The sequence below is a fragment of the Melanotaenia boesemani genome, chromosome 5 (genome assembly GCF_017639745.1).
Source record: "Melanotaenia boesemani isolate fMelBoe1 chromosome 5, fMelBoe1.pri, whole genome shotgun sequence".
Taxonomy (NCBI): Eukaryota; Metazoa; Chordata; class Actinopteri; order Atheriniformes; family Melanotaeniidae; genus Melanotaenia; species Melanotaenia boesemani.
Genome location: NC_055686.1, coordinates 20,169,920 through 20,438,897, shown reverse-complemented (window position 1 = coordinate 20,438,897; position 268,978 = coordinate 20,169,920). Strand labels below are relative to the sequence as shown.

At 38.2% G+C, this 268,978-nt stretch overlaps 12 protein-coding genes, 2 long non-coding RNA genes and 2 other non-coding genes across 25 annotated transcripts; 3 read left to right on the top strand and 13 right to left on the bottom strand.

Annotated features, from left to right (window-relative positions):
* Positions 1 to 37,473: 37,473 nt before the first annotated feature.
* On the bottom strand, positions 37,474 to 38,863 carry LOC121639266 (homeobox protein HMX3-like). Its single transcript, XM_041984425.1, has 3 exons — positions 38,852 to 38,863; positions 38,471 to 38,738; positions 37,474 to 38,191 (listed from the first exon to the last, which is right to left on the bottom strand). Exons 1-3 carry the CDS (start codon positions 38,861 to 38,863, stop codon positions 37,647 to 37,649), a joined length of 825 nt encoding a protein of 274 aa, XP_041840359.1. The 3' UTR covers positions 37,474 to 37,646.
* A 433-nt stretch (positions 38,864 to 39,296) lies between these two features.
* On the bottom strand, positions 39,297 to 43,478 carry LOC121640399 (homeobox protein HMX1-like). The gene is made up of 3 exons (XM_041986114.1): positions 42,607 to 43,478; positions 42,024 to 42,167; positions 39,297 to 40,639 (listed from the first exon to the last, which is right to left on the bottom strand). Exons 1-3 carry the CDS (start codon positions 42,854 to 42,856, stop codon positions 40,212 to 40,214), a joined length of 822 nt encoding a protein of 273 aa, XP_041842048.1. The 5' UTR covers positions 42,857 to 43,478; the 3' UTR covers positions 39,297 to 40,211.
* A 19,449-nt stretch (positions 43,479 to 62,927) lies between these two features.
* Positions 62,928 to 80,767, bottom strand: LOC121640362. Its single transcript, XR_006010440.1, has 3 exons — positions 80,756 to 80,767; positions 73,210 to 73,212; positions 62,928 to 63,000 (listed from the first exon to the last, which is right to left on the bottom strand). It is a non-coding gene; the product is annotated as an uncharacterized LOC121640362 (long non-coding RNA).
* Positions 69,639 to 71,359, bottom strand: LOC121640361 (alpha-2 adrenergic receptor). Its single transcript, XM_041986076.1, has one exon. It carries the CDS (start codon positions 71,048 to 71,050, stop codon positions 69,749 to 69,751), a length of 1,302 nt encoding a protein of 433 aa, XP_041842010.1. The 5' UTR covers positions 71,051 to 71,359; the 3' UTR covers positions 69,639 to 69,748.
* A 20,839-nt stretch (positions 80,768 to 101,606) lies between the features above and the next one.
* On the bottom strand, positions 101,607 to 143,394 carry LOC121640798 (protein Dok-7-like). 2 transcript variants are annotated; one of them, XM_041986674.1, is made up of 13 exons: positions 143,152 to 143,394; positions 143,002 to 143,047; positions 141,503 to 141,733; positions 137,694 to 137,894; positions 128,801 to 128,920; positions 124,985 to 125,083; positions 123,863 to 124,656; positions 118,750 to 118,798; positions 118,087 to 118,617; positions 117,077 to 117,159; positions 116,524 to 116,593; positions 108,551 to 108,730; positions 101,607 to 104,359 (listed from the first exon to the last, which is right to left on the bottom strand). In XM_041986674.1, exons 1-13 carry the CDS (start codon positions 143,203 to 143,205, stop codon positions 104,223 to 104,225), a joined length of 2,595 nt encoding a protein of 864 aa, XP_041842608.1. In that variant the 5' UTR covers positions 143,206 to 143,394; the 3' UTR covers positions 101,607 to 104,222. The 2 variants fall into 2 exon arrangements, with proteins under 2 accessions (XP_041842608.1, XP_041842609.1); XM_041986675.1 differs by lacking the exon at positions 118,087 to 118,617.
* A 2,167-nt stretch (positions 143,395 to 145,561) lies between these two features.
* On the bottom strand, positions 145,562 to 160,649 carry LOC121640394 (hepatocyte growth factor activator). Of its 2 annotated transcripts, XM_041986109.1 has the most exons (14): positions 160,376 to 160,649; positions 160,246 to 160,306; positions 159,835 to 159,928; positions 158,276 to 158,349; positions 158,033 to 158,146; positions 157,250 to 157,381; positions 155,907 to 156,017; positions 155,307 to 155,481; positions 154,416 to 154,513; positions 150,081 to 150,345; positions 148,539 to 148,678; positions 148,149 to 148,289; positions 147,361 to 147,503; positions 145,562 to 145,870 (listed from the first exon to the last, which is right to left on the bottom strand). In XM_041986109.1, exons 1-14 carry the CDS (start codon positions 160,427 to 160,429, stop codon positions 145,697 to 145,699), a joined length of 1,776 nt encoding a protein of 591 aa, XP_041842043.1. In that variant the 5' UTR covers positions 160,430 to 160,649; the 3' UTR covers positions 145,562 to 145,696. The 2 variants fall into 2 exon arrangements, with proteins under 2 accessions (XP_041842043.1, XP_041842044.1); XM_041986110.1 differs by lacking the exons at positions 154,416 to 154,513; positions 155,307 to 155,481.
* A 5,421-nt stretch (positions 160,650 to 166,070) lies between these two features.
* Positions 166,071 to 198,540, bottom strand: rgs12a (regulator of G protein signaling 12a). 5 transcript variants are annotated; one of them, XM_041986471.1, is made up of 19 exons: positions 197,865 to 198,053; positions 196,905 to 197,044; positions 195,166 to 195,282; positions 193,385 to 193,477; positions 180,860 to 180,878; positions 178,882 to 179,051; positions 177,299 to 177,391; positions 177,072 to 177,215; positions 176,308 to 176,490; positions 176,045 to 176,195; positions 175,420 to 175,517; positions 175,035 to 175,226; positions 174,737 to 174,810; positions 174,525 to 174,651; positions 174,004 to 174,100; positions 173,692 to 173,750; positions 173,087 to 173,198; positions 172,297 to 172,860; positions 166,071 to 167,182 (listed from the first exon to the last, which is right to left on the bottom strand). In XM_041986471.1, exons 2-19 carry the CDS (start codon positions 196,905 to 196,907, stop codon positions 166,896 to 166,898), a joined length of 2,583 nt encoding a protein of 860 aa, XP_041842405.1. In that variant the 5' UTR covers positions 196,908 to 197,044; positions 197,865 to 198,053; the 3' UTR covers positions 166,071 to 166,895. The 5 variants fall into 5 exon arrangements, with proteins under 5 accessions (XP_041842405.1, XP_041842404.1, XP_041842403.1 ...); XM_041986470.1 differs by lacking the exon at positions 197,865 to 198,053 and adding an exon at positions 198,454 to 198,540 and having other exon boundaries at positions 195,166 to 197,044; XM_041986469.1 differs by having other exon boundaries at positions 195,166 to 197,044.
* Positions 198,541 to 199,291: 751 nt separating this feature from the next.
* On the bottom strand, positions 199,292 to 201,256 carry msantd1 (Myb/SANT-like DNA-binding domain containing 1). The gene is made up of 3 exons (XM_041986108.1): positions 200,592 to 201,256; positions 200,221 to 200,514; positions 199,292 to 199,929 (listed from the first exon to the last, which is right to left on the bottom strand). Exons 1-3 carry the CDS (start codon positions 200,843 to 200,845, stop codon positions 199,638 to 199,640), a joined length of 840 nt encoding a protein of 279 aa, XP_041842042.1. The 5' UTR covers positions 200,846 to 201,256; the 3' UTR covers positions 199,292 to 199,637.
* A 2,856-nt stretch (positions 201,257 to 204,112) lies between these two features.
* Positions 204,113 to 219,107, bottom strand: dtx4a (deltex 4, E3 ubiquitin ligase a). 2 transcript variants are annotated; one of them, XM_041986455.1, is made up of 9 exons: positions 218,981 to 219,107; positions 218,549 to 218,763; positions 216,063 to 217,242; positions 207,210 to 207,271; positions 206,786 to 206,947; positions 206,611 to 206,672; positions 206,045 to 206,365; positions 205,823 to 205,912; positions 204,113 to 205,737 (listed from the first exon to the last, which is right to left on the bottom strand). In XM_041986455.1, the coding sequence occupies exons 2-9, from the start codon at positions 218,754 to 218,756 to the stop codon at positions 205,507 to 205,509; spliced, it is 2,316 nt and encodes a 771-aa protein (XP_041842389.1). In that variant the 5' UTR covers positions 218,757 to 218,763; positions 218,981 to 219,107; the 3' UTR covers positions 204,113 to 205,506. The 2 variants fall into 2 exon arrangements, with proteins under 2 accessions (XP_041842389.1, XP_041842388.1); XM_041986454.1 differs by lacking the exon at positions 218,981 to 219,107 and having other exon boundaries at positions 218,549 to 218,970.
* Positions 219,108 to 219,691: 584 nt separating this feature from the next.
* trnaa-cgc lies at positions 219,692 to 219,763 on the bottom strand. The gene has a single exon. It is a non-coding gene; the product is annotated as a tRNA-Ala (tRNA).
* Positions 219,764 to 219,867: 104 nt separating this feature from the next.
* On the bottom strand, positions 219,868 to 223,438 carry LOC121640652. Its single transcript, XR_006010550.1, has 3 exons — positions 223,268 to 223,438; positions 222,467 to 222,595; positions 219,868 to 221,380 (listed from the first exon to the last, which is right to left on the bottom strand). It is a non-coding gene; the product is annotated as an uncharacterized LOC121640652 (long non-coding RNA).
* A 1,866-nt stretch (positions 223,439 to 225,304) lies between these two features.
* coro1b (coronin, actin binding protein, 1B) lies at positions 225,305 to 235,391 on the bottom strand. The gene is made up of 11 exons (XM_041986515.1): positions 234,907 to 235,391; positions 233,298 to 233,503; positions 233,009 to 233,131; positions 231,391 to 231,520; positions 228,524 to 228,705; positions 228,326 to 228,445; positions 228,135 to 228,239; positions 227,908 to 228,053; positions 227,263 to 227,320; positions 226,798 to 227,139; positions 225,305 to 226,725 (listed from the first exon to the last, which is right to left on the bottom strand). Exons 2-11 carry the CDS (start codon positions 233,499 to 233,501, stop codon positions 226,603 to 226,605), a joined length of 1,533 nt encoding a protein of 510 aa, XP_041842449.1. The 5' UTR covers positions 233,502 to 233,503; positions 234,907 to 235,391; the 3' UTR covers positions 225,305 to 226,602.
* A 1,510-nt stretch (positions 235,392 to 236,901) lies between these two features.
* On the top strand, positions 236,902 to 236,990 carry trnar-ucu. The gene is given in 2 exon segments: positions 236,902 to 236,938; positions 236,955 to 236,990. It is a non-coding gene; the product is annotated as a tRNA-Arg (tRNA).
* Positions 236,991 to 237,485: 495 nt separating this feature from the next.
* On the top strand, positions 237,486 to 249,060 carry LOC121640139 (oxysterol-binding protein 1-like). Of its 3 annotated transcripts, none has more exons than XM_041985803.1 (17): positions 237,486 to 237,823; positions 238,985 to 239,158; positions 239,501 to 239,709; positions 239,861 to 240,029; positions 240,317 to 240,428; positions 240,590 to 240,773; positions 241,319 to 241,436; positions 241,618 to 241,672; positions 241,887 to 242,051; positions 244,656 to 244,901; positions 245,342 to 245,462; positions 245,713 to 245,816; positions 246,300 to 246,395; positions 246,538 to 246,725; positions 246,944 to 247,179; positions 247,298 to 247,336; positions 247,434 to 249,060. In XM_041985803.1, exons 2-17 carry the CDS (start codon positions 239,022 to 239,024, stop codon positions 247,574 to 247,576), a joined length of 2,322 nt encoding a protein of 773 aa, XP_041841737.1. In that variant the 5' UTR covers positions 237,486 to 237,823; positions 238,985 to 239,021; the 3' UTR covers positions 247,577 to 249,060. The 3 variants fall into 3 exon arrangements, with proteins under 3 accessions (XP_041841737.1, XP_041841736.1, XP_041841738.1); XM_041985802.1 differs by having other exon boundaries at positions 237,487 to 237,823; positions 241,615 to 241,672; XM_041985804.1 differs by lacking the exon at positions 247,298 to 247,336 and having other exon boundaries at positions 237,487 to 237,823; positions 241,615 to 241,672.
* A 5,922-nt stretch (positions 249,061 to 254,982) lies between these two features.
* LOC121640728 (N-acyl-aromatic-L-amino acid amidohydrolase (carboxylate-forming) B-like) lies at positions 254,983 to 259,889 on the top strand. The gene is made up of 7 exons (XM_041986580.1): positions 254,983 to 255,126; positions 255,348 to 255,608; positions 255,680 to 255,875; positions 257,362 to 257,455; positions 257,550 to 257,657; positions 257,810 to 257,922; positions 259,644 to 259,889. Exons 2-7 carry the CDS (start codon positions 255,352 to 255,354, stop codon positions 259,887 to 259,889), a joined length of 1,014 nt encoding a protein of 337 aa, XP_041842514.1. The 5' UTR covers positions 254,983 to 255,126; positions 255,348 to 255,351.
* A 33-nt stretch (positions 259,890 to 259,922) lies between these two features.
* On the bottom strand, positions 259,923 to 268,368 carry LOC121640729 (claudin domain-containing protein 1-like). The gene is made up of 4 exons (XM_041986581.1): positions 267,533 to 268,368; positions 264,503 to 264,610; positions 264,194 to 264,331; positions 259,923 to 263,246 (listed from the first exon to the last, which is right to left on the bottom strand). The coding sequence occupies exons 1-4, from the start codon at positions 267,822 to 267,824 to the stop codon at positions 263,026 to 263,028; spliced, it is 759 nt and encodes a 252-aa protein (XP_041842515.1). The 5' UTR covers positions 267,825 to 268,368; the 3' UTR covers positions 259,923 to 263,025.
* Positions 268,369 to 268,978: the final 610 nt, after the last annotated feature.

Genomic DNA, 268,978 nt, shown 5'->3' with positions numbered 1-268,978 from the left:
CAACATAAACTATTTAGTTTTTAAAGTTAGAACTTATACAAAACAGTCTCCATTATAACAAAATTACAAAAAATTAAAAATTATTAACAAAAAAGAAAAGAAAATATATCATATTCTTGTGAGACAGCATCGCATTTATGCTGGTTGTAGCAGATATTGTATGCCAAGTTTGGGCTGATATACACTAATCAGCTCAATGGAAAATATAGGCTACAAATTTTCAGTTAGTCATGAAACAAAGGGAACGATAACCCTAAATTGTTAGTGGAAGATAAAGAAATCAACATAGTGTTTAAAATCATAAAGCACAACATTGTCATTGTACTTTGAACCAAAAACAACCTCAAGATTAAATTCAAGGAAAAGTCAAAAGCTCAAATGAGTCACAATGGTTAAGCATAAAAACTTTGCCAATCCATCTAGTATGTTCCACTGTAAGACCAAAGTAGTTGACTGACATCCATTGAGTATGCTGCTTGCATGGCTAAAATGTTAGCTAACTTTACACAGATGATTTACACAACTGATTGCAGAGTATAAAATTTAAAATAATTACATCTAATGTTCTATGGGTGTGATGAAAAATGTTTTTTAAAGGCACTTCTAATTTCTCACTCCAGGTGGGATTAAAGAGAAGCACAAAGTTAGAATCCATTAATAAGCAGCCTGTAGGTCTTTTTATGAAATTAGATCTCACACACTTTTGTATCTATTCAATAGAAGCTGTTAGTGTATTAAAGTAACTCTAATTAAGCATATAGTTGAACGCTCTTTCTTATGATGTGTAAGTCTTTGGTATGTTTGTTTTAAATTATTTGCTAAAGAGTCTTTGAGCACTTTTGAGTGACAGAAACTTTTAACAGATTTTTTTAAATGTCTCTTCTGTATTTACCAGCCACCTTTTTTTATTTCTTTCTAAAAATATGACACATGAGCTTATATTTGAATATCCCAATGATTAGTTCCATGTTGGAGCATGTCACTGTAATATTACATGTATGCTGTATTTTTGGAGAAAGATGTAAAAAGTACAAGACAGTGTTTAGAAACTTGCCAATAGTAAAATCTAAATGTCCAAATTCCCAGGTACTGTTGAATGCAGCAGTTTTTTTGGCCATTGTTGCAAGTTTTTTTTTTTTTAATCCAGGGAGAAGCCCATTTTCTCTGGATATCACAGGTAAAGGTAATTTGTCTTATTTATTTGCAGGAATCTCATTTCATATTTTGGCATCATTTTCTGTTTTGGTTTGATTTTTAGTTTGTCGACAAGCACATGGCCAACACTAATGGCAATCTGTTTCAGGTTGGTTGAGATGTTCAGTTATTGGTTTGCCTTAATCTTTAGGACTTGGTCTTTGGTTTGGAGCCAGATGGAAGGATTATGAACTTTAAGGAAAAATCAGTTTTACTCAGTACTTTTAAATGGAGTATATGCATCATACAACATGTTGCTCTAATAAGATTTGAAATCACATGGTCTGTACTTGTACATGATTCTCAGGCTGTGAGTTTGATCAAGTTTGAGAGGGTGTTTTTAAAGGGCTGTTTCAGTGTATGAATATGAATTCAAAGAAAAGAGACTTTCTTACATGGACTTCAATTCATTCTGTCAGACTTGGAATATTTTGGCACATTGTCAGGTGTTGAATTACTCCTCTGGCACTTTTTTTTAAACCTTGTGGCCTTTGATTGTCATCACTTCTGACATAATTTTTTCTTTCTAAATGCTGCTAAGAACTCATGTTATATGGAAGAAATCTATTTTTTAGACATTAAAATGTAGATCTAATATTTCACATAAGTGTTCTTTAATGAACTAGAGAGTTAAATGATGCAGTGGCACATCCACTACATAATTTACTTCATAAATAAAACAGTAAAGAATGTTGATTTCAGCCATATAGATTATTCTGAGTGGAACTGGGGCACAGCTGTGTGGTTTGCCACAACTATTTTACATCCAATTGCATTTTTGAAGACTTTATGGAATTTTACATAAATAAATAAATTGGGGGCAAAGGAGCAAACATATGTAGGGCCCATGTAGTTTCTACCATATTTTATTCATCTTTTTTTTCATGGCAGCTCTTTAACCATATGGTGAAATTGTCTGATTAAGGATAGATTTTTTTTTTTACTAAGTTTAAAGTCAAGCATAAAAGTGACAAAATGGCTGAAGTCTGGTAGTGTAGGTATATGCATGTGTCTTTTATGGCTTATTTACAAAAATAGAATAGTGTTTGGATGAAAACAAGCTCAAGGACCATCTGATGCAATTTTTCAGTTTTTTATTTTGTGATTTTCAAATACAATATATAGATAAGAACAACAATCAGACTCACATGTATAAGGGGAAAACGATACACAGGCAAATAAATAAATAAATAAATAATTAAACTACCAGTTAGGCATACCAAATGTATGTACTCTGTCTCAACCAAGTCCTGGAGAAAGTGGCCAGGTGAGGCGCCAATCTTACCCTGATCAGGTCTAGGTAGGCAAGAAATCGCCAAATTACTGAGAACTTTCCAGTTGAATCATCATAAATTTCCATTTGTTTGACAGAGGTCATATTAGCTAGCCATCTCTGAAAGGAGGGGGGAAAGGTCGGCTTTCAATTCATCAGGACAAGCCTTTTAGCAGAAATTATTCCCACCCTCAGAGACTGTTGCATTGCAATAGGCAGGTGTAGCATGCGAGCCGTCAAGTTCAGCATCTGGTTGCAAAGTTCTTTTGTAAGCTTTAGAGTTCCAGTTAATCAACTTGTCCCAGAACAAACAACAGACAACATGCGCTCTGCCACACATTAGTGAGACCAAAGGATCAATCTTGTACAGCCTGAGTTTAGACTAACAAAGATGAGTTAAACTGAGTTATTTGATTCCTGCTGTTAATCGAGCAGGATGATATCATAACCAAACTTTTGTTCTACACAGCTTCAGACAACTCAATACCCAACTCCTTCCCAAGCCTCCCTTATTTTATTTTTGACAACAATATTACAGCCATCAAACAGATGCTCCTTAGGGAGAGTTTGATAGTTTGATAAAGATTTTGGAACAAACATAGTCTCTAATTTGAAGGTAGAAAAAATGGTGCAAATGGGGCAACAGTTCACTCAGTTAATATTTGTTCATATTTGCTGGGACAAACAATGAAGAAGAAAACGTGCTCATCTATTGGTTAATGTAGGACTGCTTCTAAGAGCAAAACATAGAGCTGCATCATGTCCTAGTGGTCTTGGGTTGATCATATTTCAATCAGAACTTTTACCATGTTCTTCCACATCTGAGCACAAATGTTTTCTCCTGCCCTGAGCTGCCTATCATCTGGACACATGCTTTTGTTTTGGTTGTGTCTACCTACAATGCCTTGTGTTGAACCTACAATGATCTTTGTGTCATAGTCTGCTTCCTGTATTTGATTCACTTAAAGCTGATTATAGTGCAGTTGCTGTTCCCATTGCACCAACTTGGAAAATAAGGACTCCTCCACAATAGTCAATTTGTGAGCATCTATAATTATACCGTATAAAACTTGAAGATCACAAAACTATAAAAATGTCCACCATGGCAAAACCAACCAGTTTTGGTGATAATGATTAATAAACCACACATATGAAAGCAATATTTTACCAACAAACCCACTTTAACAATGTAATTATCAATAAAAATAAATTTAATGCTATTTACAATAAAAACCTAGTAGAAACAAAACATATTAAAAAGAAACTTAATAAAAAACAATAATGACTGGGGGCAGCCATCTTTAAATTTAAAATCTCACAGCTCTCAATTCCAAGAAAAGTACACTCTTTGAAAAAAAAAAAAGTACTGCCTATAACCATAAAAGGTTCTTCGGCTTGTCCTCGTAGGAGAACCCTTATTGGTGCCTGTTAAAACCTTTTGTAAGTGTTTTAACTCAAACCTTTTCAGAGGGTTCTTACTGGCACCTATCATGAAGGGTTACACCCAGAACCATCAGTAGAAGGTTTTATCCAGAACCCTATATGAGAGGTTCTACCCTGAACCCTACAATGATGTTGTGGTTCCACTAAAAATGTTTACTGGGGGTTAATGCCAGAACCCTTTATATCCCAAGGGTTTCATCCAGATCCCACACAGGGAGTTCCATGGAGAACCCTTTTATATTTGAATGTTTTTTATTTACAACGCACATAGACATATTATATGAGGATTTCACCAATAACCCTCATGTCTTTTAATGGTTACAGAAGGACTTGATGTGACATATCAGGCACAGCGATTAAATAACATACACATTGTCCATCCAAATAGTTGGGAGTGAAAAAGCATTCAACTTCATTCAAATCTTTTCATGAAGAAATCTTTACACAATGATAGATAAGGAGGGCATGCTCTCTGAGTAGAGGTTATATTGATCCTATGAGGAAAAAAAGTGAGCATAAGCTGGTGGAATCAGCAATGTTACAAACAGACAAGCCAGGCACCCCAGGATGTCCTTGTCAAGTGGATGAATATAATCTTCAGCAATGGCGACATAGAAACGTAAGATGAAAAAGTCAGTTAGTAGCATCTGTACAAGACATAATTACTACACCAGATGAATTACCAACAGTAATGGATGGTCCAGTGAGAATAATCTGAAAATAGGCACACAATAATAGTGACAGTGGGATAGATTGAAGGAGCATGCCCTCTAACTCCTGCAATACAAGTCTCCATTGGCATGCAATCTGATGAAACTGAAGGGACAGCATTTAATAACGAAACTGGGTTCACTGTAATCATGAAGTTCAAGATGTTTTAGATATCTTCTTTGTATTGTGGTTTTAATAGGACAACAGAGACAATGAAAATTCATGACATCTCACCCAAAAAGGTACTTGCAAAGTCACCAAAACCCTGTTTTTGAAGCCAATGACCCACATCATGTTTTGTCCAAAGTCTATAGCTCATCTGCAAGAAAATACATAAAATAAACTAATGTTAATATTAGGATTATCTACATTTGCTCATTAAAATCCTTAGTTAGTCATGCCTGGTAAAATAAGATAGATTTGACTTAACTTGATTCTCTGAGGTTTCAGATATTCTCACACTTAACTCAGCTTCTAATCCAAATTCCTACACAGGTGATCGCATGGGTGAATAGTAATCACCACTGACATGTCACACCTGTTTTGTAAAGAAGCTGTAATCCATACGGAAACCAACACTCAGCTCCCACAGGGCAACAAACCGGGCAGCAAACTCCCAGGCCCCACATGCCAAATATAAAATAAATTCAGAGTAAAAAAATGCCCCTCAACCTAATCCCATACAAAATTATTTGACATTAGACAGACTAACCTAGCTTTGTAGCAAAGGAACCCCACATTTGACTATTTGACCTGTTTGACCTCTTGGGATGAGAGAGGGTTCAGTGATACACCCATCTTACCCTGATTTGATTGAACTGAGTGCCTGTATGTTAAAGGTGTAGTGGATTGGAGCTCAGATAATCAGAATAACTAGTGAGGCATATAGTTTTTCAATTGTTAATGGCATGATTTTGTTTGTCTGTTGGCACATTAATTAGTTTATTCAGTTTACTTTCATAGAATGCCTGGTTGGATGGAATAAATTGGCTTTGTTACATGGAAAACTGGAATAATTTTTATTTAATTGACAATTGAATAAAGGTAAAAGTGTACCGTGAGGCATTGGGAACACATGATGTCCACCGACATCTGCACCACCTGCGGTGGCCCATTTGTTTTTGGGCCATCTTATGGGGCCAGGTACTGAATTCCAACATCAAACATAGCTCTAAATGATGAGAAGCCACTACACATGATCCCTGAGGGTGGGGGTGGCGTTGCAACCACATGATGTGGTGCAGTCATCAATGGGTTTAATTCAGCGGGGCAGGATTCTAGTAGCTTGCTTCAGACAATTAGCATGCAGTTTGTTTGGAAGTCAGACAATGAAGACATTCCCGGCACAATTTTCCCAAATATTGATTGGTGGATGTCATGACATGTGCTGTGACACATGGTGCGCATAGAGGTATAAGAAAACCTAGAGACATGGTGGAAATTATGTCCCCATTAATTTCCGTTGCCAATATTAGGCTACTAAATTCAGAAAAACAAAAGGAGCATTCCGTGTTTCAAGATGGCTGCTCATGGGGCTGATTTTAAAACCATTTTTATGACAGCCAATTGGCAGCCATGTTGTAGAACACATGGTAATGTCCAATGAAACTCATGCCAGACCACATACTTTAGAGTGAACATGTCATAACACCACCTATCAACATTCAGGAAAACAGTGCTTGACATGACTGACCTTGTGGAAAGCGTCAGCGACTAAATTGCATGCTAACTGGCTGAAGCTAACCCCTAAAATTCTGTCCCTCTGGGCGAGAGTGTCATTGTTCGCTCCTGTGTCTTGTTGGCTGTCTTGTAAAAATAGTGCTAGAAGTCAGCCCCATGGTTTAACTCTTCAGCTTACTGGTCAGCACAGTTATCTGTCATGGAAACTGGGGTTCAAAAGCCAGTCTTTGAACACTATTTTTGCAAAATGGCTCAGTACATTTAACTACTCTGTGACATCACATGACATGACATTTCAGACTTTGGCAGAACCAGTATAATGAATTGATGAGAGCATTCCCGACACGGGCATTGAAATACTTTTTAAAACATGAATATTTGAGGATGTTGATCTCTTAACACCCATTCTTTCACCAGGTCTTGAAGAATTTTTTTCTCCCCAAAATGATTTTCTGCATAGGAACCCTTTTAAAGTGTATTTTGGTACAGGACTGTTTTAGCTTGCTGATCCTTTTTTATATTAAAAAAAATATATAAAAAAACAACAGGTTACTATGTTATTATCCATTTTCTGATTTTCTGTGATATGCTATAACTGTCATAATGTCTATGTTTCAGAATAATTTTCATTTTCCAAGTTCTCCAGAATCTGTAGCATATTTTTCACATGTATATATTTTAATGAAAAAAAAAACTGTCTTTAAAGGATCATTTATTAAGTATTAGTCACGTTTCTGGTATAACAAATCTGAAGCTCATTACAGTGTTAATTTTAAAACATGAATCTTTAACAAATAAACGTCTTACCGCTATTTGATTAAAACTATGATGGTTCACATACTAATGGGACGATATACATATACAGTTATTTTCAAAGTATTATACAGTAGGGTAAGAAGATTTGTTGAACATAAGAAAACACATAATATAGTTGACTCCACTGTTTTAAACATGAAGATCACAACAAATCACTGTTTACAATCTTGTTAATGTTACTAGGCATTGACCACTAGATAGCTAAACAAAATTAAAGAGGAATAATTGCTACTTAGACCCATGTGCAAAACAATGAAGTAATTTAGCTTAATTTTTGCCTTTTTAGATAAAGAAAAAAAAAAAAAAAAAGAAAAGAAATTGAGTTGGCTAATTTCTTCACACTTAAATTCAAGGCTCTTCTTGTAAGAGATTCTCCCATGTGAGCGATTCTCAGCATAGCACAGTCTAGACACAGCCAAATATGAGGCCAGAATAAAACATAAACCACGTCTGAAATAAGTGTTCTTGATCTTAATGCCCATTATTGCTGTGTCCCAGGGATAAAACACTTAAAAGTCAGTCATGAAGAAGAGAAAGCCTAGGGGCTCTTTAGGCAGGGTACATGTCCATGATGCGCCCAACTACTTTAGCTGTCATGCAGCAATATCTCAGACCCTTCTCTGGGTGCACTGATGCTTGGCTTAAGCCATTTAGCAGCGCCCTGGTTAACTGAAACCGACAAAACTTCTGATTCCAGCCTGATCTTGGAATAACACCCCTGGCAATTGCAAAGCTGTCTTTCCCCATTTTATCTGGCAAGGTCCCCTAACTGCATTTAAAGCTGACACAAATGCAGAAGAAGATGTTTTATGATGTTACAACTGTTGCCCAGAGAATTAAATTAAATGGAAAAAATTAAAAACAGAAATCAGATCTGGTGGAGAGTTGCAGTTGGAAGAGCTTAAGCCTCACTTTTGCTTGGATAGAGTGCCAGGCTAAAGGGCATAGAAGTACCATAACATGAATAAAATGCAATGGCATTTGCCCACTAACAGCCATTGGGGGCTCCAAAGGATAAAGTGTTGGATGATTTCAGTCTGATATTTGCCAAGAGTTGCTCTTTGCCCAGAATCATTCACAGCAACAACACTGGGTGATGAGATGATTACAGCTGAGTAAGAATGTTATCACTGGGGCAAGTTGGAAGTCAAATTCACTCATGACACTGCACAAAATTTGGTGCGCAAACCTTAAAGAGCTTCTGTGCAATGTAATTGCTTAAGCTTGCAGAGACTACACAACTCTAGAAGACTGGATTAGTTGTACTGATGCAACTTTAGACACATGGATGCAACATAAGAGGGCAATAATGCATTTCTTCTACTTAACAGAATGAAAAATTCACATCTGCAGGTAACACGCTGGTTATCTTCACAGACTAGGCTGTAAATGGAAAAGGAAGCAAGATAATAAAAGCATCTTTTACAATAATAAACATTGTGCTTTTCCCGAGCTGATAACTACTTCACTGTTACTATAGTGGATTTAAACCCTTACACTGTAATTGTAAACATGTAGGGGGGGAAAAAAGGTATATTTTTAGCTGTTTTTATAAACTTTATTGCTGGTAAATTTCTTCATTGTGCACTTGGCACAATGATATAAATAGTTATGGCATGATATGACAAGCTGTTGCCAGAAAACAGTGACTTTAAGGCCAAGAATATACTTGCTTTTTAGTTTTGCGTTTGTGTTTTTAGAGCGCAAACAAAATGGAGAACATGACAACAATAGTGGAAGTTAGCCTTTTGTTGCCAACCTCTCTCATCTTACATCCTGTCAAAGTGGTCCCTACGCTGTCCCTACTGGTTAGTTGCGTATTACAGTTTGCTATCGAGTAGGGTTAATTTCTGACATCCACAAATGATGTTTCAAACTATAACCAAATATGCAAGGCAGCCATGATAATCACATTTTCATGTATATTAGCCTAAGAGGTATCATTTTATACAGCAGTTCATATACCATCTAATCTTGTTCAAATTGCAAATATTGTATTATTGTTCTTGATGTCTCTTTCACAGGTATGTCTGAATGAAGTGTGAGGATCATTTATAGAAAAGTTATTGACTAAATGCTATTACTTAAACAGATTAATGAAGCCATAGTTTGTCATCTCATGTGTTAAGGGATTATAGACACCAGCAAACCTTGGATCATGATCTTTCCCTCTAGTGTCCTGTCCTTGCATTCATATTTGAGGGTAGTGGATGTAGAACAAAAGTGTTTTCTTGGCTCTTGCACAGTGAGTGTGTATAGTCCTTAAAGATGGAAATTTTATGATGCACACCCACAGAAGGAATCATGTCACTGATTTATGATCAGTGGCCAAAGATGTTTAGGTGGCTGATGAAGCGGAATCCAGATTTTATGCATGGAACAATACACATTTCATTGTAATGATGTTTCGGCTGTTAGTGAACAAGTCATTAATTCAAGTATGAGCTCTTTTTTTTTTTTTTTTTAAAGAAAATGGACACATTGTAAGAATACCATCAGAAAGAACAACTAAAAATAAAGAAAATACTTTCACTCACTATCATCATATGACAATTATTTTTCTGTGTTTTTATGGCATCCAAAGCAATATCAGATAACAGTAAAACACGGCTCCCAGACTATTTGTAACACAAATGCAGTTTAGAAAGGTTGTGCTTCCTGTACGGCATGCTCATACTAACAAGTTAATTAAGCATAGTCCTGTGCACATGAACTTTAAGCTTGTATTTCTAGTCAAAGAAGATCTGCTGTTAGGTGCACTGAGCTAATTATGTGATGAAAAATCTCCTATGGCATGAGGTAATTTTTCAGTGCTCTTTAAAGATAGTAGAGGATATGGCAGATTACTGCTTGAAGCCTTTGCGAGTCAGCAGCAGCCAAGCTAAATGTGGCAGCAAGTGTCAGGCCAAATCAATACACGCTTCCCAGGATTCCTTTGGTGCTATAATCCAGGCTGCAGTGGCCACTGACCCTGGGGAAGGCTAGGCTCTTGTTGTGTGTGTGTTTTTTTTTATTTTCTCTCTTTTTTTGCCATTTTGTTTCAAAGCAGTTGCACTTACAGATATGGCAGAATTGAGCACAAGCTAATTACTTTAAAAAATAAATCTGCTGAATTTGTGTTATGAGCTGCTTAGCTCATGGATAGATGGATAGATGGGCCTTAGCAGCTCAAATATGCAGAATTTATTCAAAGGTGTTTACAGAAATTGGTTATGACCTCTGTCTCAAAGGGTATGTAATTTTCACCAGCTGTGAAACTGAACTCTTAATGTGATGCACAGATGATCTGCGTGTCAAATATTCCCTTTGGATATATAATCTTTGGTAACTATTTCACCTCAGCAATTTATTATTTGACTGGCTTGAACTGCATTTCGATGTTTCTTTGAGAAAGGCCCCCAGTGTCTTCCAGCTGATTTCACATATCCCATTAAGTCATAATCTTGTATTATTTGCCTTAAAATAACAAGAGCTAATCCTTACATCAGGCTAATCAGCCATGAAATTGAGGAATCTCCAGCCGGATTGCAGAAAGGCTTACTGCAGGACTAACATAAAGATAAAATGTGCAGTTTTGAACAATAACATTCAATATGGGAACAAGCGTACAGCATTTCATGTGAGATTTTAATTATTTTTATTTTTACAGGAGGCCACAAAAAGAATGATGCCTACTTCCCTGACTCATTAGGGAGATCATTTAACTCAGGATGGGAAGGTGCTCAGTTATTTCAACCATCAGTCAGTCATTAAAAATGTAAAATTAACGTTTTTAAAGTGGAACATGATTCTGTTCAGCGCTCAGGAGGCAGTGAAGCGTGATGCTTGCATATGAAATGCATTTGGTCATCCCCCTGGCAACAGGGAAGGAAAAGGTGCACTGAGTGAAACAAGAGCAGATTGCTTTTATTCTTTATTTAGAGAGTTATTCTAGACACAGAGTCAGAGGCAAATCCTTCCTGCTCAAATGAGGCTGTTGGAAGACGATGAAAGGTTTGATCTCTGTGGGGAGGTATAAAATCAATCGTGGGGTATTAGTTGTTTAAAGCAATGAACAACAACAACAACAAAACACATTTTAAAATTGTATTTATGTCACTTTTTTGATTACTGGTCAAAAATCAATTCCTAAAATTTTGTTGCAATTACATTTGTAAATTGTTTTTCTTTCTTTCTTTCTCTTTTTTTTTTTGCTTTACCTTTTAATGTAAAAATGTTGACAGCTAAATGAGGTGTGCTTGTGTTTGAAGTTAAATGTATTTCTTAACAGACAGGGTCTTAATGTGCTCTTGTTGACACTAATATTTGGCCTTGGGCTTTTGCAAGACTTAAATGTACTAATGTGTTCTGGATGTGTTTAGTGTAATGTGTTCCACATTGTCAACATGAATGGTATATCCAGTTCCTTCAGAATCTCATTTATATGCTTTTTGGTATGCAAGCCTGAGACACATGCTGATGTTAATAGATGATATTTACTCATCACAGATGTTACAGCACTGGTACATGCAGTTAAGTAACAAAATGCTGCAGCACCGAGGTGCCAGAAATGTTTTTGACATCATGTAGAAACATCATTCCACTGTATAACTTTGTCGTCTGTAGTGATATCGGTGTCTGTATTGTTGATTTTGCACCAAAAGTGCAACAGTGCGAGCAAGTTTTTAAAGATGCAAATAAATCTGTTAAAAGAGCTTCAACTGGTCACTTCCTCCCAAGGGACAGCCCGACTATACCTACACCAACATGAAGAGATGCATTACATTATCCTGCAGGCTGTGTTTGACCACAGTTTCTACTCTGAGATAATTACGTGAGTTTATTAATGTTCCCTGAGTGAAATAAAGGCTCAAATAAGGAAACTATAACATTTGAGACCACCCCCCAAGAAGCAACTTAAAAAAACAAAACAAAACAAAACAATACACACAAAAAAACAAAACTTTAATATAACCAAAGGGATAAGGGAGCCCCAGCCAAAAGAAACAAAAGATTGCAACAGCCTGCAAACAAGATTGGAATTGGGAAAATGTTGCAGAGGGAACTAATGTTATGACAGAGCTGTCTCTTAGAAACATACTAGTTCAGTCTCCAGACCAGGTGGTGGCAGTAATGCACCTTTTTGTTTATGACAACCACCAAAAACATCAAGAAGAAGAACTAAGGTACTACTTAAACTCTCTGGGATGCAAACAACAAACAGTGCTTCCATGGTGATGAGACAGAGAGAAACAAGATGGAAACCGAGAGGGAGACAGGTAACTGTTATGAAAGAAGGAGGATATCTTGTTCTTAGGTTTACAGAAAATGTGTTAAGACCTTTTTATATTTACAAACCAAACCCAATAAATTAAAAAGACATCCCCCTCACATCAAGCCATTCTAGTTTTTTTTTTTTTTTTTACAGATGATACTTTTAAGATGAAAAATGAAATCCTGTGTGGTTACCTGTGTGGTTACACCCATTATGATAATTACCAAAACTTAAGTAGTTATCTTCCAGTCAAATGTGGACCAGGGTGTAGATATATATATAACCTGCAACCCGGACCATCACCTGTACATAAGGTAGCCTACTGATAACTGGAGGTGGTCTATTTCTAGCTCTGAGTATAATTAATATAACCTGCATCATTTGCACTGAAGATATGTTCTCCATTCTTGAATAAAAAATTCAGCTCTTGCTTTCAACGCTCAGCAGGGAGATGGTCCTAAACGGAATGATGTTCATGGAATCCTCTTCCTCGGCGATCCACACTCCTTCTGTGAACCTCCACTGGTCTAGAACTTTTCCTCTGCACCAGATCACCATCAAAATCTTCCAAAGGTTCCAAAGTTGTGGGCAGCACTTGTACACAGTGTACAGATCCCCGCTGGGATCTTGGGCCGAAGCTGTTCTAGCTCTCTTCACCCCCTCTTGGACTTCTGTCCAATTGGGCTCCCTCATTATAAAGTCCACTGATGGAGGTTGTGGGCTTAAAAGGGCCCTCTGAGGCCTGAGATCCTGATGTCTTACTTGGTTGCTTAAGGTGTTATGCAAGAAGAAATTTGCCTCCTCAACTGAGCACACGAGGTTTCTACTAAACTTGTTCCAGCTTCTTGGTAAAGGTGAAAGGGTTGGAAATGAAAGCACTGCATTTCCTTGTTCTTTGCTTCCCTCACCTTTGGTGCCACTCTGCCCACCATAGCTTCTTCTTCAGGATGTTACAAAACTTGGCAAGTGTCTGTTTTTCCTCTTTGTTAGCCACTTTATGCTCTTTTATGAGGCTTCTGAGTTCTTGGCTCAATTTATGAATCTGGGTGGCTCTGCAGTTTTTAGTGAAACTGGTCTTAATGCTCCTGGTCTCAACTTGGCCAAACCTCTCAGCAGCATATGACCCCCATCATAAAGTCAAGCCGCTGATCTACCTCCACCTTGGCTGTGGTTTCCAAGATCTGACTCGCTTCTGTGTCAAACTGTAACCACGCTGGCTGGTTGATAGCTGATGGCCACTTGATCTGCTTCTGCTGGATCGTCCTACAGAGATTGGAAGACTCTACTTGTCACGGTCTGCCTGATGGGGCTAGGATTTCCCAGCTGTCCCCGAACGCATCCTCCCTCTACTTACCTAGATTGCTAATACGCTCCACCTGTGCAGGGCTGTTTAAAACCAGTGTGTGGCAACTTCTCTGTGCCAGATCGTCTTGGTTCATCCCTGTACGTATCCAGCCTTTTTTTTTTTCTGCCTGCCAACCTGTTTATGACCCCTGATCTGTTGGACCTGGATTTTCTACATTGCCTGTCCCCTGTCTGGTAATTCTGTTTTCTGATTGCTTGGATTTTCTGGATCTCAAACCTCTGTATTGTTTTAAGGATTTGGATTTTGGATCACGGACTTTACCCCTCCAACCAGAAGGAAATCACGGAAGCGCCCATTGCAAGACTCGACCGGAAAATGGTACTCCAAAACAGCTGACAGTTGTTCCTCTGTACTAACATCATCTCTGTCCAACAGTGCTCTCCTGTTTCCCAGCGGTATTCCCTCTGGTTTCTCTCGTCCATTCCCCAATGAACTTGGATTCCTCATATTCCTCACATTCTGTACATGATCACATTTATCGAACCAGTATTGTCACCCCTGATTCCTGCTATTAACTCCTGTTCTCATACATCCACAGATGAGCAGACCGAAAGTGACCAGACACTACGCTCTTGAATATTTATCTTGTTACAATAAAGTCTCATTTACCAATCCTTGGGTCTCTGATCTTTACCGAGTCCAGCCTGCTGATCTGTGACACTACTACTTGGAGGGACTTGGCTCTGTGGGGGGATTCATGGCCAGGCTTCTCCTGTGTCTTACCAAAGTCAAATCCTGTGTGATGCTCCTGCTTCCTACACTTCATCCTGGCATTTTTAGGGTTCTTGTACACTTTTACACAGATGCTAGCAATCGTGGTCGAATTTTCGTTTACATCGGTCGATGCCTTTGGGTTCATCCGGTTGGGGCGCTCATTCCCCCCCTCTCGGACTCCCTGGGGGTTTTTCTGAGTAGGCTTTTCCGTAGCAAATAAATGGCTTCCTCCCTCACAAAAGACTCAGAGTGGGGTGCTACTGTTAGCTGCTTTTGCTAAATTCATGACTTGCAGAGATGTCATCCTTGATTCTGATATCAGTGATTTAATCTTTTTCATTGAACTATGAGTGAAAAGGTAAATATATTAAACAAACATCACCTCAGGAACACCACTTGAGACTTGTGCATGCTTTCAAAAATAATACAATACCAATAATTTCACTCTTCAAAAAAAAAATCACTGAGATGTTTATTGTACAGTTATGTAATAAAAACAAATTATTACTGGAGTTTAATCTGACTGTTACTTTATTCTACATTTGTATAAAATTTCATTAATGGGTTGTCCAAGAAACCTAGCAACTGAAATGTGCACAAAATGAATTTAACCTCTTTCATCACACTTATTTGTGGCATTAATAGTCACAACTTCCCAAAGCTCCTAATGCAAAGTTTAAATAAGGTGCAATGTTGCCACTGATGTTTATAGGCCACAAAACATTTCCTCTTCTTGTCATCATCAATCATAATTAAGCAACAATTTCTTCACCTTGGACCAATTTGTGCCATTGAGATCAAACAGTGGTGTTAATAGGTACCCAGACTTCTCTAAGGTTAATCAGTATCATATGTTATAAGCTTTGTTTTTTCTTGTCTTTGATGCTTTGTGTCAGCTTGTGTTGTATTGTTTGTCACTGAAATAATATCTCCCTAAAATGTAAATGTAATTTTGTATATTGATTCTATCTTTAAATGATTAAATACATTCTTAAATAAATACTTTTATCAATCTATTTTTAAATGATTTTCAGTTAAGTGATATTAAGATTTGTATTGCAAAAAAATCTGCTTCTTGGATGTTTTTGCTATCCTAATCACTGCTGACAAGTGAACGAGCTTTAATCATCATTGTTTCAGTCAGAACACAAACTGGGTCTTCAAAGGTTTCACCCTGATGTAATTACACCAGATTACTCCCATCAGTAGACTCAGTGGACCAGCCAGCCTCTGTTTCATGCAGTCTGGATTTAAACAATATAGTCTATTGAAATTTCCAAAGGTGTAAAATAATGCAGGTATTACAAGTTTGAAGTTCTTAAATGTTTGCTTTACCCAAGATCCATATTTATTAGCTTATCCAATGCCTTTCAAAACTGTTTACAGTGGAGCAGTTCCTCTATGCTCTTAATGAGTTTTCAAGCAAACATTTACTTCACTGTTTTCATCAATAGCTGTTACATCTAAAACACATAGTAATTCTTTATATGACAAAAATTAGCCTGAATCCTTGCATCTCAACACAAGCACATATATTATCAAGATGGATCCTTTCATTATATTGCTTATGTTGTGAGTATCCAGTTGCCTCACTAAGTTAAAAAAAGTGTTCATAAGTATGTTGCATTAAGTGGTAAATGGAAACTTGGAACTTCCAATTTTGAACTATGAAAACAATCTTAGAAAATACCGCAGAAATGATGATAAAAGTTCTTTAAATGGCACATAAATGTTTAAAAAGTTAAATAAAGTTACACCTCATTAACTTATAGTTGTAGACTTTTAAATCAAGTTGTCTGCTGTATGTCCATTAGACACATTTTAATGCGTGCTTGTCACAAAGTCAGAGTACCTAAAATTAACAGTCAAGTCCAATAAGCACATCACATCTCTTTGCCTTTGTGTTAATCTTTTTTGAATTAAACAAAACACTTGGTCAGTGCAGAAGACTCCTCAGCCAGTTTTTAAACACTATCCCAAACATAGTGAACCACATCATAAAGTCAGAGTGCTTTTAAAGCATTAATGTCTGTACCTAGGAGGTGTAACACTATAGTGTTGGGAAATACTGTAAGAAACGGATTTCTTTAGATGAAAGGCTGTGAGTCCAGCATTGTTCCTTACATAATCTGCTTATAGTTAGCAGGAGGCAGTTGTTTCTTACCCCCATGTACTGTAGTTTAAGCACCCTGTCACTTTAAACTAGAGTGATCTAAAATTTTACTGGGTGACTGCTGAGAATGCTAATGCCTTCAGAGTTGTATCCTGTGGCTGTTTTGGCTCAAATGAAACCCAGAGAGACACGAGGAAGAGCTGGGCAGCAGCCCTGCCCACTGGAGAAAGGCCAGTAATCCAATCCTTCAACAAGTTTGTTTGGGATCACAGGGTTGGTAATGTGGACCTGACACTTAAAACTCAAGTCATTTTTCACCATGAACAATAACTATTAAAGAACTTACATCAAAAAGATGAAGATGGTGAAAATAAGTGCAACTAACCACAATTTCAAAGTTTGTGTAGAACTTTAAAAACTCAGTGGAGAGCTCAAAACCAGAAATTTCTTCTGAGGTTTTCACTATCTTTATCAAGATCTGAAATATGCCTCAAGTCTCTTACTCCTAGGCATGTGGCTAGTGTCTGAGTCCAACCTTGACACTACTGCTTTATCAGGTATTGTAAGTACTTGGTTTTGTAAAAAAAAAAAAAAAAAAAAAAAAGAAGAAAGAAAAAGTTTAGTCATGTTTAGGTGTTAAAGTTCCACTTTGCCAGCGATGCATCCTGAGACCATTACATTACCAGCTGAGGGAATCATGCATGTCCAAAAGGGATGCTTTGAGAATGCTCCATACAAATAAAACCAACACTATTTACAGCAAAGCCCTCTTAATGATCTTTTCCAGCACTTTTCCAATTCAATTCAAAACAATTCAATGTAAGCCAATTATAGCCCAATTAAAAGTAATCCATTACATGATTTACATTAGTTCAATTTATAACTGTGTTAATGTAAATTACATAATGAAAAATAATTACCTGGCTAAGGAAACCAATAGATTGTATCAGATCTTCCCTCCAACTAGATCCCTCATCCCAAACAGTGAAAAAAAAGAAAGAAAAAATCAACAGGAAGAAAACTCTCGACATAATCAATCTGAGAACGATGGCCATCTGCCTCAACTTGTTTTGCTGGAGAGAATTAGACACAAAATGATGATAATCCCTTTAAATCAGGGACTGATTTTCAGGTATCTTGATTCTCTTTCAGACTGGTAAAGGTGCTATATTCAAGAAAAACTCAATCATAATAATAATAAAAAAAATGATTTACACACACACACACACACACTCTCTCTCTCTCTCTCTCTCACACACACACACACAAACATACACAAAATGGAAAAAGGTAAGCTGAAGTCTACATTTAATACTTAAAATCCATGAAAAATGCCTTCAGAGATTTTAGATGATTGTTGAATAATTGGGAAAAAAAATAAAACAATGACAAAATGTTTCTGTGCATTTCTTCCCGATGATGATAAGAATTACTCGTCTTTCAACAAATGCTGTAGATGTCACTTCATAGTGAAAGTACTGTTCCACTTTTAAAAGCAAACTTAAATAGTGATCAAGATAACCTCCAGCTTTCTCAAATTGTTATGAGATTTATGAGGTTGTAAAGTCACTGAAATATTCTGCGGTATCAAACTTGAAGGAAAGACATTAAAGGGTTAAAAACAGATCTGTCTTCTTCAGACATGATATATACGCTGTCTTTGCTAAATGTTGTCATGTCCACCTGCCAAGATCTAAACATCTTTCAAAGGCCTTCAGAAAAATACATTGTGGATGCTCTGGAGATTTAAAGAGAACTTCAAATGATCCGACATGAATTATATGTTGAGGTGACGTACATTTCTCATAAAAGAAAGGTCAAAATGTTCACAAGCAGAAGCACAGTTATAGAAAACATCTGCAAGATGTTCTGCTAAAGGGCTCAGTGAATTCCAGCATGGTAGTGTGATAGGATGCCACCTGCGCAACAAGTCCAGTCCTGAAATTTCCTCACTCCTAAATATTCCACATTCAAATATCTCTGGTATCATAACATTGTGGAAGTGATTGGGTGCGGCAGCGACTCAGCCACAAAGTGGTAGGCCACATAAAATGACTGAACAGGGTCAGAGGATGCTGAGGTGCATAGTGCACAAAGGTCAGCAACTTTCTGTAGAATCAATTGCTACAGACCTCTGAACTTCGTGTTCCCTTCAGATCATTCAAGAAAAGTGTGAAGAGAGCTTCATGGATTGGGTTTCCACGGCCTAGCAGCCGTATCCAGGCCATACATCAGCAAAAGCAATGCAAAGTGTCAGGTGCAGTGGTATAGAGAGTGCGGACACTGGACTCTGGATCAGTGGAGAAGCGTTCTCTGTAGTGACAAATCGGGCTTCACCATCTGGCGATCTGATGGAAGAGTCTGCATTTCGCAGTTGCCCGGAGAACGGTACTAGTCTGACTGCATTGTACCAAGTGTAAAGGTTGAAAGAGGGGGGATGGTGATTTGGGGTTGGCCCCTTACTTCCAGTGAAAAGAACATTGCTTCAGTATACCAAGAGATTTTGGACAATTCCATGCTCCCAACTTTGAGGGAACAGTTTGGGAATGGCCCTTTCCTGTTCCAACATGACTGTACACTAGTGCACAAAGCAAGGTCCATGAATCCATGGATGAGCGAGCTTGGTGTGGATGAACTTGATTGGCCTGCACAGAGTCCTGACCTCAACTTGAAAGAACACCTTTGGGATGAATTAGAGCAGAGGCCAAGAGCCAGGCCTTCTTGTCCAACATCAGTGTCTGACCTCACAAATGCGCTTCTGGAGGAATGGTCAGAAATTCCCATAAACACATTCCTAAGCCTTGTGGAAAGCCTTCCCAGAAGAGTTGAAGCTGTTATAGCTGCAAAGGGTGAGCCAAAGTCATATTGAACTCATTTGATTAAGAATGGGATGTCTGTAAAGTTCATATAAGAGTCAAAGCAGGTGAGCCAATACTTTTGGCAATATAGTATACTTTGGAGACCAATTTTTTTATGATTAACTGTTTTAAAGAGCAGTCTGATTTCATAAAGCAACAAGCAATTATTTCACAATTGTGAAAACTTCATGGCTGAATATCCTGACATTCAGTAGTAATATTAAGCTCTATAGGCTGCTAAGTTTCTGTCCATGTTAAATCTTATGTTATTTAATTTTTTGTGATCCAATCATTACTTTCTACAGCAGCATGCAGATAAGGTATTGAGTATATGCTAATGATTTTATTAAACTTTACAGGTTTAAGTTTTATGAGCAGCCAAGTTTGAGGCACGTTTTCACAACAACATTTGAAAATATGGACAGCATTAAGTTGACAGCAGAATCTTTTACAGTGGGTTAACATATACAGCAGAAAACATTTGCATCGGCTCTTGGCAAAAAAAGTGTCAGAACAACTTTAGTGTTTCACAGCTCAAAAGAAATATGATACATTTTATGCAGTTGATTGTCACTCTTTATCAGTATCATCATAAATCCTAGTTTTGCCCAAAAACTGTTTCTTTGGCACCAAGAGGGGGAAAAAAATCTAACAGCATAAAAAAAACACACCATCAAAACCAAAAAGCCCTTCTTTGATTAGTTTTTTTTTATTTTTAATTATCTGCCCATGTAGTTAAGTATTTATTCATGGGTAACTTCTTGCAAAACAATGATTTTAATTAGTCACTTCACTCTCTTTTTAACATGGTTACTATAATGCATATACAATAATAATAATACAAATCTTTATGTTGAGATTCATGTTCCCTTCCCAATAATGATTAACTGGTTTCTAATTTCCAAATGTGTGGGTGTTAAATGAGGCCTAAGACATTTTATTCTCCTGCTATAACACTGTCGACAAAATTGTATGCTGCTGAGTGTAATCATGCAATGCTATCTGGCACAAACACACTCTGGCGGCAACGAAGCAAAAACCTGCAGCCCAGAAATGCTCCACTTAAAAGAAGCTGATGTGAAAGGAGCAGACAGGCGAGAGTGGAGGGCCCTGCAGTCATGTAAAATGCAAGAGAAATATGACTTTATTACAGCTCCCTAATGGTGACATAACAATCTGTTCAGCCACTTCCCTCTAAATCTCCAAGCATTTTGAGAGAGTGCTTCAGAGTACACGACAGGATGTGCTGGAAAATCTCTAGTATGAGTGAGTTTAATACAGCTGAATGTGAAATATGGCTTTGACAAGATCATCTCTGTTTGTTTACTTATTTCTGGAGTACCATATGTGCTGTATATGTGATATTATCAAGTATAAGCATTCAGATCAAAACCCAAATTTTTAATGAATAGCTGATCATTTGAAAGACTGGTATGAGTGTTGTCTTTACATTGGCTTTTAAAAAATAGGCAAGTAATAACTAAGTAAAACAGTGTTGATGTAAGATTTTTTATGTATGTCTTTCACACAAATAAAAAAATTTGGTAGGTTGCTTGAATTTGAACAGTTTTTATACCTAAAACAATCCAAACATCATTTATGAGTTTTTCAAAGATGCGGAATAATAAACAAAAACATTATAATTAATTCCCATATCACATAAACTAAACTGTCCTGATCAGTCATTTTACAAATGTTCCACCAGCATCCCCTCCTGCCTCCAAATGTAGTTAGTCTTTGATCCACCTCAAGCATATATGGGAATTTGAGTCCACTATGAAAAAGCGGATAACTGACTTTCCATTGACATTGTTTTAGTTAGGCGGCCCAGCATGGTATCACCACATGGTATCATGTTTAAAAGTTTCATGCATGTTTGTGATACCAGGATGTTTTAAACTCCAGTGGAATTGTATTCATTCCTGTCATCTCTAATTGGCACAGGGACCCTAAAAATAAAAGCCACCCTACTCTGATGCAGACACCCAGGTACGCAGCTTACACAGCCAACCGTTGTTCTGTCAGTTTAGCATACTCATCAGAGTAGCATACATTACATTAATGCGCATGCGGGTTAGGTTTAGGGTCCCTCCGTCCCTATGCACAAATCCAACAGCTATTTTATGTGTCATGCCATCTCTATGGCACCGCCATTTTTGCGGTGGCAACCTCGTATCTACTGCGGCCTGCCGACACTGACAGCAGAATGAATATCTGGACTGGTGATGTTGAGCAGTGGCCCACAGTTACTGATGAAGGTATCTTATCTACCAATCTTGAAGGTTTTTTGTTTTCTGTGTTAGTTGGGCATTAGTTACCAGAACAGAGAAAGGAAAAACATTGGGAAAAAGTCCACTCGACATTCCACCGTATCTCAGTCTAAGTGTAATACTGCTGACTAGCTAGATTGTTTATTTGTAGTCAGTGACTACAGACCAATGATCCCAATGAACTTGAATATCTATTAAAAAAATCGAATAAATATTTCATCTAGTAGTAGTAACCTTTATTTATAACCAGGTGAGTCAATTGAAAACCTATTCTTACCAGAGTATCAATAAACCCATCCCTAAATGGCAAACTTTACGTTGAAATGATTTAGCTTTTTGCCCCTTTAAACAACAAAAAAATCCACTGTAAAGTGAATCATGGCACTGTTGCTGCTTTGCTCTTAAGCCTGTTACATCTTGTTCTCAATTCCACATGGACAAAATGACATAATTTTGTTTTTGCAGACATGGTTGGGGACATCTTGCGGCTTGTTCGTGACAGATCAGCCGAGCAGAACTTTCTTCTCATTGGGCTCTGAGAAGTATTGTCTGTTTGGTCGCTGTGGTTAACACGGAAAAGCATGAAAGTTGTCAATTCCGCATTTCTGCTGATGTGAGGTTGAATGGATAGTATTGTACTTTCTTGAGGTGGAAAGAAAGTATGAAAATGAATACAACACGTGGTATATAAAGACACGCACACGGACCCAGCTCCTTTAAAAGCTTCCTTTGATAAATGATGGTGGAATCAGGAGTGAAATATGTTGTTAAAGCCTACTACAGTAAGGGCTACTATTAAAGTCTAGTTTGCATGATTCAGTCAAGTACTTTCTTTATTAAATTGTATTCATGCAACAGCGCCATGTGCTAAGATCATAGTGCCTCACAACTCTGGGGCTCTTACTTATTTCTGCACCTCCTCAATCAATACTGACTGTTAGGGCCAAAACATGACTCACATTAAGGACTCACAATCAAAATCTAGGTTTAAATATTCTACAATAGGACCTAAACTTTTTTTTTTCTTTTTTAATCAGGGGTGTCTAAATAAAAAGAGCAAAGAGTTCTTATTTTTACATTTTATAACCTGTTCAAACCTTTCTTTGAAAACCAGATGCTGTTCATAACCCTTTCTTAGCAGTAGTACTCTGTGGCTACTGCTTGATGCCCACGATTAATTTTTAACTAGAACCATTTTGCAACAATCTATTTGTGGATTTAAGAGATAAATAAAATAAACACCATCTCTCTGTTTTCTCTTTTGTAGGGTTGAGGAATTATTGTAGTGAATAATCCATGACTGAAAGCATCTGTCTCCACAAGCTGCATCTCTTCTGCGAAACCAAAGGATCTAATGGCCAGTAGGCACAGATTTATTAGATTTTTCAAGTGTTGCTTGATTTCAGAGCAAACATAGACTGTCAATTCAACTTAGCACTCACCTGATTTTAAGAGCACTTTGCTCAGCCCACAAAACAACAGTGGATATCCTTGTTGGAAATTTTAAACGTGTATTTTTCATAGAAGTTGATGGGAAGGTTTTCAGTTACTATAATTTGCAGTGTATGGAGTTCTTATATTGATTAAACAGAATTAACTTGTCTCATCAGTGTTGCACCTTGCATTAAAAAAAAAAGAAAAAAAATTAGGGTTATTTTTTACCCCTAGGCTTGGAGCTCCATAATGGTAAGGATAAGGAAATTCCACTCTTCAACCTGGGCCCTATTTTCTATTGAATTTAGGAGTGAATTATTTATTGGCACAAAATCCAGACCACTAACAAGTGAAAACATCATAACTAGCAACTCTAAAAAATTGTCAAAGCATAAAAAAAAAAAAACAGTTTTCTAATTTAACTTTTGCCAGGCATTTTAATCTGAGCTAGGTTATATAGATTAACAGTTCAAAATGGATGGAAGAATAGAGGAAGGTAAAGTAGCTTCCCCTGAAAGGTCAAATAGCTCAGAAACTTATTCTGTTTAAGAGTGCTCTGACATGATATGCTATACAGAGTATTAATAATTCTGTTGATGGTTAAGTAAACTCAACCTTCATACATTCTATGAGTTTGACCATATTGAACATATGAACACATTACTCTCTCAATAAGTGCTCATCTTTGTCATTAGCAGGTAAGCTTTTGTGTGTTCTAGTGACAGGTCAACAAATGAGTTAATGGAATTACCTCTTCTGTTCACAGCAGGGGTCCGTACTCCGAAGCAGTATAAGTGGCTTAACTGGTAGCTACAAAATCAACTCTGGGTTTTAAGAGTCACGAAGAAAGTTCACTTTGACAAAGCTTCTTCTTGTTAACTTCATAAGCTTAGGAAGTAATCTCAATTTTCTTCCTTCTTAGAAGAGCTGCATTCGGCTAGTAAAAAGTAAAAAGAAATCTGTTAACGTTTTAGGCTATCTTCTACAAACTGCTTGAAATTGCATCTGTGTGATTTCATTCTTTAAGAAATGAATGTGTAGCTTTTATATTGAGCTATTTCTAAAAATAAATTCCTCACAGTTTTCAGGATTGTGGTTTCCTGATCAGTAGTTCCCTAACTTATAGACCATAACCCCCAAGATAACATACCTTAGTGTTTGCTGGCCTTGAAAACTATCCGTTATTTCATAAATAAGGAGGATAATGTGTTTTTTGGTGGATTTGGTTCACTACTGTAACAAAAGACCTACATACAAAAATCAGCTTCTCTCACTGCGATAATGCCAAATTTGTATTTTTTTTATTTAGCATGAGCAATAACTTTGTTGTTTATATGTTAAACTGACATGTTAATTCTGCAGATTAATCTATTTGCCTTAATGCATTAATTTTGACAGCCCTAATAAAAATCCCAAATTTATTTAATAAATGGGGGCTATATTTTTTTTTTTACAATGATCTTTCTGCAATATTGCAGAGGTGTCCAAAGTTGTTCCTTTAGAACTGCTGTCTGGTAGGTTGTCATTGTTTCCCTGTTTCAAAACATCTGACTCAAATTAAATGGATCCAGCCTATGAAGCTCTGCACAAAGAATCATTAATTTGAGTCAGGTGTGTTGTGGCCCTCGAGGACTGGAGCTGAATGCTCCAGCTATTGCAATCATTTTGCTGCAGGTCGTCAAAGTAATTTTTTTTTTCTCTGAATCTTTTTTTTTTTCTTTTTCTGAGGATTTAGAATGAAAAATTAGGAAAAATTTCTTAAAGCTACATTCTTGGAAATGTAAGTCCCATTGAAAGCTTTGTCCATACAGGGGGTAAAAGTTAAATCAGTACTTGAAATCTGTTGCTGGCATCCAACTCAAAGGTTTAGTTATTAGGTTTTGATTAGCAAGTTAATGCATTCTCTTATTATTTAAATTTTTGTGTGTGTGTGTGTGTTTCAGGTTTTTAAGAGGAATTGTGTTCTCTTTTTTTACATGTCCCATACTTTTTACCATGTGAAGTGTGATGCTAAATCACTGAAGCTCCACTTTAAATATTAAATCCAGAGACTGAAGCATCAAAAACAGCACATTCTTTCTATCACATAAACTAATACACGGTGTGTATTCTGTTGGTTGTACATGGAGACAAGTATGTTAAAAAAATACCCTTTAAATTTTCTGATTTTACACAGCTATTATAATAATTATTCAACAGTCTGTCTTGGAAACTTACTTTTATGATACAGTATGTCAAGAAGTTGCTGCTTCTGAGCTTTGAACTTCTGAAAATTAACATCATAAAAATGCCAAAACATGTGGTTGTTATTTATAATAAACTGACAAATATTTCAGACTTATTGGTCAGATTGAAAATGTGTTAATAGCCTGCATACAGGTTCCTGCATGAAGTTTGACAGGTTTTTTTTTTTTTTTTTTTTTTGACAGACAGTTGAATTGACGTTGGTTGACAGTCTGAGGTGGTTGTGAACTGTGACCCTTGCAGCACATCATTCATCTCAGCTAATGAATAATGTCAACAGCCATGTTAATAGTGGTTTGGATAGCAGATGACAGGCTCTGTGAGTCTTTTGTGCATTAGATCAAGAGATTGACCTTAGGCTGTTGTCATGATGGATCCACTTGGTGGTTGAAATGTTCACCAAGATCTTAAGTCTTGCAGAAAATGCACTAGTACACGATTGTGTGTTTTATGAAATAATGTGGGTTTTTTTTATGTTTTTTTTTTAAACACAGGCTGCTGCTGCTGAATTCTGATATCCAAATAGCACCACATTTGCTATGCAACAGTTAACTGAACACTTAGTTGTGTTGCACCATCTGTATCTGTGTATCACAGAGTCTCTGCATTTGTTTCAGATGAGTGGCTGAACAGAAATAGCTGGACTGTTACAAATTGTGTTTCACTTGGGACTCCATTGAGAGCCAAAGAGCTGGTGAACGGGTCAGAGCTCTGGCGCTGAGGCACAATCGCTCTTTAGCTCTGATGTGACCAGTACCCTCCAAGTGCTGCATCCACTTGGAGGGTAAGTGGAGTGGGGAAACTGTTAATTAGTTTGTCATTTTGAAACAGTTGCTCTGTACGGCACATTACCCCAACATAATCATAGTTATTACTACCTGTGACTTTGTGTTATTTGCTTTCATTGAGAAGCTCTCAGTAGGTTAACAGGCAGATTTACCCTGAAGTAGACTTAACACATGTGAAATCTATAAAACGTCAAAGGTTAATATTATGTTTTTATTGTGAATATAACTACATCACGGGGTCCTTTATCAAGAATCAAGTCACTCTATATGTGCTGTAATCTGAAATAACCAGTTTCACATTTTAGTGCATGAGTCTCTATGGTTATATTCTGCACCTTTAAATGGCACTAAAACCAGGTCACAAAGTAAATTAAATGAAGCTTTTTTTTTTTTTTTTTTTAATATAACAATATATAGACAGGGCCTCTTTCTCTGAATGAGGCCAATCCAGAAGTACCCACCTTTTTGTATTTCTTTTTATAGCCTGGATGCAGGGTGTGACTTCTCTGACTTTAAAAAGAATTTCAGATTATCTATAAAGAAATAATCCAGTTTTACACATAATCTCTCTCAGTAAACAGGTTCCTTTTCAGTGTGTGGTTTCACCTGCTTGCTTTATTCAAATGGATTTGAAGAGTTTGATGCTAATTCTAAAGATGCTAAAGTGTAAAAGATGTTGAACATGCTGTGTTGCTTTATTAACTGATAAGTCTTGCTTGAGATTTGAATTGTAAGTGTAAAATTATGAATTTAGGGTTGTGTGAGATTACCTGAGTGTCAGGCAGAGATGGCACCTTTTCTTGACTAGTTTGTGGATCAGTGTATGATAGAGGCTATGATTTTGTATGGTTTAGTTTTATAGTAGATAAATATGTCTGGAACTCTTGATAATGTATGTAACAGGTTAACTGTAGTGATGACAAGGGCTGGTTAAGAGTCACAAGTGTATTTACCTGGCATGCTGCCATTCAGACTATTAGCCCACAATCCAATGATCTCTGTTTGGGGAGTAGTTGGCCTTTTCACTGCAGCAACCGCAGCTCAACTTGTGTTCTTCTCAGTCACTTATTGCTCAGTGATATGCGTGTTTACAGATGATAAACTCCCAGCACTGGGCTGTTGCACTTGTAATTTCAGGCTGTCACACTGGATGAACTGAGCGATGCACAGCTGCTCAGCCCTCAGGGAGGAACTGAACTGGGAACACATGCTGCCAATTCAAAGGGAAGATAAATGATTGCTGTGTAGATTGTTAAATTTTTGTGGTGAGAAATGTGGGTCAGGTTTTCATCCTGTTGCCAATTGCCTGGAAGAGGTGGGTAAATCAACAGGAAATACACCAGTTCTAACTGAACGGCCACTTTGACACCGTTAAATCAGTCTTTTTTTTTATTTTTAAATTTCTTTTTTTGTCATAAACACCAGAGATACATCTTTTGTTTATGACTGCATAAGTAAATATCGTCAGTGCCTCCTTAAGCTCCAACTGCCATTTCAATGCTGACTTTTAGTTAAAAAAAAGTCATGTACAGTATGATGGTATGAGCTCTCTTTTTTTCTTTTGAATTAGTTGAAAAATGTCATCACCATGTCACAAAACACAAAGCTTTAATCACTTAAATAAATTTTATATTGCTGGAATAATAGGTTTTTCACAGACCAGCAGTGGCCTTCATGAAGATGTTGTTTCTGTATGTTTGGTTTTGGGAATGATGGGAATGAATAAGCTATCTGTGACAATGTTATGAAAATAACTTTTTCTATCACTTTTGTGTTGTGCATGTGAGGAGAAAAGTTTACTTTACATCCTCAGAACAGAAAACAGAATGGTGTTAGAGAAAAAAGAAAGTGCCACATTCAATACTGGTGTAATACCTACTTATGTGGCATCATTTCTTGTATTAGATTAAGTATTGGCTTTGTTTTGATTCTATGATGACTGAATATCTGATTTTTTTAGGTTATATTTAGGCAGAAACATATACAGTTCTTAAAGGTTTGCAAATGTCAAGCACCAGACAATCAGCAGGTCATCAATGTTTCTCATTGTGCACAATTTTGCCGTAAAGACTTTACATTATTTTATTTTGTATTTTGTGCATGCACTATCTTGGTTTTTTAGCACAAAAGACATTATTGATCATCTAATAACACCCTATTGATTAGGAAAAGAATCCCTCAGGAATGCTGAGAAATTGATATGTCTGCAATCACACATATTAAAAGCGCAGAAGAACCCAAACAGATGCATTTATTTCAGTGCAAGTATTCACAGACTCTGTGCCTCCTTCTTTCATGTTAGTCTCTGTAGCTTCTTCCCAATTCAGTCGATAGGCTTCCATTAAGAGGGGTAGGCTGTCAAAGCAACCTGTGACCTCTTCTTGCCCCCTAGGAGCCCACTGGCCTGTGATGTCCGTATCAATATGAATTTCATCCCTTTGCACCCATCAGCTGCAAATCCCACTGTCCATTAGTCTCAAGTATCTGTTTCCTTCAACTTGTACTATTGATTTTGGTGCGTCTTTTGTTCAGAATATGTACAAGGTTCTTAAAGACGGGGACATTTATAAATGTTTAGTGTCTGTCACTGGGGCGTCACATTTTCTTCATATTCTATTTATTAAATAATTTCTTTCGTTTTGTATGCCACCTCTACTCTTCTCCTGACAGCAGACATCTAATTCTGGATTAAATGTCATGTCATGGCTAGACCAGTGCCCTCAAAGGTCAGGGCTTTTTTATCTGGGAGGCCATAACAACATGACCTGTTGTTGTCAGACACACAAGGGGATATCACAGCAAAGGCAGAGGCACAATATGGTCTTATGTCCCAGAAGACATGATTTTTCAAACATTTGTCTATGTCATCTGTTACTAAGTTAGATGTTACATTAGACACTTCCACCGAAGGAAAAGGCTGAACGATGAGTACAACTAGTACAAGATGAAAGTAAATGTGATAAGATTTCACTGATTCAGCAGTTCAAGAATTGTTTTTAAGAAAAAATTGAAAGAAGGGGAATTTAATGCTACTTGAGCTTGTTCCAGTTGTGGTATAAATATGCTGTTTATGTACAAGTGTGGGTGAAGTAATACAACGCTGTATAGCTGTTAATTTAATTGTAAGTAGTTAGTTAATCCAAGGTAAAACTAAATGTTGCAATATATATATATATGTGTGTGTGTGTGTGTGTCCTATGGGGTTTTATTTTACTTTTTACTGGATATCCATTCTTGATGAATGGATATTTTGTTAGACTGTAAGACTGTATAAAAGTTGGATTGTATTCATGACCTTACTCATAATATTTGCAGACCATAAAAGTTGCAAAAACATGAAACAGGATAGCATTTAAGGGGAACAAACCTTAATTTGTTTATAGTAGATTTATTTTCTAATTTCAACCTTAAACTAGAGCAATAAATATAATAATTAATGTAAAAACGTTTCCTCATTGATGCCCTGATCTTGTTACTTCCTCCTTTCTGCACATCCAGTATTTCCAAAGTGCGAAAAAGCATATGTTAAAATTTGGCTGTTCTCCACTGATGTGACATATTTGCCACTAGGGGGTTTTCGGATCTGGGATTAGATAATCCTTGACACAGCAGACCAATTCCTGAGAGGAGAATAGATGACCTTTGGCTTTATTTATGTCACTGCCACTCATGGAGGACCTTTTCATAAGATACGGTCATTGTAATCCCTCAGCCCCCATTCAATTTGCAGAGGCACTCTGTCACTGCAGACCACTAAAGTCGACAAAATTAATGGATCAATAAGCCCTCTGAAAGCCTGGCAGGAGGGAGCAAGTCCCTCTGGTTGCTATCAAGTTACAAGTCATAATGAATGGGGTGTTGTTTATGTTGTAAAGTGCAACTTCAATGAATCCTGTGAACAAATCACTACAGAGTTTTCAGGGAGATAAATATGAGCTAGTTAGACTCATTTTTAATAATATACCCTGTAGTTTATCTGTACCAGCATATAGATAATTATACAAGTAACTTCAGTGTTGCAAAAAAAGTGGAAAAACACTTAACAAAGGCAAAATATTTTTACTCTTTTGGCTGTTTAAAAAGTTTTTACTGTAATGACATGGCATCACCATTGAAGGTGATGTCAACTGTAGCTGCAAAATAGGCAACAAATCTATAAATAAATCTAAACTGATTACAGGTTTGTCTGTTTGGCAAATGAATAATGTGTGAAGAGGTGTAGAGATTATTTTAACTCTACAACAGTACATAGATGGGACATAAAATCATAATGTATATGGGCTGTCAAAAGGCAAACAAGTGAAATTTCACTGTAGCTCAGGTGGTCCTTCATTATTAACAACAGTCTGGCACCTGGTGTTATCCCCTCCTCTTTTAAACATGCAGTTGTACAACCCCTACTCAAAACCCTTGACTGCAACATACTGGCTAACTTAAGGTCCATCTCCATGATGCCTCTCATATCAAAAATCTCGGAGAAAGGGGTCTTCTTACAGTGAAGGTCATTCTTGGACCACCACAACATTGTTGAGGTCTTCCTGTCTTTAGATCCTTGCTTGGATCTAAAGCATGGAATCAGCTTTATTGAGGGTTGCTAATGATATTCTCATGTCTACTGAGTCTGGAAATTATGTAGTCCTGGTCCTGCTCAACTTAACAGCCGCATTCGACACAGTGGACCACAGGATCCTGCTGTCAAGGCTGGTAGGACAGGTAAAACCATATGCGTCGCTATAGCTGGCTTTGAGTCTGTTACAGCGCTGGTGTCGTTTGGGGTTCCACAGGGCTCAGTTTTGGGGCCCTTCCTGTTTTTGCTATATCCGTTTCCTTTAGAGTCCATTCTGAGAAAGCATGGTGTATCTTTCCATTTGTATGCTGATGATAGCCAGATACATTTACCCCTAAAAAAGAAAAATACCTCTTTTCTTACATCTCTTGTGTTATGCCTCCATGACATGAAGGTGTGAATAGCCCTGACTTTCCTAAATTTTAATGAGAAAACAACAGAGGCTATAGTATTTAGGCTGAATGGCTCCAGTAGCCCCTCCCCAGTTGATCTGGACCCCTTGTCCAGCTCTTTAAAAACCAACTGGCACTAATTTGGGTTGTAAATTGGACAGTGATTTACATCAATAGCTTTTTTTAACCTTCATCAACTCGCTAAAGGAAATTTAATTTTTATCTGCTCCGCACTTTGAGACAGTAATTCATGACTTCATCACTTCCTGGCTGGATTACTGGAAAGCGCTTTACCTTGGAGTCAGCCACTTATCTCTCTCATGTCTCCAACTCATCCAAAATGCCGCTGCTCATCTTCTATTTGGGGTGCCTAAGCGAGACCACATTACACCTATTTTAGCATTGCTTCACTGGCTGCCTGTGCATTTTAGAGTTCATTTTAAGAATTTTTTGTTTTTTTATTCCTTAAATGGTCTGGCCCCACTGTACGGCTCTGACCTGCAAGAAATAAACGAATGAACGAGACCATTTTTAAAAACTTTAATGCAATTTGTACTGTTCTCTTTTTTGATACCTGTTGTCTTTCAAACTTTTCCAGATCATCAGGGTTGTCACACGTTTACCTTAGGGAAGACAAAATTAACCTCAAGTACATGTCTGTTAACAACAGACTAATGTAAAGTGTCTGGTCCCGAGGCGCAATAACATTAAACCACTGCAGTTTGCTGCATTTTAGTAACGCATTGCCTTAATTTTTCATAAATAAATATATTCACAATTAGAAAAAGCCCACCATAAATAGACTTGGAAAGCAAACAAAATATTTCTTTTAAAAACCACTGACAAAGTAGATTTAACCATCACAATTTGACCATATATTGACAAAACGTCAAATGACATCATAATAGTTAAGGTTAAATCTAATGAATTGGGATTTCATATGAGAATCTGATGCTGTTAATCCTTAGGTCCAGATGTTTTAGAGACATCACCTAGAGTCCAGCAGTGGTGCTGCACCTTATTATTTGCTTTTACATTGACAATAAGCATCCTTGTTCATCTTTTAAATACAGTTCATGTTCTGAGAGTGAATATACAACTTAAACCTGTTCGGTGGCCAGAAGTATGAAACCAGATGTTGCTAATGTCACTGTTGTCATTGCTGGTTGTGTAGGAAAAGTTTCCTAATATGTCTCTTGGGTTTGTCCTTCGTAAGTTTATAGTACTGATGTCAATGTGCACCTAGTGACAACAAGAGGACAGAAAGACAACAGAAAAGTCACAATGCTGATTTTTGCTGTTTTTGTAATAACTAGATATGGTAGCATGATGGATACTTTCGGTCACCATAAACATCTCATTGCAGAATTTAACTGATTTCAAGTGCTCAATGTTGTTGACTCACTAGCCTACATTTAGATTGGTTTGCAGAGTTTGTGTCAAGGAGGACATGACAGGGTTTTTTGCACTAAAACTGATCAACAGTAGTCTTAAATTTTTTGTCAACTATCCAGTGTTTAATGTTTACTAAAAGAGCATTTATAGCATTTTACAACTGTTAGAGATCAGTTCTAACACATCATTTCATAAATTAAACCCAGCCACCACAATTAGTGGCTGCATCCAATGCAGCCTATCCGGAGGCAGCATTAACTGTAATTGGAAGTCATTATAAATCCCATCTGAGAGTGCACGAAGAATGCTTAGAGCAAAACAGGCCTCTTTTTCAGTGTAGGCTTCATGTAGCTATAGATGAATTATCAGAGTTGTTAAACAACTCTTCAAATGTTTAGGTCCAGTTACGCACAAGGCCACTGGCAAATGTTTGATATGGAAATCTCAATCAAAGTTGTCAGTCTGTGTTCAAAAGATGAAACTGGATATGACAACATACCATCCCCTGGGTACATTACACAGATACCTCTGCAGTGTGTAACAACTTTGGTTTCCATCCTTGATTTAAAACGACTTATCTGAACTTAACAGGGATGTTAAAACACGGCACTGATGGTGAAATGCAGCCACAGTAGTTGGGTCACATCCTCATATTTGCATGCAAGTAGCATGAGAGAAACTCCCACCACAGTCATTCAGTGGGACCACATGATCACTTGCAATTCGGGATCAGTGATTTCAAACAATAGTGCTCTGCGTTCATACATTTCATGCAGAATGGAAACCATGTGTCGTGTGGCTTACTGATGGTCAAACTGAGGAAACGTGCTGACAGCTATAGATGGCCTTGAGGTGCACATCAGCCCAGAATAACTCCCAGCTCTCTTTCTGCATAGAAAAACAGTCTTTGTTGCCACTGCTGGCAGTTAGTCAATTGCGTGTATTAAGCTACCTCAAATGCTCACTAGTCATTGATAGCTCTGAATGAAAGCACACTGAGTCTTGGCTTTGGCTGTCTTTTTCATCAGGTGGAGATCTTAATGGATTTTTCTTCGCCTCTTAACAGACATGGCTGTGAGGTTTGAGCCAGGCTTGGGGCAGACTGAAGGCAGCCAGTGGGGTCATTTGAACCTTGTGGTTGCAGATGAGAGTGCTGAGACACAAAGAGCCAATGCTGCGTTCACAAGTGTCCAAGAGCGGGAGAGTCAGGAAGTCTGGCGACTGTAAACCCCACCCGAGCACCCAACACCACGCCAACCCATTCAATCTGTGCACACAAACCTGCATTACCAGACTCATGCGAACAGTTGCACTGATTACTTTATTATCTGCAGATATTTGCAGATTTTTAACCCCAGCTTTTACTGATTTTTTCATCATTTGCAGCTTTGCTGACATAGCTGGTCATCCAAAACATAACAAAAACTAATCCACCATCTGGAAAAAAGAAGAATCTTAGCATTTTACTTAACTTTTCTTTGCTTTGATTTATGATCACATGAAAACACAAAATGATCATAACACAAAACCTCATTGTGTATAAATAAATACCAGCTACATTAGTGTACATACCAATCATAATTTTATATAATATATTTTTATGTAAGCCTTAGAACTGCAAACTGCAAAGTTAGCATTTATGGTATTTATTATTTATTTACTTATTTTTATTTTTCCATGAAGTAAAAAACTTACAAATACACTTACTGATTTGAGCATTTGAATCGCACACACACACACACACACCCACACACACACACACAAACAAAACAAACAAACAAACAAAAAAACTAATATGGATCACAGTTAATTTTTTAAGTCTAATTTAGAGTTAGTGAATATAACGAATGGTTGCATTACACTTGAACATGCCACAGTTTATAGCAACAAACATAAATCTGCAAGTTTATTAATTTATTCTGTGATCATCCATCCAAACAAGTTGCATAAAATATAAAGCTGTATGAAAAAAACGTGCTACACATGCAGGTCAGTAATCATCATGGTTCCCTTATTTACACGATTAATCTTTTTTTCTATACTTTAAATGTGTAATTATAGTTGATGACAGTTCAGCTACTTAATAAGTGTTTTAGAGCTCACATCAGACAGCAATGCAAATATACCTGTAGATGTAAATGTTGTTAAAGAGGATAGGTTAAAGTTTGAGATGTTTTACAAAATAAATAAATAAATAATAAATAAAATAAAACAAAAACAGGAAAAATAAAACTACTCTAAATAGTTTGTCAGAAACTAAATTCAAACCAAATGTATGACCATAAAGGCTCAGGAAAATCTGTGACAGTTTTTAGGTAGATTCATGATGTTGTAACACTTGCATTAGATCATGCCATTTATATAATAATAGTTCAGTGTCAGTCACCCTAATAATCAGATAATTTAGTCCAATTGATTAAAAAAAATAGAGCAAGAGAGAGAGAGAGAGAGAGCGAGAGAGATTAAATTAGGTCATTTGCAATTACTCTTCACTTTGTACCACCATTTTTTTGTTTGTTTGTTTTTTTTTTTTTACAATTTAGATCCAACTTGTTTTGAACAATGAGCTTCAGTTTTACATCAGAACTGCTCATATGCAAAATAGACACATTCAATCTGGAAATAAGATACATTTAGCTGAATATGCATAGCAAAGGTAGATAGGAATTTAGTAGAAAAAAACAACAGATCTGCAGGCAGACTAAGGGGGTGAGTGAACAGGTTAACGGTGACGGGGCCTTGAATAGCTGTGACAGGGAGAAAGCAGCGAGAGGCTCCAGCACTGAAGGGGGAAGTGACCCGGAAACGGTGAGTAAATGCAGCTTGCTGGGCCCTTTAGAAAAAAGAAAAATCTCTCCAGAAGCATTGATGCAAGTCTACCTAAATACATGTTTTCTCTTATGTTTCTCAGTCTCTGTGCAGTGATGTATCAGCTACTCATGTGTCTAACAGCAGAGGAAAATAATAATAAATGTGTATTTGTAACCCTGTTTCTTTTAAATTATAATTTGAAGCTTAATTTTTTTTTTTTTTTTCCTCTTGCAACATATTAGTGTATTACTTGAATTCTGTAACTTACGAACATGCCACCTAAAAGGTTAAGCATGTTTTCTTGTCTTGGATTTACTCCTGTGATGTAAAATTCTGCATCTGTTGTGATGAAAACGTATAACAACATTTTTAGGGGTGTAACTATACATCAGTGTATGAGGAAGGGTCATAGGGTCATCAAAGAAACATTTCTCTGCTTTAATTGTTACTTTGTACAATACAGTTACAATTACGGTAATAATTTATTTAACTTAGTTTTTTTTTATTTGTTTTGTTTTTGTTTTTTTTTTAGATAGAGGCTCACTTGAATTAATTTGAACATTTACACACAGTCATTGTATACACTGACTTTTCTCTCAAATACAAGCAACGTGTTTGAACTTTAAACAGGATTGAAATTTAATCAACTTAAAACTTGTCAGCAGTATGTGTTTGGAATAAACTTTAGAAAATGAAAAAAGAGAAAACAATATAGACTTAACCTGTTAATGCATCTATTTTTAATAGTCATACACCAATATGTACATAAGCATCTTTCCAAAGACAAAATAATGCAAAAGAAAAGAGTCAGTCTGAACAAAAGTGCCTCTTTCCTAATGTCATTGCTGCACTTTGTTGCAGTTTTTGTGCCCAATTTTTCACCTAGCATCTGCTGTCCCAATATACTAAGGTGGTTTTGTGTGACAAAGACAAACATTGAAACATTTTTTTTTTCTTCTTTTCGTTTTAATCAAGATTTCTGATTAGCATTTTAAGGATAGAACACAGTGTGCATGGAGTTAATTAGTTTCAGTCAATAAGGCCTTTCATGAAACAGAAATAGTTTTCTTCTGCTTGAACGTATAAATTCAGTTCCAGTTTGCAAGAATTGGGTTTTCATAACAAGAGATGTAGAATTTCACCTCGCAGGAGCAAATCCAAGACAAGAATCTGCAAAGCAAAACATGCTCAACCTTTTAGGTGGCATATTGGTAAGTTGCAGAATTTAAGTGATACCCAAATATGTTACCAGAGAGGGATTTTGTTTAAATGTAGCTTTTAAATAATTTAAAAGAACTAAGGTGACAAACACACAAAAAAAGAGGTTTTGAAAATGAATGATCAGCACGCTATTCAAACTCTGGATTCAAGCCTTTAGTTTACTATATGTTATCTGTTTATTCACTATACCTGGATTCTGTACATGTCATTAACTATGTTTGAATTTCTTCTTAAAATCCACAGTATATACCAATATTTATCGCTTCAGAGCACAAGACCAAATTTTTCTAAACTCTGAAAAAATAAAAGCTGATCATACGTGAAACTAATAAAAACAATGTAACTAATACAGTCAAAGACTATCAACATCTAATCTTGAAAATGTTGCTTAAACCTCAGTAAACACATCAATAGTAACTCCAAATGTTTAAATCTTTTATTGCAAAATTAATTATTGATAACTGTACTCACAGTTTAACAGTCTTATGAAAGGTCAAGTGAAAACCAAAACATTGTTTGACACAAATAATAATAATAATAATAATAATAATAATAATAATAATAATAATAATAATAATAGTAAGGCCTTATATATAAATACAAACATAAATTCACGGACACACAAACACACACACACACACACACACACACACACACACACACACACACACACACACACACACACACACACACAAAGTAATATTGCAGGGTAAGCTGAAGCAGCATTACCCCAAAGGACGTACATTCATTCAGAAGACTTTACTGCACAAAGTAAAACTGCTCAGAGGGTGTTTCATACATGCACAGTTTTCTAGCTTTCTAATCAAGACTCCCTAAGAGCTCATAATAATAATAATAATAATAATAATGCCAAACTCTTTGTGGTAACAAAAAAAACCAAACAAACAAACAAACAAAAAAAAAAAAAAAAAAAAAAAGTGGCACATGCATGTCTGGGACCTGCTGATGACTGAGTTGGTCCGAAAGACGTTAACACTAGCTTGAAATAATAATAATAAAAAATGTAAATAATAAAAGACAAAGTGTAAAAAACCAAAAACTGAGGTGACTGTAAACAGCAAAGTCCTCATAGGAGACCTCATCAGTCCGTATCAAACAGGCCAAAATATTTGCCAGTGTTGGAAAAGTAAATGTAAGGCGCAGCATTTGCAGTTGGGTACACGACAGGGAAAGACATGGGTACTAAACATCCACCCAGCAGGCTGCTGTCTTTGTAAAAGGTTGGTAATTGCACGTTTTTCCCTGCCTCTGAGAAGTGTTCAGCGGCCAGTGGGCTCTCTATGTCCGTGGACAGCTGTCTCTTCAGCTTGTTGCGGCGGTTCTGGAACCAGATTTTCACCTGGGTCTCGGTGAGCTGCAGAGAGTTGGCAAGGCACGCTCTCTCCGAGCTACTCAGATACCGCTTCATGTCAAAAGTGGCTTCTAGTTGAAATATCTGTCTCTTGGAGAAGATGGTGCGCGTCTTCTTCTTGACTATGGCTTTATTATCCGAAGAGGACTGTTGCTGTGGCCGGTGCTGCTCAGAGGTGTCCTTGGCGCTCTGCGCACTTTGCACCCCGGGACAGGAGCCAGTGGTAAGCGGCGGTGTGTTTTCCCCGCGGTGCGCACTATGGACTCTGGGCTTCACTGTGGGTGGGAGCGACAAAATGTGCTTTGAAGTGAATGGTTTACTTTTTTTCTGCGTGCAAACACATGCGAGGAAACTGCACAATTATAAGAGCAGCATAATTAATAAACACAAACAGCGACCTCTAGTCCTGTCGTAAATACTCAGAAGTTGCTTTTTTATAGGCTATATCTGTCTGCATCTTTACGCTCTACCTTGAAGCTAAAACTATGCGTCATTTTCTTTTTTTTTTAAAAACACTCACCAAAAAGTAAATAAGAGGACATAGATGTAGTTACCTGACTCATCGGACCCACTGTCATGCTTCCTCCGGACGTCCCATTCCTCCTTATATCTCGCTTGAAAATCATTTTTACATCCTACGTCTCTCTCTTCAAAATCCGGACCGTCCTGCTGTTTGAGGTTGAGGATGTTGTCAATAGTGAAAGTCAAACATGCGCTCCGACTCGGGGCATCCTCTTTGCTCATATTCCCCGGCATTTCATTCGTTCTTGCAAGATCCCAGAAACAACCGATGCTCCGAGCACCATTGCTCCGCGACTGCGACTAGCGCGCGCGGAGGAGCCTATTCGCCGTAATTCAACGACCCGGAAGACTGCGGTTTAGCAGCTTTTGATTGGTGAGGTTGTGGGGCAGATGAGGGCGGGATGAACTTTTACGTCTGCTGCCATATTGGAGCTTTAAACTCTTCTGTCATTCGGGTTTATGTGCACTTGCTCAGCACCGCGTAATACAAAGCAACTTCCTTTGAACTCAGAGTTTAGACTTGGCCTAATTATGAGGCCTCTTGACATCCAAATTGGGCTCATGTCCAGATGACTTTTTAAAAGCCACATACATATTCCAACAAGGGGTCATGAGAACTTTGTAGCTTGCAAATTGATTCAGTGGGTGTAAAAGCCACAAAAGTCTTCAACACAACCATTACTTAAAAACAAATTTTTATCTAACATTTGTTTATAACCCTGTCCTAACTGGTCATCTTACAAAGCAGGTGGCCAAAGTTGTATGCAAATAAGGACAGAAAACAATACCCAGCATCATTTCTGCATATAGTTTATTCACTGTGGAAACAAAAGTGTACAAAAGTCTGTATTAAAATCCTCTTAAATAAAATGTGTCAGTCTGTATTGCTAATAATTTATCCCTGCTAACAGCAATCAAAATGACATGTCACAAAACCAAAATGTCTTTTTTGTAAGTGAACAGGTTCTACATTTTGTAGATGAGTTCAGTTACACCACGCATAATAATTCAAGTTATGTGAACAGGCAAAAATGACTTCTGACTTCTGGTGAAAAGTTAAGAAAATACCTCCAAACTTGTGCATTGGTAAGGAAAAAGACTTACAGTGCAGTTTGAAAGCAGGTAAAGCACAGTAAATTTACAGTAAGTATAAAATTAAACGTTTGGTCCTGAATTTGTAAATGCTGTCTTCTGTTGCATTGAAACGTACATTATTTTGTCTTACAGCTTCTTTTCTTGCAAACATTTACAATCTTTTGCAGGGCTACAAGAACTCATCTGCATAATTTTTTTTTCAAATATCAATTCACGACCACTGACCCCAATTTAATCCCACATATGTGAGTGGTCCAAACATTTTCTGTGAAAAGAATTCATCACAAAACAGACCTTTATTGGAAACTCTTTGAGTCTGTATAATATGCTCTCTATGAAGCCCTGAGGACAGGATTGCAGGATGTTTGTTGTTTTAAAAAAAATAACACACACCACAATTATCGCTGAGAGTTTAAAAGACTTGCATTTATGTGTTGGGAAAGAAAACTCATGATGAGAAATTGTATTGTTCAAAGGATTAAGTTGCCATGGCCAGCTAGATGAGTCATTCATCATAATCTTAATCTGCAGAACTATCAAAGAAAAAACATCCAAAAGAAGCAGTTAAACACAAGATCACTTATGCCTAACGCTCTGGAAAAAGTCTCAACACTAAAATGAACATTTTGTAGCATCTTTAATTGATTTGAGTCATGTGGGTCTCTTCACCTCCACGCGTCACACTATTCCAGTCATCTGAGGTGTTATGAATGCCAGTGGATGGGTGAAGTGACCAGTCACTGGGTAGTTAACAGCATCTGAGACACCAAGTACTGGTGGTGACACGTGAGGCAGGCTGGTCAACGTTGCAGGAGTAGCACTATTCTCATGATACAGCACAGGAACCCTGACAACCCTGTGGGTGGGGAAGGGAACGAGGGCTGCGCCAGCTTCCATGTCAGATGTGATCTGCCGCTTCCATTTGTTCCTGCGGTTTTGAAACCAGATCTTCACCTGGGTCTCTGTGAGCTGCAGCGAGGCAGCCAGCCTGGCTCGCTCGGAGCTGCTCAGGTAGCGCTTCAGATCAAAGGTGGACTCCAGCTGGAACACCTGACTTCGGCTGAACACGGTACGCGTCTTCTTCTTCCGTACAACTTTAACATCACCTGAGATGAAGAGGAAGATGTAGTCTTACTGAAGGAACTGAAATTTGATCTAATATGTGTGTGGGGGAGGGTTGATGAGTGGAATTTGTATCACTTATATTATCGCCTGTGTATTTTTCATTTATTTCCTATCCTGGTATATAGAAAACAAAATCTGAATTTAGTCTCCCACCCAGAAAGCTTTTAAGAGCCATGTGTTCTATAAGACTTAGAAGGTTGGGACAGGCTTGAATTCAGCCATTTATCATTATAGTTTTCATTGTAACTTCATTAGCTACTGAATCCCTTCTGACCAACAAATGCAAACTTTTATTGAGTACCAACCAAGTTTGATGAAAATGTCATTTATTAATTTGTCAGCAGACACTTTTTTTTGCCATTTTACTGGGAGGTTGTTAGACATGAAAATAACTAGAAAACCACAGTTTAATAACCACAAATCAATTAAAATCAATGTTTTACAATGAATGAGCAAAAATGTTCATTTTTAGAGGCTAAGGAAAGTAGTACACACACAACTTTCATGATGAAGAGCTGAGATTGCGTTTCGTCCTGAGCACTAGTGGCTTCAAGTAACTTTTCTTTGAAATGTCATTTCTACATTTAGCTGATGTCTCCCCATACTTTCACAATCTATTTAATCAATTTAACACCTTTTTAAAACTTGGTTATGAGGTAGCCTACAAAAGAGGTCTTGGTTAAGGTTTGGCATTAAAAAAATTACATGGTTATGGTTTGGTATTTAAAACCTGATGGTTACGGTTAGGAAAACATCATGGTTTGCATTAAAACATAAACTGTAAAAAAAAAAAAAAACACACTAGTTTTTTGGGTTTCTAAAAGTTGAATTCCACCCCCTCTGCTAAACACACAAAATGTGCTTGACCAACCAATCAGATGGCTGTGAAATATGGAAGTCATGCTGAGTAGCATGAATAAATCCAGTTTGTGCTCATAATACAAAAATTTGTTTTGTTAGTTTTTTATGTTTTATGTTTATATTGCTAGATATATACAGACACCCCCTATACCATACGTATATATGTATGTATATATATATATAAACACAAAACGCACAAAACACACGTATGGGAGGCATATATATATATATATATATATATGTATATATATATATATATATATATATATATATATGTATAAAAAATTATATATATATATATATATATATATATATATATGTATATATATATATATATATATATATATAATTTTTTTAATTATTATTTGTTTTTTCAGAACGCATGCGTGGTAACGAATCACTTGCGTGGTAACCACCACTTTCAAGGAATTTGTTGCTTGTGTGTCTTACCCGCGTCACAACTGTATTCTCGAGAGGTGCAGGATACGCGCGCATCTTCTTCACCTTTGTCATCAGTCAAACTGTCATCCCCCTTTTCTTCCGGATCCTCGTTCTCCTCCGACAGTCCCGTCAAAGCTGGGGAATCCCTTTCGCTGCTTGACGCAGGGTCTTCGCGTTCTTGGGAGTTGCGGGTTTTGTGTGGAGTATCTGCAAGAAAAATCCAGTGGAATAAATAAAACCGAGCTTAAAACAGTTTGAAGAACTTTGAGAGTTGTTTGAGATTTTGGGTGGCTGCCAACTGGCCCGTGAAAGACTAAACACTGGAGAGTGGACGTGTTTGCGCACAGAGGGAAGGGACAGTAAAACGTGCCACAAGCCATGTGTCATGCAGTAGAACACCAAAGCGACATGTTTGTTATAAAGTATGAGTCAATGAAGACATTATGTGTAATTTTATCGTTTTATGAACACGCTGTTGTCTAAATTTGATAATTTTCTGTATTACCAAGAACCTATAGCTGAAAAAAGGAAGCTTGCGCCGTGCCAGAAAATAAAAACAAACATTTGTTCCTTCAGGCCATTTCTTGGCCGTAACCTTCATTAACTGGTTGAATTAGGCAAATAAAACTGTCAGATAAGAACTTACTCGTGGAACTGCCGTGCACTGTGTTTGGAAATGTTCCGCTCCACTCCAGCTCCCCATTTACACTCAGTCGTCTTGCTTCCAGCCCCGGACTTATCACCGGGTTGAGAGTGGCAACTTTGAAGCCGGGAGTCTCCACCCGATCCTCAGCTGAACAACCTCCACCTGCAGTCCCCAGCAAATTCTCAATGTAAAAAGACGAAGCTTTCGAGGAAGCACCGAGTTTCGATATCGGTGCTTTATCGTCCAGCATCTTTACAGCTTTTTTCTTTTTTTTTTTTAAATATCTTTCCCGCTTGCTGTTCTTGCACTCTTTCAAAAATATTCCCCAGATGTGGATATTATAAAATCATTCCTGGGAAGCATCTTGCGTCTCCTGCTCCGCGTGAAGCATCCTGACGCACTCCAAGAGGACGGCCTGCTGGAGTAGACCCGAACAGAAAATTCGTCTTTTGGGTTGAGCTGACGGCAGAAAGCCAACAGGAATTACTCCAGGAGCGGAAAAAGCTCGACACTGTGTTGTTTCTGAGCCTCTCTTGTAGACTGTGTGATAGTCTGCCTGAAGGGACCGCAGGGATGCAGGATTTAGGTCAATTAGGGAGCAAACCAAAGCAGAGATACTGTGCTGTCCTCAGGGCTGGAGATGGGAGAAAGCGTCAGGAAGAATGGCACAGTACCGCCTATTGGTTACATTTGTCCATGCACGCTTCATATTTATTTTGCCCCTTGTAAAAATTACATTCTCCGAGCTTTAACACGCTCATCAACCACAGACTGCACGCCAGATATATTATGCACACTAAAGTAGTCTGTTTACGTTCCAGTGTTTCTTGTTTAGTCACAATTTGTTTTTCCTGTAGCAAAAAATAAAGAAAATGTCGCATCTTCCCTCGGTTCAGTTGACAAGACAAGAAAAATAAAGCTGACGAGCAGGAGGACAAGAAAATATATTTTAAAGACAAATATTCAACCACGAGAGTTTTTTTTTTTTTTTTTTTTTTTGGGACGACAGATGCGAGTCGAAGAGAAAACTTTTAAGCTGCAGAAAATCAGGAAAGTTTTTTTCTGTACTACTGTGTTGAATTCTTATTTACACACAATCAGAAGCTAAATTTGTATTTTAAAACTGGTATTTTCTAGACTAGTTGCTTAGTTTAGGGCGCGGTCTGACTTGGCCTTATGGTCTGGTTTTTTTTAGCCACGTTGTTTGCTCCTTGTATACAAAGAAGTTAGTATTTTATCATGATCTGGAGCCAGTGTGGGTTGTTGTTTATATACTTTAACAAAAAAGAAACTTTGTGTGTTTAAATGTGTTTGGTGTGGTGTGTTATTGTCATATTTGGTGAGACGCTGAGGGGATTTTGTTGTTCATGTTCTGCTTTATGTTCTCGTGTTTTCTAAAATATTTGGTGGATTTTTGTGTACTGAGATTTATAGTAAACTATGTTATATGTATCAGGTTAATTTTTGTTACGTTTTTATTTTTATTTATTATTTTTTTCTGAAATGCAGCTATTTAGTGAATATTGTTTGGGGTTACAGTTTTTTTTTTGGTTGTTTTTGCTTTTATTTTCTGGTTTATATTTTGCTTTTGCCAAATGCACTTTTTTTTATTATGTTTCTGTTTAACGTTGTTGGATTTTTTTGTTTTATTGTTCTCATGATATATTTGAAGACATAGAAACTCTGAATTTCTAATTTGTGCCTGACATGGATTATTCACAAATCTGGCAACTTTTTACTCACTTAAAATCCCAGATTCTTAGTTATTCTCGTGTTTCTCTAAATGAAAGATATCTTCATATACTCTTCAATGAAAAATAAAAAGTCAATTCTTGCTGCATGAATATAAGAACCTGTGTCTGGTCTCAAACTCAACTGTGCTAGTTTGTTTCAGAAAATGTTAAACATAAAAATGATCATTTTGTTTGTTTGCCAGCATCTTTTCAAATGACCCACAAAGACCCCAGAAGCAAAAACAATTGTTATATAGCTTGTATGGATGTTATTCCTCTCCTGCAGGTTCAACAAGCCAATGAGTTTTATACTCAGCTTAAAAGCCTCCATCAGCAGCTTCACCACAGACTAGAAACAATGTCTCACTTTCAAACTAATTGATGAGTTTAGACAGAAATTTTGCCAGATGTAAGAAATTTCCCAAACCTGTACACTGTAAATAATCCATTGAGCAAACATCAAGAGAGCCCCTGTTAGCTTCATTGTGGATTGACTGTGTTCCAGGTTAAAACTATTGCTCTAAGTAGAGAATGTTAAGTCATTTCCAAAACTGAACAATGAAGTAAAATTCTACCATGTTTGGAGGTATAATAGGATTGAAACACTATGAAAAGCTTACTTTCATCTGTAAGCAGCCTTGAACAAATGCTCAACAGCTCAGAACATTCCAGGCTGCAGGGTTTTAGCTTCCATGTTGATCAGCCGCTTTGAATCTACCTCTTTCTACAAATTTTTTCAGAGAAAGCACCACGCAACACTTCAGTGGATATTAGCAAAATAGGCACAACGAGAGAAAGTAAACACAGAGGTGGAATTAAATCCTTGCTGACCAAACTCTAGAGAAGGAAGGCGGAGAACAACACACTGTGTCCACTCAAGAAATGCTCACAATTGTTCTCTGTTGTGCTACTATACTGACTTTCTATAAGCCTCTTTGTCGATAATAGCCTATGAACCTAATAGTCTGCAGGCTGCTTAATGTAGCTGTACAGCAGGCGGCCTTTTGCTACAGCTAACATTTATGATTGAGAGTAAAATATAATCTGTAAATTTTAAAAATGAAAAACCAACTCAGTTGAACATGGTTTGTCCACTTTTAGGCCTTCTAAAAATGTAATTGAAATTTTGGATTTGTTTTAAAATGCTATAAAAAAAAAAACATTCTTTTAAAGTATACACACACAAAAATAAAAAATAAACATGGTCTCCAACTTACATTCATAACCTGAATGTGTAACAAATAAAAGTGAGACCACCTTCTGATTTAAATGTGGTTCAGTGTGACTCTGATTGGTGTACAGAGTGTGACATGGTGTTTTTTTTATTAATGAAGTCCTGACTGTTTTAAACCAAAGGAACACGGGAAACATGAGTTTCTGTGAAACAGCTCCAGCTGGGACTTTACACATGCAACAAGGCTAAAAACCTGCTTTTAATGTCTGATGCAGATTATTTTTTTTAATTAAACACATATTCTAATATTTCTTGCATTGTTGGTCTCTTTCTTATGAGGAGTTTGAAATATAGTGTCATATTTATTATTATAGAAAACTTCTACTTTTCCAAAGTTGAGATAAGAGAAACTCTCAACGTTGGAGATTTTCTCTCATGCAAGATTTGTTCTGTTCCGTTTTCTTGTGAGAAGAAAGAAGCTTGACATGGGAAAAAAAAGCTATGGAAAGCCTCCTTTACATGTCTATGAGTAAAATTTCTAATTCAATCCAGAAGAGCTTCCATTTTTCCTCTTTTTTATCAGCTGTGTTGAGATGACTGTATGGCAGAAGACAGTATGCTATATTATTCCAGCTCCTCCACTCATTTAACAGGAGTTTTATCCTCAAAACTCCAGTTTAATGATTAAAAGCAGTCATTTTTCAGCTGAGCCACGTAATATGGCAACTGACTTAATGAATACTTCTTTTCATGCTTTACAAGATGATGATTTTTCTGTGATTTATTTATTTATTTAATGCAAAAGGGCTGCCAGATTAAAGAAAAAGCTAAAACTATTTCTTTCTAACCAGTTGTTCCTTAAAAGTTCTTTATAAATTCATTATTAAAATATATGAAAACTCTTGTAAGACGTTAGCCCTCATTGAAAAAAAAGTGCAGGGCAAAGAAACTTGTGACATCCACGCTGCTGATTACTTTGATTTACTGGGGACAGCTCAGCCATAACAAAACCTTCATGAGTCTAATCCAGATTGGATTCTAATCCTGTATCATTACTGCTGTGTCTTTCTATATGCAAGGCATAAATCACAATATTAATAGTCTGCTCCTCCACATCATTATTTCTATAATGGGCTACTGTGACAAAGCAAGCTGTTCAGGTCAAAGCCATGGCCCAGAATGCAAGAGTGTATAAGGTCAGTAAGGTCCAGACATCTTAGGTTGGGCTTAATAGAGTCAGCCAACCAGAAGGCCTCTTTATGCCACATGGAGCTTTGAGTTATTGAAATAAAAGTCTGGTTTTAGGCTCTCATGTAGTTGCAGCTCTCTTTGCTCTCTGTTATTTTTCATTTTTCTTCTTTGATACACTAAATTTCTTCCCATCAGATGTGATTTTAAACATACTGTTCCCCTGTCAGTCTGTGTCAAATAGGTCAGTGGTGGGCCCCGCATGAAAACAGACCTCCAGGCTCCTGCTGTCACTTAACAGAAATGCTCCTTAATCTGTGTTTTATACCTGCTCAGAAACCTCCAAAAAAAAAAAAAAACCCACTCCAGATTACAACCATTGAAACTGACACATACTTTTCCTGCTTAATCCCTGTTATCCCTCACCTCACTGCACTGACCGATTCACTGGAACAAACCAAAAGGCACTCTGGGAGCTGTTTGTTTTATCTCAGAAGCTTTTGCTTTCTCACACAGAAGCCTGTTAAGAAAAATAACTTTGTTGTTTTTAGTTTTGCCAGTTTGAATTTTATCTGGCAGAGCATGACAACAATGCATGTTCAAGACTCGGCTCAACTAAACTATTAATGCCTGTTTGTTTAACCCTTTGATGGCAAATTAACCCCTGTTAGAGCCAGCTTGTCAGTTCAGTACAAAAGGGGAAAACGTTTGATATTTTAAACACATTGTGGGTTGTTGTCTCAGATCCTCACCCATCAGTCCATGCGTGAGAAAGAAATGCTGAAAAATACATATTATACATCATTTTAATGCTTAAAGAGTTTTTAAAAATAACTTTTATGTGCTTTATCTTTGTGTGTGTGTGTGTGTTTGTGTTTTCCCCCACAATAAAATACATTCACAAACTAAGAATGTGATCTTTAGTCACGTTTGAAGAGTGCAGTCACCAGCAGGTAGTATAATTCATACAGGATAGTTGTTTATCCCTCTGTGTTAATGAAGGAGCACTTATGAAGTACAATAACAACATAACATTTATGGGCTGTCAGATCAATAAGAAGATTTTAGCTTGTCTGATGTCTGTCTGTGCCAGGAATTAAAATGCTGATACAGCAGCTAAATAACAATTTAAGGAAAGACTTTTTTTTTTTTTTACAAAAGTTAAAATTTTAAGAGTTTCAAACCTCTCAAAATAGACGGGCCCTATATAGAGCTTTTCTTTATCCTTTTTTTTCTTTTCTTTTTCAAAATAGTTCCCTGAATGCATTCATTCTGACCGCAGACCTCCACGTTCAGACTTTACAGTCAAACTTAAATAAATCTGTTAGTTGTGAAAAGCACAAACAAGGACATGGAGCTGAAGACCCTCAAACAGAGGAATCGCGTGAGAAAAGAGCCAAAGCACTCTGGAGGTGGACTGCCCGGCAGAGTGCACCGCTCCCCCCTGAGGTCAAAGCACTTCTGTCATATTAGCTTGCACACAGGGTCCATATTTTTCAATAAATCATGCCTCTGAAGGATAGCTGGGAGTACACAGGCTATAAGAGCTTTCTTTCTTTCTTTCTTTCTTTCTTTCTTTCTTTCTTTCTTTCTTATTTAGATTGGATTATAACTATCTTAATAGACAAACTGGGAAACTCTTATACGCGTAAACAAACATTGGTTTGGTGGATGAAATAATAGGTTTTATCATTTGAAATTTTAAATGAGAGAGTTGAACACCCACTTCTTCTTTTTTCATTTAAACCAGGGTTCACTTGCGGATCTGTTTTGTCTCCGTGCCCTCTGACAACCATCTGATTAAACATGCACGCAGAGCGGCAGGCCAAGAGAAACCAGAGGCGACATGAAAGATGAAGGCGTCCAAAATGCGCGTCTGTCTGTGGGACAGATATCCTCAGAAAGTTTTATTTTCCCTCGTCTTGTCACGCAATTGCCGTCACTTAACTAACTGCGGCGGCCCTGCTGGGAATCTAACCTGCAACCTCAACGCAGAGCACCGCACCCGGTGACATTCAGGAGTTTCTTTTCTCTTCTTTTATTTTTAAACCACTTCACGTTTTGGTCAATAAGTGTCCTCTTGTTGAATCATGACACGCCGAAAGAAACACCAGCATCAAAGACACGTTTTCTAATTGGGTAACAAAAAAACTTGCTGTGCACGCGCACTAATATGTTGAGCTTTAACAAACCTATTCACGTTTTTAGGGAACAGTAGATAATTTAAACATGTGACCGTGATTTTATTTTATTTTATTAAGTTTTCCCAAATCAGTGCTCCGAGGAATACACACCCATCTGTCGGTCTTCCAAAAGATTATCTTATTGAGGCATTTTCATTTAATTCATAAAGTTATTGTTGTGTAAAATAACTTGGAGAATAGTTTTAAAGGCGAATGGTCCCCCCTCTTTTTTTTTTTTTTAGCTTTTCTTTTGCGTCCATTCATGTTCTAAATCAAGCTTTATGGTGAAATGAGCAGAAGTCAGTCTGATCTGCCTCTGATTAGTTTGCATAGATAACCAGACATTATTCTTAAAATCCTGTATTAAAAATAGATAAACTTCTTACTACTGAAGAAAGAATGACTTTTATTAACAACATAACAAAATTGCGCATTTTTCTAATTGAACAGTGGAGGCAAGTTGTTGATGTTGAAGAATAACACAGCAAACAAAAAAAAAAAATCTAATTAAAACTATTAATTATGTTTATTTCACTTTATGCCACATGACATATTTTTTCACTTTCTTTCTACTTCCTTAATATTAATGGGTAATAAAGTTAATTTATATTACACATGCAAAAAGACTAAAAATCTGTTTTTAAGGTCTAAGACTGTTTTTTATTAAAAACCTATAAATAATGTTTGTTGCATTGTGGGTATCTTGGTTCATAGTTTTTAAGTCATAGTAACAGTAGTAGTAATTACTTTTAAAGTTGTAACACATTTTTTTAAATGAGCTAAGACAAAAACTTCAAGACTTAAAACAACACACACAAAAAAACTAATTTGAAATAGTAGTTTTTGGTTACACGAATCAGTTTTTACAGATTATAAAAACCGTTATCACTCGTCTGCTGTAAGTAAATTATGATGTCTAGTCACACACGCAGTGAGTAGTTTATCATTCTTAACATTTGAGTTGAGTTTTTGTGTGAAAGCTCAGCCTTTTTGACAGGTGGGATAATTATTTTACATTATGGTATTGTGTACATTTTTCTGAGCCTATATGCAGACCATTATTTCCCCTTCAGGTTGTAACGTTCAGCTGAACAAAGCTGCTGTCAGCATGTGCTCCAAGTAAGAGAACAGAAATCAATGAAGTCAACACATACCTTTATTTGAAAGTGCTAGCGTGTGTGAGAATAATTTTGACTCTATGACATAAAAAAGAGACTAATTTGAGGCTGTTTCTTACGGAGTATAAGTGAGGGAGGCCGCTGAAATGCCTGGAGCTTTTTTCCAGGGCTGGAAACAACTTTAAACATATTTTAAGTTTTGTATGCTGGGAAAAAAGAAAAAAAAATATGCAGTCATCTGTTAGCTGTCAATCACTAATGTTATCTGGTTTGTATCACTCGATGTATTGAAGAGAAACAGAACATCCTGGCTGAAGAAATGATAGCAGGCAGGATCAGCTTTGATTGGTTTAAAAGTTCAGTTTGACTTCATTTGCGCCTTTTACATGATATAATGAAAAACAACGAGGAAAAAAAATATTGTGGACATCAATGCGAAGAAAAACAAGCAATACGATACACATTATGTCATTATCAAACTCCCAAAAAAGATTTCCTGCTTTCTCTTAATACAGTAATTTCATTACCCCTATCTGCCAGCTGAGGGCAGCAAAGTACACTTTTCAGTCAGTAAATATCCCCAGACTTACATTTAGCTTGGGAAAAGCTCTCGCTCCTTTTAATACAGAACAATACAAGATAATTAGATGTGGTTTATTGTTTTATTTTCTTGTTTTTATTTTAGGGTGTCCATAAAAACAATTAAATGTAAGTCCAGTCTTCCTCCTCAAAGAAACAACATGTATAATTGTCAGTTTTCCTGTATAGTTTCATATTTTTGTTTAGCATTTATTTAATTTACATTATATGGCAATGATGCTAAACAGCAAGATAACTGCGGGTATATTAATGAGAATCAATAGTACAAAACACAATAGATTTGATATGTGTAACAGCCTGTAGTCACTAGATGGCAGTGTTACATCATCACTGGGTCACGACTCCATTCAGCAACTGTTGCTTCTGTTAGATGTAGAGATTTTGTTTTTCTTCTTTAAAAAAGTAGGAGTATTATACAGGACATATTGGAGCGTGTCACTGACTTCACCAAGATTGATTGCGATGCCAAAAAAAAAGAGAGTAAAAGACTATTGTAATTACAGTACTAATACTGATTCTTCTGCTCCTTTCATTGGCTCAAAATAAGTTTTAACACTGATTTTAAGCTCTTACTGGCACTTTGAGGCCTTTCATCTTCTTAACTATGATAATTTAGAACCATATGAAGCTGTACATAGACTGAGATAATTACCCAGAGGACTTTAATTTGTTTCAGAGCCATAGTTTATGACCAGAGGTAACAAAGCATTGAGCCTAAAACCTTGAAAAATGATGGCACTCATCCTTATTCTGATTGTATTGGCTCTTTTAGATTATTAAAAGTAGCACTCAAAATAAGGACATTTGTTTGTTATTTTTTTGTTGTAACTATGTCTCCTGGTAATAAATCTTATTTACATTTGAAGAGTCTGTTTTTTTTCTTTTTATATGGTGTCACATATGTAAGAAAAATGAATTTGTGGGATGAGCAGTAAAGTTGAGTATGTGGGTTGAGCCCATGAAAAACATACAATTCTCTGCCATTCTCTGCCTGCCATTACTTCTCTTTAGCGTTAGGCCTGTTTGTGCTGTTAGCAACAACATATGCAACCTGACCATGTGGAGGACCTTAATGTTCAGCAATTTATTTCCAGATTCTGCCCATAGCAGATGGGATCGTAGGGTCAAACTGTGAAGAAGACAAATAGGGTGCAGACAGGGTAATGGTGCGATGGTGTGGAGCAGGATCTCTTCAACAGAAAAACAAGTCTGGTCATCAATAGAGGCAATTTAAATGCAGAAAGATATTAAGATGAGATTCTGCAACCAGTGGAAATCCCATATCTCCACAGTCTGGGACCAAACTTTATCCTCCAAGCTGACGATGCTCACTCCACAGAGTGGGGTTTATGAATTTGAGCTGTTTTGTGCCAGAGTAATCAGCACAAACACTTGGCTGACTTCATGGGTGCAACAGATGCATTTTCCTAAAAAATGTGGCACCATTTTAAAAGAGAGTAAAAAAACAGCTTTCCAACAGTATAAGATTTTTAGCCAAGATGCATTGTTACAACAAAGAAATGTTCCACCAAAAGCTAATTTCCTCACACATCCTCCACATCCTCAGCAATGTCATTACACCAACGGAAAAATGACAATAAATAATAAATTTAAAAAAATAAATAAAAAGGGACTGGAGTCTGCATCTGCATTTAGGACAAGCAGTGTTTTTCACGAATGCTGCTGAATACCAACGGCTACTGTTGTTGTTAAGATCCTGGCAGCTGAGTCTCCTAACAACAGATTGTTTAATTTTTGCAGCATGTCATATAGAAGATAAATCAGGTGGAAAACTCCCACCTGATTCACCAAACTAAAGATGTTGAGTTTAAAAATATACTTGGACCTAAAACACACATGGAGTGACATTTTTCAATGCTTCTGTTGGAACAACAAATTTAAATAAAGTTGCAGTGAAATCAGCCAGTCAATGAGGAGGTAATTAATAGAGCATTTAGCAGAATAAAAATGGACGACTTCATCCATTACAAAGATTATGTGAGCTGCCGCAGAGCAAAATTACACTTCAGCATTTCACCTGTCTGTCTGCAGATAATGTTGTTCTACCCTCATTAGGTCAGAGGAGAGACATTTAAATGTACATCTACATCTTCAAATGGTAAATATTATGATATGAACTTTCTCTTGATATGATAGCGCTGGGTGAACATTCAACCTCCTTCATTTCAGAGTCGTCAAAGGGTCCCAAAGATTTGAAGGATTTTGTACCGAAGACATCTAAATCAGCGCATACTGATGAACCTACCCCTCATATAACATGAAAACCTATCCTATGGCTTTCTTTGTTTATTTATTTGTTTATTAAAATTTAAGTGAATATGTCAGACAATATATCACTCTAAGTTTTGTGAGCCTAAGATCAGAAACAATTTTTTCCACTAGAGTAATCCGTCCTTTGAGTTCAGAGTTGTCAATGATCCTTTGAGTGTTATAGTTTACCAGCAGCACAGTGGCAGGATCAAGTGTACAACATCTAAAGCCATGGGCAGTCACAGAGAAGACAAACAGCCGTTTGAAAAGTGAGTATCTGCATTTTACTCAGTGGAATTAACATGGTGCCTGGGTTGGAATGAAGATGAACATGAGTCAGTAACAACTGTGCAAGGCTTGATTGAGATGGGACGAGTTCATGTCTGGGGCTAAGGCTTTGATTTTTCTAACCACCATTACAGTTTGTACACTGGCAGCACTTGAGTACATTTTAGTTCTGAATCGACTTGTGTATTGTCCAGTTTCTTTCTTTCATTCTTTCGTTCTTTCTTTCTTCCCATTTATGATCAGTGGTGGAGCTGGAGTTTTATACATGGGGTGGCCAGAGGGTGGGCAAGACTTGATCAGAGAGGCCATATACTAAGAAAGGGAATTACTGTGTTCCTCACTCTAACACACAAACACACACTCACTTACACTGCTGTGATAACTGTGGTCACATTAGAGACATGACAAATTAAATCATTACATTAATAATCTGGATTAAAAAGTGGATATATTTGCAACAAGTTAAAAAAGGTAAGTTGGTTGTTTTGGGGCACAGAATGTGGCACTTGATGTTGTAGTCGGGAGGATCAGTGGCTTCTCTTTCTGGCAGTTCTGGCTTACTGTCTGGTGGTGGCAGTGATAGACCGAATCCTTGTGTCTGACCACAATGTTGGGAGCTGTCTGGCTGCTGACACTGGGGATGGGGTCTATTTTGTCTTTACTCTTTACAAAAATATCCTAAATATCTTCTGTTGTGTTCATTCCAATATCTTCCTATACAAGATAAAGCTTGTTATAGGCTATATTTTTCCACATTTTAATGATGTAGCTTACTTTAAAGTCAACTACCAAGCTACTGTTTCTTGGATCTTCTAATCAACACTAAATAACTAGGATACTGTGAGCATTCTTTATAATTAATTTTCAGTTCTAATGTGAAAATCTAGATGAACTAAATTGATGTGCACTCCCTTCAAAGAAAACTAAATGACATGGTTAACTCACATTATTCCAAAACTAATCTAGTGCAACCATTTAACTAGATGAACACTAACTTCAGGCTAACATTAGTAATCATAACATTATTAGTTGTGCTTCCACAGGGACGAAATCTGTTCTAGCAATATATAGGCAAATGTCAACGTTTTTAAGGGATGACTAATTAGAAAACTACTTTAAAATTCACTTCAAACTGGGGTAGTGCACTAGTGATCAATGCAGTTCTGGAAAGTTTTTTTGTCCTCCTCCTACAGTAACCTGTCAATCACCTGAGGTGGCACCTGGGGTGTCCAATTAAATTTCAGAGGTGGCCAGTGCCCCCATAAGCACCCCTCTAGCTCCACCCCTGCTCATGATTCCTTAATTTTTAAACTGCACTCTTACCAGATTAGGAGTCCAAAGTTGTAGCTTGGGTTAAAATTAATGCACACAGATAGACTTGCATGTTTTTGCTGTAGACAATTACTCAAACCTACATGTTTACGAACCCTCATTTCCACTAGGTGCTTTACGGCTGCCACGGTTTTGTTCCGACCTCCGTGGCGCGGCAGTCTACCGGGAGCGTGTCAGGTGTGGATCGCCTGCGAGTGCGGTCCACCTAGTAGGATTGCGAGATCATGAAATCACAGGAAGATTGGCGAATCTAAACGTCTCGTCGTCTATGGTGACAAAAAAAAAAAAAAAAAAAAAAAAAACACTAAGACCCCCTGAACGGTTAAACGCGTTTACATGGTTCAGCAGCGCAAATATGCGCGGGGCTTTTATTTTGAAAAATACCAGAAGCTTTTAAACTGCTCCAGTGTCTGATTTCCTGTTTGCCCCTATCTGAAATGCGGAAATTGTACATTCTGGGTACGTGGAGCGTCAAAAATTGACTCGGCGCGTCGCGTCATTGCGCTTTTCGGACGCTTCTGATAGACGCTGCGATGCACTCGATGGAAACCAAACCAGTGACTAAAACGGCCGTGAATAGCAGCAGAGGCCGTGGCACAGCCATAACTTGGCGCACACGCACCCGGTGGAAAGGAGGGACATTACAGCATTCATATATCACCAAGTCATACGTCACATTCCCCAATAGACAACAGCAGGGATAAATTATAATCTCACAATTTACAAACCAGGATTGTGACACCAGGCTTTGACAAGTGGACTAATGTAGCTATTACATGCTATCTGTGAAACTGGGTTGTGTAGTAGGTTGCTTGAAAGATAAAAAAAACAAAAAACTGCTAGTTTTTTTTTTTACTTAAAACTTGAAAAAGGACATATTTTCATATCAGTTTATTTCCCCACTTATTGCATAAAAGCTTACATGTTTGTTACTCATTTCCTTGATCAACCAGCACAACCATACCATACCTCTTGTTTGTGAATTATTTGCAGCATAAAAATGAATTTGTTTCAACTGATCAGTGCTGTTTCTGTTTCATACACTTCCAACATTCAGAAAACAGCAGCACATTGACTTACCACCTTATCAGCTTCCAATGCAGGACTGCAAATCACAGCTTGACTTTGCTCTGTCTCCTGGCTTTTCCCAGCAAAACACAGTGTTGTTATAACAAATGTGTATATGCCACACCACCATCTCAGACTCCACCTGGCACTCACAGGGCAGAGATGCAGCAGGTGGCTAGCATACCTGCTGCAGGTCTAAAACTTATTACAGCTTCTCTCTAATCTGTTTTCACTCTGTTGTAGCACCTGAGACACTAGTGTGTGGTGATCTGGAGGGCTGTGGAGGTGAAATCCTCCCTGTCTGCTCTAATGTGATGTGCATAATCATCATTGTTAGAAGAAGCTTTTGTTCACAAACTCCTTGCATTTCCTGTTTTTACTTAAGTTGGAAAATTTCCTACTAAAGATAAACCATTGAAGAAGGCAAAGCAGGTTATTTGTAAAGCATATTTTATGTACAAGACTACGGAAGTGTGGAGCTGTCACCCAAATAAAAAAAAAAATCCGACCTTATCACGTTATAAAGTGATATGTTTATTGTAAAAACGTAAAACGTAAAAACGTAAAACAAATATATATATATATACAAAAAGCCTGAAATGCATATTAATAACCTTTAATAAGGGCCTAAAATGGCGTTTATACAATGCTATTTATACGACCTGCCACGAAATAGTTTTCTAACCAGAGATCAGTGCTGGCATGCTGCTTTTAACATCACATCACACATCCAAGAGGTTGTCTTGCTGATAAACAGCACTTTGTAGGTCGTGCTTAAAGGATTCATTTGTCTTGCCCTCTCTGTCTGCTCAGTTTCAGTCTTCAGAGTAATTATGCTGCTGCAGAACACTGAATGCTGGATTACCTCAGGGGTTTTCACTCTCACTCTCATGCATACATCAACAAAATAGCCATATTTTCCATATGACCTCTCACCTTTAAGAATTTGTCGTGTTGTTGATAAAAGACATTGAGCAAATTGTTATTGGTGCTGTAGTTTAAATTTTATTTAACTGGACTTTTAAAAGAGGACAATTGCATATATAATCACAACAAAATAATTTATCATTTCCTTTCTCACTTAAAAAGCCTAAAGGAAAATAAATTAAAGGCTTATATTCAATATGATTTGTCAAGTCTTGAAGCACATTCATCACAAGAATATTAGAACAGGCTAATTTTAATTACTCTTCATTCCCTATCCCTCACGGATGCCCACATCTCAACCCTGTGGGCCAGAACAGGACACAAATGAGGTTTCAGACATCAAAAGTACACAGATGTCACAAACAGGGAAATTTGGATATTCATTTAGTGATTCTTCACTGTGAGGAGGTGGGGCCCACAGGACAAGTACATATGAACGCACAAAGCTGCAGGATCTCCTTGAAATTCAAGACTAAGAGATACAGATGTTTTACCAATGTGCAGTAAACTGCACACCTGATGCAGCAAGGATTCTGGAAGAGTCACAGTCAACCACAAGCTTAAAAAAATTGCATTCAGAAGAATTAAATGTTTTCCTTTAATTACTTCATTTATTTATTTATTATTCTTCAGACATTTTTTCTACCTTTTTCTATATATTTCCATAGAAATTAGAAAATTTTGAAGATGTGATTTGGATTTCTTTTTATTCTGCAACTTAAATATATAAAAGACACCATCCATCCATCCGTTATCTGTACTGCTTCACCCATTAAGGGTCATGGGGAAGCTGGAGAGGCAGGGTGCACCCTGGGCAGGTCACCAGTCCATCGCAGTCAATACATTTATACACAATATTCAAAATATAGTCCAACAGTAAAGGGACTAAGGTGGAATTTAATCCTCCTTGATGGACATTTTATCTAATAAACAATGCAATACAAGCAGAACCATTATTAATAACAATTAATTTAAAATTCCTTTTTAATAAAATTAATTTAACATAGGTGAGAGATGTGCATAAAGAACTTCCTCATCATCCTTATTTGCACTCTTCGTTCAGAGAGCTCCTTCAGTGGAGAGGCTTCATATACCTTTGAACTTTTGAGACCTCTAAAGCCCAATATTTGACCTTCCAGGTCTCAGGTGAGCTGTTAAAGTACATGTAATTAATCTGCATACTTCAACCATGGTTACAATAATGTGTTAGAAAAAGCAAGGTTATACAGTTAAGAAAATTTTACATAGTAGAACTTGACTGAATTTTTTTATTCATGCCTCTCAGTTCTTGTCCCACATCTTCCTGTAAATGCTGCCCAACTGAGGAAAAACAGGTTCAGGAAACGTTACTGTCACAACTGACTCCTGTTGATTGTGACACTTCTACATTTTGCACAAATGGATTCCTTTCCGGTGAGACTGGGCTGTCTAAATAAGGAACATTAATGACGAAATGCCATCAATAGAACAGACTAATAAAGCTGTTGTTACAGATTTCATGCCCATGAAGGGCTTATGCTGACTCCAGATACGTATGACTAAAGTGTTTGTGCTTTGAGTGAGAAGTAAAGTACTTCTCTAAACAACAACGTCTTCTAATTGTAAATAATTAATCTATAGATGTGGTTTAGAAAAAGAGTAATTTTGAAGTACATCAGCTCAGCTTTCAGCTTCAGCCCACAATAATGTGAAGTGATAATTAGTTCATTTCCCCAATGGTCTTGCATATAATAAACATCCTCATATTTGATGTGGGTGGACCGGTTGTTTTAGTTGCAATAAGTGTAATATTAGATGAGAACTGGAAGATAAAGTGCTGGATAATACATGAGGTACAATATTAACTTAATATCCCAGACTCGCTTTAGGCTGAGTGCCCATTAAGGCAAAAATTGGTGAGTTGGCAAACTGCTTCAGCAATCATTGCTCTGTATCCCCATCAGATTTCCAACCTCTTCCATCTTCTGAGCTCATTTACAGTTTATATTAGAGATGTTCCAATACCATTTTGTAAATGGTAAATGGACTTGTACTTATATAGTGCTTTTCCAGTCAGTTTGACCACTCAAAGCGCTTTACACTACTTATCACATTTAACTATTCACACACACAATTACATCCCGATAGGCACATTGGGAGGCAACGTGGGGTTAAGTGTCTTGCCCAAGGACACTTCGGCATGTAGTCAGTGGAAGCCTGGAATCGATCCGCCTACCTTCCGGTCGAAAGACGACGGCTCTTCCTCCTGAGCTACAGCCGCCACAATTGTCTGTCTGATACCGATTCCAATACTTGGGGTTTAGGTATCTGCTGCTACTGAGTACAATCCAATACCTGTTATTTTATTAAATTTATATTACATTATAAAACATGTTTTATAAAACTATATAAACTAGATGTGTGTGCCTGTGTGTAATTCAAAACATATGAATTACACATTTATATAATTCATGTTTTATTAACACATGAAAACAATGATTGCCACAGAACTCTTTAAATTCTGGAGTAAATGATCAAAGAATTTCTATTAAAAACAATCTTGAAATTAGACTTGTAGTAAATGTTTCCCATAAAAGGGGCTGCTCATCTAAGATAATAAATTCTAAAATGTTGTCTGTTATTGCTGAGGCTTCATGGCTTTCCTTTGCAAATTCCTTGCTTTTTTTTTTTTTTGTTGTTGTTTTGTTTTCATTTGGTATGTGATGCATTCAAATAAACGTGGCCAAAACAGCCCCGGTCAGAGGACCCAAGCAGAAATGCAGCTGAAAGACCTTAGCCAATGAGTCCCAAGACAATCCAACCACCGCTGTCCCATCCAATGCCCAACAGGTCATGACAAACCCAGGCCAACATTGGGACATGAAGCCATCAACAACAAACTTAAGACGATACGATATAATTGCCATTCTAATGATAAGAAGAATATTAATATTATAATCATTAATAATCTTGCTAATTTATTTTTATTCATTGTCTGTGTTATTTACATAATATTTTTGCATTATTACACAATACTTATCCCTCCCTCCCCCGTGGTGTGAAGGCGTGCAGGTGTATTGTACGTATGTTACTTGGAGTTGCTCTCAAAGAAGACCAGTGGTTTCATGACTGTAAGTAATTAATGAAGGATGACCAAGATGGATGTGTGTCATATGAGTTGTTTTGTACTGAAATGGACAAATTTTCCATAGCACTAAAATCTAAAAGTAAGTTTTTCAAAGTTATTATTTTAACATTTGTCTTGTTTTCTAGTTAATTAAAATGTTTTTTTGTGACAGTAACAACAGTTAAATGTTACTGTTGGTTTTGTCTAAATTTATTGCAGATATGTCACCTAAAATACAAAGAGATCCAGATATTGGGATGTAACAGCCCATAAAAATCATGGTCTGTGTGCTTTTGGTTTAGTTTTACTCCTTATAGGTTCATTGTCTTGTCTGGTTTCCTTTTGTAGGGCATTCCCCTTTTGTTTTGTGTTTCACTTCCTGTTCATTATCTCACCCAGTTTAATTGCAAACTTACTTTACCTGTTCCCAATTAGTTCATCTGTGTATTTATACCCCTTGGTTTCAGTTTTCCTTTGTCACATCACCCATTCTGCTTTCCTATGGTTTTTCCCTGTCATGTGGTTCCTGTTATTCTGGATTTTGGATTAAGTAATTTCTTCCTGCATTAAGTCTGCCTCTCAATCCTGCATTTCCATCCTCATTTCCACCAAACTGTGACAATAAAAGTGCATAGTGATTTAGTGACAGCATCCCAGCAATGTTTAATTGGGGTGCAATGCCAGATGACGTGAAGATAGGTGTATGAACTACTTTGTCTATGAGTGTGATGGCCCCTAGGTTTAGCCTGAGCATTTTTTTTGTCTTTGCTTATAGGTGTGCCAAATGGGTGGCTCCTTTTCACCAGATGCACATGTTCTTGGTGCATCCCTCTTTCTACAGCAGACTGGTTTGTTCACCACTGACTTGCAACCACATTACACCACTAACCGTCCACTCTAACACGCTGCACAAGCTTATCGTAATTACATTTTAAAAGAAAATATATTTTTGCATCCTCTGGTAAGTCCTTTCTTCATTTTGTCAGGGACTTTCACCCAGATCGTGAGTGAACAAGTCTCCGCAATTAACTCCAGCTTCTGTCAAGTAAAGTGAAATTTGTCAAGTCTTTTATACTGAATTAGCTTTGTGTTGGCATTTTTTGTCATGAAGAAAGTGTCACAGATTTGTGTTCAGAAAATGGCACGGGAAGTTATGGATAAATCAAGAGACAAGACAAAAGTCAGCATCAAACTAATTTTTACTGGCTGGAGGGAGTTCAGAGAAGAGACAGGATGCAAGATTGTAAGGTACATAATGATACCAAAGCTCAGCAGTGCTGCTTTCAGAATTAGTCCAAATTTCCATGATGTAATTGTCTGTTTGCAGCTTTCACAAAGTAGAATGATGATAAGACTTATTGGCAGCTGCACTGATGCACATCTTCATTTAAAGCCTGGAGCTTACATACATCGGCTATCACGGCATGCGTAAGTGTGCCTCAAAGTGCTGTATTTTTATCTAATGATGCATCACTGTATCATGCTTGGAGGCTTTGTTTAAAACAGATAATCTATGAGATAATGAATCCCACAGTGGGCTGTTAATTTGTAGTGATTTGTTGTTGCTGCTAGGCTAAGGGTCCAATTCTCTTAATGACAACTCTAGTTTAATAGTTCACAGCACAACACACTTGCCTGTTTTATTTTTCCTCTTAAAGCATCCACTGTCCATTTGTTCTCCTTTGTACAGTAAAAGTGCTTTATTAGGCTCATAAAACTGTCATGTTATGAAAGAATAATGTGAGTGTGATCTTGTTTCCCATACCTTCCAGCACCCTGAACGAGTAATTTGTCACTTCATTTACAGTGAGCCCTGGGGATGAGTTCCAGACTATAATTAAAATTGTTTCATAAAATGAAAAACTATGTCAAATTGGTTTCTTTGATATGTAAAAGTAAAATGTAAGAACTGAATTCATGTTCCATCTGATTTTCAGCATGTCCTTAATGCACAAGAAGTGCTTTGTTTGTCTTCAGTCTTCTCCTGAGGCTGGATGAGCTTTACTGACACAAACAAAACAATAAAAGTGACATAATGGGTGTTTAAGGATCTGCTTGTTCTTCTGTATCTCAATGAAACCTGTAGAGCTCAATAAAAACAATATAATCAAAAAGCACAGCAGCCTAAATGTTGAGGAAATAATTTTAAGGCAGCTGGAGTCTTTGCAAATAAATGATATGGCTCAACAAAAAGCCTAAATGGAGCACTTATGCAAAGGTGAACTATTGATGATATTATTACATTTTTCCAATATATTTTTGCTTTGCATCACTTGTCTCCTTATGTCTTATAGTTTATGTGGTGACTTTACTGGATGGTAGAGATCTATGTAATTAAATGTTAATCATTTGGTCAACATTTAATTAATTGATACAATTTTTATTTTGTTTTTTCATACTTCTGTTATTGGTAAATCTGAAACTGAATGAAAGAAAATTAAAAAGAATGTCTGAATATTGTGGTCACAGGAGTTAAACACTTTAAATTGAGAACTGAACAAGTTTATTAATTTAAAAAGGCTCAGACATGTTATTTAGGCAGAATTCTTCCCAAATGGAGAGATGCTTTGTCTACAAAGCTCTGGTCAATCTGGCTTATGTTTATTGAGGTATCTGTCAGATATATTATAAACAGAGAAGAAATTATTATTAATTTTTATCAAAAGTGTATTTGAGGTTGTAGGATTGACCTTAATCTCCAGAGCAGGACAGAGAAAACATTAATGTGTATTGTGACAGTTTACATTAATAAGTCAAAGAAAAAAATTCCTGAGCAAATTTGTTTCCAGGGGTAAATACATATATTTGGATGAGTCTTTTTTTATTTTCTGACGTCATATTACATCAAATTAGGATAGCTGTTCCACTGCAGCCTCATGATAGCCTCCGAATATTTTCTTCCTGCTGTGGTCTGATGCTTTGCAGAAAATTGAAGCCAGTCATGTGTGGCAGCTTCATATCCACAAGACTCTGAGGCCTTTCATCTTCCACAAAATTGGCCAAGTTTAATGATGACGCATGCAACCTGGACATTTCAGGTGCATTATGAAGCCGACTAGTCAGGCCAATCAAAATCGAATAACCATGATATCACCATGTCAATAATAACAGTAAAAATACTTCATTTCCAAAGGGAAATTGTAAAGGGTGTGAGAAGTTATTTAAACAATGTGTGTTCCACAAATGAATGGTTTTTATTTTGTTTGTTTTATTTTTTTAAATTTTGTGAGCTATATGTACGGAAGCTGAGAGCATATCCCAGTACAGAGTTGTTCTGAACTGGGATGCCTCAGTAGAGTCAAGCCAGCAACAGATGCAAGCTGACGTTACATCGAGGAACATTCATCACTGATCAATGCATCAGATTTTACTTCTGTTAAGTCTGATAAAAGCTGAAATTGTGAAGCTGTCTTGGTGCTCATTTTGATCAATAAAATCAGGTTTAACACAGTAACACCTTAATCATCATGTTATCTTAAGAAACAGAAGTTTGTTTTCTGGAGATAATGAGATAAATTATTTAGTTTTCAAGAGATAACGTGAAAATTAACTGTTGAGATGGTGATTAAAAAAAAAAAAAAAAGTCAAGGCCAGCTGCTCTCGGCTTACGTACTAGTGTCTTTTTATTGTACAGTAGTTAGAAGAGAAAGCGGGTTAGCGAGATGACAGGCTTGAACCTGGGCTGGCCGTGTTTATGGGGGTGGCTGCTTTTCTAAGTGAACTAAAGACAAGTTCGAATGTCCACCCTACTCCCTAACCCCTCGTTCACTACATAGGGTTGCACTATATATCACACTAGTGCACTCATTCTCTTGGCGATTCGGACACGAAGCTGCCTATTTTTTCCTCGTCGCAGACCACGTGACTACCAGCTGTCACCATGGCAACCACAAAGCGTGTCAAGATGTCATTTTAAATCCAATCCAAAGTTTTCTATTTCAGCACATTAACACCACTCAAATATTGAATATCATTAATAAAATACTTACATTTATAGTTCATTTCGCGCCGCTTGATTTTTTCGCCTCCTTGCTCCATGTTGAGCTTCTGCCCCCAATGCATTGTGGTCTATATTGACCCGTCTAGTGACCATCAATACTCACTATTTTTCAAGATGCATTTTGGGTAATTTTGAGTGCACTACTTTTTTCTCTCTGGACATTCGGACACCCCTACAAAATACCGTGACCCATACATAGGGCACTATGCAGGGAGTAGGGTGGACATTCTGACACAGCCAAGGTGATTACTCCTGGGCTAAAGCGGAGGCTAGCATTGGGGTGATGCTTCTTTCACTTCAGCAGTGATAGTCAGCAGTGATAAAGCGGACACAAGACTCTGCTGTAACTAGAAGAGCTGTGTGGTGTTTATTGCTAAAGCTTGTAGCAAAAACATTCAGCGCTAAACAGATTGTTTCTCACAGCTGACTTTCTTTGCTCCTACCACCACCCTGACTCAGACTTTCGCTGTGTGGGAGACAGGGCTGGAGTGGAACCAATTTTCATCCTGAGACTTTTATATTTAAGACGAACCCACCTCTTTTTGATGTGGAGTAAATGGGATAAATGAAACATGTGTTTACTACTTACAATCCTGTAGTTTTAACTGTAAAAAGCCTAATTTCCTGTAAAATTTTCCAGATTACAAAAACATTAACTAAAGAAATTAGTTTTCATGCTTTCATACTTCCGTTTATGAAAGGGTCGGGACTCGCAGCAAGTGTAAAAGCTAAACACACAGCAATAGAGAGAGATTATATCTTCACACATAAGTATCAAGAGACCAAAATAAAGACCAAAATTCATTGTAAAACGGGAACAACTTATCTCCGCCTCTCTGATGTCCTCTTCTCTCTGTCCTCGTCTTTTATGTATCTTCTCTCATCTATACCTCCTGTCTCTTCTGCCACAAGGCATCAAAAATATTTATTGTAAAGTTTTCAACACTTTCCTTAGTTCATTTTATCCACTGAAATGCTTTTATTGAGTAAACAAATTAAAAGAAAATATACTTCATTTGGAAATACACACATCTTCTATAGTGAGAGTGTAATTCTGCTGTTTTCTTTAATGAAGCTTGTAGATGCCTCTGCAATAATTAAACACATCTCTCTGTGGTCAGTAGCTACACTGACTGGAATGAAACCAGTCAGTTTAGTTTGTTTAGAAAAACACAAGGACATACACCTCAGCATCTTTTTATCCTTACATTAAAAATTATTCAGTTAAATTCAGCTAAATAAATTAAACTTATTGATGTTTGATTGATTCTCCACCTATTAAATATTTTAAGTATTATTTCTTTTTTCAAAGCTCATAGTTGTTGTTTAATTCCCAGTACTGATTAATTTAGTGACACCTAGTTTAGGTAATAATCAGCTCTGCAGGTAATCTTACCTGACTGAATATAAGCCTGTGGAACTGAGGTCAGGTGAGGTGGTCTCAGGGACTTATTACTCCAAGCTGGATGCATGCAGTTATTTATTGTAACATTTACTTCTTTCATAACCATATTTATTACTGCACATTTTAACAGAACAGGAAGCCTTGGAACTCCTGTTGTTTAAATATCAGCATGAAAACTTAAACCTAGCAGCAGACAGATGTAAATCACTTCCCCCAAAACCAGTGACAGCGCTACTCATATCCAACACAGCTCCATATTTTCTGATGGTACTCAGAGTAACATCTGTCTCCATCAAGCACCTGTCCTCCTGCTCTCCTCTTTAGTTCACTTCATCATAACCTCAACTCTGATTCTGTGTTATGACTGATTCTTAGACGTTTAGGAAGGTTTGTGGTCTTCACACACATCAACTTGTGCACCAGCGCTGTTTGTGAAGCTGAAGTATCTCCACTCATCACTGCGTGTCGGACTAAACTGTGAGTGAACAGTCTACTGCTGCACTGTTTCACATATGCTTATGACAGTTGGAAGAAAAAGTAGTTTCTACCTATCCTGAAAGTTTACTTGTCAGGATGCATGTACTTGGTAAACTGGTTGCTCTAAGAATGTTAGAGAACTTGTCGTCTTTGGTGATGCCGGTCCACTCATTTCCACCCCCATGGGGTTTTGTTGGGATTGATTCTTCACATTTTGCTTCTTGTTCCTCCTCTTGTCTTCTTCAATAGCTCATTATGGCTTTGACTACATGTGCGAGCTTATTGAAGAATGTTACATAGCTAGAACTCTTACATACTGTAGTATTGTATACACATGACAGTGAATCAAATGAGTCAGGCCCACAGATTTTAGTGAGAATTATATGAGACATGAGCTCAAGATGTTACTTGAACAACAACAACACTTGGCTAGAACACTTTTCTAATTTCTTGGATAATAGGTTAGTCAAAAAATGATCATGATCATTATTTTTACAAGATGACAGTCACCCCATCTAAGCAGTTGAAGTCCAAGGGGTTTAATGTTCACTAGCCCCCCTTTCCTCCTTACATGGAATTTTTATGCTACTTGAAGGACAGCTGTAAACATCACTGCATTGCAAAACATCATATGACTTCAAGAAGGATGCAGCCTCCATGGTCTACCCAGCAGTCTGAATTTTGCCTGTTTTTCTTCACCGTAGCTTGTGGACATATAAAACAAACTTAACCCATAAAGGCCCGACTCATGAAAAAATGTTAAGAAAAGTCTTTATTTGGCCCTTTAACAAAATGTAACGAAAAAGTAAAATTTTTTGGGGGGGATATCTACCATTTATTACCATGTGATAGTAGTAGTAGTAGTAGTAGTAGAAAGTATTATAATGGGGTTTTCTGCTTCTGGGTGTCTATTAGGGGACAGAAGACAGATTTCAGATTTTGTTCAACAGGATTTTAAGCAAAGTTTATACCATAAACTGAAGCAAAATGTCTCTGAAACGGTATGTGACAAATATGTCACTTTGGGCTCCTATGGGTTGAACAAAAAAGACAGATACTTTATAAAGAAAGGTGCCTATCAGATTTGCATTCGTTTTGTAACCAGAAACATCATGACTGATTTGTGCCTGCTAAGTATCACATTTTTACATGTATAATGGAGTAACAGCTAAATAATACATGGCAAACTTGCACAACATAAAAGGTTTATGATGGAGTCAGTTAAGTTACAGTTCTATTAATTATTTTCACACGATGTATTGCTATGAAATGTTTTTAAAATGCTGTTTTAAAAGTAAAACAACCACAGTTTCTGCACTAAATGTTTACTTCGTGACACCTTTAACTTGATTTTAAGCCAGTAAAGAGACAAATAACCTTCACTTTTCGGGTCTTTCAGTACTGACTGTATCACACAAAGTTTTGGCTGAATGACCAAACTGATCACAGACACTATCAAACTACCCTTTGCTTTTGGATTCATGAGATCTTTGGAAGTTAATGTGAAGCTGATATCCTCATTAAACATATGTGCCTGTAGGTTTTCTCATTTATTTTTCTTTGAGCTTGTGCAGAAATCATTTTAGTTTCTGAACATATATAAGCATAAAATGATTCATTTTTTAAATAGAATTAAAGCAGGTGTTGTAACTGGTGAAGCAATGTGGCTAAAGTGTGCCTGTACTGCTTCCCTGGTGATTCTTATGCAACAAGAGAAAGATGATTATATTAAAATACTGTATTTTAATATAATACGGTATTTCAATATTTCATTATACAATATCAACAGACTGGCGACAGAGGTATATTTGCCTTCTTTTCCATCACACTTTCCACCTTTTCATTTATTCTCTTGACTCAAACAATTACACATGCTGGGATGCTGCTTTCTTCTCGCGTTGTTCAGACATAAATCTCTGGCGGCTGTGAATAGCAGTTGGAACAACAGCAGATGGACTCGTAATCCGTTACAAATGGCTTTTGGCTGCATGCGCACACTCGCCCACAGGGAGAAAATAAGAGTTTGGTGTGGGGAATTTAGTTTCTCCTCAGTCTTACCCCACAGGGGCTCTGGGGAATATTAGATTATGATGCTTCCAGAACCAACATCAGACCTGTTGTGCTGAAAGGTCAGCAGCACCCTGAAACAGACATGGCCACTCTCCATCAGAGGCATTGATGCCCTCCCCACCTCTCCATAGATTCCCATGGATTTCAAATCACATTGCTGTGTCTGAATGAGCAGTTTTGGAGCTACCATTCTGATCTTAACTCTGCAATTCTACCCAATTATGAAACGGTTTATATTAGGCTTTTAAAGACAACACAAACAAAATGTCAATTTTTCTCTGACTTTGCATAAATAGGGATTTTTCTCCATAAGCTGAAAAGGAAACGACACAGTTGGACTTAATTAAAACTGCTGTCACTCATTAGATAAATGTAGGGATGGAAACCACTGTACTCATCTAATCTGATGTAAATAAAGCCACTTAGTGCTCTGAAAGAAAAGATTAAATATAGCCTATGTGTCTGCCTGTGTCTTTAACCCTTTGGCATTCCAGTGGGTTGTAGGCAGGACACTTTGGGTGTCCCTGCAAGATTGCAGGAGTAATCAGATGGCCAAAGCATTTTCTAACTTCATCATTGCTACTGAATCATTTGATGCCCTGCTGCATGACCATCAGTGTCACCACAACAGCCAGTGACACAAGGATTTTGCATAATAGCAAACAACTTAAGCAGAAGAAAGATGTGTTCTGCTCACTGCAAAAATCTAAAATAAGCAGAAGAAAACAATCAGAAAAGAAGTTTCTTGAAAACTAAATTTAGAATAAATGCATTTTATCTTAAATTTTCAGTGGCTAGTGTGGGGGGAGGAAAAGAGCTGGATTGAATGTCATAAAAATAATTACCTCTTCAGTGCTTGTTCAAACCTAAACGCGAAGCCAGAGAGCAGTTTATTCTGCTGTGTTAACTGGCATTTTTACCAAATGCAGAATCAAATCATAATACTTACTTAGCTAAAGCTTCAAGATTGTTTTTTTTTCTTTTTCTTTTTCTTTTTCTTTCTTTCTTTTTTTTTTTTTTTTTTTACATGATCTTAAAGCAATTCTGTGGCAGTGCAGAAAACATTCTCATTGGCTTCTTTTCAGAATTAGATAAGAGCAATGGCTTTTTCATTTCTGTATATTGACGATTTATCTGAAGCTGGTTAGCTTAGCTCAGCATAAAGACTGGAATAGGGAAACCACTGGCCAGGTTCAAAATCCACAAGAACCTCTGAAGCACACTAATTAACTCGGGTATATTGCAGCAGAAAAATTATAATGATTTAGTTAGACTATACTTATTGCTTAATTTGTGAAGACCATTACAAAATTACTTTTTTTTCTTTTCATTTTACTGTCAGCCTCATTGGTTAGGTTTAGGCATACTAAACACATGGTTAGCATAGGGATGAAACACACACACAAACACATGTAGTTAGGTTTAAATAACAAAAATCTGACTGCTCCCCTATACAAAGACAAATATTTCCATCTCCCAATGTTTCTTTTTTATAACACTACCACATCTTTTAGACGTAGAAAAACATATTTGCTACATGTATTTTTGAGAGGCAAATTATGTTAACTTGTGAGCTTTGAAAGTACTACTTTGTGGATTTTATAATATTTTTACCTTTTGATACAATCTGGTTTGCTCTGTTGCTCATTTTTAATGTCTGTGCAGATGTAAGCTTTAAGCTCCCAGATATTTAATGAATAAGTAAATTTTCCAAAATACCAAACATCATTTGAACCAAATCTCTACTTTGATAGGAATTCTTATACTCCTCAATTAATAAGTTAAATTACCAGAGCAAATTGTCAACTCATACTCCAGCAGAAACAAAAAACATTATACTGTATTAGCACATAATAAGACAAATTGAGCAGGATTCATATCAGGCACCATCTTATTTTATTTTCCCCCTTTAAGATAAATTAGTCATGTGAATAATTTGTGCATGTAGACAGCTTTTTCATTTATAATACACTGTTAAAGTATTACAGCACAGTTCTGAGGGAAATAAAGAATGGCAGCACTCAATAATCAGATCAGGAAAGCCTGTAAAAAGCCTGTAATGGAAACATATTGTATGTTGAAGCTGGCTCTGCCATGACTGACATACGACGGGACAATGAGACATTAGTGGCGTAACAAATACTATTCACTTTGATATTTCCTTTGAGTTTGTCACAGTAATGCAGCATCTCTGCTTCCCATCTAAAAGGACTTTTTCCATGACTTACAGAGGATCTTCTGAAAGGCATGTCTGAAGTCCCGGTTGAAAATGGTGTAAATTGCTGGGTTAAGAGAGCTGTTACAGTAGCCAATCCAGAAAAAAAATTTGAAGAGTGGGTCGGGGATTTTACAGGAATCCCTGCAGACTCCGTACAGACTGTAGCTGAAAAAAAAGGGGAACCAGCATACGACAAACACCCCCATGACCACAGCCAGGACAAATGTAAACCTCTTTTCTCTTGCCTGAGATACTTTTTTTCTGGCTAAAGAACTCCGACGACGTTTCCTCCTGGAGGCAAAGAGGTCCATGGACTTGTTACTGACTCTGGTGATGCGAGCAGAGTGCTTGGAAAGGGAGCTTTTCTTTTGGCTGAGCTTTTTGGCTCTTTGGGAGTCCTGGCGCTGGGATTTGTGATCTTTGCCCTCTGAGGATGAGCTCTCCTCCATGTCAGCCTCCTCAGTCTGTTGGCCTATGGTGACTGTGCGCTGACTGGGCGTAGGCGGGCATTGACAGTGGCCATTCTCTTTCTCGCCGTGGAAAGGGGAGGACGGTTTGCTCAGTCCATTCTCTGTTTGTGTTACACCATCTGGTCTGGGATTTTTTCCCGACATGGTTCTGGTTCTAGTTTTGGCCACCTGGTATATTCTGATGTACACCAGGATCATAATTAAGCAGGGTGCAAAGAAGGAGGCAATGCTTGAGGAGAGAATGTACCAAGTTTCATCATTCAGTTCACACTGAGGCTGGAAGCTGATATCATTGTTTCTGTCAATAGAAATGAGAGGCGGAGAGGAGATGAATGCCGATATAAGCCACACAAGAAGGATGATGCACTTGATGCGCTTTGGAGTCCTCTTCAGGTTGTACTCTACAGCCTGCGTAACAGACCAATATCGATCCAAGCTTATTGCGCACAGGTGTACGATAGAAGAAGTGCAGAACAAAACATCCAAAGCTAGATATATGCCGCACCAAACTTTTCCAAAATACCAGTAGCCCATAAGTTCATTTGCTAGAGAAAACGGCATCACCAATGTCGCGACCAGGATGTCCGCGGTGGCCAGAGACACCAGAAAAAGGTTCTGTGGAGCTTTCAGCGCCCTGCTCGTTAACACAGCAATAACCACCAAAATATTTCCAACAACGGTAAAAACAATTAGAAAACTTACAAGAGCAGCAATGCCAGCTATTGCTGCTAAAGAATATCCATGATCCAAGCTCCAGGAGGAATTTAGATGGATCACTGTGAATGCGTCCATCCCGCTGGCGTTGATTGACTCCATCCTGACCGTGTGCGCTTTCTAGGATACTTAAATGTTGGCATAAATTCCCATTCAGCCGCCTAATTACACGAGAGTCCATCAATAACGCGCGGCTCCTCTGCTGATTTACAAATCTGACGACATGGACACGAGCACATGAAAGAGGGAAAAAAGGTCCCCACTTAGTGGCACCTTTGGATGTTTTCTTCAGCCTGGTGATAAGGTGAATCTAAAGATGACTTACTAAAACAAAAACAATCATCTTCATGCGTCTCATGTTTGTCAGGAGTTGAGATGTGTCCAGCCGCATCTCTCCTTCCTTCACCATGATGCGCGCTCACTCCTTATTAATGCTCCATGTGTGGTTCTCAGAAAACTCACCAAGTGCTGCCCCTCCCCCGGTACACAACATTGTTTTCGTAGTGGAACTGTGGCAAAGCCAGAAGTAAAGCTCTGTTCTTGTCCAAATTAGATACATTTCCAAATTGATTTTAAAAAAATGTACACTATTTTAACCTTAAAATATCCCAAAAGAGATGTCAGCATGCGCCACGTTTAGAAGCAGTTTTGGATGTCCTTTTTTTCCTTTTCAATACGCATCAACTCACTGGAGGTCAGCATTGCTGCACTCAAAATAAAGTATTTTTCTACTGAAATATTCAAGTAACCTTGAAGTGACTAAACTGTCTGGTGTTTTACGGTCAGACATAGAAATATGTAATGGAAGTTTTACAGACAGCATTACAGCTCACTGTATTACCGCAGTTTTAAAGAGATCGCAAGGGAGCAGTGTGAGAGATGAGGTGAGCTGAGAGCAGATATGAGCTCATCAGCTGAGAGGCTGCAGACACATTGCTTTGTAAATCAGGTGTAGGTGATGGAATGGATTTGCAGCTGTCTGCTGCGTTTCACCCCTTCTTACACACCTTCACACATCCACACAAGACACATCAGTGCTCTAGCTGGACTCAAACATCTGGCAGGGCATTTGGATGGTGTGCAGCATCTGTTTTATAATCTTAACAGGTTGAAGATGTCTGCAGATGCATGGATCATTTCACTGCAATCAAAACATGATGCATTCAGAGGAAATAATCTAAGTATTTAAGTAAGTATTTTTCCTGGGCAAAAAGGAGTGTATTTGCCCATCTGAGTTTCTTGGGAATCTGTTGGTAAACTTTCACAAGCATGTGTTGTGAATATTATACTTTCATAAACACCTATGGAAACAAAAGGGGCACCAATCTTCGCCTGATTGTGCTCCCAAAGATAAAAAAAGACCTGACATATAATTTATCATCCAAATTTATAACTAATCCTATTGGTTTTCTTACGTTTACTAATCAAAGATGTGCTTAATGGAGATATATATTTTTTTAAATATTTTCCATCCATATGGGGATTTTGAAACTACAGGTCAGTGGGCAAAACTAAAAAAAAAACCTTAGCACTGAGTTTTGGATAAATGGCCAAAGCATTCATCTGCGGGAAACAGGAGCTAAACAAAGGGAGCTGCAGGTACAAACATGTCTGATTAGTTGAAATTTTCCAGTGGTTCATTTTTTCTGTCTCAAAGATCCAGAGATGAAGAAAATTTAATAATGGGCTATATAGATCTCTTTCAGCTTGTCTGGAAGTGATTGTACATATTTTTTCTGTCTCTGAATTTGGTTGTGTGCATTATATGAGTCCTTTTGTATGTCTCATTGTATTTTATGTCTCATTTTGACTATTTTGCATGTTTATTTTCATCTTTTCAGCTCAGTTTGCTGATAATTATGCAGCCATCTCACATTTCTGAAAGCAAAAATATAAAATCAAATATATTTGTCAGCCAGAAGTCTGGGTTGTCTGTCCAATTTTGTGAGGAATGTGCAGATAATGTAAGCATGACTTTCTTGCTCAGTCCGAATAGGTGATTGTTGTTTAATGAAGCTAAAGCTGACACCTACGTAAAAATGGAGACATTGTATATTGTGGTTTCCTGAAAAAGACTCATTGCCATGTATTCTTCAAATGACTGGGTTGGATTTTTTTTAGATAATTATCAGTCAAATTTAGCAACTTTACATCTCTCCATTTGTGCCTCAGCACATATATTAAAATGGATTTAATTACACCATAAAAGATGTAGCCAAATGAGAATTAAACCCATCGGTTTTGAATAAGCTAAGATGGACTCTCTACTGATTATCTTTAATAACTCAGTTGATCTCTACAAATAGACTATTCACCATTTTTACTAAAGACTAGACCTATGGGAATAAAGAAAAACTGATATAATGATTTCTGTAAACTAAGAGATGCCTATACATAGCAGTAAAATTAGAAAGACATTGAAAATGAGTACTAAGGCATTCCAGATCAGCAAAAATAAGAGACGTAAGAGAAATAGGCATCTATTAGCATACATAAATAACTAGCCAAAATAAGAACTAGCAGCATAATAAATATCAGAGTTGCAATATCAAGTTATCTTTATTACAGTAATCTCGTATATACATTAATTGATGATGTCATTTTCGAATTTGAGATATAAATGGCTGAGAATAATATTAATGAGATATGGATACATTTTTTTTTACTTTTAAAATATTCATAACTAAGATTGAACAAAAGAAAGCATCAATACCTGGAAGAAACATCACTCAGAAAGCACTATTTTGATCAAAGGTTAGAGTTTATCTCTTTAATATGTTTGCGTTAAAGTAGGTAGTGTGTTGTAGCAGGGAGACATCTAAGACCTGCAGGATAGTGGACTTGAGGACCAGGGTTGGGGACCTCTGCTTTAAATGACAGGCACAACTGTGACTAGATGGTGGCCACCTGTGGCCAAAATTCTTTCCAACATAAATATGTTTTGAACTGCAACCTGATCCAGTGGCCTGAGGAGCAGTGATGAATGCAAGTAACTGTCTCTGCATGTGAACTGTGTACTTCTTTGTGCCTTTTAAGGTGTTACTTGTCTCAAACGGTGCTCTGGCACCCATTGTTCTCACTCTACACACAGAGTTGTTTGTCCATTCAGAAACATCGTAGGAAAGAGGGTGACACAACTATGGCAGCTGCCATGTATGTGTGTCATAGTCTGTGGGGTTTTGTTTTTTGTTGGATTTTATTTTGCTGTTGCAGTTGCCTAAGCTGCAATCCTGATTTCCTGTTTTATTGTGTAAGGTACCCCTGTGTTCATTGCCTGTACTGGTCTGTTCCTTAGGTCCTCTTCTTTGTTGTTTTAAAGTCTCATTTCCTGTATTATTTTATAGTTTATCCCCTTGTGTATTACATTCTGTTTTACTTTCTGTTCTCTACACACCTGGTTTCATTTGAGAATTTGTTTCACCTGTTCCTCTTTTAGTTTTCTCCTCCTCAGTGTATATTAACCCCTTGATTTCTTTTGTTCATTGTCAGATCATTGCTGTTTCTTCATGTCATCTTGTGCCATCAGTGTGTGCTGTAATGAGTTTTCTTTTTAGTTTTGGTTTTTCAGCCCTGTTATTTTTAGTTATCCTGCATGTGCTGCACCCTCAGTTATTTTTATTAAATCTATTATTTTCAGCATCTGTGAAATGCAGTTTTTAACTGGAAGCACTCAGAGAGCTCAGACCTCCACCTTTTGCCAGTGAGTCTGGGCATCATTTTTGAGTTATGGCTAAATTATTCCTATCTCCCTGTAGTGAAGAATCCTTTAAAACATTCCTGTATCCAGGCAGTTATGTGGATAAACCCCTAAAATCTAATCAGTAGTTCCTTATTCTATTTCTGAGATATCCTGAAAATTTCATCAAAGTCTATCGAGAACTTTTTGAGTTATGTTGCTGATAGACAGACAGACAGACATATCAATGCCGCCAAAAGCATGACCTCCCCCTTGGAGAAGGTAATAATATTAAATAAATGTTCTCTTTTTACCTTTAATTTTGTTCCACGCTGCTACTTTAAGCTTAATTTATGGAAGTGAATAAATAGGAGGGAGATGAAAGAAGCTGGTGAATATAAAATGTCTGCCAGCTGTGAGATGTGATTGGCAGTTAACGTTACCACGGTGATGTGAGGTACAAAATTATCTGCTCATATATTCACTATATGCCTTAAATTGCTGCTATTTAGAAAATACCCCTAACTCCTAAACACAATGGTTTTGAAATTGTGAGCACCATAAGATTTTCTGCACATGTCTGTGTGACATTTGTGCATCTGGTGTAGGAAATGTGAACATACAGAGTTAAAAACTAACTGGGTTGTTGCAGCAATTCCAGCTATTATAATGATACAAATGTCACTGAATTTATTCTGTCTGCACCACTGCCCCAGTTTGAGAACCATTAAAATAACAGATGGTTTGCCTCCCAAACTTGCCATTTATGGCTATACTACACAATTTAATGTCTGCTTACAATAAAAATAAAAATATTTATGTTGAAGATAATTTGCAGTTGGTTGGGCAGTTTATACAGCTCGGCAATGCTTCATTGTCTATTGCAGGGGGAAAGGTGAGAGCGTGGCTCACCGTCTTACCTCATAGCTCGTCCAGGGAGCTGAACTGGCGACCTTCTAGTCACAAGTCTGCATCTACTGGCTTTCTCACACAGTTCCCAGGGACTTCCAGCAACACACCGGCAGGACCAAGTTCACTTTCACAAATCTATAGTCGCCACATGAGTTCAGAAAACTAATTTTTTACTGCTATATTCACCCAGCTTAGCATCTAGTTCCACAATTCGAATGCTTTCATGCTGTTGGTGTCTGAGTGAATTGTTTTGTTTGCGCTATTCTAGCTCCTTATAATATGTCAGTCAACAAAAAATCCAAATCTTGAGCATTTTAAAAAAAAAACAACATGCACATAACATCACAACATCATGAATAAATTTCACATCACATCAGCACATTTCACATTTAAACTGGCTCCATGTCATTTTAGAACAGTAAATTAAATGTGAAATGGCCAGGGGTGAGTTCAGGACAGAGTATTACTGTTTTAGAGTTCTTGGTGGGAAATAACAAAGATTGCTCTGTGATAACTTGACATGGCTTGTCCTGCTGTTCATGCACCATTTCTTGATACCAGCATGGGTTCACACCACCTACCCTCAATAAGGTGGTTACTATCTGGAAACATGGTGGTGCAGAACAAGGGAAGAGCGATCAGGTAGCTCTGACCTGCAGGGTTTAAGATGTGCTGAGTGTGTATAAGAAGAAAGGAGCTGACAGCTGTCAAAGACAATTCATGTTTAGTCTGAGGAAGTCTGTGATTATGAGGAATGATGCTTCTGCTTTCAGCCATAATTACTGCTCTGTTCCTATTAGTCTTCACTGTCAGTGAATATTACTGCACAAGGAATGTTTTTCCTTCAGGTGTTTTTAATTTGTCAACTAGCTTTGTCTCTAAGTTTTTATGTTGAGCAACAAAGTAGAGTTCAGTCTGATTTGCTTAGAGAATAAGATCTGGTGAGAAAATAGGTTTACCTAGATGTAGCCTGACAGTGACAAAGTTTAGAATTCAGTTGTCTCAGACAGTGAAAGACAGCAAATCTGGTGTACGATGTGTGGGCAAGAGTAACCTGCTGATCGACAACTAAGATGAGTCAAAGTCAGCTGTAACACCAGCTGATTCTGTTCACCTGTCAGCATTATTTGAAAAAATTAAGAAAAAATAGTGTAAGTCCTTCTCTAACTGTAACACTTCTTCATGGCTTAAAATGCAGCTAACTGGCTGCATTATGCAAGAAGCATGAAGAAGTTTTTTCTGGACTAAAGGGGCTAATGGAGTTAGCTTTCCTGCCCGGATGCAGATAAGGAGGCAGGACTTTTCTGATGCAGCTGTAACTAATGCATACAGTAATCATTTTAGATGAGAGGTATACCTGTGTATTTGGAAATATTGCTTTCCAAATGGGGTGTACAAGCCTGAAACATGTAAGATGGATTGTAGATGAAAGGTCACTTGATTCCATATCCTGTAGTAAATGACCACTACCATTATTGTGTTTCTGCGTTATCTCTTAGTAAAGGCTACTCAGTTCGGTCCTACAAAGGCCTCAATCCAGCAGGTTTTCCATGTATCAACACACCTGACTCAAATTAACGAGTCATTGTGCAGAACTTGATAGGCTGGACCAAATTCAGTAGCCCTGTCTTAGTATGTAACAAGCTTGACTGAGACTGAGGCGATGTGAAGGCTACGGTGGCTGGGAAGTGCAAAACAATTTTACATCGAGTGAAGTACTTTTACATTTTTGCAATACAAATTTACATCCACTGCAACTATTTTACATTGTCACGAAGCACATTTACATAATAGAAATCATATTTACATTTACAAAACAAAAGTACAATAGCAAAACACTTTTACCAACAACAAAGCAGCTTTACATGGATGTGAAACCCTTTTACAAGTTCAGGAAACACAATTACAAAGATATGTGTTTCACCATAACCTGTGACCCATCAGAATCTGTGACCACAGGGGGGCGTTAGTGCACATTTCTCTGCATGTACGTCTTAGAACATGAGCGAAGTCTTGAAAACACTTTTATTGAAAACCCATTTTTGTTGTTTGTAAAAGTGTTTTGCCATTGTACTTTTGTTTTGTAAATGTAAATATGATTTCTATTATGTAAATGTGCATTGTAATAATGTAAAAGTGTTGCAGTAGATGTAAATTTGTATCGCGAAAGTTTAAGTGTTTCACTTCATGTAATATTGTTTTGCATTTCCCAGCCACCGTGTAAAATGACTCAACACCCCCCCATAAAATTAGCTCCTTCAACTAATATTAGCTTCTACATGTCACCTGACATACTGATGCTATTTATTGTGTAGGGTGGAGGAGAAGAGCACATAATGAGGTAAACTTCTGCATCTGTGTGGGGCCACATATGACAGCAAAAGTGCCATTGCAGGGAGGTCGCCTGGAATCACTGTCACAACAAAGGCCAGCGCACCACCAAGGTATGAGAGCTTTCAACACTGCTTGCAGCTTTAATCGACTTTGGTTCTCCTCACACCACAAATTAATATTTCTGGAGGACATCCTGATCCATAACCTTCCCTGCTTTTTTTCGTGCTTACCAGGCTTGTTTTTAACCCTAACTGATTAGTTATAAATGCTCATAAGAGACAAGTGATGTTACTGCCTAAACCTAGGAAGTAAAATAGTTGGTGACAAAACAAAATCAATCTGGCCTTGAGTGGTGGTTAAATCAGAGAGGAATAATTACTGCCAGGTTATTCCTCACCAGGTAGTTTTGATTTCTAATACTAGAAAAGTTATAGCCTAAACCAAACCAAAATGTGAAAAACTAGTTTTTGTAATCTTAAAGATTTAATATAACTTATGTGTATACTCATATGTGGAAGCAGTTACTGTTTCCCTCCTACTTCATGTAGGGGTGATACTTCAGAGATCACTGTTGAGTCATATGTAATGATATGAACCGATGACCTATTTGATCATTTCAACTGGATTTGAAACACATATTTGAACTATAAAGAGTTTATTCAACTTTAAGGCCTGGAGCTTGCTCTCTGTAGAATAATGCTTATAGCTGCTTCATTGACTTTACAGTGAGGGGTCAGCAGCTTTGACTGGATGTCACAGCCAAACATTATGTCAGCAGGAGTCTCTGCAGAGAACCGCTGATGTGCAAGCAGCATATTGTTAAATAAGCACAAAGAAACTTGTGAGGCCTGACCAGAAATAATGAAGCTTATAGCAGGCTGAGTGAAGTCTCAGCATAAAACCCTGTTGTTGGCCTATAATTATGTATAGTGAGCCCCTGCTACCATAATTAGACATTCCTTTTCAGATAATAATTGAGAATTATTAATTTAAGTTACATAATTAGTGTTAGGAAAGGTAATTGGACAATGTTAATGCATTATCTGCTGGAATAAAAGCTCATTGTGGTTCTTCAGGAAATTACCCGCTTTCTTACTTTCTTAATATCTGACTATTTATTTTTAGTGCTTCCTTCCCTTGAGGGAATGGGAAACTATTTAATGGAAAAATTATTTGAGTTGGGTGACTGAGCTTTTAGTGGGAGGAGTACACATTGAACAATTAAATGTTAATTATGTATTATCTAAAAAGGTTACTTCTTTGGTTAAATGTACTCCCCTGTTCTAGTAGTACTACTACCTTTCTGTTACCTAACAACAAAGGACATTAGTATTGAGAATAGATTTACCACAGTGATGACATCATCCATATGCCACGTTTTGGTTTATTTATTTATTTTAATTCTGCTTAGTATGTGCATTTAAACAGTTAACACGGGACTCAGCATGTCACAGTGGATTGCCTCAGCATGATTACGTGCGACAGCTCTCAGCTGTGTTAAGATCAATTTTCTCATATTTGTTCAGTGAATAATACTTTGATGAAATGTCAACAGGTTTGTTGTTTGGATGCACATTAGCTAATAGCGGTTTATGCTCTCTGTTTCATCACATTATTTTGAAGAGCATTTAAAGCTTTATGAGTTTATATATATGTTTTTTCCACTCTTTTTATATTTTTGTTCATAAATAAAAACACCACTGTCTTAATCTATGTACTATGCATGTTTTCCTAATTCAGTTTAACAGATATAAAATTTCCTCCTGGCAGAGTGACTCATGATTTATGACTAATACATTAAATGACGGAGCTTCAACGGCCCTGCCGGCATCAGCATTCAGTTACTTTGATGTTCTCTTTCTACATTTTCTCCATCATTTGCTCTCTTTTACATGTTACATGAAATAACAGTGATTTCTCTTCTTACCTCTTTTAACCTTCTGATGAAGCAACATTTGCAAATAATTTTTTATTTAACTTTTTATGAAAGAAACACTGAACTTAAGCACCCTTGAGTGAGATTAAGATTTCACAGCAGAAAAGCAGATTCCAGAAGGGATTTTCTCTTTCAAGAGATCAATAAATAATTGATTTTTTATAACTTGTTTTTGAGCATTAAATGTTTTCCCCCTCCCCTTAAAGGGAAACTTACCGCATCCCACATCTCCTTTGCTGTAATGACTTTCTGAAATGTTCATGTCAATCATTTTAAACTTGGCACAGCATAATCGCCAAGAATAATAGAAGCTTGTTGAATAGCTGTCTTTGTGAAAGTCCAAGCAGAAGTGAAAAGCAGCTTCCCACAGCATTAAAAAAAATAAAACACCCTCAAGCTATTTCACTTATTTTGCATTTTAACCAAATTTACAGTTCATTTATGTTCTCATTTCTTTGTTGCGTCCTTGTTTAACAACATTTACACTGAAAAACTGTGCTACACATGACACAATCTTGTAAAATATGAAATGTCACAGTAACAGAGAAAGAGCTATTACTCCATTTTTAAAGCTAATTTTCTTGTTTAATTCACTCAAACAGATTTTTTTTCCCAGCTGAAATAAGCTTTGGTTAATCTACTGTACACATACATCTGGGCATATAAAGTTAGTCGCCAGATTAAAATGAAATACAATGATTTCAAATACAATGAAATACAATGAGTTCAAATCATTTTAACCAGATAACCATGTTATCTGTGTGCATTTTTGGTGCACATGATATTTTGATGGCACTATGACGACAAGTTTTATCTGCTGCTGTTCAGCTTATTATTTCTGCAAGTTAGTGTTAAACACTACCTTTATTATGCAGTACATAGCTCATGATGCTCAGCTACAGCAATTATTTGGGGCATTATGAAACAGAAAATATGACAAGAGATACACCAAACTGTTAAGCAATAAACTTATTTATCAAACAAAAATGGAAAAATATTTAGTTTTTTTTGTTTCTGTAGTCAATTTCTTTCAGTAAAACAGCAACTGATCCACTCAACTCGCAAGTATTCACTGAATGTTGTTGAAATACACTAAATTTGACTAAATCTTAAATGTTTTCTTTCTACTTTTTTAAAACTGAACACACTTGAAATTAATAGCAGGTTCCTTTTTGTTGTTAAATCTAGCTGTTCATTGTAAATGAGGCTTTACTACTGGGCTTTAAACATCCGCTCCATGATGAATCATATGTGTAACTCATCAAATACCAGTAACAGAGAGCTGAATTATGTGCAGTGGAGTTTGAAATGTTTGCATTATTTATGGTGTACATAGATTAATATAAGATTCAGTTCTCTGGAAAATGCAAAAATCTTTTTCTTCAATCCACTGGGCATGAAATGACATCTACATGAAATCATTGAGCCTATTTGAAGGAAATGATGTTAGTACAGTTCAGTGATGGGTCAGACAGCCTTCACTTGTTTTATTCAATCCCTCTGCAACACTAGGACATCAGCAGGCATCAGCAGTGATAAGAGATCAAATATGTTTATGTGTTGTAATTTATACAAAAGATTTTTATAAAAGGCTTTTTTTCACTATGAAGTCTATTAACACATGAAGCGAACTTACTCAACTCATTCTCATTGCCAAAGCATCAAATACTAATCGTTTGTTGTTATTTTTAATGTAGAAAATGAAATACTTTTAATTAAGCTAATAGCAAAATAATAGCCCATCAGTTTGAAGACAGTTCATCTCAGCATAGAAGGATTGAAATGAAGGAAAAAGAGCTGCATCTGTTGCTTCTTGAGTGTCTGCTAGCTTTGGATTACTTATCATGCATCTTCTAACTTCTTAACTCCAACAGCAGCCAACAGTACATATTCACATTGTAAGTTAAAATACTGACAGCCTCCTGGGCTTCCTCTTAACACAGAGAAGATAACAGATTAAAATTAATGAGTCTATCTGTGAAAATGACTTGAAATACTCTCCTGCACACTTAGGACTGGTTACTGACTAAATAATTTTTATTTTCTGGTCACAACATTGACCCAATATGAGCAAATAATGTTAAATTTCACTTTATCCACCAATATCATCCTTTAGCATTAATTAGCATAGCAAACGTTACCTGTTGTGTCATGTTAAGCTGCTCGGCATCATGGATATGTGCAGTGGAGTTTGAACATATTGATTACTGTTCACCTAAATGTAGCGTGTTTTTGTTGTTGGGAATAAAAACTACTGTTTCCTCTGCCATGACAGCATGTAATTTCTCCTCTGCTCTCTGTATGTCATAGTGACATACAGTTTCCACCCTGATGCAAATACACCGCCATCAGTGGACAAACGGTATCAACCACTGCCCCCCTCATTGTCACACAGACAGACACAGACAGCAGCAATCTTCAGGAAGTAAAGCTCCATGTACTTCAGTCACTTTTTTTTATTATTTTTTTTTTTTTGTTTGTTTTTTTTTTTGTTTTTTTACTACAATTAAATTTTTCCGCTGCTGTTCAAACAGCCAAGACAAGCACAAGTCCTTCTAGATTTCCTTGACGTTAAGAAAATATTTATACTTTGACATCCACAGAAATGGCACCTCAACAAAAGTGGAGGGCCTATTTCTGGTGTTTTCCCACATAAATCCGTATCCCAACCACAACAGATGACTGTCAGCAGTTTAGAGGAAAATAGACATCCATGGTTTTTGAAAGGCAGGAAGAGATCCTGGTGTATTTATCGCCTCTATGACCAAAAATTCCTTCATGATTTAACAAATTGCTTGATTTTAACATTTTAAAAGAAGCTACACTTGCTAAATGTTTGTATTACTTCTATTTATGCTCAAGATAACAGGCTGATAAGGACATTCTCTATGTGCTCTGATTCTGTGAAGTGCTCCCTGTTCAGTACCTATATCACACCGTTTTATACTAGTCAGCTACGGTCAAACTACAGTAAAAGGGTATGCAAAGGCTCAAGGCATCTTATAATAATGCAGTGAGGTTGCTCTATAGTGTACCTAGGTGGCATAGTGCCAGTCACTTGTTTGTGGCCACAAGGGTGCCAACTATTGAGGCACTCTTGAGGCAGCTCATGTTTAGTTTGATGTGTTGACTGGATAAGCCAGAAAGCCATATTATAGAAGTCCTAGCTAGCCCTCTGAAAAGCTGCTGTCGATTTACTTCTACATTGAAACAGCACTGGGTTAACAGCCTGTATGTGTTTTAATGTGCACTAATCATGTTTGGTTTCCTCTTTTCTTATTATTTTATCCTGTATGTGTGTTTTACAGTGCATCCGGAAAGTATTCACAGCGCTTCACTTTTTCCACACTTTATTATGTTACAGCTTCATTCCAAATTATATTAAATTAAGCTCTTACCTCAAAATTCTACACACAATACCCCATTATGACAAGGTGAAAAAAGTTTTTAAGTCTTTGAATTTATAAAAAATGGAAAACGAAGAAATCACATTTATATAAGTATTCACAACCTTTGTTTAATACTTCGTTGATCCACCTTTGGCAGCAATTACAGCTTCAAGTCTTTTTGGATATTCTGATTCTGTATGTACCTGTGTCTGCAAATAAAGTTTTATTATTATTATCTGGTATCCAGAAACACATACAATACCACATCTTTTACCAAAGTGCATTTAGATTTGAGCAATCCAAGTGAAAGGGTTATACAGAGACCACAGAGGCTTTTAACATGACTTGACCGAGACATGAAAAGAAACATTTTTGTTTCTTCAAACGGGTTATTTCTTTCTGAAGTAACACAAAAATGCACTCTCCAACTCCTCCTTTGTTTAAATTGCTCAACCAGACACTACTACCTCAGGGCTGAGTTTTCTGAAAGAAGGAAAAATACAACTTTCTTAAATTGAAGATCTTTACATGGGAGTGACACTGAGTGACATAGCCCAACATTATTCTTTCCACTGTGGTCAGGAATAAGGCCGACAGCTCTGTAGCAGCATTTATCAGTTCATTGAGCTGTGAGTGGTTCAGCCACGCCACACATCAGTGGATCATCTGAACCATCTGTGTAAATAATGTCTGACATTGCGTGAAAATGAAATAATGAGTCATTGCATTCCTTCTGATGTTTCTCAACTGTATCTGCTCAGCAACAGTGACCCAAGACTTTGAAACACTTCAGCAAGCAGAGAAATAATGCATGTGAGGGTAGAGCTCCCCATCAACATTTCTGAAAGACGATGGAGTTGCTGCACAAGCTAAATTCCCCTTGCTATTATAACTCACTTAGTAAGTGAAGGCTAATAAATCTTTAACTCTGTTGCCTGATGGCTGCATTACTAACATTTATCCCTTGTTAAGATGGGATGGGCTAAAGTACAATGTGATTGCTGTGGTGTTGCTGATAGTTTGCAGCTGACAGTTAAGTTAAAAGGTCTGTTAATTGATTCCAGGGTGCTAATAAATGCATTAGGGTTATAGAGCCCCACTATGGATTAATCATGTCAAGAACAACAAAATAAATTAAATTAATCTTCCCTGCTGCAAATGACAGCTGTTTTCACATTAAACATACACTCATGCTAAATTAGTCCTCATCTAAGTCAGATTTCAAGTGTGTTTTATTTTATTATGTTTCCCATTTTTCCAAAAGGCATATAAGTTTTATTGTGGCTCTTTTACACAAACAAAATAACACATTTCAATCTACTGTTACAGTATTTAATGGCAAATGTTTTTGCCCTACCAAAATGTAATGTAATTGTAAACAAACAAGGAATCAGGATACACAATGCTGTTGGTTACAATGCACTGTTTTGAGGTTCTGTGAATTTAAGCTCACTCCTGCACCAATATTGACCAATATTTGTGTGTCTCATGAGACACTCATCATCATATTTGAATACATCTAAGACTGATGGAAATGTAAAACGTTTTGTAGGTAAAGAAAAAAAATAAAAGATTAACCTAATAACATAGGTTTGTGAAACCTCAGCCTTTTCACCTCGCTTCCCTTCCTTTTTGTTAGTCACCTCTCCATGGAAACCTGACGAGACTCCAACAGTTAATGGATCACATGAAGGTCCAGATGCATCTCTCAGACCCTGCAGATACTTATTTGTATCTTAATTTCTTTCAGATACAGTTAAACGGCTGTAGATAGGCATTTTTGGCTCCCACTTTTGTCCTCTCTCTTTTGTCTTCCACTTGCCCAGTGTTTTCTGATTTTTAGGGACACACTGCACATGATGCTGAGATTGCTAAGTTTTCAGCTAATAGCTCTTCAGAAATTTTCATGGTGCAAACTATTTTTTATGTCTTTCAACCGGTGTTATCTTTGGCACTTCTTGTAGAAGTAACTGAAGAAATGGGGACAAATTATGTGTCTTTGAAACAGGTTCTAGCAAAGTTAAAAAGGTTAAAAAAAAGAAGAAAAATTGGCTTTTTGCTGTCTATATGTAGACAACACTGGGGCACCTTTTGAATTAGGTGCATTTGTATGTTTGATATGTCTGTGTTAGCTCGAGAAATAAAGAAAAAAAGAAAAGGTTCACATTATTGTAGAAATTGGTGAGGCACAAGGACTGGACTGAAAATCACACACACACCAAAAAAAATGCCAATTGTAAAAAAAAAAAAAAAAAAAAAAAAAAAAAAAAAAAAAAATTAAAGACTTTCAGAGGGCCTGGAGAACTATTGCTCAAGATCACAAAGATTACAAAAATCTGGCTCCTTGGGAGAAAAATAGGAAGAAATGAAGGGTAGATGAAGACTTTTGCACAGTGCTGCACCTTACGACAAGCATATACCTTGAAGTGTCGAAAAAAAGGAATACCTCATGTGGAATTGAATGCATTAATGCTAGATCTGAGACTCCTGCTGTCGAAGGCTTCTCTACTGAGAGAAATGGGCTGCTGTAAACATCTTGACAACAAATTTATTCCACTTGCCTGCAGGACTGATAAGAGGGAGACACTCAGTTGATTATTATTTGATTAAACTTGTTATATATCATCAAATATTGTGCACAGAATTAATTTCACCTTTTCTGAATTTAATTAAAATTGAGCCCTTTGATGAACTTAAGAAGTTGGCAGATGGAATTTTATATATATTATTGTCTAGATTTCTCAGATCATCTTGTGAGTCCTCGTAAACAATATTATACTTTGAGTTTGCTCAACCTGTACATGCTAAAGGCTTCTCGTGCAAAAGGAAATGCCAAGAATTCATAATCCTTACCCTTTGTGAGACCACGTTTAAACCTTAGAGCTTTTTTATGTACATCCCCAAAGGAGGACTCTCTAATTGAAAGAGACAAGTGGAACAAGGGACAGGTAGTGTATAAGAGGCTACAGTACTTCCTCTCCTTCAGCCACTCCTTCAAGTGTAGGATAAATGTCAAGTCATGGAAAGGGCAGGCTCAGAAATGAAGATCACTGTTGACCCTCTAAAATGTCAGTGAATATTTGTATCATTGTGAGAGAAACCAATGAGAAAAACTCAGGTAAATAAAATAATTAACTACAGCTTTGCGCAATCTAGATCAATGAGTTTTGGTATTTGATTAAGTAAATGTACATACATTTCTCTGAGGTACTGAATGCCCCCCAAAATATGAGTCTCAGACTCACCTCAAAGAAATGAGGAGTTCTCTGGAGCCTTTCTGTGGGATTGAGAGCCCCTTCATCTGCCTCTGCACACTTTGATAAAGAGAGATTGGTTTCACTGACAACCCCAGCTGTCAGCAATATTACTGCCTTTTATGCAGGGAAATTTATTTTCATGCATTTAATCTTATATCTTGTATCTTTCTCTTGACATGCATAGAGGGTCAAATGCTCTGAGACAGTGTGAAAGATGAAATGTGCAAAAAAGTGTTGAAAAGAATAAACGTAAATAATGTCCAAACATTTATTTCAGTTTAAGACTTTTAGCCCTTTACATGTCAGCTTAATTATTTTTAAATATTATTTATTTAAAACAAATAAAAATAAAACATTAAATGTCTGCAATGGACTGGCAGCCTGTCTAGGGTGTACCCTGCATCTCGCCTGTTAATTGTTGGGATTGGCTCCAGCTTTCCCGCGACCCTTAACTGGGCAAAGATCACTATTGGCGGTTGTATTGTCGGGTCGTAACAGCGGTACAGAAAATGTATGAATGAACATTAAATATTTTCTATAAAATGAATATTACGGGGATAGGGCTTTGGTGGTGTCTTCGATATATCACAGATCAGCAATGAAACTGATTTAATGTCATTAGTATTTTTAATGAAGTATCATCTACTTCCTCTGGTGACTTTAGTGGCCAAAATCGTCCCATTGACTTCCATTAAAACTACATATTTTAATCTCAACGTCATTACAGTTTAAAAACAAAATTTTATGATAATTTTCCTGTTATGTCACATATAGCCTCTGTTTATTTGTGTGTATTTTATTTCTCTCTCTGGATATGATGTTTGTTTCCTTTTCAGTATTCTTCAAATCCTCCCTGGTACAAACAGCAGTTAGATCTAAGTGCTAATCCATGTCCGGGCAAAAACAAGTCTCAACACTAAGACTGAGGATTGACAGTCAAGAGCTTTTCTTGCTCTCTTACAGAAGGAACATGTGTCCATCTGTGCTCTGCTGGTTTAGGGTGAAGTCAGCACTCTTCTCCAGAGATTTAAGACATTTGAAGAATTCTTGACATGGTTGTAGAAGACCATAGCAATTTTAAGAAGTTATCATTTTTACTATAAACTCACCAGGTCTGTATGACAAAGAAAACATCTGTGATATTTAGTGTATGCATGTATTTTTGGGATAATTCAGCTATTTTGCATGAATTTCTTCTGGATATCATGCAGAAGAAATTACTGATTACAGAGAATGAAAACATACCCTTTTTCAAACAGTACTGAAATTAGAGTCCTAATAACCCACAGTTTGTTTTGTTGTTGTTTTTTTGTTTGTTGGGTTTTTTTCAAGCTGAAGAATATTCATTGTGTTCCTGTTGTAGCCTGTCTTGACTCTGCTGCTTTCATGTTTGCCTCAAGGACTCCTGAGAGATGGGCTGGGTTAAAAGGGGGTCAAAGGGGATGTTTTTTGAAGAGTTGGCACATCTGCGCCTGTCTCACATGCCCCTCCAACCTGCCACCATGACTACAGCCTTGAAAGCTCTCCTGCTGGTTCATCGTTGTCACTACCTGCTAAATAAAGGACAAACAAAGGATATCATGTGCAGCCTGAACAAATGGGTCTCCATGCACAAAAATTGTAAAAAAAAAAAAAAAACGTTTAAAATAACTCCAAATTAAGTCATAATTTTCAGAGCATTTATTATTAATCCTGAGGATGGTGCTGATTTTAAATGTCAAAAAAAAATTTTTTTTATCTCTGATGTGCTATCTCATCTACCACAAATTTGATTTAGAAAAAGCTTGAAGTATCCATTAATCTCAGTTGTTTACCTGAATTCGGATCTATAATAAACCAAATTATCAGTCATTGCCAAGGCTGAGCAATTCTGCCTCAGAACTGCATCGTACCAATTATCTCTGTGTCTTGGACAGCTGAGGTCTTAAATGCAGCACATGTAAGGAGGCAATCGGGTTGTGGGGCGGGTTGTGTCAGAGCTGGTGATCGAGAGTGCAGGTTATCAAATGAACAACCCATTTGTGGCTCTTTGGTGACATAGCAAGCGTCTTAGGGCACTATAATAAGGTGTTTTTTGTGCAAATGGTCTAATGCCACAAGACAAACAATCCTCCTCTGTCTGAAAGTTGGACTGGTCTCCCTCAGAAACAGTGAGCAAACTTGAAGTTGTGATGCATCTACATATTTTCAATTTATATGACTTTATAAATCACTATTTACATCCAGCTTCTACCAGCCAGTGCTGTTTTTAGGTAATCATTTTTATGATCTTCCTCTGCATAGTGTTGATTGTTCAACCATGAGAATGACAAACCAGCTAAAGGGAGAGTTGTTGGGTTTATCTCTAAAATATAGTCAGTAATTATTGGAAAAACTATTGTGCCAACTTGCATTGTTTTTAATCCAAAAAGTAAACTTGAACCTTGGCATTTTGCAGCGAAGTCTCTTGAAAGCTGGTAAACAAACTGCTAGTCTTTCTCCAGGGGACACATTTAAGACTAAAATTAATTCTCCCTTCAGTCTTTTTGTTACAAATATGCCTGATGTTTCTCTCTGTTCATGATTGTTAATTTGCAACCAGTTATACTTTGAACTTGGCCTCCACAATGTTCACCTTGAGGTGTGGCACAAAGGAATAATGAGCGTGAGGATCATGTTGAAATTCTTTTGTCAGAGGGAAGAGAAGAGTTCAAAAAAGTGGGGAAAGCTGAAGCCAAGCCTAATTGGATTACATTGTGCTCATTTATTTTCCAGTGATGGCTAAATTATTAACGAACACAATTTAAAGACAAAATCCTAAATTAACACTTAGGTTTTGGTAATGACTTATATATCCATTTAATTTTAGATAGTGACAAAATGATCACAGTTTATTTGTACACTGCACAAACCTAATGAACAGAAGACAGTACTTTTTCTGTTAAAATTGTCTGGCTTTTGTTTTTTTAAAGTCACAAAAAAAGCTCTGTATCCACACAGATTTCAATTATTTCTTTGAATGGTGCACCCAAAGATGAGCTAGTTGCATTCCCTTGCAATACTTCCATGTCACCTCACCAAATTTATTGTGCGGTGACATAAATATGTAAATTTCTCACCATACAGGATTACTGAGCAGTGCAGTGATAATTAACTTTGGGGCAAATAACTGAAGTGTACTTGTGCCGTTTGCCCCAGTTAGAACGCACCTATTATCCACTAAAGTTGTTGCACTGCAAGAAACAACTCCTGACTGTTGCAAGGTGGAACTCTGCAGCCAGTTGGCATCTGCTGTCAGGAATGGATGAAATGAAGACTTAGCAAAAGCCATAAGAATACACCAGCTTGGAGGCAGCAGTGGCTTGGGACCACTTATCAGGTCAAACAAGCAGACGCTAGCAGTTAGCTGCTATGACTGAGTAAGTAGGTGCTAACCAAAATCCACCTGGAAAGGGCAGATTGAGCAAGAGGGTGACAGCAGAGGTGAACACCAATTCCTGGCTACTATCAGCCACTCGCACACACTCTCAAGTACACCCACACTACCAGGTACTAGGAGTAAGCAAGCAAGTAACAACAGCTGTGAACATGCCTCAAAGTTACCACCCATCGGCTCAGCCAATCTTTCCTTTTAGTCTGTGCTTGCCTTCATGCTTCATGCTGAGTGGAAATTAGCAGCAGCTGAGGCTGCTTGTCAGGCTGCTCACCTTCATATTCTGAATGCTATTCCGGCTAGCAGATATATCATGGGATTTGAGGTGATTTCAGGCTTGAAATGGGTGTTTGTCAAAAGTCCTGTAGTGTGCATTCAGAAGTCTCTATCCTCCTTTTGCCCAATCCACTTAGCCTAGGTACACACTTGGGGATTTTTTTAATCTGATGGGATTTTTTATCTGATTTTTTATAGTCGACTTTTCTCACACACGTGAAGATATTTCGTCGTAATTATTGAACATGTTTAATACTTCCGATTGTCAGCCGTGACTGTCTGGACGAATTTGCTCTTAACACACCTCAGACAAAATGATCATTTTATAGGAAAATCTTATAAGACTCAAGATAATCAGGAACAAAATCAGGAGAAAAACAGCCCGATAATCTTTATGTGTATACCTAGCCTTAGCAATCCAACCAGTCAGAAGACACTTTCTCACAATAGTCTCATTTTCAGGAGACAGAGTAGAGAAAGTTCGCCCTTCTGAAATAATTCAAACCTATTTGAAATTATGATGAGAGCAAAGGTACCCAAGAGTAAGAATTAAACAAGTAGAAATAGTCATGTCAGGTCCTGATTATGGATGTTTTCACACTCACACACATAGGAGATTTTCACAAAGTGCGAGTCATGTAATAATCATACCTACTTATATGGTACCTTATAAATGGACTGGAGTGATATAGCAGCTGTAAGCCAACACAGAAGAAGAATCTATCCCTCCATGACCCTTCCTGGGCTCTGTAGCTCTCTGTTCTAACTACAGTGTATGACTCACCCTTTTATTTTATTATTAGCACGCTGAGTGTTTTTATTGCCTGTTGAACAAAGAAGGCGCTGAATTGAAACATCTACTCCGGGAGAAAATGTGTATTTTTCTTTATACAACGTAAAATCTCAGCTTTTCTTGAATTTGCCCTAAGTAGAGTCAAACACAGACCTCGATCACACCTTTTGTTGTATGTTGTCAGAAGTTGGACAACAATAACCACATACTTGCTCTCACTGTTGCTAATGGGTTCACAATGGCTGTTGACAGATTGCTTGCATCTGTCAGCATCATGGCTTCTAAGAAAACCACACATGCCCAGTCACTTCTTGTACAGTCTGTTCCCTAGTGCCAGTTTTTTAGCCCAGAGTGGGGACAGCCATATTGATTTCGTCCTACCTCTCCATTAACAAGCCTCTATCAAGACAGCCAGGAAGCTTGTGGTTATCTGATTTCCCTTTTTATAAGCAGATCAGAAAACAGCTGCTAAACTTTGCAATGATAATGGTGTTATCTTTGTGCCATTGGGTTCCCTTGTGGCTCCCACACAGCTTTATAACACTTAGACTTGTCGTTTTCCTCTGGATCACAAGTCTGTGAGATAATGTTCTGCTATAGCTGATTGCAGAGCTATAAATGACTTTATGCCTGTAGCCTGGTGTCTTGATTAAACTGCTAATTCTGATAATTACTTTATAATGACTTTGCCTTCCCTTTTTTCACTTTGCAGTTATATTTTTTGACCAGACACTTATCATAGCTTGTGGTTTTTACTCAAAGTGCAACTATGCCAAAACTCAAAATGCCTTATTGATTCTGGCTGAGTTTCATCGGTCTCGGTGTCAAACCAAACAAAGAAAAAAAAAAAGAAAAAAAGCAGCAGACATACAATTAAAAAGTGTTCTGTTATTCAGCTGGACTATGCATCAGTGAGTGATGGTATTCTGTATGCTTAATAGATAACCTTTTACAATTTTAGTGCATCACATGATAAATGACGACCAAAACTGGAAGACGGAAAAAATTGGTGTGAGAATGCCTCAAGTAAAAAACACCAGATATATAAACACAGGCACATCCCACTCATTAGAAATAATGACTAAAGCAATTTACCAAGAGCAATTAAATTAAAGACAAACTTTTTCTGAGGTAAAGAATGCTTCAGTCAGCAACATCTAAAATAATCACACAACAGAATGAATTGTTTTCAGGGTGCTTTTCAAATTTTTGTATTTCAATAGGATGTCGTATTATCCCTGGAAATTAGATTTTGTTGTCAGTATTTTCTTTTTTAATACAAACCTAACCATGTTTTCTAAACCCAACCTTAGTTAGTTAAACTTTAACTTTAACTACCTACTATAAAAAGGTAGTCCTCTATTACTTAACTTTGGGAGCTAACCTGTTACCTGTAACCTATGCTTCTGTAAATGCCAATAGTTTTTCTTCTTTTTTTATTTTTTGTTAAGGCCACAGCAGTTTTTTTTTTCCTCGGCTAGCAAGAACACTGCCAGTATGGCTGTTAATGATTTGATCCCTAAAACAGAATAAACAGGAATTTAATAAGTGAACTTTAGCTGTATTGGTAGTCTTAAAACAGAAGCCACATTAAGCTGCTCAGGCCATGATTATAGCTTTATACTTTGATTGGTATTGAGCCTCTAAATGGTTTTAGTTTTCTTATTTAACGCTTCAGCTGCTGAGGGGTGCCACGCAGCAATTATCTGTGAGGCAGTTACAGTGTAAGCAGCCATAATGTCTAAATAAAGATTAATGTATACAGTTTACAATGACATAAAACAAGCTGGAGAGGCACTCATATATCCTACTTTATTAGTTTTACAATGCTACCATTTATAAAATAACAACTGTGTATTCATCATGACACTGCAGCCGATACCAGTGTTATAGGAAACGTCTAACAGCTTTATTTAATAAGATACAGTCATATATCTGCACTGAAGGCTAATCACAGTGAAATATATAGTCCTCTGCCATCTCTCACACTACATCACTGCACCCACCCTACTGTAAAGGAACACCCAATATTCAGCATCAACATGTATTTGAACCAATTATTCAAAAGTGCATTCATTACAGATTGCAAGAGGTGCCATGTTGCTGCGTAGGTCCATTGTGCAAATCTGTTTAAAGTGGCATGCTGTGATGACTCCCACTCAGACGCTTTGTACAAGTGAGGAGAAAAGAAGAGATATTTCAAAGGCTACCAGAACAATTTAGTTAATATAAATTCAGATTTTAACAGAAGAAAGACTGAACTGCTGTGTATTATTCTAAACAATTGGCTATGATTGTGTTCAGTTGTGTAACATCATATGATAGGTATGATGGGTTTACTGTGACACTTTATCTTCTGCAGTTTTGTGTTCACTAGTCGCTCGCTCTCTTTGCTTCAGGTTTCTCTTTAAAGTGACATGGACTGGTTTGGTCAAAGATTCTGTTATTGTACAAAAATATAAGATGGTTTCCAAAATACATTCAGGTAAAATTAATCCAGCTTTATTTTTTTTTAAATGGAGTTTTATTTCCATCTTTTACTGTTTTAGAATAACACTAAGGAAACAAGCCACGAACAAAGGTTTGAGCACCTTAAACTGTGAACATGTGTTAAGTCTCACAGCTTGCTGATGCCTTTTATAGCCCACCAAAACTCCACGCTGGAGCAATTCACAGCTTTGTAGACGTGTCTACATCTTTAGCTTTCCTTTTTACATGAGGGGGCAATGGTAAAAATAGCTGGGACAACATGAATTGTAGACTGCTTTGTTTGTTTAGGAAAATGAATGCAGAGTAAATAATAATAATAATAATAATAATAATAATAATAATAATAATAATAATAATAATAAATAAATAAAAAGAGCACATCTACAAAGATTTTACATTTCCATGATTTTATATGGTGATAAATCATAAAGTCATTGTGGGACATGAGAGTAAATTGGACTGTGCTTAAGCCTCCTGCTGTTTTCAACCACATTTTTACAGTGAAACAGGAGCGTTAGTGTTGTCTCATTCTCATTACACTGCGTGCTTTTCTTGTGTTTAGGAGTTTTTAGATCCTAGTGACCTTGCGTTACATGAGGGGGTCCAACTCCCAGAATTATCATCAAACTGATCTTTCTTGATGATTTTGTCAGTTTCACTCAGCTAAAGAGAACTGATGGTTTCTTTCTGCACCTCTTCTCTCTCTATTGAGTCTGTTGTGATAAAATAAGCTGGAAACATGCAAAAAAAAAAAGTCTGGACACTTTCACTAAGGTTCAACTTGATCTGCTCAGTTTTCTGAGTCCAGTCGGACTTATTAATTCACCAGGCCTTTCATTATATCTGTTGTATTTTTGTATTTTTAAATTAAACGTCCAAGGTTTTTATTTCTGCTGTCTTCTCACACTATTACATCCACTCTGTGGCTGCAGCTTCTCACTGACACCCACTCAACAGCTCTCCCACCTCCAACTCCTCCAAAATGTCTAGTGTGTAAATGAAACATGGCATGTGTCCATGAGCAAAATGACATCTTTGAAGTCCATCGTTTCTCATGACACATTTGCTTGTGAAAATTGGTCTAAAACTCTTGCAGTGTGAACCTGGTTTTAAATTAACAAGATATTAAGTGTGACAAGTTACACATTTCAGTCTATTTTGAGACTTGGAGATGTAGAGTATTGTTGTTGTTTTTTGTTGTTTGGTTTTGTTTGTTGCATGTATTAAAAAAATGCAATATAGATATCTTTTCAGCTTCCAGTCTGAGTTGTTGCACATAATGCAAAGACACAAAACTGAAAAAGAAAAACAGGGAACCTTTGTTGCACAGCCTTCTCTTCACTTCTGATGTGAGAAAGGGATAACATTTTTGGGGGAAAAAATCCTTAAAGCATAATTTATATTATGTTCACACAGAAATTTAAGCACACAAGAATCCAAGGTATGACATCAAAAGAAAACCTCATTTAATGATCAATAGTGAGTCCAGGTTTTGGAAGTCAAACTGGATTAGAGAGCTGCAGAGCAGTTACCTATAGACATGATTTAACCTGTCTTGCATTTTAAACTGACCATATAGTCTGGGCACATAAAGGCCTCCCTCCTGGATTAGAAGTGTCATCAAAGCCTTTTCAGATTTGTACGAGGGCATGACAGTATGTGCACACAAGTCACGTCTGCCGACCATACAGAGATAATTGTAAAAACATTTTGCTGAGCAATGGTTCTTCATTTTCACAGCCTCCAATTGCTGAAAACTTGTGACTCATTAACAAAATGTAATGGCCTTCCTGGTGTGTAATGAGTGTGTAATTTGATTCTGCCTTGAGGAGCTAATCAAAGCCAACATTTCTGCTACACACAGATGTGCAGGCACACCTCCAGTTTGCTGAAAAGTACAATAGGCTGGAAAAAAAACAAAGGTAGCTGATATATTATTTTATCATCAATCAAAATACTCAAGAGAAGCATTAATGAAATAACTGTTTTTGATTACACTTTAATGACACCTGCTATCAGTCAGCCATGTAAAAAAAAAGACTAGCTTGTATAAGCTTGAACTGTGGCTGTGTCCTGTAGAGAGTGAAACAGCAGATAAGGTTAACCATAAAAGCATAGAATGGTCCTCAAATTCTGCCCTGAAACATGGATAATGGTGTGTTTTCCACATTTGGTCATTAAGTGTCACATATTATGTAACACACCATCAAGACCTCTGCTCAGAACTGACCTTTAATGGTGCTGTAGACCATTTTTGCCTCCTGAACAGTGCACCGGTCAGACCTACAGTCACCTTATTTCACAGTGTCCAAGCCATGACGCTCTTTAGGAAACTTAGTGCTCCATGCCTCACTTTCTGGCTGAAAATTAAAATTTTCCATGTGATACACTGACTTTCTGGCCATAAAAGGCAGAAAAACTTAACAGCAGTAATTAATTTCATTATAAAACCATAAAGATGTTCATTTGTCTATCATAAAGTGATGAGAATTTTCTTAGTTCTTTGTTTCTTTTACAAAAATTAGCTGAATGTAATAGTTGATATTGTTATCTTTATGGTCTCCAATTTTAAATTTCTTTAATAATGACAGATATGTGGATAAAAAACATAATTATTTTAGTAGTTATCAGATTAAAAAAAATAAATCAACATTTTTTTTTAATATATCAAAAGTTTTCTGTCACTGATGGATGATTTTGTTGCACCTTTAAACACGTGAACCAAAGCATGTCAGGCCTCTGCGGAGCTATGTAGCGCCTACGGCGGTGACGCAGAGGCAGGCGTTGCGTGAGTAAAAATCCACCGTTACGCAGACGTACTACCTTATGATTGGTCAATTTGGGATTACGAGTTTCCGGATTTCTGGATCTTCTCGCTGTATTTGTGTAGTAACCGTCATTTTTAAAAACAACACCCAATGGATCAAGTTAATGAGAGTCTGATCGAATTATTTCTGTTTTTTTCCACAAGCTAATAAAGACACTGAACTATACTGGACGCCGTTGTTGTTTTAAAACAGAAAATGCCTAGTAAACTAAAGGGAATCATCAAAAGAACTCCGACCTGGTGAGTTTACCGGCCGATACCACTCCTGCTCCCACCTTCAGATTAGAAGGAGAAACTGCAACATCACACCAAAACTACGTGTAACCCCTACGCTCGAGTGCAAAAGCAAACTCACCACGTGAGCTGCGCCGTTAACTACTGCATGTAGGTGCCGCGCAATTATAAATCCGCCTTTAGCTAACATCCCTACTTACTTTTGTTTTGTTTTTCTTTTGTAGAATGTAAAGAAAATTTGGCACTAAGTTGTTGTTTTCTTCTTAGTAGTGTTTTTCAAATGAGCACAAGGCTAACATGTTTCTTGTTGTTACTGTCAGTCCCCCAAATGGCACATTATGTAACTCACACCTGAACAAAACAAGAAAAATCATCATAGGAAATTCCAAAGAGAGGTCAGAAACAAACCCATTTAACCAAAAGGATTGTTTTCCTTACTACTTGTCATTTTTCCACACATCTCATTGTGATATCGAATGGTCAGACATGGCGAACTTACAAAGTTTGGCACCCTGATCATGAGACCTAAAGCTAGAAGTTAGTGAGGCAAAACCACAAATCAGAAACATGGCCTGCAGCAGTTTAACTGATTATGTGAAATTGAGAAAAGAGAGATCAAAAATGTCAGCTGGAGTGATAACATCTAACATGCCACATTTTGTTGTGTTGTCAAGCGTTTAGCCCTGTGGAAACAGTTATTGTCCTTTATCCAATTTTTCTACCTTTTTCAATGAGTGTCATATCTGTGTTGATGAGAAATGTCCATTTATCACATGCTTTTGAATTAAATCAAATTAACCTTTATTGAGAGTTTTTTGACCCATTCATTTTAGGTGGACTAAGCCATCTATGTTGCCAGGCTTTTGTTTTTCTTTCAAGTGAGACATTTTTGAACATTCAGTATTCAGCAAGAAGAAACACATCTACAAAAGGATGCAAGATTGGACAGAGCTACTGTACCATCACTGATTCGGTGTTTGGTAGGTATGCATGTGTGAATGTGCATTACCTTTCAGCTGAACTGACAGCCTGGAATACTGGACTGCATTATGAGACAATGATTGAACTATTGCAAATGATAATACTCCATTAATAGCTTATGAGCACATTTGAAAGAAAACACAAATAAAGAAATCATGAGACCATAAGGCAACCAAACAGCTATGGCTCAACGATAATGAAGGCTGCACAGAGAGGGAAAAAACTAGATTAAGGCATTTCCTCTTGAGATGCCTTGTGGGCAGTAACTGCAAGAGGCTCTTTGTGTGTTTTTGTGAGACATTAGGGGTAGTAATTGAGTTGGGCTGAACAAGGCCAATGACCAGAACAGAAAGGTCAGTGGCTGGAGTTTATTGGGTTGGCGTTTGGAAATGTTACTAAACCCTGGAGGCTTTGACCATTTGCAACAAATCACTTCCGACAGATAAATCGATCAGCTGCTATTTGTGGATGCGTAACATTTACTTAGGAGCTGCAAGGTTGTAAGTTCAAGCATCAGCACGTTATGAGTTAAGAAGCCATTGTTCAACAATTAATGAAGCCAGACTTGACACTTGGGCCATTTAAAAAAAAACTAAGCAAGATGAGACACACTGTACCTCAAGCCAAGCAGTCTTTTAACTTAAAAACAACTAGTTTTCAGTGCGTTCTGAAGAAAATCAGTGTTTTAATCTAATCTATTGTAGCGGTTCAGTGTTTTAAACCTTTTCTGACGGCCAGGTAACCCTGTTCCTAACCGTTGATGCAACCAATGTGAAGGGGTTCTTACTGCTGGCCAGCAAAAAGTTGGTGCCTGTTAAGAACCAGTTTTGCCAGTGCTTATGTCAGGCCCTGGCTCCGAACCAGCACTGAAACCAGCCCGGTGGAAAAGGGACCACTGATTCTGTTCAGAACTTTTGGTCTGAGTTTCCAATTTGTTGTAAATCAGCTAAGATGAGAGTTAACACCTTTAGGCCTGAGGGGGAACTGGGGACAAACATTAAATCAGAAGAGTATTTTTTGGTGGGAAAATTGTGAATTTCCTGTTCATGGATAAAAGCAGTAGAAGGAAGTTTCCTCTGATTTGTGTCTGGACTTACAGTATATGAAGCTAAGAGTGAGGAGCATAAAGACCCGAACCTCTACTCCTCTACACTTGAAGATGTCAGAATAAAGTTACCTTCCAGATGAGGAGTTTTCAGGTCTACAGGTCTTCTTTGTGTGCTGCCACAAAGACTACTGTGTCCACTGTCTTTGGAGGATGAAGAAATAATGGTCATATAAAAATTCAAGACATCATGGAAGGTTAAGCTTTCAACATATTTTTGTAGACTTTCTGAATTGGGGCTTTGAAAACTCACACCTACATGTTTCATGCTACTTGTTTGCAGTCTAGGAAACACATGGAGCAATCTAAGCTATTGGCAGCTCCTGTTGTGGAAACTCTGGATGAACCATCAACAAGCTAAGTAGTGATGTGCAGTTTAATACATTAAGAGATTCAGTACTGGGAATAAAACAGCCATTGTGGGGTTTAAAAAATAGAAAAATGACTGAAAAATATTTACTTGATAATATAGATTAAAACATCACCCGCTCATATATTTTGAATCATGGTAAAAATGAATATTTTAAAATAAATTTATACTTTTGCAGTTATTGTTGAATTTTTTTTTTAATTTTGTAGTTTACTTGCAATTTCACTTCAAGCTCAGTAAACTATCATTTCTTTTCCCCTAACTGTTGTGTTTTGAGAGAGATTTTTGTAGAAATTATTATTATAGGATCGGTATCGTAAATATTAGCCTGAATTTTATTTGGTATCAGACGGTAAAGAATATCAATGGTTTGCAGAGCCATAGAGCAAAGTTGAAGAACCAAGAACTGCATCAAGAAACTCATAGTAGCCCTTACCTCAGATATTTCTGAGTCTGCCTTTAAGCAAAACACTAGGACATTTAGGCTTGAGTGTGCAGAGAGTGTACGGAGAAAGAATACAGTATTTTATGTGATCACCACTGCTTGATGCCTCTATTTTACACAGCAGAACATAAAACTATTAGATAGGGTCAAGGACAGGAGCCGACAGGGCAGATTCTTTCTGCTGATTTACAAAAGCCTCAAACGTTGTAAAGTCTCAAACACCACAGTTTTTAAAATATTTTCTCCACACACAACAAATTTCAAATTTACTGTTTAACATGTTAAACTTTTTTCTTCAGATAGCATAAAAATGTTCAAAATCAAATCCAGGAAAACTATATCTAAAAATACCGTTGTTGGTTTGACTCTGACTCGCTGATTGGAAATGCTTTTTTCCTTCCAAACAGGCTTTTGTTTGCTTGAATGGCAGGTAAACAAGGCTGAGTAAAATATCTAAATCCTGGTCATTTTACTTCGGAGACTGCTCAGTAGACTCGCTGAGGCTTAAGAGTTAACCCTCCCTCACTGTTACTACATAATTTATCATGTTTAGTCAGGATTTCCTCCGAGCCTTATGAAGGGAGAAGCAACATCAGTGATGAAATGCATATTACAGATGGAAAAAATTACCTTTCATAAATATTTAAGTAGACTGACTTGTTTGATTTTGTTTGCTAAGAAGCAAGTATAAGACTGACCAAGCAAAGCAGACAGTTTGAATTGTAAGTACTGATTACTTACTCGATAGATGTCATTTTCTAAGAAACAGAGCAGGACATTTCAGATAATTGAACCAGTATAAAGGACATAACTAAAGGCCCTGTATTTTTATATCCAGCTATTGTTCTATGAATCAGCTTAGGTATACATATTCTGAAAACACTGATCTGCTCACTGTCACTTTATTCCTGTGTTTTGTTTGTGTTATAAGACTTGAGCCAAGAACTGATAATGAAATAGGCAAAGGTTCAATTACAACTTCTTTTTATATTTTATTATTTTATTAAAATGACAAAATACTTTTGAACAACTGATGATACACCTAATGGCAAAACTGAAATTCCAGTAGAACTTCAAATGATAAATAAAAGTACAGCTAAAATTGATACTAACTTGCTGTTAACATCTAATAAAAATAAAAAAATATATATTATTATGATAGTGTTACTGTATTTTGCACCTTAGGGCCAGGGTGTCTCACAATTACTCATTTTTATGATTAAAGTGTGTGTCTGTTGCTCTGTTGGACAGATGAAGAGCCTGAATGAAGGATATAAAGTATTAGCAGTAAATATGCATAGTAGGGGTGATTAAAGCAGTTTCTTCCTAGCAAGCAGTCTTTGCATGTACACACAAGCTGTCAGTGGATTTGCATAGTTCATCAAATTCCTGCCACTTTCTCAATGGCATTAACATTAATGTATTTATATCAGTATTTGACCACAAAGACAGTCCATCATACTTTCTTTGCTCTCTTCTGCTATTTAATAAGTAAATGAGTTTCCGAAAAAACACATCTCTGCACCAAATGGCTTTGTTCCAGGTCAGTGAAGTTAATGTCCATGGTGCATGTGACTGTATGGCAAGTCAATGTGAATGATGTTGCTCTGAGAGCTGGGAGATTACACAACGATATCTTCATAATATGTGAAACAGGATAAATCCTTATTAATAATCCTGCTTGGGAGCTTTTTTTTTACTTTCTTACTTTTTACAGGGCAGCTTGTACTATATGTTTAAAAAAGGTGCAAGACTTTCTTTTCTGAGGTTCTCATACAGCCAAGTCTACACACTACTATCCTTTGCATGTTTTTGTAGTTTATATCTGCATTTCATGCTAGTGTTCATGTGACAAATGTTGAAGAGGGAACAGAAAATGGATTTTCATGGTAGACCTGCATTGCAGAATAGGTCACTGAAGTGTAAAAATTTCACAAAGATTCAACCAAGCTTTATAAAAGCGATCCAGAAGGGGTGTCTGCAGCAATTTAAGATTCTTTTTATTTAACAGCATCCCACTTCAAAAGAGCTGAGGCTGAAATAAAAGTGTTTCTGGATTTTCTTTACATCTTTTTTTTCCCTCAGTGGACTGTGACAATGATAACAATGAGGTTTTCTTAAGTGTACAATAGCTAATTTGGTGATTTCCACTTCAGAATGATCTGTTTTTAAATGTAGTGCTACCTAAGAGCCTGAAAACTACAAATAATGAGTCACAGTTTCCAGTCTTGTCTTTTCTTCTTTTGTGAAGAAGTAAAACTGAAGAGATGGTATTAAATTGTTCAGCTCCAACTAGATTTTTCTAGCCAACTTCTCTCTTTTGCTGCCTTTGCTTTTGTTTTATTGCTTTTCAATTAAATTGACATTTTAAATGATTTTCACATCATTTCATCCATGTTTATTTACATTTAATCAACTGGCACAATGAGTTGTGCCACTGTATATAATTATGTAACATGTAATTATAGTTATTCCATTGTCACTAAATAAAAACACACAAATCATTAAAAACCAGACAGGTGAATATTACTGATGATCTTGTTACAATACAATGTAAACCTGAGGTCCTGACTTTCCTTTGGATATTAATGTTACGCTTGGAGCACAAGGTGAATATACATGATACTTAAGTTTCCAATAAGTCTGCTTTTTACCACTTTTACACATTAATGAAAAGTCTTGTGCTACTTATTGTAGTTCTAGAAAAAAGCAACAACGCTGTAGTTACAATTATAAATAATTTACACAATTAAAAAAAAAACTTGTATAGAAGGAACTGTTGTCAAACTTTCAGTACATCTTAGTTACACATATGTCTTCACATGTAACGATCCACGTCAGCCAAGTAGAAAATAAAATAATGAAAACAAAGTTGGAGATAAAGACAACATTGTACCAAATAAAATAGGCAGAAAATTTGCTAAAAAACATTGGTCTAATTGTGGTTAAATGCCAATGTGCACTCACAAAATAAAGAAAAGGATGCATATGTCGCATCATCAGTGGGCTGATTCTCTTTTTTTTAAAGGAAAAACTTCAAACGTCTTTTCAAAGAAAACCTTCAACCATTTTTAGAGAGGATTCTTCTCAGCTTTACATCATTTATGAAGACTTTCCCACAGTAAAGCCTGTCACATAAGAACAGACAACTAAAGCTGCATTGAAATTCTGTTCATGATAAACACCAACCCATTTGTTACAGACAAGCTAACAAAAGTAAACATACAGTGTTGAAATATGAAGAAACATCATTTGTGCTGCTTTTGAACACAACTAATCCAATTATTTATCTTTTAGAGGACCAGTTTGAATTTTTGCAGCATTATGAGTAATACTGAGTGGACACTTGCTCCAAATTTTAATGCATTCAAAGAGTTTTGAGCAGCTACATGTGGAATAATAATCATTGAGGAACAAATGAATTAATTCCTCACAAGAATAAATAAAACAAAACCAGCATATTCAATAAGAACCAGTCGACCTACGGGCCACTCTTCTTTAACAACACAGCTGTGGAGGTGGTCAGTAGCACAAAATTCCTGGGGGTGCATATCAGAGATGATCTTACCTGGTCAAGCCTGCACTTCCTGCATAGGATGAGAACAGCCCACCTGCCCCCCACCCATCTACACTACATTCTACAGAGGCACCACAGAGATCATCCTCACCAGCTGCATCTCTGTGTGGCGTGGAGGCTGCAGTGCCTCTGACAGGAAGAATGCAAGGAGAGGGGTGAGGACAGCAAAGAAGATCAGTGGGACATTGCACCAAAAAGCTGCATATTCCAAGCTAGAACCATCACTAGGGACTCCTCATACCCCCACCACAGTCTGTTCTTCCTACTGGCCTCTGAAAAAAGGTTCAGAAGCATTCTGTGCTGGACCACCAGGTTCAGTAACAGCTCTTCCCCCAGGTCACCAGACTGCTGAAATCAAAATAACTTATTCATTCATGCTGCCATACTACACATTCCTGTTGCCATATGACTAATTTATGCTGCTATAGTCTCATTTTCATCATTTTACTACAATTCTGAACTTTCATTTGTGTTTCTTTGTTGCCATATTGCACTCTGAATACATCTGTGATTCCTATTTATAGTAATTTATATAAAAAATAACCATATATAAATATATACAGAGAGAGAGAGAGACAGAGAGCAAGAGAGAGAGAGAGAGAGAGAGAGAGAGAGAGAGAGAGAGAGATCTTTTGTATTACTGGTAACACTCTGGTCATTTTAACTACTGCACTTTATAGTATAGTTTTTTTTTTTGTTTAGCTTTTTTAGTAGAGCCATTTTGTTTATAGTTTTTCATGTTTATTCTGTCCTGAGCCACATGCATCATAATTTTGTTCTGTTTACACTGGTGCATTCTGAATGACAATAAAGTCTGAGTATTGTGTGCTGTGAGGGCAGGCCTGAGTTGGCTCTGAAATGCTGCTGCTCAGGGGGTTTTATTTGAGCTGGTGACTCAGCTCAGGACTGGCATGTCCTCCACAAGCTGACATAATGCCACGTAATGACATGCTGAAGTTCAGAAATAAAACAACGTAGAAAGAGCCCACGCCAAACCTTTCTGAGACCTCCACCTTCAAACTGCTTGGTGATTGCAAAAGTATTTCTCAGGCTAAGAAAGTGGGCACTTTTGGGGATTTCAGCATTTGTAAACGTGCAGTGGCACCTCCAGAGAAGTCTATAATTAAAAAAAATGGAACAGAGAAGGAATCCCCTTCTATTAAGCCCCTCAGAGCCACAACACTTGCAAACTTTACAGTTTCATGTTGAGGGGCTTGTGTTGGGTAAAACCATCCAACAGACATCGACATTTTAGTGGTGTCAGCGTGGTGTTCCTTTTCTTCTCAGCTCCAGCGTGTGCAGGCCCTCCTGCCGTCCCAGGGCATGCTGCGTGCCAACTTTGTGGGCTGTCTCAGTAGCAGTGATGTCAATTTGGGCGTACTTGGTAGAGCTCTTTCCTGTAGAGACAACAACACACCACTTTTACTGTAAAACAGCTTTTGCATTTTCTTTTGATTCAGTAGCCTGAGTAAGAAACAGAAAATTATGGGAATAACATTTTTAGAACTGCTCTTATTAGCTTGTTTGCCCAAAGTTAGATGAACATAAGAGGTGGCATTCCTGTTAGAAATCAACCAACTATCTCCATTTTAATATGTTGTAATAATAAAGAAACCTAAATTAGTCATTTTCAAGAAGAAAACACAATATAATTGAAAGAATAAGTATGCCAAATAGAAAAGGGGGGAGGTTTTGCATTATGTTTATAATGTACATTTTACACAGCAGCACCCCAGCTCTTTTGGAACTGGGATTGTACATGACCATCTTTACAACATGTGAGACAGATAAAAATTTATCTACAGATAAATTGCACAGAGCCAGAGGTTCACAGGGCTTCAACAGAAGCAAAGCAGAAACAACTGCAACAATGATGTGCACATAAACAAAGACTTACAACACAGGAAACAGAAGGATTGAAGGTATGTTAGCCAAGTGTCTGTTTTGCCCTTTTTATTTATTTATTAAGAAAACATTTTGTTACACTGTGTTTTTAAATATGGATATATAAATATTTCAATCATCTAGTAGGTGTTTGATGTTGCATAGGCTTAGTCATGTAGAACTACCATCTACATTTATGTCTAGCAGAAGTATGTTAGTCTGGTGAAATCTGTCATGTTTGTTTAGGAAATAAAAACACAACTAGTATGATTAAGCTCTGACATGATTCTATTTGAGCAGGATTTGACAGTACAGTGAAATATAACTGTCGTTATGGAGGTAGTTTTTCTCAACAACATATAATATCACTAAAACAATCGATATTAACGTGCTAGCATAACAGCCATTGTGTTGAAAAGAAGTAAAAAGTGGACGAAAGCAGCAGCGAATATTACTTTTCTACATGTTTAAGCTAACTCAACAGTAGTTCATTTACCTGTGAAGGTTAAATTGCACAGTAACAATGTTTATTTCACCTGAACACATCTTCTCCAGACCATCACCACTGTTTTCAGAACAGAAGCAAAACAACTGCACAAAAAAACTGCACAAAACTTTACAAGTTCCTCAGATAAAGCTTTCTCATAAGATGGAGCTTTGCCATGAAAAATAATGCAAAGCTAATAAACATGCAGCATTGTGTCAAACAAACTGCCAAAAGATGGATGCAAGTGGGAAAACTGATATAATCAGACAATTAGCAGAAGCATTAGCTAACCTGAAAAATTTGGCTCTTGTTTATATGGCTCACAATTTGTGGAAAAATTCAACTCAGTGCTGAAGCCAATTATCATAGAAAAATCCATGGCTTAGTTTGGATAATATTATGGCCTGTGAGAATCCTCTGCTGATCATAAGATAGCATAAAAAAAAGATAGCATCATCAGGTCCAAGCTAATCAGAGCATATTCTTCTCTAGCGGAGATAAACATAAAAGCAATTATGCTATTGAAAATATAGGGAGCCTCCTCCACCATCTTTGATGTGCTATACACAAAACTACTATATGTGCAGCACCTTGTTTGCTTCACACCTCCTTTATGATCTATCCACATGATAGATTAATGCTTGTTATTTTTAAGCTTTTCCAATTATCTAAACATCTCTTCCCCCACTATAAGGCCCAGATTTCATTAAATGCCAACAAAATTATGTCTAAATAATTAATAAATTAGTTGTTAATGGTAACAAAAGTTGCACTACGCTCTGCAAATTCAACATTTTTTTATATTATCTAATGCTATAACAAAAACACCTCTAATTCACCATGAAAAAATAAAACAAAAACACATGCAGAACTTTGACAAGTGATGAAAACATCAAAACAAAGATGACAGCGGAGTTCAGAGTGAAGTAGATCTCTGCCCTCACTGCTAGTTTGATTACTTAAAGTATATGACAAAGTGTCACGACACAAACCAAAAAGATATGCACATTATTTAGCAAAAGCTTTTAAAATTCCCCTCATGAACCAATTTTTCATATGCACGTTCCCACTATGACCATATATTTGTGGGAAGATTAAATGTCAGGGTTTAATTGCTAAATATCACTAAAATGTGCTGTTCTTTTTATGTTGGGGGAATCAAACCCAGCTCACACACATCGATAGTCCCAGTAGAAGGATCTTATCAGAGCTGGAGAATTCACAGCTGTGATTCGAATGCCCTGTGACCCCCCCCAGGACACCCCCTTCTCCCAGGTGACAGTTTAATGAGGCCACATGCCGGGAAATAAACTGCAAAGCTGACATTAGACATTAACCTTGGTCATGCAAGAGCTCAAACGGCCCCTGTATTCTTGAGGACAATGACGCTAATAGGCAAAGTGCCGGTCAATTAAAGCTTGCTGCCATGTCTCCAATGACAAGGACTCAGCTGTCTTGCACTAAGAAGAGAAATAATCACCTCAATCATCTAGCAGTGGTTTCTGTAAGTGATGAGATAAGACAGATACACTAATGACTCATGACATGGCACATGATTCATATAATATTGGCACACTTTTATATGAATCAGCACAATTTGAAAATATATATAATTTTTTAAAGAATCTTTTTTATCTACAATTCAATCTGTTTCAGAAAATGAGCAGAAAAAGAAAGTTTTGTGCTCTCTGAACAAAACTCAAGAACACAGGGGCACTTTGAGGCTATTCTGCTTTCATTTTGAATTGATTCATTTAAATTCAAACTTCTGCATCAAAAGCCATGGTCACATCAGATTTAATAAAAGAGCCCGTAGGACAAACCTCTGAATTTCTGGTAGGAGTCTGGTTAAGCAGCAAGGTTTATGAAATAGTCCATCATTTAAAGCTACAATGAAGTCTGAGTTTAACAATAATTAATCATTGTCTGCAAAATTTTCAACGTTTAATATAAATCACATGTAGTGTGGGTTTAATAGGGAATGATCCTCAGATGGAATTGTATCATGTGTGTTGGGCAAGAACAATGTTTTCTACAGTATTCATAAATGGTTTCTGGTGTCTGGAAGTTTACTCAGGGGCTGTCATGACGCCAAATTGCAGTAACACCGCAAAAGTATGTTAGCAATCCACCGTTTCATCCCCACGAAATCAGGGATTAGCCTCCATGAAACCAGGTGGACAGGTTTGGGACCTCTACGTCTGTGTTCTATGAGGACAGCGTAACCGCACCACTAGAGGATATGACGTCAATGTGATGAACGCGTGCCAAACACAACAACAATAATGGCGTCCGTGACCAACTGTGTTGTGGTGCTGCTCCAGACAGTCCTGGCTTGTGTACAGTTTTAGTACCAAAATGCACTGCTTTTACAACACAGCATTGCACTACTGTACCATGAACAGCGGGAGGAAGCAGATATGTCATTATCTGCGCATGTGCTACGTCTTGTTCTAGCTCTGGAGTGTTACTCTTTAATCACTGTAGCGCTCCCCCACAGCCTTGTAGCATGTACTACAGTGGTTTCGTGGGGATGTTGAAGCCTTTCTCCTAGGTTTTGCCACCGTTTTCACAACTGAACCGGCTTTGGTGCCGTGTGGACATAGCCTCAGTCTATACTGCACAACCAGGATTCACATGCATTTACTGTCACATAGTTAATGCAGTTAACACGAACATGAGTGTCTTTACTCTGATAAGAACTTTGTGCTGAATATCCACAAAGTAAATAAGTATGTGCCGCTTGCAGGGCATGTTTACTTATAACACTTTTCTGACTGAATATCCTGACAATGCATCTCCACTTGAGGTTTTATAATAAGCATCTATAACTTTGCTTGGTATTAAGCATTTTTCAGTTTATTTGTTTCCCCACTAAGAAGACAAAATCAAGAAAGATTGACTACCAGATTGTGAATGGCATGACATGATCTGTCAGGGACAACAAAACATCAACATATCATTCTCTTTTGCAAGAGCTGCTATTAGAAAGAGTCTGATTCCAGGTAAAAAAAAACTGAAATAACACTTGTGCAGGGTTGGTAGTGCAATTTCCAAACATGTTCAGGGAAACAACTTACAGCATAGTCTGCTGGTTATTTTCATTTTAGTTGACTGAGCTTTATTGCCATCATATATTAAATATTATCAGCAGCAATACTTTATGTTCAATAGGACTGTCCCAATTGTTGCATAATAATTCGAAGTGCATGCCTACTTTGAGCTGGTAGATGTGCGACTGTCCCTCTGGTGCCGTGTCCTGGCTCCTGCAGCTCCAGCTCCATGTAGTTCAGCTGCTTTTTGGATGTGGGACTGACAGGAATATTTACATATGTCACACCATCACTCCGCTGCCTTTCAGGAAGTGGAGCCTCGGGAGGGAAAACGAACACTGCCCCTGAAAATAAAAGAGTAAATTGAGATCAGGTGGCGGCACGTTCATGTTTGTGCTGCTTTAATTCAAAGGTGCGAACACTTGGTTTTTATCCAAATCCCTTGAAGAAAAATGAAACCAAGGAGTTTGCTTGAAAAGCTGACCTTGTTGACACTAAGTTATTTTAAATAAAAAAGACACAAAAAGAAGCCAGGCACTTGTGTTCAGTTCATTACTGGGTACTTCAACTTTTCAAATAGTCTGAGCTCCCTTTAATGAATAATATCATGTTAATGCAACGGTGTGACTCTTCATTTTAATCATGTTGTCATCATAACCTTAATCAAAAGATAGATTTCCCTCTAGGTTAAGTAGCTCTTGAGGGTTTTTTCAGTAAAGCATGGAAGCAGCTGCAGGATCAGATGTTTCCTACAGCTTTGCCTCTTTTCTTCAGGGGCTTATTATTCGTTATTATAAATAAAAACATCTTTTATTTCACTATCAGACCATTGTATGTGTTCTTTCATGTTACTGCTGTGTACATAATTTGTATGGCTATTTGTTGAAGAAAACTCAAGATAATGCACATCTTTGAAAATTATTATTTTACCTTCAACCTAAATAAGAACAGATTTATTGTATGCTTTAAGAATACATGGAATCACAAAACAAAGAGGTTTTAAATAGAACATTTGCCCTTCATAGCATTTTACTGAATGTGTTAGTATTTTCTTTAAAATACACAATATTATAACCATAAATTTCATCATCTGTGTAATTCATTTTCTTTAATAGATAGATTCCATTGGAAAGAAGCTCTTCACAAATTTACCATTCATGAACTTCAAGGCCAAGCAGTACTAAGTAGAGCAGAGTCGAGGTCATTCTTTGCTGCAGAAAAGCAGCTTTGTTGAAGTTCTATTGATATGATTTTTATAACAGCGCCATAAAATATGTGCATATTTTAGTACAGTGACAAAATCGTGCAATGCATTGTTTTAAGCCAGTATCTGCAGCACAAAAAAGATAGCAGCAACCTTCAAAAAGACAAACAGTACAGTCAAGGATATCTTAAAATTTGCATAAACTGTGTGCTTATGTTTTTCTCTGTGAACGGGGTCTTAATAAAAGGGCATGACATTCTCCATTTCACCTAGATGACAATTTAAATATTTATTATCAAGAATGCAAATGCGCCTGGAGACAAGAATGCCATACACATGCTTTTTAAGGTCTAAACCTCTAGGAGTGGAGTTCACAAGAGCCATCCAGTCAGGTTGATGGGTTAGCATCAGCTTTTCAGAAATACACTACCGTTCAAAAGTTTGGGGTCACTTCCCTTTTGAACCTATTGAAAGTGACCCCAAACTTTTGAACGGTAGTGTATATATTTTGCAAGTAACACTGTGCCAATAAATAAATAAATAACATTGAGTAAAAGTGTATATTACAATATAAAATGTAACACAAATTCCATGACAGATGCTATAAGGTTACAGGTTTTTTTCATATTACAGAAGAACCCAAAGAGACGTCTTTAATAAGCAATAATTTACGATTAATTATGAACAAATCACAGATATTCAGTGCTGATAAAGAAAATACTTTAATTAATCTACAATCAGTTAATCTTGAAAAATTACTTGTGCTCTAGCTCTACTTTCTATTATAAAACACTACAACTCTGGCCTTATTTACATCCAATGTACGGGGGGACAAATTAGATTTTGCATAATAAAAACAGTCAACATTCATTTCAGTTGTGTTCATAGAGAAAAACGATCAAATCTTTATCTTTTTTTTTTCTTTAAATCATAAAAAGAAAAACAAAACAAAACTATTACTGGTCAGCCAAGGGCGCATTCACACTGCCACAGTTTGGTTCGGCTTACTGTCCATGGAAGCAGACCAAGGTTCGTTTAAAACAAACTAAACAGAACATGTGTCAATGTGCCCAAAAACCAGATTATTATACAGTCTTGTGTATCCGAGTTTCAAAGTTATGATCACATTTTTTAGGAGTCTTGTTTGATGACCCCCTCATCCCAGTCTTGCATTGGTCCTGAACCTGTTGTGGTAAACTTTCAGTCAAATAACCAAAGAAAACTAAAAATGTACAATTTCTCTGGAGAGATAAAGAAACAGTCTTTTTCTAATGAATAGACTGAAAATTCTTAGTAGCTTTGACAGTCTCTAGATTAGTATTTATATTTTAGCACGAGGATATAAATTCAGATGCTGTATTCTTCGCACTGTATGAGCAAAACCGCGATAAGCATGCAATTTTTTTAACCCAGATACATGACAGTTACTCTAATGTCATTTTCCCAACACATAAAAATTGTTCAGTTGAAGAAACTGATTCACATTTTCCTTCAATATATCATTTCTTGTGTATGTAAAAGGTCTGCATACTCAGACCAAAGTGAAGAATTATTTCCCACAGAAAACACAATTCATGAACTGCCTGAAATACTTTGACATGAATAACACTTAGTGGCAGGTTTGTCATGTTTCAAGTAGGAGCGAGCAAATGACTTATTTTCCACCATGTGTGACCAACAAATCAGATTTCAGAATGAGACCATTAAAGAGACAGGAGCTGAAACAGAGCATTTCAGATTAAAGTAACAGGAAGTCCTGTATCAATGGCCAGTATGAAAAAAATAAATAAATAAAATGTGAGCAGTAAACCTTTATAGAATTCTCTGTTTCTTCTTTGGGACAAAGTTATGGTTGTAGATGTTTGTTTTTACCTTGACATGTTTCGACTGGCATTCTTCCTCAGAAGTTGTCCCAGTCCATAACGTGTTTGTTTCTTTTGCAATGATCCAATATGGTGGATTTTAATTGTTCTTGTTCTGTTTTTCTCTTCCAGTTCTTATGAACTGTCTTGCTGTCTCCTTTTCACACTCTTTTTAGTGTTTTATTATCACGTCTTAAATATTTTCCCCAAAAAGAATAAACCACACGTCACAGCGGTCAGATGATGCTTCCTAGAAATACTGAAGACGCCAGTCTGGAAATAAGCAACTCCTTTAACTTTGAAAGAAGAAAGAGTGAAAAATATTTAAAGAAAGAATGCAAAATTAATCTTTTCGAGCCAAAACTCAAAATAAGTGAAATTAAAGTCATGTAAAAAAGAAAAACTGGGCTCTTTATTATTGGATCCCTACAGTTGTGTTTTTACATGGGCTGAGAAAAGAAACGAAAAAAAACCTCTTTCTCTGACTCTTCCTAAATGGCAGAAGACAGCGGCCATTACCCACAACTCAGAGGCATCAACCCCAGGAGACACTCTTACAATCAGTGATCGGCCATTAGACGCCAGCAGTCTCGCTGGGTTCAGCCTTTGGCAACGTCTAACCTAATTGATCAGACACCAAACAGCCTTTACAGAAGTGTGGTGTCTTATAATGGCTGCCATTAACACAGTGGGTTTGCACACAGCACTTTAACTTGGGAACTTTTTGATAATACATTTAGAAAAGCCTAAGGGGGGGGGGGGGGGGTTTAGAGGCAATATCTGGAGGGGCTAAGTGACCCAAACCCACAAAGTCAACTGCCTCTGAGGGAAAACACAGATTTAATGACAGATGTGTCTTCAGGGTGAGAAGGTTTTCACCCATCATTCTGTAGCTTTAAGCTGTTGTATGGAGAGAAAACATGCATTACCTCACCCAATGAAATGATGTCTTGTAAAGCAGCTATATTTGCATTTGGAACCATTTGGTAATGCTAAATGCTGCAAATGTTTCTGGGTTTATTTTACTTTGTCATTTTTTTCTCTTAAGAATGAAACATGCTGCCCTGGTCAACATATCTTCTTTAATTGTTTCCCACATCTTTAAGCACTTCTTTTTATTCTGGATACTAAGTTGTTTGCAGTTCTGGAGCATAATAACCCTTTTTTTTTTTTTTTTTTTTTTGCTTATTTGACCAAAGGTAATTGAGTAGCCTCATAATTATGCACATCTTTAATATAATATTAATACCTAATAAGTATTTAGTGCTTTAATAAACATTTACATTTTTACTAAGTATAAAAGTATAAAAAGCAATTTCAAAAGTACAAAACAGTGTGTGCACTACACCATTTCTACCGTTTCTGCTGTTCGGACATTTCATTGTGGGTACTGATGCCTGAGAGATTCTGGTGCACGGCTCAATTTAGAGTTCCAAATAAGAATCAATCACACAAAGAAATCTGATGAAATCTCCATCAGTCCAAACACTGCTCCTAGACTGAACTGTGAGAAACATTTAAAAATGGACAATTCATTGAATTCCATCTTCTCATGTGAGCGCTGTTGTGACCCCCTCCTGCAAACCTCAGAACGGCCAAAACATTGCTGCAGTCAATGTTTGTTCTTTGTTTTGCAGATGTTTTATATATTTATGCTCTGTATTTGCAGTCATATAAAGTTATTGGGGTAGTTATAATATCCAGTTTTTATTGTGGCTTTGGCACAATAACCTGAATGTTTGTGAGGATACTGCAACATCAACAGAAAATTGGGAGAAAAAATTAGTATTATTACACCAACTCATCTTCCTTTTTTTTCCTTGCCTATTTTAACTATTGAGTTACCCTAAAATAGCAGGTTAAATACTTTAAAACTTGTGCCAAACACCAATCTGCTTTCAATAATGTTATATTCTATTAGCTGAGATCAAATCATAGATGTGTATTACTACATTATGTTTATATTTAATCCTTTTAATATTATGATTATCATCAATAACTGAGATGCCTGTAAATTAATATGCATTTTATACAAGTCGCTATCTTTACTCCAGCATGCAACATTCTACAAAATGTTCTACAGCAGTGGTTCAGGTGGTGGAGCGGGTCATTCGGTGGTGGTCGGAGAGGCTGTTGGTGCGGGTTGGCTGCCATGTTTCCCTCAGTCTGCCCCGGGAGAACTGTGGCTACACAAGTAGCTGACCATTACAAAGTATGAATGAAGAGTGAATAAAAAATGAATACAATGTAAAGCTCTTTTGCAGCCTTGAAAAGCACCATATAAATCTAATCCAGTATTATGATTATTATTATTATTATTATTATTATCATTACCATGAAAAATTAAGTCTTAATTTCAGTTTTCTGCTTCCTGAAGCAAAGCTGACCTACTGGACATGACTATCTCTTACACATCTTGACCCATCAACTGTCTGCTAATACATGATAGGAAAAATGACATGCGAGCTGAGTCGTGTGTGAGAGGATACATGAACATGATTGATAGCTTTGGTGCCACACTGTGACAGCTGCTGAGACTCTGTGGAGCAGGTGTGCATTAAACTCAGGGCATGTGAGTGTGGGATGCTTAAGTGGCCAAATGTCCCGACAACTGTCCTCTTACCTTACATCAGAGCAGGAGCACTGCTACACATCACTGCACTCTGTCTGGTTACACATCTGTGTTTTCTCTACACACAAGTGGCTGTTATGTAACTCAAGTTTATCCTGTTATATAAAATGCAGATGAAGAAAGTCTCTCAGCAGCTGAGCCTCAACTAAATGAAGAAAAGAGGAGGTTGCAAACTTAGAAAATAACTCTGATATCTGTTTAACTTTTTGTTGATAATCATAATGTTTAGTTTTTAATCATTTCTTGATATGCCCAGGCAAGAACCACAATGTAAATAATACCAACTGATGATCTGATAAAGACTTTTCCTTCAAGAACAGAGGAATATATTTTAGTATTACCAATATATCATAAAAAAAATGCTCAGCAACTAATTATAACTGCACCAGCTGCACTGTTTTGCTATTTTTTGCTAAATTTTTGTGAAAGAAATGGTGTCTGAAATATGCAGCCAATGACACAAGCAGTTAACATTCAGTCAGTCTGGCTAGAGTAATATTAACTCACAACTGCTAAAGTAACTGTATGCTGACCTAAAATAAACTGACAGTGTGGTTACTGGTTTGTGTTGAAGTGATGGTTTAGATATAGTAGACTATATCCCAGTGTCACTTGATAAAGAGTTGAGTCTTTCAAAAGAGTACCAAGGATTTGTTTCTCAATTAAAACAAGATATCAGGACCCAGATGCACCAGATTTTTGAGCAAACATCTCTTTCTTATGTGCAATTAACATATAATCACTCATTTACTACTTTCTTTTGAAGGACATAAGATACTATCTGTTAATCATCTGTGATAAAAATGTGCAGTTAAAGGGACATAGGTATCTTTGGTAATGTGGCAGCATCACACTTTAGAGCTATGCTACCTGCTTTCTTAAGATTTTTCCAGATGGGATGCTGAATCTCAGCCACGAAGTGCACAGCTGAATGCTAATCCAAGTTCTTGGTAATAAAAATGACACAAGTTTGTAAATTGCTGCATGTACAATTTGCCCATTGGGTAAAATGTGGGTACTGCCTACTGCTGCAGCCAGCGTCTTTCAATTTATTTTCCAGCTAGAAGCACTATGGCTTATTCAGCAAAGAAACCTGAAGAGTGCATTGAAGGAAGCTAGGAAAAGGAATAGAGAAAGTGACAGAGAAAGAGGTGAGACCAGAGTAATCGTTGGACTGGCTTTTACTGTCTGGAGAGAGCTCAGAGAAGAGACGGGATGTAAGACAGTTGCCAAATAAGCCGTCCATTAGAGTGAGAAAGTCTATCAAAGATTAATAGTGCTGCTTCAACCCAAATTCCTGAAAGCAAAAGTGCTTCAATATGCTAACTTTTAATGCACAGGGCGCTGGGCAAATTTCTTACCTTCTTGATGCTGCAGAATGGAAGTTTCACTTCTGTACTTCTTTTCCAAGTAGCTCTTTTTTTATTTCAATCAATATTAACTAATTCATTTAAAATATAGATTTAGAGTCTTTAATGTTAAATCAAGTAAATTAAGTGATTTTTCCCTTTAACCCTCCAAGTCTGAATGGTCGGCAAATCTGTACAAATCAAGAGACAAATTTAAAACCTGATCGAAGAGGCTAGGGTGTGTCAGTGATAGTCTGGGAGTGGTGGTTGGGATAGTATCACACTATGCAGCGTATTTTTGTAATGTATTGTTCTTTTCATTTGACTTTAAGTAGCAACCAAATTGCATCATTTTTCTTCTCTTTTACTAACATTCATCCAGGTCACCTTACTACTAAAAGCAAACTGTCATCCAGTGAGTGTTCCTGCTGTGAGGGATGCTGTATTGATCTAGTCTGTGTGTATTTAGATGAAAGGTCAGGAACAGGGAGCTGAAATGAGCTCTGTTCACTATCTGGATATTAAAAGCTAAAAATATGTAAGTAGGTTGCTGAACATATTTAGGGGCTGAAAATACACCCGGATGCCCCCCTCAATCATTAGGTTCTGTTGCAACTGGTTTGTTTTCTCAGTTCAGGTACCTGCAATACAATATTTCATTTACCCAGTTTCCTCTTGGCTGACAGCTGGTTTATGACTTGCTATGTTGTGTTTTACATGTTCCACATGTGTTCATGAAAACAATTTCTTTCCACATTACAGTCCATTAACCTGAATAAAGTATGGTACATGTTCTTTCCCCCAGGGACGTTATGAAATGTGCCAGTCTGCTTCTTCATGCTCAATATATTTATTTCAGTTCAAGTATACTGAGCTACAGGTGATGGTTCTGCTGAATGATTCATCAGTTCAACTCACTTTCACCAAGTGAGTCCTGATTATTTTACGATGTAGCAGTGAGAATGTTCAGGAGTATAAAAATCTGTGCAGAGCTGACAGTGTGTAAATGTTTGAGTTGATGGATTGAAGAAAATAATCTAAATCTAAATTAACCTGGTTAAAGTGATTGCGTGATATCAAATGCACTCACCTTCAGTCTCTTGAAGAAACCTCTGCTGGCTGCAGCTGCCCATTAGCTCATACTTGCTTTTCTCTTCTGCCTTAAAAACAAACAGTGAGCACTGCTGATTATGATTTGCAGTGACTGGCCATGTCCAGCACATCAGTTTATTACATGAGGGTTGAGATCATTTTCTACTAAAACAGTTCACTGTACACGTAAGGAGTATTTATAGATGGAAGACGATATTAAAGATAAAGACATCAATGTTGTTTCTTACATGTAGAAACAATATATGGCCTCATTGTTATGGAAAGATAATTTCTTTGAGGACACATTTCCTGCAAGCATCACAATCAGAAGAGAAGCTGTGAATACAAAACACAGTATCTGTAATGGACTTTTTTTTATTGCTCTTTGATTAAACAAATGTCCATTTTTGTTATTATTGTCAATTATTATAACAGTAATCTAATTGGTTTCATGGTATCAGACATTTCACTAGAATGTTTAGCTGAACTTAGGACGAGTTACTCAGCAGCTGATAGTATGAAGTCGATTACAGAGTTCTGGTCTGGCCTACCTCTGAGCTCCTCTCCGGCATGCGACTCTCCATGATCTCATAAGCGGGATCGGCTCTGTGTTTTTCTTCTTTAAGCTTTTTGTCTAGTAGGACAGAAAAAAAATGTTTTTTTTATTCTTTAACAAGAGACAAAACTGCAGTTTTTTTTAGTAATCAGGGCATAAAATAATTCTACATTATGCTGCTTTCATTCATAATGGGAAAGTATTAAATGAGGAAAAAATGAAGACATGCAGTTCTAGTTATGGGAACAAACCATGCACTCATTCCTTTTGCAATACCTTTAGCTGCTGATAAAAAAAAACTATCAATCAAAATGATAAAAAAGGACAATTATCCCATCAAAGGAGTTAATAATAATAATAATAATAATACATTTTATTTGTGGGCGCCTTTCTTTACACTCAAGGTCACCTTACAGGATAAAACACAAGTTCAAGCTAGAGTCAGGTTTCTATCATGTGTACTCCATACTGCTACTTCCAGTTTTATCATAGGGAAAGACTTTACTAATACACCAGCTTTGATGATCACTACAGAATATTTTCATTTGGACAATAGGTATATAAGCAAACTGTTTAAAGTTGGTCCAGTGGACTCTTAAGTTGAGTAATGATGATGTAATGGGGAAATACAAACGCAAAATTTCAAGACGAAGTTGACCAACTTTAATTTTACCTATTCATTCCAGTCTAGTGCTCTTCATTAGAACAGTGTCAGCGTTAAAAGTCAGCACATTTCTCTCTACAGCACCATTTTTGGTACAACACAAAGAAACCTGCTGGTCTAAACAATGACTTTGGTTCTGAATATTAGCTCTTCGTGCAAAGTTAAACATCATCCAGCATACACAGGAAACAGGTAGTTGATTAAACAGAAGAATCCAGCTGGAAAGAGTATTTTTATTGATGAAGAACAGGAGGAAAAGAAAAGAAGAGATTCATCTCAGAGTAACAAGGGCATCAGTGGGTGACTTCAAGGTTTCATTCAGTTGAAGAGGTCTCTCTTACCTTCATTCACTGTCTGATCATTCATCTCTTCATACCGACACTGCCCGTCCACATCTCTGAGAGCTTGATGGAGCAGCTTCTCATCAGCAGCACAGTCATGTTCTTGGCTTTTAATCAGGTGCAGCCCAGCTGGGAACATTTGAAAAGTGGAAATGTCCCTGTTGCTATACATTTTAGCAGGCATGACCCGTAGTGGAGGATGGCAGTGCGCTCCTTGACACTTCAGACAATTTTCATAGATGACAGCTCTTTTGTCTTGCTGCGAGTCTTTCAGTGGTGCAGCCGGTGCCAAATTGAGCTCATTTCCCAAAGCAGGGCTCATTGACTCGTACAGGTTCAATCTGTGAGCCCTTGCCTCTGGCTGCCTGTCTGCGTTTGGAAAGCTGAGCAAATCAGACAAGCGACTGAATAATGTTTTCTCTCCTCTTTTTGGCTGTAGCGACTCCTCACTCGTCTTCATTCTTGTTTGCTCTGTGCTGTGGATGCTTCTAGAGTCAAGGGAGGGCCAGGACTTCTCCAATATTTTCTTAACTGCAAGGTTGCATATAATAGTGCATGGCTCTAAATCAATGCTTTTCCCAGCATGCATCAATTCTTCTGTTCATGCATGGAAGGGACAATACATGCAGTGTGCAAAAAAGTGTGTCAAAAGATTATCCTTACCTGGTATGGCAGGTATCACTGAAGAACTTGAATGTGTGAATGATGTTCCCTGTGAAAAAAAGAGAGTTTAAACAGTCTAAATCATAAAGAAAGAAATGTTATCCCACCAAATCCAGCTGCCTAATTACAGCAGCAAAGTAGAGAGATATCAACATGACATTCTGCAGCCAGCGGCAATCCTTTATCTCCACAGTCTGGGAACAAACTCTATCCTCCAAGATGGCAACGCTTGCTCCCACAAAGCTGAGTTTATCAGAGACTACCTCCAGAATTTGTGAGTGGAAAGAATGAAATCAGACTTCAGACAGCTTTAATATAAAACTTATAAAAATGACCTCTCTGCAGTCCTGACCTTTGAACACTTGTAAGATCAGCTTGGGTGTGCTGCAATCAACATAACCACACTGGCTGACTTGCAACAAATACTGGTTGAACAACAGGATGCTATCCCACACCAGGCTTCCTGTCTGTCAAAGAATTGACTTCAATATCCTGCTGCTAGTTTACAAAGCACTGAATGGTTTAATACATTCAGGATCTTCTGATTTGTTATGACCAGATCTGTCAGGTCATCGGGGTCAAATCGACTTTCTGTTCCCAGAGTCAGAACTAAACATGGAGAGGCAGAGTTCAGCTTTTATGCTCCTCAAATCCCAGAAAACTGCAGGTTTGCTGAAACTCTCAGCAGTTTTAAATCAGGGTTAAAAACTTTTCTATTTGCTGCCTTTTATCAAAACAACTGTTAATTCCTCACATTGGAACTTTTATTTCTTGTATTTTATCTATTTTAATTTCTTTTATTTCTTTTAAAGTTTGTTTTAATGCTCTTGTTATTGCTTCCTGCACCCCGCTGTAATGTTTTATGTAAAGCACTTTAAATAGTCTTTTACATGAAATGTGCTATACAAATAAACTTGCCTTGCCCAGCAGTGTGTGACCTCCACCTCATGCTGGTCTCCGCGAGGTGGCAGGCCGTTGTGGCTCATCCACAAGCTACTGAGACCACTGTTTGTTAAATGGCCAATATGTCTTGCTTCTTAAGACTTAAATCATTTAATATAATAAAAAACACCAAACAAGAGTCGTTAGCAGAATAAGCTGTTTGGCACTGGCAAAGAAGATTTGGCAAATTTTTTATGGATGCAACCCAAACCTACTGAACTCTGCTGTTCATCCCACGAATGCATTTTCCTTTCAAACATTTAAAAGGGTAATTAATAGGTATTAGATTTGTTTCCAAGAAGCATTGTTACAATTTTAGAGACAATCCAGCTAATGCAAAGATAGTTTGGATTTGTTGAAGTTGGATCTTGTACTGATGTTGCAACGTGAAGCATTTTGAAGGAGTAGCAGAGAAATTTTCTATACTACAGTTTCCTTAAGAAAAACCTTCAAAAACAAGTCACAAATATATAATGTACTTTTACAGCTATTATCTGTCCATAAATCAGCTGATACTGCAGCTTTGAGAAAATGTATAACTCAAAATATAGTTCATACATGTCCAGAGAAGTTACACTTGGCCGTTAAATGTGGCTTTTAATGCTCCATGTGCTATGTTGAGATCATGGGTCAGTGTTTTTTTTTTTCCTTTGGAGATTATGTACAAGTTTACTACTGTCAACCAAAACTCCCAAAATCTACATGACTGCATATATAGCAGCCCTGATTTGAGATTCTTTTTCTTCAATTAAACTATTAATGTCATGATCAGTGTGAGAGTTGGGATTTCCTGCAGCCCTGAATGCACCTCCTCTCCACGCTCACTGATTGCTGATGCGCTCCACCTGCGCCGAGCCCTTTATATACCTGCCAATGGCATCTCACCCCTGCCAGATCGTCGTGGTTTTTTCCTTGTACACTTCCAGCCTTGAGATTCTGCCTGCCTACCTGTTCCTGACCCTTGACCCGTTTTGACCTGGATTACTGATTCTGCCTTCCCCCTGTCTGGTAACGTCTTTTGTTATTTGGATTCTGGATATTGGATTGTTGATTGGATTCTGGATATTGGATACTGGATATTGGATATTGGATTGGATAACGGACTTGCCCGTTTTTCCCCTAAAGGAGAAGTACAGAAGCACCGCCCGCTGCTTTCCACACCCGGCACCCTTGCTCCTTGTTGGTGACGTCCACACTAACTGTCCTTTGATCAGCAGTTCTCATATATCCCAGTGAGTTCTGACAGAGAGAGAGACCGAATTGTTTATCTCACATTCTCACTTTGTACAGCAAACATCCTCATACCTATCCCTGGGCATCTGATTATTATTGAGTCCAACCACCAAAGTCATGACAATTAATTCTGAACCAATAGACACTACAGAGGCAGACTAAGCACGATAAATTCCCTCACAGCCTTCATGCTTCATCCATCAAATTTCTGACCAATAGCTCATGTTTGATTTAATTCACTCAGGCCATACTGAAGGAAAATATAGAAAAATTAGTCTTATTCAGGCAATCACACAGTGGCGATCAAGTTTAATTTCCAGACTTTACTAAATGCACTGCCAGCAGGTGGAGCTGTATGTTAAAAGAACATGAGTGTAAGAAGTGGTCAAGCTCCTTACAGTACAACCTACATTCACAAACTCTTTCAGCACTTCGTATTACAACAATAACTGCTCTCTGCCACCACACACACACACACACACACACACACACAGATGTGTACATGGGACTGAACCACTGACCCCCTGATTAGTCTGAGCTATAGCTGTGCACGGTGGCTAAAACAATGAGGGACCATGTAAAATCAGACAGAAATGAACAGAAGGAGAAGAGTGATGAGAAGAAGAAAGAAGGATCCCTTCTTCATTGACTCTGTGGGATCACAAGATGAGATACAAGCTAATGGCAGAAGCAAACTAGTTCCCATAAGGAGGGACTGAAGGATGACATTTTCAATGTTTTACAGAGGGCTCCTGGAATTACTCCAGAGCCCTCACAACTTTCACATGGTTCCGAAAATACAGAATAATTCAGAGAGACAAGAAAAGATGCAGATGGATTGTCTCTGGTCAGAAAGCTTCTGCAGACATTAAACTGATTATTGATAACACATTTACATCTAGTGGTGCTTATGGTAGGCTGAATGGACAGACCCGCATGCCACTAGAGGCTTGTATATGAGCATGCTGACTGTTTAAACAGTTGGTGCAATGACAGAAAAGTTTGCAATGAAGAGGAAGCAAAGTGACGACAAAAAATGTGTATATCTCCATAAAATAGAACTGTGCATGATAGGGAAAAGATTGTTTAAATTATTAGTAGCACTTTGTGGTATAAAATAACCAAACAATACAAAGAAATTATTCGTTCTATTATGACTTTGGCACATATTTTTGTTCCAGATGGCAGCAGACAGCCACATAGGCTGGAGGTGCATCTGCAGAGCTTCATGTTGCACCAGTGCACAGCCAGTGTAGCTCAATTAGCAGCGGGCAAATACATAGACCCGGTTACACCTTCTCTCTGGTGGCATGATTTTTATTTTCCCTGCCAATGAGAATCTCCAGACTTGTTCTTCTGTGGTTATACAGCTTTGTAAGTAGTGCTAAATAGATCCCAGAAAATTTTTTCATTTAAAACATTGATTTAACAGGATGCAATGAAATCCATTTTATTTTTCCACCCCCCCCCCCAGAATTCTGTTTTACTTTCTAACCTATTTTTTTCTAGAGGGAAGGGTCTAATTATGTGGTGTTTGAATAAAATTTTAACAGTTCAAATTATTATTTATGTCTAGAGACCTTTATGACACAGTTGCTAGGCAGAGACAGAGGGGGGTGACCTACAGCAAAAGGCTCCAGACCAGGATTCAAACCTGCACCAGCAGCGACTAGCTGTGGTCTCTGGAGCCGTCTGCTCAACCAGTTGAGCTTAGTGCCATAAACATCTTTAAAAAAAAAAAAAAAAAAAAAAAAACTAATTAATTATGTAACTTTTATTTTTTTAAAGCAGTCTCGCATACAAGTAGTTTTGTTGTCATGAACTAATATTTTCCCCACAGTTCTTCTTCAGGACGGCCTTCCCGTGCAACGCAAACAAGTAAGTGAGCTTTTCTGACAACACTCCTCCTCATTTGTAACACTTCACCAAAAATGGAAGCAGCTTTTTCATTAGTTCTACAGCCACATAGGGTAGAGTTCTTAATTTCTTTCACAACATCAGCATTTTTGTCAGCCTCTTAGCCAGTGCTGACTTTCTGGGATGTATGAGTCCTGCAAGCCCATATGATGTCACACAAACTGGAAGCTAAAAAGGTCAGAATATGTTTGACTCTTATCTTGTTTTTCTTATAACTTTGTTTCAGACAGCATGAAAAACTATTGAATTAGTGGGGAAAGCAGACAATTCAGATTCATGTGAGAAAATTCTACGATTTTTCAGGTTTTACAACCAGTTTCAATTTTATTGTCAAATTCCGTGATTCCATTTGCATTTTCTGCATCAAGGAAATCATAGGGACCTAATTTAACTCTGAAGAGGGGATCAACAACCACTCTGATTACATAATCAAGAAGAGAAGCGAAGAGCCTTCAAAGACAAGACACTCAAGGCTTGATTACAAAAGCAACATCTCAGAAATCCGTACCCAGTAAAACCAGCAGATCAGTTTGTAGTAAAGTTTAAACTGTGTAGCACCACCAAGTTCTACACTCTACATGGGAGTAAGTCTAAACGGCATAAAAAAAAGTAATATTACATTCTGCATCAGTGAAACAGTGAAAAAAAATGCATGTCACTAACAGCTTACAAAGTGAAAGCCTGCTCTAATCAGTGACATTGTCAAACTGAAACGGTTGCCATGCTAACTTGTTTACCAGATGGACCGTGGGACTGTTTGTTAGCTGTTTTGCCACCAAACACAGAGGCATCACTATCAGCCTGCACAATTACCACAAAGGTCATTTTGACAGCAAGCCACAGAGCAGATGATACAGTGCTGATAAAGCCTGCACATGCAAGCTGCCACAGCCTGACAGCAAGGTAATACGACGAGCAAACTCATGAAACCCTGTGATGGGGAAAGATAGCTCCTTATTAAGGAAAAATGTTTTACTCTTTTGACAAGCAACAAGAAATAGAAATGTTTATAACCACTTACCTTAAATCCACCACACACTGAACAGATGCTCACAATGGTTTTGGAGCCAGAGACAAGATTGGAGGTTTGACTTGAGTCACTAGAGGGCGCCACCTTGGTTTTCCTACTCTCTTCTGAAAGGCATTTTAAGTGTTCACTGATAGATTGCCTCTCAGCAGCCTCTGAGTGACCCTCAGAGGTTGTTGCACTGCTTTTACCCCCTTTCTCTGGCTCTGTAATGAGGCCTGAAGGGGTAGAAGTGTCTGTAGTTGAGGTGGAGGGCTCATTGTCTTTAGTACCACCACTTATTTCCTGCAGTACACTCCTGGGAGTGTTGTAGAGATACCGAAGTGAGGTTGGCACTTGGTACTCATGTCCAGAAACAGTGGGACAAATGCATGGGTTCAGCTCTTGAGCCATGTAGGGAGGCAAGCTGAAAACAGACCCAAAGTCCTCTCCCTGGGTGATATCCAGGCTGCCTGTATATGAGGAGAAACTACCCGAGTACGATGAATGGCTACCAGTTGCAATTCCGCTGTCAGATGAACTCTGACGACCGATTTCCTGGAGCTGCCGGGGGTTCTTGGCTGCAGGTCGGTTTCCACTTCCCTGGCTAGCAGAAAGCTTCTCTACGATCTGTAGTGCCACTTTTGAGCCTACGTGGCTGACATTTCCAGGTTGGGTGGAAGCAGGTTCAGCCCAAATGGCCAGCCGGCTGCCAATACTGCAGTCTGCCTGACTGGTGTCTGAAGTGTCAGAAGAACCAGATATGCTGCGGTCGTCTCCCCCAGCCGATGGGCAGTACGTGGACGAGGCTGCCAAGAAGAACAAAAAATTATTTGATGTTTAATTAGTTTAATCAACAAAAAACATTGCTTTGATTAATGAGGCATCATCGAGATTCAGAGCCAGGTTTCTACTTGGTAGTCACCACATAATAGAAACAATAAATCACCAGCATGAATAATGTCAAATCTGCAAAGGCCAATGTATCATTTATAGCGTCATGGTAAAAATGGGCCTCACTGCTGCTGAGAAATGGTTATGATTGTTTTGGGATAGCTATGTAATGAAACATTTGATGAAGAGGATTTTTAGTTTCCTCGTTCCATTAGATCATTTTAGATCTGTGTATTACTGTACCTGTGCTACTCCCATGAGAGAGCATGCTCAGACGTTTCTCTAACTCCTGGGCCTCATGGTCCAGCTTCTCCTCTGAATTTGCATGGCTGGAACTGATTTCTGCAAAACAGAGCATCTGAAACATAACTACACACAAAGGATTATGCTCATGATATTCTATGTACTGAGGTCCATAGAGAATCAAAGAACACTGTAAGCTGTGTGGGTTTTACTCATCTTTCTGGGGCATCTGGCAAATGGTGTCAGCCACAAGGTGTAAGTAAACACCCTGGCAGACATACATTTGATCTGTGAGTGACCAGGCTATTGGATGGGCAGTTAAAAGGGTAGCACCTTTTAGTATTTGTGCAACACTACAGGGGTTATTAATAGTACTGCCACGTGGCTCTGAAAAGATTCTTGGTGCTGTGAAGGGATCTAATGTACCTTAGACCATCAAGGTCAACTCTAACAACATTTTTTTTTATTTTTCTTTTTTTTTTTTGTGCTTGTGTTCTTTTAAATATTTCATCAGTTTGATTACAGCAGGAATGTTGCAGCCTACATAGAGTACAGACTTTCACTCCCCAACCATGTCCTCAAATTGGAAAAAAAAAAGAAGCAGACAAGGAAAAACCCCTGATGACAGCAAAGAGTTTATAGGTTTTTTTTATCTCATCAATAGAGAAAAAATAAAGGTTTCCCAAGAGATTTTAACTCCTAGCAATACATTAAAAATGTATCATTATTCCTATTATCAATATAAGCTATATTAATATGTATAAAAATGTTTAAAAATCTACAACATCACAAAGACATTATGAGGGCTGCATCCTTTACAGAAATTCTGCTTATATGTATGTTTCCAACTAACCAGCATGCACAGATGCAGAAGTGGAACACAGCCACAGTTTCTTATTACACCTGAGATCTGCAGCATATTTTGGAGTTTATTTTTATTTGTCACATCATATTGTAGGTCTACGATGAATAAAGACAGTCTAAGACCTTTATATTAGTTTCAGTCTTTATTAGAAAACACCAGGTGATACAAATATCAAGCCTTTATAAATTTTATTTTTATTGCAGCAGCAAGGTTTGAAAAGCGAGTCATCTGCTCTTCTAAGCAGCAGTCTGGCATTGGAAATTAAATAACTAATGCCCACAAAGCAGGAGGATGCTGTAAGAAAAGAATGATATTCGGTCGCAATCATACATGTTGTCATAAGAAAATCACAGAGTTTGAATGAAATGAAACGATGAAACAAACAATGCTTTTTTTGCAATGAGAAGAACTGAGAAAAAAGAGGTAGTTTGTGTTACAACAAATGGCACACGTTAAAATAGTTTCTTTCACATGCCAGCAAGTTCTGGAAACAAACATTACACTCTGTAATAAAAGAAAATTACCTCGATTTAAAGCAAACAATCTGGGGTGTCTTCAGTTGGTTCAGCAACAGGTGACTACATGAATATACAATATTTTGATGATGGCAAAAGGATTTATTTGGCTCAAATTTTATATATATATTTATAAAAAATATGATTTTCCCACATGCCTGGGACAGCACCGAGTCAATACTTTAGCCCCAGTGAGAATCCTTGCAATGTTTTGGAGAAGATTTCATGCTGTGGTTTGACTCGTGTATCACAAAAACAAGATCTTTATAAGATCTTAGATCTTATAAATGCAAGTCTAGACATAAAATACCTTATTAAGAATGTTTACCTAGAAAAAACAAGCTGTAATCCAAGTTTAAAGTAGCCAAAATTTCAAAGATTGAATCCAATTCATTCCTGACATTAACTTTCACATTTAAAGAAATTTATTTTGCCTCATATCACTTATAAACTAATAAATATATTATTAGATGAACAGTTTTTATTTATTTATTTTTCCTAGTAAATTAATCATTTTCACCTTCTCATGGCCTTCCAGTTTTTCCAGATTGGCTCAGATGGATTCAGCAGTGCGTTTATTTCATTCTTTGCACAAAGCAGCAAACTAGCATACATATCAGTATGCTCAGTTTAATTTAATATCATATGCACACATGCTAGTCTGAGCCTGCAGCATACATACCCTTTAAAGCACATTTGTTTGACTGATAGACATTTCCACCAATCAGAATAAGTGATATTTTTATAGTTTGCACATACCAACTAAGCTCCTTTCAGGCCTCTTCCTCTTTGACCAAATTTGGATTTTATGGCTTCAAGAGTTGGCAGAGATGGTAGTGAGCTGTAAACAGGCTTCGAAAATGTCCTCACCACATTTTTCTCATGTATCTGGCTATGACATAAGCTATCAAAACTAAATAAATCTCCAATGACACACAGACTAATCGTGAAATAGTCCCTAATGTGCTCTGAAAGAGCCAATCAAATTCTCTACTTCTACATATCAAATCTCAGTTTTGTACTTTTGTTAAAAAATTGTTACCAGCAGCTTTTTTTCCTTGCATGTCAACTGAATTTTTAAAATTTTATGTGATTCAATGTAAAATGGGTCCATGTAAAAAAATAAATAAATAAAACTTTGTCAGATGGCGACATAAGAGAGAAACATTAAAACAATCCAGGGTGACAAATAAGCCGAGGAACATAACGGTTCATAAAAATAGTGGCCAACAGAGACAGACTGGCCTGTCAGCGAACAGACCTGTGCAGGACTGAAACAGACCACAACTGTGAAGTGAACCGAAGTGACAAGCTGCGCGATTACATGCCGCGAGGAGGAAACAAACAAGACTGAAAAGAGAAAAAGACCTAGTCGAGAAAAAAAAGAGAGGAAAGTGTTGAGGGCTGGATGAGTGAGAATGATCGGGAAAGGCAGCAGTGGAATCCCGAGGATGAGGTTACACACATGCCCGGAGTGATTAGGAGGCTTTGGCTGTTCTGCTTGTGTGAACTGTGACTTTGATCCCCCCCCCACTATTTATTCTAATACACACCACAATAATAGGAATATGAGCTCAACATGTGATTGGACAACAAGATGTGTGAAAACCAGAATATCCAGAAGCCCCTACAGCCGCCCACTCTGGATCCAAATGTGTTAAATAAGTAAGTCTGTATCTCTGACCATTATTATTATTTTGAACATAATGGTTGATAAATGCATGAACTTGTAGCATTGGCCTGGTTCACTCTGAACATTTTTTCACCAGTACTTCTCTGCTTGGGATTCCTGAAAAACTGGAATTTTGGCATACAACTCTTCTGTAATAACAGTAAAAAAAAAAATAGTAAAAATATGGGCCCATCTTCCAACTTGCCTACCATATCTGTAATGCCTTTGTTTTATGTAAAGCACTTTGAATTGTCCTGTACATGAAATGTGCTATACAAATAAACGGCCTTGCCTTGCCTTACCACCAACTCCACCTCACCAGTTTAAATTGGCTGCAATTGAATTTGTAGCAGAACTTACTTTATATATGTATTTCTATATGTTTAAGTCAAGCAGGAATGCATGACTACATTATAAATTACCTGACAGAATTACTCAATTACATGAAAAACAGCTGTCTGTCATAATTTAGTCAGATCAAAGCATGTCCATCCACAGAGGAATCCTCTGCCTCATTCAGCCAAAAATGGCTGCATTCCAGGAAGATGGCCCCAAGGAGGAGCTGTGCTTCTAATATAATGTTACTTGTTGACCGAACCACTCCCACCTAACCAGATTTGTATCATTCAAATAAGCATCAGACATATCCATTCTCTTTCTTTACTGTAATAATTCATACACCTGATCTCAATGCTTCCCTTTGCCATACAACGATAACCTTACCTTTCCAAGCTAGGGAATATAAAAACACTGCAGGTACTGACCTGGTAAAACCGGCCGCAGTCCAAATGGGCCTCTGCTGGGAGAGATGCCTCTGACGATGCAGTCGAAAAGAAAACTGATCTGTTCGCTCTCCGCAGATGCGAGCAGAAAAACACCAGCCCCTGTTGGAAAAAAGACTTTGTTTAAAATGTTGTTGCGCAATCAACTTTCATTAAAATTATCTTAATTATTATTATTATTCATGATTAAGTGTTTATTACTTATAAATGTCCATTGCAATGTCATTAAGCACAGAAAACCCAAACTCATATTCCATATGGGTTCAAGAATAAATTATTGCCTACATATCATCTTATCCGTCAGAGAAAGTTCAAATATTCTCACAACTGAGTTGCCAAATACATTCTTTTCTAAAATAAATAAATAAATAAATGAATGAATGATCAGTGACATTCACAAAGTCCAGATTTACAGGCTGATGCTGAGCATGGTCACCATTGTCTTCTATTACTCTTTCCTCATATTTACCATATTATAATGCAGAATTCTCAGTTTCAAAATAGAGCTGTCCTTCTTTACATACTATAGAAATAAAACTGAGCTGAGCATTTTTTCAAACAAAAAGAGTCATGAATGTAAGCAAAAGCTAAATTTAGACGAAAACAGCCAAGACAAAAGATGAGTTTTTATAAAGAAAACAAGAAAGAACCAACCACAAAAGCGATTACACAGGCAATACACGCTTGTTTTGGTCATTTGTCAAACAAAATAACAAAATAAAACCATAATATAATGACTAAAACGCGTATCATTTAGACCACAAGCCTGGTGCTGCTCTGTTTTGCTAAAATCCTGATTTTACAAACTCAACAATCTTTGAAAAAGGTATTACATGCCTAACTTGAAGACTGACTAGGGTCTAGAGAAAAACTCAGAATCCACGGAACTGTGTCTCCATCTGGGTAACAAATCACCAGCAAGGAGGTCCAGTTCTCTCAGGGATAATAAAGCATCATCTGCAGGATCACTAGGTTTTTTATGGCTAACATTTTTACTTTCATAGGGGACATAAAGCAGTTAAAAGGTCAAAGGTCTTGCTCTCCGGACGTCTTTCGGCTTCCTTCTGACAGTACAGCTGCTTGTCCATTACAATGTGTCAACAATAAAAGGCTGCCGTGTTGCCCTGTCCCTGAGACCACCCATGTAAAATCACATTCTTTGGCTGTAAGTGGGGTCAACGGTCATCCCCACACAGTCTGCTCAGATGGCTGTACTGGTTGATATCGATTATGATGTACAGGCTTCTGAGGGTTTGGAATATAGAGAGATCTTTCATTCAGATGAGCACTTCTGATGATGGAGTCACCTCATGTAACAAGGATGCATGCCATGTCTGATAGTGGACGAAAGATCATCTGGTGCACTAGCAAAATGAAAAATGGTGGGGTACAAAAACCAATAACCACAAGGCAAAGCAAAGAACAGGTGGCAAAGCTAGTTGGGGTTGCATCAATCTTTGTAGAACAAATAAACAAATCAAGTAGACCCTTCTGGTCTCTGTTCCAAGAAGTGATAAAACACAGACTCTGTAAAAGTAACACAACTTATTAAACTATTCAGTAAGTGGGAAGTGTAACTTAGCTTGAATCTTCACAGGCGCTGAGCAGCCAAGGCAGCAAAGACATTGTAGCAGCCAAACGCTAAAGAGGTTTCATTGTTTTTGGCAAACTGCTTGTTTTTTCTGTTTTCCAGCGTTATTTAAAGATGTGTCATTCAGTCACTGAAAAGAGGCTTTTACTAATTCTTTAGATAAAAGGCTCTAAAATACTATAGTAATGCACTCTTGGTTGGTGAGGGAAAAAAAACTTTATTAGTACATTCCAACTCAAGAGTGTACAATGAAGAGGAGACAGGGGTTTTAACTGTACTTGTGAGGCCTTTTTAACAATTATCATGATTATTAATGTTCTAGTACATTCACCAGCTGTTTGCCATTTGGTGAACAGCTGAATGTTTTTGTTACAGCTAACACACTCTGCATTTTCCAACAGTACAGATGATGCTAAACCACAGCTGCAGAAATGCAGGAGCAACAAGATTTAATGCTTACATTTTCTACTCAGCTAAAATAAACCATAGAAACTTAAATAAAATTGGTAAAAAGGAAAAATCTTAATGCAGAAATACTGTCAACAATCCAAAGGCTGTATTTAACATAACTAAGCAGGAGTTGATCAATTTTATTACTAATTAAACTGTTGTCTATTATTATTTAGTTGATAAAATGCAGTACTAGCACAAGTCAAGTCTTCTAATGTCTTGATTTGTCTTGGTTACATAACAAAAAACTCTTAGAAAAATGTAAATATCCTTGCATTTGTGCAGTTGAAACCTGTACATCTGACATTGTGAATTGACAAATGACATTAACTCACTACTGTAATCTAAATGTATTACTATTGTATTACTTTTTAGCCAGATAAGATAATAGTTATGCTTTTAATACCAAATATGCTTGTCCAGCACTGATCGTCCTTATGTTTTATCTTCTTTTTCATCATGAAATATGAACATGTAAAATGCTGTAAGACTACAGTTTCCTGGAGAAAGGGAAAACTAATAAAGTAAAAAAATATATTCAGCAGATTCCTCAGCTACTGTGAGGAAACCGAGGAATGTCTTGGCCATTTAGCCTTCTCCACCCGTCATTTGAGCACCGAGGGAAATAGACACTACTTACAGTAAACCTTCAACAGAGCCCTCAGACATCTTGGCAACTAGGCTCATATTTCCCTCTGAAAAACCACTGAGGAGCCGCTATCGAGGAGGACAACAGCTTTCTGCCCTGCCAAGAGAGCTACGCCTCCCCTCTGTTCTGAATAAACTGTACTAAGAGATGACAAGTCGCAGGAATACACCCCCTTCAACACAATTCACTTTAACATAACCACACACTTTATCTTGTTTTGTTTTTTATGTGAAAGTAAAAGTGATGCCTGACCATAATGTGTCAGATGTATGACTGCAGGTTTAACCTCATCGCATTCGTAAGGGTCATGTTTCCAGTGAGGTCGCTGTGTGATTTGAATGCTCTGATATCTCTGGCATTCACCACGACCGCCCACCCTTTCAGGTGCTTAAATGCAACCTCACTTTGATGGCTTAATGTCTATTCCAAGATGCAGGCAGTGGCCACAGTGATACACACCCACTATTAGTATTAAAATGGCTCTGGGGATTAAGGCATGCACCATGCAGCTTCATGAAGCTGCATTCTGTATATTGCACGGGTTACTCTGCACAGATGAATTCAGTATATCTTGTTTCTTATTTAATGGCCCCGATGTCTCCTAATGCTTCATCTACTCTGTAGGATAAACCTGAGGCCAAGTGAATAGTTAAGCCTTTCATGCTGCATGCTTTCTATTATACACTGAAGCAATTAAAATGACCAATAACAACCCACCGTTTCAGTCTTGTGACTAATATGTGGACTTGCTTTAACTCATTTTACACATAATGAAAAAAGTATGTGGACAGCTGAAGGATAAATTCATATTATCTTCATGGAAATATAATAAATCTGTTATAATACCCTCCGCTGCTTTAGCTCCAATCACAGCTAGTCACATCAAAGCTTCCTAAAAAATTACCATATGAGCACTTTTCAGTGCATTTTACCTGCTGAAAAAGTGAATGGTTTGGCATTTCTGAATGAAAACTCAGCTTTCTGAACAGGAGTCAGTTGGAACTAGAATATGTTTGTGCCAGAATCACCGTCATAGTGAGGTACTGTATTTGGCGCTGGGTCTCTACTTTTTTAAAATATTTTTTTAAGAAGTAAAATAAACATCAGAAAGCCACTAAATAACAGTTATAATTATCCTTCATCTTGTGGCCTTGAGAATGTGATAACTGATCCAAGATGTAGTAAGCTGTCACAATTATTGTCTTCAGCAGCTCTCCACTGAAGCTCTCTGCTTCATCCACAGAAGAAAACATGTCAAAGTAGAGTGTTAAAAAAGGGGTATCTAGCTTGACTAAAAACACTCCCACACCTTTCATTTTTGGATAAATTATAGAGCAAGCATTGCAGCATTTAACTTTACTGTAAGGGTCTTTCCCAAACCATGAAATGGACCAGAACTGTAGCAGACACAAACAGAGCTTAGGTTGTCTTCATTTTAACCACAGATTGCTGCAAGTCCTAAATTAGAGAATCAAGAAAATGATTGCAAGAAATTCTAATTTAATCTCATAATAGAAAGTCAAACACGTCCAAGTCCTTGAAATGAGGACTAATGACGTAAAAAGAAAACTAGTGTTCCAGTATAATTGTACAAAAATAAATAGCTGCAAATGATCCAAGTCAGAGGCCAATTACTGCCCAATAAAAGAAAAAAAAAGAAAAAAGAAAAGGTCACCACCACAAGCTTTTTCAGAAATGAAGCTATAAAACAGGGAGCTATTGAACAGTTTTAAACAATGACATCTGCGCTTGCAGATGCTAAACCTTCTGGCAACGACAGAGCACATCTGAAGGCTCTTTTTGTTGTTTCATAAACCTCCATCGAGCATCTTTCTTAATGTGTCCGCCCAAGGGAGGCCAGATGTACAAGGGAAGAAATGACCGAGTTTATTCCACTCATCCTCATGCCAACACTGATGCTCAAAGAAGCAAGTTCTGAGTGGGAGCGTCACACAGAGACTGGCTTCAAATCAAACGCACAAGTAAAACTGAACTGCACTTAATATGCTTCACCACAGGGTTTAGGAAGAGAAAAAACTATTAAAAGGTGCTGCAAAGCCCTAGTTGTGTTCAATAAATCATGTTCATTTGTAAAGATTAGAGTAACTGTTGGCTACAAACACAAATCAGAAAAGCTGGGGAATGAAAATCAATGTCTTTGATTGCACACAGTATGAAACCAAGATACTTTCTGTTTTATTTCATGAACTTCACTCGTATTTATTGTACATCTATTTTTGAATTTCAGACCTGCAACACATTAAAAAAGAAGTTATAAAGCATTTTGGGACATTAAAGCATATAACATGAGTCCACTCCTCCTCACAAAACTTTAAGGACATTGTGGCACTGAGGATGCCAAGCAAAGGAAAGTTTTAGGTATTATTTTTGTGCCACTGTCCATGTGCAAAAAAAAAAGGGGGGGGGGTCTCAACATGGTCTATAGAGAGGAAAATCGAGGACTGCAGGCAGGTCATGAGCACACAGCATCCATTCTCTCCTAAACAGATCGAGAAACCTGATTGATCTGACCACAGTACATGTTTCCAAACTGCGAGCCCAGAGAAGACAACACAATCTCCGGACAAGTCTAATATACAACTTTTAAGTTTCAAATTTCAGAATTTGTGGATTTAGCTCCATATTGCTGTACTTGACCAAGATTTCTTACAGTAATCTCTTGTGCATGTGGGATATAAGCTGTTGAATAAGTTTCTTCCAGATTCCTTGAATGTGACACTAATATTGTTCACTACACAAGGAGAAAAATGCAAATCCCTTTCAATCTTCCTTTAAATAATATCACTTTTGACAATTTTCCTCACATTTGTTGACAAATAGAAGATAGTTTGCCCATCTTTGCTCCATAAAGGTTCAACCTATTATGAATGTCGCTTTTGTATCAAATAATGATTATAATCACCTGCTGACATCACCTGCTCAAAGTAATGCTTTTGTTTTTTTCTTTTGTTTAACCTGGTTCTTAAACCTCATCCCATTTTTTGGGGAATGTGTTGCAGGCCTTCAATGCAAAAATGGATGTAAATAAAAAAATATTAAATTAAAACAAAATGATGAGCAAAAACACTAAATGTGTAAAGTTCAATCTGTGCATCAAATCAAATTAAATGTAAAAACCTGAACTGAGCATTCCCCATTCTGTCCCAACATTTTTCTAAATTAAGACTGTAAAATAAGTAATAACATATTGATCAAAATCTCATCCTGAAGTTATTACTTTGGAGCATGATGAGATTTTTAAAGATGAGATGAAATTTTCCTCTGGGTTGCTGGACCAAAACATTATTTATGCAGATTAGTTTGCATTCCTGTCACAAAAATAAATATTAACTCTATTATATTTTGCACACACTACATTTGTAAAACTAAGGCAGAACAATCTATTAGAAAGACTTTTTGTTCTTTGCCAGCTGGCTGTAAAACTTTCTTTTGTAGTTGGACACCAATGAACATTGAATTAAAGCTGCCTGAGAAAAGTTCAGAACTAAAAAGAGGACGAGTGCATTATTAAAAAGAAAAAGCTCCAGTAAATAATTGGCCTGACAGACCTCTTCCAATAGTTGGCTCTCGGGGAGAATTTCTGAAAAAGCTGTGGTGCCTTTAGAATTCTGCTTCAATAGTAAAAAAAAAAATAATTACAATAATAATAATTCAAGGACCCAAATGTAGTCAACAAAAAGTCTCCAAACAAAACAGATGATAGTTAGAAATCATGTTATTCTCATTTAATCACACTTTAATTCTCCACAAGTGTGACTCATGAACCCACTCAGTTTCAAATAAAACATGTACTTCTTGCCTTCAATGTAATAACAGGAAAGAGAAAAGAAATATATTTTCTACAAGATCTGCCATCTGTCTCATCAAACACCCATGTAGAAAAACATATGAAGGACAAATACAAAGAAGCTAATTTGAAGGTTGTACATTATTTTATACAGTATACTCTCTAAAAAGAAGCAGGGATTTAATACAGGAGAATACTAGGAATGTGAGATAGAAACTGTGGGAAGAACTGTGTCTAGAGGTAAAACCTACCTCACTGTTTTCTTTCTTTCTATTTCTTAACAACACCTCAAAAAAATTTAAATAAAATAATTGATGTACCGTGATGACCATTAAAGGGTTGATATCAAGTGTAACTAAGCGAACAGACAATAGGGAGGCCAAACGCAGCAAACAGGTCAGCAGAAAGGAAACTGAAGCAGCAACTCTCCCCATCACACACTCACTCAGTCTGCTCAGTGGAAGCAAATGTGCCAGAGCATTTGATGCTGCGTTCACACGTCATTTCACCTGCTGATGCTCCAGAGACCTTATGCGGGGGCTTAGCAAGTACAAATGTTGCAGACAGGGGTGGGCAATTTAATTATACTCAATGTATTCCTAATTGTTCGACACAAATTGTCTCAGAAGTGTTTTTAGCTGTCAACATGGGGTTTTCTTTGTAGCTTGGCTTCTGTTACTCAGCAGACTCTTCCGCCCATAGAGAAAATTGTCCTGTACTGCATGGTGCTTCAAGAGACAGGAAAGAAGTAGGGAGACATGGAATGCACACATCAAGCTAGTTACTGAGCGTTAAGAGATGGTAGCTGAATGTGCATTGTCCTTTGTAAGCAGTAAAAAAACACGCCTCAGAAAATACAACTATGAGGAGATTTTGACTGTTCAGCTGTGCATGTTCCCACGATGGACATGCAGTTCTTGTTACACCTCCAACTGCTCCTCACAGAAGAACAAATGTTTCCACCCAGAGAGAGTTTCAAAACACAGATATTTCTGTCTGTTTTTCAGATAATTTCTGATGAGTGTTCTCTGTCTGCTGGTGGGTGTGCAGCTCACCTGTGTGTGCACGATTTGTAGAGACAGGAGGTGACGTAATGACATGTTGTTGGGTAATATGATAAATAACAGCAGGCTGTTTAGTTTTATAATTAAAGATCAAAATATAAACCTGTTCTAGAGGAAAGGGAACCTTAAATTATTTCTGTTATGGTCTGGTAATATATAGAAAATAAAATGAACTTGATCCTCTTAGGGTTAAAACTGTTAAAACTTACTACACAGGGAGCATAAATTTATTTTGTGTTGATTTATATTATCTATTTCTGCTGAATTAGTTATTTCCTTCATGTAGTTAACCCATCCCGGGAAATGTTAGTAATGCAGAGTCTGATTTATGGGAATTAGATATATCTGATTTGATTTGTAGTGGATTTTTACAGAACTCTATACACACTTTTCTTTTTCTTATGTTAGTGAATTATTGATGTTGTTTACCATCCTGGATGCTTATTATCTTTAACCACAAGTGACACAGTAAACTTGGTCATGGTGTAAGATGCATACATATGGGTGTGGTTTCCATTACTGACACAACTAATATTTGTGACATGAGCCTGACTGCACTGAGGACACTTATCTACTAATTATTATCCTGTTGGTCAGGGTGCTTTATATTTGTTGTTTTTACAGAAACTGTAAATTCGAATAACCTCATATTGCAGCAAGTGATTGTTTAAGCCATTTTTCTGGCATACAAAGCCCTCTGTTCCTTGTCTCAGTCCACACTTCTCATTAATGGTTTCATGATGGTAAAACAAGCTACCATGACCTATCAGGGCAGGGTCGGTCTCTCTACCTTAAAAAGGCTTATCTCTTATCTCATCTCTTTTAACATTTCTAACAGCTCTATCATTTAAGTAGACGTAAAATGATTCTTTAATTGGTGTTTAAACCAATTAAAGGAAAAAAAATTAGTACAGGAATTTTTCCTGCACTTAAGAATGAATTATATTTTGCTCACTTGCAAGTAGCTTTGAATAAAAGTGGTTGCCAATTGGATAAATGTATATTTAAATGTAGAAAATATGGCTCATATGATCTATTAACCTTAAAAAAATGCAGCCTAGTCTTGCAGAAGAGAAAATGTTTGTTGGCGTCTGTCAGCATTTCCACTACTCTGTTTTCAGTTCCCGCCCATTTCACAGAGTTCAGACTGATCTGAACAGCTTTACAAAACAGCCAAAAGTGATTCCCAGAAACAACCGTGTAGTCTAACAACCAGCTACCCTATAGATAAAATGTTGCTCTAATGGTTATTTTACCTCAATTAAGCATTATGCAGTGTAGCCATTACAATATATAATGAGCAATAAACTTACAGTAGCCACATCTTGTTCCTCCCTCAAACACAAATCCATGTGGTACAGGTCCATATCTGCGCAAGTCTGGCAGGTTCCAGTGGCCAATGATAACAGGAGGGACGTCTCGAGCAAGAGCCAGCAAATTGTTGCACAGATGAAGAGTTGCAGGTCCACTTTCCAACTTGGTCCCTGGTAAGACTCCAACACTGAATCTGTGAACTGAGTGAGCAGAGACATTTTAAGTTGAGCAACAATATAAAACATGATCCAACAACTGTCAGTTTCACGTGAAGGGATGTTTGATACAGAACTACTGGATCAATAAAGTCTACAAAGAAAGCAAGAATAATATCAGCCTCTGTAATGGGATGTTCAAGAAAGAAAATTAAATATAAATGATGCAAAAGGAATGGTCAAGGCTGGAAATAATAAGAGCAATACCTTACAGGGAACAGAAGGCCAGGCAAGGCAAATTTATTTGTATAGCACATTTCATGTAGAAGACAATTCAAAGTGCTTTACATAAAACATTACAGCAGGGTGCAGAAAGCAATAAAAGAAATACAATTAATGAAATAAATGCAGAAGGAAGATGCTAAATAAAATAAATAAAATGCAAGAAATAAAGTAAAAGACAATATTAAAACATGATTCCAGCTTAAAACAACCAGATATAGATTTTGACTTCTAAATAAAAACTAGTGAAATGCAGCAGAGAACAGATGGGTCTTTAACCTGGATTTAAATAAACTGAGTGTTTCAGCTGAGAACAGAAACTTCAACATCCATGCACAGTGATTACTTGAGCATGGATTTAATTTAATTCACAAATAAAAATGAGAAACAGCTGCACAGTGAATGAAATCAGCAAGCAGATTTCTTAACGGGTTCACATCTAAAGCCAAATGCAATCAATCAGAGCATGTCACAAACATCTTTGTGGGGCTGGGGAACGTGGATGTAATACTACTATCAAGTTTTACATCCACACCAAGTTTGAGTTTCAGCCTGCAAACTTGTGCATCTTCACGAAAAGCAGGTGTAGATTTTACCCCGGTTGTACTAAGCCAAAGACTTTCGCTGCTCTGAACCAACAGGTGAGATTAATGGAGGCGATGATGAGGAAATGTTGGCAAGCTGCATCACATCATCGCTCAGGTTAAAAGAGATTCATACGGTGTCATGCAAGACAACAAAAGCACAATGCATGGTGTTGGCTCCAAGCCCAGAGGGCTGGCAGGTGACATTTCTGCAGGCTTGGACGTGCTCCACTCCGTGGCATTAACCAGCGGGCCACACACACTTACCTGGCTCTCTCAACACACATGCAACACTGAACAGATGAGTAGCATGTACATTTTGAAAAACAAATGCCAAAGTGGAATGAAGAACTGCAACGCAATTTGTCTCCAAAGTCCTCCAAACTATCAGGTCCCCTTACGCTGTCATTAGTTACATCTTTACAATTCAGCTGCCAAGTGCTGAACAGTCCAACGCTATTAATAGCTCCTATTTGTTCATCGCTTATGCAACTTATATAATAGATCCACACAGTACACAGCAGTTAGTCTCTGCAGTGTCAGACATGCTTAAAGCTCCAAGATACAAACAAAATGTAAAGTTTGAACTGTACAATCTCACAATATAAAATTAAAATTAAATAAATAATTTAAAGATCTTTATGCTGAACAAATAATGCTCATCAAGCTAAGTTTTTTCGACAAAGCTGTATCAGAAGCATGTTGATGGCATTCAGTTTATTATGAAATGACAGGATGTCCATAGTGTGTAATCAGAGGGGTAAATGTTCTGATCGCACAGGTTTATCAAATTCAACAGAAGAGCAAGTATCATAATGGTATTAAGAATCAAATCCCCTTATTTTAAACCAATATAAATCAATTTATGTTTGTCTTTTTTAGATAAAGATATCATAATTGTGCTTTTGTGTTTCTCCCTTTAATTACAATGAGTTTAGGTATCTATTTTATCCCAGCTGGAATTCTGCATCATGTTGCTCCCGTTCTTAAATTATCTTTTGTAAAAGAAAAAAAAACTGCACTAAGTTGAGCAGCTTGAAAGACTAATTTAAAAAAACATGAGCAAAGGCATCGTAATTGCAAGTCTTTGCATTTTCTAATTCATGGCCTGGTGATCTTAGTGAACGAACTAAGAGGGACTTAGTGATAAGAGATTAGAGATTATATGACCGTGTTAATGTAAAGGGGGGAAGTTGAGTCATCCCATATCTCTTTATACATTACCAGGAATTTGTACATCAAGGCTCATTAATCAGACTGTATTTTCTACTGTATATTTGATCCAATTAGTGTGTTCTTGTGTCATGTAAGACATTATTAGCCTTTTTGTGTCAGATGCAACCGTCGTCATTAGAAATGTCCTTTACTGATTGAAAGGTCTTACTTCAAACTAAAAGAATGAAGAATAAGCATAAAAACATTCAAAACAGAGTGTGCATAAGTGCAACTGTCTGTGATCATTTTCTATACCAGCCATGATATAAAATATAAACGTTTTAAAAATGAATCATTATTTATTATTTTCCAAAACATTTTATAACCGGAGCTTGTCAGAAAATTAATATAGAACCACATGCGCTTGAACGCACCCTCACTAGATCCCTTCCCTTACTGCAAGCAGTATCACTCCAACACCATAGTGAAGTGAAGTTCGAGGATGACACTTTGATGGTTGGTTGCATCAACAATGATGAGCGGGCGTATACAGGAGGTGTACACACTGGCAGAGTGATGTCATGCTAACAACCTCCTGCTAAATGTAGACAAAACTAAGAAGATGATGAGAGGAGACAGCACCCCTCTGAGGATTACTGGGACTCTGGTGGAGAGGGTGTGCAGTTTCAAGCATCTGGGTGTGCACATCACCGAGGATCTATCCTGCACTCTGCACATAGACAGCCAGGTAAAGAAGGCGAGGCAGCGTCTTTGTCACCTTAGACAACTGAGGTTCAGAATATCTCTGAAAATCATGAGGATGCACTGTGGCTTTTTATTTATCTTTATTGTCTTTTTAGTTTATTACTGTGTTGTTGTTTTTTGCTAGTAGTAAAAAAGCCTCAGATGCATGTACAACTGCATTTCACTGCCATCTTGCACATGACAAATAAACAACTTGAAACTTTAAAGTTTTATTAGGAGATCAAGGAAATTCCATTTTACCATGGTAAATTACACCACCAACTAACCTTTAGCCTCACCAGGAGGTTATATTTCACCCAATGCATGCACTCACTCCATGGAACCCACTGTACCTTAAAAAGGGGCTTGATACTGCAGGTGGCAATTTGCTCTACAAACCACATAAGGTACGTAAATGGTGTAGCACAGGGCTACAATTCGGTCCAACGAGGACTGCAGTCCTGCAGGTTTTTAATGTCTCCCTGCTCCAACACACCTGTCTCATATTAATGAGTCATTGTGCAGAACTTCATAGGCTGTTGGATCCAATTAATCTGAGTTTAATTAATTTACATACCATATATGGTTTGTGGCGCAAATTGCCACCTGCAGTATTCAGCACCCTTTTAAGGTACGGTGCGCTCCAATGAGTGAGTGCGTGCATCAGATTTGAACCTGAAGTTACCTCATTTAGTCACCAATTCTGCTTTGTAGTGTTTTACTCCTTTCTTAAGTCCACATAAACACTTAAACCTGCATGCACAAAGCACACAAAGCATGAATTAATCTGATTGTTGCTAGATATAAAGATATAAGAGCTACAAAATGAGGTCAAACACGACATTCTTGTTTATCTTTTAGAGCAAAAGAAGTGAAACATGTCCTCACCCTCCCCGAGGCTGTATCGTAGTCGGACGTCCCACGCCTGCAGGGCCTCCCTGCTGTCAAAGCCCAGTAGAGCAGCCTGATTCAAGCAGAGGATGGCGAGAGTAAAAGCCACACCTTCATACCACTGTCCAGCCTCCAGGCCGCAGATCTCCTCCAAGGTGACACTCGCCCTCTCCTTGTTGCCCTGAACCTTCTCAGATTTGTCTCTAAAAACCAGCAGCACGAGACAATCTGAAAGATATAAACAATGAGTATCATGCACCACATAAAAAAATAACTAATATCTTATATCTAAGAGTAAGTTTTAATTCAAATTTCAGTTAACCTTCATAACTTGCATTTGTTTATATATTTTCTAGAATGACTGGTAACTGATGAAATCTATGATTATTTCCAGACAAACACAGTGAAGATGCCTTATGGTCCACAGTAGCTGCTGTATAGTGTCCTCTAGGGTGGTTGATGCCTTTCAAACAATCAGTGTCAACTGACAAAACAACACCATGCATGTGCATGCATCGCTCACACACACACACACACACACACATCTTAACACACATAACTGAGGTATGAGTGCGGACAGCTGTGACAACACTGACATAAAAGATCTAAGGAGGAGCAGGATTCAACTTCAGCTCAACCTGTGTGGTATGTTAAGCCATCCAGCACCGCATACCCAAAGAAACTTTGAAGATGTATTGCTGCACAGTGAGATATGATGAAATATCACTCTCAGTCATGTTTAAATATTCATACTTTATTAAATATAAAAGAAACTGGTAAAGTCAAAAGCAAAAACAACCTTTAAATAAAGTTTAAGCAAAGTTAAACCATCAATTTCACCATCACGAAGCTTCTAAAAATACAGCAACACTCAGACTATTACTCTTCAGCCCATTACCTCTGACATGAGATCAAATACAGGCCAGCTATACCTATAAAATGATGTGCAAAAGTCCAGACATACCACCTTAACACAACTTTGCATGAGAAATTCAAGGTTGTGCATGTGTGGGGGGGAATGTTGTGAGTATTAAAATGAAAATGGTGACAAAACAATATCAAAAGTGGAGTTTAAGAAGAAGAAAATAGCACAAATAACTGCAATTTCAGCTAAATTACAAATTAAATCTGTTTAAACAATGCATTTTCAGGGCTTTTTCCTCCCCAAACTGCAAAGCCTCACTGTCAATTTAAATCCAATTTCCCTAAACATTAAGTTCCTCCTGTAGGATTATATTCTGTCTTCAAATGATGACGAATATTTCTAGGCATGACCTGATCTTTAGATTTGAGCACAAAACCAGGCCCTTTCCATATTCAAGTTTCACGCGACTGAAAAACACGCAGGGTGACACTGGCACGTGATACTCGTCTAACTCACTATCATCCAAAACAGTGTGGCATAAGCTTGCGCACTGGTTTCTCCGCATTTGGATCATTATCTTGGTGAGAGAATAAACTAAACTGACCGCCAGCAAACGTCGTCGTTTCCTTACCTGCTACAGGCGACGGCTTGCGAAGTACGAGCCACCTAGTTTTCCACTGTGACACAAAGCAAAAAAAAAAACTTTTATAAGTACAGATTTTTTAAGAACTCTGGAAGGACCTCAAACGTTTGCGCCTGCAAATAAAAATAAAGTAAGCACCTTTTTCCCATCTCTGAGTCTGGCATATCCCTCCACGACAACAGAATCCGTCATCTTCAGTCATGGTTCCTGACAGCTGCAGAGTCGCTGCCTGAATGAGGGGTCACTTTCAAAATAGCTGCTCTCTGCTTGTGTGGCGCAAACTCGCCCCCCAGCCTCGGAAGGCACATGGAAAATACCATTGCAGGTGTCTGTCTGTCCGTCCCTCTGAGAGGACCATGCTGCTGCCGCCTGCCACCTGGGCTGGTCTGACCCACCTGCTGCTGCTGGAAAAACTGCGTTAAGAAACTAAAATATCATTAAAAGTGCCACTGACAGCTCAGTTAGTTTGTTCATTTAGAAAAGTAAATAAACTAAGTTATGGAATCAAGCATAAAAACTTTAACTAATTAATTTCCTTTTAATTTGCTATGGTTTTAATGTAGTGCAGTAATTCTATTCAGTCATGACTCATTTGCACAAATTTATTTTATTCGTTTTCACCTCATGAAGTTGTCTTTACACTTTGTGTATGATTTCACTTCATTAAACATTTACGATTTTGCTTGTGTTGCTTCTCCTGTCTGTTTAAATAACTGATAACAATCTCAGACTGGTTAGATTATTAGTTTCCCTAAAGGAGCTTAATTAAAGGAAAACTACTTAAAATGGTTGTTCCACATTATTATGTAAATCACAGTTTCTATGCAGTTTAGAGGGAAAAAAAGATCCACCTACAAATGAAAAGTGTGAAATAGTGCAATGCCTTGTGAAAGGAATTCAAATGTGAGATGTTTTACAAAAACTTAAAGGTGCAGTGTACAAGAATTACTGACATCTAGTGGTAAACATGAGCATAACAATTACTTTAAACGGCATGCAAAGTTGAGAATAGATGGATGCCGTCAGTGGCCAAAATGTTTCAAACAAAAAACATGTTTTTTTATCTACGAGTAAAACCAGTGGCCTCAGGTGCAGTGATAACTGTACTGCAGGTAACTACTTCAAAACTATTTATATGTGCATTCTTCTATGTGCCTGTAAAGGCATTACTTATCCCATATGTGCTCTAGCACCTATCAAACAAACCCGGCACAAGAGTTTTAAAGTTCCATGGTTTCTCACTTTACACACAAAGCTGTTTGTCCATTCAGAGACACTGTAGTAAAAATGGTGACAGAAATATTGCATCTGCCCTGTACTGTATGTGAACACACAGCAAGTAGATACAAATGGCTCATTCTAAGAGAATGAAAACATAACAGTTTTTTCAAGTGATTAGTTACTTTGACTTTGTTATATGTTGCACCTTTAAGTGTTAAAAACATGTCATTTGGTCGAACGGATTTATACTGATAAAGGCATTTCAAGGATAGTCTCCATCATGCAAATGAAAGCAGCTGATGAAAAGCCACTGTTGACCATCAAGCAGGTATTTGATGCTGCTGGTGTCTACTGCCATGGGTATAAAGGGAGGAAAAGCTCATGGTGTGGCCACATCCCCTGACCTCAACAATTAAAAAAATAATATTTTTATTGGTTATTTTGGAGAAATAATAAAAACAACATGTGATTAATAATTTAGAATACAGTGTAGATGGTTACTTAAATTAGCACAAATCCTTTCATACCACCGTATTTTTTAAAAAAAAAGACATTCTCATAAAAAAATACTTGTGTAAAATAGAAAAATGTAAAGTAGAAGAAAAAAAAAAAACTTCTTAGCCTGTTCAACCAGTAACAACTGACTGGCCTTTAAGTGCCTACATGGGCCCAAAAATATCTCTATCAAGCATAAAATAAAACACATGCCTTTGGCTGATTTGCTGATTTGCGATTAATGACAGTCAACGGCTGAATATCAGCTGATAATTTGAATTTTTTTGCAGTTTTAGTTTTTCTAATTGTCATCTGATATGCATTTTCTTGTTTTGTGTTTTCAGCTTTGTTGTTTTATTTCTATACATTTCTTCATTTGACCTTTTTGTCAAATTTTCCTAATTTCATTACGCAGATGCTTCAGTTCAAAGAAACAAAGAAATGAAGAGCACATTTGGGGGAATTTGGGGTTCCTGTTCATGGCCAAGGACATTTTAACATGTAAACTGAATGATTAAACCACCAATTTGCAGACTAAAGGACAACCAAGTGTTTTTTGCTTCAAGGTAGTTCAACCATTTTATGTTCACACAAAGAAAAAAAATTTTTTAAAGTAAAACTTGTTCAATCAATGTGGTATGATATGTTGATATAAAAAAAGAAAAGTACTGCAAATACTGAAAACGTTGTCTGCATAAAGCCATATGGAAAATCTTGGAATGTACTTGGAAAAGGCTAGAAAAGTATTTGAACTGTTCCAAACATCACCTTTACCAGTTAAAAGAGACAACATTTCATTAAGTCATTAAAGGTTTATTCAGTCACAAACCATTTCACAGTTACAAAAAGAGACACTCCAAAAACTGCCATGTCTTACAAAAAAACTAAAATGATAGAAAAGTTAAATATATATTAATATATTGAACAATATCTCATACAGTACAGCTGATGTCCAGGTAATTTGCATTCACAAAACCTTGGGTTTTCGTCTGATCTTTGAATTGATCCAGTCAATATAATTCACCACTTTTGTGTAAACTCCAGGTTTATTTGAGTGGCCGCAACCATCTCCCCAGCTGATGATCCCATACAAGAAGCTGACGTCATCCTTCACACAAGCCAGTGGGCCCCCAGAGTCACCCTAAGAAAGCACACACATAAACATACATGCACATATAAAAGCGGAGACTACAAACACTGAGTCACACACTTGAAACCTAATACATAACTAAAAATTGCTCTCCGCCAGTGAGGTAAACAGTCATCTGTGACATTCAGTTCAAGGGGAAGGAGCTTGAGTGTTTTACACAGAAGGTTGAGTGGGTTGTCTGGCTGCAGATGCCTTTGACTCTTATTCAGTCAGACCCTCACTAACTTCCCTCAGCACATTTCCCAGGGGAATCCCCACTGCCATCTTACGTGCTGCTCTATTACTTTGAATCCTCAAGTCAGCTTTCTGGTATTGACCCCTCCAGAGCCGAGACAGGCTGCTAACAACTAAACAGGCTCCAGGGGTTTGTTTTGCCCAGAATGCATGAAATCATAATTTCTTAATACTCCAGGGAAATAAATGTAAAAGAGTAGAAGCAGGCTGCTCCATCTCCTAGCAGTTCGCACAGCTGAAGCAAATAATGCCAACTAATAAAACTGGTAATCTATAATCAGTTTATAATTAAATAGGACATAATTCTCATTTCTGTGCTAATATATTAAAAATCCTGTTAACTCTTTTTAATATTATTTGATGTATACCTAGATACATGAAGTACAACACGATTCAAGGATGCACTTTTAAATATTTAGCACAATTCGGTCTGATCCAGTTTTAAACATTTGTTTAACATAGATAGTTCTACAATGTAAATTAAAACACAGCTGCTCTACAAGCGTTTCAAAAACTGTCCATCTTCGACTAAATAGTCAATGAAAAAATAGGGAATCACAAGTGTTTTGAGGACTTCAAAGCACGGAAAGTAATGCATTTAATAGTTCTTGTTTGACTTGATTCTTTACTTTGATCAAAGCTCTAATGCATGCACAGTATAAGGTCACAAAGCAGTCACTCTCAACCGCACTGTTAATCATTAGCAAAGATTGAGCAATGGATGCTGTATTTTACCTTTAATCTTGCTAGGTTGTGGCTAAAGTGGTGTTTGAAAAAAGTCGTCAACATTCAAACACTCATGTTTTCATCTCAAATGTTTTTATTGTTAATACTTGTGCTGGTTTAGGGTAGATTATTATACTTGTAAACTGTGTTTGCATTAGTTGTTGGGAAGTGCAGTTTCTTAACTCTGAAATGATGGCTGGCTGCAGGCGAAGGCGCTGCATTTACCATTTTGAGTATCCAGTTGGCGGGCCATCTCACATGCTGTTTAACTAAGGTGCAAACGACATTACAGCAGTAGTGAAGACCCACTATACCATTTTACTCTCTTACTGTGCAAATCTCAGTTTTCACAGTAGTATGTACCGGTAGTCTGACGAATTAAAATCCAAAAATAGGGAACTGCTTTGTTTTTGATAGACACAATATTTACACCCATAAACAAAAGGGCAAGAGGCATTACCAAATATATACTAAGAAATTTAAGTTGTCTCTGCATGTAGGTCAATGAAATACTTTCCTACCTGGCATGCATCCACACAGCCCCTGAGCCCGGCACACACCATGTCACTGGTGACGTGGTTGCCATAAACTTCTGGTTTCTTACAGATGTTGTGAGGAATCAGTCTCACATATCCTTCCTGCAGAGTAGAGTAACCCTGTGCTTCTGTAAAATCAAATAGAAAAAAAGGGGGGTGGGGGGGTTCCCATAACTGACTCAATTTTTTAAAAAGACTTCATAGTGTAATTTAAATTTTCTGCTGTAACTAATGAGCAAAGCCAGAGTGGATGTCTTCTTCTGTCGCAAGTCTTTATGCTAAGCTATGCTAATTAGCATCTGGCTAGTAAACATAGTGCTGATACTGATGTTTACATTTTACTGTTGACATGAGTAAAAAAAAAAATATAAAACTTTTTTTTATTTATAGTGGAAATGAAAGTGACACGCCCTGCTGTGGCAGATTTAATGTATAAAAAAAACTATGTTTCGCATTGGAGCTGCACATCAAATATCGCTGCTGTTGGGCGCAAACCTCCTATGTCCAAAACTGTTATTTTTCAAAAACTGAACAAAACTGTATGGTTTTTGTAATAATGGACATGATGTCATCAAACTTGGTATTGTGTTTTACATCATATATCTTTGGTTAAATATTTGTAAAACAACAGACAGACATAAAGGGTGACCAATAATACTGATTTATGAAGGAAAAAGAAAATCACGAATTTTGGACATAGGAGATTTTTGCTCGACAGCAACGATATGTAAATAACTATTATGTAGAAACGGATTTCAAGCAGCACCACTTACTCTCATTCATACGTCCCCAGCCACTAATAGCACAGCAGTAGCCATCAGGGAACACCGTGTTTTTTTCTGGGAGGCAGATGGGCCTGATAAACGGCGTTTTCCTCACACACCGCCTATCCTGCTTCTTTAGTTTGATCAGAACTGGAAAACAAAGATGCAACAGTATGAAATGAGTAAAAAAATCTATGAAGCAAATGCTAGACTTGGAGACTCCGCTACCTCATGAAACTGCCACACCCAAATGTTTGTGTGTGTGTTCATGTGGGGGAGACACAGCTGCTCGGTGACGCACAGCTGTGCTTACACAGTGTAGTCTTCTGCTCGTTTCTGAACTAGGACAGGTTTTTAGGTTTATGTGAGTCACTTGCATGTGTGTGACAGAATCATTACCGATGTCATGTAGTGTTGGATTAAACACCGAGAAGTGATCTGGAAAGATGTAGCGCTCCACTTCAAATGTTCTGGTGTTGGGTCCGGTGTCATTGAAGTTCTGCTGGCCAAGCACCACGCGAATTTGAGAATTCAGAGGGCTGTAAGAAGATTTTTTTAAAATCATTTCTAATCAGTCATAGGCAAAAGTATAGACTTTCATAATACATTCATAATAAAATCCTGTCTGCCAAAAGTTCAAGTTAAAGGTTACCTCTATAAAAACTGGCTGAATTCTTATGGAAGTTGATCTCCAAGTGGTAAATTTCATAATGTCTCAATCTAAAAAAATACAAAACTTAAAAGTCTTACAGCAGTGTAAGCGAGTGTTATATTTTGAACTTCTTTAATAATTATAATTTGTCACATTTTCTCAATCTCAGAACGTCCACATTGCAACCCAGAACCCAGCTTGATTGCATAATTGACAACAACTTGAATCGTGTTACATAGATCCAGTTCATTTAACTGGTCTGATAAAGATGAGATATGGCATCAAAATCTACAATATGCTGTTTGCTGGAACTACTGCAAACTTTTTTTGTTGTTTTAGAGGGCAAAAATGCACACTTCTCGTGGGCACTTTGTGAGTTGTTTGGTTGTTTGGATAATGCTGACCAGACAGAATGTCCAGCTTTCAGCTCTGGAACTAAGTACCTTATAAAAGGTTAAATACTCTCCAACTCAGCCAGTGTCCAATCTAGACTTTGTTAGCTGCTCTGCCATACAAGCTTAGATGTCTTAAGGAAACACTGTTTCACTATCCATTTACCTTAACATGATCATTCAGTCTTGTTAAGATTATTTAGTCTTGTTTAGATTTTTAGACTTGTTTAGATTAGATCATATTAGAGGCCACCAAAGAGAAGGTGCCAAAAGTTTGTGTTTAAACAAGTTTAACAAGTTTTTTTTGTTGTTGTTACTCCTGCTAAAACAAGCCGGAGTAATCCTTTCTCATTGTTAAGAGTGATTACCGTCAGTGTGATGAGGGTTACAACACACAAAGACCTGGAGTCACACCGTCCACTAACTGCTACGACTTTGTAGGAGTGTGTAATCCACAACAACACAGAGGGATGGTATTAAGATTGTTTCCTACAGGCTATGATGTGCAACCCATTCTGATAAGCATGAGTTTCTCAGATGACTAGAATGAACTTAATATAAATTCTTGTATATTGTGTTCATATGCTAAGAGAGTCTGAGCCTCAGAATGATTTGCATTCTGAGTTGTACCCTACAAGCTACAGCTACAATGGTCAGATACTGTTTGGAGAACATAAAGCTGTCTTTTGAATTAGGAAGAATGTCATTCAAACACTTAAAGGGATTCCCAATGGCATAAACTTTTTGTAATCTTTCCAAGGCTCTAAGAACTGCTGAGAAAATTTCATATGTTACTGAGAAATTACAATATTTTGATTCAAAAAGCCTCAACAACTCAAAACATTGTCTTTTCCATAATATGATTAATACTAATTGCAGTTGAACTGCATTGCGTACTTGGTGAGGAAGCAGTGTGCCGCTGAGATGACCCAGCAAGAAGAGATCAGACTGCCGCCGCAGAAGTCTGACTGTCCAATGTAAAGGCCGGCCATCCATGGATGAGTACCTGGCAGAGCTGTGGTTCCGCCCAGTATCCGAGGCATGGGGAAGGAGACTCTCTTCTTGTGCTTTGTCCCACACACAGGACTTCTGCCTGACTTGGGAGGGGTTGGTGTCGTAATTTTGGGCAGGAAATTGATAGAGATCACTCTTCTAGAAGAAGCTGAAACAATTTTTAAAAGAAAAAAAAGATAATTATCATGAACTTGACTACAGTTATGACATACTACGTCTATCTAAAGGAAACTACAATTTAAAGCTTTACAACACAGCTAAAATTATATATATATATATATAGATATGTGTGTGTGTGTGTGTGTGTGTGTGTGAGTGTGTGTAATCAAGCTTCTCATCTGTCTTATTTAAATTTATCTGATTTTGCTGCTGTTTCTTGCATGAAGCAAAAAAGTAAGGCTACATGGTTAATAATGTTTGGGTCACGGAGCATTCTTATGATGCAAATCATATGCTGAGGAGGGCACAGCACATGGGGAAAGCCTGTGAATTCTCTGTAAATCTCTGGCATCAGAACAGACAACAAACTGAACAAGATCCCACTCACAACACAAGAATGTGGCTCCCCTTGACATGACATGATGATTCAGGGTGAGTAACTCCTTATCCCCCGCATCTCATTTAGCATTTAGTTTTTAAAAAAAAGAGAAGAAGAAGAAAGCCACTGAACCAGTCAACTTAAGTGAAGTCAACTTTAATGAGCAGCTGGGTCGGCAGAGATTAGCCACATCACCGTGCTTGTTTTTATTAAAACTCTAAGGTTAACTGTTTCTTAAATGACAAGTGTAGCTGACTGCCAATTAATCAAGGCTAAGAGAGCTAAGATGCTAATGGACTTTCATCAATTATTACTTTTGACAACACCCAAGTGAAAATGCAATTCCTGATGAGGTGAATCACAAGAGAAGCAATGTAATGGTGCTTAAGTGTATCAGGTGATAAATACTGTCAGGTCGTACATGTCTGTTTTATCAACCAGGCGTATTTAATCATCCAAAGATTAACCACAGCTAACCAACACACACCTTTAAAGATTAAACCTCGTGACAAAACAAATTACAACTGCAGGAATGTCCTTTAGCACTGTGTGATTTCTGATCTTGCTAAAGAATACAGAATACATTATGCAAACAATAAGGGGGGAGGCTTACCCCCCTCTGGACCTACATCTCCTGACCCCTCCCCTCCCCACTCTTCACTACATACACAGGTAGGGCCGTGGGGGGTGTGCTTGTTGCGCTGGGCGGGGCAGGGGGGTCATCATAGTGGCCCCGTTGCTTCGCCGAGCGGCAGCATGCCTCCCAGCTTTTAATTCCACTTAGTCACTGAGCACAAATAACATTTGCAACATACAAACACGTTTTGGGGGGTGGAACATGCAAGGTCAGGTGGGTGGGACTGCTCAGGTGGCCCCACCCCCTCCTCAATGCAGTTACTGCCCCCCAATTTTAACCCTCTTTTTTTAATTGCAAACAGCACATAATATATTCCCTCACTAGTGGGGGAGGGAGGGGGAGGGGGGATGGGGTCTTCAAGCGCCCCTGTCTCCATGGATGGCCCGGGGGCGGGGCGGGCCGGGTGGCCTGTCGCGTTGGCCCGGGGCGTGGGCGGGCTGCCCCGGGGGGTTTGGCTGCTGGCCCTGGGGGGAAGGTGCTGTTTTGGGGGTGGGGAGTGGGGGACTGGGGCGGGGTGGGGGGGGTGGGGGCCTGGTTCGTGTCTCCTCGCCTCCTGGCTGGGGCTGTCCCCCCGCGGCGTGGGGTGGCGGGAGGATGGTGGTGGGGGGATGGTGTTTGTGTGTGTGTGTGTGTGTGGGGGGGAGAGTGGTGTGTGTGTGGGGGGATGGGTGGTGGAGGGATGGTGTGTGTGTGTGGGAGGGTGGGGTGTGTGGAGGTGGATGTGTGGTGTGTGGGAGGGGGGGTGGTGTGGGTGTGGGAGGATGAATGGTGGAGGGATGATGTATGTGGGGGAGGATGGGGTATGTGTGGGAGAATGTATGGTGCAGGGATGGGGAGTGTGTGGGAGGATGGATGGTGGAAGAATGGTGTGTGTGCAGGAGGATGGATGGTGTATGGGAGGGAGGATGGTGTGTGTTTGGGGGAGTGGTGTATGTTTGGGAGAGTGGGTGATGGAGGGGTGGTGTGTGTGTGTGTGGGAGGATGGGGTACGTGAAGGTGGATGTTTGGTGTAGGAGAGGGAGGATGGTGTATGTGTAGGAGAATGATGTATGTGTGGGAGGATGGGTAGTGGAAGGATGGTGTGTGTGTGTGTGTGTGTGGGAGGTGTGAAGGTGGAGGATGGTGTATGTGTGGGAGGATGAGTGGTGGAGGGATGATGTGTGTGTGGGAGGATGGGGTAGGTGTGGGAGAGTGTATGGTGGAAGGATGGTGAGTGTGTGGGAGGATGGATGGTGGAAGGATGGTGTGTGTGTGGAAGGATGGATGGTGGAAGGATGGTGTGTGTGTGTGGGAGGACAGAGTATGTGAGGGTTGGATGGTGTATGTGTGGGAGGATGAATGGAGGAGTGGAAGGAGAGTGTGTGTGTTTGTGTGTGTTGGTCTGGGGGGGGGGGGGGGGGCAGGACTGGTTCTCGGGGTGTGCGGCTGGGCGCTGGGGTGTGGGGCTGGCCTCTGGTGGTGGCCGTCTGGGCGGGCCGGGTCCCCCCGGGTGGCGTGCTGGCCCTTGGCCTGTGGGGGTGGGGGGTGTCCCTGCGCTCCTGGGCCCGGGCCCTCTGCCCCGCCTGTCCCGGGCGGCCGGTGCCCGGGGGGGTCGGGGACTGCTGGCCTCGGCCTGCCGGGGCCGGTGCCCTGTGTCCGCGGGGCGGCTCCTGCTGGGGTCTCCTGCTGCTGCCTTCCTGGGCGGGCGAGTGGTCGTCTCTGTGGACCGGTCGGGATCTGTAGCCTACGGGGGGGCTGGTGGCCTGGGTCTCGGGACCGCTGGCCTGACTCTGGCCTCTGTTCAAGTGAGGTGGCATCTGCATGATCACTCTGCATGGTCACTCCTTCCTGAACGTCTCCACACAGTCTTTGCGTCGCCGTGTGGCCGAGTTCTCCAGCATATCCACACAGGTTTCTCTGCGCGTGTTCTTGAATACAGCAGTTTCACTTATATCTATTATCATATTTTTTTTTCTTTTTTTTTATTATTATTATTATTACTCCTACTCTTATTATTATTACTACTACTATTATTATTATTACTATTATTGTGATTATTATTATTGTTACTATTATCAACTAGTTGTGTAATGACCTACTGGCCAGGATGATCTTAGCTATATATGTTGCAAGTAGTATGGATTACATGGTTTTCTGTATAATGTTTTAAGTCCCCACCCGCACTCCCCACACCCTTTCTGTCCCTCTCTCTCCCCTCCCTCTTCTCTCTACTTTCTTTTCTATCTCTCTCTCTCTCTGTCCCCTCCGGTCGAGTCCAGCATTAAGAGTCTGATTTAATAAAGTTTTTCATGTCATCAAGAGGGACTTTATACATGTAGTATAAATCCCTGCTTGATAGAGTAAAAATGTCCAGCACCAGACAGCAGCCAGACAATCATTCTGTTTGCAACGATGCTGGACAAGACAGGTTAAAAAAAATAAAAAATAAAAAAAATAAAAAAAAAAATAAGGGTGATATAAATCATGACACAACTGGACACAAATGTACAGTCCGTGTGGTCACTGCTGGTCCAATCAAGGACCAGAAGACCCAGACTAACAAAAGAGGCATCAGATACAATTTCTGATAGTTTTGTGTCTTCAGCATAGTATGCTGTATCATTATGCATCTCTTTATAGTCATTTTATGTTAGAATTTGTGAGTATGTGCTAATTTTGTGTCGCTTTTTTGTTCAATTTTGGTCATTCCACATGAGATTTGTGTTATTTTGTGTCCTCCTTAAAGTAATTTTGCATCAAGTTTTGGCTGTTTTATGTTTCAGCTTGATACCTTTATATTACATTTTAATTACTGTCTATTTGTTCATATTTTTTTTATCTTTTGTATTTCCTTATGGTTATTTTGTCAATTTTAATTAGTTTTGTGACACATTTTCAGTAAGTTTTCTGCTATTCTGGCTTCTTTGGATTTTCTTTGGATTTCAAGGTGTAAAATAAAACCAAAGCCCCCTTGATTTCTTGGGCCCCTGACCCTGTGCCTAATAGCCTTGCTTAGTGATAACAACAAATAAAAAAAATCCTTTGTTGTGCCCCTGTTACTCACACAAATGCATCACACAAGAGGGGACGTCACAGTACTCCCAGGAGATGGCGCTGTTATTTACTGTGTAGCACCATGGCTTCTTGTCCCCATCTGGGTTTCTGCACACACACAAACACAGTGGAGAGCATGTGTGAATATGCAACACCACTGTTTTAACATTGCTGTCGCTAAGCAGCTCACATGAGCTCCATCAGTTTTCAGATTAAATAGGTGAATGTTGTTTTTCAACTTCTTATGGGCCACAGACTTGCATTGATGATTTATTTTCCTTTCATTAACATAATGATTTACTCAGTAGGAATTAGGTTTTACTGATGTTAAAGCTGTGATATATAATCATTTCCAGCATTAAACTAAAAATATGTTTAATCAGACTGAGTTTAAAACCTCAAGGTACCATGAGCCTTAATGCATGTTTAAATCCCAATGTTCCCTTGAAATTGGCTTTTCTTTGATGCTTGGGACATTTTGGGGCATTTAGCATTTGCTGTGGGTATGTCATATGGCTGCTGGGTTGTCATAGCAACACAACAGCTAAAGAGAGCAGTATGAAATGGACGTACAGTGAGTGTGTCAGAGATAAGACCTGTTTTCCTTATGTGTTTCTTTAACGCACATAGTCGTTTTATGGCTGCTGGTTGCTTAGTAGATGTTATTTGAAGCCTCATCCCCATGACTGACAGCAATTTGCACATGAAGATAAGCAGCAGACAGCATTTGCTAACTCACGGTAAAAGGCTGGATATTGCTGCTTCAAAATGGAATTTATAGGACAAAAATTGGGGAATCCTGGCCTTACTGATAAGCCAGCTGATACTGTACCACCAGCGTTTTTAATATGTCATTTTGGTTGCAATAACAACTCTTAGCAGGAGGTTTTGGCACACACACCTGCAGTATGCATGCTCCCCGAGTCCCCTGAGGGCAGAAGCTGCCACCGTGCCCACATGGAGCTCATCAAAGAGCAGATCAGAGTTCCATGGCAGACACTGGGCGCCGGACACCGTGGTGCCCACCACTCCTCTGTAACCTGTGCCCCTGCCGATGTAGCACTCTGTCTCTGGCTCTGCATACAAATAAACCACAGCAGCACAAGACAATCTCAACCATCTCATGGGTTTGTAAACAAAATGCATGCAGTCGATGTCTGTATGCTGATGAACATGATTTTTTTTTTTCATGTTGGAATGAGTGAAAGCAAACCTAAAAACTTGTCTGGATTAATTCATAACATTCATAACAGCTGAGAGCAAGAGTATCAGCCAGTGTCTTCACCTGTTTCTATTTATTAAGCTATTATCACACAGAGAAGGAACACATTTCATTCACCTGCCTGATAAATGAATGAAAGAGCCAATCTGGATACATGCAGACTGCAGCCATCAGAATATCTGAATCCATCATTTTCAGCCTGATACAAGCATCATTTGTTTGAAATGATGTTAGGATATTGTGCATAGAGTGCAACAGAACCATGATGATGATACATACCAAGGCTACACCGAGGTCCACTGTAGGCATTTCTGCAGTGACAGACTTCCTCTCCCGTGGATGTGATCAGCCGACATGTGCCATCATTCTGACAAGGGTTTGAGTGGCACACTGGACAGATCAAGACAGAGAATGAGTCAAGTTTGGGACATCGCTGAGGATGGAATGTCACATACAGTGGATATAAAAAGAGTGCACACCCCTGTAGAAATGCCAGGTAAATGTGATGTTTTTAAAAAATGAGAAGACAATTAATAATCTGCAAACTTTGCCTACCTTTAATATGACCTATAACCTGCACAATTCAACTGAAAATCAAACAAATCTGTGGGAACAATATAGAGTGTGCTGCTGCTTGCATAAGTGTGAACATGAGGCACCTTTTGATTTAATAACAGCATTCAGACTTATTGGTAAGATTAAATCGTATAGGAACTAAACAATATAATATTTAAATGATTTCATACAGTCTTTGATTAGCAATCTAGAGGATCTATTTTTCAATGTAGGTTTCGGTTTTTTCAGGAACAACAATGCCGAACCAGACACGTATTACGGAGACACGGTTTTGTAGTAAAAGAGTACAGCTGTTAAACTGACCTGCCTGCATCTGTAGGCTCATCTTAGTCTCAACAGCTAACATCTTAGTAATCTTTGTACTCACGTGCCAAAAAATTGCCAAAATGAATGTTTTTTTGTGTGTGTTACCAGTGTAATATAGGTCAATACCATCATGACAAACAACTGTTTCATTTGATGAAGCATATAAACACCCCCAAAGCCTATCTCCTCTTTATGCCAGGGAACCTGTTGAACACCTGTGAACATCTCCCCGCTGACATAATATATGGACCCATGGGGTGTGTCCTAAAACACCATTCCTGAGTCACAATGAGTCATATAATCTGTCTTTACTTCAATGGCAAGGTTGCTCTTGTAACTGTGGAGCCTTGATCAAAGAAAGGGTAGGGCCTGTCATTCAGATCTTCTGTGTAGAGATTACTTTGGAAAGAGAAAGGAAAGGGAGGAGTCCTGAGACTTGTAGTTTAGTTTAAAATCAAGAAGGGAATAGATGAGCTTGCTCAGATTGTTCTTTTTTTTATTTCATTTTCAGGTTTTGCCAAAAGCTCTTGTATATATTGTTTTCCTTAATGTTTCCGTTAAAAGTTGAGCTCATTGTTGAACCACTACACAATCACTTCTACAGGTTGTCAAAATAAATACTGTTTGAGTCACAGAAATACTCAGAACCACAGTATGTTTCACTCTCATCAGCCCAACAAAAGCCGCCTACAAACAACACAGTTGGAGTACAGCAACAAAAGACAGATGGCATGTCTTACTTGTGTAGTGGACTCTTTCACACTTGATTTCCCCTGAAACACATGTGCACTGTTCCACGTTACGAAGGTGAATTCGTCCCCAAGACTCTCCGTTGTCATAAAAGCGCAGGTGTATGTTTTCATAGCATTTCCCTGTAAGGAAACAGGTTGAAATGTGAGAGGAGATTAAACAGCAAACAGAGCAAATCTTTCATGACTGGGCTGAACATGATGCATCCATAGTGCATGCACGCTTGACTTTGTTTTGTTAAAAGTGAAACCTTTGAACAAGTGACTCAGTTCATTTCTTATTCTTTGATTTCTTTTAAAGTCAAGGCGTGACAGTAGAAGCTGATATAAATCCACATGCACATCATCACATCGCAGAACATCTAACATCAAATCTATATTTAAGGTTTTGTGGATGCAGTTCTCACCAGATTTCCGCTCCATTTGCTAATGGAGACAGCTGAGTTGGCTTTGTTGGTTTAGGTGCAATCATGATTAAAAACGGGTGATTCAGAAGTGGATCAGTAATCAGAATTATTATCGAATAAATAAATGGAGTCAAATTTAATGTAGATTAATTCTGATCCTGCTCACCTGCATTTGTTTTATTAAACATGGATGTGTGTTTATTTGAGATGTTTTTCAGGAAATTTTGTTGACGTAATCGTTGTTATTTGTAGGACTGGTAACTTTATCCCTTGTTCCTAAACCAGCATAATTGATACTGAAAACATACAGTAAAAAACCCACAGATATGTAACTCTTAACTAATTAAATTTAACCAAAGTGACCTACGTTGTTCACACAGTCTCCCAGTGAAGTTCTTCGGGCAGGTGCACTCAAAGGAGTGTATCTGTGGGATGGGTGTGCAGACGCCTCCATTCTGACATGGATTCACCAGGCACGGAGCTGTCAGTATTTGAGCAGTGTGAAGGAAAATTTGGAACATATAAAAACAAATTTAAAAGTAAGAGGGGAAACTAAAGTCATGTAGGCTCTGTACTGGAATGGAATGTGTGGCCAAACAGGTAAACTAACCATTTAGTTGTCTTTTCCCTGGAGCACAAAAGCCCCACTTCCTGTCCCGATCAAAGTTATGTGTCAGAGAACACCTATGACAAGAAAAAAGGAAGGGAATACTTCCACTATGAATTGGGTTTACATAGTTTGGCAACATGACATATACATATATAAAATTTCCACGTTCATGTGGAAATTCAACTTCCTCCTTCAGCCCTTTACTCCAGTTTCTTGTGTTCCTTTTGCTTGATGTTGCTGTAATTCAGGACTACTACATCTATCACTACTGTCATCTTCTGTAGTTCAAAGAGTTTAAATCCATTGTACTAAACTGTTTCAGATGCCTCTTTGATAGACTCCAGCTTCTATGGCTCCAGCATGCACCATGAGGTCATATGATTATGACAACAGTCAGAAATTTTGATCAAATTTTCTATCTCTTTTTCCACATGTGAGGCAATTGCCAGCATTCTTTAAAATTAATGACAGTTGTCAACTCATGGTAAAATTTCATTAGCAAGGTAACCAGCATGGATTTATAGAAAATAATGTCAATACATGTTCCAGCAATGTTATTCAGGTTACCAATGAAATGATGTTTGTCACAGACATTACAGACCCCAGATGTGATCTGACTTTTCCTCTGGTCTTGACATTTTTAAAAAACAACTACTCATTTAAAAGCTTTTGGAACTTTAGTTTAGCTGTAGACTCAGTCTCCTTGTGAAATCAAGGCTGCATTTTTTTTCTTTCTTTTTTGCCCACTAACACCCATGAACTTTGTCAATGATCCACTTACTTCATAACAATAACATACCTCTGCATGACTCACTGACTCTCACACCTAATCTCAAACCCATCTTAACACATTCTAGACACACATGGGGTCATTTTATGTAATTTAAGGTGTAGGTGGACAAGCAATGTTGGGCCATATATAATTGCATACAAGTTGCTTCAACTTGTTGAAATCCACCCTTCCTGTCTCAAACCCAATTAATGATGACTAGAAAGCCCTTCAGCAAGTCTTATGTTGTTTTTTCACAAAAAAAACACAAAACAAAACAAAAAAAAAAGATGTTGCTTGGTTACAATCTGGAGCAATAAAAACAATATCTATTAAAGTTTTATTGCTGCAGCTGTTTATATACCCCCAGGATGACTTGTGGGACGTATATTTGAGCTATTACTACAGTTTCAAAGAAAATCCTTGCATTTATCTTACACAAACTTTACCAGCAGCTGAATAAGATCTTAAATTATGACACAAAGCAAATCAAACACTTCACCAAAAAGCAATTTATTGAAGCCTTTTGGTTCATTACCTAATGAAAATTGAAATGTGATGACACTGTAGCATAAATCCCTCATCACTGCCAGCATCATTGCAGCAAAGTTTTTACTCTTTTGAAGTCATGCCAAAAGCCTGAGAAATAACATAAGTAAGCTGTGTGAGATCTTCTGTGTGCCTTGAAGTCTGACATGATGAACCAGCTTCTTTGTTAGTTGTTGGTAAATAAGCACACTTAGTAGGGACTGCTTGCATATACAGGGCAGCAAGCTTTCTAAGGACTTACCATGGTCTTGAGGTCATCCTGACAATGCAGTGGTGATGAATCCTTCCACCCTGACGAAATGGGAACTTACATTCTTTGCCAGTTATTGTAAAAACTGGGAACAGGGTAAAACATGGTGACTTTAACATGACACAAAAATGCAAAATACAAAACAGTAAAAATAGCAACTGTTTCCAAGGTATTTGCACTTTCCCCCTGTACTTTACTCACACGAAGACGTCTTTCACTTCAAGGCTATGAGCCACATCCCCTCCCCACACTGTCATAATATATATTGCTACAGATTACACTGTTACATGCTTTAGATGCTCCCAACATTTTCAGTCAGTACAGAAGGAAAATCCGATTAAATGTGCATCCTTCTCGCTCGTTTCCATCCTAATTAAACACGGTAATTAAGTCAAAGCTTACCTTTTTGACTCTCCTTTTGCGGCTTAAGGGAGACCACTGCTTCATAACCAGATACTGTTGGCTGAAAGAAAGAAAAGTTGCATCACAGATTTCCTGCTTTTTTTCGCACGCAAAAAAGACTCAAACCTACCGCTATTGCATTGAAAACAGATGACAGAAAGAGCAACGTGAAGTATGCCATCATTAAAGTTTATATCTGTTGATCCTTTATGTCCGGAGAGGCTAATCTCCTCGACAGGCTATCACGTTATATCTGTCAGTTTCAGAGTCCGCTGACTGGTTTTGGTCATAGGAAACGTGGGAAACCCTGCAAGTATTATCCTGTCCCTCAAAATTTCAGGCTGTATTGAGTAAACCCGTTGCGTCATTAGGCTTGTCTCACTCCGAGGCATCCCATATATCCCGGCTGGTGTTCCCTCAGTGCCTTCTCTCAGTACGCCCACGGCTTTATAGTAACTTATCTGCGGAGCGGAGAGACCGAAACTTTCAAGAGATAGAGCAGAGGAGGGGGGCCGCCCAGTCCAGGAAAGTGAGCTGGAAGTTTGTTTTATACACAGGAAATAAATAATATTCTTCTAAGTCACGTTATTATTAACGCGGTCTTGGTCGTGCATATTTATGGCTTGTAAAATTAAGAAGTTCAAATAAATAAACCAGCGTGGTAAACTAGCAGCTGCTAACTCAACAGTGTTAAGGTGCACAGACAAATGCTCACAAGAGAGTAGAATAAAAGACAAATGTTAAGAAATGTTCTTTTTTTAACTTTATTTAAAAAATAAATAAATAAACTGAACATTCTGCTATATTATATCTGCTATGTGGTATGTTTTATTTATGTCACATAAGACATCACATAGACCTAAGTATGTGAGAGGGATCGCATCTCCCTGACAAATAAGCTGATTTTAAAGATAATCATTAGTGTGACTAGCTGTCAGTTCTGTCATTTATTTATTTTATTTTATTTTATTTTATTTTATTTTATTTTATTTTATTTTATTTTATTTTATTTTATTTTATTTAACTTCCGGTCCAGCAGAATGGTCTGGCTGTTGTGTTGTGCCGAACAAATTTCCTTTGCCAAGGGGAGCTTTAAGGCTCATCTTGATAATCTGATTTATAATTATAATTTTTTTTTTAATTAATTTTGAATTATGGAATTTATGTAATCTTTCTGGACCTGATCAGAAGGGCCAGGAAAAAAGGATAATAGTGAAGATAAGTAAAAAGGAAAGTAGAAAAAAGAAAGAGGGGACAAAGATACAATAAATAGAAGGCATCGACCCTTATCCAACCTAACACCAGAAAACCAATTGATACTCCGGTACAGAAACACAACAGAGAATTTCCTACGACTTTTATAGGAAAACAAAGCTTACAATCATCAGGAGCACCAAAAAAAAGTATCACGACAACAACAAAGGTACCAGAAACACACACACAAAATACACCTAATAAATAAAAAAATATAAAAATAAATAAGTAGTCTTGTCATCCCTATATATAGACACAAGTCCTGGCTCATCATATTCCAGAACTGCTCTAAAGACTCATGTTTTTATTCTGAACAACTCATCTATAAAGGGACTAAGGCTTTGTGATGATGTCATGGCAATACTCGAAAAAATATGTGTAATATGTGATTAATAAAGTGTGAAATGGGGTGTAATACGTAACACAAACCAAAGAAGTAAGCAAGCAGCCTCTGTAAAGGAGTTAAAGCCCTTTTAACTTAATCTCACTAGAGTGTAAAATAATGTGTTACCTTGAGTGTGATATAACTACAAAAAGGAAATTATATAATTAATATTGCATATTAATGGTAACAGGTGTACAACACTGGCAGTAAATATGTGAAGGAGAAAAATGGTTTGTGTAGGAGCACTTCCTGGATTCTCCATCGTCAGGGAGTTTTTGTGAGATCAATGTAATTTTATATTTAACTGTAATTATATTTACATTATGTATCTTTTAATCATGAAGAAGCAACTTCACTGTTGTTTTGATGAGACTTAAATTTCACAATATTAATGTCAAGAGCCATAAAAAACAAGCAATGAGCCAGACCCAACTGCTGGAATATTTCATTTTATAATTTCAAATTATAGGAACTAAGATTCATTAGGGGATAAACAAAAGGCACTGTGAAGCCAGGATGAATCTGAGCTAAACTGGAACTTTAAAAAAAATGCTCAGGCAAATACAGTAGACTGGCTAACTTATGATAGTAGAAACAAACACTGAAATGGCAAGGAACAAATTAGACCAGACAGATGACATACTGAGGAAGTAATGACAAACAAGGGGCAGGTAACAGAACAAGTCTGACTGTGAAACAGGAATTAAACTTGATTGAAAACACATATGGTACACTTTTACAAAATAAAACAAGAAGCAAACTACTTCAATATAACAACATTTAATTACCAAAACACATCCCAGCCTGAGCACAAACTGAAAACCAAACATAGAAAATAGATTTCCAATAGAAATAAAGCAGGAATCAAACCAATACTCACAGTCCATGACAGCTAGCTTTAGAAAACCCTTAGAAAGTGAATTTTGCATAATATGGAACCTTTAAGAATCAACACTCTGCTTCAAATAGCTAAGTTTGAACTAACAGCAAGCTAGAAATCTGGGTTTAGTCATGGACTCAGACCTGAATTTCAGCATTTATATTAAGACTAACTAAAAGTTGGCCTTTTAATACTGAAAGAACATATCAAGGATTAAAGGACTGATGTCTCAGCAGGATTTAGAATAACTTCTCCATGCATTTATCTTCAGTAGACCTGACTACTGTAACACTGTCCTTACAGGTCTCCCAAAAAAGTCCATCAGACAGCTGCAGTTAGTCCAGAACGCGACCACTCTAGTCCTCACTAAGACCAGGAAAGTAGATCATATAACTCCAGTCCTCAGATCTTTACACTGGCTTCCTGTCTGTCAAAGAATTGACTTCAAAATCCTGCTGTTAGGTTACAAAGCACCGAATGGTTTAGGACCAAAATACATTCAGGAACTTCTGGTTTCGTTATGAAGCAACCAGATCCCTCAGGTCATCAGGGTCAAATCTACTTTGAGAAATAAACATGGAGAGGCAGCGTTTTATGTTCTTCACATGTGGAACAAACTCCCAGAAAACTGCAGCTCTGCTGAAACAGTTTTAAATCACGGTTAAAAACTTTTCTATTTACCTTCTTTTATCAAAACAACAGTTAATGATTTCTTGCATTTGGTCTATTTATCTATTAGCTTTGTCTGTTTTCATTTAATTCTTTTTATTTCTTTTTAAAGTTTTTATGTACTTTTTATTGCTTCCTGCACCCCACTGTAATGGCTTTAATTTTGACAATAGAACTGTCTTGTACATGAAATGTGCTACACAAATAAACCTACATTGCCTTGCCTAGATGATCATGTAACAGCTGAATTAGTTTTGCAGTTAAATAAGATAGTTGTCAAAACCATGCCACAACAGAGGGCAAAAGCAGTTAAACTTTTGCCAAAGAGTCCAGAATAAAGTCCAGATTGAGAAGGAATTTAGCATCTGGAAAGGGCCATTGTTTTAATTAAAACTTCATTATGAGAGTACCTTGGAAATCAAGGACTTTCAGGGAGCCAAAGTAACCCTGTAAACTTCATGAGGTCTCAACATTCCAGCAGTGACATGCTGGGTCAAGACAAAATCTCCAGTCCCATAAATTAACCTCTAATTTTCACCAGCTCCAATAATTGCTCACCAGATGCTGAGCTAAAAGAGAGAGAAAGCGCAAAGAGGAGATCTGACAACTTATGAGCCACTGGTATCTGGTCCCAGTATGAACCTAGTGTGTGTTACAAGAGAAAAAATTTAAACCAAGACAAATAATCTATTAATATTTAACAATGCTTATTAACTAAGTAAACACATTAAATATGCCAAATATGCCAAGAAGGAAGAAACTACAACATAATACTCAACATAACCTTATTTATATACAACTCTCAAGCATGTACGAGCAACCCAAAATGCTTTACAGAGTAAAAAATATAAAAGACACAAAATAAAAAATCAACAATTACAACAATTACAACAATAAAACCATAAAAATAGAAGCAACAAGATTAAAAGATACAATACAGCAGTAATTTGAATAATAATAAAGCAAGGAAATAAAATAGAATAACAATAAATAAACTAAAAGGTAGATTGTCTATAACATTACTAGAAGCCAAAAGAGATTAACAAGACTGAAGACTTTTTTTAGAAGGAAGGGTTTTAAGTCTTGATTTAAAAACTGATTATGTTCCTAATCTACCATTCATTACCATGTGATATATAAAAAATATTACAATATGGTCTTCTGCTTCTGGGTATCTGTTAGGGGACAGAAGACAAGTGTCACATTGTCTTCAACAGGATTTTGTGCAAAGTTTATACTATAAACAAAATATATATACAAAATGTCTCAGAAACTGTATGTGACATATATGTCCCGTTGGGCTCTTATGGGTTAAATTTGACAGTTAGCCAATGGAGGGAGGCTAGTACTGGCAAAATGTGCTCAAATTTAGCTGAACTGGTTGTAGAGTTCTGAACAGATTGAAGGATCTTGAGATAAGTATTTGGACATCCTACTAAAACAGCATTACAGCTGCCAAGAGTGGAAGAAATAAAAGTATGTATGAGTTTTTCAACATCGGTTTGAAATAAAATATTCCCAATCTTGGCTATGTTCGTGAGATTAAAGAAAGCTGTTCTTGAGACCTGCCTAATATGGGAAAGTAAAGTAAATTCTGGGTCAAAGATAACTCCAAGGTTCTTCACAGTGCTACTAGAAGCCAATGTGATGCCATCCAAAAATAGTAAGTGTGCACACAGGGAATCTCTGCTCAGTTTAGGACTAAAAACAATGACTTCAGTTTTTGTTGAATTTTAAAGAATAAAATTCCTGCTCATCCAGACTTTGATGTCATCAAGGCAGGTCTGTAGTTTATTTAACTGTTTAGATGAAAGTTATAACTGGATATCATCTGCATAACAATGGGAATTGATCTTATTATTTCTGATGATGTTGCCAAGAAGCAGCAAGAGAAGAGAACTGGACCGAGACCAGAACCTTGGGGGATACCGTGGGTGACTTGGGTTTGTGTGTTTGTTTATATATTCAAGCTGGAATTTTTCTGATAGATATGATTTGCGCCAAGCAAAAGCCGAACCCTTCATCCCAATTATATGTTCGAGTCTATGTAGTAAGATGTTATGGTCTATAGTGTCATAAGCTGTGCTAAGATCCAGAAGAACCAGCAAAAAAACAGCAAAACTATTATCAGAGGCCAAAAGGAGATCATTAAATGCAGTCTCAGTACAATGATGCGCCATAAAAACCAGACTGAAATTCTTCAAACAAACCATTATTTTGTAAATGAAGAGTTAATTGGTACAGAACAACATTTTAGCAAAAGAGCTGGCTTTTTAAGGTGCAGTTTAATGATGGCTAGTTTAAAAGTTCTTGGAATATAGCCAGTAAGCAGAGATAGGTTGATCTGGATTAGCATAGAGGATCTGATTAAGAGAAGGTCGTCCTTGAACAGTTTAGTAGGATTGGGGTCCAAGATGTAGAAGATTTATTAGCTCTGATGTTTGCTATTAGCTCAGCTAGGTCAATGGGAGAGAAACAGTGAAGGTGAGGGGCTAAAGCTAACCTTTCTGAAACCTCATCTTCAGGCAGTGAAGTTTTCCTGGTTATGGGATGTGGAATATTAATTTGCCACATAAAAGCTCTTCAAATAGAATTTTTCTCATGTCGAGAGCCTTCCTATGAAACCTAGCAACAACAGTTGTTTAAAGTCAGTTTAGTTAGAAGCAGTCAAACAATTTTATTTAATGAACAATACAGTCGACTTAAAAAACACAGAAGCAGGAAATATAGACATTAAAGGTACCGCCATGTATTATCTGTAAAACATAGGAAGACTGTGAAGAAGAAAAACTGAATATCCAAGAAAGATATTCTCTGTCCTCTGATCCTGTTAACAGAGTTACATCTAGCACGAGGTCCTACAGTGGGTGTTACTTTCTAACAGGTCAACAGAAGTTTTAAGTTTTACTGAACTTCAACTACATCTAACAGCTTTCTGCAACAGAAGAATAGCAGGAAAAGTGAGTTAGGAAACAACTGTTGCAAATCCTGGCAAATGCACAATGGGTATGATCATTTTGTCGTAATGTTCTTCTATCTTAAAAGCTTCATTAATGAGAAGTTCTTAGGCTGTTAATTATGCTTTAAGTAACTGTTTGTTACATCTGTAATTAATGTTGTGGGTGTATAAGCAGTTACTGGCAAATATGATTTATAATGCATAAAGTGGTTCCCAAACTAAGTTTCACTTGATAGTCTACAGTCTAATATAGCTAATAATAGAATTGTATTTCACTTAATTATTAAACAATACCAACAAAATCACTGTCCCAAAATTACAACCATAGTAAACTTAACAAAAGGGCGTCAGAATTTATAACAAATATACAATATCTAACACCAATATATTGATTATGTTTAGACAGGAAATTGACAGCTTCATCATGCAGTCCATTGTTTGACAAATTTTATTACAGACATCGGTGCCCTAAGGCTTCAAAAGTGCAGTAGTGGGGGTTTCCTTTATACAATTGTGGCCTTGTACAGGTCTGTCTGGCAGTCTTTGCTCTCTGGAAGGTTACGGCCGTTCTGGGGCATCTGGGCATTCCTCATTTTGGACTGACACTGTCGCAGCTCAGCAACATAACCCTGGAAACTCAGGCTCAGCTCAGAGTCCTCTCCCTGAGATGTTTCCAGTGTTCCTTCTTCTAGATGCACTCCCTCCACATCCATCACCTCCTGAACCGTCTGCACAGCATCTGCCCTGTCAGCTGGTGGTTTGGTGCTGAGGGCTGTTTCTGTTTGTCCTTCTGTACACAGCAGAAAAAAATTTGGACAATTTAAGATGAGCTGATATGTTATTGACATAAAAATATGCTTTGGAATATTTATGAGAACAGTTGAGGATAAATGTCAAAAAGGTTATTGAATAAACAGACCAGAATAGATAAAGAATGACTCCAAACAGCTATAAACGCTATAAAAAATCATTCAAAAGAGCTAAGACAGATACAGCTAACATGTAAAATCATTTTATATATATAAAAAAAGTATTAAACCATTCAAACAAGACAGAAAGTCATTGTAAAACCATTGAAATGAACTTAATTAGAGACAAAAAAGCACATGGAAAGAATGCAGCTCTTGGATGTTGCATTCACTGACTTGTTCTGCGGATATTACACACTGTCATAAGCAACAGGTAATTCATTTAGTTATATCACCCGAACATGGCACCTCCTAAAAAGAGTAGCTGGTCCATTAACAGCTACTTACTTCTTCATTTTCCTCTTTTTCTGCTTGGCTCTTCTGTGTAAAAACCCAAACATTTGGCTAACAGAGGTCAAAATGAGAAAAATCCAAATAACTCATTCATACTTTGTCTTCTCTTCCTGAATCATTGTCATATCATTATATTGTAAGATGGACAGATGTTTATCATGGCTGTGTAAGATTTTCAGATAGATTCTGAGGAAGTCAGTGAGTGGGTGCAGAAGCCTTTCCATTCCCCTTGCTTGAAAGAACACGCTAGTTTAATGCATTGTGTAATTTGATTTTGTTGTGTAATGTCAAAACAATCTTGATAACTACTTTTGCTTAAACTTGCAAATTCATGGGAAAGACCTGAATGAAAAGTAGAAAGGGTTCAAATTTGTAGTGAAACATAAAATTGATGTTAGATTTAGCATATTTGAACATTGCTGTTTCTACTTTGTGTTTAATATCTCAGAGGTATGACCTCATCAAAATGACACATAATGATAAATAAAACATCCTCTAACATCCCTCTGTTCTCAGACAAGTGCACTCAGGAAGCTATAAACCCAAAGTTTCTGTGATGCTGGCATCATAGTTATGATGAGTGATAAACTGTACACGATGTGGCCCCAAAGACTCTAAACACAGAGGGCAAACTCATTCAAACACGGCACTTTAGCACATTGATGCTCCCAAACTGTTGGCTGTGATTCACTGCTGTCCAGCGCAGATGTAAACACAGCTTGTGAACCACAACAGCTGACCTTCCAGCCACTCAGCAAGCCACTGAGTTGTAAAGTGGATGAATGACCATGTTGCATTCCAAAAAAAAAAAAAAAAAAAACTCAAATAGTTGGTTTAGGTTGTGAAAGAAGTTCAAGGATATTGTGCTAACTCAACACAAATGTTTGTCAGAGTTTTCCATTGTATGTGGTGTATTGATCCTGGTATGTAGACTTGGAACGTATCCAAAACCATAAATTCATCCATCTATGCATCCCAAATCTTTGCAGCAGTAAATCCCAAACAGATATCACAAGATAGATTTAGAAAAATGCTTTGTCATCTATGCTGAAATTGGATTATGTAAAAAAAAAAAGGCATTCTGTTCAATAATTTTGGCTAAATAGATAAATAACTTAATATTCAATTAATTTTCGCAACTGGCCCTTTAAGTAATTTAAGCCAAAGGTTTGGGAGCCACTGCTTTGGCTACAGTCCTAACTTAACCACTCATCCACTGGACAACCAGTTTTTTGTGCAAAAAAAAAGTAAGACCTAGAAGACTGACAGTCTTAGCGCTAATGGAGTTAAAAATTCTAAAAATGAAGAAACACCTGACTTCATCTGCAAGCAAGGATCTCATTAAAATAGGTGTGCTTTTTAACTGTTTGCACATATATCATTTTTAGGCATGTTCACAATGCTTGAGCTTTCTGACTGTGCCATGACATGTAGAAATGATGAGCAGTTAAACCCTGCCATGCCTCCTGACTAGATTTGTCAGCAGCCATAGCATCGTGACACAGGCTGGTCAGGCTGGAACAGACCCAGACACAATTCCTTACTGAGCCTAGCTGCCAAAGATCTGTACAGAATCATCCTCTCACCGCCAGATGGATAATAAGGCTGGCCCAGGATGAGTGGCTGTCGGCTTTGAGAGCTGACGTTGGAACACGAGGAGCAAGACTGTGAAAAGAGCCTGAGGGGAAAAGGAGCCATATGGTTCCTCAGGTGCACACTGCTGAAACAGGCATTACAAAGCAAGTTTTGATTATAGCCTGGACTTAAAATGAGGTCCTAAACAGCCCAAAAAACCTTTAATAATCTCTGTAGTGGCCTAATGTTCTTTCTGACCAGATCTGACATCTGAGCATGATACTGAAAGAAAAGACGTCCATCGTTGATTTACCTAATTATGATATCTTGTTTAGTAGTCTGCAAATTAATTTTAAATGTTACTGTTTTAATATATATATATATATATATATATACTACCTTTCAAAAGTTTGGGGTCACTTCCCTATTGAATCCCATGGCAAAGTGACCCCAAACTTTTGAACGGTAGTGTATATGTATTTATAATCTTCATGTAACTGGGATCATCTAAAATTCCATACATGAATGTAGTTACACTGTGTGAAGTGGCCCCCTAGTGGACATCCTATTTCCCGCAGATAAACAGAGCAGAGAGGTGACTATAGCTGAAGCTCTTTGGATTCAGACCAGAACTCCTCTGATTTTTATTCCACCTGTCTAATCAAGGCTCATTTACAAAATAAGGCACTGAAACCATGTGAGGGGTTAGAAACACAAAAGTTAATAACCTAGACAACAACTTTGCTGCATGTACATCAGTGACCTCAGGGTCTTGTGTACATATAATTCTCAAGGCATCCTTAATATTTATGCACACCATCAATGTGACAGTAGAGTAGGGAGAAACGTGAATTCATACCCAAAGCAGTATTTCATTTATTCATGTTGTATATAAAGAGAAGCAGCTGAGCTTTTTGTTTTTCTTTCTACTGCATTACATCGTGCCAGTGGAGCTGACAAGCAATTACTGTAATCTAACCCCTTGAAACAGCAGAGGGCGTCTGTATATCATTAATACATGAGCTGAAAAGGAACGTCTGCCATGATGGACATCAAGCAGACTGAAAGAAAAACAGGAAACATGATGTTGAGCTGTATTTGATTCCCTAGCATAATTTGAAATAAGGTGTTTGTCTCTTAAATTCATCATTAAGCCTAAACAGCATCATGTGCACACTAAATACAAATCTAAGAACTTTATAAAGCCTTTAAAAGTAGGAAAGCAGGGGCGTTAAAATGTTGTATGTCCACATTTTTTCCAGTATTGAGGTGACCTTAGCCAATCATAGCAACATTTCTTATTTCAGCATGTGGAAGAAAAATATTCAGAGAAACAGGCAGGGAGATAGATGAAAACCACTTGTGACAGTATCTATCTCCAGCACAGTCAGCCAGTGGATAAGGTTACCATGGTGCCCGTTGATGGGAAGAATCAGCCTGATGCACTTGGCAACCAGAAAAGAGGCTGTGCAAGAGCTGAAAGGCTTCGATCCTTCCTCGTCATCTTGTGTGAATATCCCCTTACAATAACGATTGATTTTTAAAACAAGGCAATGACGTCATTCCCCATAAACTTTCATTGATGGTCAGAATTATAGATGTTGACTTTGAACACAAGCAGACAGATTTTGAGGAAACCAGCACCACAAAGACAACAAAACTAAAAAAATCACATCACTATTCAAAATTCCCGAAACATACACTACGAGGATGCAGGAATAATAACTTGCAAAGAAAAGAAAACAGAAGATGAAAACTACCAAGAGGAGATGAGCAACGGAAAACAAAGTTTAACAACAGACTCAAAAGACCTATGATGTGACAATACAACTACACACATCATAGCATCGGCCCCATTAAAAAAAACGAAAAAGGTAATAAAACAAGCAAGTAGGACAAGCAGCGACACTAAACAAACACCACACTGAACGATCTGAACAGAAAACACACAGCAAGCATCGACGCCGCAGAATGAAATGCACACAGGAAAGTACACAAAAGAGTGGGAGCTGATGAGAAAAGAACGCCACAAGACAAGGCAGAGCTAAAGGAGAACGGAAAAAGGCAAGTGGAGGCAGATAGAGGGGGTGGTGGGACTGGTGGGAGAGAAAACTGATCTCACAAATGTGTAAAAAGACAGACGAGAGTGATTTCCAATTCTAACATTTATTAGATCTATTCAATCACAGGTACAGAGTTTATTGGCAGGGATTATCTACAACAGGCACCTAGAGAGGAAGTGAACGAGCCAGGAAAAGAGTGACAGGCACTTCAACAATGTCACTGACACTAAGGAGCAAATGTCCTCTGATGACTAATTATTTTCACCACTGCTCAAATTGCTACAGCATGAGCTGACAATGCTTAATGACTCACCACTTTTAAAGAGCTTTAAGGAAAATAAAAAAAAGAGGCTTTCTGATACTGACATTGTTGAATTGCTCTCAACTAAAAGTGGATGGATGGAGAGGAATACAGCTTTGTTTTTAAATGACTGTTCAGTATTTGCAGCTGTAAAGCCATTTCATGGCTTGTTCCATTGTTTTAACTGGATGCTAATCTCATCACTTTCAACAGCAGTGTCGTTCTGAATCCCAATCTTCAGTACAACATTGTGCGACAACAACACTGTTAAAGATTGATTATGAGTCTGTGGGCATAATGTGTATGCTAAAACAATCATAAGATCAGTCACATGTGCATGCACCCAAAAAAAACAACAAAAATAACCTTGAAATACTTAACTGGAGTGAACGAATGCCAGTCACATGGTCAACTCAATAGTTTGCGGCACTGGATTTCTAAGTAAATGTCACTAACAGAACAAAATATACACATCACTATTTACAAGTTAATCTGAGTGTAATTGTGTTCAAACACGTGCTTTACTGAGTTTAACAGAACAAATCAGGCAAATTGAGAAAGAGTCTATATCAATTTGTCATTAAAGTGCGTCAGTATAGAGTTTTATCGTGAATGTGGTCCAGTTATGACCACAGAGAGCACACACATGCAGATGCACGCACACAAACAAACTAAGAACCGGTTTATTTCACTGTAGAAGTACCTGAACTGGACTTTCCATCTCCACCTGCATCTGGAGACTGGGAGCAGGGTGGTGGTGGGGTGAAGTTGGGCTCAGGGAGGCTGCTCTCAAAGGACGGCATGGGGGATGGAGAAGGTGGCAGCAGAGTGCTGTTGGGGCTGCTGATGTCGCCTTCGCCTACAAGGGTCAGATCGTTGTGGGTGTCCTCCTCCACAGTGCGGAGACTTGGCCGGGTGTCTGAGGGGCGTGGGATAGGGGACAGGTGGGTGCCAAAAGTTGGGTGACGGGGAGGGGGCAGCAGGCACCGCCTGGCTGCAGAGTGTCCATTAGCACTGGTGCTGAGGGAGGAGTCCAGGCTCTCTGAGCGGAGGCTGGAGGTGAGGCACCCCCGTGAGGAGATGCCATTCTCTCGGCTTTGTTTTAGGGAGGTGGGGGTGGAGCTGGCCAGGTTGGAGGACACTGAACAGGAGGAAGTGGGTGGAGCCAGGCGCAGAAAGTCAGGAAGCACCAAGTCTTCTTTGTTCAGGAGTCCACGCTGATCATTGGCTCTGGTGCTCTGAGCCCGGCTTAGAAGCTCAAAGAATTCTATAAAACAAATCCAAAAGTTTTTTTTTTTTCAACTTAAACTTAAACTAAAAGAAAAGAAAATGATCAATTGGGTTTAACACCAAACACAGCATCCTCACACCTGACAGAAAAAACCTCTCCGGAACAGCCAAGCATATCAGTTAGTCCTGAGGCAAAGCAAAGCCCAGAAATCCACCACAAGTTCAAAAAGGAGTAAAAGAAATAAAGAAAAGGGGGAGTTTACCTTCAGCTTCATCTATATTAATCTTTTTCTGTTTTCTCTTTTCTCCTGGGAATGCTGAGTCTGGTCCACTTGCTCTCACAGAAAAGTCCTTTGTTGTTGACCTCTCATCTCCCTGCAGATGCAACAATAACAATGCACTCTGTTAGGGGATGGAGGGCTTGGGGGGTTGGGGGGGTCCTAAGGGGAAGGCAAAGCATGAGCTGCTAAGCACTTTACTCCAGACTTGGACAGCTCCAGTCTGGACACTGGCTGTGTCCAGATTTACAGAGACCCTCGTAAAATGATGAGTCTAGCCCATCTGTCAGGTGTGCGCTTTTACTGACTGTGATAGCATCTAGGCTACGTACCAATTGCATACGTATGGTGCAGTGTTAAAAGCAGGGGAAACTTGAGCAAGTGAGTCAGCCAGACTAAAAGTTACAGCAAAAAAAAAAAAAAAAAAATCTAAAAATAGATTAAGAACCAAAAGGAAATAAACACCAACTGACAGATTAGTTTCCAGGAAAGATTAATATAAGCCAGATTACTAGAAAAGGGGAAAAAAAACACCACATGTGGACGTTTTTAGTAACATATGTGAGAACAAAGATGTTTAAAGTACTCACTGCTGCTGATAAACTCCTGGTTGGAGGGTGGCTTTTTAGCGAGGAAGACTTTGATTTATCTATTTGACAAAAAAGAGGAAATAAATTAAAATTCATCAGGATGATTAGAGCAGAGTGACAGAGAAGGGGGCACTTGAGACATAAGAGATGGGTTCAGCAAAACTTGAATATGTTCATACACAACAACTGAGGAGGGCAAGAAGATACTAGCAGCGGCTAAACTTCTGGAAAACAGTTCCTTACGAGTTTTAATGGGGAAAACACCACCTCTTTATGTTTTAGTCAAGAATATTACACGATTGTATGTTTTACCTTTCCCTGAGCATGGGTCTGCTTGCTCCAACACAACTCGCAGGCCATCCAGACTTGATATGGGGGCACCCAGATCCAAAGGCTCAGTATCTCCGCTCTGAGGCAAAACATAGCATGTCAGTACCTTTACCTATTCAGTATATGGTTGATATCTGAGTCCATGAGCCTGGGCTTAATTTATAAGCCATCTCCTAGCTCTGGTTTATTGTGTAATGCAGTTATAATGCCTGGAAACCCACAGGACTAAAATAAATTTGACAGGGGTTAAGGGGAGGGAGAAAAGAGTCGCCGTGTTTGAGGAGTGTCGTCATTCTTAATTATAGCCCTGCTGCTCCATCTTCACAGGCTGGGCTGAGTCAGAGCACTAACCACAGTGTAGAGTTGGAAAAGGATGTGGTTGTCTCCCTCCCCTGACCATGATACTCCACCCTGTGGCACTGTCATACACTGCACAGGCTGTTCTCTGGACACACAGGAGCTTGAAAGACATTAAAGTATTGTACCCACTGGGGATAACTTACTATTTTAGCCACGAGATCACTGAGATGGAGACCATATTTGGCCACCACGGGACGCAGGACCTCAGTGACTGGTTTGGTAGGTTTGGCTTTCAGCCCCACAGAGCGGTTAATGGGTACCAGGTCCAATCTAAGAGAAAACAAAGAGCATAGAGTAAATAAATTAGACAGCATTAAAGCATAAGTAAGAAAATCAGAAATTTAAAGGTTCATACCTAAACAAGGTGCGCCTCTCCAGTCTTAGGTCCCGTGAATTGAGGGTCATGCAGTCTTGGTCCAACACTAATGGCTACAAGCAGAGAAACAAACACAAATTCTAAAAAGATTATCAAAAGACATGTTTAATTTACTTTATAAACTGATTTAATTAAGGTCTAATGTGGTTTCCTTAAACAAAAGAAACAATATTTAAGTGGTAACACTTTGCTTTCTAACACACACACAAATGGCCATCTAGATCTATTAAAATGTTTTCTGCACCACTTTTGTGTGAGATAATCATATGTTCTTTACCTTCTCTCCTCCCACCAGGAAAAGGTCGACAGCAGCAATATTGACGTTGATATTGCGACACAGATCTTGCAGGACTTCTCTAATGGAGGCACTGGGCCGAAGGGTGATGGAAGAGCAGGAACCATCAGGCAGCAACACGCTGCATTGTTTGGGCGAGCGATCCCACACTCCCACTGAGTGTCGATTTTCAGACTAAGAGCAGGAGATATATGAAAAGATTCAAAGTTGTTTTAAAAAGTCATGTTTGTTTATATTATCCAAGCACAAAATGCGAGTGGCTTTTTGTTCTAAACAAGTGGGAAAAATATTTTGGGGGATATTGTATTAGCTATAGCAGACCTGGGGCTCTGTGTTTCCATGGTGATCCAACCTAAAGGAATCTTACCTCAATCTTGCCAGCAGATCCAGAAGTGGGAATCTCCAAACTGGCACTGGACGATAATGATCCCTGGGACTCTCTTCGTCCGTTACTGCCCCAGTAATCTGCATGATAAACGCAAGGATGATGACACTACTCATGTAACCTGACATAATATGTATTACCAAGACAGCGTCAAGGAACAGCGTGATACATGAGATTGCTTTAAATTTATAAGGCAGTGTTGTGTTTAATTAGAAAAGCGTGGCTGTAGGAGAATTAATGGTTGAAGATTAATAGCATTTTAGTTCAGCTACATTTAGTGACACTAATTCAAAATCAATCAAGTAGGAAATGCATATTAGGTTGCATAAAGAAAGAAAAATGTTAAGTTTTCTGATTACTGTGAGTCATCTGTGTTCTCCTGGTGACTATTCAGTTAGTCAAACATTTAGAGTGTAAGTGTGTTTTTGCCAGTGTTTCAGTGGTTTGTATGAAACATTAATCACTTCAAGGCAGTTTGTAAACGTCTTCCTGAAATGTGAAGTGGCTCAGAGTGATTGTTAAATGACACTCAAGCACTTCAGAAACTGGCAATGCAAAAAGACAAAACAATAAGGAGCTTTAGAGATTATTCATTCACAGGTCTCACCAAGATTAATGTCGCCAATGTCCTTCTTCTTTGGACCCTTCCCAAAGCTCCTGTTGCGGGACCACGAAAAGAAGATCCCACGTTTTTTGTCGGCACTCTCATCCCTGGTGTCTTCATTCAGTGACCTACCTGATTTCTGCTTTCTGACTTCCTGTAAGTTGGAAAGACAAAAATCTAGTTTACCTGTTGATCTGGGCAGGAGTAGGTAATGCCAACTATTCCAAACCTCCTTCAGCTGTAACACAGTCATGCTTTAGGGGTACCTTTTTAGGGGTGGAGATGGTCGAGCGGTCTGAGCTAGCACTGTGTTTTGAAGGCGCAGGACTGCAGGGGATCTGGTAGGGGTCTGGCAGGGGTTGACCATCCACCTCAGCACGCAAACACTCCTGGTAGAGGGAGGACTTGAGGAATCGTGAGTAGCTGTCAAACTTCATCAAGTTGAAGATCTGAGGATAAAACAGTTTGTAAAAGTAAAAGAATGGAAAAAAGCAAAGATGCACTAGACTTAAAAAATTCAAGTGTAAGATAAAGAAAATTAAACAGACAGAGTCAATAAAAAAAAACTACTGGTGTTAATGTATGTTGACATACAGCTGATGTCATGACAGGAGTCTGTAGAGTTCACATTTAATAAAGCTCATCGGCAGAATGAAAATACACAGATCTATGACTGTCTGTGGCTCTGTGTGTGCAGTATGTGCTAGGTTCACTGTGGGAGTATGCCAGTTTGTGTTTATCTCTCTGGTAAAGCCTCAGAGCCTTTTTGTAAACAAACCCAGATGGTCACCGAAAAAAAAACAAGACAATATGCTTCTGCAAAGCAACTAAAGACTAGATGAGAACAAAGCCCCCTACCGCACACAGAATCCCTCCTCCATTAATGCTGCCTAGAAAATGATTTGATCTTAAGCTTGAACTACCAAATTTGTCAGAGGAGAGAAAACCTAGTTATGTAGAAAATTGAAATAACTTTGGTTATAGCTGTGGAACTCTGATAAATGAACTCAAACAGCTGTGCTGTAGGTACCTGTAGCTGCTGGGTCTTGAACATGTCGGGCCGTGGAGAGGTGAGGACGTCGTCAGCCAGCTGGGCCTGGCTGTCGATGTTGACTGGCATGGTGGCCTGGCTGGACAGGAAGCTGTTGTAGATCTCTCCTGCTCTCTGGGACAGCTGCAGGAAAGCAGTTCGGTGTATGAACTATAGAAAATTGTGATGCTGCATGTCTTCGTAGCTGCATCCACAGTGGCACTTACCTGCTTTTTATCTGTTGCAGGGACATGACTGAAGTATTCACAGGCCTGCCAGAACAAGATATTCTCTTCACTGAATTCTTTTTTGAGAAATTCCTGTAGAAGTACACAAGACGTTTTATACAATGTGAAATTGGAGATCACTTTCTTCTCTTACCAGCGCTGTTGCTGTTAAAACCATTAGTGAGGGCAGAAATTATCAGGTATAATGTAACAAGACTGGTGTATTGTTAGTGTAGGCACAGGATGGTGTGGGCGAGAGCAGCTGATCAGTGTGGAGGGAAGGTGAGGAGAGAGGTGGTTTGAGGAAGTCAGAACTTAATGTCGAGCTTTCTGAAGGTGTTGTGGGCAGCAATCAAAGACACATTTTTTATGTGGGAGGAAATAGTATGTGATAATATAACAAAGGTGCTTCAATTTAAAAGGATGAGTTTTGTATAAACTGTTCTTAACTATGAACAACTACAAATACCAACACCGTTGCTAACAGTATATCACATATTGCATCATTGTGAAATGTGTTGCATCTATAAAAGGGATTATCATCACACTCTGCAGGTTGCCTTTGCTTTGTATCGGGATTCAGCTCCTTTTAGACCATCCCTGAACAACAAACAAAGGGAGATTGTTTCTAATTTATATTAAAGCAAATCTGATACTTTTTGCTTAACTGGTTTAAAGCAATAGAGTCACCAGGGGCTGACTAACCCCTAACCCTAACCCTGCATTATTCATGGTTGTAATACAGTAGCAGTAGTGATTGTCCTAACTAGAATAAATTATGATGAGGAAAACAACAGCAAGAACTGCACTGGATATTCTTCAGGAATTACTTGGATCTCTGTGAATATCAAAAAGATTATAACAAATACGGGAATATTCTGTTCAGACAAGTGAATTTACGTTGTGCTGGTCCAGGCCAGTACCAGAAAGTGAGTCATGTTATGCGTAAAATCTTCCTTAATACAGACAAAAATCATTAGTTCATTTTTTTTATTTGATTTCCCTTTGCATTCACCTTTTCAGCTAAAAATACAGCAAGAGAAACCCAGTTTGGGACTTGACAGTTTTACTTTTAAGCTGTTAAATTGTATACTAATTTAGAATCTTAGGGGTGTAACAACAAAATGGAGATTAGAAGAAGAGAACCTTATACTGATCAGACTTTCAGAGGGAAAATCCTTAATGTTACTCAAAAATCCCTGGATAAGTAATAGACAAGTGCATGTTAACAAGCATATGCACAATATGTCATCACTGCATTTATAGTCCTCACAAATGCTCAAAAGTATCAAATATTACAATTTTTATGTTATTCAACTTCTGCCACATGAACATCTATGATGACTTTAATCTATAAAGTACATACGGTTTTGCTTTCAAAATATTTTGGAATCAAAACAACATGTTGGTGTAGGGATGCAACCAAAACAGCCCAATACATAAAATCTGATTGTAGGAATGCTTACTCATTCTGTATTACATGCTAATCTGAAGAACTAAGAAGCTGTTATCATGCTAGCTGTTTGTCAGCACTTTTGAGAACTTCTGAGGGGATTCAATCAAGTCAAACCTTCTAAACTTACCGAGAAGTAACGCACGCCCACGGGGTCTTGAAGAAGTCGCTCGAAACATGTGGACCAACTGGCCACACGTTGTTCTGAACCCCCTTGATGGCTACCTTGTCCTGGAAGACTACCATTACTGTTCAGGCTGGTTTGGCTGCAGCATCCCGGCAACTGGATTCCACTGAAGTCTGCAAGACGAGAGAACACAATTCAAAGGTTGGAAAGTTCTGATGTAAAAGGATAACTCCTGCCAGAGGGGATGTTGGAGCCATTTTCCTGTCTGTCCTTTCAACCCTTCTAAATATTTCATGGGGTTTTGGTTTTACTTCCCTTTAAGTTTTTTTTTCTCCATTTATCTAGTCTGTCTTTAAGAAAGCAAACTACTGTACTTACTCGGGCTCTAAATAAACAAAAGAGAATTTGGCTCTTCTAGTTTGACAATATAAAAGATACCAAAAGGGTGTTTTTTTCAAAAGGCACTTGCAAATGTTGACTGATCTGTCTTTTCTTTTCTTTTTTTTAAATTATAAAACAAACAAAGAAAACTGTGATTCTGGTTATACTACAAGGGTTACCAACTCCACCATTGCAACTAAACCTCTTACTGAAATATGTGTAACAATTTCCAAGAGTATTAACTGAAGAAGGGATGGATTTGTTCTACAATTGCTGTAATAACATAATATGAAATGCTGAAAGCCGAATGGTGCCCTGAATGCAATTTTGAAAACAAATGACAATAAATTTTTAGACTACATCCTAAATAAAGAAAGAGCAGATGTCGCTCACTTTTTAAAGGAGATAGTAGCAAAAAAAAAGCTCTAGATAAAAAGGAGGGTGGGGAAGTACCTGCTATCATGGCAGCAGATGGCCACTTTAGAGCTGTGGGCAGACCCAGTGGGGAACACACAATAAAAACAAAAGGGTCACTGCAGCACTAGTTATAGATACACAGTCTTTGACATTCTTTGGAGAGTCAACTGGTTGTCATAGGCAACTAGAGCTAGCTGAATTTATCTTTGCGTTTGAGAAGAGAAATTTTTGTCCAGTCAAGTAAGGACCAGTAGTGCATATATTGATCCTGCCAAAACGCCTGCATGAGTGGGAGGGATTTACAAACAGGTGTAGTGCAAATTGCTTTGTGAAACCAAAGTACTGCAAATAGCATCTCAGATCAGAGTATGACTCAGGTGGCCTTGGTGTGACCTTTCAAACCTACAGTATGTCTTAGTTCAGTTAAAACTGTAGATGTGTATACGGATAAACACACTATGATTCAAGGTAACTAATGCAATTTGAGGAACTGTGGGCTTTGTTTTTGTTGTTTTTCATTTCAATCCAGAAAAATACTTCGGTCGGTTTGTCAAGTTTGCCTACAAACCTTTTGTTTGAACTTGATTTAATACATTAGAACTGAGGCTAATTAAAAAAAAAAGAACTGAGGCTTATGGATGTGTGTTTAGCACACTGTTTGCTGCTGCTCAGTAAATGGGATGGCTTAAGAGAGCCAACACCTCCGTATGTCTGATCCACATCCGTGAAGCGAAAAAAGCTGATCTCCTTACTCTACTTGTGTTTATGTTGTTAAAAGTGCTATGTAAGGTTCGGCTAGACATCATTATACGTGAACCCTGACTGGAACCGAAAACACCCTTAACATACATTCTTTAGTAATGAGCCCTGCTTCTTAATACATCATCCTCATAGAAATACATTTTATTAGATCACTTTACTGAACAAGTAAAAAGTTGTATGTTGAGGTTCAAGGGAATAAAGAGAAAAGTGCTGCAAACTAATCAAGTTCAAAGAGTTTCTCTTTGTTAGTGAAAAGGCATGGTTAAGGAAAAACCTTAAGTTGTTGGTATTGTTAATAAATAGCAACACAGCTTGAAATCCTTACTTAACATCATATCAAGGGATTGTGTTTTGGATTATTTTATATCTTCCTTTAAAAAATGGATTTTTTTAAGTTAGTCAAAAAGGAAAATGTACTCACCTTCTGAAGAAGCTGCAGACTGGAAGAGAACAAAGAGAGACATGAGTGAGAAGCTGCCCTCATGACCTCCTGAACCGAGACAAGAGACTGAAGCCTGAGTTGGTGGGAGTTTTTCAGGCACTACACCAGCCGCTTTGAGGGGTGTGTGTGTGTGTGTGTGTGTGTGTGTGTGCTGGGCTGTACTTACACAAGCCCATTAATTTGAAAATGGGTGGACTTCTAGACTCTACCACACACACAGATGTTCACACCTCCCCACCAGGACCCACCCTTTATTTTATATTACCTCCACACACACACACACACACACACACACACACACACACACACACACACACACACACACACATACACATTCACATCCCTGATTATGTGCATTCCTGAAAATTGCAGTCACAATGATAAGAGCTCATCTAGACACCCTACTTGAAAGGCCATCAGTGTCTACAATGGTCTGCCTTTCACTTGCTAATTCTGCATGAGTGGTTCATGTGTGTGTACATGTGTCTGAGTACAAGGCAACCAGCCCAACAACAACAACAACAAAAAACCCCAAAACCAGTAGCCTTGAAAGTCACATATTTCCAGGGGGCTGTAAAAATGAGCTGATTAGACTATTTTAAAGAAATTTTGTCTAACATATATTTTTTCCTTATTTATTTAAAGCAGAATTAAAAATGGGTCTAATTGGAAATTGTAGCTTTGTTAATAGCATGTAATGAATTACAGCTGAGCTACAGCTCCCTAGCTGCCCATTACAAGGGATGTTTTTGTGTTGAAGTAAAAGCCATGTATACTTAGTATCTGCAAAGAAGATGCAAAGCATTAAAGAATGTGAGGGAAGAGCTATATGTTGTTGACATTTGTGATCATACATAGAAGATCATACAAAAGCAGCTTCTATATAATTGCATTTCAAATTGCTGTTAACAGAAAACAAAATAGGGAAAAAAAGATTTCTTGAGACAGCCATGATTGACATTTTTCATTATTTACTAAAAACCAATGAAAAATAAAAACAGGAAAAAACAGGAAAATAATCTCTATATTATTTGCCAATTTAAAACTAAAAATGGTCTCTAATAGCCTATAATTGGTCACAAACTCTTCAGTTAACATTGCTCATGTCAAATCTTGAAATATATCAACATTTATTTAAATTCACAAGATCACAACTAGGATCACTACCTCAGCATTTAGCTTTTGTAAACCTTAATATTGATTGAGCTAATTTAAAGGGATTTAAAACCAAAGCCGTGGAGCTGTTGTCGCAATTCTATTTAAATACAAGGAAGAACATCTAAGCACTCTAGTCCAAGTACACTCACAAAACTGGTGCGTTGGAGGATTCATCTGAAAAGGAGAGACTATTTCCAGAAGAGTGTTTTCTGAGCTGCCACTTCAAAGTGTGAATATTAAAGGCTGATAATACGCATAAACAAGGCTCTTCTTCCACAGCTTGAGCTTTGCTTTGAACAGCACATACATTTATGATTTAGTATTCTTGCATTTTATGGAACTGTAAAATTGGGATGTCACAAAACACTGACATAAAAATAATAATAATAATAATCATAATAAAAATACAGTAACCGTTTATAGGGTTATTTTGCATTTATGTACTTACTGACAAGTGAATAAACATAAATTCAAAGTTGTTTCTATTGAGTTGATAACCTAAAACATGATACGTGAGCCTCAGACCAATTCCAGTCATATTGTGGATTAGAACTTCTTTTTAGTCTCAGCTGGTCATCTGAAAGCACCAGGGGGAGGGTTTTGTGCACCTGCATGACGCTCGATTCCATTTTGGGAGTGACCACATGTAAAATCTCTATCTGACACAGACCACTTAAACCACTAATTGTCTGTCACAGTTTCTTTACAACTCTGCTTCTGAGTCCACCTCTACAACGTCAACACCCAGAAGCCATCACTTCTGTGGTGGCTAGCATGCGTACAGTAATCATGGGTGGTGAGGACCAACATGAAGCTGAAACAGAAGGGAGAAAGCGAAGAGAACACCCACTCCATCTGTTTGTCCCTTTGGATCTAAAAACAGCCAAACCTCAAACTTTAACTACATAAAAGTGGAGCTCATTGTAGCAGACAAAGCAGACATCATGTCACACAACATGACATCAATATTGGGTTTGAACTTACAAAAGGTCTAACAAAGAGGGGTTTTAACTTTTCTCACCACTCCAGGGATCAAGGCGATACTTATTCATGAAACTATACAGATGATAAATATGAAAACTATCCACTTTATGTAAGAGCAAGGGTTATTCAGAGAAGAGAGGGAGAGTTATACTTAATCATGCTGTATTGACACATACACATGAAGCAATATTTCATGGCTTAAACTATACTCACACCAGAAAGACTTATGTTGATGAGAAAAAAATTGTTAAGGTTTAACAACTTTCCAAAACCAAACTATACTCAGTTTAAATGTAAAACAAAATAATATCAATTAGAATATTATGGAAAACTGATGATGTTTATCTGTAGGTAAGCTGAACTGGTAGAGGTGAAACATTTTCATTAGGTGGTGTGTCTATAATTGTTTTTGTATGTATATGCTGTGTTTTTTAATTTGTTATTGCTTCCTTACCTACCGCAACGAGGCTTCTACAATGAGCCTGAGGTGATGGCCCCTCTTGTCCATACACTCCCTTCCTCTCTTGACACCTCTGCTAACAAACTGACCACAGTGGGTGGCTCTGCAGCACTTCAGGCTCACAGTATGTTTCCTTTTATAAAAAGCTGGACTGCAAACAGCCCTTTGTCCTAGCTGGGATCCCCTTAAAAGGTGTCCACTTTGGGTTGTCAAAAAAATGGAAAATCAAAATTGAAATCAAAGTGAGTTTGCTAGCTCTGAAAAACTTGCTCTTAATTTGGAAAACATTTCACAGTGCCACAGTCCCCACGCCATACAGTCTGACATCTTAACACACTAAATGCCTAAGGAATGTAGATGATCACCCTCAGATAATGTATGATCTGTTGAGAGATCCCAACTGAGATAAACTAAGATCAGTGTTAAATCAGTTGAAACACAAGGTATAGTCACACGAATGCCAACTGCACCAATTAATGCTTCTTAAATGTTTGAAAGGTGACTTCTTTTATCTCTGAGGCTTGTTTCAACAGGTTTTTATCCTCAGAAATTTGATTGAGACATAATCTGTTTAGCGTTTTACCCGACTCTGATAAATAAAGCCCATTCTGATCTTTTTCCAGAAGTCAAGGCTCGTTCAGGCATTCCGCAAACAAACAACCACGAGTCCCTACCGTGTCAAACAGCTGTTCTGAGTGGGAGAGGAAAAGGCGAGCGACTAAGGAGATTAATGAGAAAAACAGCTGACTGAACAAAAGGAGTCTCCTCACTTCATACTGAGGAGGAAGAGGAGGCTCAGTCAGTGAGCCACTGTTTACTTACAGAGCTGAAGTTCCAGGTCCTTTTGAAGGAAAGTCTCTTTTTGAGACTCATTGTTCCTTGGTCTGCTAAACCAGCAGCACACAGACAGAGTATGTGTGTGTGTGTGTGTGTGTGGAAACGCATACCTGAACACTCCCCACCCAAAACTCCGCAAACCATGTCTGTACAAGTTGGAGAAAGGGAAAGAGAGGGAGGGAGTGGGAGGAAGAGATATGACAAGGTACTGGACAGAAAAGAAGACAGAACAGGAGTAGAGGTTGCGAAGGAGGAAAGAAAGATTTCCTTACTTTGCAGCTGTTGCTATGGCAACCTGTCTGACAATACATACAGTCTCTGCCACAGTGGCATAAAGGAATCAGGAGAATTAGCCCCCATTTATTCCCTGTCTCGCTAAAAAACACACTCGCTATTTGGAAACCACACTGACCTACCCCCTCACTTTTGTTTCCACGCAGGGCACTTGCTAAAAAGTGAGAGAAAAAAATACTCAGTTTTAAATTGAAACCATATGAATTTTGTTTAATTTGAATAAAAAGTTTGGTAGACCACGACTTGAACTCTAAGCCTCATTATCTGCTGTCACAGAGCACTATTATAGCTCTCAGACTGGTGGTCGTGTCAATCAGCGTTCTCTGCTTGTAATTAAGCTTGTGTATCAGAAAAATATATTTTTTTATTTCTTCTTTCTCTCTGCTGCAGTACTGTAGCTCCACATTTCTCTATAACCAGCATGTCTGTTTTTAGACTATCATTCTTACAGCACAGGTGGCTCATCGTAGATGAGATAAAATTCTGTGTGTTTAATTTAAATGTAAAAAATAATTTTTTTTTTAAAAAAACAGATGAGTCAAAGTATTTAATAACAGCCTTGTTTTCACGGTACATTTCCCCTGTTTCATTAGATTTCACCACGGTCTATCAGCTTGGAAATTAGATGTTTATCTTATGTGTGCATTGCTGCCTTCATGGTTTTGAAAGGTGCAATCTTGTTGACCTCAAGAGTGGTGTGAGGTGATGTATGTAAACAGATTAGAAGCAGAATGGATACAGAGGGAAAGAGAAATTGATTTTGCCAGAATACATTAAATGCTCTGGCAAGGAATGAGTTATAAAAAGCAAAAAGAGTTTCAAGAATGGTTTAGTTTGCATAAATATGACCTTTTATTAACTTTAAAAACAGTTTCTGGATAATGTTGTACACTGATGTATTAAATCACTGTGATTCTTGCAGTGTCCATTTGTCCATAGCAACTTTAAACAGTATAAAATGTTTTTTTTTAGTTATTAATAACCTTACTGCATAAAATGCATTACTGAGCAGCTTTCCATTTGTTAAGATGGTGTCACCTTGCTTACTTGTGAGGCTGTTTCAACACAATGACACACACCATGTGCATGCCCCCAAGACTCACCTCTACAAAGTAATCCACCAGAAATATGAACTTTTATACATTTGATGGAGAGCACAGCCTCATGCTGCACGGTGTCAGATTACGTAGCAGTAAAAGTTGAGTATCATTGAAGCTCTTGTGCCAACATAATGCCTTTTAGCAGCCATAGTGCATTAATGGATCAGTCTTAAGTTAAAGAGAACTGCCTTTTTTGGTATGAATATCAATGTTTAGCACTTCATCTGATGAATACTAAGAAGAGAGAGAAGTTCAGTTCTATTTTACACACTACTTCAGACGTGATGTTGAGTACAAAAAAAGAGGTAAAGTTATCTTTGCCTAATCCTTTAATTTAATGTATGAGTTTGTCTTTCATGGGCCCTAGTCACAATTGAAAGACTTATTATTTTACATTGCACAGATAAGGCTCCTGGCGCTCCAGGAAGGTTTGAGCCTAGTATTCCCTCGGCGTACTTTAGGCTATAGTGCAGAACCACCACGCAGAAAGACAGAATGTGAATGCTTTCATGTGAAGATAAAAATCTACCATGCAGTAATTAGAATCTATTTTTGGTGCTGAGCTGAGTCATTAATAACTGTGGCCACAGAAATCTCAGCACACGCAGAACAGTCAACTTCAGCTCTCTAGGTTTGCTTTGACCTTTGGCCTCCCCGAGGCAGAAATCTCACTGCAGCCAGGTGAGAACATCTGAGCACATAACGGGCGCAAAATGTGTTAGGACTCTTAAAACTTTGCCTTCAGCAAAACAATTTTTTAATTTCTTGATCTGCCTTACTAACTGAAGAAACAGAAGTGAGTTCTGAGCGTCTATTTGATTTAACCGTTATGTGGAACTATTTCTAGACAGGCTTCATTGCATCGATAACTGCTGCTTGTCACCAGACTAATTGTATGGCAAGTCCCACACCAGTCAGTCTTGACCCAAGACTGAAAATAATCTAGCCCTGCTATCTGTGGCAGACAACAAACTATTCCCTGAAAATAACATCAAGAAAGAGCCTTGCATAGAGGGAACTTCCTTTTGAGGGAGGGAGGGTGAGGGTGCGCCAGCTGATAAGATGGAAGACACATTTCTTTTTAAACCATGCGAGGAGTGTGGAGGAGAGAATAACAGGCTGATTTGGGGAATTATGAAACACCTTTGATAATAATGAAGTGTACACAGACAACCTCGTAGTTGACTTTGAAGAATAAGGAGTGGGATCCAATAACTTTACAAAGGGCAAATCTCGTCAGTCATAACAAATTTGCTAGACTCCATCATGTTAAAAAGGATCTGATGAGGTCAGCATGCTTATGTGATGCTATGGGGTGAGGAATGATAAACAACATGAACACAGTCAACATTCTCTAAGATTTATCTGCATTATGACCACAAATCAAGGACTGAAGTGTAACAACATATTTCATCATTAGCACACGGCTGATAAAGCAAAACTTAATATGGGATATCTAATCACACTCATTACATTTAATACTTGAGCTAATTATTAAGATTTTGAAATCATTTGAGAGACCTGGCTTAACAGACATAAATGGTTTTGTTCCTTCTGAACTTGTGTGTAACTTAAGCACCATAGATTTGTTGATTAGGTTTATTAATTTAACCTACAATTATCATATTTTAAGGAAAATGCTTATGTTAAAGTAAGAAAAAAAGCTACAGATTTAACATGAAATTTCATTGTGATGTTGATCTCTAAAGAGTTTGGGTGAAAAACTTTAGATCTAGTAAGTGTTTTCTTAAATAGATAAGAATTTTCTATCAGACTCTATAATGAAGCTGGGTGTATACATGTCTAGTTCTTGGCCGTGTGCCATGTAAACAGTCCAGACTTGTGGGGAGATGACTTTTAAGTGTAATCCTCTCTGTGAACAAATGGGTTGTTCAGAGTTGTATGAGTGATTTGCATGCAAAAAGAGGCCGTCATCACACTACATTTCATCTCTTAATCCTTCTGATCAGCACTAATCTACTGCCTTGAACAGGTTTTAGCCACAGCAGATGGGTACAGCTCTGCTTTTGTCTGGATTAAAATGGCATTATCATGATTTGTGCATTGCTGCGGGTGTGTGTTAGCCACTTGTTACTCATAAAAAAGCTGAGAGTGCTAGCATTTTTTTCTTTGCCTAACATGATGAAACTCCATTTCCAACAAAACAGAATGCCCGCACATCACAGCGGATTGGAGAAAATGCAATATGCAAAACAAGTAAGAAACTCTGGAGTCACATGGCACAACTGAAGGTGACCACAAAAACAGAATAACTTCAGAGAGGGAAACAAGAACCAGACCCCGTCTACTGCAATTTATTATCACAGAGAAAGGATTGCACTCACATGAACCCGGAGGGCTCGAGGTGCATAAACCACATAAGATGCCACCACACCCTTGTACCGCTTTCTTTATTTTCCCAGAAAAACCATCAGAAGTGGACTTTCCAACCTGAAACCCAACACTTGAATTAGCTCAGTGAGTCCCCCTCCTAATTTTCCTTTGAACTAAATGAAAGCTTAATGTACAGCGCATGGATACATTTGTTGTGTTTTGATAAGACCATAATATGAAACCGTATTTACATTCTGGTAATTTACAAAGCCATACTGTATGATGCCAAAAACATGAACTACCATGACTGTTTACTTGCTGTCCAAGTCCTACTGACCTTACACCCCACTGTTTAATCCTGTGGTCATACAGGGAACCTGAGCTCTTTGAGTTGGATGCCAAGGGAGTGGTAGCAAGTTTGGACTACATTTATTCTTCTTGGTTGTTTACAGTGAGTCTTTAAGAAATGGGAAAAAATAAGCCTGCGCAATAGTTGGAAAACATACAATAAGCAGTGTCATGTTGAATATTGTGATATACATATAACAAATACATAGACAAATAATTTGGTGTTTAGTGTTAAAATAATTTCTAGTTTAGGTAAACGAACTTGACTAGTAATCTTTCACTTAAATACCTAAATATTTAATCATACAACAGTCATCAGCTGCAGTTCAAGAGAACATGACACATGGTTTCATACAACCTAAAGCAATAAAGTCATGCATAAGCGAGAGAAATCAATACACATTAATACAATTTTTAAATCCTGGCCAATAGAAGAAGAAGTACTAAAAATGCATCACGAGGGAATGGTTGTGTTATTGCTATCAAAGTGAAGTGTAGATCCACCTGGCTGCCTGCACAAGCAATTTTTATAACTTCCATAGCATGAACTAGGAAAGACCTTGGCCTGGTTCTGCAGTATCGTCCACAAAACACAAGGCCAGAAAGATACCAGCTACATTCACTCCCCAAGTCAGTCTGAAATCCCCTCCAGTTCACTCCAGGCAGGATGTGTAGCAAACACGCTCCAGGGTTATCTGAACTACAGGTGATAGGTAAAACGTTGAACACACTGAGTAGTCCAATGTATGCCAAACATGTCTGAACTGCTACCAGGGAAGTGATAAAAGACCTTGGCAGCTAAAGCCGTTCCTTGTTGAGTAACCTCCACACCCCTGGTGGAAGATTCTCCTTCAGTGAGGAAGAGAAATATAATAATAACTCTAGTGAGTAAGGTAAATAGAGAGTGGGGAATGAGTAATTTCCAGAAGCTGAAGTCTTGGTTCAGACACAGCAAATCAACAGGGGATGACAGAGAGCTGTGTGGTTTACTAAAAAATATATATCATAATCCCAAATGTGCATGGATGATGTCATAGCGTTGGTGTGAAAGCAGCCAAGAGTGGAGCTGCAGCTACATTTTTCTCCATCAATAATGAATTTCCGTGGTTACAGTTTGGTCAAACAGCAAACTCAGCAACCACAGCCACATCTGGTCATCTGGTTATTGGCATATTCATGTGCTGAGCAGCTGGACTTTTAAATGCCTTCTACTCAACTTGTGTTGTCATGCAGGACAGTGTATGTAATTGCAATAAACATCATGCGGGAGAAGGAACGGAGAAGAGGAATCATAGTGGAGACATTTAGAAAATGTCAGGCTGCTTAGTCTTTGCTTCCTGTAATGCTAGCCTAAGGACACATTTTGTGAGCACAACTGTCCACCCACTCTTTAGTGGCCATGTGATGTCAAGGAGATAAAAGTGTGTCGTGTTCTCCCACCTCTGTCGCTAATCCCCAAGAACGCACTATTCCAGCTCATCTTCTCAAGTCATGATATCAAAAACAGAGAGAACAGATGTAATCGGTACTGGCATCAAATCTTTCTAATCATACCGGAATCATTAAAATTCAAGTTGATCTCTCTTTGCATATGCTGTGAATTATTCCTGTGTACCTGAGATGCTAAGCATATGCATCTCATATACTGCTGCAGGTTAACATATCAACAAAAAAGATGTAAAATAAAAAAGGTATTTCCAGAGATTTTGCTGTGAGAAAAATGACTAAGGAGGCTGGTGAAACACAGAAGAGACATGCCTAAACAAAGCAAGCAGGGATAAGGTAAAATCACATGCAACCGTTTCAAGTTGAGACTAAACTGTGGTTGTAATGCGATCACCTCAGAATACAAAACAACTGAACATTCAGTGAAGATTTTATCAGTCTTTCACGTTGAACTGAACTTTTCTCAGAGCTGCTGACTTTAAAAAGGGTAATTTCTTAGGGATAGTAGCACAGGGCGCACTTCATTCAAAGGCCCATGGAGTTAATAAGAATGAGCCTCGGTCACTTCATAAAACTCTTTCAGTGCAACATCTAATTTAAAGTCAGCGTGCGTCTTGATGTAAAAGCAGGACTGCATTTCACTTTATACAGCAGTGCAGTGTGTGTCATACAGCACATGGGAGTTCAGCTGGCACTGGTCAAAACATTCCTCTGACAGACCACACAAGCTAACCACTGTATGCTGCTCAAAGGCTACAACAGGAGAGCCCAAAGAAGGAAAAGTGTGAAAGATGAAGATGCTATCAGACATAGAAGTCAAGACAAACAAAGCAAGAAAGACCTTAAGATTTTAGGACTTACAGAGTTGAGAGTTAAAGTTTGCTCCATGTACGGCGCTGTGTATGTGTGTGTGTGTCTCGTCTTCAGCGCTGTCCCTCACAGCTGGTGTGTGTAGAAGAGTCCATCCGCTGGCTCTCCTCAATGCATGTGCGAGTCTATGTTTGCAGCGCAGGGAGACAGAGTTGAACGGGGGAGGAGAGCGCATGCAGAGGAGCCGAAAATCCTGACAGCTACTGGGAGTTCAAAAGCTCCCTCTCTCTTCCTCCGCTGCCGGTTCCTCTCCCACCCTCCCTTCCTCCCTCTTTGCTGTGAATTCCTCCTCTTTCCTTCTCTATTTGCCTCCGTCACCGTCTCAGTGTCTTTATGCCTACTCTTGGTTTCTGCTACGCCCACAGAATAGATCTATTACCCGCAGGCTTGCAAACAAGAGCTGCTAACGTCTCCACACCTAAAAGGAGAGGAGAAACTTCACGTTCATGGAGCAAAAGAGGTGCCCTAAATATCTCCCAGCAGGGACTTGGATAAAATGGTGTGCTCTAGCTAATGGCTCACATTAACAGATGTTTTCACATGCAGCAACACCTTGGAAGACAGAGTCAGCGTGAACACAAGCACAGCAGCCTACTAATGGTGTCATCTCTGCATAGCTGAACACAGTTATCTGCTGAGCATCACAGGCACAAAGCATCTGTTTGGTGGAACAAACAAGAAGTCTGTGATGTACAAAAATAATATAGCTGTGGAGCGGTACAGTGGGATGTGGGAGCATTTGCACTAAGGCTCTGACAAGCTCTGTAAGGTAATAAGACAAGGAGGTACAAAGCTGCACAACCTTTGACATGTCCAAACATAAAGGGTTTGCTGCATCTCTGCATTGGAACCAACACAAACACAGGATTACAAAGCTGTGTTTCCGTCTACAGAACCAGAGAGGCACTAATTAGTAACCAACAGATTATGACTTAGTCGCATCATTTTGTGTCCGAGCTTTCGAGGACAAGCAACAAGGATTTGCTTATTCTTGTACCAGCCACCATGACAGCCATGCTACAGACCAAGCAAAAAGCCTGATTCACTTCCACATTGTTCAACGCTTCTGTACTACACAAATCAAGGCCACATACAGGGCTTATCTGCAGGTGTCTGTCATAAGGGGTGAGGAGGAACTCCAAAACAGTCTCAGGGTGTCCTTGTGAGTCCAGATGCATGCACTGAATGAGAGCTTATCATGTATATTTGCTAACCTTCCCATTCAGAGCTTCCTGACAGCTTCAGTTTCTAGTTTAAGTCTTCTGTTTCATGTACAAGGTCTGTATAAGCTATGTATTAATTTATACTGTAGATTAACCATGTCTGTGCAATAGTGCAAATCCTGATAGAACAGAGGCGTGAAGCCTAGGTTGCACACATACAAAAACAATGTGTAACAAAGCAAACTGATGGTATAAGACAGAGTGCACTGTGCCGCATGGAGGAAAGCATCCAGCCTTCCATCCAGCCAATGCTGTTTTGTACATCAGAGCTAGACAACAGCTCACAGCTTTATGTTTTAAATGTGCCAGTAGAGGGAATAATACCATAGTCTCATAGCAAAGCTTAGAAAAGCACATTCATCATTAATTGATGCAAAACCATTTTTATTTCTAGAAAACCAGAATAAGTAAATATATACTAAGTAAGTAAATAAGTAAATATACAAATACATAATGAGGAACAGCAAGTAAAACCTTGAGAAGACATAAAACACATGGCAAGAGAATATTCACACAGCAATGAGCTTGAAGCCAAACAGAATACAATACAAAAGAAATCATTTATTACTTACTCAACGGTTGTAACTTATCACAATAAAGCAACAAAAACTGTTGTCCAAACATAAGATTTATGATTAACAATGAAAAAGGAACGCTACAGATGCTGCAGCCTTTTATAGCCACTTATGCTGCACATCTGGGACAGACCTGCTCAGAAACTGGCACTTTTTAACAACAGCAGATTTGTAGTCTGCGTCTCTGAGTGCAGTGTGTGGTATGTGACTAATGCGTAGCTATACGATGTAGTATGCACCCATTCGGTTTGTTCTTGTCTGTCTTCATGTACCTTCAAAGTAATTAGTACATCAAGGAAATGTGTGTGTTTCTGAATATGAATCAGTCTGCATGAGTAATGTGTGCAAGTACAGACAATTGGAGAAAGGGTTCCTCAGTGATGTTAATTTGAGAGAATGTGGGCACGATATTCAGAAGTGCAGCAGTGCTCATTAGCAAGACCAAACAAACAGGTCCATGACTCTGATTCACACAAAGACCACATTGTGAGTTACCCCTTGCCACAAGTGTAGCAGCAAGCGCAGGGTTCAAGGCAACGGAAATGAAAGGTTGGAAAAGAACTGAAAGTGGAGCAGAATGAAAAAAACGAAGGAAGGTTCAGCTGAATATCCACATTAATGACACAAGCTTTTTAGCATATGAGTCAGAATAAAAAGCACAGAAAACCGTCAGGCATGAAAAACAAAACTTAATTTAATCTAAATTTTGGATGATTTTCCATGTCAGAAACAGCACTACATGCCATAAAACTCCTATTTACAGGCTAAATAAAACAAGTAAAAAGCTTAAAATGTGATTTAACAGGTTTCAAATTTCCCCCAAAAAAATGTGCTGGAAAGAAAAGAGCTGGTAAGAAAGAGAATTTGATCCCTACCTCAAGATCATCCAGTGATCGCGCCAGGCTGAGACGTTTGGAAGAGCGACGTTTTGAGGCACGGATAGCTCCTATACCCCAAAACCTGGATATCTATTAAAGTAGAGAGACAGATTAGCAAAAGTATATAGACTCATGTCACTGACAGCTCTGCCAACATCTGGCTGTACCATTTGGTTTATTCTTTTCAATTCAAACCAGTTTAATTGACAACAAAAGGACATAACTGAATCTGCAAAGCTAATCTTGATCATGCTTTTAACATCAGTTGTGACTCTGAGGTAGAACCAGGACATTTTATGACTTTATGATTGTGTACAGTTTTTGTCTGGACTTTTCATAGATCATGAATTTACTCAAGGAGTATGCATCAACGGGGTTTTAAGGGAGTCTGTTTAAACGGAAGGTCTGGAAATCTGAAATTCTCCTCTTAATTTTGTTGGATTTTTCTGCAAAATCTTCTGCATCCACACAAGTGCTGCTTTTACAGCCTAATACAACCACCATAGGAGAGCAGATAGAAGCAACATAAAAGATATTGCATTCTAACCATTCCAGTCTCTCTTACTGTTTTGATTGGAGTGGTTGCGGTTAATGTTTAAACAAGAGTTTAAGAATTGCAGATAATTACCACTGCATGACATGGGCTCTACCCTGTAATTTCCCTGGCTTCCTGTCCAAGATTGTCTTCATTCTGATCTAAAGCGAGCTGTAAGACAGAGACGTGATCCAACTCTGGCTTAGAAATGTAGAAAAAAGTTAAGTGGTAAACTAGTATAAATGCAGTAAATGGGGGATGAAAAACTCCACAACTGAAGCCGAACCTTATCCAGCACACGCTGCATGAACCCTTGATTTACAAACACACATTCACAAACATGCGGACTAATTGGAGACTTCTTTGTGGCCAAGTGAAAGAAAATACTGTATATAAACATACTTTTTTCTCTCTTGGACGAAGCTTCTTCCTGGGACTACATAGATATACAGTGACATCTTGTGGACAAAGAAGAAACAAACACCAAACAAAGTTGTTTTCCCCTCATATCCATGTGTAAGACAATGGTGAGATCCTTTGCAAGTAATTTTTTTAAGCTAATTTCATAATCAGCATCAACTGGCTGTTTCAATAGTGGTATTGTATTTGATTTTCGATGTCACCAAAAACAGACCTAATGACTCACTTTCATAGTCTTGACACAACTTTCGATAAATTCAATACTTCCTTGGTCAGAGTGTCAAAAAGTACACAAAAATATGCTTATGTCTCATACGGCCATGCTGAGCTTTTTAAAGCTTGTTTACAGAGCTGAAAGATTTTCTATTTACATATAACTAAACTACCTTTGCAATAAGTGGAATAGCGAATCATAATATATTTTTACATATTTAGAGTTGCAAAAACAGGACAGAACACTTTAGGTCACATCAGGTTATTTGCTAAACTGTTATTATTATTGCTGTTAGTAATTACTTATTATCAATGTTTTCAAACCAAAAGGGAAAACAACAGAATAGAAACCACATAGGAAAATGTGTCTCCAATTTATTCAATCAGATTCTCTTATATATGTGCAAAAAAATCACATAATCAAAGATAACACATAATCAATAGTACAAGATTTGTTTTAACCTATTCAGGTTGCTGAAACTGATGTGAAAAGAAAAAAACTGTAGTTGGCAAATCTGTAGGGTAAATGTATACTACTGTCTAGAAGCAGTATTTTAGATAGCAGCTGCTGATTCCAGCTTTAGAGTCTGTAAGAAGTGTTCTCACTTACATTTTTGTTGCTACCATCCGTCCGCTGTTTCTGTCTCTGTTCAAGAAACCTTTTGGTCCATTCCTCTCTGGGGGGAAGCATCATGCCTTCAGCTGACTGGTACTTCTGTGAGGGTATCTGGCTCATTGGAGGGGGAAGGTTATTTGTGCTGGTACTAAGGTTAATGTCGGAGGACCAGTTGTAGGTGGGTGTCTCTTGAGGGACAGATTCATTACTTAGGACTTTGGGCCATTTTGACCTTGAGAACCACCTTTGGCTACTTCTGAGGGGATCTCCAAAGAAGTTTGTTTTTTTAGGTAAAGGTAGAAGGGGAGGTGGGGGCTTGAATTGGAATTCTAGCCTGGGTGGAGGACCTCCATAAAAGCTTGTTAGAGAATCAGGGCCAGGTAGTGACTCCAAAAGGGAATGTGTGCTGGCACTATTCTCTGGATTAAGTATTTGGCCATTCTTGGATTGGTTTATTGGGGTGAAGTCTTTGGCCGTAAGATAATCCCATGGACAGCTGGGGAGGTGGGTCCCAGGATGGTTTTGGATTTCACAAGGGAAATCCCTGTCCGTTCTCTCCTCTGGTGGAGAAGCATTTCCAATACCACTGTCCCCATGGCTGCTTGCACTGCCTTGTTTGCTAGCGCTGTCATTCTCCTTTGCTTGTTGCTGAGCCTCAGCGTCCAGTCTGACTCTAAGTCTTTCAACTGCCTCCCCCATGTCACTATATAGGACTGTAACAAAGTGAAGGACATCTTGAGGGGTCTGAGGGAATTCCAGGCATCCCAAGCCATCTGAATCTGGAGTACAGTCAAAGCCAAAGCGGCCAGCAATCCCTATGTGATCATCATGATTCCCCAGCTCTGGGTCAATAAAAAATACATGGCAGGAGGCACGCAGAGGACCATCCTCTGGTACACGGCCATTGATAATATGTGCTGTTGTGACCAGGCAAAAAAAGCGTGGATCTTCAGCACACACAGCTCCCAAGACAAGGTTCTCAGCGGGGAAGGCAGCCAAAACAGCTCCCGCATCGTCGCACAGTCGAATGCAATCAAACATGATCTTCATCATTACCAGAGTATGGGTATCCTGTTCTGTCCCCAGCTGGCGGATTCTCTCCAGAATGGCTTTTAAGCATTCATCCTCGGATTCACTAGTGTTTAAAATCAACTCAGTAGTACTCAGGTAGCCCACTACCAAAGTCATGTTTAAAACAGTCCATTCTGGATTAACTTCGTCTGTCTCTGTCAAAACAGAATCTGTGTCCTTCACTGTTATTGTTTCCTCCTTTGATTGCGCCGCTAAAACACTCCACTGTTGAGACCACTGTGACATGTCAGGCTCTGAAACAGGCCTCTGTTTAGAAGTGACATCATTGCTACAGTTAAAGGAGGATTTGCTTGAGTCATCTGATATTGTGCGGAAAACACCTTGCTTTTGGAAATCACCATTTTTCTGAGCAAAGCCAAATTTTGCATCATTAAGTATGGGGTTTCCCATTAATCGACCTTCTGTGTGCGCCACCAAACGCAGTGGCCCTTTACAGCTGCCAATCAGCTCCACCACAGTCTCATGTGATGCTGTGGACACATCAGCTCCATTAATGGCCATGATGCGATCTCCTTGTCTAAGCCCTACCAGGTTAGCAGGGCTCCCCTCCATGATGCCACTCAACACACATGGCCTCTGTCCTGTAATAGTAAAGCCATACCCCGCGCGACCACGGATGACCTCCACACCCCTGAGCTCACCATTGGCACTCAAATCCAGACGCCTTCTTGCGCCCTCAGGCTGCCCTTGTATCCTCATTTTAGTTGTAGGAGGCCGTGACATCCAGCATGTGGGAAATGAAACACCTGCAGATTGCCAACACTATTGTGTTGTTGTCATCCTACAATTATGGAAAATGAGAAAAACATAAAGAAATTCATTTAAAAAACAGTAGTTTGTTTGCAGTGCATCAAATTGCACCAAAAATGTAAAAAAATTGTCATAAAGGAACAGAAAATAATTTACAGACATGTGACCTTATTCTTATTTCAATTATGTTGGAAATCCAGTCATCTATAAATTGGATGCTAATCCACAGCTACTAAAGAAAACCCATTTAAAGTCACCTTTGACTAAATAAACAAAAAACGTAAAAAATATTGCCTATAAATGTGTGGCAACTACTATATCTAGTGATAAATGTATTAATTGAGGCCATTTATCAAAAACAAAATGACAAAACATCTAAAATGCAACTCCTTTAAACCAAACATAAGTGGCTGTGTTTTCTAGTTCAATTTTACTCTCACTTGCCAGACAATGCAATTTAATAACAAAGTAATAATGCAGACATCAATCTTTTTTAAGCTATTATCTGTCAGAGATAAGAAAGAGGCGGCTTTTATGTCCAAACACTGCATAATGTTACTCAGAATCACCCCTTCCTCCACCCTCTCCCCCAAAACAAAGTGCCAGCTGGCTCCCTGCTCACTAACACTTAAATCACAACCACGCTCTTTGATTTCAGTCAACCATTTTTTTTAAATGTTAGAATACTCAAATTACCACACAGGTTTTCAACACAGGAAACAACTCACAGAACTTGCCGGTTTATTTTGTCTAACACAACATAAGTATTCAAATATAAAGACACCGTTTACCTTGATGCTTAAACTATTACCGCAGCAAGACAGTTTGAAGGACAAAGTTTTTGCCATTACCTGTTCCGGCGATTAAAAGTTCTCGAAAAACTTCCACAAAGCTACGTTTTCCTCGATAAAACTCCACAAGTTAACATTTTCCCACTTTAAAATTCCACTATTCTTTTCACATTATAAACACTTTGCCGTGATTTGGTCATCCATATGGCAGCGTGCGAGAAAGCACCACCCCCCTCCATTCACCAACCGCGGATATTACAAAGCGTCTTTCATTGTAACCATGACAGCGTAACGTCCATGGAACACGTGATGTCTCCCTCTGGCCAATCATCACGCCTGTCACGTTCAATATTCAAACGAATGGAGTGATGCTATTGGCTAATATCGATGGCAGTTGGTAGACTTTATTTTGTGCTTAAGTAAATTTAATTTAAAAGCCAGGACTTTGTTACGATTAATATGATCAAAATACAGAAATCCTGAAAGTTTAGATTCATGTTAAATACCCCGAAAATCCTAAGCACTTATCCAAAAAGAATAAAATTATACACTACAACAACATAAAACTAAGGTAATGTATTGAAAACGGACATTTTGAGTAACACAAAGAATAAGTTTTACTCATGTTTTTTGTAGGATCCACATTTACCTTTCAAGTGTGTCGCAGCTTGTCTTCTCCGCCCCAATGTCACGGAGTGTAAATAATAACTGATGGTCAAAGGGCTGCAACGGTTTTACGCACGGTTTCACTGCACATGTGCAACAAACGGAGTTGGCACGTTTTTGTTTTTTTCGTTTTTGTGAGCGAGGGATTGTGGTCATCCAATAGACTTAGAACGTTATGTGACTAAAGAATCATCAATGGACTAATTTTATTACTGGTTGCCGCAGGGGTCATGTGGAGCAAAAGGCAGCGCTACTTTCTCGTTTTCATAGGATGAACTGTCATTGAGCTGGTATCTGTGTTTAAAAAAAACAAACAAATTCAATCTCTCATTTATCCAAATCCTCTTGAATTACAATGAAAATAGAAGACCTTAACATTTCATCTCGGCTCCTTCTGTGTTTTGTATTTCAGTAAGGAGGACCACACACTGCTGCAAGTTAACATTATTTAAAACACGGAGCAGGTCATTTTTATGGCAAAAATATTTAATAAAGTCACTATGAGTCACCTTTTGTCTTTTTTTTTTCAAACAGTGTAATGTTGTTGCATCAAGGTTAGCAGCCATTCTAGTGTCTTATCCTTGTGAGAGAGAAGTTAAGTGTATTCTTACCAAAAGTGAAACAGTGCTTTGCAGCACAAAAATGGCATAATGACAGGCTGCCTTTTCCTTTGGAGCTGAACAAGTTTATAGATGGTTCACTGCTATTTTGCAGCAGCTCTCTTCCAATGGCGTACTCAACAATAGTTTTTTTCTTTTTTCCTGGATGTGTTACCTTATTTTTGCACACAACCTTCCAGACATAAATGAAAGTTCCACAAAACTGTTGCTCCCACAGGGATTTTATTTAGGTATTTGACATATTATCAAGAAAGATTTGATATAGCTAGTGTTAAACTAAAAACTCCGACTGGAGCCTAATTTACTGTAAATGCTGAAGTATCAATATTTCTTTATAGCTGATCACTCGTTCCTTATGTTATTCAGGCACCCTCAGAAATGGTAAAGGCATATGATTTGGGGTGCTTCTGTCTCAGGTATGTTCTGATAACTGTTGTAACTTGATAAACTTTTGGAAGCTTACAGTTAAAGTAAAATCCAAAGTGTTCCTTTAACTTAGCCAGAAGTCAAGAAATTCTGTTTCCCACACAAACATACTATTACACTTCTAAGGTTTTGCTTGGTCTTTCACCCCACCCTGACCCCACGCCACTGAGGTAGTGGAGAGAGGCTGGATCATCTTCTCCAAAAGGTTCATCATCCTCTCTTGCAGCTGCAAGCACTGGACCTGGAGGAGGTTCTGCTGGTGCATGGCTCTGCGGACCTCCCTGCACGTCTCCTCTATTGCCCGGCTTGACCTCTTTTGTTGCTGCAACATGGCATGCATAATCTGCAGTTTCTTTCTTTTTAGGAACAGACGCCTGTTGGTTTGCTTTTTCCTGGCTGAGATGGGATGGGAGCTGGAGAACAGAGATGGAAGCTTTTTAGAGCAAACACATAACTATAATGAAATATCTTAATGTTAAAAATGATCTATATAAAGAAAAAAATGTAAATAAAAAACACATTTTCTTCTCATAATTACACAATATTATTATTTGATATATTAACAGCATATAATGACTCAACAAAAAATCTTAAAAGAAATTAATTGGGTTGATTTCTTCCAGAACAAAGCAGTCTGTCAATGCAATTAAAAGATTCCCGTCGTACACTTTCATGCAACCTGAGTTGCTTCTTGTTCCTGTTACCTGGAGCCGTGTGTGTGCTCACTGTCAGAGCTCAACGAGTCCAGCTCTTCTTTGATCTCCATCTCATCTGAGGAGCCAGTATACTCTGGGAGGAACCCCATCACACCATCCTCTGGCTGGGACAAGAGGTTGTCTGTGGACTGGGAGGAAGTGGAGGGACCTGCAGTGGTGGCCTGAAACTCCAGTGAGTTCCCCCTGCCATTCTCCAATGGTTTGGAGAGGATCTTTTCGATGGGCTTGTAGTAAGGCCAATCCGGCGTCTCACCAGCTTCACCAGCTGTGGCTTTCAGTCTCCTGTTAGAGCAAAAAGTAATCTACAGTGATGCAACAGCTGGAATTCAGAATCACAAATTTACATGTGGGGTAATTACCTGTACTGAAAAGACATGTTGGTGATTTTCATTTTGATCTCCTCTTTAAAACGCTGCTCTCCAGTCAGCTGGAAAAACCTCTGGGACATCTTCTCATAAACCTTGGCGTTCCTCTTGCTCGTTTTCAGTTCGTTGTGGTATTCCTCCCACACGTACAAGAGGGCTTTCATTTCGCCATCAGTCCAGTTCGGGGCCCGCCTGTGTTTCTCACTGTGGCCTGGCATCAGGTAGCTGAAACTGTCCTCTGTTGCCATTTTTGAAATGGCTCTCTCAGTCTGTGCTGGCTGGGTTTGCAGAGATAGGATCTTCAGAGGTTGAATTTGAAAGTCTTTTTACTGTGCTAAGAGCTGAGTTGAGTCTGCAGTGAAGTGGGGATACATGCAAGAAAGAAAACACACCACCGTTCTGCCTGTGCCCTTCCCCCTAGCCTAGCTGAAAGAGGACTCAAAATGGGGCCTAAGGCAGGAGAGCAATCCGGTTAAAAGCTTTTAATGCCGCATGATGTCACCGTGACATCAAGTTGCCTTGGCAACGGGGAGAAAGGCCCTATATCCTCCCTCCCCTCTTTTCTTACCACTCCCATCCGCTCTCTTTTTCCTTCCATTCTGCTCCACTGGCAGCACAAAAAGCTTTTAGCTGAAAGGCAGCACTGTGAGCACATAAGATTGCTGACAGTTTTGAAATATGAGCCTCAGAGGAGGAGGGAGGGAAAAAGGAGAGCTCAGGATATGTGTTTCCCTGGCAACAAGGCAATGGATTTGGTAGTCAGCCAACATACTGCTCTATTTAAAAGCTTTTAATAATAGACAAGTCAATTTGAGAGGGTGGAAAGGGAAGATTTTCTTAATCTGAAGTCATGCAAATGAGGAGCAAACAGTTCCAGTCTGCAGTTTAGACCTAAAAGCAAAGGAAGGCATTCCTGTGAAACAGTGTGAAGCTCTGTTGGTGGATTTTACATGAGGGGACATCTGATGAAATGGTAACATGCACCGAGGAATTGTGGGCAATCCTGCAGAGAAATACAACATGCTGTCCTGTGTAATCAGCTTTCTTTGCATGACCATGGGTGGTAAACAATCGACCCCTGCAGAGGGGGTTTCTCTGGCCAGTTAAAGACCCCTCCCCCTCTTTAAATCTCTGCACGGGGGGGGCACCCCTCACCAAAGCAGCTTAATCTACTATTTTATGTTCATTTCTTCTCTCCTATTTGGTGCTCCTTTCCTACCCCCTCTTCCCCCTTTCTACTCTCATATTTCTTTCAAGAACATTCCTGCACCAAAACCACACCATCTTTTAGTGAAACACATTTTTTTCTGCAGCATTTTGCCCCCTGTTGTGTCTACCCATATGCTAGTTATTGTACCTGAAAAGAGCAGAAGATACAAGTCGTCTGTTATCACTTCATCTACATTAGTGCTGCTAGTTGCTGTCAGTCCAGCTTAACTCAGTTGTAGCCTGATTAGATCATTAACCCATCTGCGTTTTTACTAACCTCACAGGCGGCTGGTGCATTGTCATAGCACGTGTTGGCAGCTTTGTTCAATATATCACATCTGTCACATTAGATAAGGTTCTGTCACTACAGAAATGGAAAAGGAAATAAAGTCAGTGTGAAAGGTTTTGTCTATGAAGCGATGCATTTAATCTTTTGGGCATCTCCTGACAGGCTTTCAGCTAATAAAATTACATTTTGGCAGGGTTACCATGATGTTTCTGTTACTAAATGCTTAGGACTTTGGTCTCTTTAGCTTCATGAAACCCTCTTTCAGCATGAAATTGTTTATAATTGTGTTTAGATAACTTTGTAAATGTTTCATTCATTACAGTGGAAGTAATCCTGTCTGCTAATCTAGTAGACAGACTAATCTACAGATAAACTGCTCCTGTTGAGAGGCAGAAGTCAGAATTGTGAGTGATATATATAATCTAGCCACTTGCTCACAACAACAACAATATAACAAGACATATACAGAACTATTTTCCAGAAATATCTTATAGATTTTTATAGAAATAATGATACCAAAACCTACCAATACTGAATTTACACAGATGATCTCAGAATATCAAACTAATGTAGGACTAAGAGCATTAATCAGCTTATTTTCTAAGGGTTAGAGAGTAAATTAAACAACTTAAAATACCCATACTCCTTAGCTGCAAATTCCACTCTCAGCAAAAACAAATGTGACAGAGCTGCTTAGATTTGATAAGTCTTTTTGTCTGTGTTGGATCAATTGTGTGCAGCGAGTACACAATTTAGTTGGTTTAGATACACAGGAAGTAGACTGTAAGGTATAATTACAGCATGGCAAAAGTAAAAAATAACCCAGTACAACACAGTAGCCTAAAGACAGACTTGTGCACTGGAAGTGGTTTCTGCAGTTTTTTGTGTGGACTTGTTTAAACGCCAGATTTCAGGAGCCTAAAAAAACAGAATGTTTTATGGTCTTAAAGGTAGTGGAATTCTTTCTCTCTGGTGTTCAACATAGTTTGAGTCAAGTCAACTGGACTGGGTTTAGTTTCTTGATGGTATTGCACTCTTATCCTGAAGAGCTTCTTCAGCTCTGATGGAGATAGTGGGAGATCTCACTTTAACAGCCTGTGAAACCACTGATGTTGTAGAGTCTACATTTTCTGAGAGTTGTGACATACTTGAGGTCTCTTTAGAGTGACCATTGTTTAAGTAAGTATGAGTTATTTTTAATCGTTGGGATAACTGAAAGGGTGCTATTGTAGGTGAGAAAAAGTTGTCTCAGTCCTCTTTCTTTTCTACTTGTGGCCTCTCTGGTGTTTTAAACTTAAACAGTGTAACTGTGGTCACATCACATCTATCTGCAACAATGCAATGTAATGGCATTACTTTTAGCCTGCTTAACGGTTTATATTTATATTTTCGGGAACATGGCTAGCATCGCTTTGATTTAGTTAAGAATTGAACTGAATCTGTGGATTTGTGATAAGTGAGCATTTGCATGTGTGGGGATTTGTCTTTGCTTTTAAGGCTTATTCTCTCAACCAAACAAACTCACCTCAGCATCTGAACTACTCTGCTTTGTTTTTTTAAATGAACTGTTTATAGATGAATTGATCTCCTGTGTTATTCAGTGAAAACTATTATGATCATGCTTCTAAATCTTTTATATTTCTTCTACATTTATACTCATTTTGTCCATGAATTTATTGTGCATGTTTTTATTGTGTAGCCGTTTTACAGGAGCTGCTGGCTTTCTATGCCAAAACACTCCTGGAAAAGAGTTTTCTCAGTCTTAAGATTCTCATTTGTTTCATTGAAATAAACCCAGGTCTTTTATGTTTTTTTTCTGTTCTACAACTTTTAGTGTGGTGTTAACAATTGCTTATTCAGATTCAGATTCAGATTTTGCTAAATTGATTTTTGACTATCTTTATTTTAAAGTGTGAGAAGACAGAAATCTTACTTTAAATGTAATAACAAGCCACATCTGTGGACCTGAGCACAATCATCACTGTATAAAATGAGACAAAACCAGATCAGGACCCAGTTTTCTCTTTGAACCTTAGAAAAAAACATTTAATGCAAATTTGTGCACATAAAACACAAACATACACATTGCATACATAAAGTACATAAAGTGTAAATGCTGTTAATGTTAGCCTACACTAGCATGTCCACACATACTGTTGTGTATCGCCTCCAACAAACCTCATAATAAACCAGTCCACAGTGGACTAAATGCAATCTGACTGGACCACTTTGGTCACAGCTGGATCCAGTAATCTAGTACAGCAGTCTTTTGCTCCTGTTCATGGTTAAAACATGACTAAACAAAAGATAACCACATTCTGTTGTGTAATTAGAGGCTGGTGTGTCCTACACAAAAATACAGTAGATACAAGCTGTTTCTTTCTGATACTAAGCAGAAAGCGCTGTGCAAATCTGCGCTCAGGCAGGGGGTCCAATCCTAGCTTTTTGGGGAATTTACTCCTCCTGGATAGGGCGGTTGTAATCCATAGTAGTTTTTTTCTCCATCAGTCTTTAACGTTTCATACAAGAGGAGATAGAAAGCTTTCTATATGCCCCAATGCTCTGAGGGTCAAACGATTAAGGAATGTCAGTTTGTGAGCTTATCAAATACAAAATACTGATAATGTTTGCGTCTAAAAAAAGGGGCTGGCATTTAAAGTGACAAACTTTTATACAGCAGCAGCTTATCTAAACTGGCTGTTTCAGTCAGTGAGCCACACCCCAAAACAATGCAATGAAATGCAAAATGTAAAACAAAATTTGAAGTTAAAAATATAAAATGATGAATCAATGGAAGCTATCATATACCAGGTATTCATAACATACAAGAATACAATTTAAAGATAAAACCTATAAAGGAATGTAGTTCTGGAAAAATACCACTAGAGGGCAGCAAATATCCATGCTTGGGTATCTGGTTAAACACTTCAAAGATTAATCTGCAGTGAAAAGATGCTTCTGCTTGTGGACTAACACTTAAAAAATATAAATAAATAAAAAAAAAGCACCTTCTCTTCATTCTTAACTTCCCCTCAATCCCACATAGCAGCAGCAGTGGTAAACACATCATAATCCCTGGAAAAAAATCACTTAGTTACATTCTTGATATGAAGTCTCACAGTATAAATGAAAGATGTTTTTTAATATTTTTTTTAAAACTAATACTGACTCGCACGAGCACGGTGGCCTCAAACGTCGCACCTCAACCTCGACGCTGTCACTGCATTAAGACGGACAAAACTGACTCATGCAGCCATAAGAAGCTGAAACTATTTCTGCAAAGTTTCTCTGAACAGTTTTTCTTGATAGTCACATTGGGTCTGTTCACTTTGTCAGAAAAAAAACTGTATTTTGTGTGCCTGCAGACGGCAGCTCGGTTTCTTGTGTCTTCTGTGCCTTAAATGTCTCTGCTCAGTCTCTGGGTAGACACTCCTCTTCTGTGATGCCCTGAGCCCTCAGCTCCTCCAGAACATTATCCAAATGGCCGGGGTCTGGGTAGCCGTGGCCCGTGAGGTTGGAGCCAAACTCAGTCTTGTGGTGCACCTCGTTCCAGATCACTGTGTCAGACTCACCGGTGGTGCTGGACGTACCAACAGAGAAGATGAGCCTGCGGTCCCATGCTACCAGAAGAAGCCTTAGAACCTGAGAGAAGAGATTAAGGATTAGACAATACGACTGGTAATCATCATAATACTTATGGAATTCAAAGAGGGAGATGCGTGTTTACCTTGCGCCCCTTTTCACTGTCAGGGAGGTAGCAGTGTCTGGGGAACCCACGTGCAGTGAAGGGTTTGCCTGGATTTGGGTGCTCAGGTCCCTAAAAAGCAGGAGCAAAATTGATCAAATCATCCCCAAACAAACAAACAAACAAAAAAAAGGAGACGTTGACACCTCTTGTAATGAAAATCTTACTGCTAGTGTCTCTGAAACACTGAGGTCCTGACTCTACCTGTATGCCAGGAGGGATGTTGTATATGATCCGGATAGTTTTGCAGTCAGGATGTCCAGGCAGTGAGTGAGGGATGACGTGGTACTCCATCTTGCCGGGAGGCTGATTGCCTGTCTTGACCCCATAGATGGTCTTGCAGGTGGGGCACTGGAGGCTGCCGTCCTTGTTGCCATTGTTGTACATAGCAACAAGGCATTGGAGGTGGTACTGATGACCGCATTGCGCTAGGCGGCCCACTGACTCAGCTCGGGAAATGCCACCTACGCCAGGACCTTTGTAACCTGACGGTCCCGCCAGGGCCTCCATGCAGATAGTGCAGTCCTGACATGGGAAAACCAGTACAAATTTTATTTTCAGACCAATAATTTTTTTCTTACAGGCTTTGGAGCACATCTCACAGAGTTCCACCAGCTATCACATTTAGCACCTTATGTGTCAATAAAGCATCTTAAAAAACGTCATCTGCTAATGAGATGTGATTATCCTAACAGCAAAATGAACATACTAAGGAGAAAATTAACAATTAAAATAGTTTAAAAAGTTACTTTACAAGTAGGCAAACTCACCTCCTCTGGAGGATTACGGACTTTCTGAAGGTATCGCTTCACCACCTCCTCAGGTGTTTTACCTATGAGATGATAACTCAAAGTTTAATAATCTTTTCATTAGCCACAAATGTATGACCACAAATGTATGACTATAAATGTCTGGCAGAGAGGGCGCCATCTTCTTCAAACCCACCTTTCCGGGCCTGTTTCTTTGTGGTCTTGCGACAGCAGTGGCCCAGGCCTGGCACAGGTTTGATGTCGCTCTTGCTGACAGGTGGAGGATGAAGCACCAGCTTGGGAGGGCGGGTCAGGCAGACCGGAAGTCCTGCTGCACTCATCAGGATCCCTGTAATACCTAAGAGTAGCCAGCAGAGGGGGAATATAATACACTACATTACTCTCTGTTTACTTATCAAGCTCTTTACCCAGTGAATTATCTCTTATCCCTCCTGGTTGATTTAGGGGGATACCAGTTAGACGTGCAGCTAAGCATCAACAGTTTTGGGCAACAAGAAGAACTCAAGATGTCTCATCAAAGTCTAACTCATAACAGTCTAGTAATTTCTGATTCATTTAAGAAGACAAATAAAAGGTAAGACTTTGCGGGATATTTTTACCTGCCAGAGCAGGATGCACAGGGCTGGATCCATTCAAGTTCTTCACCGGAACAGTCGGCACTCTGAAACACAAGAAAACAAAGAGCTTAATCAACACCTATCTGACACACTAAGAGAAGTCACCTGACTGGGTCACCGTCCCAGACAGGAAACATGAAAATCTGTTGAGTCAGCTGTAAGCAGATGGAGTTACATACAGCTGGCCACAACATATGCTCATTCCCAGTTCAATACATGTCACCGGGTTAAGAGGCTTTTGCAGAGTCACGCGGAGTCACACAGGGATGTTGCTCATCAGAAGCTTAACATGCTGCCCTATAATTGCCAGATATACGGATCACAGGTATGTGAGGTTTAAGGTCAGGACTTCATGGCTGAAACAGACGCTTATCTGTACCACAATGTTAACGTTATCAACAATCACACAATATGAACATCCTCTTTTTTTTATAAGACAAACTACAGCACCATCAACCCATTTCCAGACAAAAGCTCTGATGAGGCTCAGATTCATCTATGGTCGATTTAACTCCTTAAATGTGACAAGCAAACACAATTAACACACTGTATTTTTCACCACTGCTGTAAAGCATTTCTGCTTATGAAGAGGTGAGAAAATTCACACAAACTTCCAAACATGAAACTTATAAGAACAGACTGCAATGAGCACAAGTACAGCTGTTCTGTCAGAGGTGGTGTACTTACGGTCTGCCACTTTTGATCACAGTCATCGTTGTTGCTTGAAAGCACCAAAGACTGAAGAGATGATTCAAGGTATTCCAGCAAGAAACTCCACTCGTCACAGTATTTGTTTTTCTGGCACTGTAAGTGTAAACCGCCTCTGTCTCTGCTTGCCTCTTGCTCTCCGTGTGAGCTTCTGTCACGTCTCTTTCCTGCTTTTATAGGACTAAGCCACCTGCTCCCATCTGTTGATTGAACTCTGCTTGTAGGCCAGTGATTTGTTACAGGAGGGATTACCTGTCGGTTACTGTGTAATTCTGCCAGGCGGTCATAAGGCTGACAGGCATAAGCATGTACAGCAATGTACAACACCAGACAGAAACGTGACTGGTATTGAAGGTAATCTAGTCCACATAAATAATTTAGAATCCATTGATCAGTCACAACATTAAAAACACCCTCTTAACAGTGTGTGAGTCTGCAGCACAGACAAGACTTCCAGGATGTGTGCCTTGGGTCCTGTGGGTTGCAAGATGAGGCCTGGGACCCTGTCAGGTTCCTCAGGTTGCTCCTGGGCAGTTTTAGAAGTGTGGAAATGTGCATCGCTTTATCTCATTTCCCAATTTGCACACATTCTTTTCATCTACATAAGACCTGTATTTTATATCTTAGCCCGTCTCACCAGAAATACGAGCAGGGGAGGCAAGTTGACAGGCATTTAACAAAAAGAGACATCCTTGCTTCAGAGCCATGTTGTTGAGCCAACATCATCTAAATATAGCATGTGACAGGAGTGCATAAGCTACAAATTTTTGTTGCCATTTAAGAACTGAATTCTTTCTAATAGATTAATATTTAATCTGTTTCAGACAAAGTAAATATTTCATATTATTTAGCTCTTCCAACGTGCCTCCTCTCTCCTCTAACAGCTTTTGCTATTTGGGTTCCAAGAAGGAAGATGGAGGAAGTTTTTTTTTTTTTTTTTTTTTTGGAAAGTTTCTGCCTGTAAGAAGTATTCCTGAAAACAAAGGTTTTTAAGGACACTGATCTTATTGTAGATTGATTATCAGAGGTACTGACATGGTTTGAAAGTTGTGACTGATTAATAGCTATGTTCATTTTTGTCTAATTAAGGTTTACTATTTACTTCCAATTTATTCCAACTTACTTTTACTTTAACAATAATTTACTGCTTCATACCTCACTTTTAATCTCTGCTTTGTTTTTCTCTCTGTTAATGTTGCCACCTATAATGATAAATTTAGATTATTTTAGAAGCCTACGCTTTGAAGATGACATAAATAGCAGGTTTTTTTTTTTACTGTCTCAGGCCAATGAAAAATTAAGGACTAGACTTTTTTGTAAGGTTGTCATATTTTTCATGACACAGCATAATAGCACAACAGTTTTCCATGTAAATAAATTATGTAACAAGGACATGGAAAATCTTGCTGTGCTGTTCAGTTCCTGAACTGGTCAATCTGATTACGCTGTACTGTGTCACTATATTTGTTTACCAGCAAAGTGTCCCAGCAGAGGCATTAACTCCCTGTCTGTGCCTTCTTTAGGTGAATCATAAAAATCTCAGAACACACTGCTGACCAGCTGAAGCCATTACAGGATGGAGTTGACTGACATTTGGTCAAAAGATTTAAATAGATGGGAGAGGAGCAGAGAAAGGGAGGGAAACCACAGGAGTAGAGGAGTGTCACACAGTCACGTTTCTGTGATCCCAAGCTAATCTGGTAGCATTAGAGCAGCCTCCATCTGCAGTGCTGAATGATGGCGATGCATAAGCTGCCACATATGGTGACAGTTGTTCACTTTACAGATACCAGCTCACACCTTGAATCAAACTGATGAACAACATAAGCGTTGGAAGCAGAGATCAAACTTTTAATGTGGCACAAATGATGAAGTTGATGCTTTATGAGGAACACTAGAGCCAGTGCACCAAGAAGGGAAAGGTGCACGCAACATGTGGACTCTCTAAGGGGCAGCTTTCGTCACTGTGATTATCTGTAACGTGGAAGACCCCTCAGACTTTAACATTTCACTTAAAGACCATATGCCTCATTTCACTGCAGCCACACTCTCAAAGACAGCAAATGTTTATAAACTCACCCGCCTGCAAAAGCTCACTCTTTAAAAAAACAGAAAGGTTGTGACATTTATCACTCAAATAACTTTTACCAAGGTTTGAGATTTTAATTAGCATGTAAGGACTATGACATGCACATTTTTTATAGGAAAGGCCAAGTGGTGCAGACTTTCAAACCTTTCTAATTACTGAAACCCAATACTAAGCAGCCATGGTCTACTTTAATCTGCTGCCTAGTTCTCTGATAGAAAGATAGCACATCCATCCATCCATCCATCCATCTTTCAAGCTGTTAAGCACAGGGATGAAATGACCATGCTTTGGGCTTTTTTGTGCTATCTGTGTTACTGGGAACATTTCACTGGCAGAGGGAGGATGGATGACTTAAATACCAGCAAATTCTGTGAAAAAAAAAAACAAAAACAAACATGGATTGGAAGTTGTCCCTGTGGACATTATGGATATTATTTTATCAAGAATAGACGTAGTTTTTTCTTGTACATTATCCTTCTTTATGTAACCAAATAAAATAATCAGTGCAGCTTTAGCTTTTATTGAGCTGCTCTACAAAGGGGTATTAAAACATTAAGAGTTTCTGAATGTTAAGGAATATTATTGCTTTTAAGATGACATCATGCAAGAAAAAAACAGCCATTTTACTTGGGGTTTAAGAACAACTCATATAAGAAGCAATTCAGATATATGGAGAATTTCTATATCCCACACACAAGAAATATGAAGTCTCCTCATCGTTATCATCACAGAACTTCAACTTCACATCATTCTGCGTTAACTGAACTGCTCAACTGGAAAGGGAAAACTCGTCCGCTCTTGCTTTTTTCTTTGACTTTAACAGCAAATGCCCATCAGTGGTTATATAGATTATAATTTCCCTTTGAAGGAGTATTTTTTCATTTTTCTAACAATGCTCTTCCAGTATTTTGTTTAATGTTTCATACCTAGGATAGGAAATGTGACTCCTATTTGGATTAGTAATTAGTAATTTCTCAATAAATGCACCATCAAATTCTCTGCCATGATTAAAACAAACATGTGTTAACCTTGTCTAAATGTAGTCCATTTATAAGCAACAGTTAATATTAGCTTTTAAAAGTGCAGACCAGGGTTTAAAGAGCAGATATAAGACAGAGTACTTGTTATGGGATTTTTGACTCATGTATTAACCAGCCAGCTGACTTTACATTCTGTCGTGCAGTGTTTTAACAACCCAGGCTAGTTCAACACATGATTCTCTGTGGCCAAACTCCTAGACAAGAGAAATGTAAATATTTGGGAACATAATTATTTTGTGTGGACAAGTGTAGGGGCTCATTTATACTTGTGTTAAATATGCATGTACATATGGACAGAGCCTTCTGTCTCTTCTCTGCATTCATTTCATGTGTAATTTCAGTCTGTTTACAAAGAGCTTGCAGACACAGAGTCAAACAAAGCAAACTAAGTAGTACCACCAGAAATCATGGGGGTAGAAGAAGAAACTGTGAATCTTTATTGTCATTGCGCAATCATGCTGCACAGGATGGTACAACGAAATTGGAATATATATTAAAAAACTGAATTAGAAAATCAATACAATATGCACAAATAAATAAATAACTAAATTCAGTTAAAATCCAGCTCAGCAGGTCAGGTTTGGCCAAATGTTGCACTGACAATAGGTACTGCCCTGTTGTAAAAGCCATCGATAACTCCGCTAGGCTGTGCCCTAAATAAGCTCCCAGGGCAGCAGCTTAAACACCTGGTATTCTGGGTGTGTGCAGTTTCTCAGGATACAGCTGTACACCCTCCTGAGACAGCGGGCGCTGTACAGATCCTCTAGGGAGGGGAGAGGGTGACCAATGATTTTTTGGGCGGTGTTGATGGCCCTTTGTAGTTTCCTCTTGTGTGCTTTGGTGCAGCTTGAGAACCACACAGCATCTTTAACGGTGGCGTTATTTGGGTTGTTGCTGACAGTCATACGTATACAGAGTATACAGACCAGGGCTCAGCACATAACCCTGTGGAGATGCAGTGTTCAAACTCAGGGTTGTGGAAAGATGGGGAACCACCCTGACTCTCTTTATGTGGTTAGAAAGTCTCTCATCCAGCAGTAGTTGGTGAAAGAAAGATCAATGTCCAGTAGGGTCTGTGTACTGTCAGGAGGTATAGTGTTGTAGGCAGAGCTAAAGTCAACAAGCCTCACATATCCCCCCTGCTGTTTGAAATGGGAGACAGTGGTGTGGAGCACTACGATATGTCCTCTGTTCAAATCTGCTTCACTTTCTTCTTTTATCCTTATCTACTTGTGCTATAAATCCTCCATGACATTTCCCAAGGTTTACATTTGTTTTTTTTTTCTTTTTTCTTTTCCTCTGTCAATCTGTTTGCTCATCGAATGGGTGGGGGCCAGGACACGATGTGGCGTCGGACCACAATAATAGTGTCAATGTAATAATAATAATAATAATAATGCATTTTATTTCTTGGCGCCTTTCAAACACCCAAGGTCACCGTACACAAAAATAAAAAATAAATAAAAAGACAATAAAAACATAAATTACATAAGAGTTAAAAGAGATAACGGACATTGATATAAAAATTACACAAAACAGTCAGTATACATGGGTTATAGGGAGTATGCCAGTTTAAACAGGTGGGTTTTGAGTGCAGATGTGAATGATGGAAGGGAGTTGATGTTCCTGATCTCGGATGGAAGTGAGTTCCAGAGCTTGCATGGGGAGTATATGGGCAGTGACACTTGACAACATCTGACATGGACGTATCTATTTACAAACATAAAGGGAACACTATGATGAGCCCTAAGATTGGCTAGTCTTAGGGCTAATGTAAGCTCTCTGGCTATTTACTGTATGTTCTGTCACATGATAAGAGGTTTAAGGGTTATTGAATACAGCTGATTTCAAAAGAGGCAGACCCTGAGGAGGAAAGCAGTGGAATAGAAACAAGTGGTCATTTTCTCTATTTACGGGTGTAAATTCAAAGTGGAAAAGTGAGCTGTTGTACTGTCATTCTTTACTATTTTGACCAAAACATGTTACACATATTTAATTAGGAAACACCAACTTGTAATAAACAGAGATATGTGTCCTCTAAAGGTCCACCGTTGTCTGATGAAATAAACTATTGTAATACAACAAAGGAAGGATTTTTTTCAAACTGTTACTTGAAAAAATAGAGAGATTAATTAGCAACACATACGTTGGATCTAAAGACTAAAACTCTGGGTTCACCTCCTTCAGAGGATTTTCCCTTATGTGCATTAGTGCTTATGAGGTGCCATGAATGAATTTGGAGATAAAGCAGCGAGCACAGATTCCCAAGCTGATGGGATCAGAGACACACTTGATCTGTGACGTTGGAGGTTTTACTGCAGCAGCAGGTTCAACCATCTGCTGAAGAACAGGAGCACTCTCACCTGGCATGTTCAAAGAAGCGGCCTGTTACTCAGCTAACCTGATACAAAATAAAGAGATTACCGAGGCAGAAATATTAAGCCTGCAGTTTTTTGGATTTAACCAAGGCTTAGTAGTTGTAAAACTGATGTGTTATAGAGGCTGTTTTGAGTAATTCAAGGATTTAAAAAGTTGGGCTACTGTGCCAGGGCACTATGAGATTTGGTCATAGGGAAGTTCTCTTCAGCTTGTGCTGATATTTGATCAGCTAGCTTTATGCAGACCTGCTAAAGGATGACACAGTTCTGAATAATGAGACAAGACAGTTCTTGTGCACATTTCTCCCGCATTATATTTCAGGCAACAGCATAACACACGAAAATCAACAATTCAGTGAGATTTGATAGCATGCAGAGCCTAAAATCTGGAACAACTTTACAACAGAAACAGAAATAGCTGCAAAATACAGGATAAAAATGTTCTTATTTAAAAAGAACCTCCTTAAAATACTGACCAAAGACATTTGACCAGCCAGTGCCCTCTGGCTATAACCCCTGGACATAGCAGCTTCTTTCATTAACCACCTGAAAAACACAATCTTACAAACACCATTGATTTTCAGTCAAATCTACTCTTTTTTTTTTAATTGAAGTGAATAAAGCAGAAAAAAAATCTGTTTATATTAATGTTGTTATGCTCCTCAGCACTGTTACACTGTTCTGCTAGCTAGCATCCTCCATTCTTGCAGAAAACAATGTACAACTGAAGCATCTTCTTCTGGTCTGTCACACAAGAACACTGGAGATGTTCAGGAGAACGTGTGGACAAATTGGTCCAGGCATTTTCTGCAGCTGCAACTCACAAAAAATACTTCACAGCTTTTCATTTTGTGGACGCTCTCTTTTAGAATGTGAAATGTGAGGAAGAGGATACAGTAGAAGCAGGACATGATGCAAAAAGTAAACAGTGGAAAACTGCTGTTTACAGCACAACATAATGGAGGATAAGGTTGCATACTACAAGATGACAAGAGCAAGATGACAACAACTCTTGCCAGCAAGTAAAATCTGATATGAATAGGACCAGCATACATTAAATCAAGCTAAATTTTCTCTATCTATTCTCACCAGACTGCTACAAAAAAAAGCCTCAGTTCACCTGATGTGTTTCACATGCCTTCAAGACATTAAATCTGGAACCTCTCTCCAGTACTTGGGACTGTCTCCATCACTACACAGAGTAGATTCAGCAGGAATTATGGTTTGTTTCTACAAAGCGATAACTCAGTAAACTCGATTTGTGAAATGAACCAACACAGTTGCCATGGTTACCACCCCAAATGCTTACAGTGACATTTTGTCAAAGTATTATCTGGCTTTCCTGATTTCTTGAGGCACTAAATGCCACACTGTATGACTGTAAACCATATTCAAACTATCTGTATGTAGTAGTATGATAATCTTTTTGTTGAATTAGATGTGATTATCCTGCATCATGTAGGAACATCAGGGAGGTGTCACACCGTTTCAAACTTAAAATCTTTTCCTTTCTTTTTTCTTTGATCACACAAGACAACAGTTGTGTGTATTTGTCACCTATTCCGAACATTTGCATGACAAATGTGAGAAAAACACTTTTGAGAGCTCAGCTTTGCTCAGTATGAATGCTCGTTATTGTTTTTCCATGGAAATAAACAAGCCTGGTGAACTTTGCCACAAAAATTAAAGGCTCAGGAATGCTAATGAGCACTAATGTAAAATTTGTATTTAGAGGGTTCCAAAAAAAGGGAATTTCCTGCAATCTACTGTGATGCAGATTCTGCTGTTTAGCTGAGCTCATTCAGCTTTTGTGCACGGTAAACTAATATAGAATGTGATTTAATGTATAAGGCAAGAGAAACTACATAAACACTTTAGGAATAGTGTTTCTAATTAGAACATGAGTTTATGTTATTATAATTTACAAGCTGCTGCAAAAGTTTGTATATATTACCTGGGACATTTGGGGAGCAATTCCAAGTGATAACTAACTAGGAAGAGAAAATCATTGGTAAGATGTTGAATGACTGAGAAGTACAAATGGTGAGGGGTTCACTACTTGTGGAAATAATGTGGACAAAGGCTCAATAGATCAATGACAAAGTTTCTGGATAATGTGGAGATTAAATATTCTATAATACACAATGTCCACAAAAAGGTTCATATCTCTACACAGAAGATGAGCCAGAGCTCCATCTCTGGCTAAATTTTTATGCACATTGCTCCATACCCTTTTAAATAATAAAGTTAAGGGTTCATTCACACCAGGATGGTCCGGGGGACTCGATTTGCTTTCACACTGAACTGTACTCAAGTGGATCAAAACGCCTGGACAACATCCTGCAGTTACAACATCTGCTGGCTATGGGAGATATCCCCTGAAATGACCGCTGACCAACAAGGCTCATCAACTGGCCAGGACCACAAAAGGCTCACTCACATGCATTCACATTTCTCCAAATGAAGTGTACTATCCATGGGGGACCAGGGTTCGTTTAAAGCGGACGAAATAGCACCAATGTGGATGCACTATAAGAAACAGATAAGCAAACCAAATAAAACATAGAACCTCTTTGGTGGAGGCATTTAGGTAGGATTGGTGCAGTGTTATTCTACTCACCCAGACGCGATGAGTGCTCGTGACTGGGCCATGGCAATACGCTGCAGTGCAGGACGGCTCAGGCCTGCCAAGCTAGACCGGGGTGGCAAAGGGGCCGCGCAGGCAGCTGCACCAGATGAAGACACTGGACCCAGAACACGAGCAGAAGGCGATGGTGTACACGTGGAGGCAGCTGTGGAGATCAGAGGTGGGGCTGGGGTGGTCGCTGATGGGGCACAACAGGAAATGGAGAGAGAGGAGGAAGTGGAGGGGTGAGGGGGGGAGGTTGCAGCGGATGAGGGAGCTGTGGAGGGTGGAGGAGGGGGCGGAGGAGGTGGGAGAGGAGGAGGTGGGGGACGTGAGGAAGAGATGGAGAGAGCGGCAGTGGCTGAACCAAGAAGGGAAAGTGAGTGGGTGAAGCCTCCTCCAAAACTGAGGCTGGTGTTCCCAAGCCCACCTGGACCAACAATACCCATGCCTCCTGCGCCTCCCACACCAGCTACACTGAATCCACCAGTAGCCCCAATTATAGATGTTCGATGAGGGGAGAGGGATCTTGACAGAGAAGGAGGCCGTGGGAGGGTTAGTGAGTAGGAACCTCCTGGAACAGGGTAACTGCTTAGTTTGGGACTGGGTGGCTTGGTCTGTGGTGGTCTTCGACCCAAAGTGTGAGCACTCGCCATGGTGCCTGCTTTGATGCTTAGCGCCAACATGCACTGCTGACACGCACAGGGCTGTCCCAAAGAGGTGATGGCGGAAGCAGGTAGCGCCCCACTGGGGTATGCGCTTCCATTTCCAGTCCCACTGTTGCTCATCCTGAGCCCCATGCCTACACCTGACACATCAACACCTAGAAGTCCTCCATGTCCAGGTATGGATGCGGGGCCCCAGGCGTGGTGGGATTTGGGTAAAGGCCCGGACACCAGTGGGTAAGCCAAGTCAGAGCGTCGCTGTATACGTCTGCAACGCTGGGTCTGCCCGTTGATTTGGGTCATGTTTTCAAAGTCAATGAGGTAGCAAAAACCCAGCGGCGCCAGGTCCAGCCAGGGCTGCTGACGATCCCGAGCTGCCTGGATGGCGATGCCCACCTCTGTGTCGTATGCGGTCCAACTGCCAGTGTCGTTCTCCCACTCCCACAACCAGCCCTGGCCCGGCGCTGAAGCTGGATCGTAGAAGCTACGTCGGACAGGTCGAAGGGTACCTGAGACAGGAGTCACAGAACACACAAAACATCCATGCATGTTGGCGAGATTTTAACCCAGTGTTGTGTCTTTGAATTGAACAGTAGCATGCGAGAGCAATGATGCATTAAGATTATAACTTTTTTTTGTTGTTTCAAAGAGAATGCAACCAATATCATGAGCTTGTTTTTTTTTTTTTTTTTTTTTGCTAAGGTTTAACATGATTTTGAATGATGAGAAGTAGGTTCAAGTGGAGTTAAGTGACTGCACTTCTATTTTGCTTTTGAAAAGGAGATATTACCCTCACCAAATTCAATATGTCTGTATCTTCTTGCTAAGAATCTGGGCAAACAGGTTTCCCATGGTAACAGCACAACCAGTCATGAATTCTGATTGGCTGGCAGCCTTGATCTGACCCAAAGCTGACTGTGTTTGCCTACCACGGGTGTCCAAAGAAATTCTACAGAGTTCTCAAACTATTAAGTCTCCACATTTAAAAATCTATTTCTTGGAGAAGACCACATATTTCTTTGAAATAAAAACTTCTGAAAATGTAGAATAAATTTAAGTCTGCATTGTTGCTCCTTTCTTTAATCAGCAACAAGCAGGGTAACTTGAAAAGTATCTACACAGGATGCTCGAAACATAAAAAAGGGAATGTGTACAGACTTGTTTATAAAATCTACTGCAGTCTCACTCCAACAATACCTTCAGAGTCCTTAAATCCCTCCCTCCCCACACCACACTTCCATCTCCAAGTGCTCTGATTTAAGTTGGGGCTCTCTGCCCATTTCCCACTTCAGTGTATTTTGAATTTGGAAAACAAACCACCAAAGGCTTTTGTCAACCAGTACCTTAAAGAGAGAGGGGCCAAATAAGCAATCTTTGTTAAGTTGTGCAAAAGTTCACCTGTGCCAACATTCTCCCCTTAATGATAACTAATGGTAGCATGTGCAAATAAATGCCTCGTGTACCTAATCAACCTTTCAGCTGACAACATTTTAGGCTTAAAAATGTGCTAAACATCCCCGTTTTAAATTTTATAGTTGAGAAACTGCGAAAATGAAGCAGATGTAACCACTGAAGACAACATTTTGGAATTTAAAATAGGCCACAAATAACAATTTATGTAACATTACATAAACCCTACATAAACAAAATGCCACTATGAAGCAAAACGTTGTAATCAATCCATCAATTTAGCATAAAGAATTGATAAGATAAAGGGGCACACATGATTATGATAAAGGCCTCCTTGTAAATCAGGCCTCGCTTTTATGTTACACCCACCGCCTCGTGTTTGTGTCCCTCTCCTCCAAATCTTACCTGTGTCTTGTCGGAATTGGTGCATGGAATGCAAATCAATGATGTAGGGTGAGAGGCGAGAGTCCACCTGGCCGAGGACGACACTACCACAGCGCGGGTCGCTCCGGATGACTGCCTCTATGTGATGACAGACAGCCGGGCTGTATGGCCGCCAGCGTCCGTGCTCGTTCAGCCATTCCCATACCACCACGGCAGATGCTAGTAACATCCTATTCCTACAGAGGCGAAAAACAAAAATAAAACCCAACGATGGAAAGGAATGTACATGACCAAACCGCGGGGGTGGCGGACATTTAAAGACACCCTGCTGCCACTCCGCTTTGCATCCCTCAGTTAAGCGGCGCTGCATCCATCTTGGACAGTTTACAGTCCAGATGTGTCCTCTGTGGATAAAAGTGTATGTTTAGGTATGACAACCCATGCAAACTGTACCTTCCATGTTTGTAGTTGCAGACATGCAGCAATTAGATAGTCCTGTTTTTGCTTGGGAAGGATACAGAGCGTTCCGGGGTGCAAGAAGCCTTGCAGGGTGTTGCATTTTACTCTCTATGCAGATGAGTGACGTCTACAGAAATCATTTCTCAGGCACAGTCAAGTTTGGGTGAGAGGAAAAAAAATGCAACTTGGAAGCTCAAGGTGGCGCGGCATTCTTGAAATAGGTTACTGTGGCAAATTTACTTTGAGCAGATTTGGCAGATTGTACTTTTGGTCCGTTGTTTTTTTTCCTGTAAGCTAGTCAGCGCTGTCTGTAGAGAAGGGAAAAACTCCATTATATCCGGTTAAACGGCTGTTGTGTTGAATAGTTTAAGAGCTTTTTCATCTCATTATAACAGCATCTTTAGTATTAATGTTTCCGGTTAGTCTAACAAAAATTCAGCTTAATTACACTTAGTCTGAAACTTTAACTCTAATTTGGTACTGAGTCCATCAATAATGTTTTACATTTGCTTGCGGCAAAGCTCTCGTGCGTTTAGACCATCCAACCATCAGATTCAGCTCAGCGATGTTATGCCCTATCAGAAAAAGAAATTACTTCTATTCACTTCAGTTAGTGTTTTAATTAAAATGTTTGTTGTCATTATTTTTATTATTTAATGTGTGTCAAAGCCACGTTTTAGACAAAAAAAAAAAAAAAAAAAAGAGTGGAGATGCCGGGGATTGAACCCGGGACCTCATACATGCGAAGCATGCGCTCTACCACTGAGCTACATCCCCATTGGCCAGTAAATGAATGGGATCATTTGAAATATGTCCATACACTGGATCGTTATGGTATTTATATTTGGGTGGGACTTCTAGAGAAGACACTAACAGCCTTATGCTAGTAGAGGTGATTTATTATTTTTGTTTACAGCATACGGAACGCATAACTACCTATAATGTACAATATTCCACCTTTGTCAACGCATATTCTTAACATTATATACAGTTTTTGTCACGTTGTTGGTGTTTCAAGCTTTTATCCCTACCTTTAATGGTGTGACAGGAGATAGAACACACATTTTCTTCATTTTATCAATAGAAACAAAACATAAGTTATCTGACTCTAGGTAAAAAGGCAATTCAATGTACCACTATATTATCTATGTAGCACTGGATCTAATTATATTACCTCTCTTTTCTTTTTCTTCCTTACAACCAGTATTTACTTCATATTTCACATTTCAATTTAGTATGTAACACAAGTAAATAGTATGATAGCAATTCTTTCCCCATTTTTATTTGAATTAGAATAAACATTTCAAGCAATATAAACACAGGTTACAGTCCAATAAAAGATCATACAAATCTTACACAAACATTCAAATGCATATTTATAACAGAAAAAATGTACAAGTTACTTTGTCTCCTGATGTCGCAACACCAAGTGGTATTAAGATCAAATGTGTACCACTGAGAAAGATGAGGTGATGTTGTCACTGCTTGTCAATTTTTATTTTATTTTATTTATTTATTTATTATTATTTTTTTGTTATAGAGAAACTGGATAAAAAACATTTTAACAGCCACTTGGATTTACTTGGAACTGCAGCCTCTGTATTTCTAAAATGCTGTTTAAAACTAAACTACAATACCCAGGTACTGTGGTTCTGGTACCCTGTGTCCAAAGTTTGGATACATCTACCCATTCATTTTTAATGAGTATATATGTGCAAACTTTTAAGTGGAGCTTTAGATTTTCCTTGTTTTTTCATGCATTCTGCTTGTGATATCACAATGCTGTTACATCACCTCCCTTACTATCATCTCCCCCTTCTTCAGACCAGATGGCACTTCCAGAAAACTGTTTCAGATCTATCAACAATCCAGTCCCCCCACTTGCTTTCACTTTACCTTGCTCTTCTTCCACTTTCTCCTGCTTTTCCTCCTTTTTTCCTTCCATGTCATCTTTTACCTCTGGCTCATCTGTTTGCGTTTCCTGCTCCCCTGACTCTGAACTCTCCAAACTTGATTTATCACTTCCTTTACTATTTTCCTTTGTGTTACCACTCTGGTCCATGCTATCCCCCTCTGCTTCCTCTTGTTCATCTTCTCCCTCCATATCACTCCCTTGGCTGCCGCTACCCTCCACCTGTCCCTCCTCATCTTCAATCTCATCCATCTCTTCTTCTTCATCATCACTGTGAGGTCGAATGCCAAGACGAGTCCCAAGAGCTATGGCTATGCCTCTTGCCCGATCCCGGAGTCCTCCTTCTTTGTATACCATGCTGCGAATGGTATATTTGTTTTCTGCTTCCTTGTTCAACTTCTTGTACATGAAAAGCAGGGCTAGAATTAGGCCTGCCAGGAGGACAGAAAGGATCAGGACTGGTTGATCAGAGGGATGCATACCTGAAGTGGTGAGACAGAACAGGTTCAGAGTTAGCGTGGCCATGGACAGTAAAAATAAATTAATTTCAGTGAAGGTGTCATTGTTTCTGTTGGTCTATCTCTTATCAAAAAAATATTTTGGATGATGCAATTATTCACATTCTGATCCATACTGTAAATTTCCCCAAAACAATGGATTTTTATAATCTCAGCATTTCTTTTTTCTTTTTTTTTTTTTTTTTTTTTTAGCACATTACACACCTCTATGATGTTATGTAAAACATATATAAATAATTAACACTTTTCTGTGAGAACGGCTATGTAAAAGGGGTTAACTAAAGACAGGTCTCCCAGCCAGGTGAATGTCTGTGACCCTCAGAAATGTAAAATGGCAACTGAGCTGGATGAAACCAGCAGCTGTTGACTTGTCTTAGCATAAAAACAACTGGCTTGCCAGGTTCTGTGCTGAGCTTTCAAACTTAGGGATAATGAGCCCCTTTAAGCTGTTATTACTTGTTATTTGAAAGCTTTCAAGTACTAAAGGACTACCATATTACTCATAGAATAAGCTCACAAACTGCTTTGTATACATATTCTTGTCAATACATGAATGTTCCATCAGTGTTTTATCTCACAGCTAAAAAGTTGTAGTAATTTCTAATATGTCAGCATATTTTAATGAAGTGCCAATGATCTTCTCTCTTAGTGCTCAACTTGACCTTTCTCCTCTTTGTGCTGAATAGGTGCACATGTAGATATATACAAAAATACGCAAAAGGATACATGTTGATTTGTGTATGCATGCATGTATGTAGGTGCATATCTGTATATATTTGTGGTGTGTATATATATAGGTATGTCTGCACATGTATATATAAATGAGCAAGATGCACTGTGTATGGTCATGGGAAACATTTAATTAACAACTGTTTATCGAGCCCTGGGTGACCCCCCCCCCCCCCCCCCCCCATTTTTCTTTTTTTTTTTTTTGTTCTCTTTGAATGGCTTTGTAATGTTGTTCTTCTGCTCCAAAAAACAAAACAAAACAAACACAAAAATCCAATAAAAATAAAATTTAAAAAAAGACAAAAAAGAAATGCACTGTACCGTTGCTGAAAATTTCTTCCTGCGTACAAAAATCTCAAATGGCTTGATGTCTGAACTGCAATGTCTGTACTTTCAAAGCTGCAGGGAACTTGTCATCAGAATTTCCATTGGTATATTAACATTCAGGATCTAAAAAAAAATTATATGCATGAAGTCAGTGATCATTTAACATTAGTATATAGAGCAATAGTGAATTTATATGTCACCATCTGAACTGAGTAAAATAACTTTTAAAACAATAAATTGAAGTTTCTTATGCAAAACTACAGAATTGTTAAATAATTGTCTGCAGATAAGCATATGCAGGCTCATAATAGTGATATACAGTACATACAAAGGGTGTATGTATTGCCTCGCCGTGTTATTAGCTATCTGCGCTGACTGCAGTGACAGGAAGCTTAGCAGACTGCTCGCAGCATTGTTGGTTTCCTGTCAAATGATATTTTAACAGTTTCAGTCCGCCTTTCATGGCATGAAACATTTTAGGCCATAGCTCATCAGACTTTGATGAGACATTAAATATATTGCAACATCATACTTAATACCAATTACCAACACTAATTCAACATGTAAACAAAGCTAGAATGAACGAGTCTTACCAACAATAGTAGATTAGTAGAATAAATCCATGTGTCAGCACAATTATATAACCATGTGACTATATGACTAACTAAATAAGTAAAATATTTAAAATCTAGTTAAGTGTACAAGGAGAAAACAAAACAAAACAAAACAAAGAAACAAATGCACAAAAGAATCAATGCAGCAGAAAAAATGAGAAAAAAACAATAATAAACTTACCAAAGTTGCGAAATTGAGATATCTGCAATTTGTGATGCCAAAGAGTGAATAATACTAGATCAGCTTATGTCATTTAGGATGTGTTTGAGCCGTGTGACAGCGTGCGTATGGGTGGAGGAGAGAAGAAGAGAATGGGGGCGATGCATGAAATGTGGTGGAGAAAAGCTTGCTGAAACTCTTTGAGGTAGGTGGAGGCTGAAGGGAGTGAGAGCGCACTTTACATGACAGGCTGCACCAGGGTGTGGTGTAAAGCACAGATAACAAAATGTAGAATTATTTATAGAAAGAGGAAGAGACACATATTTAAAATTTCCCCTCTAAATTGACTTATATGACATTAATTTGGCAACACAGGTGCAGGATACATAGTAGGACTTATTTAAAAATTATTAGTTTACTATCTGAAGGTCACCCTGCTCAAAAGTAGATGATATATTTCTGTACAGTGACCATGACACCAGTGACATTTGAGATTTACCTTAGTGCTTGATGGGATATCATGTTTATATACATACATATATATATATATACATAAATTTATATATATGTGTATATATATATATATCTATATGTATATATATATATATATATATATATATATATATATATATATATATATATATATATGTATATATATATATATATATATATATATATTTACACACACAGGCTAACAAGAGGAGTTCAGAAACCCAACTAAAGTATTACCCAAATAATTGGTTATTGTTACATCTGTAATTGTAACAATAACCTTACACTTAATTAAATCTATCAATAGAATACCCGAAGTTAAGCGTTTGCATTCAGTTTCTAAATGTGAAACTAGTCACCCACATCCTGTTTGTGCATGGCTGGCCAAGTTGAAATCTCATTTACTGAACAGACTCAGCAGCGCAAATCTGTACAGTAACACTGTACGATACACTTTGCTATGCTGCAATGATCAATTTTAATTAAAACATGAAGAATGATATCAATGAGAAGGCTAATCAATATTTCACTTACATTTCTAGACTAAGTTAACATAAAAACACACATAGCTGCAAAGTTTACTTTATATGTTTATATATATATATATATATATATATTGACCCTAAAGAGCAAGGTTGATTTTACTTCTTACTGTAATAGTTTCAATTACTCTCGTGTCTTATTTTATCATGTTTCTTTACATTGTTCTTTTATTATTTAACTTCAGAAATGACTGAACTTTGAATAATTGTTTTTAAACAAATGGCTGAGATTAAAGGTAATAAAATAAAATGGCAAAGACTGTTCTGGCAAGAGTTTTTCTACTATTTTCAAATTAAATTAATTATAATCACTCAAACTTTTGCTTGACCAAATGGTAAAGCAGGACCTTAAAGTGTTAACTTTGCAAAAAAAAAAAAAAGGAATTAAAAAGTTTGCCAATTTATTTATTTATTTAATCCTCAGAAAAACAATTTCAGATCATTTTTAAAGTTGTTTGGGCATTAATGGTTTGATAAAGTAATCTGTTATTCCAACTTTGCAGTCGGAGCTGCTTTAAAGCTGTTCTTTATTGTAACTGGATGTCAGTGCAGGATCACATTTAGACTTTTACAGCCACAAAAGGGGGGTAACTTGCACAAAGCTTGCACAGTTGACTGCATTTAGCTTTCATTTTGTCCAATCACAGATCATATTTTCTCCTGCTGTCAGTTCCTTTATGCACATAAAAAGAAATAAACCTCAGCTAATTTTGTCAAGACCCTTTTCTCTGAAACCAAGAATGCTCAAATGGCAATCATCTGTGAGATGTTATTAAAGAAAACTTTCCTGGACAATTCTAACTTCCAAATTAACATAACACACTTTATAATATGAATTGTCACACTTATTAAAATCCAAGCTTGACATTTTAAAAAGTCACTCATTTTTGTGCATCATTAGACAATTTCCAACACAATCTTTTAAGCATAACTAGAAAAAAAAATCATGATATGAGCACGGTAAAAAAACAAAAAAACAAAAAAAAAAAACCCAGTATGAATAAAAAGACCATTCAACAGAAAGTAGCAATTAAATTTTAATGAGTTTTCACAATGTAGTCTCATTGAACCTGCTACTGGTTATACAGTTAGTGTTCAGAGGTCAGTGCATACAGAAATAAGGTGATAAAAGAGTTTGTCTGGATTTGGAATAAAAAGTACCATTTTTATGCTATAACTCACTTACACATAATGAACAGATACAGTACTGTCAAAAACCCCACCAAAAAAAAAGAAAGAAAAATAAGTGCTTTCCACCATCAAATACAAATGCAATTGTAGAAAAAGTTTCACATTTCAACCAAACTTCCTCTTTCTTGTAGCTGAAAATGTGCTGATTTACATAAATAGTGTTTAAGAGACTTCACTTGGGTTCTTTTTTTCCAACATTTGTTTTTTAAATTCTGCACATTGCAAAGTTCAGGCCTTCTGTTTACTGGGCACTCCCCCCTCCCCTCTCCATTTTTTGTCTGTAAGAAACCAAAACATCGCAAATCCCGGTTGTTTTAAGGGGTGAGAAATACCTCTGAAAACTCATAAAAACAAACAAACAAAAAAAAAAGTAATAAATAGAAAGAGGCAAGTGTAGCTGCTGTTCTCGTCTGACATCGCGAGGTACAAAATCACTAGTGTTTCACCTTTCTCTGAAGACACAGAATCAAAAAGTACGGAACTATTTCACTTTGTTCTCGTCACCCATCACTCACAATTCTCGCTCTCATAGTTTGCCTTTCAGAGTATTTTCTACTCTTGATGATTTTCTACTACTTTTAAACACAGTGAACTATAAAGAAGAATGAAAACTAAGCACAAGTCACACAGTCAGTGATCCAGATATGACACAGTTTAGCAGCTCAAACTACCTGATTAAACAACTCTAATGGTTACATTTGTGAGTGTTTGAGAGAGGAAAAGAAAAAGAAATATAGGAGGTATTCAACTGCTTTTCTATACTATGTCAACCTCCATTGAATTCAATGTTAATCTACTTTTTTGCATCACTGGAACTCCTTAAGTCTTTCTAAATTAAAGTGTGGATAATGCAGACCTCAAAGCTAAACCGTCAAACAACTGCTACATTATCCTTGTCACTCTATGCAGATGACATTCCATTTTCAACCATAACTGTAAAAAAAAACCATCTGTAAGTCAAGTTGTTGTCTTGATCACAGCAGTTAACCTTGTCTTAAGCTGCTGCGAATCACAGTTAGTTGCTACACTACATTTTTCCACTCACAGCTTAAGGTACTGTTGACTCTAGTAAGGCTACGCTTTATTGGTTTATTAAGAATGATGTCCAAACGTGGTGATCCTTCTGCCTCCTCATACATCCCCATCTTCAATCCGGGCCAGCTGCCTCTCCAGCAGCTCAATCCTCTGGTTCTGAGCGAGAACGACCGCCCGTAATGCCTTCATTTCTGCCAACAACTCAGCCAACATGTCCTCCTGAAAGACGAAAAACTAGTCAGACTATGAAAATCATTGCTAAGAATAACATGTTCATGCCTGTCGACACACCTCTCTCCTCGGCCTCTCTGCGTTTCCATCTGTCTCCCTAGCCATCACTCTCGGTTGTGGTGTCTCTTCTTCTGTCTCCTTGGCAACAGAGGTAGGTGGAGGTGTGGGAGCGGCTGCTACATTCCCCGGTGAAGTTGGGGGAGCCCCAGTCCCAGAGTCCTGAGAGGTGAGCTTGGGTTTGCTTCTGAGGGTGTCTCTGTGTTTAGATGGTGGAGCCGTGTAGCCTCCGCTGAGGGACACCAACAGTGGTGGGGCATCCTGCCCGGCGATCCATTCATCAGCCAGCAGAGCTGGCTCCAAGCCAGCTGTGTCCGGGTAAAGATCTCCCTGGAACAGGTCTGACTGGAAAAGCAAGATGAAGATGGTATGAAGGAAAACTGTCACTTCAGTCAACCTATGAATGCGCTTTGTGGTGTTATAAATAAGCTTTTTTTATGATACTTCCATTGGCTGTGTATGACTTACCTTTCTTGGGACAGTCATAGAAATGGGCTCCACCTTTCTCTCATGAAGTTTAAAGAACCTACAGAAAAGTACAGATTATTTAAAAATTAATATATACAGTATCATTCGACACTGTAGTTTGTAGAAATCCTTGCTCAAACCAGTGGTAAAGAGTGACAATATTTAGTAGTTAAAATGTAAACATTGAAGATTTTGACCTTGGTGATGGTGTGTGTGCATAATACAATAATTTTTAATTAAGGCTGACAATGAATGGCCATTTTCCTTCAGAACATGAACAACTGCACACAGCATGATTCTGCAAACAGCTGGTTACAAGTAGGAATGTTTTTTCTTTTTTTAATGAGGAGGTGAAGAACATAATGACTGAACAGATATTGATCTAAATGAAAATATTCAAGTTAACCACTTTAAAGCCAGAGAGCTGCATGCAAGCTCAAAGTAAACCAACATTACCGAAGCTCTACGTAACAAATAAACCGGTTTTATGGTGTTTCAACTGCACAGTCAGCTTATCTGACTTATTTTGGTCATTTTGCTGATTTTTTTTTTTTTAGATAATTCAACAGATGTGCCAAAACTGACAGCTTCATCTTTGAGAATAAAATTAAATTAAGGGAAACGTAAGATGATGTATCACCCTACCTGGCAATTTCACACTTGTTTACATCCACGCCTCGTTTACAAAGGAAGCCTGCACCTCTCTGAGGCTCCTTGCTGCTGTATAAACTCAGGAAGTGAACATACGGGGATTCATCTGTCACTTCAAAATATCGAATGGTACAGTCACCCTGAAAACAGGAAGATAAATTTGACTCAAACAGGAAGGTACAAGAATAATTCATGTTTGCCATTTGCTGATAAGGATTCACCTTTCCGCAAAGGTAGACCATGTTTGTGTCGGGGTCATAAAAGGGAAGAAGAACTCCATTACTTGTATCCATTTCTTGCACTGCCATTGGCTCAGAGAGATCCTTCTGCAAGAAAATAAATTTGTTTCAATTACATACAAATTTAATTTTAACTTTAGGATTCTGGATGTAATTATGAATGTGAGACTCACTGTATCCCACAAGGCCAGCTGTCTCTCACTCATACGGCTGAACCCTGTGGTTAAGATTTTTCCATCCGAAAGGAACACAGCTCTCATAGGTCTCGTACCTTCATGGACCTTCTCTCTGACCTACAGTAAACAGAGCAAGAAAATGCCAATTTAGAAGCAGACTGATCTCCTACACACACGATACAAACATAGACCAACCTTAAGGACAGTGCCTCTTCTTGGGTCAATGACTCGCAGGGCCTTGTCCTTACACACCGTACAGACAGCACTGCCATCCTTGTTCCAGCTGACACTGTAGATCAGGTCTGGGTGGGCGTCACCAAGCTGGTACACCAGCTCCCCCGTGCCCACGTTCCAAACACAAATCATGTTATCACAGCCTAGCCAGAGAAAGAAATAACACCCAATGAAGCCTACAGGAGATGCAGAAAGATAATCCTTTATAGATTGAAATGGGATGTGACATATGAGGCAGAGATTCAGGATGAGGATACTGTGTGATTAAGTAACTGCAAGAATGAGAAAAAGCAAAAATGTACATTGGTTTAAATCTTTGCAAGTGGTGTTATGACTGGGGTTGCATTTTATTGTGCATGCATACAAAGCTAAAGGTTAGTTTTATACTTCGATATTGCAGCTAGATAAAAACGCAATGGCATAATGGCGGGCTGCTTGGGGCCCTCTTTGTCGGCTTCTGATCCTTGGAGGGGGCAGGGTTGCATTTGCATGATCTCACTCATCACTGAACACATCTCATTATGGGTGCCAGCGCTGTAAGCACAGGGCACACATATTATTATTACTTTGTCATGACTTTCAGTGTCCTACTTTGCTTTGACTCAACCCCCACGAAAGTTATATCAATATGTGCAAATATTTAGAATAATCAAAACTTATTCAGAAAATTTTTCAAACAAGCATGTCTCACGCTCAGAGTTTTCCCAGTACGTACATAAATAACATATCAAAAAGGAGCAATTTAAGTCAGCTTCAAATGAACCTCAGGTGCAAAAGAGCTGGGACTTACAGAGTTTGAGCTATGCTGCTCCAAGCATCAGAAAGTCTAATTTTCCTCCCATTAACACCAATTCAAAACAAACTTGGAATCTCAGACCAAAACCGAATTCTCATGTGTTTTATACTTGCTACCATTTAAATTCTGTACACATCAGGGTCAAATAAATTACATTCATGTATTCCTCCAACCCTGGCTGTTCACGTTTGTTTTTTTTAGGACTTCTCATCTGCAAACAGCTCTTGGTTGTTCGAGTGAGTCGGCAGGCACAGAATGTCTGCCATCGTAGTAACACCAACAAACAGGCTAGGGGCAGCTGTGTGTTTATTAGAGTCACGCAGACATCTCCCCAATCACCATACATTACTGTTAATGTATAGTGATTAAGGATGCATTTAATTCATGCTACATGTTTTAGCTGTCTTATTGTAGCTCTGAAATGGTTCCAGTCATATCTGGCAGGGGTTTTTCTGACTGTCTGGACCAGTTTTCCAGCATCACCACTTAGTTGTGGGTCCCACAGGGCTCCATTCTGGGTCCAATTCTTTTTTCCCTTATATATGCTTCCACTGGGTTCCATTTTTAGAAAGCATAGCATTGCCTCCACTGTTTTGCTGAACACTTACAAATCTATCTGCCAGTACAGACGAGGTCTGGTGGATCCAGAGACACCCTGTCTTGTGGAAGTTGGTTCATGGTTTGGGAAAAACTTCCTTTCTTTAAACAATGACAAGACAGAAATAATTGTTTTATTGTTTATGTCAGTATAGTTATCTCAGCACTGGAAGCACTTTGCGAGAAACCTTGGTGTGATTTTTGATTCTGATTTTAAATTTGATAAACAAATTAGCTCTGTGGTCAAATCTAGTTTCTTTCATTTACAGCTCTTAAGCAAGGTAAAATCATAACTCTGTTTTGGGATTGATCAGTTGCTGCTCCGTCATTTACAAACTGTTCAGAACTTGGTCTTCTGACACGGGGAAAATGACGTGAGCATATAGCTCCATTCACTGGCTTCCTGTAAAGTACAGGATCCAGTTTAAGATTTTATTACTTGTTTTTAAAAATCCTTATAGCACAGCACCTCCATATTTATCAGAGCTTTTATTCGTTCAGTCCTGTCAAAACACTGAGATCAACAAACCAGCTTCTTTTAACAGTTCCTAGAACCAGGTAAAAAGGCAGAGGTGACATAGCTTTTACTGCTGCTGCTCCCAAACGGTGGAACAGTCTGTCTTTTAATATCTGATCAGTACAGAGCATTGAGCATTTTAAGTTATTAAAAACACCTTTCTTTAACTGGGTTTTCCTTCAGCTTGAGCATTTTAATTGAATTTTTATTGTATTTATTTTCTTATGTGTTTTATCTAAACTAAAATTGGCTCATTTGATGTCCTTGGATCTGTAGCTCAATGGTGCCTCTATAGTTGCTTCAGTTGCTTGAGCAGTGCACCTTCAGTAACAATCAGTAAGTGAGGTTAGCTGGAAAAAGGATGCAGTGTAATGGAGCACACTGTCAGAAGCTACTGTGTGTTTATTATACCGCTTGGATACATTTCAAATTAAAACAAATCTGGCAGCGATTAAACAAAGTGTAATTATTTTTCAGCTTAATTACATTTCCCTTTAAACTTAAATCACATGCAATGAATTTCTGAGGGGGGAAATCCTATTCCGAGCTTGTATAATGCAACGGTATTCGAACTGGCTGTCATTGAACACCAACACAGTGAGATTAGATCTGCTCTTCAACTCTCACTTTTTCTTTTTTTTTTTACACAAACAGATGGGTATTTATGTCACTTTCCTGTGAATGTTTTGCAGATTACAGATTTCCAGTGCTGTTACTGAATATGTTTGGTAAAAAGGTAAAATTACACAGAAATTTGAGAAAACTACCGACTCAAATATGAAATACTTCATAGTTTTCCAGCGTAAGCATCTCTTTTTACACAACAGTAGAGACAGGATCTTATCAGCTGATCCAAGTCATTTTTCAAACAGTTGTTTCTGTCCATATGGGGTGCTAGAAAGTGACAAACGATCTTACCTGCAGTTAAAAGGATGTTGTAGGCACTTGGGTGCCAAGCAAGGATTCCCACCCTTTTACTGTGTCCCTCGAGGGTAACAATGGCGTCAGTCATTGGATTTGTTAGCCCACCGTCTGGGATCTGCCACACCTACAAAAATACATGCAGAAACGAGGTACACCAATCGTGTCAAAATCTCAAATCCATTCATAATATTCTTTCTTTTTCAGTTTTCACCAAGAATTTAGCAACCTGATGCCCCCGCCCCTCTTCAATTAGCTAAAATATTATTCCAGCCCTGGATCTTTTGCATTTCCCTGAGGACTATGTAGTAGTTTAGGCAAAATAAGTCCACTGCATTTTGAGTTTCAGAGTAGCAGCATTGGTCAGAGCAGCTGACACAGATGACTGAAACCAGGAAGTGTGTTTTGCTTGTTTAACTCATAATCTGTTAAGTATTCCAACAGGTGTTGTTACTTGTGTCTTAGAGCATACCCGCCGTGAAACAACTAACGTTTAATTGACCTGATTAACTCTTGCTGTGGTCTGACCTTCCTATCCTCATTTATTCTTGAGTTTGCTTGACCACTACAGCTTGGTGTTTGTGCTGCATCTTCCTGACTGATTGAAGCTGCATGAACAGTTGAGTCTGGTGCAAATTAAATGCGACTGGACTGAATCAGGAAAGATGGAAATAAAATGCTGGCCAGAAAAACTCAGCACTGCACTAAAAATGGGTTCAGGACCATCTCAAAAGTATTACCTTCCTATCAGGACCATTGCAGGAATTTAAAACCTCCCTTGAAACTCTGTTTGGACCCCGTTTCCTGCAGTAAAAATGTAAGCAGCTGAGTAAAAGACTCACTTGAAGGCTCCAATTCATGGGAAACATTCCTGTGGTTGAAATGCCACATAACTAAAAAGCTTCTATCAGAACCTCTCTGCTAGCTATGCATCACAGAGCCAGAATAATGTTTTCTTTTCTGTGTCTAATACTTCTTATTGGTTAAAATTATTATACTTTTAATGCTAATTACACTTCCTGTTATGTTTCAATGAAAGACTTTCTAGCATTTTAGTCCACAGACATCCTCAATTTGTTGATGAAGCCTGTTAAAACCAACTATTTAAAATTTTTCCCCTGTAACTGGACAATGGCTTACATTTACTGTCAGCCAACATTATTGTATAACTAATCTCTGATAACTACTTTACATATGAGGAAGTATTTTAGAGCAAACCATGCTCTAGTGGTCTACCCATTAAATATTAAGCTGAAGCCAGGAGATGGTTACCTTTGCCACACATACAAAGACTAGAAACTACCCTCTAAATTACACTGCAGTTGTTTTGCATATATTGGGCAAATTAATTTTAATCTGAGTGTTTCACATTTCTCAAATGTCCTAATTCAATGTTTTCTGGACAGAACTACACGTTTTCCTATCTTCAGATTATTGATTATTGTAAAATAAAACCTCTCTTACAACATTTACTTCCCCTCCCAGCTTGTGAAAAAAAAATCAGAGATCTTCTTTTAGGTGGGTATAAAGCATACGGTTATGTGGTAACCCATGGATGAAACATATAACAAACGTGGCCACAAACCACCAGTACCACCAGTGTGTGTTGACCTGCCTTCACTGTGCAGTCTTCTGAGGCACTTGCAATGATGTTGTCATCATGCGGGCACCACTGGATGTCCAGCACTGGTGCCGCATGTCCGCAGACTGTGGGACAGGACTGATCGATTCTGCCACTCTGTGAAAGGAAACAAAAAGCTCAAATCATCTAGCTGAGATTATTTTGTCCAAGATGTATGAAAGTGCTGAATACACATTAGCTAGAAAAGCAGTTAGGCGTCAGAGAGCTGCTGACTAATTGCTTTTAAAAGCCTTTGAAAATATTGATTGGCTGGAGGTTGAACCTTGTTGATCGGAACGACGAGGAAGGCCCCTCCTCCACCAGCTTCGATGATAACCGCAATAAATTTGGGGTTGGATGCACAGAGGGGACTGTCCCACGTCACCCGGGAGACTCGAACATCGTCAATGCAGTGCTCAGCTTTCCAGGCCTGTGCAAAGACATGGCGGAATTTGCTCTGCCTGACGACACCTCTCCGGAAAGACATGTCTGTGGAGAAATAATGTGGCAAATTTAGCTAAGACACCGTTAAGAAAGGGGGAAAAAAGGAAAGAAAGAAATAAAGAAAGCAGCAAAGTGGTACATCTGATTTTTGTTCTGACATTAGAGCAACTGACCTGGACTTAAATAAATAGTGAACCAACAGAAAAGTTATTAGCATCAGTTTAATCAATTGTTTTAGTCAAGTATCAAGCAAATATGCTTGGTACTTGGTAAAGTAGGTTTTCTGAGTATGAAAAATAAAAATCAGATGCAAAGTTCAACTTTAGATATTGATTATATATTCTTTAAATTGTTAACGGACTGAAATTTGTCATTTTGGGGTTTGAGGAACTAAACTTAGCACAAAAAGTAAAGAAACTATTGTTTGGTTGAGTATTTCTTTATTTATTAATTATTAAATTGGTCTTATATCACACATCGTTGGAAAGCCTGCTTAGTTATCCTTACAATAATGTATAACTTGTAATGATTGTGCTTCTGTAGAATGAGCAACACAGCTAAACATGTGAGTAGTGCCCTTCCAAAATCCCATGTCATTAACTGTACAAACAGTATTTTCTTATATGTGCTGCAACGAAAATACAAATAATCCGATCTATTTTCTTAATCTTTCACTTGGAAGCATGCAATAAAGTCACATTTCTGAAACTTATTTAATGCACAAAGGCAAAGTTGGCTGGTTACATGTCGAAGATTAAACTCTAAAAGTAAACTAAATTAGAGCCTCATCTTTGCACTGCCATTGAAACAAAAGCGGTTTGTCAAAACAAAAGGCAAATTCCTTCATGCTGGGTGTCTGTCCTAAAAAAAAAAGCAGTCAGGCCTCAGTGGACAAAAGGGCATGATCTGTCTGAAACCAAAACATGCCGTGGCAGTAGGGGTAAAGGGGTTGGGCAGTCAAAGCCACTGAGGCAGGAGAGGCAGTGTTTACTTTTTATTTAACCTTTATTTTACCAGGCAAATGCTTGAAATCATAATATATCTTTTACAGGCATAGCCTGGCCAACATGGCAGCAGTAACACAAAAGTGTAACTCTACAACCCCTCTCACAGTTGTTAAAGCTAACTGTACATTATATGCAATGATAAATGGAGGCTACAATTAGCAAGGGATGATAAAAAAAACAATCACGCACGGGGAAAGATTTAAATCTGTGTTGTTAGATGAAGATGCCCCAAGTATCGTGCTACATTCCGACAGAATGACCAGCATTCTTTCTCTCTCTCTATTTCTATTGTTGTCTGCGCACAAAGCTAAGCATGAATACAGCAACTGATTCTGCAAAGACTAACTACAGGAATGAGCAATAAAAGATGGACGCTATGGCGTTGTTTAACTCCACAATCAGACATACTAAAGAAATGGTATATCCATTATAAAATCATACCTGGTTTTTGAGACGTCGCTTAATTGGAAAAAAGATCACCAAAGACGCGGGCGTGACAGGAGGCCAATAAAATAATCCGCTGCCAGCAGCAGTAACTTAATCCTCTCCTGTGCCCAGAAAGGCGTTCAAGGCGATTGCGCAGACCTATAATAAAATATATTCATTAAGGATAAAATAACCCTTTTATTTTGCTTATTTATTCACTTTTATCTATTCCCAGCTGCCCTCCCCTTCGTTTGATAGTAATTGCGCATGTCTGCTGTAGTAAATGTCTAGGGCATGCCCCGCGGTGATAAAGCGACACCAAATAATGCACGGCGATGATGAATGGAGCCCAGCGGATTGTGATGGCGTGGGAAGAGATGCCGACGCTTTTAGCTCGTCTCTCTTTAGAAATGCCTGTTTTGCAGCGATGGATTGAGTAGAATCCCAGACACTTCCGTTTATGGCAGGCTGTATCAAAGAAGCAAGAGCCACAAGATGGCTATCTTCCATCTACTTCCGGATACTCGTCTTGCATGCCGGATATGCGTGAACATCTGCTAATGATGGCAACAAACAAACAAACAAACAAACAAACAAACAAACAAATAAATAAATAAATAAATAAATAAATAAATAAATAAATAAATAAATAAACAGTCTGTCTGACATATTTGGACAGTGGTCTTCCGTCTTCATAAGAGGTGTCAGTGGATGGTGTGTGACGTTTACAAATCAGCTGATATTAATTGAGGCGGTGTCAACCTGTTACATTGCACATATATACATATATATATTTTAAATACATTTTTTTTTTATCAAAAGTAGGATGACCTCACCATAGAAAGAGCGTAATTATATTGACTATCGTGTTCACGACTCTTTACCGCCACCCTGTGTTGAATACATGTACAAGACCAGTGTTACTTCCACACAGAGACGCATGTGCCTGTAGACCTGACCACCCGCAGATTCAGACCGGCACTTCTAGACCCCCTTGTCATTTCCCGACAGCGCCCTCTATTGTATTGCAGATTAATATGGATGACAATCGAAGAGTAAGTTTTGAACGCCATTCTCATTGTTAAATGCCCGTTTAGTCGACTTGAAATTGACGAAGGAATGAAAGTTTACTGCGATAGGTTTAAAATAGGTTTAAAATTATTGACACTGTTTTCGACTACGAAAGGTGTGTCAGATATCAAGCTAAGCTAATGACTACTAGCTAGGATGAACGATTTGTCTCGCACATTTAGTTTAACGAAACTGAGGCGCTATGACAGATTAAACACAGACAATTGAATTACGCAGTGTTGTGGGGAAAACACGTACATGCCAACCTTTTCACTTTCCAAAAGGCAGACATGGCAGAAACACATTTGCTCCTAGAAGATATGTTTGATTTCTTTATTTTATCTGCAAATTTCCCTGATGTGTGACCAGTTAAATAAAACATTTAAAAACATTTCAGTTTGTTTTAAATTCCCACAACAAAGTGAAGACTGGACATCAAGGACAAAATGTTTTCCGTATATGTTTTAGTAGGCTTGAAGCACATGTGAATGATATATATAAATATATACAATTATACATATTTTTGTGTAATAAAGTTTAAGGAAAGTATATTCAGATAAAACTCAACCATTTGCCAGTGTTCAATAGTTTAGTGTAATAAGCCAAACAATTGGGCTTAACTAAACCTTTAAAGTATTAGAATTCATACAGTAATCTACTAAGTACTGATTTCCAGAGGACAATTCTTTAGTTTGAAGCTTCATGAGCAATTTTATTATTTTTTAGTAGTTAGTAATTTTAACTGGATGCAATACAACGTTTGCTTTAAGATTTAACTTCTTATAAACCTTTAAAATTTAACCTTCGAGTTAGACACGGATTTATTTGTGTCAGTTCCTTCTGGAAACTGCAACTTCATCTGGAGCCTGAAGATCCTGTTACCACAAAAATGAAGTTGCAGTCTTACAAGTATCCAGTAGATGCCAGCATGCAACAGGTGGCTCCGTGGCGCAATGGATAGCGCATTGGACTTCTAGGTTATAGATGAAGGTATTCAAAGGTTGTGGGTTCGAGTCCCACCGGAGTCGCGTTTTAGTCAGATCAATATTCCAATTTGTCGGAGAGAACATTTTTTACAAACTCACCACGATGATGATCGCTATCGAAACTTCTAATATTTCAATAGATGTACAACAAATATGGAAAAAGTATTTGGCCTACAACTAAAATGCAAGCATTTATTTACAGATTGTGTTTTTTTCACGACCATAACGTTAACAAAAGATCCGGTTGATTAGACTGTATATTGGATTAAAGTAATTTTTAACCTGTTTTTGTAAACTGAAAAACGCACACCAATGTATCAACGAAAATGATAACTAAACACGACAGTAGTTTAATTCATGTGCTGCCTGTAGAAATATTATGTAGCACATACAGTCAAGGAGTACATTTATATATTTACGTCAAAATGCTGGTTTCGGGTGATAAACCTAGAAAACAACTATCTTTAAAGGGCACTGGTTTGATACAGTCTCGTATCGGAAACAAAGTCGCTGGACTTAGTTGAGTTTCCACCCGAGATCCAATCGTGTTGCACCTCATACGAGCTAATGTTAGGCTAGTTAGATGTAGCAAACTAGCTTTAGATACTTGCTTTCGTACGCAGCTGTAGAATGAAAATTGCAAACCCTGTTATTGAAATTTTGTTGTAATATTTGGTGGCACCACTTTACAGTCACATCACACTACAATTGTCGCTTATGCCTTTGGTTTAGTTGTCTCAGTCAGCAGCAGTCCCGTGTTGGTTAGTTAGCTCTGTTAGCCACCTCAGCTAGCAACAGTAGCGTATGGGTGTCAGAGTTAGCAGTGACTTCACCGGCTGTCTGATTTCCTCACCTCTCATTTTGGACACGTCAAGGTAAACATTTAGCCATCAGCTAATTTGAGAGCTAGCCGATAAGTAGGCGAGTATTTTGTGGTGTATATTGCCTTCACTGCACACGTCAGTGGACGAACTTCGAAATTACATATCACTTTACGTTTCTTCACTTTAGCTCTCGTTAGCTGCGAGTTGTTGTCACCGTAATTTCAAGTTGATCTGTAGCCAATGTACGCTAGCTCCAGCTGCCTAGCTCATCAGTATCAGATTTTTTTTTTTTAAATTGTATTTATTTTTTTTATTTTTTTTTTAACCAATAGTGGGCTGTTTGGTTGTGCGTTTTTGTGTTAAAAATGCTGTTTGTTTATTAGTTGAACTATGATTATAGTTTCCTTAAAATTATTTTTTAGAAATATTTAAACGACGAAAACATCTGAACTTTCTGAAACGTAAAAAAATTGGCTCGGGTTGAACGATTAATTTAATTTCCAATATGTGTTAGCAGTGTATGTGTATTGATTTAGTAAGGGTGACCTTTGACCCGTTATCAAAGATCAACACCAGCAATCAGGAATGAATAATAGTAAAACAAGATAAATGCTGAGATATTTAGAATTAAAAGTTAAATGTTAATCTTTTTTATTATTATTTAACCTTAAACCGTTTTCTCAATAAAGTGTGTGGGACATGTCTTGTAAATAAGAAACTGATTTAACAAAACCCAATTAAAATGACTTCCCTTTCCTACCAGAGATCTTAAAATCAACAATGTCCAGCATACTGATGTAGCGATGACAATTGTTTTACATTTTTAAGGTAAAATAAGTGAATTAGTGGTATTTGGCTTTAATATACTAAAGATCACATTAATTTAGTATTAATTTTGTGTAGATTAAGTGATTACTGACCCAACCTACTGTCTCAAAATTAAAAAATTAAATGTTTGAACATCATTGCAAAACATGTTTGAATGAAAGACAAAACATCTCTCCACTACTCCCCAGAGGCTCCAAAATAAACTAGTAAAATCTCTTTTAGAGCAAACAGTGTTTCAAGCCTAGGGGTTTTTTTAGTCCTGAGGGATTCAAATATTATTTTGGAGCCTGAATGTGTGAACCCTTTTTCTTTTTGTACTTTTATTCTTGCATAAAAGCACAAGTCTTATACAAATCTAAAGATACTTGTGTTATTTCCCTTAAGGTTCCTCAGATCTGTATCTTGATTTTTGGGGGGTGTGATGTCAGAACAGAAGACCCCCACTCCCACCCCTGCTGGCGACACATACAAAGGATGGGTCTTCAAGTGGACAAATTACATCAAGGGTTATCAGCGGAGGTGGTTTGTTCTGAGCAATGGGCTTTTGTCATACTACAGGTAGGCTTTTCTATAAAACACTGATAACAGAAGGGGTCTTATAGCCTTTATGACAAAAACAAACAAAGAAGAAATTCCACCAGATTTGGTCTTCTGCAAATGTTTATTGATTACACTCAAGCTATTTTCACTGCTCACAAATCCCCCACTGTTCAGTAGTGACAACATATAAAGTGATAAAAATTATGTAAATTATTATAAAAAGTGAATTTTGTTGGATATATTAACACTAAATCTCACAAACTGTCTGCTCTGAGTTTAGGTGTAATGCTGCCAGATTTATACTGTTAAACTGCAAGTTTAAAGTACTATTTTCAAAAGTCAAGCTCTTTTTATTATTAGGACCCAGGCAGAGATGGGTCACACTTGCCGGGGCACAATCAATTTGGCCACAGCAAACATCACCGTGGATGACGCCTGCAACTTTGTCATCTCCAATGGCGGGGCTCAAACATATCACCTCAAGGCCAGCTGTGAAGTGGAACGTCAGCGATGGATCACAGCCCTGGAGTTGGCTAAAGCCAAAGCAGCCCGCATGCAGGCTGAGTCAGGTAGAACAGACATGGGGGAAGAAATTAATATATAAACAGTCTCTTATAACCTTTTATCAGCAAGAGGCCATGAAACAGTCAGCTATGAGTCTTTGAAATAACTTTTGGGTTTATGTTTTTTGCTTTCTGGCTCTGCTTTAACTGTGAACAGATGACTCGGGCGATGACTTCTCCCCATCATCCCCACCAGTGGCCCCGGGGCAAGGTGGTGGGTCACAAAATTCAGAAGTCCAGTCGGCTCTCAGAACGCTGGGAAGCAAAGTGGAGGATCTCAGCACATGCAATGACCTCATTTCAAAGCATGGTTCTGCCCTCCAGAGGTCAGACTTGCACAGTCTATTGCATTCAAGGAAATGCTGTAATTCATGTTTGATGTGTTAGTTTTTTTCTTTTCCCCCCAGTTAATGTTAATGTAACTTTGATATTCAGATGCTAAGTTTGGTGTTCTAACTTTAACAAAAGAGGCCACTATATAATCCACATCCACTTGACAATATAACATACATTGTGGATAAACTAATTGAATGAGATATTTGTGTTAATTTATGTTGTAAATTTAATGTTTTCCAAACTCTTCATTTGTTGCACATTTTAACATTTATTTCAGATCCTTATCTGAACTGGACAGTTTACGTCTTACTGGAGAAGCTGGAGATAAGATTCGTCAGGTGACAGAAAGAGCCACCTTGTTCAGGATCACCTCTAATGCCATGATTAATGTAAGTTTCACCTCCCTACTCAGTATTATCTACTTTCTGCCCTTCTTTTTTCATGTATAACATCAGCGAGTTTTGTCAGTGCATGTTCGACCAACTCATTTTGAAGGCCGAATGTACTGGTCAGAACTGCTCATACTACCTGCTTTGTTATTTTCTCTCAGGCTTGCAGAGACTTCCTCAGCCTGGCTCAGGCTCATAGCAAGCGATGGCAGAAGGCTTTGCAGGCAGAGCGAGACCAGAGAGTGAGGCTGGAGGAGACTTTAGAGCAACTAGCCAAACAGCACAATCACCTGGAGCGAGCGTTCAGAGGGGCTGCACAGGCTAATGCTAGTTCTGACAATAAAAGTAAGTTGGATATTGTCAGTTGTTTCACTTCTTTTCGTCTTGTACTCTGGAAAGTCCAGCTTTTTCGTTTCTGTTTTGCTACTTCTATAAAAAAAAAATTGGCAAATGACATTGAAGAGATGAATGATCTATTTGTTCAATTGTTCCTGACCTCTTTTTTGGATTATGATTGATCTCCTTTGAATGTAGTGCTTGAAACAACGTTATTTATTGCATTTATATCCTGTTACTCGTCTCATTAAACCTTGACACTTGATTTATAACCTTGGCATCTTTTGAAATACTTGGAAACCACTGCATTAGTGAATCAAATAAGTCATCTGTGAGTACCTAAAGTACCTAATGTACTTTTTTCACACACACCCACACCCATGCCACACATTGTGTGTGTGTATTTGCCACTATTCCACTTTTTCATTAGGAGCCAGAAAATTAATTAATGGGTTATTTGCCACTTAAATATTGACAGCTGTTTGCACAATTTTATTTAAAAGGTAAAAGTTTCTGTAATTAAAAAAAACAAACTGATTGTTACCTTTTTAAAGGTGCAGCTGGACCAGGAAAAGGCGAGGCCAGTGATGAGGATGATGACAATGAATTTTTTGATGCCATGGAAGAGGCACCTGAGTTTATTACTGTACCTGCAGACCCACAATTCCACAAGTCAGTATTTTCTCCTTCAGACATTTTTGTTCTTATTAATCACATTTTTATGACTATTTACCCTTATTTTTTTCATGGGATGTTTACCTATGGTTTAAGATATGTTAAAATGGCTGATCAGTTTTCTAAAAACTCTTCAGACACAAATAAAGTATGTTCTTTTCAAAATATTTTTCAGAAGGTCAAGCAGTAATGTCAGCGGTTTCAACAGTGAAATGTGCCCAGATGATCAATCAGTAGGTTCCACTTCCACCTGCTTCATTATTTACAATTAAAATACTGTTTCCAATTATTGCTGCTATTTAAATGCACAGATATCCGATAGTTAAAATAGTTTTTGTCCTAATGTGATGAATCAGTATAGAGATGCTGAAAACCAGCAGTTGTGTATATAAAGCTTGTCTTCAGGAAAAGTTATGTTGTTTATTGATAAATGTTTGTGGGTTTTAGCTGAATGAGGAGCCTCTGGCAATGAACCAAGAGTCCCCTTCTCAGGAGTTGGTGCCCTTGAAAAAAAGACGAGCACGCATCCCAGACAAACCCAACTACTCCCTCAACCTTTGGAGCATCATGAAGAACTGCATCGGCAAAGAGCTGTCCAAGATCCCGATGCCTGTGAGTATTTATATGGCATTAATGCTATCGGTATTCATTCCAAATAAGAAATGGAAAACATATTTTGCTGCCCCAACAACAGCTACTGCAATAGTTTTATGTTAGAAAATTCCTGGAAGGAAACAAACGGCTTTTGCTTTAAAAAGTTGAACCAATAGTTGGACGCGAAATGTCATTGTTGGTGAAGAACGTATATGGTTTGACTTCAAAGCAGACTTTAGACTTTGCATGGACCAAACTGGAACATAAGATTCATCCAAAGAGAATTCAGATTCGTTGAGATGAATATTAGGATAGAGTTTAAATGTCAGGTCATACAGTCCTCTGTGCTCAGACATTTTTATTGTAATCATTGTCGTGCTGGAATGAGAAAAAAATACAGCCAACCTTGTTCCAAGGAAGAAAGATCTCAATGTGACTCATTTAATGTGTGTCAACACTGGCACTTGCACCATCCTCTGTCACCCAGAGGGGAAAGAAGTTGATGCACGTTGCACAAGTTCTCCCAGAAAATCTATAGTGATTTATGATATAGACCAGTGGTTCTCAAACTTTTTACAGTATGTACCACATGAGAAAATATCGAGCTCACCAAGTACCACCATCATGAAAAACCTGAACATACAGTAGCAAACATATTAAGCTATAACATACATAGCTATTAGCTATGGACAGTTCATAAAGGAACTGGGCTGCACGGTGGTGTGGTGGTTAGCACCACAGCCTCACTGCAAGAAGGTCGCTGGTTTGAATCTCAGCTGGAGGGGGAGGTTCGAACTTTGTGGCCTTTCTGCGTGGAGTCTGCATGTTCTCCCCGTGTAGGCCTGGGTTCTCTCCAGGTTCTACAGCTTCCTCCTACCGTTGTGGTTGTTTGTCCCCTATGTGTTGGCCCTGTGATGGACAGGTAACCTGTCCAGGTGTACCTGCCTCTCACCGGTAATGCTGGAATAGGCTCCAGCTTACCCGTGACCTTTAATGTTTAATAATTTTATTAAAAAATATTTATGACTTTTGTACCACCAAGAGGGCTCTCGCGTACCACTGGTGGTACACGTACCACAGTTTGAGAACATAGGATATAGACAATTCAGTCTAAGTGTGTCTTATTTGAACAAAGTTGTAATATTTCACATACCTAATAGTTTTTTTCTATTGTAATCTGTTGCTGTAATAAAATTGATAAAAACGATCAATGTATTTACACTTAACAGTTCTACTTATTTTTGTACGGAAGGAAGACAAACAGATTCGGTAATTATGGCTTATTTTTTTTCTAAATCAAGATCAGCTTTGAACTTGATTTGAACGATCATCCATGTGCCAAAGAATCAGAATCAAAAAACAAAAAGAACAAAAGTTGAGAAGTGGGATTTTTCAGCCTTGGGATGTCACGGGGAATCGACGGCTCTGGGAATGTGCATAATGAATGTCAGTGTGTCATCGAAAGAGTTTTTATGTCATAAACATTTGCGGTCTTGCTTTAAGATTTGTGCCCACAGTCACTTAGCAGAGGAGTTTTTCACAAGCACCTGCCTCAGGCAGTTTATCTTCTTTCATTTTGAAACCTGTCAGTCTTTCCACTACTTGAATATTGTTACCACAGAAGCTGCTCAGCCGGATCTCAACATCAGAAATTACATTAATACCTTTCTGTCAGCAGTACTTTGATTCTACCTTCGCTTGAAAGACTAATCCTCTTTATTCCTGCAATACTGGGTCAGCGACATTCTGTAAGAGTCATTTATGATTCATAAAGCTTGCTTGACAGATCTGCAGATTAACCACTTAGTGAGTCATATTTGTTGCCAAAACCAAGTGAGAAGCACTTCTTGTGACATCTGAGATCTACATTGGAGATTTCTTGCATATTTCTTAACAGCTTTGTAACTGCACACCACAAAGTAGAAAATTACAAATAAACCAAATATACGATTCTGACATGTAGCTCTTGATATTGTCAGTAAAACAGGATTTGGAATATAACAATAGAAATTTACTTTTAAAAGAAATACAGACACTCAAGCTAGTATTTTAGGATGGCTGACTGGCTTTCTGAGAACTCGGTGTGTTGAGAGCTGTGAAGAAGGGTCTCTCCTGCAGGGCTGACATGTTCTTATTGGCTCTAGAAAAAAATATGAAAAGGAGTTGTAGCCTGAAATAATCAAGCAGCTGATTCTCTGGAGATATTTGTAGAAAAGATAGTTGGTTTCATTGACTCTTACTTGCTTGTGTCACAAAAAAGTTGAAGTAGAAGACCTACACAGAATCCTAGGTTGGTCATGAAATAGATTTCACTCTTCTAATATAAAACAGGGTTTCTTGCTGCATTGAAAACGTAACGCTTTTGCTCACTTTTAATCTGCTACATGACTGAATATAAATGTAAACAATACTCAAGTTTGTTAACTCCATCTTGCATTGTGTATCACTCACTGCTGAATCAGATAGCAGATTAAGTCTCATGCGTATTTCATTTTACTGTGTTTATGCTGATCCTACATATGTAAGCTAAGTACACATACTGCTCAAGGGCACTTGTGTGTATTTGCTCAGTTGAAATTGAAGAGCGACTATCAATAATCGTGCATTTATTCTGCTTTTTAGGTAAATTTCAACGAGCCTATTTCCATGCTACAGCGGTTGTCAGAGGACCTCGAGTATCACGAGTTGCTGGATAAGGCTGCAAAGTGCCACAGCTCTCTGGAGCAGATGTGTTACGTAGCGGCCTTTTGTGTGTCCGCCTACTCAACGACCGTCTACCGCACAGGAAAGCCCTTCAACCCTCTGCTGGGAGAGACGTATGAGCTGGACCGCCAAAGGGAGAGTGGCTACCGCTCCCTGTGTGAGCAGGTTAGTGCTCATTTGCTGTGTTTATGCCTGTAGAGATTTAAAGTAGCAAAAGTTTTTCTTTTAATTATTTTTTTATTTTAAGTAATATATTTTGTTTCTGGCGTTTTGGTAAAAAGCAAAAAAAAACAAACAAACACTTAATAGAACATTAGATTGTGATGCAGAATGGTAAAACATCTTTATAGGATTAAACCTTTCTGTATTTACGATGGGCCAGTGAGTAAATGAAAGTATACTCTTGAAGATGAATACTGCATTTGGAATTGAGGTGTGTGTGGTTCAGTAGAAATTTGTGATTCATGCTTGTGTAGGGCTTGTTTTTTTTGTCAAAGAAATATGTTTGAGCACATATTGTACATTGTACAAAGCAGGGATGGGCCAAATCTTCAAACAATGGCACCATGTTCAGATTCCAAAATGAATTGAATGTCCTTTCCCAGGTAAGTCACCATCCCCCTGCAGCGGCTCATCATGTGATCTCTGATCGTGGCTGGACTCTGAGACAGGAAATTACAGTTGCCAGCAAGTTCAGAGGCAAATACCTCTCCATCATGCCTTTAGGTAAGAGAGTAGTTATGAGAGAAAATGTTAAGCAGCATTAAGGATGTGATGCCAAGATTGTTCTCTTGCTTATATAAAACTCAAAAGCAGGAAACAAACAGTCATAATGTCCTTAAGTGACAATGACTTGAGGAATGTACCAGTGACAAGTCCTTAATAGAAGTAGTATCAATCACTCAGTGGTACGTTTTTTAATAAATATTTTTGGCTGACCTGTTTCTTTCCATTTGCATTTCCTGTTCGCTTGCAGGCACAATTCATGCAATCTTTGAGAAGAGCAACAATCACTACACATGGAAAAAAGTCAACACTACAGTGCACAACATCATTGTGGGAAAACTCTGGATCGATCAGGTAAAAGTGAAAGTCAACTTTGCCAACTAGTGGGGCTAATTTGGGAAAAATATAGGACCCAGGTAATAGCACAAGAGACATGGTAGTATGTTACAGTATTGTGTATTACCATGATTTCTTGCTTCAGCTAGAGATTCTACATGTCTTGCTGTTAAACATTTTATTTGTCCATTTTATAAAGTAAAATATTCAACACATACATTACTGCTAGTATATTTAACCTGAAAATTAAACCGTTTTCCTCAATTCTTACCCTAGATATCAACTGTAATCATGTAAAACAGTAATTTAATACACAACATATGTGACAAATATAACCTTGGAATTCTTAAAAAAAGCATTGTGCATTTTCTTTCAGATGCAACCTGCCCTAATCTTTAAATAAAACTGTCATCCTGATGTTTAGTTGTAATATATTGTAGTTAGATACACTACATACCTTCAGTGTGACTTTCCCTCTAACTCACTCTGTTCCTCGTCCAGTCTGGAGAGATCGATGTGGTGAACCACACCACTGGAGACCGCTGCCACTTGAAGTTCGCACCTTACAGCTACTTCTCCCGAGATGTAGCTAGAAAGGTGAGCTGCAGCCTAAAGTTTTATTGTACCTTACGAAGAAATTTCTCCATTATGAGAATAAAATTTCTGTTTCTTATTGTTTAAAGGCCATGATTTTTTTCTCCTGTATTTACTCTATTAATCCCATTGCTCATGTTTTCAGGTGACAGGCGTGGTGATGGACAAGGATGGAAAGGCTCATTATGTGCTTTCGGGCACATGGGATGAAAAGATGGAGTTCTCCAGGGTAATGCAGAGCAGTCGAGGAGGCGAGAACGGCACTGAGGGCAAACAGAAGACGGTCTATCAAACCCTCAAAGCCAGAGAGGTGTGGAGGAGAAACCCTTTACCGTAAGTATAATCATTGCATGCCTGAAGACTAAATAGACCACATTATGTCAGTAATTGGCAGGTAAGCTAGCGACTCCAACCCCTTCTCGTTTATTGTGTCTTTTAAGCCTGTTCAAATGAAGTTATTCCAACTAAAGTTAGTTTGAACACAAATTTTCATGGCTGCTGATCAGAAAAGAGTTATGACTCAGAGTGCTAATTCTCTTCTTTGTTTTCAGTGAGGGAGCAGAAACCATGTACTACTTCACTGCTTTGGCTCTGACCCTGAACGAGCCTGAGGAGGGTGTGGCGCCCACCGACAGCCGGCGCAGGCCTGACCAGCGTCTGATGGAGGACGGCCGCTGGGATGAAGCCAATGCTGAAAAGCAGCGGCTGGAGGAGAAGCAGCGTATTGCTCGCCGTGAGAGGGAGCGGGAGGCTGTGAGCCAACGCACCTCCAGCCAATCAGAAGAAGGTGAGAATCATATGATTGGGTATTTACTACTCCTCTCTTCCTTCTTTGGGGAAAATCCTGGAATTAAGGGGTAAAACAAATCTTTGTGATTCCCCCCTCCTTTCTTTTTTTCTAAAAGCCATCGATGAGGACTCTCTCACTGATCCTTCTTTAAAAAGCAAGTATTCCTCTTAAGTCTCTTGAACTGTCACTTCTTCATGCTTTAATGCATGTTTCCTTTTTTTTCTTTAATTCACAAGTTTTGAATCTTTCAGGTGCACCTCATGACAACTATCAAGCACTTTGGTTTGAGCAGTGTGAGGATCGAATCACAGGCGAGCAAGTTCACATCTATAAGGGAGGCTACTGGGAAGCTAAGGATCAGGGCAGCTGGGAAAATTGCCCCAACATATTTTGACCTTGTCATTAACAACAAAGTGCCCCGAAGATACTGACCATCACAGCCGCCTGGTGGATGGCTTCACAAAGCCCTGCTTGTCCCCCGCTTGGATGGCCGCCTCCCTCCAGTGACTCTCTGTTCTAGGAGATCTTCCTGGTCGGGTACTGCTGTCTGATTCAGAGGGAGAGCAGGATCTTCCCTCATGTGTCACATTTCGGCCTCAGCATCTAACCCTTTGTTGACGTAACGTATTTGAGATGAGTGGAATCAAAAACTTGACTGTCCTTTTGGCTCTAAATTAGGTCAGCATAAGGAGGAGGTAATTAAATAAGCAGTGCTTCCAAATCTGTCGTAGATGCTTCTTTTTGAGTCTGTCTGCTTAGATTTGCAGAGAAACTCGCACATGAGATCAGGAAATGTTTTTCGAGCAGATTGTGGTCATGTAGTATTCCTACAGTCATCCACAGCATTGTCTGCTTTGAAAATGAACTCTAAAAAAAATGGGGAAAGCCTGGTTAATATATATGTTTAAATCTAAATATGCTTAATCTTCATTTAATTGTCAACTGGTGGCCTTCAAAACATTAGTATATGAATCTTTTTTTCTGATTTAGTGTCTTAATATAATGAAGTGAAGGTTCTAGTGTGCTTGTGTGTATGACTGCTTATCTGCTCTTCCATCATGAAACAACATGGTCACTGTGCTTCACAGAGTGCTATAAAAAGACTCGATTGTCCAAAATATGGGTTGACAGTCCATATTGTCATGTTATTTGGTAATTATTTTTCCTTTATGAAGACTTAATGGTATATAAGATAGCAAAAGTTGAAGTTTGGCTGTGAAACATCAACATGACATATCGCCTTAAAACAAAAAATACTTAGACTTATAAGTGGTGTTGTGTACAAACGTGTTGAGAAAATTGTTGGAAAATTAGTGCAGAACACTTCGCATAAATAGTTTTTACTAAATTATCAAATGACCCTTTTTCACAGCTGGAATGATATTTTGCCAATAAACGAACCAAGTTAGATTGCAGTAAAATGTTTTTACCAAGTGAAGAGAAATGCAGGTGAGCAGAGAAAACAAAATGTAAATTCACTCGTGAAAATGAACATCACACCCGTGTGTTTGCTGAGGATTTCATACATATGCAAGTACTTTTTGACACCAAAAACATTAGATATAATGTGTGTCTGTGTGTGTGAATTTCATAATTTTGTTTGTAAGTGTACTTAAAAATGAAGAATAAAGAAGCAAAGAATTTAAAATCAGTTCAGATAACTATGATTTTATAAATGTAAAGAAATTCATATAGTATAGATAACTGTATTGTCTCTTTTTCTTGTACCTTTTGTTCCTCTTGTAATATAGGAAGAGGGCTGTCTTCATTTTCAGTGGAAAAAGGGAGTTTACATACTTGACTCAGCAGAGACATGACATGTTCAGTATTTTGTATTAACAGGAAAAAAAACTAATAAATGCTGTGATGTCAAACAAATTACTTCTCATGTTCTTTAATTTCAGTTGTTTCAGCAATTATAAATAATTTATTTAAATGAAGGTTTACTAAATTATTCCTCCAGGAGTCATTAATATAAAAAGACTACAGGCTTTTGGTTCTTCATTTAGTCAAATTAGTATTTGCATTGACTTAACAGTATATTTGTAAATACATTTTTAATTAGATTATGTGTACCATTGTTTTGTAAACTACCATTAGACTCATGCAAGAGCTTTGTTTATATGCCTGAGCGGGCTAATATGTTTACCTAATAGTTATCCATAAATGATGCTATTGGGTAGGTGCATCACCTAAAACACTTATTTAACCTTATTGTTTTCACTTGTTGGATGCACTTGGGCTGTCAAATTTCTGTGGAACTGACCTATCAGAAAATACGTGGCGTCTGTAATTCTGCAAGAAGAACAAATGTTCATGAAACCTGTTCAATCAGTTGAGGTGAATAGCACCCCAGTATGTTCGCACCTTAGGGCAAGGGGCAAGGGCAGTTTATTTGTATAGCACATTTCATGTACAGGACAATTCAAAGTGCTTTACATAAAACAAAGACATTACAGATATTTAGAATAGTAAAAGGCATCAACACATAATCAACACATAATCACAATTAAATAATAAATTACATTAAAATGATTAAAAGCAAGATAAGTTAAAAAAAAGTTACCGTGCAGATTTCATGCATAGGCGCATGAGAAAAGAAATGTTTTTAACCTGGATTTAAAAATGTCTACATTTGGGGAAAGTTTAATCTCCACTGGCAGTTTGTTCCATTTGTTTGCAGCATAACAGCTAAATGCTGCTTCTCCATGTTTAGTCTGGACTCTGGTCTGGACTAGTTGACCAGAGGTTTTGGATCTAAAAGCTCTGCTAGGTTTATATTCTCTGAACATATCACAGATGTATTCTGGGCCTAAACCATTCTGGGATTTGTAAACAAGCAGAAGGGTTTTAAAATCTATTCTGTGACTGACTGGAAGCCAGTGTAAAGATTTCAAAACTGGTGTGATGTGTTCAGATCTCTTAGTCCTGGTTAAAACTCTAGCAGCAGCGTTCTGGATGAGCTGCAGATGTTTAATGCTCTTTTTAGGAAGTCCTGTTAAAAGACCATTACAGTAATCCAGTCTACTGGAGATGAATGCATGGATGAGTTTCTCCTGGTCTTTCTGGGAGACTAAACTTTTAATTCTGTTGATGTTTCTGAGCTGGTAAAAAGCTGTCTTAGTGACAGCTTTGATGTGGCTGCTGAAAGTCAGATCTGAGTCTATCAACACTCCCAGGTTACGAACTTGGTTGGTAATTTTAAGAGCCCGAGTCTCCAGGTGTTTGCCAATGCTGACCCTCTTCTCTTTGCTACCAAACAGAATAATCTCAGTTTTGTCTTCATTTAATTGTAGGAAATTCTCCCTCATCCAGGTGTTTATTTGCTCCAGACACTGACACATTAAGTCTATTGGACTGCAGTCATCTGGTGACAGAGACACATAAAGTTGTGTATCATCTGCATAACTTTGATAATTAAAGCTATAGTTCTGTAATATTTTACCCAAAGGGAGCATATACAAGTTGAACAGAAGAGGTCCAAGGACTGACTCCTGGGGACTCCACAAGTCATGGCCACTCGCTCGGATTCATAGCTGCCGATCGTAACAAAATAACTCTGGCCTTCAAAATAGGACCTGAACCAGTTAAGGACCTCTCCAGAAAGTCCAACCCAGTTTTCCAGCCTGTGCAACAGGATTCTGTGATCTACAGCAGAGGTCCCCAACCCTGGTCCTCAAGGCCCACTATCCTGCAGGTCTTAGATGTCTCCCTGCTGCAACACACCTGATTCAAATGAATGGCTCAGTTGCAGACTTGTGCAGAGCCTGTCAGAGAGCCGTTTAATTTGAATCAGGTGTGTTGCAGCAGGGAGACATCTAAGACCTGCAGGATAGTGGGCCTTGAGGACCAGGGTTGGGGACCTCTGATCTACAGTATCAAACGCAGCACTGAGATCCAACAGAACCAGGACTGATACTTGACCAGAATCAGTATTCAACCTAATGTCATTTAACACTTTGACCAGAGCTGTTTCAGTGCTGTGATGAGGTCGGAAGCTGGACTGAAATTTATCAAGATGTCCACTTTCATTTAAAAAGTCATGAAGCTGGTGAAATACAACTTTTTCAATAATCTTGGAAATAAAAGAGAGGTTAGAGACAGGTCTATAGTTGTTCATAATAGAGGCGTCTAGAGTCCTTTTCTTTAGGAGTGGCTTAATAGCAGTTATCTTTAGTGACTTGGGAAAAATGCCTGATGCCAGTGAGCTGTTAACTATCAGTAGGAGATCACTTTCTACTGAGGTAAAAACTGTTTTTAAAAAGTCGGATGGTATCATGTCCAGAGTGCATGTTGTTGATTTCAAATGCCAAACTGTTTCTTGTAGGACTTTTAAATTCACCATTTTAAATTGCGACATAACATCAGAATTATTTCCAGGTTTTAGACACAGACTAGTTTTCTTGTGTGACTGTGTGGAATTAGTATTTTGCCTAATTGTTTTAATTTTTTGGCTAAAATAGTTTGCAAATTGGTTGCATTTCTCAGTGGAAAGGAGCTCAGGGCTTATCTGTATAGGAGGATTAGTAAGTTTTTCAATCATAGCAAACAGAGTGCGAGAATTGTTGACATTCCTGTTAATCATTTCAGATAAATGCAGCTCTCTGGCCTTGCACAGCTCATTGTTATAGTTACGCAGGCTTTGTTTGTACAGCTCATGGTGAATTTAAAGTTTATTTTTCTGTCATTTCCGCTCAGTTTTTCTGCATTCTCTTTTTAGGCTGGTAACCACAGTGGTGTTTCTCCATGGTGTTGTGATGGAACTGGGTTCCGGGTTCCACCCTGTGCCTGCTTCCACAGACACAGTGCAGTGGGCCGAGGCTCTGTCACCAGATGAAAGAAAACGGTGGTCGAAGGCTTGCGTTTACTTGGAGCTTTATTGTGGTGATTGCTCCTTAGGATGCGGTGAAGTGAACCAGCGCTGGTGATATTTACAACGATATTCACACTATTTACAAGTCGACTATGATGTCGTCCGCTACTCATTCACTGTTTTCACTTTCCCCAGTTTTCACTGTACAATCCATCTAATTCACCACCATCGGCATCATTCTCATCCTTCATCCAACAATCTTCATCCTTTCATTTATCAAACTCAATCCCTTCAGCCCCCCCCCTTAAACCCATGGTCAGTCCTCTTTAAAGTTTGATTCCCGGGTACAAAAAGGGGTGTGTCTGGCAGGACAACCAATCACATCACATCTCTACTCATGACATTCAGCTGAACACAATCTACTCATCAGGTAAGTAATCACATCAATTACATCATCCCCAAAAACTCACAGGTAAGTGAACAGGTAAAATACAAAACAAATAGAAACACTAACCATTCCCCTCCAAACAGGTAGGTATGTTTGTGTGTGTGCCGTAGGTGATTGGAACTACCACTATGGTGACAGCTGACCCTGTCACAGGTGTTTTCTGTTTGATCAAGGTGCTCTTGATTCTTATCGGTGCAACAGCATCCATTACATTCAAGACTTTCAGATTGAAATGATCCAGGAGTCCATCAACTGACTGCACTGGTTGTTGGTAACATGGCTATGGCCTCCACAAACTTAGAACTTGTTCTTTCATTAATGTACCTCTTCCTAACGGGGAAGCAGGTTGGTTAGACATTCTGAGTGATCAGTAAATCAAACAAAATACAAAAATGGTCAGACAAGGCCAAGTCAGTGACCACAACAGAAGAAATATCAACACCCTTTGAAATAACCAGGTCCAGAATGTGACCTCGAATGTGGGTCGGTTGTTTTACATGTTGCCACAAACCAAACATGTCCAATATGGAACAAAATTCCTTGACATTACCATCCGTCATGTTATCTATGTGAATGTTAAAATCCCCAGTTATGATGAAATGGTTAAAATCAGTAGAGATAACCGACAATAATTCAGAAAATTCATCAATAAAATTTGCACAATGTCCTGGACGTCTGTAGATGATTAGAAATAGGATTTTAGGAATGCCCCTTAAAATAAAAGTAAGATATTCAAAAGAAGTAAAATCAGCAAATGAAATCTCTTTACACTGGAATGAATCTTTAAATAAGGCTGCTTCTCCTCCCCCTTTCCTCCCGTTTCGACATTTATTCATAAAACTAAAATGAGGTGATGCTGTTTGATTAAGAACTGTAGCACTTGTGTCTTCTGTTAACCATGTTTCTGTCAGAAAAAGAAAATCTAAACTGTGAGAAATGAAGAAGTCATTAACTAACAGTGACTTGTTGGACAGAGATCTAACATTAAGTACAGCTAGCTTTATGAAGTTTACACTGGTCTCTGTTGTATTCTGAGTTATAGAAGGTATAGTTAACAGATTAGATCGATTTACCCCACAAGCTGATCGTGTTCGATTCCTTATCTTACTAACACAGGAATCCTACTGGGTCCAGGCTTGATCTCAAAACAGCTGTCAGTATTAGCGAAACTACAGCAAGGACCCTGAACGCATCATGGCATGTTATCTTTGTTATGAATTCTGCTGCTCTGGGAACCTCCTGCACCTCCTCCTGTGCCCTGCTCGGTCAGGACCTTAGCTTTACTCACTCATTTGCATGGCTGTCAACATGCTAAACTAAAATATCCCATTTTTTACACATTTTTGTGCAGTAATGCTAAAAATCATCCTGTTAACATGTCTGTAACATGTTTAGTTTTTTTTTGTGTGTGTGTGTGCTTTTCATTTTATTTATTTTTTCTTTAGTATGGCATATGAGATGCTGTGGCTGAGGATATCTACACTGAATCTGCAGAACACCTCCTACATCCTCAGAAAGGCCAGGCTATGTCAGGCAGCACGTTCTATGTAACTCTTTCCCTTCTTTTATACATGAATGGAATGTGAGGAACTAATGAAATGGGAAGCTAGTCTAAGGTAGAACAGAAGCTAATGCTAAATGGAGAAGACAAAGCCAGTCATGGAGCCGTTCAAATATTGTAGAAAGTGATAGAAGTGAAAGCATTACCACTGTTTCTTCTACTTGCATTTGACCTTGTATAATGTAGCTGTTTCTTCTTGAAAATTTCTTTTCTGGTGTTTATAATGTTTATGGCTAAGTCATTTTAAGGTGGTTTTATTTCATGGAAAAAAAAGTAAGTTACAGATACATAGATTATGATTATGCAAAAGCAAGATTTGGTCTGGGCTTGTAAAATCTAGTCTAGGTCAAGCTGTATTCAAAACAAAACTTAAAAGAAAAGTTTAAATAAACACGCAGACTTTAAGTAACATACAATTGATGTGTGTTTTAAGTAAACTTAAATGTAATCCCCATTCTGCTAACTTAAACTTTTCCGGAAGCTGTAAACTTTCGAGTGTTATCTTTAAATATGCTGCTGCTTCTCTTGTTATTCTCCGTGCCAGAAGAGCTGTTCCTTCCAATGTACACATCACCGGTGCCTCACCTGCTGTGTCATGCCAGCAGATTTATTTTCAGCTGGTTTTCTGAAAGGCAGACTAGAACCTACCATCCTATACATGGTGCAGAGAGAAATGGGGAGTTAGGGAAAGCTAGGGAGGGGCTTAGGGTTCGGGTAACCTCACAGCTGTTGTGACCAAAGGAAGGGACTGATGCACCGCATCACACTCAGGACACACCCTGCCTACAGTACAGTGTAGTGCAGTGCAGTACGAGAGGTAGCTGGGAGACGGTGAGAGTGCATAACAGGCAGCTACAGCCTGTACAGAGGGAGGGATGGAAATGCTGAATCAGTGAAACTGCATGAAAGCCTGGGAGAGGGTGGAAGAGAGTAAACGGCAGAGAGAGATACGAGAAAAGTAATGCCAGGATAGATTGGGAAAGATGCACTGATTATCTGTGGAGTTGACATTTCACCCAAAATATTTCTGTCATAGACTTTAAATAGAATTTTATTCTCCGTGTGGATTGTGAGTTGGTTTAAAGTCAGAACTGGGCCTTTCCATCAAGCCAGAGAAGTGAGGTAAGATTTCACAAATCTATATGTCTGTTTTTTCTTGTAGTTTTATCCACAGTGTACTCAGTGACATCATCATTGGTACAACTGATACCTCCCACGGAGTGAAATACTGATGCACCTTAGCAAAAACCCCATGATCTACACTGTAGGCACCAAACTGTACTTTTGTTGACTGTATTTTCTATATTTTATATTCTTTTACTTGCTGCACTGCTTGCTCTCAGTCAGATGGAGGTAGATAAGCCAGTGCATTTGCCGAGGTTGTCCCGGGTCGCAGTGTGTGGTGGTACCCATGGCAACGAGTTGTCTGGAATCTATTTGGTGAGAGAGCTACTAAAGGTCAAGAGAAAAGTGACGAAGAAGACTCAAGAAGAGGATGAAAAGCCCTCAGTGCTGATGGTGCTCTCAAACCCAAGGGCCATACAGCAGTGCCGCAGATACATGGACACAGACCTGAACCGCTGCTTCACTCATGCCACCCTCGAGTAAGGCAATAAGAGGAGACAATGTTGCCCATGGTAACAGGTCTGATAATAATAAGATGTCTGTCTTTCAGTGGTTCATTATCAGATGCGGCCCCTTACGAGTTCATCCGTTCCCAGGAACTGAACTCCATGCTGGGTCCCAAAGGTACTAAGGAAGCAGTGGATCTTATTTGTGACCTTCACAACACAACCGCCAACATGGGCCTATGCTTCATTGGATACTCTGACAGCGACTGGATCTGTCTTCACATATTTCAACACCTGCAGGTAGAAAAACGACAACTTTCCTGTAAGAATTCACTAGAACACAGAGAAAAACACAAATTTAAAACACCAACAAAAACAAGTTTCTTTAACCAAAGATATGGTTCTAAGAAAATTACTGTGAAATGGTCCTTCAGGTAAATACTGTTGACCGTTGTATAATTTTAATAATACAAAATCATCTCTGACAACTAAGGGCACATAACTGTACGTTAAAGTACAAACAAATAGAGGGGCTAGGAGTGCCCAAATAGGGCCTGCCAGCCCTTTACATCTGGACCGCCTATTAGATATCAAAACTATTTTGAGTATGTCACACTAGAAAGACTGACTCACACCTCAATGACATACTAGTAATGTCCAAAGCTCACCTTCATGTGTCCCACCAGTGTTAGTAATTGGCCTTATTGAGCATGCATTAGTTGATGTTGATGACATTTTGCACTATATTTGGTTACAATTTAGTGCCTGCCATTTTTGTTTCTTGCTTTTTTAACTATGCCTTTATTGTTATTTTGCCATACTGATGTTATTTGCAGTGATGGAAGAGAATGCATTTGCATGCATGAACAATAATTAAAAGAACTATTATTTATATTTATTTGTGTTTCACCCTTAAATTCGCTGTTTTTGGCCTGCGGCTCACTGGTACATTTTCACTTTGGCCATTGGAGGCAAAATGTTTGGGCACCCCTGGGCTAAACTATCAATAGTTAGATGTGGTGGTTTGCACAGTTGCCTTGCAGCAATAAGCCTCTGAGTTGTGACCTTGGCTGTATCCCTCCTGTCTGGAGAGTGTATGTTCTTCTTGTGTGATGCTCCAGATTCCTCCTAGTCCAAAAATTGTTGGGTGATTGTAGCTTTATTGTAATTTTACAATATCTACTTTACCCGTTTATTTACAAATTATAGTAAAATATGCCATGTGCATAGCATTTAATATTATTTGGAAAGGTAAAATTACTAAATAAAATAAAACTTACATTCTTCAGAGTTGCACGTAAAAACTAACATCCTGTCCAGTAATAATTACATATCCAATCAATATCATAATTTAAATGACTGCTAATATTCCTCCATAAAGATCAGTTGTCTTTCCTCTGTTTGAAGACAGTGTTGCAAATGGCTGCTTAGCAGGTTATTTTTTGCCTCTTTACCTGGTATTTCTTGGAAGCAGAGCACTATGCTATATATAGCCATTAGAAATAAAGAATAAAAGAGATCATTTTCAATCCAACAGCCTATTCCTGGTGTCAGTGAGTGTGGTGTGGGGGTTGGCAGCTTGGAAAATCCTCTAATGATTTATAATCTTGAATTACGGCTATCTGCTGTTTTTGGAAATCTAAGCTCAGTACATGTTCATTTACTAAAGGTCTACGTTTAACTGTTATTGTTACACTGAATTACCTTGTGAATTTACATGTTTGTTGCAATAAATGTATGTTTAGACAGAACAAATGAGTAAAAGGGGTCATCTCTATTTTCATAGAGACAAATGCCAGACACACCAATGAGATTCATTCATTTTGACGTCTCCAATAAAGAATCATATTCCCTTGACTCAGTAGGAAAACATGGCTTCGGTGAGTTTCATTATTTTTACTATGCCAGTGTGTCAAAGACATTTGCATGGTGGATAATGTGTTATATTTTCCATCTAAAACCTACTTTTTGCAGCCATGGAGATCGGCCCTCAGCCCCATGGGGTGGTGAGGTCAAACACCTACACAGCAATGAAAGTGGGAGTCCAGCATGTGCTGGATTGGGTCCACTTCTTTAACTCAGGTACATCATCTGCCAGATTAGCAACTGAGTGTTGTTGTTGTACTCTGCAAATCAGACAGATCCCCTCTTTAGAGCTTTTAGCATCTTTAAAACTTTTGTTTGTTTGTTTTTTGCTGTAACTATTTTTATGGCTGCTCTACTTTTATAATCAGGGACTGTATTTGAAGGAGGATTTGTGGATGTGTTCACCATGGTTAAAAACATTGACTACCCAAGAGACAGCGAGACTCATTACATCACAGCAGCCATTCATCCTCATCTTCAGGTATGGCCAGAGAAGTATTTATGGCTTCAGGATGTAAAAACTTTATTACTAACCTACTTATGTAGGTTAGAATTAACCTGGATTTAGGTGAAATAACATAATCACTTAACAAAACATGCATAAACTTCCAAACAATAAATCACAGGGCAGATTTTAGTTTATAAGGATACAATCAAATACAGAGCCGCTTTTGTCCAGAGGAATATAATTAGCCTTTGTAAAAGGCTTCACAATTAACCATTTAGTGTCAACTCACCTGCTGCTTATTAATCACATGTGTTTGTGAGTCAGTCCCTTCATTATATATAAATCATGTTGTAACACAGGGTGGAACCTTTTCATGAAAAATGGCACCAGCGAGCATTGTGATCAAAAGACTTAATGCAAGTAATCTTAAGCTTATAGTTTACATTGTGAGTTGAATGAATCCATTTAATCTTTTTAATGAAAAGAAGGTACCATGAATTGGGATTCTTTCCACCTCTTAGTTTATTTTATATAGAAAAGGTTATAAAAATGTAATGTGATGTTTCCAGTTGTATCTATCAAATATTGTCCAACAAAACTAAGCCAATTTAGGGAAGAAATACTCAAATGTAAACACGTGCAATAAGTAAAACCTTCTGATTTTAAGGCTTTGATTAAAAAAACGTAAGATTGCTCTGGAGAATGCAAATGAAAGAATTTAGTGATGTGTAAATCCTTTAAAACCACATCTTAACATTTAATTTAAATGCTAGAAAAATACATAATAAATATTGAAACTGAAAAATGTCACTTTAAATTTGATGTCGACAAATTTTATCTAAAATGCTGGGGCAGGGGCGGCCAAATTACAAATGATTTTATATTTGAAATGCGAACAGGTAAGTAACACAACTTCAGAAATAGACATGTATAAAGGTTTGTCACTAGAACCAAGATGGCTGTCAGTTTAACAATCAACATCTCATTGAAATCTTTGGGTACTCAGGCAGCAAAGCATAGAAAACAGCAGGATTTTTATGTGGATGTTTCTGCATAGACTCAGGAACAGTGATAACACTTTTGTTTGTATCAACAAATTTCAGTTTAAACCCAACCTGTCAACAAAAGAAAGTAAAAGCAAATGTAAACTTTCACCTTCACTGGGCTCAAGTTAAGATGAACTGAGGTGCATTTGTGGCGATGGTTTGCACTGATGGTTCTGGGTTTGAACCTCAGTTAAGATTGTGCCTGCATGGGCTCCTCCTGAGTAATCCAGCTTCCTTTGACAGTTTTAAACTGCACCTAATAATTGTTGTAATGCAGTTGCACCAGCACATTTTAGCCTAAGACAAATTTCCTTCAAGACACTAAACTTTATGCTATCTTTATAAAAACAACTAATTTAGTATTTTTGAAAAGCGGCAGAGACCCTTTGTATGGATGTCAAGGGACATTTTAGAGCGGCCATCAAGAATACATTAATAGACTTCACTTCAAAGTTTTAGCTTGGTGTAATCTTCTTAATTGCCTGAACACATGAAAAAAACAAAAGGTCACAAGTTTCCTTCTGCTTAGTTTTTATATTGAGCAAAGGCAATCGTCCACCTAAATACTTTAAAATGGCAAATTATTTGGGAATATTAATGCTTTGACAATTCTGTACCCCACATTTAGATTCTCAATCACATGAAACTTCACAAATCTCACATGTGGTGTTTATTTTAATTAATCTAATTGTCTATTTCTCCTTACAGGACCGAGACTTTTGCCTGCTCCACCCACAAGACCCCCTGTTCCAGACATTCTCAGGGGAAACTCTGAGGTACAAAGGCAGCGAACCTCTTTACCCTTTCTTTATCAATGAATGTGCCTACTATGAGAAGGGCATTGCGCTCTCCCTGGCCCGAAAGAAGCGCGTGATGATTCCTGCAATCCGAGTGCAGACGGCTGACGAGAAACAAGCCACTGAGCAAAGCTTTGCATCAGAGGAAGAGGAGTGAGGATGTTCCTGACCTGATGAGACAGATGTGAAATACATTTCTAAGAATGATTTTATTGAAATGACAGCACTTGTGTGCTTGCATACACTCACACACAATTTCTACATGTACAATAATGAACTGTTTCAGCTCACAAATGTCACACATTACAAAGCATTCAGGGATAGAATAGCTTCTCATGTCCGATTCCTCATAAGAGTTATAAAACTACATGTACAGCATCATTCACAGATGTCCATGGATAATATGAAACTTAAGGAGGCGGTGCTAATCTTTTAACATACAGCATGGTTTAAAGGGTAATAATGTTGATAGTGGTTTCCTTTATTTCCCCCCCAAATGTGTTTAATTACCTAGTTATTTACATTTTCGAAAAATAGAAATTCCCTACTGATCACTACAGCAATATTCAGGATATGTTCAAAATCATTAAGTGCAAAGGAATACTGTAGCTTATCATAATACGACTTTTAAAGTACATTCATCATGGCAAGAAGAGAAAAGCTGTTTCCCTTAAATCCTGCTGAATTTGAATTCTTTACCTTTTATAATGGCAGTAACAAAATGGAACACACAGATACGAATATAAATAAAATAAAATGACATCAAACATCAGATAGGAAACCAAATTCACAAAAAAAGATTGTACAAATGGATAAGATCAAGAAAACAGTAAGTATTGAAACACAACTATGTTGAGTAAATGATGAAAAAATTGTAGAAAAAACAGTATACAAAAAAGTATAAGCAGAGTCTGACATTCACAATTGCAATGAATAAATAAATATGACTTCAATTTAAAAGACAAAAGCACAGAAACATAAACACACAGTAGTCTCATTGGTGCCACATTATCTAACTGCATCAAAGCAGTTGCAGCACAAATCAGCAAACCCCTGTTAACAAAAATAGAAAGAAAATGTTTTTTGTCTTGTACTGCAAACAAACTCTGGGTGTGTCTCGTACAGCAGTGCATTACTGACAGGTAGTGTTTTAGGTCCAACAAAGGGGAAAATCCATCACACTCCACTGTAAATGTGGGTGCGATCCAAAGTCGAGCAGGAGAAGTCAGAAGTCAGCTTCAATATGTACCATGTACTCCAATCTATACTGCTGCTTTGTATGCAACATTTATATTGATGGATAGCAATCTGTGACTTTGAATACACTTTCCTGTTAAATAGCAGTTTAAAAACTTTGTTTTAATTCAGTTTTTTAAGAGTTGTTTGCCTTTTATGTTGGATTGAGTAGTAATAATAATTATTATAATAATAAACAAAAATCTGAATGTTTGCTTATAATTTTTAAAATGCTTAACTCAGTTGTTAGCCCATTACAGTTTGGATCAAATTACATTGTGTACAACTACTTTTATAAAAACACCGTACAAACAACAACGACGAAGAAGCAACATTTCTGTAATCAGATATGACAGATTAAATGCCGTAAACTGCACAGAAAACCTGTTTTTCAATGTGTCATTACAAATGGGTGATGATACACTGACATGTTGACCTCTTTCTTATCTAACCACAGTTAGCTGAAAACATTTGTTTTAATTTTAACTTCCAAACAAGTTTGTTTTGTACTGCCATGACTGCAACTTTTGTTTAATGTTTGCAGCTACCTGAGTGACTTCATTACTACATACCTATAGAAATTATATGAAAATTCAAACGTTTGTTTAACTTGACTTAATCTATGTGCAGAATGAAACTGGGACACAGCTGATTCCTCACACATGTATGGCTGTAATTACTAAAACAGCTACTGAAGAATTATTGGCATCCTAACTGGTATTTGATTACAGAACCTTTCACAGGATAACAGCTGCCAAGCCATTCTTGTAGAAGCTTGCTGCACATACTTATTTTCAGTTTCGACCTCTCTTCCACAGTCATAGGTTTTTGTTTTTTGCAGTAGAAGAAATAATCTCTCTTCAATTTAGGGCTCTATGCAGGCCTTTTAAAAAGGTTAATCTTCCCATTTTTAGTTTTCTTGTGTAAGGTCGGCTGTGAAATTCACATTGTCATCTTGCTGAAAGAACTAATTCCTTCACATAAAAACTAGCTTTCTGGCACTAGCTAACACAGTGTAATCTAAAATATCTTAATAGCTTCTAGTTTTATCATTCCTTTGATATGCTCAACATAGCCAGGGCCAGAGGTGGGAAAAAACTCCACAGCATGACAGAACGTCCACCATGCTTTACTATGGTCAGAACATTTTTTTTCTTTTCTCATTAAAAGTTACAAAATGCCTTTTTTTCTTGGTGGCATCATGTTCTGAAAGAATCCAATTTTTTTTTTCTTTTTAAGCAATACTACATGGGTTTCCAACCTAAAAATGATGTGCTTGTGTTTTTCTTTACGGCACCTCTTAACATGCCAGCAACTAGATATCAACACTGGTCGTTTTGGACATGCACCACCCATGGCTGATTCAGCAAAAAAGCACAAGAGGACATTATCAGAGCAAGCAAAGAATGGAGAAAGTGACAGAGCAAGAGATAAGACAAAGAGTCAGCATTGGACTGACTTTTATTAACTGGAAAGCACTCAGAGAAGAGACAGGATGCCAGATGGATGCCGAATTTGCCTTCGTTAGGGGGCACCAAAGTGCAAAATTCTGCCACAGTTCAGAAGAATTTCTGATTATCTAACACAGATTTGGCTTCATCATTTAAAAAAAGAAAAAAAGATTTATTGTACTGGTTACCTCAGGTCATGTATTCTAACTGAAATCAATACAAAAGAGCCAATAATTGGGTTATGTTCATATTCTACATTACTATATTTGATTATAAAGAATTGGTTTGTTTGGATTCACTCTAGAAACAGTGTATTTATTTCAAGGATGCCAAGAATTCTGACCTGGACTGCATGCTGTAACATAAATGTCTTTCTGGCTGACTTTGCAAACCATAACCCCCAGAGAGATAAGTAAAAAAAAATCAAATATACTAATGCAGACTACTTTAGGGTCATCTGTGTATGTACACTTTAATCTATCAGGGAAAAAACCACACAGATTAACCTACATATTGTTCCTTTGACATCAATTGAAAATGCATCTTGGTGTCAGAGCGGGGGGATGAACTCTAAACAGGCTTTGCGATCCAGAGTTGAGTTTCAGACTACGCTACCCGGTAGGCGGTCATGCGGTAGTAGTTTTGACTGTGGCTGCGTGCCGCCCACACCAGCAGCGCAGCGGCCATCATGTGGAGAGGAGAGGAAATGAGGGCCAAGTAAAGGGACCAGCCCAGAGAGCCATCCACCTTATCAGGAAGCATTGACACCCTGTGGAGAAGGTCCATCCCGGCCAGGTAGCAGCACACTGTGGCTAAAGTGCAGAGACCTGCAGGGCACAGGATGAGTAGTATGTAGACAGACCTGCTCAGCATTTCCTCATCATCAGGTTTCAGACAAAAAAAATATTGTTAGAACCATTTTGTTTAGAAATGTTTTTAAAGAACTATAGGCCTTTCTTTCCTAGATTTGAAAAACAATGACAGGTTCTGTTTTCTGTATTTTCTTTAGCAGATTGTTTATTCAGGATAAAATCTATTTATTTGTTTAACATATATTAACTGGATTTTTCACATGCTTTTTTTTAACATTACTGGATTCAAACTAAATCCTCAGTGGCACAACTCTAAAGTTTTCAAATGTGGATTACTACAATCAGACTCCAAAAACCTTTTTAAAAAGGAGCTATTATGCTCATTTCAAACACTGTGTTTTAGCTGTAATCTCAGTGCAGCAGCTGTCAGAAAGAAGCTCCTGTCTCTTTAGCGCTCCCTTCCCTAAAAGCCTACTTTGCTCTGATTGGCAGGCTTTGCAGAAGCTCGGAGGCAGCACCTGGTGCTCGTGAGCAGATGTGAATGTTGGGACTACAGTTTGTAAAACCACTTAGTAACATCAGTATTAGTTATAATTAGAAATTGTAGCGTCTCCAATCCATCTGTACATGTTTAAATTCAAATACAACCCAGTACTTGATACTGAATAGCATGTCTAGAAAATTTTACAAATTTTGAGAAGTACATTTATTTCTGTAAATACCTCCTATAAATAGTGGCTATATGTGGGTAACATACTCATTTAAATGATAGAAAATAGCAAAAGTGCAAATATTTATGACCCCATATAGAAATCTGTGATGAGATAATGTCATCTTAGCACAGCAGTAGAAAAAAAAAGGAAAACTGATTGCTAAGAGTTTGATGCCTGACATTGTTTACTGAAACAGTTTATGCATTATACAAAAAGACAAAAAGAATGATGCAGTGGAACAGGTCTTACCAGCCAGGAGGTGAAGCACTCCTATCCCAAGTGTTGGAGCCAGGCTTCGGCAGAGGCAAGCACAGAACCCAATCAGGCCTGCCAAAACCACAAGACCCAGAGAAACTAGCGGCAGCAGAAACTGGCATCTCCACAGATCTTCACATACAGATACAGGAAGGTATGACTTGTCAGTAAGTTAGATGAGGCCATGACAGAAAACATTAGTCTGATAAGTAGCAACATGTTATCACACATAATTAATAATTTCTCAGATGTCTTAGTGCAACTGCTATAAGTGGAGAAGGATAAACTTGATATTGAACGTACAGGTGCGCAGCATGTCTTCGCCACTGTTGTGGTTTCCTGGTTCTTTGTATTTAGGGGTAAACTGCTCTGGTAAAGTGAAGCTTCGACACTCCAGCACCATCTTGACATCTGAAAGGGTTATTCATCAGTAATTTTGCACTTTATTTATACAAAGGAAATTATTTTCAGTGTTTGCTGATTGGCAGGGGCCACCAACTCTGTTCCTCGAGAACCATGTCCTGCAGGTTTTGGATGTTTCCCTACTGATTAAATGGATCTCCAACAGCTTGTTGTCAAGTTCTGCACAAGTCTATTAATGACCCAATCATGACCCAATCAGGTGTGTTGCTACAGGGACACATCCAATACCTGGGAGATAGTGACCCTTGAGGACTGGAGTTGGTGATCCCTGTTATAGAGAATATAAACAATGCAAAACAATTGATGCCAGCATCATACAAAAAAAAAAAAAAAAAAAAAAAAAAAGGAAAAAAAAAACTTAGGAGCGGCATGTGTACACAAATGTGTTATGTCACGCATGGATTTAGGACTTAAGAAAAGTCATTGTCACAGTTCTGCAAGAAGAATACAAGTCTGGTCTTGCTTAATACAAGATTTTAGGTCTCAATAGGCCACAGAATAGAAATAGAATAGAATGCCTTTTATTGTCATTACACACATATACAATGAGATTAAGCCATCACTAATGTCAGTGCAAAGAGAGCAGTATAGAAGATAAATAAATAAAAGATCTAAGGTATAAAATATTTACAAAAATAAACAGATGTACACACTCCTTGAGTTATTTGCAGATATAAGTATGATGTATATACCTGTATACTATACATGTATATAGTGTTCGAGCTGAAAATATATAAATTACACTGAAACATATTCAAGTCAGAAAATATATTGCACATTCAAAGTATTCTTGCACGTATTATGATATGTTGTACATGTCACATGACAGAAAGTATTGCACATATGTCGTTAGTGTCCCAAGTATTTCACATTTGAAGTCCTACAGGAGTTCAGGGCAGTTATTGCTTTTGGAAAGAAACTGTTTATCTAATTACTATTCATGACGCTCCATAGATTTTCAATTGAAGGCAGATCAGGACTGCAAGCAAGTCAGTAAAGCACACAGTCTACGAAGCCATGTTTATTAAGTTGTGCAGAATTATGTCTGATGTTGCTGAACTAAATGTGGTCTCCTGCTTCACGGGAGGAGCATATGACTCCTTCAACTTACAGAGCGGTTCCGAGGGCCTGCGCCTCAAACAAGGAGCGGCTGGTAACGCATGGATCATTGGTACATTCTTTTTAATTGAATTTAACTATAACAGTAACATTTTATAATAATAATTAGTTTTATTGGGATATCAAGGTTATGCTATGGATCCCAGATTAATAAGAAAGTAGGGCCCACTAGCATATTCTTTCAATTTATGAAGAGATTCATATTCACCAATCTAAGAGGACAGATACAAAAAAATTCCACAGTACTGCATGTTTCTGAACCTGACAGAGGGTTTTCTAAAGAAACGTCTTAAGAACAACTTACGAACAAATTTAGGAAGATTTGTAAGAAGATATTGGGTAATGGGTAATGATCAGTTCATTTTTCGGACAAAGTGCAAGTTATTTCTGCAGACTACCAGAACTGTCCCCTTCAGTGATCAGATTCAACACTGTTGTGTCGTCTGTGAATTTAACAACGCTGTTGCTTGTTATGGGCTGCAGTGCAGTCAAACCATCCTGCACAGTATGTACAGAGAGCAGCAGAGGAAAGGGTTCCTATGCTGAGACAGGATGGAAGAGCATATGGGCCCATCCTGACTAATTAGGGCCCATTTGTTAAGAAGGCCTGTATCAAAAGCTAGATGTGGGTTGTATTTATAAAGCGCTTTTCTAGTCATGTTTACCACTCAAAAGGCTTTAACACTACTAATAAATGCTAATAGTAAGTGCTATTGCTCTATCACACGTATTCACTCCCCGATAGAAACATCGGGAGGCAACGTGGGTCTCAGTGTTTTGCCCAAGGACACTTTGGCATGTCGTCAGGGTAATCAAACCCCTAACTCTCAGATGACTGCTCTTCCTCCTGAGCTACAACTGCTGCCTTAGTCTGACATCATAGAAAACAGTCCTCAGGGTGCGATGGTATTAAACAGAGCTGTAAGGCACAAATACCAGCTTGCATACACTATGTCTCTTTGTTCCAGGTATTGAAGTACAGTGTGGAGGAGAAAAGAAATGGTGTCATCCACTGACCTATTATAACTGTATCCCTACTGGCAGGGTTCAAGCTAAAAAATATTAATGAAAAAGCCCCAAGGCCTTGACAACTGAGTCACCATATTTGCACTGCAGATGTTGAAGAACAAAAGTTTTGGCAATTGCATTGAGATTAAAAACAAAAACAAAAACTGATCAGTGATTCTTTTGATGGAGTTGGGTCCTAAGAGGAGAGTCATGACCCATTATTATTCGAAAAAAAACTAACCCTTTGGGGAATGTTACTTTTATACCCAATCCTGACACCCTCACTTGTCACCAGTTAACGTTTATGCTCTTACGTATAACTGATAAACTCTTCTGCCTTTTTTTTTGTCTCTATCCTGACTTTTAAAGTGTGTTGCTGATATACTATGAGGTAAATAACGAAGAAGCTTTAACCTGGAGCTTCTGAGGAGGTCTGAGCCTTTTTCCACTTTTATCCAGTTGGTAATCCAGCCTGGATCATGGGACAGATCGGGATCTGAGTGGATTACTTTCTCCATTTAAGTATTTAGGGGAAAACAATTAAATCAACAAACACTGAATTAAGGCAAGGGTTGCTACACTAAGTCGGTGTTTTGTGAAAAAAAAAAACAAACAAAAAACGTTATGGAAATACATTAGATACATAATCTGGGGCAGGTAAAGCGACAATCAAACTGTAATGAAAATCTCTGCCACACACCTCAAACCTGGCAATGAGCCTGATCTGAACTTCTAACGACACGTCAGTCTACATGAGCGGTGAGGTCAGTTACATAAACATACCTGGTTCCTTGTACCAGTGAGCGGTGGCAGGAACGATCACACACCTCCACCAGAGGCCCGCAGTCCCGTTGAGGCGGAACAGAGTGTCGCTGTAGGTTTTCTCATCAAACTCTCCATCCATGAACTCCTCGTACATGGAGTGCAGCTCGGACACGTTGGCCTCTCCGCGCACGGTGGGACTGCTGTACTGGTACCAGTGCTGCGTCCCGATGGCCACGGACAGATACACGGTAGCCAGTATGCTCAGCACGCAGGCGATGACCAGAGCTGTGGCGTAACGGTTGTCGACCATTGTTCATGGAAATGAACGCGCTTCAAAAAGGATTAAGTTGGGGCCAATAGTCGAAACGTCGTGCATCAATTTTGTCAGCATACAAGGCTTCTCAGCTTCCTTTCCCTTCGTCAGTCTCTTTTAGTGCAGTCACTCTGGCACTGAGGCTTCAGTGAAAGATTCTGTACAACAGCCAACGGCAAGGGTATATTTTAATAACTGAAACTCATATCCAGCTTTGCACACACACGATAAGCGTCAGCAGCCCTGCAGCCCGGCTTGGATGCGCCATCTGTTCCCTTGTCCCATTTCCACAGATGGTGGGTGGCCCGAAGCTGCGAAGGATATCTCACAGCTAGTCCCCAATAACAATTCCCTCCCCAGCAAAGGAAGTTAAACAGACCGTTATAATATGCCACGTTCTGTTCCGTTAAGCATTTACCAACAAATGCTAATTGCATGGGTCTAATTTGGACTGCAGGTCGATGCCGGGTGCATCCAAGATGCAAGGGGTTGTAAACATACTAATCCCTGAGCTTTCCACTTCCGTTTCCGGTGATCAGTGGACGTCCAAACGGTTTTTTTTTCTGAGCCGCTACGGAGAGGGGCATAGGAGAGTGTAGATAGACGAATGGTACATCACAGCAGGGATATGACAATGAAAAAGAGTGTGCATGTAAACATTTCTATCCTCACTTTATCCTAATTAACTTATGCACTGGGATGCAAGAGACAGGCGTCTTCAAACAGAAGCAAACAGTCGAAATGACAAGTATCATGGGAATAACATCTAAGATAAGAAGGAAAAACTGTTCAAAAGATCTACCGAGGCTGGGATGTTTCTTTTTTCAGGTCGGTGCAGCAGGACAATGCATTTTATACATCATAGCCCAAGGGTCGGTTTCATAATCCGTCCATGTCTTTTAAAATCACATTGAGCTTTTGCTTGAACCAGTTTGATCCTGTAATGTTAGAAAAGTTAACTTTAAAGTCAGTGATGCAGCATAGATCTCAGCTTTGGTTGATGCTTGAATTTTCTTTATACCTTGTTTGTTTACTTGAGCAGTGGTGATGAAAAAATACAGCTGTATTTTTTTTGTTTTAAACTTTCTTTACTCTCTTTTTTTAAAGCTTTTCACTATAATATTTACACCAGGGCTCACAAGACAATCCAC

Excerpts from the sequence above, each read along its gene's own strand:
- LOC121639266 (XM_041984425.1), bottom strand. Across the intron at positions 38,192-38,470 it reads CAGTGGGTCCGATGAGTCAG|TGAAGCCCAGAGTCCATAGT; the intron begins GTAACTACATCT and ends TCCCACCCACAG.
- LOC121640399 (XM_041986114.1), bottom strand. The coding sequence starts at position 42,856 with ATGCTGGACGATAAAGCACCGATATCGAAACTCGGTGCTTCCTCGAAA. Across the intron at positions 42,168-42,606 it reads AGTGCACGGCAGTTCCACGA|ATACTCCACACAAAACCCGC; the intron begins GTAAGTTCTTAT and ends TTTTTCTTGCAG. Across the intron at positions 40,640-42,023 it reads CAGTTTGACTGATGACAAAG|GTGATGTTAAAGTTGTACGG; the intron begins GTGAAGAAGATG and ends TCTTCATCTCAG.
- LOC121640361 (XM_041986076.1), bottom strand. The coding sequence starts at position 71,050 with ATGGAGTCAATCAACGCCAGCGGGATGGACGCATTCACAGTGATCCAT.
- LOC121640798 (XM_041986674.1), bottom strand. The coding sequence starts at position 143,205 with ATGACGGATTCTGTTGTCGTGGAGGGATATGCCAGACTCAGAGATGGG. Across the intron at positions 141,734-143,001 it reads CAAGCCGTCGCCTGTAGCAG|ATTGTCTCGTGCTGCTGGTT; the intron begins GTAAGGAAACGA and ends TATATCTTTCAG. Across the intron at positions 125,084-128,800 it reads ACTGCGGCCGGTTTTACCAG|AAATCAGTTCCAGCCATGCA; the intron begins GTCAGTACCTGC and ends TCTGTTTTGCAG.
- LOC121640394 (XM_041986109.1), bottom strand. The coding sequence starts at position 160,429 with ATGATGGCATACTTCACGTTGCTCTTTCTGTCATCTGTTTTCAATGCA. Across the intron at positions 159,929-160,245 it reads GCAAAAGGAGAGTCAAAAAG|TTTTTACAATAACTGGCAAA; the intron begins GTAAGCTTTGAC and ends CCCTGTTCCCAG. Across the intron at positions 158,147-158,275 it reads AGGGAAAAGACAACTAAATG|CTCCGTGCCTGGTGAATCCA; the intron begins GTTAGTTTACCT and ends AAATACTGACAG.
- rgs12a (XM_041986470.1), bottom strand. The coding sequence starts at position 196,986 with ATGTCACGGCCTCCTACAACTAAAATGAGGATACAAGGGCAGCCTGAG. Across the intron at positions 193,478-195,165 it reads CGGATGGTAGCAACAAAAAT|ATATCCAGGTTTTGGGGTAT; the intron begins GTAAGTGAGAAC and ends CTACTTTAATAG. Across the intron at positions 175,518-176,044 it reads CATTGGCGACATTAATCTTG|ATTACTGGGGCAGTAACGGA; the intron begins GTGAGACCTGTG and ends TTTATCATGCAG.
- msantd1 (XM_041986108.1), bottom strand. The coding sequence starts at position 200,845 with ATGGCAACAGAGGACAGTTTCAGCTACCTGATGCCAGGCCACAGTGAG. Across the intron at positions 200,515-200,591 it reads AACATGTCTTTTCAGTACAG|GAGACTGAAAGCCACAGCTG; the intron begins GTAATTACCCCA and ends TTGCTCTAACAG. Across the intron at positions 199,930-200,220 it reads GAGCACACACACGGCTCCAG|CTCCCATCCCATCTCAGCCA; the intron begins GTAACAGGAACA and ends TCTGTTCTCCAG.
- dtx4a (XM_041986454.1), bottom strand. The coding sequence starts at position 218,897 with ATGCAGCGCCGCTTAACTGAGGGATGCAAAGCGGAGTGGCAGCAGGGT. Across the intron at positions 207,272-216,062 it reads CGAGCACTCATCGCGTCTGG|AGTGCCGACTGTTCCGGTGA; the intron begins GTGAGTAGAATA and ends CTTGTGTTTCAG. Across the intron at positions 206,366-206,610 it reads TCCGTAATCCTCCAGAGGAG|GACTGCACTATCTGCATGGA; the intron begins GTGAGTTTGCCT and ends TTCCCATGTCAG.
- coro1b (XM_041986515.1), bottom strand. The coding sequence starts at position 233,501 with ATGTCTTTCCGGAGAGGTGTCGTCAGGCAGAGCAAATTCCGCCATGTC. Across the intron at positions 228,446-228,523 it reads GAAGAGGCACTGTCCTTAAG|GTCAGAGAGAAGGTCCATGA; the intron begins GTTGGTCTATGT and ends TGTTTACTGTAG. Across the intron at positions 228,240-228,325 it reads AGCTGGCCTTGTGGGATACA|AAGGATCTCTCTGAGCCAAT; the intron begins GTGAGTCTCACA and ends ATTTTCTTGCAG.
- LOC121640139 (XM_041985802.1), top strand. The coding sequence starts at position 239,022 with ATGTCAGAACAGAAGACCCCCACTCCCACCCCTGCTGGCGACACATAC. Across the intron at positions 239,159-239,500 it reads GGGCTTTTGTCATACTACAG|GACCCAGGCAGAGATGGGTC; the intron begins GTAGGCTTTTCT and ends TTTTATTATTAG. Across the intron at positions 240,429-240,589 it reads CCTCTAATGCCATGATTAAT|GCTTGCAGAGACTTCCTCAG; the intron begins GTAAGTTTCACC and ends ATTTTCTCTCAG.
- LOC121640728 (XM_041986580.1), top strand. The coding sequence starts at position 255,352 with ATGGAGGTAGATAAGCCAGTGCATTTGCCGAGGTTGTCCCGGGTCGCA. Across the intron at positions 257,658-257,809 it reads GGTCCACTTCTTTAACTCAG|GGACTGTATTTGAAGGAGGA; the intron begins GTACATCATCTG and ends TTTTATAATCAG. Across the intron at positions 257,923-259,643 it reads CCATTCATCCTCATCTTCAG|GACCGAGACTTTTGCCTGCT; the intron begins GTATGGCCAGAG and ends TTCTCCTTACAG.
- LOC121640729 (XM_041986581.1), bottom strand. The coding sequence starts at position 267,824 with ATGGTCGACAACCGTTACGCCACAGCTCTGGTCATCGCCTGCGTGCTG. Across the intron at positions 264,611-267,532 it reads TCACTGGTACAAGGAACCAG|ATGTCAAGATGGTGCTGGAG; the intron begins GTATGTTTATGT and ends TAACCCTTTCAG. Across the intron at positions 263,247-264,193 it reads AGTGCTTCACCTCCTGGCTG|GTCTCTGCACTTTAGCCACA; the intron begins GTAAGACCTGTT and ends TGTGCCCTGCAG.